Below are 288,358 nucleotides of genomic sequence, written 5' to 3' on the forward strand. Positions count from 1 at the left end.
TATCATCGGAGGCACACGAGGCATCAGATGTGCAGGTGGTGGCGACAGTGCAGGGCTCCATAAATTCACATAACTGGCAATGAAACTCAACTCTGGGTTTACTTGCTTGTCTGATTGAGAATGCCAAACAGATAAATGAACTTTGAGTGCATTAAAAGATTTAAAAACGCATAAACAATCCATATAAAGACATGGTATTGGTTGTTGCCGAGAAAATCCTCCATGTTTCAGGCGACAGTGTTTTAACAACTGTCCTCTTTTGTCTGCGGAAAAGAGGCACTGCTTACAGTTCCAATGCATCTGAAATAAATATTTTTAAAGGAGATTTTAAGTATGAAAAGTCTCTCAATTTAATCTAATTAAGGTGCAGTACTTTGACAAAAACTGTTCTACTGCTTGTGGGTATAAATCCTTAAAGGAATATTTCCCCCAAAAATGAAAATACGGTCATCATCTACTCACCCCCTTGCTGATAAGAAGTCAGGTGAAGGTTTTTTAGCCCTCTTAGCACTGCTGGAGCTCCACGGTGAAACAACTTCCTGTATTTACTTAAGTATTGTGTCACCACCCGACACAACTGCCCGTGTACCCCACTTGCCACAATAATTTAAATAATATTTAAAATTTTTCCAATGTCGACCATACATACACCTAATTGATTTTCTTTTAGATAACAGATGTTACTTCCTGCTCATATCATAACATCCCAATATCTGATAATGGTGCGGTCGCATTTCATGTAACATCACCCAACTGTCTTAGACCCTCCTCTAACTGGAGACTTAGCTGTTTTTTATTGGCTGATGAACAGTTTCTGGATACCAAAATCAATTAATCTATTTCAAAACATCCCAATTCTGATAAAAAAATCCTTTTTTAATTTACTGCAGACTAGCATATTATCATTTATTTGAATGTTAAAAAAAAACAGAATCAAAAGAGCTGCCCTTCAACAATTTCAGTTATTACTATTGGGCATGCAACATAAAAAAACCCAAGTTACACTGGATGGAAGGGGTCTGACTGATAGAGGTGAAGCTTGGGCGTGTATAAAAAAAACCCAGTAGCCCACTCAACCTGTGTTCTGTAATATGTGGCCCAAGGGCCCCTACACCGAATCAATTTCATTCCACCCATGTGGTCTATCATTCAATCAGGATTTGGTCACAATTTAGAAGGCATTTCCAACTACAGACAATTTCTGCGCAGTCTCCCATTAAGAACAATGATAATTGATCATTTCCCTCCTCTCTGATTCTACTTTTGAGATTTGGAGCTCAATCGCCAATTTATATATAGTTGGTAAATGTGGATCATTTGCACAACTTGGTCAATTATTCAATTTACCACAGTCAAATTTTTTCAGATATCTCCAATTTAGACATTTTGTCCAAAAAAAAAGTTGGACTTTTTTTGTTAGGTTTTAAGTTCCTGGTTGAGTCTTTAGTTTTGTACCGTTTAGCTCCTCCTACGTTTGTGGGATGTAAAACAGACCTCCATGTAACCGGGGCTCACACCAAAAGCGTCATGAGCTGCGTGAGCGGCCAGCTGCCATTCATTTTCAATGTAAGCTGGCGACGATGAGCTGCCAGTGTTGTGAGCGGCGCGTTGTGAGCTTCCAAAAGTTGAGAAAGGCTCAACTTTATACAAATGAGCAGTGACGCGACGGCGACGACAGCCAATTGGGGCCGATCTCGATTCCGAAGGCGGAAAAAAGGCGGAAAAAAGCGTAAAAGAGCGGAAAACGACAGAGCGCGAGAAAAATCATGGAGGAGAAGCTCATAATTGCAGTCTCCGGTTTCCCAGAGCTTTATGACTCCACGCTTTTTGTCTACAGAGACATAAAAAAAAACACGACTCTTGGAGGAAGGTTGCAGACCTTGTTGGAGTATCTGGTGAGTTGTAGGTTACCATGGCTACATGTAAATAAATGCAAACCACAGGCTAGTTTACTATTTCAGCAATAGGTGACATGCAGTGTTTATATGCAGAGGGAGAGAGTGATGTTGTGTATGTTGTTTCCACCTGATGATTGTAGGTAGAGGTGGAAGAGTTTCAGAGATACTCACAGGAGGGAGAGGAGAAAAGAGAAAGAGAGGTGCAGGAGCGGGGCTGAGGTGTCCACCAGCAGGCCATGGCGTTATAGCCAAATCATGGCATCATCACACACGTTCCCATTCGCACCCACAACCACACCCACACCATCACCTTCTGCCTCCAGGGAGAGGTCGAGGCCAAGGGCACCAAAGAGGCCACATGAGGACTCCCTCTCTCCCTTTGATAGGCAGCTCATGTGTGCTGTGGAGAAGGCTGTGACCCAGTCAACCCCCCCCCTGATCCAAACAGCCAATTTTTTGAAGGCCTTCTCCCAGACCTCAAGTCCTTGTCAGCAAAGAGGAAGGCTGACGTTAAATTTAGAATTCATAAATTGATTTTTGAGGCCACCTGCCAACAATTGGATGAAAATGTATAGTTTATTGTAATATAGTTAGTTTTTGTTCCAAGTTGTTTTAAATAAATTTTATTTTTATTGTAATTGTTTAAAGACTGTTCCTTGTTTATTATATGAAAATGTTTAATAAATATTTTCTTATCCAAAAATTTTTGTTGTTTTTACTAATCATCACAATGATGCTTGAATGTAACTTTGTGTTTGCTAATAATTCAGATAAACTATTATTTCTGAATGAGACAATGAAGAAAAAAAATCACCAACAGGAGAATAACATGCTCTTTAGTTCAATGTGGTTGGTTCTTAAAACAACCTTTTTTTTAGATGTGTTTTGTGACTATAGCCTAGGTTGCCAAGGCACTGCACCCTCAGCTGAGAAGTAGGAAGTATACATCTCCCTCACGCGGATGGGCTCCCGTGCAGCATTGTTGCTCCCCACTCTTCTCAGATCCCGCAGCACCAAGACCTCCCCCTCTGACACTGGCACTGGTTCCCTGCTGGTCTTGGTGTTTCTCCTGATGTAACTGTGCAGGATCCAGGTTGCCTTCACACATGCGTCTACATTTTCAGGGCTCACACCAATGACCTGACGGTACATGCGCCTCTGACTAGACAGGATACCGAAGGTGTTTTCCACAATCATCCTCGCTCTTGACAGCCTGTAATTGAAGACCCTGTTCCTAGGAGGGAGGTTGGCTCCTGGAAAAGGCCTCATGAGGTCCCTACAGAGGGGAAAGGCTTCATCTGCCACAAACACATGGGGCTGTGGTCCCAAGTCCTCCGCTCCTGGAAGCAGGGCATCTTCAGGGAGCTGGAGTGTGTGATCCACGAGTGCCTGACCAAAGGTGGAGTGTGCCAGGGTCCCTCCATCACTGCTCCTCCCATAACTGCAGACATCTACCACACGACAGCAGTATTTAGCATCCACAACTGCCAAGAGGACAATAGAGAATGTCCCCTTTGTGTTGTGGAAAATTGAGCCAGAGTTGTTTGGAGCCTGAATGACTACATGCTCCCCATCTATGGATCCTGTAGAGGCCTGTTTCTCAGGACATCGTGGACCCAAATGGACCGACGACAACGGGACCTGCGTTTCCATTGCAGATATGCAGATGCAACACAAAGAAGGCTGCCCAGAGTACGATCCATGGTGAAAGAGGGAACTGATGTATGGATGGATTATTATAAAGGTCTGCTATTTGCTATACATATAAGCCCCGCCCCTTTGGGCGCTTCCGGCTTCTCTGGCCGCTTCCGGCAGCAGAAGAAGTACAGCGTTGTGAGCGTTGTGAGCGACCACAGCCGCTCACAACGCTTTTGGTGTGAGCCCCCGGTAAGCCCTTCACATGCACAGCTGTACACATACATTTTTTGTCTTACTGAAGAGACTTTTAAAGGCGACAAAAAGATTAAAAGCCTCTAGTTAATCTGCAATACATTTAGCTTATTCTGCTTTAAAGGGATTTGAATGTGACGTGTGTGCATGTGTATTTCCAAGTTAGTCTGTAAGGTAGCATATGTTTCAGTCTCTGATAAATAACAAAACTGGGATGAACGCACTTCTGTTGCAATGTTGTGGATTTCCTGTTAGTCATGACACAGAGCACTAAAGTCAAAGTCAAATTGTCTTGACCCGTTTATGTATTTTGTTTTGAACCATGTTTTGTCTCGTCATTTCCTGTTTTATTTTGAAATATTAACCTTCCCTCTCGTTTCAGGTATCTTACCCTTCCACATGACACAAACTTGTGTCATGTGTCTGATTTTCTTCCCTGATCCCAGAGTGTTTCCACCTGTTCCCCATGTTCCCTCATGAGTACATATAGTCTGCGTCTCCCTATGTCCCGGGCCAGTGTGTTGTAACAATCTTTTGAGAGTTCTTCATGCTAGCCTTGCCATGTATTCCATAGCCATGTATTCCATGTCCATGAGATTAAGCATTCCCTCCTACAGAGTGGTTTTTATTTGTAAGTTTTGCATCATAGTCATAGTCCAGTCTCGTTTACGCTTCACAGCCTGTTTGGTTTCCTCTTTTAAGGAGTGATCTTTTGTTCTTGTTAAAGATTCATAGGACCTCCGTTAAAGGAGCATTTGCGTCTGGTTAATTGTAAAGTTTCATAGTGTCTCCGTTAGAAGGAGCGAGTTTTTGTTTCTTGTAAAGTTTCATAATGCCTCCCTTAAAGGAGAGCTTATAGTATCTTGAATAGTTTCATAGTGCCTCCGTTAGTGGAGTGATTTTGAGTTGTTATATTATTCGTGCTTCCGTTTACCGGGAGAGCTTTGTTTATTATCCTTTGTTTATTCCGCCTCTTTAGAAGAGTATGTCGTGTTTATTTGTAATCTTCTATTGCTCTTTCTGTTTTCCTCCTGGAGTGGAGTGAGTTTTGTTTTTGATAAAGTTTTATCGTCACACTAGCCTCAGCCTAGTTACTGAGGTTGGTGTTGTAGGATTTCACAGCCTCTTGTTTTCTCTGTCCTGCGGACCCATAAGTGGGTTATTTACGATAAACTGACTTATTCTGAAAAGACCCTGCATCTGTGTCCTGTGTCCTGTCGGTTTCTGGCACAAATTTATTTGTATAGCACATGTCATGTACAAAACAATTCAAAGTGCTTTACATAAAATAAAAGTGCTTTACATCAAATAAAAGCATTACAGCAGGGAGCAGAAAAAGCATTAAAATATGTAAAATAATATGAATAGAAAGAAATAAAATAATTAAAATAAATAAAAACAAGCAACAGTCTTGATAAGTTAAAATATACTGTGCAGATTTCATGCATAGACACATGAGAAAATAAATGTTTTTAACCTGGATTTAAAAATGTCTACATTTGGTGACAGTTTAATCTCCACTGACAGTTTGTTCCACTTGTTTGCAGCATAACAGCTAAATGCTGCTTCTCCAGGTTTAGTCTGGACTGGACCAGCTGACCTGAGTCCTTGGATCTAAGAGCTCTACTGGGTTTATATTCTCTGAACATATCACAGATTCTGGGATTTGTAAACCATCAGCGGGCTTTTAAAATCTCTTCTGTGACTGACTGGAAGCCAGTGTAAAGATTTTAAAACTGTTTTGATGTGTTCAGATCTCTTAGTCCTGGTTAAAACTCCAGTAGCAGTGTTCTGGATGAGCTGCAGATGTTTAATGCTCTTTTTGGGAAGTCCAGTTAAAAGACCATTACAGTAATGAAGTCTACTGGAGATGAATGCATGGATGAGTTTCTCCTGGTCTTTTTGGGAGAGAAAACCTTGAATTCTGTTGATGTTTCTGAGTTGGTAAAAAGCTGCCTTTGTGATAGCTTTGATGTCGCTGCTGAAAGTCAGATCTGAGTCTATCAACACTCCAAGGTTACGAACTTGGTCAGTGATTGTAAGGGCCCGAGTCTCTAGGTATTTACCAATGCTGATCCTCTTCTCTTTGCTACATTAGATTAGATTAGATAGATAGATAGATAGATAGATAGATAGATAGATAGATAGATAGATAGATAGATAGATAGATAGATAGATAGATAGATAGATAGATAGATAGATAGATAGATAGATAGATAGATAGATAGATAGATAGATAGATAGTTTCTTAATTCTGAGGGAAGAAGGTAGGTTATTATCAACAACAAACAAAAACTCAATTAGTAATAATACACATAATAATGCAGCGCATTATGGTAAAAGTGTAATAAGACATAAGTAAAAAATAAATATATAAAAATGTCTGATGTGCTCATGTGCAAACAGTTCTGATATGTGTTAAAATTGGCTTTGTTCTTAGACATTATGTATTCATATTCTGTATTTTTCTAAATAAGACATGTTCCTATTTTGTACTTTTCAACTCTGCTCATACTATGTAATGAATGGTCCAAGACTTTAATATGGCATAACCTGACTAAATAACTGGGTCAGATAAAGCTTCTCTATCGGGTCAGAGAGGTCTGGTACATTAGATACACGCCTAAAACAACACTCACACACACATCCAAAGAACATGACGAGGAGGGTGGTTGGCCTGCTCATGTCACTAATAACTGGCCAATTATGCTCGGCTGTGTGTAAGCACAACCTCTGTGAGATAAAGGTGAACATAAATATGAAATGTTTCTGGATATCGGGACTGGGGCTGACGGATTTCCTGCAAGAGCTCTGTCACCGCCATACATTACATTCGACCACTAATAAATACTTTGTTTGACTTAAGATTTCTCCAGCTTGTTCTTGGGCTTCCAGTGAAAGAATCGGGCTAACATATGCATGTAAATGTGGGTTTAATCATGATCCTTACTGGCCACCCACCTTTTCCTGGTAGTTAAACTGGAGGGGGTCCTGGGCATGTTGGACCTGGGGCCTGAGGCGTTGAAGTAGGAGCCGATCCAGGCTCTTCATGACATGCAACGTCAGGGCCATCAGTCTTGGGTGTGGCTTTTTGGGGACTGGAACCAGACAGGATGTCTTCCACATGGTGGCCACCTTCCCCTGATATCGTCATTGAGGATTCGAAGTTCTCCGTCAAAGGAACCCGTTGCTCTGCAATTCACCATGCCAGTAGGGAGGTGTGGCTGTGTGTGTGTGGTTTCAGAGGTTATAGCCAATCCTTGCTTTTTCTTCCGGTTACAGTTAACAACAGTAAACAATGGCAACCGAGGTGGAGCAGCTGTATTTGCAGTTGGAGCTTATCAATATCAAAGAACAAATGCTTAAATTGCAAATGTTGAAGTGCAGGCGACAGAGAAGACGTTCGCGGGGGTGGTCTGTAAGACCGACTGAGGCTGGGAACGGGTGAATTTACAACACTGGTTGTGAATTCACTGGTTGTGAATTTCTTGTTGACAGCACTATAGCTTCAATGTGTACAACACTGGACAATGTTGCCCCTCTGAAAAGGAAGGTAATCAGTAATCTACTCACTGCCTTAATCATACCCTTGACCTTGTGCTGACTTATGGCATTGAGAGTGAACAGTTAACAGTGTTCCCTCATAACTCTGTCTTGTCTGACCATTTTTTAATAGCTTTTGAATTTACATTACTTGACGACACGGTTTCTGAGAAGAATTCTACATATAGAAGGTGTCTGTCAGAGAATGCTGTAACCAGATTTAAAGAGTTCATCCTTTTCTTCACTGCCATGTGCTGATATGACAGAGGACGGCTACCTAAATTTTACTCCAGTAGAACTTGACTCTCTTGATGACAGCACTATAGCTTCAATGCGTACAACACTGGACAATGTTGCCCCTCTGAAAAGGAAGGTAATCAGTCAGAAGAGGTTGGCTCCTTGGTATAATTCACATCTGCGTGCGTTAAAGCAGACTGCAAGAAAGCTGGAGAGACAGTGGCGTTCCTCTAATTTAGAAGAGTCTCAATTAGTCTGGAAAGATAGTTTAATAACGTATAGGAAAGCCCTTCGTAAAGCTAGAACTGCTTATTATTCATCATTGATAGAAGAGAATAAGAATAATCCCAGGTTTCTTTTCAGCACTGTTGCCAGGCTGACAAAGAGTCCGAGCTCTGTTGAGCCATGTATTCCTTTAACTCTCAGCAGTGATGATTTCATGAGATTCTTTATCAATCAAATTGTTTCTATCAGAGAGAAGATTAATGGAATCCTTCCCACTATCATCACTGTTGTATCATCAAGTGCAGCAGCTTTAGAAGTATTGTTACACTTTGTATTTCTATACTTTGGACCTCTCTAAGCTAACAACAGCAATAGTCTCTTCTAAACCATCAACTTGTATTTTAGACCCAATCCCAACCAGACTGTTCAAGGAGGTTTTCCCCTTAATTGACACTTCCATATTGGATTTGATCAATCGGTCTTTGTCGGATATGTACCTCAGACTTTTAAGGTTGCTGTAATTAAACCTTTACTTAAAAAAACCTACTCTTGATTCAGAAGTGAAAAATAGTTGCAGCTCAACTTTGTGATCATTTACATAGTAGATTTACAAGAATGGGAGGCAGAGCCTTCAGCTCTTCTACACTAATATATTTGAATTCGGGGTGTGAATTCTCTTGTCCCTCTAGTCTGAGCGACATGTTGAGATTCCTACATAGGAAGGGAAGCGGAATATGAACCCCAGCAATGGCAACACCCAGTCTCCACCCACCACGCCCTACAGGTTATAAAACAGCAAAGCTTAGGTGAGGCACCCATATTTCATTCATTGCAGCGAAGAAAAATGTTTGGCAGTATGGTGAGTTTGAGAGCTAAGCATGTAAGTTGCTCTGTTGTTGGCTGCAGACCCTGCATAAGACCCCAGTCTCAGAAGACCTACGACGGGAGTGGATAAAGTTTATTTTTGACGGTGACCAGCCACGGTAGGGAAAGTGAGCAGCAGCCCCAGCAGCGGCACAAAAACTGACTGCCTGAGCGCAGAGTGCTACAGACAGTGTACAGTGAGGGCTGCTGTGCTTGATCCATGAGGAACTTGACCAAATAATTTTACAGACATGTTATTAAGGTGCCTGAGACCTGTGTGAACTGGTGGAAAAGGGGTATAATTTTTCTTCTTTAAAACTTTCCTTTTTGATAAAGCTTATAGTTAGGGATGGCACAGGTGACCCTGAAACATCCCATAGTTAAGCTGCTATAGGCTTAGACTGCTGGGGGACCTCATCTGTCACATCTTTCCTCACTTTGCTCTCTATTTCCCCCGTTGGATTTCTCATATGACATTATGTACATTTTGCATTATTTTGTCATTAACTTGTGTTTCTCTGTCTCAACAGGTGTCCTTTGAATATTGTTATGTTTGTTGTCCTCTTTTTTCTGTCCTATCAAACTCCAGCTGGTCCAGACGGATGGCCACCCTTCCTGGTTATGGTTCTGCCAGAGGTTTCTTCCTGTTAAAAGGGAGATTTTTTCTCTCCACAGTCGCCTCAGGCACGCTCAGGACGGAGATTGGACCGAAGAGAAGTTTCGGCGCAATCTGTTGGTTTCCTTAGCTAGGAAATTGTTTTTGAATTGGCTCTGTATATATGAATTTGAGTAATTTTGAATTAAATTTCTTGGATTTGATTGGATTACGATTAAAATTAATTAAATTCGGTCGTGTGGTGGTTAGCACCATTGCCTCACAGCAAGAGGGTTCCAGGTTCAACTCCCACCTGGGGCCTTTCTGTGTGGTGTTTGCATGTTCTCCCCGTGCATGTGTGGGTTCTCTCCGGGTTCTCCAGCTTCCTCCCACCATCCAAAAACACGCTGTTAGGTTAACTGGTGTCTCTAAAATTGTCCTTAGGAGTGAGTGTGAGCGTGTGTGGTTGTTTGTCTCGTTTGTCTCTGTGTGGCCTGTGATGGACTGGCGACATGTCCAGGGTGTATCCACCTCTTGCCCATTGACCACTGGAATAGCCCCCCCCCCCCCCCCCCCCCCCCCTCTTTTTTTTTTTCTCTGCAGAAAAGAATAGAATCGTCTTTATTGTCATTGTACGGGGTGGTACAACAAAATTTGAGGGTGCTCCCGCAGAGCTACTGTGCACAACAAAAACAAACAACAAACAAAACCAGAAACATTATTTAGTAGATACAACACAAGGGATAGAAAAACAATAAAGAACACAAGGGAGAGACTGTGAGACAGGTTAGAAAAAGTATAAAATGCTCAATGGAAATTAAATACTGTACAATAATATATACTATAACTGTGGAAGTAGTGCAATAAATAGAATAACTATGAAAACAGAAGTCATTAGACTCTTGGACTTTCTGTACATTATAAAGAAAGGCCAAACATTGAGAACACAGCCTCTGACTCTGATCTTGGTGATCCCTCAAACTAACAGTGCACCTGACCTAAAATCATCCATATCGTCCTTGTGTAGAAAGTGTTCACGACAAAATGTATCATAGCTCACTGCAGAGTTTTTCTGCGTCAGCGCAGCAAGTCAACAGTGAAGAATTCCTCCCTTGTCTTTCACCCTTTTGTGATTTCTGGCTCAAAACAAGAGTGACCCCTTTCAACTACTTTGTCTTTTCTTCATTCATATTTAACACTGCTGTCACTTAAAAAAATTCTCAATTCAACTCAGCTTTATTTATACAACATTGAAAAATAAATGAAAAAACACTCATAAAAGAAATACATATGACAGTAATATAATCTAAACAGCAATTAGAGAAGATAAGAAAGATAATAGAGGAGAAAAGATAATGACAAAGATAAAAACAGATTTAAAAAACAAACACAAAATGGTCATTTTAAAACAGTTGGGGTACAAATTAAGTTTTTTCAAAGCAGTAAGTTTTAGGATTTGTCCTAAAACCAGAGAGAGTGTCAGCATTGCATACCCAAGCTGGGAACTTGTTACACAGGAGGAGAACCTAAAATCTTAAAGGTCTCTCTTCAGTTTTAGTCTTAGAGATGCTGGGAAATAGAGGGCTGCATTGGATAGGGTCCCGCCAGGTCCCACGGGACCCAACTCAAATCTCGCGGGAGCGGGCGGCTAAAAAAAACACTGCAGGATCGGGATGTATACTAGCGACAGGATGTCAATAAATGATGTGGAAAGGAAGCTCAAAGAAGGTTTTTTACAGCACAAATACAACGTAAGGCAAGTCTGACATTTCAAGTTTCTCAATTGTCCATGAATCTCTTTATTAACAGCCTATAAAATGACGTGTTTTCTCCGGCGGCACGGGAGAAGACACAAAATCAATGCATTTCTATTATTGTGCGGGCATAAATTCTAAATGTTTTGCGGGTGCGGGCGGGAGTGGACATACACATTGCGAGTTTTGCGGAAGCGGGCGGGAGTGGACATACACATTGCGGGAGCGGGCGGGAGTGTAACACACATATTGCGGGAGCGGGCGAGAGTGTAACACACATATTGCGGGTGCGGGCGGGAGTGGACATACACATTGCGGGAGCGGGCGGGAGTGTAACACACATGTTAGGGGTGTGGGCGGTAATGGTCAGAAATTCGGCGGGAGCAGGATGAAGAAAACAGTCCCGCGCAGGGCTCTACTGTGGACTGAGAAACGAAGGAGGAAATGAATGCTGTCTGATTTGTGATGTTCATTCATTTGTCATGAAATCATAATTAATTAGTGGTCTTCGGTTTTTGTAGATATGTATAGTGTTGTTGTGTATATAATGCCTGAAGTGTGTAAATAAATAAATGATAATTTAATAATGTGAGTAAATACTTTTGAAAATCATATAAACATACTGATTTAGTGTTAAACTAAATAATAACATAATAATAATAATAACAATAATAATAATAATAATAATAATAATAATAATAAGACACAATAAATGCACCATGTAACATTTTAAGGAACTTATTGTTACTTTTTTTCTCATTCAGTTGTGTTACTAATTGTCAAAATCAATGTGAGTTTTACATTCACTTGTCCTCTACCAGCTGTCACGTGACAGGGCTGAAGATCGTTCTCATTCGTTAATTTGTCACGTGACAGCTACTGAGTCAGTGTCGGGCTTTAAACAACAATGGCAGGGAGGATACAGACACAAGTCACCTTATTGTGTATTTGCTTGCCCAGGTTTTCACATGGTTTGAATTGTTTGTGGCATTTTGTGTATTGTACTTTGTCAGCTCAGCTGAAGCAAACTATGTTGCTTTCAGTGTTAAGTGTTTAGAACCGTGGCCATTTTGTGCAACGCCCACAGTAGGGCTACAGCACCACCTGCTGGAGAAATGAACGAAATGACTCGTTCAAAGATTCATTCAATTTACTGTTCGAGAGTAAATGATCCGATTCAGTCAAAAGAGTCGAACTTCCCAACATTATGACTGACTCACTAGGTACCAACATCAACATCAGACTTGTGTGTGGTAGTTACCATAGCGACAGTGCGTGTTGTTGATGACGCGCAGCACGTATGCCCTGTTTTATTAAACAGTCACGCGACTCTTGGCTCTTCAAATATAAAATCACCACAATTTAAGCAAAAAAAAAATAATAAAATAAAAATACAGAGGACACGACCTCGGTGTCCTCTATGGTAGTTACGGCCTTGAGTTTGAGGCTTCTTTAGCTCCACTGCAAAAACAAAAGATACAGGAGACGCAAATTAGCAGCCAGCTGCTGCTGATCAATGCTCTGATTAACTGATCATCAGTCAGTGTGAGCAGCTCTATAAAAGCAGAAGTTCTGTCAGTTTTCAGGTGTGTGTTAACACGATGCCAAGGAGGAAAGACATCAGCAATGATCTCAGAGAAGCAGCTGTTGCTGCCCATCAGTCTGGGAAGGGTTATAAGGCCATTTCCAAACTATCTGGAGTCCATCATTCTACAGAGAGAAAGATTATTCTCAGTGGTTAGAGTGCGTCCACTCTCACCACTCAAAAAGATTCAACTGACAGCTGGAGGGGTGTCAGTCCACCTCCTTGCCATGGCCTCCTTGAGCAAGATACCGTACCCCTTTGCTCCCCGGGTGCTGTGAATAGCAAATTTTGTGCGTTTCCCTGCATGTACATGACAATAAAATCTGATCTCATCAATGATCCCAGACACACAGCAGCAAATCTACAACAGAATGTGTGAAAAAGAAAAGAATCAAGGTGTTGCAATGGTCCAGTCAGAGTCCAGACCACAGCCTGTCTGAAATGCTGTGGTGGGAGAGCAGAAGGGTGTGATTAAGTCCAATAGGTTTTCCTTCATATTGAAATGTATTGAGCTTCACATAGGTTCTTCACATTTTTTCATTAGTTGACGATGTTTAAATGCTGCCTATAAAGTCGTATTTACTAATACAATATATGCTAAAAATGAACAATGTTTCATGTTGGTTTAAAGTAAAATAAAGCATCATGAAATTGAAACCTTTGTACCTTTGCAATTCTTAAAAGGCGAGTGGAGCTACACAGTTACTTCCATCTCTCATGCCATCAAAGAAGACACAGACACATTCATAGACATTATTTCAATGGCTGTTCAGCCACGTTTACTACAGTATTGTTCCCATCTACAATAATCAGCACAGCTTGTTGAGTTCTTCTTTTTTAACATTGTCATAGATATTTTCACCACTGGTATGTTTTTCTGCTCTTTACTCCACTCAGAGGATGTTTAAGCAGCATTATCAAAAAAATGTAGCACACCCTTACAGTACAGACATACTTTACATACACTACATACTTACATACCAAAGCACACATACTCGAACACACACAACCTAGAGTAGCATCACTCTGATATATACAGATATATAGAATGAGTAAAAAAAAAAAAGAATCTATCTTGACTTTTTACATTTTGATAATAGTCATACCAAAGACATGGCCACTGAGTGAATGAACAATACATAAATAGATAGAAAACAAAATATAAAAATAAATCAACATAAATACTTACATTGATTAATCAAATATGATTTGAGTTTTTAAACTCTTTACTTTTCAGCATGTTGTTGTTTGAGTTTATCTATAATAGCACAATTAACTTTATTTTATCTCAACAACAAAGAATTGGTTCATTACGCCGTTAGAGGAAGCAAAATCTCCCTTAGCCCATGATTGGTTGTTTTTTTTAATGCACCATCTGTACATTAGCCATCAGGTTCAACGTGTCATAGTCCCATGAAATGGAAGGTCATTGTTATCAGCACCATTAACATTTCCAACCACCATTGGACCAACATTAACAAGTTCAGTCAGGACACCACACTGTCCACATAATGTAAACTGGATTGCCATCAGTTTCAACTTTCTCTTTATTTCTAAATTTTCTGTGCCACCACTGGGTGATATGTTAAAAAGATGCAGCAGTCCCCAAGTGAAGAAAACACACATAAGAGCGAATTGAGTTGGGATCAGAGCACCATAATAGTTGCTTTTAACAACGCAAACTAATAGGGAGGATGGATACTCCACATGTTTAAGCGCTGGCTGTTGTTATTTTCAGCAAACTGATTCGCACATCCACAAGATGCAAATGAACACATCACAAAACAGCAAAGTCTGCAGTGATGTATAGATAGCAGCCCACTTGATTCAACAGATGAACCCAACAGTGCAGACAAATGAATGGAATATGTCTACAATAAGTCTGAAGCTCTAAAGGATGCTATTATGGTGTCAGCAGCGATGATTCAGCCATGTCACTACTCAATGTTGGACACAAAGTGATCAGAAAAGTAAAAAAAAGCTTAAAATGGCATTGTTATAAAGCAAGAATTTCGGTTGCTCTTAGGCTACATTCACACTGCAGGTCTTCATGCTCAACGCTGATTTTTGTGGCGGTATGATTTTTTGCATGGTTCTTCTCATTATGATTTAAATGCAACCGCCATCAGACCCCAACAGTCTACGGCCCTGAAGGGACCCGCATGAGAAGACCTGACGTCACACGCAGCACGCTGCATTTACAGAAGTAAATATGGATGCTACATATGTCAGCGTGAGTATCAATTCTGAAATTGTTGTGCAATCAGAGCTGACAAAATTATGACCAAGTGCTTGTTTCGTCTGCCGTTTCCCACGCCCTCCAGCAGAGAATTGTGACTTGTGAAGTGTGCATAAAATTCAACATGACCGGGGTTGCCTTGAAAAACATCAGATATGTTTCCAGTTTCGGACCACATACTGTAGTGACCCAAATCAGAAATGAAAAAAATTGCACTCCATGTTACTTGTGCTGTTCACTTTCATTAAATCACTAAATAAATTGGATTTGAGCCACATGTGACATGCAGTCTGAACGTAGCCTTAGTGACTCACAATATCAACAGGCCTAAAGTACCAAAGATACCAGCAGTTAAACTTTTGTGTCCTTTTATCATCCCACAACATGCAGAAGCATTATCAGCTGAGAAGTGATGACATCACAGTAGATACTGTTACAACAGGATATTTCTGTTGGGTCCATACAGCAGCAGAGGAAAACTGCTCCAAAAGTAAAAAGCTCTCCTCTCAAATCTGTTCTAAAGCTTAATCCCAGTTTGTCTTTGGGCCTTTCGTTTAACTGAGGTAAGATGCCTCTTATCTTTTGGAGATCAATAAGTAGAGTCATTTCGCCACCAAAATGGTCTCGAACACCCCAAATGAAGAACTTGATGACCACTACTTCTTGAGAACTAAAAGAAAAGGGGCACATTATCGCTGCTTAATGGAGGATGGGAGAGGGGAGAAGTTGGAATTAGTATTGTCTTTTAATTTTCCATCAGGCCAGTTTACTGGGAGGCAAGAATCAACATGTTTCTGACACAGATGTATAACTGATGTACTTTTTAAAAATTTATTCATGTTTTACTGTGCTGAAATATCAAGATTTTTGTGCTTATATCAGTTAAATATCAATCGGTGACCACCTAAACATTTTAAGTATTCAACATTGATAACAAAACAGTTAAACAGGTGTCATGAACTATGCATCCTCGTGATACATTTGTTTCTTTAGCTTGGCACCTTTTTTTGTACTGGTATTGCATAAATCCAATTATAATGAACTGGATTGTATTTAATTCTACTTGAATGGAACGTTTTTACTTTATCCTATTAGTGTTTAGGATAAAAAGATTTGAATTTAGGTTTTTAAGATGCTTGATTTTTTTCTATCAAACAAAATTTTTTTACTGTTAATCTTAACAGGTCTTGACCTTTTTACAAATAACTTTTGAAATAACCACATTGCTTTCTGTGTTTTTTCAAGAATAGACACAAAGAACCACAACTTTTAAAGAAATCAGACCACCTTAAATGCAAAAACTAATCCTAAATGCTTGAAAAGAGAAAAGTAACCTTTTAAAAGAACTTCAAATAGAGTGCGCAGATAAGAGGACATAAGCTACCTTTGATGCAATTCTTTGTTTCTTTTTGAATTCTTCTTTTTTGGTGTTGTTGCTGGCCATGCTAGACTTTTTTAGCAGCTACTAATTGACAGTGATATTTGTTCACTTCTGTTCACACTCTATAAACTTTGACCTCTGAAGTTGCACCTTACAACTCAAGCATTACCTTTCATATCATTGAATTATTTCTTTCTAAGAGGAGCAAAGAGTCATTTCCATCTGCTGTTACTGTTTCACTGTCTTCTCACCTGTCTTGATGATGACGACTGAAGTCATCATCAGCAAACAAAGCTGACAAATTTTCTTTAAATTAGAACTTTTAACATATAAACAAGCATCCATCTCTCTTAAGCCCTTACAAACTGGTTCACACAATGTTCATTAGGCCTAACAGCAGCAGGTAAGTTTAGCTTATCTTAGTTTCAAATATTTCAAGCATTTCCTCCCCGTCGTACATGAAGTAATGCATTTAATGCAAACGATTGATTTCCCAAAGCTAAAGGGCAGCAGCAATAGTAGGCTACAACTGCTCCAGAACAGCAGAGTCCATTGCAGAAAGAGCCAGGAGTTATCTGCAAAAATAAATCTCATGCTAAAAATAATCAATGAATAATCAGTTCAGAAGGGAAATTGCAGTTTAGAAATGTCATAAAAATGTGTCAACCACAGAATGTTTAGAAGAGATGGATATAGCCACTGTGATCTCACCTACTGGTTTGTGAACTTTGATTTTGTTGCCTTGAATATGGCTGTCCTCTGTTTTTGCCTTTTTGGAGCCTGAAGTGACCTTAATTCTATAAAATTGTGGACATGGAAAGTGGTACTTGGAGCCTGATATCTGTTTAATGACTTAATCATTTTGAGAAGTACCATCAGCAAATTGATCAGAAGTGAGACGTTTGGCTTTTCATAAGAAGCTACTGTTTTTTAAAATGGAGCGAGATACGTTTGAGAGCCACCCCCTACTGACCTCTTACTCTAAGTGTTATTGCACTTTAAGGCACTTCCTCACTGGCGTCACAGCTTTGATTTGGTGGCTATATCCACCTATAATATACAGTCTGTGGCCCCTGCAGTATTATGCTAATACTCTCATGGCCAGAACAAAAGACCTGTGTCAAAGTTAATTTAGAAAACATCACAACCTTTCATAAAGTTTAAAGCCTTATCTACATCCTTTTTGATACAAGAAACACCATCAGCTGCGAATGGAAAGTTTGCAAAAATATTGCAGAGCGCTGTTATTCACAGTTTGCTTTGAGCATCTTTTGTCTTTCTATTCTCAACTTTGTGAATGTTGTCAGTGATGCCATCTTTTCTACCTCAAAACCAAATCCTGAAAATGTGTTCATAGCAAAATACAGTTATTCATGTTATCCTTCATATCCTACATAATATGAATTCTTAAAAAAGTTGACAGCTTTGGACAGTATTTAGATTCTTACGAGTAAATGAAGCTCCTTCACTCAAAAAGCATTCCTCATCTAACTACAGCTTATTGTAACAGATTATACAGTATCTGACATCTGTTTTGTTTCAACTGTAAATCACATCAGGCCTGTTTGTGGTACGTTACAGCATGCCATATGGTGGTAGTCGTTGCAGAAATTCCTCACTTAAATCCTTACGTTGAGTCCTAATTGAATTTACCTTGAAAAGTCCTTTCACAGGTGGGGGTGACAGTGCAGCTGAGCTGTAAACAGTGACACTTTTGCTATGGCTGCTATTCTGTCACCATTGAATAAATGACTGGTATTTCTTGTATCTTAGGCCTATGTTTCACAAACTATCTGGACACACATTTAATTGTGAGCCTACATGAGATGGATTCTCATGATCTACTGAGATTGGAGCTTGAAAGTACAAGACTGCATCTCTCTCTGGATACTTGACAGAATGCTTAGAACAGGTTTGTGAAGGACATGCAACCTTTTGGAAGCATGGTGGGATGAAAAAAGAAATATAATAATTTCAAATGAATTTTTACATATGTTTGTATTCTTCATCTCACTGTGTTTCTCTAAATATGATTTACCAAGTTAACGAATTGGTAAATTGAAGGTCTTGTTGTCGCGGTTAAACTTGGGCTTTCTGTGGTTGCAAAGCAGGATATGTACCATTTCAACAGATCTCCAGACATCTTTGATTGGCAAACCTCTTAAGCAATATACATGTTGGGCAATGATCCCACATTTTGCTACGAACTAAAATGATTGCATGTCCCATGCACACTCTAGCAATCAGTTTTTTAAACGTTCTGTGAGTCTCTGTTGTGTCACTGGAGTCTGAGGCTCAAGTTCATGCAGCAAACTATTTCTCAGTTATCGAGAGCTTGATTTTTTCTCTAGTCAACTTACTTGTTGTACAGATCATCCAGGATTAAACCATTCTTATTTCCATGAAAATACATTTCTCATCTCCAAATTATTAAAAAATAAAAGGAGATAATCCCAGCTCACAGTTACTCCATTAACTATCTTCTCACTATCCACTCCCTGGCTGCTTTGGTCCCAGATTGCACCTCACATTTTACAATCAAGTTTTGACAACCTCTTTCTTATAAAGAGTTGCTTGACACTGTGTGTCTTCTTTTCATGCTTCTCTTGACATAGGTAGTCCTGGGGTGAGGACTGATCCCAGTCTGGGTCTTGGTCACAGACTGCACTTTGAAGTTTAAGAGCGCCTGCTGGCTTAAACAGTCGTTTCATATTCAAACACCTCTTTGCTGCCCATCATGCTACTCCTGTACTGTATCCTGGGGCTGACGGCTGACGTGGTTTCCAGAAGCAGGATGGTCTTGCGGAGGCGTCGGTCAATAAAGTGTGCATCCCAAGCTGGGTATCGCTTTCTAGGGAGGTCGATCCTGATTACAGGGCCCTCCTGTGCACGGGATGAAGAGGAGGTCCTGTGAAGGAGAGCAGGAGAGGAGGAGGGAGAGGGGCGTACCTGGAAGACAGGTAGGCAGCTGTCTCTGTCTCTCTCCTTGTCTCGCTCTCCTGGAACTGGCTCCCCAGTGTCTTTAGTCCTGGGTAGAGTTCTTGGAGGGCTGGTGATGACCATGTCTGTTTGAGACCCTTGGGATGGAGTAAGGCAAGCGTCAATCACTCCCACCACACCCCCTGCACCTACCACTCCCTCATCCACACATCCTCCCCACTGGGAACCAAGAACAGGCCCATCTGGGTGCAGCCAGCAGTAGTACACCAACATAAAGAAGGTTCCCAGGGCAAAGCTGCAGGCCACCAAGCACACCACTACTAGGGCAGAGGAGTCGGTGGTTTGTGGGCCGCGATAGGTGTACCAGGCGGCAGTCAGTGCCACATTCTCAGCCAGTGTGACACAGTAGTAGAGGGTCATACGGAAGCGGCTGGGACCCTCCTTCACATTGAACCAGCAGAAGATGTAGATGATACCAACAACCATGTTGTAGATTATCTCCTCCCACTTAGACATGCAGAAGTCTGTCTCACCCTGGATGATCCAGAAAGTCATGATGCACCTGAAAGACAACAAAAAATACATCTAGTGACACGAGTACAACTACTGATGATTGGCACAAAGATGATGTTTTCTTCTGTTTAATCCCTTTCTAATCTGTCCAAAAAAAAGACTTATTTAAAGTAAGTGGAGTAAGTGTTTTAGAACCATATGGAGCATATGCTTGATTTTGGTCTCTTTTGAAAAGATTCTGCCTATATTTTGAAATCATCACAGTAAGAACGTTTACATGCAAACTGGACCAGTTTGGCCACACAGAGATGAATGAGACAAACAACCATGCATGCTCACACTCACTCCTAGGGTGAATTTAGAGACGCCAATTAACCTAAAATACATGTTTTTGAATGGTGGACGGAAGCTGGAGTACCCGGAGAGAACCCATGCATACACAGGGAGAAAATGCAAACTCCACACAGCCAGGATTTGAATCAAGAACCCTCTGACTATGAGACAACGGTGTTAACCATCAAACCACCATGTAGCCCCTTGCATCAATCCAATAATAAGAATTTCAGCTTTCTAAAGGTATATTGCCTGTGTGTCCACTTATACACTGATCGAAAATTCTGCAGCGAGAGTCCTGATGAGAATTAGCTAGAGAGATAAAATCTGTCCAATTCTAGCTTTTCTTCATTGGTTTCCAATAAAATCCAAGTGTTCTAAATATGCTCTAAAATTCCTCTCCTCATATATAAAGGTCTTAATGACCAAGTTTGAAATATCTCATTGTTCTGTTTTAGTTAGATATGCTGCTATAGACCAAGGTTGGTGGGGGAACTCCCATGATGCACCTTTCCTCAGTTTGCTCTTCTTACTCTTTACTCCCTATGTATGCATATTTTATTATTGTAGTCATTATCTTGTGTTTCTTGTTATTTTTTCCTCGGCAGACATCCCTGGCCTGTATTCATATCCCCAATCAATTGAAACAGATTGTTGCCTTTTCTGGTTCTGCTGGAGTTTTTGTCTCTGCTGTCTCCCAGTACCCTGTGAATGCTCAGGACATGAAATTGAATTTTGTCTCAATTTCAGAGACAGAAGGTTGTATTCTGTCCTTTCCTATTTAATAATTAATAGGGGTGGGACTTTATACATTATCTGCTAACTGTCATTTCCTTAAAGGAAGGGCCTGCTGAGTGAAAAAGAATCTGGTTGTTGTCATTTAATTATAATAATCTAATTATAATAACTGCACACTGAAAATGTGTGACTTAAAGGCTTGTTTTCTGAAGGCTTCTTAAAAATGCTTTCAAGCATTTTTGGGAAGACACTGCTTGAAAAATATGTGCTAGTTACAGGTCTGAGAAAATTACTTTCTTTGAGTAATTATTTAAAAGTTCAGCTTGCAAACACTTTGCATTCGGTCACAAATGGCCCACCAGTGGCTGACAATGAATATGCCAAAGTAGAGTTGGAAGACAGAGGCAAAGAGGGCGAAAGCCACAGTCCTCGCCCCGATAGTGAAGAAATGCCAAAGCATCTGGGCGATCACGGCTTTGTAGGACATGGGCAGCTTGTCGTCACGTGAATCCCGAAGAACCTTCTGGTAGGAGGCAATCATCCAGGCCAGTGAAACCAGGGAGGCTGAAGCCGAGAGGCCTGAAAAGGCAGAAGAGGAAAGTAAATGGTAAATAGACTTGTACTTGTATAGCGCTTTTCTAGTGTAACTGACCACTCAAAGCGCTTCACTACATGCCACATTCACACATTCATACAGCACGTCTTAACATACTTAACTACGTGCTTTTTCTAATCATTCATACCCCTGTGATACACTGGGAGGCAACGTGGGGTTCAGTGTCTTGCCTAAGGATGCTTCGACATGTAGCTTTGACATGTAGCCCGGGGAAGCCAGAGTCGAACCACCGACCTTCTGATTGGTGGGTGACTGCTCTTCCTCCTGAGCTACAGCCGCCCCAAAGTAAGAGGAGGGTTAAGAATGAGAGGAGATAAATAGAGCGATACTTTAGTGATGAAGGGCTATAATATGAGGCACACTGAAATCAACCATCTCACAAACAGGTCAACCTTTAGTTTTAATTTCATGGTACCATCAATTTAAATAAAACTTGAGCTAAATGTTTGACAGACTGAACAACTGCTAGCAGCACACAAACTACAACATGAAAAAGTGACAACTGTTTTCTATGAGTGCAAAAAAAAAGAAAAAAATAATGATGTGATGTTGTGGACATAAATGCATTTTGATCATTGGATTACCAAAAGGATGAAACAGCACCTTCAAATGAATTAGTAGTGTGAAATGTTGTGTACTATACTATCACTATCAACAGAGTCCGAGCTCTGTTGAGCTATGTATTCCTTTAACTCTCAGCAGTGATGATTTCATGAGATTCTTTATCAATAAAATTGTTTCTATCAGAGAGAAGATTAATGGAATCCTTCCCACTATTATCACTGATGTATCATCAAGTAGAGCAGCTTTAGAAGTATCTTTAGAACCTGATTTGTATTTAGATGGCTTCTGCCCAGTTGATCTTTCTAAGCTAACAACAGCAATAGTCTCTTCTAAACCATCAACTTGTATTTTAGACCCAATCCCAACCAGACTGTTCAAGGAGGTTTTCCCCTTAATTGACACTTCCATGTTGGATTTGATCAATCTGTCTTTGTTGACAGGATATGTACCTCAGACTTTTAAGGTTGCTGTAATTAAACCTTGACTTAAAAAACCTAATCTTGATTCAGAAGTGTTTATCGACCTAAATCCAATCTCCCTTTCTTGTCTAAAGTTCTTGAAAAAATAGTTGCAGCTCAACTTTGTGATCATTTACATAGAAATCATCAGTTTGAAGAGTTTCAGTCAGGATTAAGAGTGCATCATAGCACAGAAACAGCACTGGTGAAAGTTACCAATGATCTCCTCTCAGCCTCTGATAGCGGACTTATTTCTGTGCTTGTCCTGTTGGATCTCAGTGCTGCATTTGATACGATCGATCACAGCATTCTGTTACAGAGACTTGAACATGTTATTGGGATTAAAGGAACTGCATTAGGCTGGTTTAAGTCGTATTTATTTGATAGATTCAAGTTTGTTCTTGTAAATGAAGAATCTTGCTCACACATCGGAGTAAGTCATGGAGTTCCTCAGGGTTCTGTGCTTGGACCAATTCTTTTTACTTTGTACATGCTTCCATTAGGTAACATTATTAGACAGCATGGCATAAATTTACATTGTTATGCTGATGTTACTCAACTGTACTTATCTATGAAACCAGATTAAACCAATAGGTTGTTCAGACTACAAGCCTGTCTTAAAGACATAAAGACCTGGATGACTCAGAACTGTCTGCTTCTAAATTCAGACAAAACTGAAGTTGTTCTCTTTGGACCTGAGCGCTTCAGGGAGAAATTGTCTAGTTATATAGTTACTCTAGATGGTATTTCCTTGGCTTCCAGTTCTAAAGTGAGGGACCTTTTTCATTTGACGCACATATAAAACTGGTTTCTCTGACTTCCTTCTTTCACCTTCATAATATTGTTAAAATCAGGCACATCCTGTCTCAGGGTGATGTAGAGAAGCTGCTCCGCATTTGTTACCTCAAGACTGGACTACTGTAATTCCTTATTATTGGGCTGTCCCACATATTTTCTGAAAAGCCTCCAGCTGATCCAAAATGCTGCAGCCAGAGTTCTGATGAGAACTAACAGGAGAGATCATGTTTCTCCAGTTTTAGCTTCTCTTCATTGGCTCCCTGTTAAATTCAGAATAGAATTTATGATTCTTCTCCTCACATATAAAGCTCTCAATGACCGAGCTCCATCATATCTCATTGTAAGATATTTTCCTAACCAAACTGAAGGTTTAGTTGTTGTTCCCAGAGTTTCTAAAAGTAGAATGGGAGGCAGATCCTTCAGTTATCAGGCCCCTCTCTTATGGAATAAGCTGCCAGTAAATGTCCGGGAAGCAGACACCCTTTCCACTTTTAAGATTAGGCTTAAAACTTTCCTTTTTGATAAAGTTTATAGTTAGGGCTGGCTCAGGTAATCCCGAAACATCCCATAGTTAAGCTGCTATAGGCTTAGACTGCTGGGGGACCACCATCTGCCCCCCCCCTTTTAATTTCTCAAATGATATTATGTACATGTGACATTATTGTAGTTATTAACTTGTGTTAATATGGTGTTTTCCCCCCTCTTTTCCCTCTTTTCTGTCTTCTCAACCCCCAGCTGGTCGAGGCAGATGGCCACCCTTCCTGAGTCTGGTTCTGCCAGAGGTTTCTTCCTTTTAAAGGGAATCGTTCCTTTCCACAGTCGCCTCAGGCACGCTCAGGAAGGGAGATTGGACTGAAGACTAGTTTCAGTGCAATCTGTTGGTTTCCTTAGCTAGGATTTTATTTTTTGAATTGGCTCTATATGAATGAATTGGATTATTTTGAAATTAATCAACTGGATTTAATTGGATTATGATAACAATGAATTGAATTCCAATTGGCTTGAATTATATAATTCAAGTGCCTTGAGATGACAATTGTTGTAATTTGGCGCTATATAAATAAAACTGAATTGAATAAACTCAGTAAATCAACACCCACCAACACAAATGTAAGATTTAGATTAACCTTGACAACATACTTTAGATTAGGGCCTGCTCTAAACAGTCCAAATGCCTGAGGTGAGCTTAATGTACATAGTCAGTCAGTGTTTTTTGGGCTTAAATCAAACCAAGGGCTAAAATCTCAAGGCACACCTATATTTCAATTCCCAAATAGCTCATATATCACATGTTATGATTCTTATCACTTTTAAATGCCTTTTTCCTGTTTGTATTACTTATACAAGAAAAAACTACAATTCTGAAATGTGGGAATGGTGACAGTGGTGGATTAGATTGACTGAATTTTCAGCATTATTTCTGAGCGAATAGGTTACAATATACATCAAAATGTTTTAAATGACTTATTAGATTAACTATGGCTAGATGTAGAGCAAGGATTGTGTGATCACCTGGAAAACTCCAACCTGCCATTTATCAGCTCAACTATCAAACATCAATGTTTTAAAAGCATCAACATCAAGCATTGAAATTTCTTAAATTAACCAAATCTTGACCTATCTCATGTAAGCTTACACCCATCTGGAACAACCCTGACATCATTCAACAAACTCACATCAAGGGATGAGTAGCAACAATTATTTTTAATATCAACAACTCAAGTCCATAAGAAGTAAAAAATATACCCTCGACCAACTGGACTTACAACTTCCTACTACGGTAAGGTAAACTTTCATACCCCAAAATTACAATATATATATTATTGTCCAAGTTAAATGACTGAATTTCTCTACTGACCTCAAAATGGGAGACAGATCTATCTATCAGTTTTAATCAAAACTTCTGATCGCAAATATGTTTGAACACCTTCAGAATGACTAAAAATCCAAATATGCAACTTATAGAGTACAAAATTCTTCACAGAACACATTTTACAGGACAAAGGATGTTCAGGATGGGTTTTACACATTCAAACATGCACTCATATTGCTCAGATAACACAACCGATGATTCTGCACATGCTTTGTGGTTTTGTGCGCCTGTCCACAAGTTCTGCTTCAAGGTTTGTGAGAACCTATCAACATGGCTCAAGTGTAGTATTCCAGCATGCCCCACACTGTACATACTGGGGGACTTGGGTGACATCAACATGGAAATTAACTCACCACTGTCTTACAGTGCCTTGCAAAAGTATTCACCCCCCTTGGCTTTTTATCTATTTTGTTACATTCCAACCTGTAATTTAATCTTATTTTGTTGTTATGGATCTGCACAAATAGTCTGAATTGGTGAAATAAAATGAGAAAAATATGTATTAAAATGATTTTTTTTAAATTGTAATTGGCATATGTACATGCTATATTATATACTGCTATGAAGCCCCTAAAAACTTCTGGTGCAATCAATTACCTTCAAAAGTCCCATACATAGTGAAATGAAGTCCACCTGTGTGCAATCTAAATGTTACATTCAGTGTAAACACGCCTTTTCTTAAAGGTCCCAGAAGCTGCAACACCACTTAGCAAGAGGCAGCACACCATGAAGACCAAAAAGCTCTCTAAACAAGTCAGGGACAAAGTTGTTGAGAAGTGCAAGTCAGAGTTGGGATATAATATAATATCCAAATCTTTGAGGTTTCCCTGTAGCACCATCAAATCCATCATCTTCAAATGGAAAGAACATGATACCAAAACAACCAAAACTCATAAGCCTATCGACATGGATGAAAGCCCATCACCTCCAACTAAACCTCTCTAAAACTGAACTTCTTGTCTTCCCAGCCAAACCAACCATACACCATAGCACCTTCATCCAAACTGAATCCCTATCTCTTGCTCCATCAAAGGTTGCTAGAAACTTGGGTGTCACAACTGATGACCAGCTGACCTTGAAAGATCATGTCACCTCCATCGCTCAATCATGCCGCTTCGCATTGTTAAACATAAGAAAGATCAGACTGTACCTAACCAAACACGCCACCCAGCTCCTGGTGCAGGCTATGGTCATCTCCCACCTTGACTCGCAGCCTGTGCTGTGAAACCTCTGCAGATGGTCTAGAATGTGGCGGCACGTCTGGTCTTCGATCAGCCTAAAAGAGCACACGTCACCCCTCCGTTCAATGATGTCCACTGGCTACCCTTAGTCGCCCGCATCAAATTCAAGTCACTGATGTTAGCCTACAAAGTGCTTAATGGAATGGCTCCCATTTACTTGAATGCCCTTGCAAAGGCTTATGTCATGACTCTGTCACTCCAGTCATCAAAGGATTGTCATCTCGCGGTGCCTACACCACGCTTAAAACAATCCAGACCCACCAAGCACTACAAGAACAGGGGCGTCCCTGTCTGTCTTCAAGAAACTCTTGAAGACCCAGCTCTTCAGAGAGCATCTCCTACCCTAGCACTTACCCTGTACTTCCCTCTATGCCTGCACTCTATCTCTACACTGTCACCTCTGACAGAGCCTGACTGGTGGTTTCCTTCTATGTAGCTTATTTTTAGCTTTAATGTTAGCTGTAATGTCATATCCTCGTTTGTAAGTCGCTTTGGATAAAAGCGTCTGCCAAATGCATAAACAAACATTATTGTTAATGCTACTGCTAACAATAGAATCAAAAGTAGACACACATTACTTTAAAGACAACACAACATAAGCTACACAATTTCATAAGCTGGCCAGATGGAAAACTAAAATGTCACTTCAAATCTTTAGACTGTGTGTGCAAGCTGTGTGCACCCAACTTATAAGAAGGCATGAGGCCACCCATGATCTTCTCAATCAATCAAAGGGCTACATGGGAAGGAACTGTCTTGTTACCCTTGAATTCGTGTCTCTCATATTCTGCAGCCACAACAGTGTACAATCATCAGTTTCAATTAATTTTCTCCCCAGAGGATATTAGCAAATAGAGTCCAAGGCCCACTTACAAAGCATTCTTTCGCCATCACTAAACACCTGACCTCATGTTTGTTGAGTTTCCTGCTTATATACAAAACAGGCTGGACTAACAAACACACCACCCGGTTCTCCCTACAACAGTGCTGCTCCGGAGGCAGGAGCCAATCTAAAACAGGGCTGGGTGTTCACTAAGCTGTTAATCATGTAGCAGAAATCAAGTCATATTTGCTAGAAAATGTGACTGTGCTCAAATCAACCCAACTCAGCTGCGATTTTACTAGTCTCTGACACTGACAGAAGATATATAATTGTTACTGGCTAGTTATGCAATACTGCAGTTGCTCTCATTAATATTTATGGTCCTAACAGGGGCAATGAGGCCTTTTTCCAGTTAGTTTTTCTGAATTAACCAACATGACCTTGTACCTCCCCATACTTGAAGGTGACTTTAACTGTTGGATCAATCCAACATTAGATCGTTCCTCCACTAGAAGCAATTTTAAAATCAGCCAAAGCCATTATATCCTTTATGGATGAATTTTACATGTCAGATCCCCGGTGCCTTTTTTAACTCCTCAGGGAGAGCATATTGCTTTTTTTCCAATGTTCATCACACCTTCACAGGGATTGACTACTTTATGTTGGATAACCATGTCTTATCGTCAGTACATTCCCACTCTTATGATGCTATTGTAATCTCAGATCATGCTCCTGTTATTTTGGTATTTCAACTTGAGGGCTACAGTGCTGCATGTCCCCCTTAGGCGTTTTAACACAATCCAATGAAAATTTTGTGAGTTTTATCTCACAACAAATAGACTATTCTCCATCACTAAATAAAACTCCGGATGTCTCCATGTCTGTGATTTGGCAGGCTCTGAAAGCCTATTCAAGGGGGGGAAATTATTTTGTTTTCAAGCTATGAAGGTTGAGGTGAAGCAACAGATAGCTCAGCTTGACAATATTTATGGTACCTCCCCATCTCCTGATATTTTTAAAGAACTGCTCTCATTTAAAGCAGAATATGACATTCTTTCTTTTTCTCAGGTTGAAGACCTCCTGCTGAAATCCAGATCCACGTACTATGAGTATGGGGATAAAGCAAGCCAACTACTTGTTCACTCCTTACAACAGGCAGCGTCCTCTTACCTCCATCCATCCAGCCATCATCTGCTGCTTCTCCGGGGATCGGGTTGCGGGGGCAGCAGCTTGAGCAGAGAAACCCAGACATCCTGTCCCAGACCACTTGAATTAAACTGAATTACACCGAATTAGACTCATTGAGATGAGACCTTGAGATGACATTTGTTATGATCTGGTGCTTTAAATGGGAACTCCAGTATTTTTAAACCTAGACCTTATTTCTGGCATAAAATTCATTTATCTACTCACTGGGAACAGTTTGGCGAAAGTCGGCATCTATCAGAAGCTATTTAGATAACTCGCGATTTCTCGATTCGCAGATGCAGGGTCGTGTGGTTACAAGATGGTTTTATTTAAATAAAACACAAGACAGATCTCGGCACTGCAGGGCGATCTCCCGGCAGCGCAAAAGAAAAGGGCTATAAAAATCCTAAGCGCTCTCTTCCTTATCTATGGTGGAGAAGGAGCGCAGCTATGAAAGTTACAAAACATAAAATCACTCCAAACTGGGAGGAAAACCGAAAAGCTATGAACACTTAACAAAGCAAAGACTCGCTCTCGAAATGAGGCGGAATAAAACAAAGGCACACTCTTAACAAAACATAGGCTCTATGAAACTTTAGCGATAACTAAAAGCTCTCCTTTAACGGAGGTGACTATGAATAGTAACAACGAAAAATCACTCCTTGAAAATGGAGGAAAAACAAAGCTATGAAATTTACCGTTACAATAAATAACTAAGCCTATGGAACAAGAATAAATTACAAAACAAGTCAGCACTGCAGGAGAGTCGCTCGCTGCAGGCTCGTGGAATCTGTGGGTTCAAGACAAGACAAGGCAAGTAGATGGTAATGAAGCTCAAAAGGAGACAACATACTGGCACAAGACAAGGGAAACGCTGACTATTTGAACACATGAGGGACCAAAGGGAACAGGTGAAAACACTTGGGAATCAGGGAAGACAATGAGACGCTTGACACGGGAGGAAGGGCAAGAAACCTGAAACGAGAGGAGAAGGTCAGTGATTTTTCAAAATAAAACAGGAAATGACGAGACAAGATATGGAACGGAAAATAAACCGTGACAGAACCCGCCCTCAAGGATGGCTACCAGACATCCCTATAGGGTGGGAGGGAGGTGCCCTGAAGAACCCAACGCCGGGTCCTCCTGGCGGTCGGCCAGACTTCCAATGACCCGGCCACCCCTTCAGGGCAGTGAGGCGAGGCGAGGTCTGCCGTGAGCCAGCCTGGGCCCCTACCGGCGAGGAGTGGTGGTGAAACCGGCCGGGATCCCACTGGCGATGGCGAGAGCTTGTCTGAGCAGCCGGGGGCAAAGACCATGAGCCCACTCCGGCTTCCGTGGACGATGGTAAGGACCAGGCTTTGGCCACCCAGCCCACCCCTGGTGACGCCCACAGCCCCCTCCTCAAGGAATGGCTTCCAGATGTTCCTAAAATGGGGTGGGCGGGTGGGACTCACCGGAGCAGGCTTGGTCGTGGGCAAGGCAACAGGCTTTGTCGTGGGGGAGGCAACAGGCTTTGTCGTGAGCGAGGCAACAGGCTTGGTCGTGGGCGAGGCAACAGGTAGGACCGCCAGCTCCGGCGTGGAAACCGGCAGGACGGCCGGCTCGGATGTGGCGGTGAACTGTGTAGATGGCAACACTGGAGCAGACACCGGGGAGGCAAAAGGGAAGGCAAGTGTCTCGCGGAGAGCTCTCGACATTTCGGCAAAGTCGGCGCCAAATACGTCCACCAGCGCGATAATCAAAAGTAATTTATTATATGTGTCCTTCATATCATGCCTGTGTTATAATCATTGTACAATGTACTCTTTGTTTTTGTTTGCTATTTTATTTTTTATCAGAACATAGAACAAACACAAACTCAACAAAATTATTACACCAGAAGAGGGGGTAATATAAGAGCAAAGGCAAAATAAAAGAAACGGGGGAAGAAAAACAAAAGACTAATAAAAAAAATAAAAATAAATAAATAAAAAAACATTCAAAGCGTGCTAGACTTGGGGGGAACTTAAGTTTTAGGAGCAAAAGTTGAGAACAGGGGAGTGGCATCAGAGATTATATATATTGGTATACATATCCATATATAAACACACATGTACACACACATATATATATAGACAGACATACATACACACACATACACAAAGAAGAGTTACTGAAGATAATTGTCCCATTTTGACCATTGTCTTTTAAATTTGTCTATTCTTAAGTTGAGTCCTGAGGTTATTTGTTTCATTTTGCGTATGTCTGTTATGATATCTGTCCAGTCCTGTAGCATTGGAGCGGTTTGAGTCATCCATTTTTGTGTGAGAGCCTTCTTCCCAGCTGCCAGGAGTACATTCCAGAGATAGTCTTCCCTTGTGTCCATTGTGGGAGGTTTGAGGCCCAAGTACATAATTCCAAAGTTAAAAGGGATGGTGGTGTTAAAGACAATCTGCATTACATTATTAATTTCTGTCCAGTATTTTTTCATGATGTGACAGTCCCAAAACGCATGATAATGGTTTGCCTCCTGGTTTCCACAATTTCTCCAGCATTCTGTCCCTCCCTGTGAATAATGTACACTCTGACATGGTGTTACGAAAAAACGGGTCGCATTCTTCCAACAGAATTCTCGCCAAACATGGGACCCCGTGGTCCTCCATTGTGATGTACATATCTGTTTCCAGTCCTCATTCGTCAAAGCTATTTTAGCCTCTTCTTCTCATTTGGTTTTAATATACTTAGTAGATTGTCTATCCAAATCATTAACGCATTTATATACTTTTGATATTATTCTCTTTGGAAGTTCTGATTTATATGCTTTGATAAAGATTTCAATCAGAGTTGTCGTTATTTTGCTTCATTTCTTGATTATAATAGTTCCTTATTTGTAAATATATATAAAAAACTTTTCATTTGATTTTCCTTTACAATCTGCTAATAAATTCTTATGCCTTTGGTTGTCCATATCTTGAATCTCTGATCGATTCTGTTTGGTTTAAATCTTTGGTCGTATGCCAACCAGTTTAAGATTTTAACATCCTTATTTCAAGTTTTAATGAACTTTTTCCATGTTGTGAGCACCGATTTTACCCAGGGATTCTCTACTTGTTCCAAGTGACTCAGCAGTTTGTCATCTGCGAGTACGGCATCACACTACAATTCAATGGTTTTCCATTGTGCCTCGTACTCCAGGTCACACCAGTACAACATTGCTCTGATTTGAGCTGAATTAAAGTAACTCTTCAGGCAAGGAAGACCCCAACCTCCTTTTTCTTTTGGTAGTTGTAAGGTCCTGAAACGGATTCAAGGCTTTTTCCCATGACATATAAATCGAGGGATTGTTTTATTCCACTCCTCAAACAGCTGCTTGGGGATAGAAACTGGTAGTGTCTGGAACAGAATCTGGGCAAGATATTCATTTTGACAGTTTCAATCCTTTGGCTTAGATTTAGATGTGGAATGAGGTTCCACTTTTCAAGGTCTTTCTTTATAAATGAGTAAAGAGGAGTGTAGTTTTTTTCTAGAATTTCTGATGAGTCTTTATGAAGAATCACACCTAAATATTTGAGGGATTCTGCCATTTAAATAGGTAGGTCTTTCGAAATGTTAATGGGAGTTGCCAGCAAGATGAAATTTCAATTTTTTGAACATTTGTATCCAGACATTGGGCCATTTTCATCCAGGAAATGCATCACCTTAGGTAAGGATATATCCGGCTTGGTTTGAAACAGTAAGATATCATCTGCATAACAAGCAATTTTATGTTCCTTCCCGTGAATTGTGACACCATAAATTGTTTCTGATTGTCTAATATATTGAGTCAGTGGTTCCAAATACAGAGCAAACAGGAGGGGGCACAACCCTGTCTCACCCCCCTTTCCAGGATCAGTGGATCCGTCATATGGCCATTCATTTTTATTCTCGATGTTGGGCTATCGTAGAGGGCCTCAATGTTTTTTGTTATTAAATCATCTATTTGAAATTTGTGAAATACTTTAAAATAAATAAGGCCAGCTAACAGAGTCAAAGGCTTTCTCAGCATCTAGGCTCATTATTACTGCTTTGTTTAATTGATTTTGATTTTTGATATTGGTCTGTATGAGGCACAATCAAGTCGATCCTTCCCCTCTTTAGGTATCAAGGATATAATTGCTTCCTTCCAACTTGGGGGTCTGGGCTTTTTTAAGAGCCCAGTTAAAGGTTGACAAAAGCAGGGGGGTGAGTATTTTTTATTTTTTATTTTTTTAGAACTTTATACCGCTCCGAGGGAAAACTGTCACTCCCCGGAGATTTATCATTTTTTAGTCCTCTAATTGCACTTTGAATTTCTGAATCAGTTATTACAGCACCTAGTTTTTTATTTTGCTCCTCAGTCATGGTCGGTAAATCAAGAGTATCTAGAAAAGATTGCATTTCTTCTTCATTGTTTTGTGATATTATAGTGAAGAGTTTTTTGTAGTAGGATTCAAAAGATGATTGTATTTGATCTTGTTTAGTTAAAATCACATTGTTCTGGTTATTGCGCATTTGAAATCAGTAAGGCCACACCCCTTTTATGTTTGGCCTTGTATGTGGAGTAGTAAAGTTTATTATAGCCAGTTCCAGTTATTTTTTTAATGTTCTAAATCATTTAAATGAGTCTCTTGTAAATATACAATATCTATCTTTTCTTTTTCATCTTTGTTAATATCCTTGACTGCTTTATCGGGCTCAATATTCCATTGACATTAAAGCATGCCATTTTTACTTTATCCGATGCCATTTTAATAACCATATCAAAATTACCAATCTGCTCTTATTACAAGATTCTCTGATCGAGCCCAACACATAAACACAGAAATTATAGGAATATAACAAACTAATAAAGTGATCGGGGAAGAAAAGAAAAAAAAGGAGCTCTTGCCAAAAACATGCAAAGAGTCCATAAGCTGATCCAAAAAGAGACCAGGAGGGAGAGGGAAATCCATTTTCCTAAAGAAAAAGAAAACAAGGCCCTCCATCAGGAAAATAGGAGAAATGTATGTCCGTAAACAAGTCTTTTGTGGGGGGAAGAAGAGAAAAGAAGAGGAAAAATAAAAGGAGGGTTTTATTCCCAAATTCTTATTTGAGTTTCCTTCGTGTATTCCCCATATGGATCCCGGTCGGATCACGTTGTTATGGGTAACAAAGTTTCGGCGTCATCAAGGCGCGACTTTGTTATGATACTGGGGTATGGGCTGATGTTACTATAGACGACCTCATCGTCTATGGTAACACCCCTGCTGAGCATGACCAGACCCTCAACACTGTCCTCCAAAAGATGGTGCAGCAGCCAGGGAGTGGTGAGAGCAGCTTGTTGAGCCGGAGAGGAGGGTGATACAAGCTGACAGGGGGGGACATCACACACACGGTACCCAGCGACAACTGCTCACATCGTAGGGAGCTCATGAGAAATCCTGGGGCCTGTGGGATAGTGGGGAAGCCTTTATCTGAGCCAGGGAATCAAAGAGGATAAAAGCAGCAAAGAAAACTAGGCAAGGGGGTAGTTATCAGCAGGGCAGGGACAGGAACAAGGTTTACACTTTGAGTCTTTCTCACATCTACTGTACGGAATGGAGTCAACATCAGAGCCCAGTGAGGGCAGTTCAGTTTAAATGGAGGCTGCAACAGATCGTACACTGCAGCATTTATCCAGATCAATATAGAATGTGGTCCACCCTCCAGTGTCAAACTATGGTTATCCCTACAGTCATATAGTCATGACATTAATTCAAATTTTTATTTTGACTTTTTAGATCAGATATATGTTTGATGTGTGGATATGCAGCATGAATGAGGAACAGCGTTTCAGCAACCTCAGCAAATTTATCCTCGTTCAAAAAAGCAACAGGTCCTAAATCTGGTGTCTTTTAACACAAAGATTAGCTACATCATGGAGAAGACAGTCATTGTGTCTGTCTGTTGTGTGTGAGCTAAGTCAGAAGTAGCAAGCAAGCTAACTATCTCAAGCTCAAGTGCCACCGAACGACAAATGCAGAATGTGCAGTTAAATGTTCTTTCCTTTTCTAACTTTCTCTCTGATTGATCAGATGTTAAAATAACCAAAATCACTGCAGTCATTGCAGTGTCTTTAACTTAAAGTAAATGTGGCCATTGGCCATCTGACAACAGTCAGGTGAACCACCACTATCATAAAAACAAATCTCCACGTGGGCCCTGCACAGCACAGCCTTATACACACATTTGTTGTCACGTTGAAGAGGCCACAAATATGCAATCAAAAGCCCACAAAAATATCAAGGGACCACAAAGCAAAACGATGTGGTGTGAGGAACTGTGGTTGTCAGCCCACGAGCCCACCAAGACAGTCTCAGGCCCAGGAATGTGCTTAAGAACGGTCGGTGTACTTCAAAATAAAGCCTTTTATTTGGACCACAGCTGAATGCTTCGTCTTATTGGAGAAAAGCAAACAGATGTAAAAGGCTTGAGCAAAGCAGACTGTGCATGTGACATTTAATACTTGTGGAAACTGCCAGATAACATCATCCTGCAACGTTTAGCTACCTCACTTCAGAAATAGTTGAAAAAACTGATTCCATGCGCTGTTTTGCATGTACACAAGGTCGACGTTTACCTGCAGCCCTACAAAAACACTGTTAGCAACAGCTGCTATCATAGCAAACGCTATCTGTCTGCCGTTTATGGTGCTTCTCAGTCTTTTACTGTGTAAATGGACAAACGTTTGTCATTCTAGTCACCTAACTTACTTTTCAGAATTGTTTGTGTGTCTCAATCTAATCTCCCAAGTGGTTTCACAAATTTGTTGTCACATGAGGCACACACAACAAGTTATCTAGAGCATGTGTATGCCATTTCAGTGGGCAATCATAGATGCAAGACACAGATTGTGAACTCAAATATGATCTGTAATGCATTGTAATCTAATCATAACTGAACAATGTGACTGGTAATGTAAAAGGCAGCATGACTCTGTATCCTCAAAGAAGTGAGGATACAGAGGCTACAAGTGTCACTTCAGGAAGAGCTCACTATGCCTCCTAGGTCATACCATTACTGCAGATGGCATCCTTCCTGACCAAGAGCATATTAATGCCATCCTGAAAGCCCCTTCCCCATCAGATGCTGTTTCCCTGTGATCATTTCTGGGCTTAGTATCCTGGTACTCAAAGTTTCTCCCTAACTTTGCAACGGTTCTGTCTCCTATGTGTGTCTGCGCCAATGACAAAGACAAATTCACATGGACTCCTGCAGCACAAAGCAGCTTTGAGGAAGTCAAGCAACTTCTTGTGAACAGTCCTGCACTTGCTATTTTTGACCCTTTGCTGCGACCTGTGATTTCCACAGATGCTAGTGACCACGGACTTGGAGCTGTCTTTCCATAAGTACAGAGTGATGGCACAGAAAAGCCAGTGTCTTTTGCTTCACGCACACTGACTGAAACAGAGAAAATATTCGATTGTTGAAAAGGAAGCACTCGCCTGTGTGTGGGCTATGGAAAAACGGAGAAAATACCGGTGGGGACGCCGTTTTACTGTCCACACCGACCACAAGGCATTAACAACACTGCTCAGCACAAAAGGAATCGGTCGAGCTGGAATGCGAATTGCCTGCTGGTCTGCGCGACTGCTCTGTTTTGACTATGACATTATCTATCAACCAGGCTCACAGAACTACACAGCTGATTGTCTCTCACGCCTTCCCTTGCCTGTGTCTAATGACTTACTTCCAGATGCAGAAACCTGAGATGGTGGCACAGATTTCTGCTACCTTGACCTCCCTTCAAGTGGCCAACTTTGACTCTGCTTGTCCCGAACTGTCAGCCCTGCGCTCACAAATTGTAATTGGTTAACCCCCTTTCATTAAATCAGTAAGTGATGTACTGGCCTCATACTACAGGATCAGAGATGAGCTCTCAGTCAAGGATAACTACATCCTCAGAGGCTAGAGAGTAATATAGGATACCTTCGATCAAACTCATTTTGACAGGTGACCTCTGACCTCTTATCGATCAATCAAATTAATATGACAGGTGACCTTTGTTTGACATCCGTTTGCTGACATCTGGGGATATGACTTTTGACCTCTTATCAATCGATCAAGCTATTTTGACGTGTGACCTTTGTTTGACATAGATTAGCCATCTGTTGAAGAGGTCCTTGACATCTAAGGAAGGGGGTGTTTATGGCTAGGGTTAAGAATGATTACAGCTAAAGTCAGGAGGTTGTGAGAAATATATTAGTTGAATGTTTAAATAAGAGAAAGGGTTAGGGTTAATAGAAAAGGTTAAGTTGTAGTTCAACATTTTAACAGCTTCAAAGACCGGTCCCTGTAAGGTAAAGATGGGAAAATAATTAGATGTGTGGGGGGTCGCAAGAATGCAGCACTGCCAGGATTTCGGTGTGGGTGGGGGGTAACAGACATCTGTTTCTCTCTGACTGATCAACTCATACTATGAGACTCAACTGCCTGCATGCTGTGGCACAGGGCAGTAGGAACAAATGGCCAGGGGTTCAATAAGAATGCAAAGTACAGTGTGGTAAACAGTATGTGTCGTTGTCTTAGTTCGCAAGTAAACAAATGAACATATATGATGTTCACTAGAATGCCTCATGCTGTGTGGGAAAGAGACAGCATTTTAAGTCTTGTATGAGCATGGCTCAGGGTGTCGGAAAGTCCTCCTTTTGCCAGGTGTTGCTAGCAGTACAAGGATTTGGGTGGGGTGGGGGTGGTAACAGACATCTGGCTCTCTCTGGCTGCACCATACTGTGACACTGAACGGAGGATGGAGTGTTTATAGCAAATAGAGGTAGGTTTAAATTACACAAAAAGGTTCCCCTCTTAGTTTGCACACATGGTGTATATGGTATCAAGGGTTAATCTACAGAGAATTCACTAATAGACCAGGTTGCCCATAAAGTTTACATCTGGTTCTCTCTGACCGATCAACTAATTTTTTCCTCTTAATTTATTTTCTCTTTTCTAGTCAACTGCATGCATGCTGTGACACTGGGCAGTAGGAACAAATGGCCAGGGGTTCATAAAAATGCAAAGTACAGTGTGGTAAACAGTCTGTGTCGTTGTCTTAGTTCGCAAGTAAACAAATTAACATATATGATGTTCACTAGAATGCATCATGCTGTGTGGGAAACATCCTATGTCTTACTTCACAAGTAAACAGAATCAATCTGTTACTAACCGTAGGGTGGATGTAGACCAGGTGTGAAGAGCAAATGGGTTGAAATTAGCACTTCAAGAAATTTTTAAAACACTCCCTTATTTCTATGGAGGGGGATGTAAGACTATATAAAATGGTTCAGGCATTTACGTCGGGGGCTCAACCGAGGCAGGACAGGAATCATGGACTCAGGTACGCAAAAGTCTCCTTAAAACTTTAGATCTCTTAGGTCAGTACTAAAAAAAAAACAAAAAACAAAAAAAAAAAACAACAAACAACTTTTTTAGGACGGAAAACAAGAGCTGACATCCATACACAGCCAACCGGCGGTTCTTTGGCACTCTTAGGAGTATTCAACGGTGAGTAAAAAAGATCTGATGATAAACATATGAATGCGTGTATAATTATATTACCACACCATGACAGAGTGCTAATTTCCAGAGTTGGACGCGAAGTATTTGGATGACTTCATATTGACGCAAGCCGATTATGGTAATGTTTCTTTAACTTTAATAACCTTTAACAAGTGAAATGTTTCAATGAAATAACATCAGATGTAACTGTTTACAGATTTACTAAACAGTGTGGAGCAAGGGCTTCCCCGAAAGAAGAACCCAGCCGTGTTTGAGGGTGATTTGACTTTCATCGCACCGAGCGGGGGAAACAGACTTTCCCTGAATAAATCCTGGCTACGACGAAGACTGCTCCCTGTTCAGCACAATCAGTTTTCAACGGAGTGTCCGAGTGCTATTAGAGAATATGGACAGCAGGAAACATCGGTGTTACACACACCACCATACATTTCTCCCCTCGAATAATACCGCGGCCCGAGTCGCCTGTGAGCGGCCTCAATACTGATACGGTTGAGGGCGAGGGGGCACGGGCTGTCGGTTTACTAGGCTGCATATCAGCGCAGCTATTAGAGGCGCCGGGCATTGTTCGCGTGGAGGAAGGACCCCTCGCTAAACAGCCTGATCTGCGGGGTAAGTTTTAAAAAAACTCATCACTCTTTGTTTTTGTTTTCTCACGTGAGCGCGTAAGTGTCATACGTCATCAACACGGATGTGACGCATAGGGAGAGAGTGAGGGTGGGAGGGGTTAAAAGAGCGCAGCCTTTTTCAGTAGAACTCATGTGAAGTGCCTGTAAAACAAGCCAGTTGATATATTATTACTGCTCTGTCCACTTATCTGTGCTGCATTCAACGGGAGCATTACATGGTAACATCTATGCAAATTTCACATAGTGTATACTTAAGCAGGGTTTTTTATTTATCTATCTATTGTTATGCTATTAAACTGTGTTTCAATTTGACAGAATCTGATGTTATAGTTCCTGTGAGGTCCTTGGTAAAGAATCGACGGTGCAATAGAGTGCGCAACAGACTGTCGCTTGTCCAAGGGTTAATGAAAGGTACTGCCTATTCCCCTTAATTTTTTTCTCTTTTCTAATTTATTATTATTATTATCATTATTATTATCATTATTATTATCATTATTAATGTTATTAATAATTTTTTAATTATTATTATTACTAAAAAAATTTTTTATTATTATTTATTTATTTTTTAAAAATTCACAATCACTGAACCAGGTATATTCAAAATACTTTTATGGTTATTTCTCCTTCATCCACAGAGGCCGATCTGTCGATAGAACGGATAAGTCCTCCAATTCGACCCGACCCTCGTCTGTGGAGGAAAAGAAACGCTACCATCCGACGTGAAAAATGAAGAGCTCGGGCATTCATGAGAAGTAGCGAGATTCTTATACAGAAAATTAACCGTGACTTGAAGGTGATTTCGAAGTAAAGTAAATGTGTGTATATATATAAGTAGATATCTTAACCCCTCTTAGCCATTCTCAATTCTGCATAAAGATGGATAATCAAGCAGGCAGAGCTGTGCCGGCTGTAATATCCGAGGCTGTGGGAAATTTGGAAAACATACCCATACCGGTTCATGTGTGGGATTACTTTACACCACTGGAGTATGCGCTCCTTAATGTCGATTATCAGTCATCTCCTATGAATATTGAAGAAGATGAAAATGATGAAATTGATGTGTTACACGAATTAGAATCATCAGTCCTGAATTTAAACGAGCCTCCGCCACCCGCCCTGAGTTTGCAAAATGAGTCATCGAATATCGTCTCATCAAATCCAGCTCCTTGTGTCACATCACTAGAGACATCCTCAGCGATTAGTGCTTCTCAAACTTCAGCATCAGACACTGTCTTACCAAATCTTATTTCTTTACCTTCTCCAGCTGCAACAGAACAAACTCGGCAGCATGGTAGGGGGTTGAATCAGGAGAACGTAGCCGTCCCTGAACCGAATCGGAGAGCTACACCTCCACCGATTGAGCGTGAACGTTTCAATTGTCTTGAAATAAGACGCCCCGTCACAATACCGCGTCCGTGCCCTGATAGAATGCCCAACATCGCTGAGTTCACTTCAGCTGTTATGAGCATTCTTATTGAAGTGGCAGAAACAGCGCGATCACACGCCAGATGTAATGATGTCGTCCAGCTAGAATTAGTAGGTGAGAGTATTTCTCAACACATTATCGTTTCTGTGACAAATGAGTCTGATGTAATCCTGAAAGCCTTTCTGGACTTTTTAGACGAGTTAACTCAATCGAACGCAGAGATTGCCTCTGATACTAACATGGAGTTAGTCCTCCAGGTAGTAGGAAACCCTACAGGGGGCGCCAAACGGAAGGCTTCAAAAACCTTAGAATGCGAATTAATCCATAAGAAAAACGTCACTTGTACATTACAGATAACTGTGACAATCAGCTCTGTTTCGGCATCAGTCTCGCGCACGTCTCTGGTTCTAAATTTACCGATAGTCAGGCTTCGGCCCAGGCGAGAGAGTGGCAGCGTCAGGCAGGGCTGACTGATCAGACACCTGTGTCTTTCGGTGATGTTGGAAAATTCGAAAAAATCCTAAACAGAAAAATTGTGGTGTTTCACAGAACCAAGGGTGATCGAGCTCTGTGTAAATTTGAGACTGATTTCAGAGATCGATCAAGCCCTCTCTTTTCTTTCTGTTATTACTCCAAAACCATTACTATGGAATAAAAAACCTCAAAGGATTTTTAGGGTCGAGGTACATTTGCGTGCACTGCTACACCAGTTACAATCAGCCACACTCACACTACTGTCCTGGTTACTGTCCTGTGTGTTGCGACTCGTCATGTACAAATCAAGAGCTCAGTCCTGTATTTTGTGGTGATTGCAACAGAAGCTGTCGTAACTCGTCGTGCTTCAACAGACACAAAGAACCTCGTGAGAGACCCCGAGCCAGAATGCAAGTGAGTGATTGTGATCTGATTAAAAGGTGTCCGACGTGTAAGAGATTTTATCGCGTTGCGATGACTAAGGTAAAAAACCCCCAGGTGTGAAGTTTTAAAATGTACAATCTGTGGTGAAAAACTGACCCTCGGTTCCACAGCAACTCTCGGTGGACATCAGTGCTACATTCAGCCTAGCAGCGCCGACGAACGGCTTGACGAAAAACTGATCTTTTATGATTTTGAATCCTTAGTCGGTCAGAACGATGTGCATGTCCCCTTTCTGGTCTGTGCAAAAACGCTGAAAGGTGTCGATTGGTCTGCCTACGGATCGGATTGTGTCAGGAAATTTCTCCTCCATTTCAGGAGACCACGCTACCGTGGATACACGTTTATTGCTCACAACGGACGAGGTTATGATAGTTATCTAATCCTTAACGTCATGGTGCAACTAGGTATGAAGCCCTCTCTCATCACACAGGGGAGTAAAATTCTCTGTTTTACAGACTGTGATTATGATTTGAGATTCATCGATAGTCTGTCATTCCTGGCTATGAAACTGAGTATGATGCCGAAAGCATTAGGTTTCAGTGATCATACCAAAGGTTTCTTTCCCCACAGATTCTCTTCAGAACAGAATTTGAAATATGTGGGGCCTTTTCCTTAACCGAGTTACTACTCTGTAGAACTCATGAGCCCCAGTGAGCAGGGAGAGTTCTACAGATGGTACGATGGAGTTTGTAAAGGCACCTTTAACTTTCGTGAACAGAGCATGCTTTACTGCAAAAATTATGTAGACATACTGTTCAAGGGGTGTGTCAAATTCCGCGAGCAATTCTTTAACGAGACGCGCGTGGACCCCCTGAAATGCATCACGATCGCGTCGGCCTGTATGAAGGTTTTTACCGCCAACTTTCTGCAGCCTAAAACCCTGGCCATACCTTCACCCGTTGATTACAGTCAGCAGAGTAAGACCTTCTCAAACGCATCCATCCAGTGGCTGGGGTGGTTAGCGTTTAGCAGAGGGATTGAGATTAACCACGCGTTAAACACAGGGGAAAAGGGAATCGGTCCTTATCACGTAGATGGGTATGCGGAAATTGACGGTGTGAGGGTAGCTTTTGAGTTTTACGGCTGTTTCTTTCACGGCTGCCCCATCTGCTATCTGCCTCAGGACACATGTCCGCTGAGGAAGGAGCCGTTTGAAAAGTTCTATGCAGAGACCCATGAGAGAGAGAGAGAGAGAGAGAGAGAGAGAGAGCTTCAGTCAGTGTATGGTCTTCGTCTGCATATCATGTAGGAGCACGAGTGGACTGAGATGAAAAAGTCCCATCCGGAGGTGATTGAATTTCTCAAGAGCTTTAACGCCCCTGAACCTCTCTCTCCCAGACAAGCGGTGGTCGGACCTGCGCACTCAGGTTGAGGTACAGTGCGGGGGTAGATGAAACTGTACACTACGCTGACTTTACATCTCTTTACCCCTATGTAAATTGCAGCTTTCCTTACCCCCTCGGCCATCCCAGAATCATCTGCAAAGATTTTGATGACCCTGACAGCTACTTTGGTTTCATAAGAGCTGTTGTTTATCCACCGCGTGGGCTGTTTTTCCCAGTTTTACCTTACAAGTCATCTCACGGAAAACTTGTATTCACTCTCTGTCGCACCTGTGCTGAAATGAATAACCAGGCAGGTGCATGCAACCACAGTGATGAGGAGAGAGCACTAACAGGTGTGTGGGTGAGTGTGGAGTTTAGCAAGGCGTTAAAGCTTGGTTATCGTCTTGCTAAAATCACTGAGGTGTGGCACTTTGACAGGACCAGTAGCTCAATCTTTGTAGACTACATACACACATTTCTTAAGAGTAAACAAGAGGCTTCAAGATATCCCGCAGACTCACTTGATGAGGAGAGTAAGCTGAGGTACGTCAGAGATTACAAACTCCATCAAGGTATTCAGTTGGATACCAGCAAAATAGAGGTGAACCCTGCTAAAAGACAGGTGGCTAAACTGTGTCTGAACAGTTTCTGGGGGAAATTTGCGCAGAGGAACGACCTCCATCAGACCACCATCGTCACAGACCCGAATGAATTTTTTAATTTCATGTTCTCGGGTAAATACAAGATAGCCTACTTCCACTTTCTAAACCCTGACATGTGCATGTTGCAGTGGACTTACAACAAACGGTGCATCGCTCCTCCCAACAAGGTAAACAATGTATTCATTGCAGCATTTACCACCGCATATGCACGTTTAAAACTGTACAGCTGTCTGGAAGTAATGCAGGACAAAATTCTCTACATAGACACAGACAGTCTGATCTATGTTGTGAAAAAAGGTGAGACTCCTCTGAAACTGGGAAACTATCTGGGTGATTTGACCGATGAGCTGGGGGGTGACACAATTCAGGAATTTGTTGCAGCAGGACCCAAGAGTTACGCCTACCAGACCAGAAATCAGAAAAAAGTATCGATGCGTGTTAAAGGCATCACTCAGACGCATGAATGCAGCGAGAAGGTCAACTTTGACAGCGTCAAAGAGTTAGTGGAGGGATACTTGGCTGACTCCAGAGAAACGGTGATCGAGACCCCTCAGCGTACCATCAGAAGAGATAAAAAGGGGTTTCTGTTAAAAAATGTGACATTCCCAAAAAAGTTCCGGGTGGTGTATGACAAGAGGCGCCTTTTTACTGACGGTACAACTCTGCCTTTCGGTTATTAAGGTATTAAGCTGGTTAAGAGGGGAAAAAAAAAAAGCCGCAATTTTCTGATATGAAGGAGATTGATTTTGACCCCAGACTAAAGACTCCTTTTTCATGTCTGATTGTGGGACCCAGCGGATGTGGGAAATCATTTTTTGTTAAAAGTGTTTTAAAAAAGTGTAACCATGTGATGGATGATGTACCTGATAATATTGTTTGGATTTATATCTCTTTCCAACCATTGTACGCTGAACTGCAGCGGCTGAATAAAAACATCAAATTTGTGGAAGGATTGCCTCATTCTTTTGAAGATGAAAATCTGTTCCCTCCTGATTGTAAGCACTTGGTTATTCTGGACGATGTCATTTTTCAGGCTTCAGACCATCCTGAAGTGGTAAAAATTTTCACACAGTACAGACATCACAGAAATATGAGTGTCATGATGTTGACTCAAAATGTATTTCATCAAGGGAAATACAGTCGCACCATCAGCCTGAACAGTAACTACCTGGTGCTGTTTAAGAATCCCAGAGACAGATTGCAGGTGAATATACTAGCCCGTCAAATCTTCCCCTCAGAGAAAGCTATTTTCCTGGAGAGCCGCACGGATATTTAATCGTCGACCTGACCCACTCATGCCCAGAACAATACAGACTGAGAACGGGTTTACTTCCTAGTCAGTGGCCAGTTGTCTATGTTCCGAAAGCATAGTAATTTATCATGTCAGCCCGTATAAAAAGGAATGCTCCGTTATTCAGAGGTCTGTACCACGCCACACCTCAGAAACGTAAGGACAGAGCTTTGTGTGAGATTGCTCTGAATACTTTAAAGGGTAACATTAAGCTATCCCCTCCCCAGTATCGGAGTTTGAAAAAGCAAAAGAAAGTTATCAGACTGCTGGCTGATAAGAGAACCGGTTTAAAACGTAAGCAGCTGGCTCTCAAAAGACAAGGAGGTGGGTTTATTCTCCCCATCCTAACGGCTCTTGCACCCGTAATTGGGGATCTAGTGGCCGGAATCGTTAGAAGATAAGATGTCGCTCAGGACGGCACAAAAGATGTTTCTCATCTCAACTCATCAGTTCAAACACTTGAGTCAGTCAGAGACTTCTATCAGACAGACGGCGGAGGATGATTTGGATAATAAAATGAGAGCGATACTCGACGAGTCAGGAATGACCTCTTATGAAAAAATTAAGAAATACGACGCCCTGCTGCAAAGATACCTCACCCTAATGAAGCGGATGACTGTGACTCTTCAGAGAAACAGTCTTAATGATCCAATACCTGAATCAGATTCCCGTGAGACGGATCGTGTTCACGAGCCCAATCAGCTAGAATTGGATGCAACGGCGAGTGAGGTATTAAAAATCCTTCCAAAACGCGATCGCAGAAATGGTGACAGATTTGAAACGAACAGCGGGGGAGACGGAAACTTTTTTGATAAAAAGAGAGGCTCCTAATATCATTAATCGGTAAGTCGAGTCTCTGGTTCCCATGAGATAGAAAGCCTCGCTGGCTCTGGTTAGTTTAACTCTCATATCCACAGAGTTCAGCAGGAGCCTTTCGCAGAAAAAAATGTCCCCAAGGAGGGGGCCCAATAGGTGTACTTCTCTGGAATTAGCTGTACAGAGAGCCCTCTGGTTTAGCCCTCTGTTTGGCCCATTATTGGTTACTATAGAGTCTATGGCGCCGGCTGTGTCTTTACAATAAAGACCAGCGCTGAACTGACTCTTTAACGTGTCTTCAGAAAAGTTTAGCAGAGTCTCGATCATAGCTCTATATGGGTGGGTGGCACTAGACTGTGAAATTAATCTATCACCCAGAGTAACATCGCATTGACTGAATAGTGTATTGAGAGGATAATTGATGATACCCACAGGTGCGTCGTTCGCCAAGTTTGTGCCGTCTGCATTGGTGATCTTCACGCGTAGATGTAACAAGGTATCGTTGAGATCCAGATAATTTTCACCATCTCCCGGTATAAAAAACTCAATCGGACCATTCTCAGTAATAGCGGATAGAGGCATAATTTCCGTGTAGATCTTATCCTCGATAGAAAGCTGGGTCATAGGGACTGAAAATAAGTCCAGTTCTGCCAGGGTGCACTCAGGGGATTTGTGACGCAAAAGAGCCATGTTTCACTCTCTTTCTCTCTCTATTTATGATTCAGTGAAATATATCCCTGCTCCGTGCAGACTTCCTCCCTTTAGGCTTGATCCTTCCAACTGACTTCTTTCTTTTGAGCGGCCTCACTATTTGTGACCTCCTCACACGTTCACCCGGCGGCCGCTTTCTTGGTCTTCGTGACAGAACCATAATACCCGATACTTCTTATCCTCCCGTCTCTGCAGGACCAGAGATCCTTCTCATGGTTTTACCTATGACATCTGAGGCAATGTTTGTAGCTGCTGTTTTCAGATGAGGCTTAGCTATAGCAAAACCTTTTTTAACAAGGGGGGCTACGAAGCGAAATAATTTTGAAAATATATAACCTATTCCGCGACCGTACATTACAGGTGCTCCATAAAAACCAGGCAGGGTACCTCCGACCTGGTTCTGGTAATAGTTTACGAAGCGGTGAGGATCATCCCTCATGTTTATCTGAACCATGTTGCTTTGTTTTGTTGTCCTCCTCCTGACACAGACACAGACACTGAGGTGACCTCTGACTGAACGTTTGCTTGATAATGACTAATGAGTCTGTGATCAACCCGTTTTTATAAATATATATTCCCTCTTACTCTCTCTGTGATATCAGAGTGAATGACCATCATTTCATAACGCGTTGTGATATCACGGGTCGGAAGTGTAGTCTCACAACGTAAGTAAGTAGTTTGTAAAATTTACCGGAGTGTTTTGATCCGTTTTAATCTCTATGTGGATGTTTTCAATATGCCTCTTTGCTACAGGTAGATAGTTGACCGGGTTAAAAGTATGCGTAATTATATCGCCAAACTTACCCTCTACTCTAACTGTTCGCAAGAGCGGGGCATAAGCATCGCCGACTATCTGAGGAGCAACCACATCGCTGTAACAGTAAAGCTGGTAGAAACCTGCTTTTAAATCCATCGGGTAAGGGGCACTCCTTTTATCAAATACGATCCATTTGCCAGGCTCCACACCTAGCATGTAGCTCAGTGGTGGATAAAAACGCAGGTGGTACTGGGCACCTGCCTGATACACGAGTCTATTTTCCACCGTGTTCACAACTAAATAAATATCAGAACCTATTTTTCTAAGGTGACCCTCAATCTCGGCTTTGAGCTGATTCAAATCCTTGAAATGTCCTCATCCTATATTCTGGCGGTAGAAGTTTTCCAGCCCCGCTTTCCTCCATTCAAAAAAAGCCTGGTCCCTGGGGGCATTATGCCATGTGTACGGATAAGAAATCTCCGTCAAGGCAACCTGCCACGAACCTTCCAAATCGATATGCTGGGCTAAATCCACACGGAAACTGGAACTGGTATTATTCTTAAAGACGTTGAGACTAGCGTTGGAGGACAGGGTGATATAAAACCCCTCATCCTCTACCGTTCGGTTCATGGTGTAATGTAGCGGGCTAGGAGTAGCGATGGCCCCCTTTATACCTCGTGAAGGTCACTGGCTCTGACCCAGCTGTTGAATTTCTCAGGCCAGTTTTTCCAACGGACAAAAACCTGTTTTACACCCCTGATGCTGCGTCGTTTTAATATCTTCTCCACTTGATACATCTTGTCTTTATTCAGTGAAACTTTTTGAAGTTCCTCCGCGTAAAAGGAACCTTCAATAGCTTCTCCATCAAAATCTTTGAGTTTGTACACAGGGGGAGATTGTGCAAGCTGCTCAGTCACTGTAAACACTTCATCTGTAAAACTTTGTTCATATTTCTTGTCAAACACGCCTCGCAGTTTAGATATTCTTACAAGATCTCCTTTTTTAAACTTTATCCTTGAGTCCTTGCAGCGTCGATCGCGTGCAGAGCCGTACAGGTTCTGAAAAACTTTAAAGGTGTTTTCTAGAGTCACCTCTACAGGCTTCATTTTGATGCTCGTGTGGCAACTGTGGTTGTAACCTTCCACGAGATCCTGCAGGACGTCGAGTTATCGACGTGTGTTATTAGCAGTAGAATATCTCCACATCCTGGTTTTTAACTTGCGGTTAAACCTCTCAATCACAGATGCCTTTACCTCGCTCGGAGTAGCAAAATGCACAACTCTGTGGTTCTCTAATAATGCCTTAAATTTTTTGTTAAAAAATTCTTTCCCCGCATCAGTTTGAAGTTTTTTAGAGGTCTCGCTTTCTCTAAAAACGGATTCAAAAGCCTTTACCACCTCTGCGACAGTTTTTCTCTTTGTAGTGCAAACGTAAGCCTTTTTTGAAAACACGTCAATGACGGTTAATAGATAATTATACCCGTCATTGTACTCAGACAAGGCCTGCATGTCGCAGAGATCTGCTTGAAATTGTTTTAAGGGGCTGGTGACAAAAACTCTGTTTCTCGGAAAATGTATTCTTCCAGGTTTATGTAGAGTATATGCATCTTGCTCTGATAAGAAGTCTTGCACTTTTTCACATGTGACTTTCTTACCCGTTTTGTCCTGTACAGCTTTACGCAACCTCTCTACTCCCCCAAAACTACCAGGGTGGATAGGATCGTAGAAAACCTTTTTCATTAACCTCGTTTCAGCCATCTCACCTTATACAAACTCTGGCTTGTAATGACAGAAAACACAAAACTCAAGTATATTTCAACCTTTTATTTTTTCTCTAATGTGTGATAATACACACACACACACATACAAATGATCACAAAAAGCAGGAATGCTAGTAATATAGGATTTAAGAAAAGTTAAATGTTATAACAACATCACATGATTACAATATTAGTCTAAACACATACAGCTGATGGAAAGAAGGAATGTTACACCCTTCTTTTAACCCTCCCAGAACTTTGTCATGGTTTGAAGCTGCTGCAATTTCTTTACATCTTCTCCAATCAACTGCTCGTACATATCATGTATAGAAGTGTTGATTTGTTTCACCAGAGTTAGTTCGTACAAGTAAGCTTCTGCCACAGCCCTGACTCTGGCATCATCTTCACAAATGTTACGCGCAGTTAGAAGATGTTGAATGGAAGCAATGAATCATTGATTATAAAGTCTCCGCATCAGAGTGTAGTAATGGTCATGAAAAAAGTCGTCCTCGAGGACATCCTTGCACTGATGTTGGCGTAAACTAGGGTGATCGACACTACACCCGTAGCATGATTCAATCATAAATTTTTTGATGGTCTCATTCAAGAGGTGTATCACTGCAGTTTTCACAACTTTGATAAAACCTGAGGGGACCCATCCATCAAATTCGTCCTCACCCTCTCCTCCCCCATGTTGAGTGTCTGCAGGGGACCCCTGGCCTGGTGGAAGCTGAGAGTCCTCCATTTCGTTAGATTTAGCTTCCTCCGTTGTTACGGCCATGGTGGATCCTATCGGGTAGAGCGTTAAGCAGCGGTCATCAGGCGCCGAATTTGAGAACTCGATCTCGAGAGAAGAGGAGGAGTTGGAGGAGAAGAAAGACTCAGACGAAGTCGCTGGGGAAGGAGGGTGATACGGCTCCAGGTAGTATCTGTCGCTGTCTGGTGATCCAAACTGCGGTGATGTGGATGTTGCAGAAGGGGTCCCTGTTCGTATCAATAGCGACGGAGAAGCATTCTCCAGATCGCGGTCAGTGATCTCCTCGCACAATGTCTTCTGGACGCTAGTTCTCATCCTGTTCCTCGTGTTGATCGGTGTATGACCTGTGCTGGAGTGTGTCCTTATAAACCTGAAGGGGGTGTGGTTATTGAGGTTGAGGAGGAGGGTTCTCAGCGGAGGGAGGTCTACACAGCCAGGGTTTTCTTGACTGCTAGAATCTCACCCCAGTTCTGGCAACTGCGGAACAGAATGGAAACTCGATCCGCTATATCATTCATCTTCTCCACCCAGGCTGCATGAGGTATTGCTAACAGCGTCCTAAACACACCACAGTCAGAGTTATAACACTCAAGAACAAAAAGATCCCCCTCTTCATTCTTATTAGATTTCCGGTGGCTTGCACGGAAGAACCAACAGCCTGTAACGCCTGTTTTTGATTGCCACACAGCAGTGAAAAACATCCTTGTTTTGGCCAGCTCAGCATCATCTAGAGGATTCTTCAGTCTCGGACTCTCCAGTCTCGGCCGTTTGGCTGCAGACGTTGCTGGGATTTCTTCGGGTTCTTCTTTCACTGTTAACACCTCCTCAGCCGAGCCCTTGCCTCCTTCTATATGACGCGGTATCGCTAGTTTCAACACTCCCCAGTCGTTGGAAGTTAGCATACCCACAGTGGTCAGAGGTCCCGGCTTCTCACCACCCTCGTCAAGCTGATACAGACAGAGGTCACCTGTTTCATACATGAACACATAGCCCCATCTTCCCCGCAGTCCATAAGGCTCCAGTGACCATTCTTCCCGTAGAGACACGGGCGGCGGTTGCTGCGTTCCGCACAGAAACACCATCCTTTTCTTGGGAGCCTTTGGTATCAAGGGCTGATCTTCAAATATTGTTACCGGAGTCTCACAAATGAGAGACCACAGAGCACACGTCCTCTCCGGTGCCTGCGTAGATTTCTCCTCTACACTCCCTCTGCTTCTTGTCTTTGGCATCTTGAATCAACTATCTTTCACCCCAAAGTCGTTCTCTACACACTGACTGTCTCAGGGTTTTTATCCTTTACTCGAAACCCCTCCCCTGTCCACCCATGGGCCCTCAAACCTGGGGTCGAACAATACCCACCCCACACATCTAATTATTTTCCCATCTTTACCTTACAGGGACCGGTCTTTGAAGCTGTTAAAATGTTGAACTACAACTTAACCTTTTCTATTAACACTTTCTCTTATTTAAACATTCAACTAATATATTTCTCACAACCTCCTGACTTTAGCTGTAATCATTCTTAACCCTAGCCATAAACACCCCCTTCCTTAGATGTCAAAGACCTCTTCAACAGATGGCTAATCTATGTCAAACAAAGGTCACACGTCAAAATAGCTTGATCGATCGATAAGAGGTCAAATGTCATATCCCCAGATGTCAGCAAACGGATGTCAAACAAAGGTCACCTGTCATATTAATTTGATTGATCGATAAGAGGTCAGAGGTCACCTGTCAAAATGAGTTTGATCGAAGGTATCCTATATTACTCTCTGAGGCTCAAGACTCATCGCATCCTCTCCTTATGACACACACTCATCACGCTTGCACATGAGAGTCATCAAGGGATCGTCTGCACAAAGCAACGCCTACGCGACCTCTACTGGTGGCCCAAGACGGACTCACAAGTACAGTCTTGCATCGCTTCATGTGTACTCTGCCAGGCTAATGATAAAACAGCCTCTACTTGCCCTGCTCCTTTGCAACCAGTCTCACCGCCTGATGGGCCATGGAAGAAACTTGGCCTTGACGTTGTTGGACCCTTTGACATGGCAGTTTCTGCCTGCAGATATGCTATCACGGTCACAGACTATTATTCCAAGTGGCCTGAGCTGTCCTTTTTACATGCTGCCACTAATGTGGATATTATTCACTTCCTGACATCTGTTTTCTCTCGTCATGGTAACCCAGAGAAGATTGTTATGGACAATGGTCCTCAGTTCACTTCTGAGACATCTCCCATAGTAGAACATCAGTCTACTATCCAGCTGCTAACTAAGCTATTGAGAGATTCCATCGTGCCCTGAGAAGTTGCATTCAGACTGCCATTCAACAGGCACAACCATGGACTAAGACTGTTATGAACTGGCTCCAGGAGTATCATGCAACGCCACATGCTGCAACTTCCACCTCACCATATGAACTCCTTAACGGCAGGAAAATGCACACCAAGTTGGATATTCTTCCTCTGCCGTCTACCATGAGAGTTAGGGTTAGGGCTAACCCCTAACCCCTAACCCTAACCCAAACTCTTTCTTACTGAGTGATGGGAAGACTTGGAATGCCTCCCATCTGGCCCACACTCCTCCTGTGGCTGGACAAGACCGTGACACATCTGGACTGTTGCACACAGGTGTTAGTCATTCCCCCGCTCCCAGACAGCCACGTGCTAGACACAAGTCCAAGTGGCAAATGTCACGTCATAGGTTGACCAACAGAAAGCTGAGATGATTGCAATAACCAGATTATTACAGCTAAGACACTTGACAAGATTCAGAGTATTACTGTTTATGCACTAGACATTAGTGAAGTTAAGTTAGGGGTAATTCTTTATTTACAATGATGTGCACTGTTATATGTTATATGCACCTTGCGTAAAGTTACCTTATTGCAAAAGGATTTACTTATTACAGTTTGTTTTCCTTACAAGTATTCACTTTATATTGAGAGTATATTATTTTACAGAGAGGAGATGTTGTGTTCCCCGATTGTATTGTTGCTGCTTCATGACACTAGGTGGCAGTATTGTTAACACATACGGGTGAGATCACGGGAAAGAAGAACAGAGAAGAGTTTAGAAAATGGCTACTACTGAAGTGTAGGCTACATTAATCTGTTAAACTGTTGTACCACTAGTCTGTGAAGTAAACAGCATTTCAGCTCTACACCCTGGCCTTGTTATTGCATGCAAACACTACAAACTACATCCTACCAGACACAGATAGACTTAATATTCAGCAACAAGCCCTGGAATTGCTAAAACATTTAATTTCATCACTGCTCTATCTGATCATAATTTAATATTAATGTCTAGAAAACTTTTAAAGAAGCGTCTTCATCATTCTTACAAAGATATGGAACAACTTAGAATCCCGAAGACAGAGTTTGTAAATTTTGAAAGAGCAGTGCAACAGACCAATTTGGTAGATATACTAAATAGAAACAATGTGGAAGCAGACTGTATATTGTTTGCAACCAAGTTAGGCAATCGAGTGAAGGAGTTCACTCGAAAAGTTAAAAAAAGGGGGAAAAAATAAGAATAACACACTTTCCTGGCTAAATGATGAAAAGAGCTCTGAAAACGAAATCAAGTACTGATAGGCTTAGGTGTGGCTTTTCAGCACACCCACTTTGCCGACTTGTGACAGATCACTTCTTTTCCAGCACAAACCCAAGGTATTTGGATTTCTGCTTAATTCTGCGGAATTCTCCACAGCACATCCTCAAGATAGAAGAAGTGATCCTCCCAATCATCCAAGCATGCAGCTGCATGGGACTATTGGCCCTCAGCAGCTCATCCACTATTCTCTGAAATGTTGCAGGTGCCCCAAGCCAGCCAGATAGGAGTACTCTGAACTGAAAGTGTCCAAAAGGGGTTTGGAACCCTGTTACCTCCGTATTCTCCACTGTGAGCAAAATCTGTCAGTACCTCTTACAAAATTCGAAAGTGCTTTTTATGCTGCACATAGCAAAACTGTGATTTAGAATTTTTTTTCCTCTCGGACATTTAGGAGGACGTCAACTAGTTTGCACTCAAGTGAAATGATCATTAGCCTGCACATGTAGCTCTCAGACCTGCCACGAGCTGCCCAAAGCACAGTTTAACACATTAAATATTCATGTGTGTTAATCAGGCCAACTTGTCTGAAATTAAACATAAATCACACTGAGAAGACATTCAATTTCAGCTGAGGTATAGCTGCAGCTTGACTTTTCATTTTCAATTTTGATAATTTGTTGGTCCACAAAGCATTAGAGAATGTTGTTCGTGATGTGACAGTATCACAAACTATTTCTTTTTGATTCACTAAAATAGCTCATGGACAGTTTATCTAATGCTGGGCTTACACCAAACGATTTTCACAGTCTCAGACTAAAAACTGACAGTCTTTAGGTGTCTAACTGGAGTCTTGGCGCGTTCCCGTTATCTCGATCGTTAAGTTTAAGGTGGTCAACAACAAACATGTCGGCGGACGTAGAAGAATGAGCGACAAGCAGGCGAAGGACACACAGACCTTGCTGTCCCCGCACATATAGCCAAGGCCGTGACATATTCTGTGGCGTTTTCTCTTCTTTTTGTTGGGTTTTTCACTACAAACCACTGCACAGACCAGAGCAGCTGTAGCTGAAAGCCGCTTCTCCTCCATTTTTGTAAAAAAAAAAAAAAAAATCTAAAAAAATGTAGTTGTAGTCTTGTAAATAGACCCTACAAGATTCACAGTCTTTGTAAAATCTTTAGTCTGAGGCTAGTTTGGGACTAAAAACTCTAAACACTAGTCTTTAGATGTGAGCTGATAGTCTTTAAGAGTCTTTCCTAAGTCTTTACAAAGTCTTCTGGTGTGTGGGTAGCATTAGATGTGTTGTTTGTAGTAGCGTTCATACACAGATGACCATCGTACTCCAGTTTTGGATGCACATACATGGTTTATACTGCAGACTGTTAACAAAGTGCAGTTACTGATTTTCGTCACAAGAGGGAGAATACGGCTTAGTGAGCACTCAAATATGAGTTGGCAAACAGCTTACATATCTAGTGCTATGCTGTGGGCAGAGCGATGTTAACATTAAACTGTCATGTCTATTTGTTACAGATGATAAGTAAAAACAACGGTTAAAGACTTTAAAAGACAATTGACATGAGCCTTAACTGAAATGTGTGCAGTATTATCATCAGTCCCCCCCCCCCCAAAAGGTCTAGTCTAAAAGAATGATGGAAAAATCTAGTAACACTTGCCTAATGCTTCCTCTGCTGACATCAGAGCTCTATTTTGTAGATTAAAAGAAACTCTTATAGCACTGCACCCTAGCTACATGAGTTCTTCCTTTGCTAATGATCCACCACTCTACAATACTTAGTCTGGATCAGCAGTTAATATTAATCCAGCTGACAGATAGGCAGAACCAACTTCATGCCATGCAGTCTCACACCAAGATGTGAAACAGAATCGTCGGTCCACAGCAGTCAAAGCTAAAATATTGTAAAATTGCTAAACTTTCTAGGCAATAAATTTGAGATATGACATCTGCATTTCACCATAACATGCCAAAGTTTTACTTTCAAATGTAAAACTACTACATTTTAAGGCTCATTTTCCTTTTCAAATTGCTTACAAATCATTAAATGAAACTGGTAAGCATGTTACAATAACTATCCTCAGCTTTTAACTTGTCTCTCAGCCTCCACCTGTCCTCCACCTGAGAGGGTGATAATCAAGTTTGTCATCCCTTTAACTATAGTCAGTTTTTTCACCCTAAAAGCTACAAAAATTTGCTTTTTAATGGAAGTACATATTTAGCCATACTTCACTGAAAGTGCTCTTTTTTTCTTCACAATATTACATTTGTAAAAAGCCATTGAACATATGGTTGAAAAGCTGATTTTGCTGGAGTAGATGTTTGAGAAGTATAAAAACATCGTTAACTATGTATTTTCTTCTAAAGCGTGACTTTAGCCAATCATCCAAAATGTACGGCCACAACACATCCAAATCTACTAACAACACGCAAATATACCCAAACCAGTTGGAATCATGGAAAAAGTGACAGATGGAGTTTGTTGTGTTTGAAAAACTCAGCAAATGCCATATTTTGGAAAAACTGAAACAACAAATGTTTCTAATTTGTACCTAACAGATGACTTGAATGATTAATTGGCAGGACTGATTAATCTGATAGACACGAATGACCAGTGGCACTTTATTTCCACTGTGTGTGAGAGTTTGAAAAAGTGTTCTTGTGTGAAAATATAAATGCTCATTAACAGACAATAAATGACCAAAACAGACAGGAACGTTTAAGTATGGGGACTTGCTGTCCTCTGGATGTGTTGTTGTCCCTGTGGTGGGCTTCCCGGGTTCTGTGCTCCGTTGGGGCTGCTGGTGGCCTGGGTCTTTGCTGGAGAGGGCTGTGGATTGTGGCCCTATACACTCATAACTAAGCATGATTATCATGTGGGACCTGTGCCATGTGTATTGCATGTTCACACACACAAGTTGTTGTGTTATCCTGTGGTTTCATGTCATCTATATCCACAGTTGTGTTGTATGCGATTGCCGCTACTTGTGCTTTTTTATGTGCGTTTGTTTTTTCTCCGCTATCAGGTGCTCCTGGTGGCCCACAGAGGCCATGGATTGTGCAGCTGGTTGTCTGGTTTTTCCTATTTCTGTTTCTTCTTCTTTGGTCTTTCTATTTCCCTGTCCCCCGGTCAGGGAATGGTATTCAGATTACAGTTCTGCTGCCATGATGCTGGACAGGACAAAGGGGTAAAAAAATAAATTAAACAAAAAAAAAGGAATGTTTCAGTATGTATGCGTGTGCACTGGTACTTGTATTTTTGTGAAGTTATTGTGTTTCAGACTGTGAAACAAAGGCTGTTTGGCATGTGGGAACATTTAGTTTCTTCTCGTGGTACCGTGATAGTGCAACAAGTCGTGAAATTTCCTCGCCATTAAATATTCCACAGTCAACTGTCAGTGGTACTATAACAAAGTGGAAGCGATCGGAACCGACAGCAATTCAGCCACGAAGTGGTAGGCCACGTAAACAAAAACAAAAACATCCAGACTATACTCCATGGGGAGTACAATGTGGGGCCGGGGAAAAAAAACCTCAGAGCATCAAGAACAGTAACAAAGGTCACTATCCAACGTAAAAACCTAAAACATAAACATTTGCTCGTTTCACACATAAAAAACGCAAGACATACGATGGCATGGGATGGGGGTAAGCCCAGAGAGTTTCTATGTCTGGCTCTCAACCAATGTTTCAGTTCACAAGATGTCATCGTGATACCACAGCAGGTTGCCATGGAGAAGTCCTTGATTGGGTCCCAGTCGGAGTCAACAATCACCAGGTGTCCAAAGAAGGGAGGGGGAGAAGTAGTTCAGAGCGTCTCACAGCAGTGATTTCAGGAGAATTGTTACAGCAGCGGCCTTGGCCGAGGCCGTTGCCAGGAGAGCAGGAACGTAGATTAGATTATGACAGTTGGTTAGGGCGAGTTGTCGTTTTCAATGGACACGACTCACTCCGTTTGTCCATTCTGGTCACAAAAACGATCCATACGACTTTGCAAAGCCACCAGCTTCACTAAGATGTTTTCCATATTGCGGTTAATGACCACCGATTCAAACATGTCGGGCAGCTTGGGGCCTTTGACCGCTGTCTCCGACTTCCGAATTTTGCGATACACCAGGGCAATGCCTAATCCAATCAGCAGAAAGCCCGTTATCATGGTTCCGAATATGTAAAGATCCTTGATGTCTTCAACGGAAAGAATTAACAGGCACACGACTCTCCACTTCTCCCAGGAGTCCCTCGTGTACCCAGCGGCAAACGTTCCGTCGGGACAGGCGGGTTCCCCTGGACCCGAGCTTCTTGTAGCAATGATTTTGTTAATTACGTTTTAGAGACCAGTCGATCAATTCCATGATTTAGTTTGAGAGCAATGCGGAGAGAGGCACTGAAGTTGAGACAGGACCGGACAAGACAAGAGAAGCAGGAGAGATATGGGAGAGGGCAGAATCATGAGAGAGCAGAAATGCGACCGCCTTCGGTGCGAGCCGGAAGGGAATGAACTTCAGCAACTTCAACAATTAGTCCAATAACTGGAAAAAGCCGAAAGGTTTTACTATTTTGGACTGTGTGAAAGTCACCTAATCAGTTACTTTTTACATTTACAGAACAATGTAAATTTTAGTGTATATAAAAAAATTTACCAATATTAATAAAAATAAATCAGTAATATTCACAGACAGTTATGTTCAAATAATCTCAACTACAACATGTAAAAGCTGGCCTTTGTGGATGTTTGAACAACTTGGACTAGTTCAGTGTATGCCAAGAGATGAGACTGCCTAAAAGAAGAATTGGTACAAACTGTCTCCGACTAAACTGAGACAACGCAAGAGAAATGTAAGTATTGGAGAATCAGGAGAGTGCATTTGATAAAACAGGTAAATGTAAAAGAGATGTAAATTCCCTTTTCCAAAGGGAGCCATTTTACCGTCTCTCTTTTAACCAAAGCATGTCATCTCAGGAAATTGTGAAAAAAGGACACGTGTCTTCTTTAATGTTGAGACATAAAAACAAATGTTCAAATTGATGTTAGAAATAAACCAAAACCTCCGCTGTAAAAGTGCACTTCTGATGTTGCAGTTGATCGGAGTGGGACGACAGTTGTAGTGGATCTACCTCACATACAGTAGGGAAGCAGACCGAGTTAGAACCCAGGAACCAACACAATAATACTGTTGAAGGGACATGAATGTGCTTCTCGTGACTAAAAATATTTACACTTTCTTTCCCTAAGACACACAGAGCCGGGTTCTTTCATCACTGTCAGCCATGCATATCAAGAGTCATTCAGTGTGTACAGTGGTTTATCCCCCATTCCTCTATCATGCTTTGGAAATGAGAGTTCTGAAGAGTTCAAAGTTAACCTGGTCTTAAAAAATAATATATTGATTATTAAAATATACAGATGTTGGAATTTAGTTAGTGTGTGTATGTTTTTGCAGGCTTCTTGTCTTCTGCCACAAGGTGTACGAGTTTTTGGAGAGCGACTATGTGTATGTGTGTTGTTTTGTCACCAAAGACAATCTAAGAAGTGCAAAGAGTGAATAGAGCATGGAATGTGCATTCACACACTTGTTTATCTAAATATCCTCCCAGCAACATGGATTCCAAAATAGCTCTCTGAAAAGCATTTTGTCTATCCAAAATGCCGCATCTGACAGAAACTAGCGGGACACATGTTTCTTCAATATTAGCTTCTCTTCATTGACTCCCCTGCAAAATCTAAAATACAGTTTAAAATTCTTCTCACTTATAAAGCTTATACTAAACAAGCTCCTTTCAAACTACATAATTATATGTTTTCCCAACACAGCACTTTGCTCTCAGGCTGCAGGTTTCCTTGTGGTTCCCAGAGTTTCTAAAAGTAGAATGGGAGGCAGAGCCTTCAGTTATCAGGCCCCTCTCTATGGAACCAGCTGCCTGTTTGGGTTCAGGAAGCAGACACCCTCTCTACCTTTAAGACTAGGTTTAGAACATTCCTATTGAATAGCTGGCTTGGATGCCATTAGATATTTTTGATATATTTTTAAGGTAATCTCATGAAGGGATAGAGGTTTATTCGCAGTATAGAGTTTCAAACAATTGGTTACAGAAACATTTTCATCAGTGCAGTACATGAAATGAATAGTTCTGCTCCCCCCCCCCTTTTTTTAATGCCATCACACCAAATACCACCCTTTTGTCAAAGCTGGTTTCTTGGACACATGCAGAAGGCATCCTTTGCCATCAGTTCTGTGAAGCACCAGTAGGGACAATATTAGACACAAGGAACTAATCGGTTAATGTCTTTCCTGACCATTCGCTGTTCAACAAATGACAAAGTTCAAATGAGGAGATTAAAGGAGTGATGTTGTGACAAATTGTAAACTGAAACCTGCTAATTACACCAGAGGCACAAAGGCCAGTTTGGTCCCAACAAAGCAGAATATGGTACTTTGGAAGTGAGACTGGGAAACTAACACATGCTGACATAATTTAAAAGAAATGTGAAATGGGCAGTCACAGTATAGAGCCCGTTTCAAATCAAATGTATTGCGTTTTGCTCTAGTTATTCATAACCTATAGCAGAAAACTTAGCAGCTAGAATTTTACTATAACCAAGAATAGGGTAGGGTTAGGGGTCGAGTTTTAATTAACAGAATTATCACTGAGTTTCTTGTTCTGTTCAGATTACAAACAACAGTCCATAAACCAAACCTTTAAACACAGAGAGGAACAGCATCTCTCTAACCTTGCAGAGGGAGGACAGTGTTTCCATGGATCATGATACTGAGCTGCAGGACGAGCTGCGGGGCAGACTTCAGGAAGGCCTCCAGCAGGCGGAGCATGGTTATGTCAGCACTCTCAAACATCAGCCGCCAGTGGAAGTGACGGCGGGGCCCGTTGCTGTGCCAGCGACTCTGGGCACCCAGGTAGAGGGCATGGATGTATCTGATGATGAGAGACAGAACTTTTTAAATAGTGACACATTGCTTTTAACTCTTTAAAAATGTCAGGTATGTAGGAGGAAATTACATAATATGCAGAATGAAAATTGAGGAGCAAGCCTAAGCTTCTTCAGCGGCACTGCATCAAGAATCATCATTCATCAATAGCTGATAGAACCACATCATGTAATCCGTTGAATCTCTTGTCCATGTGGTCCACATAGACAATGTCCTTCTGTCACAGAAATGGGTTGCTGTGGAGCGCTTGGCATAGGTAGGACCCGGATGCAGATATTTCAAAGTAAAAGTTGATTTATTTAAAAGAAACTGTGTGGCTGAGCCAGTATACAAAAACTTGACTATATTTATAAAAAAAAAAAAAAAAAAAAAAAAAAAAAAAAAGAAACCTGACATGGAAACCATGGACAACCCCAATAACATGACTCATCGGTCACGGTGAAGTGAGTGAACGCAATGACAGGGCAAGGGAAACCAAAGGAAAACATGACAAAACCAATGACTAAACCAAGAACTAAACACATAAAACCAACAGACGTGACAAAATCTAGATCCATTACATGCTTACTGTTCAGCTCTGTTTGTTTAGTTTCCACATTGCAGTGGGTCAGCTGTTGCACACTTCTTTCCGAAAAGTCTTGAAGGAAATAGTAAGGTATAATACAATTTATGCATTTATTTATTTATAATTTGTGTTGGAAATAAATGTTTGTAAAATTGCTTCTGGTATTACCCAGTATGAGCACTGATGCATCATGGGAAAAGATAATGCCAGACAGAAGAATAACAACAGAAGTACAAAAAGGTTGGAAGGGAAAATCAAGTTAGACTCTTTTTTTCCTGCACTTCTGCATCTCCAAGCAGATTTTAAATGAAAGGGTAAAAATAACCTCAAACACACGTTCACACACACAATTTATGACAAAGTTCAGTCCTGAAATGTACATATAAGCACATATGCACATATAGACATGGTTGACACACATTAACATAAACACACATACAGTCCACTGTGTCATGTGCACATGAACACACATGTGCATATGAAAACATAAACGGCGTGACAGGCAGGCAGGAGGGCCAACAACGCAGCCTTGAGTGCAACTGCTAATAAATTGCTGGTCAAGCACTTACTTCCCACTTTCTTTCCCTCTCTACACAATTTATTTTCTTCTTCCCTCAGGTGCTCTGCCTCCAGCTTCCAATCGATTTGTGAATCCTCGTCTCTTTTTCCCTGTTGATAATTCCACTTCTCTTTCTGTGATATGTGTGAGTAAGTGCATGAAGATTGTATGTGAGCCATAGCGTTGTTAAATGGTTTATTCAAGGTAAGCACAAGAAATCTGAGCTAAAGAAAAAAATGGACCATACTCCGTGAATAATTCCCTATAATCCCTATATAGTCCAGTGAGCAGTGCTGGCCAACATGTCATTGGGGTCATCAGGTGGGAACCACCTTTCATCAGAGTTTTGTCCAGTTGGGCCCACGACACCTCCAGGAGGCTAGACAGTGATCACTGGCCCAGAGTCACTCCCCTAATGCCAGTCATCACTGCTCTTTACACCGCAACAACCATCCTTTTCTTTTTTCCCCACAACCACAAGCTACCCCAGCCTCTCACCAACTGCACACCAGTCATAGCGGGGTGAGGATACAAACCCTGGTCCGGGTAGGGGTTAGAAATAGAAGAGGCAAAGATAAGTAAGAACGGGATTCAAACCCTGGTTCAGGTAGGGTGTAATGAAAATAAAGAGGGTGCCAGAGGTCAAGGCAGGACAATACACACTAGCAGATTCAGGAGACAAACTCACCTAAACAGTCCTACAATCACTAAAAATGCCTGCAAAAACAAGACCATACAGGCCAACTTACCTAAAATGGCCATCTGGTTTCAAAAGGCTCACATGGGACACACCCTTCACTTAAATACATCCTGGATTTCTTCCTTGCTTCTTCCAAGAGTCTGTTTACCCTAAGTACTCCCCCTGCTGGGCCCCCAACTGCTATTGCTTCTTCTAATCCAAATCCATTGACTGGACTTTACTGCTTCATCTGACACTTCCTTCACTATTTTCCTTACACTCTGTCCACTTATACCCAACTCCCTCAACAATGAGACAACACTTTGCAACAAATCCTCTACATCCTACTTCCACTGGACAGATCCTAACTTTCCATCCTCGCTGCTCTGCTTCTGCCCCCAACATACCTTAGCTTTTTTCTTTCACATGCTTCTGCTACTAATTCCCCCCACAGGGTCAGCTCTATGAAATAGACTCTCATTCTACTCCTAGACCACAAGACTATGTCAGGCCTTAGATTTGCAGAGGCTATATTTTAAGTGAACAACAACCTTTCCTCCTAAATCTACCTGCATCTCCCAATCACAAGCACCCACTGAGCTGCCTTGCCTCTTTATTGTCTTATTAACTTTCTCCCCCTCTTGCACAAACTGAATTGCCCCTCTCTTCTCCTTAGACTCTCCTAAATTCACCTGCCCTCGTTTCTTCAATACCTGCAGCTAAGCCTCTTAATATTTGGTTATGTCGCCACGTATACTGGGCTTGTGACACACTTTACAACCTCACAGAACGTGCTTTAGAGTTGCAGTACCTGAACATAACGGGTCTCCATTTACTCAGGGTTTTAGGTTCTGGCAATGCATCATATGTTGCCCCTATCAAAAATCTAATACTCCTCTATACTCCACAGCTCTTTCCAACTGAGCTTTTTCGTCTCTACACCTTCCCAATTCAACAACTGTCCCAGCTTAGCCTAATCCACTGCTTTTGTACCCCTTAACATTTCCTACGAACCTGCTCAACAAATAGCTTTCTCTTCTCCTTGGCACCTGCTCTACTCCACACCAGTTTGCCTGGGCCAAGCCCCAAGCCTCCCCGGCCTATTCGAACATTACCCACAATTTCTGTATGTCTAAGAGTTGCTTCTGCCTCCTGAGCTGCCATTCTTGGATTCCATTTCCTCCCCTTGGTTGAGTTTGGAACCGCCTTACTAACTACCACATCTTTACTGACAACACATAGGAAGGAAAAGCAGAGGAAGGTTCCTCTTGAGGCATCATTCAATGTATCATAGAAACACGGATGAAAGACAGAAGATGTGAACATTTTAAGTGACTTGTTGGTCTTTACTTCCTGTTTTGTCTCTTTTTGGGGATTTTCCTTGTTCAATGCAGATAGATGATTAATCTTTTTTTAAATTTTGTTGTACATTTTCTTTTCAAACATATTACTTTGAGTTATTTGTCCTGACTCCTTTGTTGACCTGCATATTTCCATTTTACAGCCTTCCCATTTTGTTTGCACTTGTTCCAAATTTTAGACACAGCTGACTAGGAACAACCGACATACACTATATTTCAAAAAGTATTCACTCATCTGCCTTTACACACATATATTCCCATATATTTATGAGAATTTTTGATCATTCTTCCAGAAGCGCATTTGTGAGGTCAGACACTGATGTTGGAAAGAAGGCCTGGCTCACAGTCTCTGCTCTAATTCATCCCAAAGGTGTTCTATCGGGTTATATCGAGGTCAGGACTCTGTGCAGGACAGTCAGGGTCTTCCACACCAAACTGGCTCATCCACGTCTTTATGGACCTTGCTTTGTGCTCTGGTGTGCAGTCATATTGGAACAGGAAGGGGCCATCCCCAAACTTTTTCCACAAAGTTGGGACCATGAAATTATCCAAAATCTCTTGGTATGCTGAAGCATTCAGAGTTCCTTTCACTGGAACGAAGGGGCCAAGCCCAGCTCCTGAAAAACAACCCCACACCATAATCCCCCTAAACCAAACTTTACACTTAGTACAATGCAGTCAGACTAGTAATGTTCTCCTGGCAACTGCCAAACCCAGACTCGTCCATCAAATTGCCAAATAGTGAAGCGTGATTCGTCACTCCAGAGATCGTGTCTCCACTTCTCTAGAGTCCAGTGGCGGCGTGCTTTACACCACTGCATCTGACGCTTTGCATTGCACTTGGTGATGTATGGCTTGGATGCAGTTGCTCGGCCATGGAAACCCATTGTATGAAGCTCTCTACGTACTGTTCTTGAGCCTTCTCTTCCTGCTCTCAACGGAGGCGGTCGCATTTCTCTTCTCTCCCCTATCTTACCTCTCCTTTATCTTCCCTGCTTTTCTTCACATCTTGTCCCGTCTTGTCTCAAACTTTGGTGCCTCTCTCCGCATTGCTCTCAAAATTAAAATCATGGAATTGGTCAACAGGTCTCTCAACGCAATTGACAGATTTTTCTCTACAAGAAACGCGGGTTCTGGGGAACCTGTTTGACCTGACAGAAAGTTTGCCACTGGTTTCATGAGGTACTTCTGGGAGAAGTGGAGGGTCGTGTGCCTAGCGATTCTTTCCGTTGAAGACATCGAGGATCTTTACATATTCTGCACCATGATAACGGGCTATCTGCTGATTAGATTATGCATTGCCCTGGTGTATCGGAAATACGGAAGTTGGAGACAGCGGTCCGAGGCCACAAGCTGCCCGACATGATTGTAGCAGTGGGCAGAGCTGTTGGCGCTCAGCTAATCTGAAGGCCACATGAAGTTTGGAGGTGTGTAGCGATTGACTCTGGAGAAAGTTGGCAAACTCTGTGCCTCAGCATCTGCTGACTCCGCACTGTCATTTTACGTGGCCTACCACTTTGTGGCTGAGTTGCTGTCAGTCCCAGTCACTTCCACTTTCTTATAATACCACTGAAAGCTGACTGTGGAATATTTAGTAGTGAGGAAATTTCACGACTGGACTTGTTGCACAGGTGGCATCCTATCACGGTACCATTCTGGAATTCACTGAGCTCCTGAGAGCGACCCATTCTTTTACAGATGTTTGTAGAAGCAGTCTGCATGCCGAGGTGCATGCCTTGAATTTACACACCTGTGGCCATGGAAGTGACAGGAACACCTGAATTTAATTATTGGGATGAGTGAGGAAATACTTTTGGCAATATATTGTATCTTTCCACTCCAGCCAAATTAGTCCCCTGTGAGAGAATATTCTCCAAAGCAGGAGAGATTCTCAGCAAGAGACGAAACCGTCTCAACCGGAGTACTGTTGAACAGAATGTTTTTTTAGAAATACTTAAATGTATAGAAGCACTCCCTACAAATATTGATTGATGTCTATGTGTAGAGAAGCACCCTATACAAATACTGACTGGTTAAAATGAAATATTCATTCACACAGATAATTCTATAAACCAACACAAAAAGTTACAGACAAAAAAGACACATGAAAACGTTTCAGTTTATTGAGCGTAATATTTTAAAATCACATTTACTTCTTTTAAATTCATTTACCAGATGTCACTGTGGTAATGTGTTCCAAACGTTCCAAGAGATGGATTATTTTTCCAAAACAGTTGATCCAAATGCTTTGATCTGTCTAACGTTCCATTTCTGCCATCACTATGGAACTGGCAGGAGGTAGGACATGAGCAGACTTGATTTATTTAAAAACCTGACTGTGACTAGTGATGTGTCGTTCGCGAACGATTCTTTCATTATTAACTAATCGTTTATATGACTCGGGAGTAACGAGTAGTTTCAGTGAGTGATTCGTTCGTTTTCACGCAGTACCCTTCCTCCCCATATGACAGGCGGCTGCTGCATAAACTCAGTCAGCACGACAGGAAAAAGAAATGATTAATTCATTTCCATGCAGTACCCTCTGTCGCCACATGGCAGGCAGCAGCTGCATAAGCTCAGTCAGCAGGAAAGGAAACAGTTTTGATTCGTTCACGAGTCAACTCCTCGGGTTATGGCTCCTCGCACAGGAAACAGTTTTGATTCGTTCACGAGTCAACTCCTCGGGTTACTGCTCCTCGCACAGGAAACAGTTTTGATTCGTTCACGAGTCAACTCCTCGGGTTACGGCTCCTCGCACAGGAAACAGTTTTGATTCGTTCACGAGTCAACTCCTTGGGTTACTGTTCCTCGCTCAGGAAACAGTTTTGATTCGTTCACGAGTCAACTCCTCAGGTTATGGCTCCTCGCACAGGAAACAGTTTTGATTCGTTCACGAGTGTGATGGTAAAATTTCTGTCTCAGGACTGACAGACTCTCCAATCCACATTAACCATTTGTATCACCCAGACACGCTAATTGTTTTAAACTATTTACCTCTTAATTAACACTCAGACAAGATAATTGTTTTAACCTCCTGTTTCTTAATTACCATCAAGACTGCATCCTGCCCCCCCCCGGAGATGTGATTACACATCTAAAGAACAAAGCCCCCCATCTTCAGGTATAAATACTCTGTATTTCTTTTGTTTGTATCTTTTCATACCATTGCCGCTGAATGGTGTGGACTGATCTTTTTCCTTGCAACGAAGAATAAAAACTTAGCCGGCCGGCAGAAAAAGTAAGTTTCTCTATTTCATTGCTCATCAGAGGTATTAGGAAGGAAGCGATTGAAAACTTCCATAACAGTTTGGCGTTGGAGGGCAGGACCCCGTGAGCAGCCGTTCAGGACGAGGCACGGAAAGCGACAGGCCATCCTGGAGAAATAGATCATTTCCAGCCTCCGAACCTCGATTAATTTGTGAGACGGGAGGGCTAACCGGTAACACGTCCTGAGTCGCTGCCACCGGGGTTCCAAGAACAGAGTTCAGCGAAGCTCGTCTGGTGAGTTTTGAAATATTGACTTAATACATTGTCTTTCAAATTTGGGTTTTAATTAGGCACATTTGAGTTTTTTTCATGGTCTCCACAGTTGGCCAGCTTTTTGCCACTTGTAGCGTTGAGACGAAGTGGCCATGCTTTTTGTTACTTGTAGCAGTTTAAATAAGACGAAGTAATGTTACGGTGCTTGGATAAACAAGTAACGGGACTTCTTTTTATTTTCTCTTTATTTCTATTCTTTCTCTTTTAAAACGAACACGTAATAATTCCGTTTGTTGCTTGTATCCTTTGGACAAAGAAAAAGAAGAAAAGAAAACACAAAAGGAAGGGGTTTTTTGCTGTTTGTGGCCAAAATACGAAACAGTTAGCATTTGTGACTTGGCATTTGAAAAAAGCACCCAGCACAGAGACGTCTGGACTGGATTTGTCGTACGGCCTCCCCATCCCCATTCGGCATGGGGAGTAGATTTTCCGTTGAGGTGGTTACGCCTCCGGAGGGGCCCATCGTAGAAATCATGAAAAAGAAATTTGGGGATAAAAGTTTAAATTATTTAAATGTATGGACGAATGAGCTCGGATTCCCAATAGGGGGGTCCCTTTGTTTAAAAAATATAGCAAAACTAGAAGAAAAACTTAAGAAAAGAGAACAAGAAATGAGAAGAAAAAACAAAATTTCAACTAAGAAATTAGAAATCATGGAAGGGCAAAAAGAATGTCTAGACATGTGGAAAGCTGAAGCAGAAAGACGAAATAAGAAACTGATGCAAAAACAACTCCCTTTTTCACGCAAAACAATTGAAACTAATGAGAAGGAACCTTTAACCACACAAAGGGCACCAGACCCGCAGATTTCTTCTTTGTATCCACAGTTGGCGGCTTTGAAGCTGGATCCAGACCTGGATGGCAGCCCACCTCTTCATTCTTCAGCTCCACCACCATATGCCAGTGGAAGAAATGGCGAAAACTCCATCATGCCACAACTACATGCAGCTCATCCTGAAGTGTCTGTTCCACAACAAGACTCAGCAAACAGTCCCTCTTCTCCAATCGCACATAGACTACGCCATCCCAATAAAGATACAACGGTCAACATGCCCATGGTTGAAGTATCCGGACCGCAAGGAGCAACTTTAGTTTTTCGTCCCTGGACCTCGGATGACATCACAGCGGCTGCTCAGCATTTACCCAACCCCACAACATCAGGTAAAATGTTTGCTGAACAATTCCTCACATTCTGCCAAGAATTTAAACCCACCATGAATGAACTAAAGAGACTCCTGATCACCAAGATGAAACCCACAGACTGGCAAAAGATAGCTGGAAAATTCCCATCAAATGCTGACATCCGCTGCAAACACATCACCTGGGAAGATGAGTCTAATGCCCAGTATAGAGACGCTGTCCACCATCTCTGCAGTGCATTCATTCAAGCCTTCCCTGTAAAAGTTAACATGGAGAAAATCACCGCCTGCAAACAAAAGGATGGTGAAAACCCTGATGAATATCTCACCCGCCTGACAGAGGTATTCAACACCCACAGTGGCCTTCAACCACCTGGTGAGTTAAGCAATGCTCCAGATGTGTGGGAAATTCATCTCTGCAATTGTTTTTTAAGTGGACTAAAACCTAACATTGCCTCAGCTGTGAAAAAATCCTGTATTGGTTGGAATGATGCACGCATGTCTGAGCTTCGCAGACATGCCATACATGCTCATGACCAAATACTCTCAAGTAAAAGGGAAAAAGAAGAAAAAACACAGAAAGAAATGCACATGGCAGCAATAACCATGTATAACACAGTTCGAGAATACGAACAGAAAAATGATGAAGATAAAGAAAGAGGACGTGGCCGCAACAAGAACAGCCAATGGAAAACTCCAAGGGATGTCTGTTACCTCTGTGGGGGACGTGGACACTGGAAACGTGACTGTCACAAAAACACCTCATCGGCACTAGCAAACAAGTCGGACTGAAGGTGGTTGGGGGTTGCCAGAAGGGGATGGATTCCTGCTGAGAAGCCCAACCAACTTGTGGATGGAGAGGAAGGTATCACACCACACTCACAGACACATGGTGACCACACTGATCTATTGAGAGCTCTCACAGCACACATGCAATTGTCCTAACATATGTTCATTACACCTCTGATCATTTTAAGAAATTTCCAGAACACACACTGAACATCGCAGAACAAAACATTGTATTCTTAGTTGATTCAGGAGCCACACATTCAGTGATAAAAACTTCAGAATTCACAAAAAAGCCAAAGCTAAGTGGAAATAATGTGTATTCTATTGGTTCATCAGGTCAAACAATTAGAGAGAACATAACCGTCCCACTTAAATGTGTAGATGAGTCACATTCAAGTTTCCAACACGCATTCTTGCTCTCTGAAGTCTGTCCTATTAACCTGATGGGCAGGGACTTGATGTGCAAATTAGGTCTTTGTCTAATCTCAACCCCAGAAGGTGACCTGACACCAAATGCTTCGCACACCTTTGTCCACCACTCCCCAAACATGACATATGCATATCAATGGCAACTGCAACCACTAACAACCTTTCCTGAGTTTGTTTCAGCAAAAAACACAATTTCAACAGACTTCATGGCCAAAGAGGACCTGCAGTGTACCTCCCATCTGTCACCAGAATCTGACGAATCTTACGAGGAAAGCTGGTTAAGCGAGAGGTTTGACAAACTAACACTGACACACATTTTTTGGACAGAACATAAATGCGCTGTGTCAGTCTCTCTCACACCAGCTCAATGTAACATGTACAACATGGACTCGGTCCCACACATCCCTCTCGCAAAACACACATCAGATAATTGGGAAGATTTGGGCCAATTTGTGGAGTCATGTAAGCGTGCAGCCGATTGGCAAGAAACATCTGATCGATCTGTCCTTTTTTCACCTACACTGCAGTGCTACTCAAGAAGGTTGACATCTGTTGTGCACGCAGAAAGAACAATCCAGCTGATACCCAGAAGTACTTCCAAAACTTTTTCTTGCTTGTCCGAAGATCAATCCACACATATCGCAGCCCTACAAGAAGTTCCTAAGACACTTTGGGCTGTCGGTAAATATGATGTAGGCCTCATCAAAGATTGTGAACCTGTTATCATCACTCCAAAAAACTTTAGACCTTGCAAGGCTCAATATCCACTTAAACAAGAAGCCATCGATGGCATCACACCAGTCTTTGAGTCTCTTAAGACAACAGGAGTAATTGTTCCATGTAATGATTCGCCGGTACGCACACCTTTGTTTCCTGTCAAGAAGATCAGAGATAAAGGCCAACCAACAGAATGGCGTTTCGTTCAGGATCTGCAAGCAGTTAATGCAGCAGTCCAACCCAGGGCCCCACATGTTCCAAACCCTTACACCATCTTGTCTCAGGTTCCAAACAATGCAAAATTCTTTTCAGTGGTGGACCTTTCGAACGCCTTCTTCAGTGTTCCAATCCACCCAGACAGCCAATTCTGGTTTGCATTCAACTTCAATGGGCGAGGCTACACATTCACACGTCTGTGCCAAGGATACTGCGAAAGTCCCACCATCTACAATGAGGCTCTCAGACAAAGTCTAGAATCTCTTGTTCTCTCCCCAGGCACTGCCTTGCTACAGTATGTGGATGACCTCATGATCTGCAGTCCGACTAAAGAGCAGTGTGAAGCCAACACAGTCACACTCTTGAAACATCTGGCACAAACTGGTCACAAAGCCAGCTTGACAAAACTCCAATTTGTCCAGGAAAGGGTTGTCTTCTTAGGTCATGTCATCACTTCTGAAGGTAAAACTCTTTCACCAAAAAGAGTGGATGCAATTCAGAACCTTCCAAAACCCATCACAAAGAAGCAGATGATGTCATTTCTTGGTATGTGCTCTTACTGTCGACAATTCATTTCTAACTATGCCATTCTTGAAGCTCCACTTGCCTCCCTCATTCATGGCAAAGGCCTGCAAGCAAAACATGAGATCAAATGGACTCCTGAAGCAGAACAATCTTTCACAGAACTAAAACTTGCTTTACAAAGCACTCCAACTTTGGGCCTGCCTGACCCTACCAGACCATTCACTCAAACAGTAGATGAAAAAGATGGATGTATGACTTCTGTTTTGTTACAGGATCATGGAAATAAGCTGCGGCCTGTAGCTTATTTTTCTTCAAAACTGGACCCCGTGGCTGCAGGTCTCCCAAGATGTATCAGATCTGTGGCGGCAGCTGAAAAGGCAGTTATGGCCTCCAGAGACATTGTGGGCTATTCTGAAGTAACTCTCCTGGTCCCACATGCTGTGTCCATGATTCTACTTGAACAAAAAACTTCCCATCTCTCCACAGCACGCTGGCTACGATACAACACAGTACTTTTAGAAATGTCTAACATTACTGTCAAACGCTGTAATGTGTTGAACCCTGCCACTCTGCTCCCCACACCAGACGATGGAGAACAGCATAACTGTGTTGCCATCCTCCAACAGGCTTGCACACCAAGGCCTGATCTACAAGAAACACCATTAACAAATCCTGATTTGGTTCTCTTTGTAGATGGATCAGCTTCACGGGACCCACAAACTGGTCAGAACAGAGTTGGGTTTGCTGTTGTCACTAACCATGAAACTCTTCTCTCCAGCTCACTCCCCCCCTCACTATTCGGCACAGGCGGCAGAACTGATAGCTTTGACAGAGGCATGTAGACTAGCTAACAACAAAGCAGTAACCATCTACACTGATTCCAGATATGCGTTTGGTGTTGTGCATGATTTCGGCACTCTGTGGAAACACAGACAATTCCTAAAATCTAACGGCAAACCCATTCTACATCATGACAAAGTCGCAGCTCTTCTTGATGCCATCTTGCTCCCAAAGTCTATTGCTGTTTGTAAATGCCTTGCTCACACTAACCACACAGATCCTGTTTCTCAAGGAAATGCACGGGCCGATGCTGCTGCAAAAAGAGCCCCTCTCCAATCCACATTAACTGATACTCTGTTGGTATCAATTCCTGACTCTATTCCCACATCTCTTACAGCTGTACAGTCTTTTGCCACTCCACAGGAAAAAGCGCTGTGGAGCCGCTGCGGTGCCACACAGAAGGAAGATGTGTGGCGAGGACCTGAAAACATTTTTTCCCTCATTTCGCAAAATTGACACATGGATTGGACCATGTGTCAAAAGGGGGGATGATGGATGCCATAACCCAACACTGGTTCACCAAAGGATTTTCAGTTCATGCGCAGAAGTTCTGTCAATCGTGTATGGTTTGTGCAACGCATAACGCAGGTAAAACCAAAACAATCACACACGCCGCTCACCCATCACCAGACAGACCATTCGAATACTTAATGATGGATTTCATAGAACTGTCACCAGCAGAAGGAAAGAAGTACTGCCTAGTAATAGTTGACATGTGGTCAAAATGGATTGAAGTATTTCCAGCAAAACACCAGAGTAGCCAAGTGGTAGCAAAGGCTCTGCTAACAGAGATTATTCCCAGATGGGGAATACCAACTAAACTGAGCAGCGATAATGGCTCTCACTTTGTCAATTCTGCCATAACCCAAATCAGTGAATTTCTTGCTATTGACCTCAGACAACATTGTGCATATCACCCCGCCAGTGGAGGTGCTGTTGAACGAGAAAATGGCACTCTAAAATCAAAATTGGCCAAGTGTTGTGAGGAAACAGGACTGCCATGGACAAAAGCCTTGCCTATTGTTCTAATGCATATGAGAATGCGAAAACGATCTAGAGTAAACATGAGTCCCTTTGAAATTCTTTTTGGCAGACCTCCATCTCTGGGAGTAGAACCTGTAACCAGGCCACTCCCCTCCACTGGCCTATGTGAGGACAATATGTTACAATATTGCAAAAACTTATCCTCTTCTCTCTCTCAGATCTCGCAGCAGGTGAAATCAGCCCTCCCACCACCAGCTTCCACATCACTCCATGACTTCCAGCCTGGCGACTGGGTGGTGATAAAGGACCTAAGAAGGAAGCACTGGCACTCCAAACGGTGGCGAGGTCCATTCCAGGTGCTTCTGACGACACATACCGCTGTGAAGATAGCCGAGAGGGCAACGTGGGTTCACGCCAACCACTGCAGGAAGATCCCCGAGCCAACGGAGGAGCCCAGCCGCCAACCTGAACGACACGAGGACGAGCAGAGGCCGAGGAGGACGGACGAGGACGGACGACACGAGGACGAGCAGAGGCCGAGGAGGACGGACGAGGACGGACGACACAAGGACGAGCAGAGGCCGAGGAGGACGGACGGTGCAAGGACGCACAGACGCCAAAGAGGACGGTGCAAGGACGCACAGACGCCGAGGAGGACAACACGAGGAATCAACTCAACAAACACCAACTAGTCGTGTTCCACCCAACCCCACCATGCATCACCTGATTCTGATGCTGTCGTGTTTGGCACAGCTGATGGAGGCTTACACCTAACCTGCCAGGACTGTCACTTTGACTGTGGGATGTACTAGCTGATCCCTGGACTACCCCCAACGCTAATGTGGGGTGGTCTCTATTTCTAGGAGGCGGGACGGCTGCGGCCCTAAACAAAATCAATGGACTCGCTTGGTCGGTACTTTCCTTAGCAAATCAAACTGAAGCCGCTCTCACTTTGATGAACACAGAAATGTTTGCTATTAGAACAGCAGTTATCCAACACAGACTGGCTCTTGATATCATTCTAGCTGAGAAAGGAGGTGTTTGCAAAATACTTAACATCTCTTGTTGTTTTTATGTCCCAGACGAGTACGAAAATATTACCAACATCATTGAACATATGCAAGATGCCATTCAAACTCCTCCTGCAGTAAATGACTCATGGTTTTCTTGGCTGGAATCTTTGGGCCAAGGATGGCCAGCATGGTTTTTAACAATGATAATCCCTTATGTAGTGATTTTCTTTTTGCTCTGCACCCTCATTCCATGCATATGGAAATGCCTGTCTAATGTGCTCATGAAAGGAATGACTCCTTCCTCCACATATGTTCATGCCGATGCCAATTATGCTGATCAAAATTCAACCTCTCTTCATATTCCTGACCCTGATCATTACCCCAGCTCAGACTCTGACTCTGATGTTGACATTCTGTAAATTTTATTTTATTTTGGTTGTTTTGTTTGTTTTGTTTTGATCTCCTCTAAACAACTGCCATGATGATACATTTTGAAATCTGCGTGAATTAGCGTATCGGATACTAAGTTGTGACTATTTCTTTTCTTTTCTTTTATTTGTTTATTTATTTTATTTATTTATTTTTTACTCCCATTTCATTTAGCTTTCTTCATTTATTTTATTTTTCTTCAGTTTGTTTTCTGATAATGATTAATTAATAATCAAAAGGGAGAATTGTGATGGTAAAATTTCTGTCTCAGGACTGACAGACTCTCCAATCCACATTAACCATTTGTATCACCCAGACACGCTAATTGTTTTAAACTATTTACCTCTTAATTAACACTCAGACAAGATAATTGTTTTAACCTCCTGTTTCTTAATTACCATCAAGACTGCATCCTGCCCCCCCCCCCGGAGATGTGATTACACATCTAAAGAACAAAGCCCCCCATCTTCAGGTATAAATACTCTGTATTTCTTTTGTTTGTATCTTTTCATACCATTGCCGCTGAATGGTGTGGGCTGATCTTTTTCCTTGCAACGAAGAATAAAAACTTAGCCGGCCGGCAGAAAAAGTAAGTTTCTCTATTTCATTGCTCATCAGAGGTATTAGGAAGGAAGCGATTGAAAACTTCCATAACACGAGTCAACTCCTCGGGTTACGGCTCCTCGCACAGGAAACAGTTTTGATTCGTTCACAACTCAACTGCTGGCGGCTGGCGGCTAAAAACACTGAGATCGGGATGTAGCCTAGCGACAGGATGTCAATAAATGATGTGGAAAGGAAGCTCAAAGAAGGTCTTTACAGCACGAAGACAAAGTGTGATATTTGGAGAAGTTTCTCAATTGTCCATGAATCTCTTTATTAATAGCCTATAAAATGACGTGTTTTCTCCTGCGGGACGGGAGAAGACACAAAATCAATGCATTTCTTTTATTGTGCGGGCATAAATTCTCAAAGTTTTGCGGCTGCGGGCAGGAATGTAACAGACATGTTGCGGGCGGTAATGGTTAGAAATTCAGCGGGAGCGGGGTGAAGAAAACAGTCCCGCACAGGACTCTACTGTAGACAGAGAAACGAAGGAGGAAATGAATGATGTCTGATTTGTGATGTTCATTCATTTGTCATGAAATCATAATTAATTAGTGGTCTTCGGTTCTTGTAGATATGTATAGTGTTGTTGTGTATATAATGCCTGAAGTGTGTAAATAGATGAATGATAATGTAATAATGTGAATAGATACTTTTGAAAATTATATCAACATATTGATTTTGTGTTATACTCTTCCATAAAATAATATAATAATAATAATAATAATAATAATAAGACACAATAAATGCACTATTTAACATTTTAGGGAACTTATTGTTAAATTTTTTTGTGTTACTAATTGTCAAAATCAATTTGAGTTTTACATTCACTTGTTCTCTACCAGCTGTCACGTGACAGGGCTGAACGATCGTTCTCGTTCGTTAATTTGTCACGTGACAGCTACTGAGTCAGTGTCGGGCTTTAAACAACAATGGCAGGGAGGATACAGACACGAGTCACCTTATTGTGCATTTGCTTTCCCAGGTTTTCACATGGTTTGAATTGTTTGTGGCATTTTGTGTATTGTATTTTGTTAGCTCAGCTGAAGCAAACTATGTTTCCTTCAGTGTTAAGTGTTTAGAACTGTGGCCATTTTGTGCAACGCCCACAGTAGGGTTACAGCGCCACCTGCTGGAAAAATGAACGAAATGATTCGTTCAAAGATTCGTTCAATTTACTGTTCGAGAGTAAATGATCCGATTCAGCCAAAAGAGTCAAAGTTCCCAACACTAACTGTGACCAAGGATGTGAACATGAACAGGAACAGGAACAGGAACACGAACAGGAACACGAACAGGAACACGAACACGAACACGAAACGCCAAAGAGAGACCATGGACAATGACTTAGGGAAACCAGGGAGCTTAAATACTGTGGGGGAGCCTGATGAGTAAACGGATACAGCTGAGAGGATTGAACTCAGGTGAATGAATGGAACTAATGACCAGAATATGGAAACTGGGGCAGCAGTGAGTGAGAATGACTACACCAAGAAAAGACACTGACCCAAGTAAATGGCAAAAACAAACATGAATGTAACTATGACTGATAACTAAAGAATAGAAAAATACAAACAGATTAAATCACCACATGCACCTTTGTGCAGCACTAGCTGGCATCCACTGGCACTGCAACCAGAACAAAGACTTTCTCAACTTATTTTTCCCCTCTTTAAAATATTTGATCGTGATGACAGATTCTTGGTAATGTCTTATTTGTGTTATACATTTAGATCTTTTTGTATGTTTTTACCCCCAAAGTTGATGACAAAGCTAAGCAGTAGATATATTCATTTTTATTATAAGTTCATTCTCCAGTAACTTGGTAATGTTGACATTAGATATGAGCTGTAACTGTATTCACCCTTGTCTGTTTGTATTGTGTTATTCATTTTCATTTATGAATAAAACCGATCCATCTATCCATTCAGTGACAAGTCTGTAAAAAATAAATGAGTGCAACGCATTCCTGGATCCTGTGTTTAAATGTGCACACCACAATGCATCTTCTAAAAGCCAGTACTCCCCTTTTTCAGTGTTTAGAGACATAATTTCCCTGTTAAAGCTGTTCCAAGACTCAGTGTCTCAGTTGATTTGTTGTATTATTTTGCATCTGTGTGATAATGCTGGTTTGTGTGAATCTAAATTCTTCCACTTTAATCGTGAAATGTTGAGCTCATTCTCTCTGCAGTTCATTGTCTTAAAAGAGTTTTTCAACATAACTCTCAAAATAACGTTCTCTCCCTGTTATTTCCTTGCTGTAGCACTGTTGTCATAAGAAATATATATTGATTGTTGGTGAGGAAAACAGCAGCTGTCTTCTTCATGTAATTTACTGCTTGCCCCTCCACTTCACAATCACTACAGCCTCTACATGAATAGGTGTTTTTTTCTGTGATTTGCTGAAATAACAAAGACTGTCATCCTTTGCTGGGGAACCTTGAATTGACAGATATTTAGAGAAAGAACAATGCAACAAGGCCCAAGAGAGAATGGCAACAGTTTTTTGAAGGATGTTTCCTGTTTCATCATTGTTAAAGTTAACAAAGCCAAATCCTCAAGCTGTCAAAATTTGTTGTGGAGTCCTGACATGAGCTCTGGCCAACATCCCAGATGAACTGGGAAAAACGTACAGCAGTTCAACATCAGCACTGGATCTACATTTTTTAAATGAGTGCACATCCCTGGAGCCAGTGTCCAAAATCCAGATGTAAAGTGAAGGCTGTTATATTAGATTAATGCTGGTGGGTTTGGTGTGATACGGTATGTGCCTGTGGTTTCATCTGTCAAGGAGGTTCAAGTATGTATACTTGTTATTTGGATCCTCATGTCTGCGACTTTAACATTTCCATTTTTATAATTTTCATCACTAACTGTCACTTACATCACTTCATCATTACACCTTGTATACTTGAACTTGATCATTGGACAGTAATCCAGAACCCATTTGGAGGATATAAACAAACATCTGGAAACAGACATTAGAGTTAGTGATAATGGTTTGTCTAAAGGATCAAACTGAACTTCTAATATATTTGATAACAGAAATGTACTGTGATTGTTTCCAAATTATTTAGTTTATATTAACTGCTTACAACTCTGCTGACAGATCTGAATTGCTTCCTATGTCAGAACTCTACATCTTAATTGAAGTGACATCACTGATAGGCCATTTGTCCAAATCCTCCATCAGAGAGAAAAGGATAGCTGATGTATAAGAAGGAATGGAGAGTAGAAGTAAAACGGGAAGACCAGAGTTTATTAATAATTTGTTCCTGCAGTGATCAAGAACCTGACTGGACGTCTGATCCACCCCTCTTGTCAGTCTCTAGGGTGATAAATTGGTACAAGCAGCAGGTTTTTAACGGTCCATTAGCTTGAGTTTTTGACACACAGCCCATTTCTCTATATCCTGCAAATCATTCAGCTGTTAAAGGAGGATGAAGCCCTTTAACCCCCTACACTTGTCTGTCCATTATCATGCCAACAATCAGTTTATTGCTTCTGTATGTGTGTGCATGGTCATACACAGCCCATGATTGATTGTTTCTTTTAATTAGGTGAGTGAAATTGGTTGGAAGCTTTTCTACAATACCCAAGAAAAATAAAAATATATAAATAATCTTGTATGTCTGGCCATGTTCCACTCTGAAGGAAGCAAGTCAAATGAAAAGTTCACATTCTCCAGTCAGAGTGTGGCCTCAGACCTGCTGCACACTCTGACTTATAGAAATAGAATAGAATAGAATAGAATAGAATAGAATAGAATAGAATAGAATAGAATAGAATAGAATAGAATGGAAAAATACTTTATTCATCCCCCAGTGGGGGAAATTCAAAATCAGTTAAGTAGCTCAAAATTTGTTCTTATAATAATAATAATAATAATAATGATAATAATAATAATAATAATAATAATAATAATAATAATAATAAGAAGAAGAAGAAGAAGAAGAAGAAGAAGAAGAAGAAGAAGAAGAAGAAGAAGAATGCTACTACTACTACTAATAATAATAATAAAAAATGAATACATGAATAAATACATTTGTGAAAAACATCAAAGTCAGTAATCGCTGTTAAAAAGCCTTATGGCTGTGGGGACAAAGGACCTCCTGAACTTTTCAGTCCTGCAGTGCAGAGAGATGAGCCTCTCACTGCAGCTGCTCCTCTGTCCTACCAGGATGCTGTGGAGAGGATGTTTATTGTTCTCCAAAACAGAATATAATTTCCTCCTCATCTGTTGCTTCACCACAGCACTGAGAGGGTCTAGCAGGGCTGTACGTTAACTTTTTCAGCACATAGCACTAGTGCTACAGAGGCTGACAGCTTTTTAGCACAGGGCCAGAGAGTTGTAGCACACTCTAAAAATGCGTGTCACTTCTACAGCTTTGTTGCATCGAACTTTAGCCAGGCCAGGGCCAGAGTGGGACTCATTTTCAGCCCTGGAGTTTCATGCCTCAGACCAGCCCACTTTAGATCACAACCTATTATTAAAATCATGTAATAATAACCTTACATTTGATATGGAAAACACATTTTGACTTAACCAATTAAGATATTTTCAATGGCAAAATATGCAGGTTTAATTCAAATTACTTTAATCCTATTCCCTTTCAATTGTGGGCTTTGTGTATTTATTATCTTACTTTTAATGTAACGTGTCTATTCTATCGTTTGGGTATAGAAAGTGGTTATATTGTAACCAATGCTTGCTTGTTCACACACGCAGTCCCCTCATCGCTACTGGCTCTGCTTCTGATACTAAATCACATTTAAAATGGTCATAACTCTCAACACAAATCTCCCCTTTTAACAAAGCCTTCTGATCAATTCAGGTGAGTTTCATTAATATGGTGTTGAATCATCTAGCATTTCTGGGCACTTTTATATTTACAGCATTCTCACAATGATATTCACTCAATGAGTAATCCTGTCCACTCTGGATTTGTGGGCTCATTAATTAACTTGAACGGTGGTTTGCAGGCAAAGGTCAACATATTGTCTTACCCGTTTCATCGTCCCCTTATTTGACGTGACAAACCACAAGCTTGTTTTAGTGAAAAAGTTGCAAATATTTGCATATTTAGCTGTGTCTGTTTCCAGAGCTTTCCTCTTTTTAATTCCAGCTTTCTGAGCTTTCTACTTTCCATACTTCAAACACCACTGACATGTTACGTCAGGGTGCGTCTACAAAAAAACAAAACAAAGACGGCCCAGTGACACCGGCAGCAGCACGTAATCAACCCACTGCCATGACTGAACACCGGCCCAAAAGAAAAAAAGGAGAACACTTCCTTCTGGCCCCAACATCAGACCAGCCCACCGGGAATTAGTCCCGGTCATCCCCATTAGCCACTCCGGTCCTGAGCCAGGCAAATTCTTGATCCCTCTCGGTGTTGTAGCTAAACGTTTTAGCTTTCAATTTTGTCGTTGGCGTATTTTCGGTCATTGTTGGTGGGTCCCTGTTAACTTAATTTATGTTGTTGTCTGTGTCGTCCGGGGTGTCTTTCATTCTTTCGTGTTCTCAACACGAAGCCATTCCGACATTGGCCTCCAATTCTCGGAATGGCAACACTTAATTTTTTATCAAACTTCCCATCATTCCGACACTTTTTTCCTTCTATGGTCAGAATGGCGGTATGTTTTTTTTTTTTTTTAACATACCGCCATTCCGACAGTTTCTTTTAATAGCCTATTTTTTACCCAAAACATTTTGCACTAATGATATGCCGGCGCAAATACGCCCTAAAGTTTGGCGAACAAACTCTGCACATGCAGAGGCCACAGCCTCGCAAACAAACTTTAATAATCTATTATCAAAATCCCCTGAAATTTCAAATATAAAAATACAGATATTAATGTAACTCTGGCGAGACTGAAACTGATTAAGCAGAAATACAGTCAGTGACCTGGCACAGCAGCCAGCTGGAGCGGAGCTCTCCACAGAGCCCAAGCGTCTTTTGCACGCTGTCATCATATGCAAAAGTAATAATTGCAATTACAGATATCACGGCTACTGCACAGGACACAGTTGCGAGCACTCTGCCTTGCCTTGCCAATAGGAGAAGAGAGATATGACAGCATAGAATGTATAAAACACAACAAAATGCAGTAAAAACGTTTATTCATGTTATTCACGTGATTTATGAGTACTGGGCTTTGCGTATTTGGCACAAACACACAGCCGTTGCGCAAGGCTTTATACAGCCTGTTGATATCTTAAGTACCTAACTGGTCACACCTGGGAGTAAATGTCATGTAGAGATTGTTTTTACATGACATTACAGCTGAACATATAGCTTTCATCCACCCGAAGACGCATGTGCCAGACGCACATAAGCATGCGTAAAACCAATTTTGACCACTTCATGCTGTTTATTTGCTTTCTTTCAGTTAACTTTCGTTACTTTTGGAATCTCGTGCGTGTTATGGAGCCGTTTCGGTCCATGTTTGTAAGCCTTTTTTTCCTGGATTAAATTTTCGGAAGTTGAATCAAGTGGCATTGGAGTGTGTGATTGAAAACCACCGCGGTCTGCTTCTCCTCCTCCAGTTGCCCAGACTTTGTGTTTTTAATAACGCTTATCTGTAAACATGTGTTAAACATATAAATTGCATGAACAGAAAGAAGGGACTCGCCTGTTGAGTATCGCACATTTCCTTATACGGAAAGCCTTGTCGGAATAGCGGGATGTCGGAATGGTGGGATGTCGGAATGGTGGGACTTTGCATGTCGGAATGGTGGGATGTCGGAATGGTGGGATGTCGGAATGTCGGGATTTCGGAATGGGTGTTGCCACCCCCACTGTGTACATGTGCTCACCCAGCCGCATGGGACAGAGCGTGAAGCTGTGACCGTGAGGAATTGGTGTTCAATACACAAGACATAACGTTAATCACTGACCACAGTTGACTACAACTACCAGGCAGGGTAATTGTGTTACCATCGTAGACATACAGAAGGATTTTTTTTTCAACTGAGATTCGAAACAAGATTTTTTTTTTTTTGTGGCTGAATGTGCCCATAGCACCCATGCTACAAGGTAGATCAATTCTTAGCACAGGCATGTTTTGATGTAGCACGTGCGACATATGTTGCGCTGTACAGCCCTGGGTCTAGCCTTCTGCCTACCACAGAACCAGCCTTTTTCACCAGTTTGTCCAGGCGCCCTACAGTTTTTGTCTGTAGTGCAACTCCCCCAGCAGACAACAGAATAGAACAGTGAACTCTCAATGACAGTGTGATAAAACAACATGAGCCGTCTCAGGAAGAAGAGACGGCTCTGGCCCCTCCTGTACACTGTTTCTGTGTTGGCAGACAACTCCAGTTTATTATCCAGCACTACCCCCAGGGATTTGCAGATCTGCAGATCTCCTGAAGTCCACCACCAGCTCTTTGGTCTTGGTAGAGTTCAGGATCAAACAGTTTCTTTTTGGTCTAGCCATTAAGGGACTCCACAAGATCCCTGTACTCCTTCTCCTATCCACCGCGCACACATCCAGATAAGCATATGCCCGGTGCAGCATGTACAGAATCACGTCTTCCACTCCTATGTGTTTCTGGTAGGCAAACTGGAGGGGGTCAAGCTCCTCAGCAACCTGCAATCTCATGTGACAAACAAGGATCTGTCCAAGGTCTTTATGATAGTAGATGTCAAAGCCACCGGTCAGTAGTCATTCAGTTCCACTGGTTGCCCTAATTTGGGCACCAATTTGGTCAGCATACCCTCTCCTTAATGGTCACATTGCGGGGGTTAACCCATCTCTGATTAAAAAAAAACAGGATAATACCACCATCTTTCTGCTTACTGCTCGTACTACGGTCACAATCTGCTCGTACGGCTGTGAAGTATGTCCACACATGAGTCTAGTGTGTTGTCATTCAGCCAGGACTCAGACAGACAGATCAAACTGCACTCCTTATACAGCTGTTGGTTCCGCACAAGCGCCTCTTGTTCATCACACTCGTTTGGTCGCGTTTCCCATAATCACAGAGGGCAGAAAAGGCTTGTACCTCCACCTCCTGTTGTGTCTGTTTGCTTTTAGTTTCATTCCAGCTCTGCATCCACGGTACAGCTTTCTTACCTCGGTCGGAGTTGGATGTTTAATTCCGTGTCCAATCCTTGACAGTGCCAACAGTTCTTCTCTTGTGTTCACTGCTCTAGTACTGGTAGCAGTGCACATTGTCAAAAGATTTAAATAAAAACTACAGAAAAGAGAAGAAAAATGCAAAAATGACTGGCAGTTGGAATGTACTGCTGTGATTCAGAAGCTTATGTTGCAGTTAAAACTAAGTGTGGGGAAAAATCTTCCTTTACTGTGACATATGCCCACACTGCATATGTTAGAATTATATCCTGTTTGATCTTAGATTAGCTGTATACGTAGAAACAACAAGCATTACATTTTAAAAACTGACAATGTGAAAAAAAGAGGTCAGTTGTGGTACTCAGCCTGCAGAGAGTTCTGGTAAATTGTAAATGGACTTTATTTGTATTGCACTTTTCTAGTCTATTTGACCATCCAAAGCACTTTCACACTACAAGCCACATTCACACATGATCTCATACAGCATCTCTTATAGTATTGCAGGTTACACAGTGGATTTTTCTCCATCATACACATATACACACTGATGGATGCATTCGTGGCAAAGTGGGGTTTAGAGTTTGCAAAGGACATATTGACATGTGGTCTATGGAAGCTAGGGGACGAACCATGACGTGATCGGCTCCTGAGCCACAGTTGCCTGTAATTGAGAGCACAGACAGACAGTCAACTCAGCCCTGCAGAGGTTTTGGTGCTCCAACTCATAACTGTGTCTATGTTTTGGCTCACACACACACCTTTCAAACTACTGTTGTCAATGAAAACAACCCTGTATGCCACAAGCCATTCTCATTCCCAACCCATCACATACTAAAACTTGGTCGAGAGATCCATTTTCAGTGGATGGGATTTCTCTTAACTATCACTTTCTAAAGCACAGGGAACTTCTTTACAGCTTCCAGTAACATCCAACAAGCACTGTTTGAGCAGGTGGGAGGGGAGGAGGGTGACGCATACCCAACTCCCACACATAGGACTCATGTTTGAGACAAACCATGCTGTTTTTATTTTCTGTTATTATTTTTACTTTTACTTCAATATCTGTGAATAATTCTGATAAATTAGGCAAAAGGACCACATCCTACTACAAGAAGTGAGGTTATTGGCAAGTGTTTGCATCTGCACTTTGTCATTCACCCACTAACTGCTTAGTTTATACACATGAACTCTTGCACAGAGCAGTTTAGAGAAGTGAACATTTAAAAATATAGTGGTAATATGAAGCCACAAAGGGATACGTGTCATGGAGGAGCGCATGACACTGCAGCGAACTTTGGCACAAAGCATCAAATGGCAACAATTAAGTTTAGTTGTGGACATGGCCCCTTTACAAGTAACAGTAATAAGGAGTCTGCTACATCAATCCGTTGCTTTGCATCCTCCAACGGGTTGTCTGGTGGCCTACACCGAACAACTCTGCCATTTCCTTTATTTTTAAACCATTTAATAAATAGCTTTCAATGGACTGAACGGATGTTGATGGTCGGTCGTCCTCGTCCCATTTGAGGCTCCACAGCATCCAGCCGTTCCAGGACTGAACAGAGGTTTACTATGGAACCTCATTAATGTGCAAATCTGTGACGGCAGAGTATGCAGCCAAGCTTTCTGACTTGTTCTACTCGGCCACGGGCATCAGACCCAGATATATTATTAGATTCTACCTGCTCAGCTAATTCTAACTGTGTTTGCACAATTTGAGGGAGCGCCATGATCTGTGATGGGTCCTCTATAGACCCGGCAATTCAATCAATTTCCCGTCACATTTGCAATGAAATGCAATGCAGATGTGCACAGCGCCCCCTACCTAACAAGATGGGTAGCCCAGTCAGCAGGGAGCTGAAGAAGAGCTGACGTCACTCTGCTGCGCCGCTCAGAATGCTTTTTCCTTTTTGAATCATGGGCATGAAGAAAATGAAAATGGAAGGATTGATTACTTATTTTATTTATGACTCCAATAATGCAGCCACATTCTTAAAATGAAAAAGCATTTCTGCAAATGCATTTTAATTTGAGTTATGGTCAAGATTTGCTTCATACTGATATACTTCAACATCATCACTCGGCAACACTTCGAACATTGATGTCATCATACGGTAAGACACAGGCTGCATCTTAAGAGAGAATAAAGAAGAATAAAGTCTGTTTAATGTAAAACCGCATGTTCTGGTGTGAGACCAGGTTGGAGTAATTCAACCAATGGCTCAACATGGTGTGGATAATAAGCACCAGCTGTTAATTTCTGCTGTCGAGCTGAAGTTTTGACTTACGTATGGCGCCACCCTGCAATGGCAGGTTAATGGATATGCAGGTTTTGGCACGCTAATGTTTTTAAGCAGGTGCTTTTTTTTTTTAGATTAGTTGTGTGGGTTTCCATTTACTCCACAGTTCACACAGATGATATTCTGTGAGTTTGAGCTAGCTGATCTGGACTTGTACAGCTCAGTACAACACTACAAATAAATGCAGCTCCTGACAAGTACTGTCAGGTCCCAGCAAGATTTTACGTACAATCAAAGTTTGATTCATACTGATGTGAAGAGACGGATGGTTTCCAAAAGTGGACTTGAAGCCCAGTTCATCAGGTGCTCTGGTTTTGATGAGCCAATAAAGTGGCTCTGAGAGAGTAGAATGCAGAGACGATGAGCCATAAACAGTGAGCGAATGCTTGGAAACCCACACAGAGCAGAAATAACGTCTCCTGTCTGCGTGGAGCTCAGCTGTCAACACCGACCTACTTAGACTGTCACCCTGAAAAACGCAGCTCACAGAGTGGAGGATGTGAGATTATGGAGGAGGGTAAGGAGATAAGAGAAAGAAAAGGCAGAGAGGAGGATGCTGAAAAGGAAAGGATGAATTAAATGAGACAAAATGAGACAAAATTGAGAAATAAGTCACACTGGGTGGGTGTGTGAGTGTTTATTATACCTGAGAATAAGAGGAGGACACAAAAAGGAGAAGAGGCTTAAAGAAGACCAAATAAATACTGGACAAATAACAGGAGAATGAGGATGAGTAGAAAAGGGGAAAGTAAGCGAGAGTTCAAGAGGACATTGTGTTTATGAGTATTTGAACGTGTGCACATGTCTGAGATTTTGCTTGCATGAGTGTATAACGGAGGTGGAAAATCATCGATTGCTACTGTCAAGGCTGCTAAGCTGCTGATCAAATACGATCACTCTGAGCACTGAAGTCTTTAATTGAGAAGTGTGTGCATGTGTGAAACAGGTGATCTTATCATTTAACTCAAGGGCTCGAGTTTGATCTTTCATCTCTTTAAGCTGCTCTGTCTCTCGTTTCTCTCATACATTGATACCATATTCCAGAATTCTGCTGTTTAACGACCTCAAGGAGAAAACCAGAAAGAGGAGAGGAAACAGGGGCAGAGAGAAGGAGAGGAGATTACAGGATATGGAAAGAAGTAATCATAATGACTTAACGAGGAGGAAAAAAGTATGTGAAAAAGAGTTAAGTGAAACAAATACAATTTTTAAAAGCCTGTAAGAGACAAAAGGTTAAGAATGTGAAAGGTGGAAAAAAGTGATAAGATTAAACAAAAATGAGAAGATTAGGAAGAATATGTAAGGACATGGCAAAAAAGATGATTGAAAATAAAAAAGAACGGCATGTAAGAGAAGATCAGGAGAGTAGAGGGAGAAAATGAAGAGAACAGAGTAGGACAGAATAAGAATGAAAAGAGTGAAACAAAACCAAAAGTACAAAAATCTGAAAGAATAATGGAATGAAAATGGACAAAATAAAACAATTAAACTTAAATAAACAGCAATTAAATTAAAGGAAAAGAAAGGTAAGTAGATAAAAGACAAAGACAACTGTCAGGAACATGCATGATAAGGATCAATGAGCAGATTTACAGAGAGAGGGAAAGGTAATGAAGGGAGAGGAGAGAGAAAAGAGGGACAGAGGAGAAGGTTGTGAGCTACTGCTGATCAATCACTGTTTATGGAATGATGAGAATAAAAAAGAGGCAGGAGGATGTCTGTGTGGATGAGGAGGGAAAGACATCCATTATCTAGAGAGGGAAATAGATGACGATTAGTAAGGGAAAGACAGACTTTTTTCTTTTTGTTTCTCGTCCTATTTCTGTTTTGCTTCTTTGTTGCTCGTCTTCTGTTTCCAGTTTCCACTTGTTCATTTTTATTCATCTAACTTGTTCCCCTTGTTTAGTAAGATCTAGGTTATTCTATCAAGTTAAGGTGGCTTTTTTACAACGTCTCTTCTCTTTCTTTAAATACAATTCTTTGTTCCTATTTATACACACACTCGCAGAGCAGTGCACGCATCGGATCAGGACACACAACACAACACATGGAGCAGCTAGAGATGAAACTGCTAATCCTTAATTGGTGGAGGACCTCTGAGGTGGTTCATTTGATCACAATCATCCTACTTCATACGACAACTACTGTGGAACCATCGTAGAACCCAGCTATAATGTAAACCTACAAAACAGTTATATTCTCTAACAACTTAAGTAAAATAAGTAATCAAATAAATTCTAGCTCATGTCTTTATAGAGTTGAGTGAACTACATATCTGCTAATGAGAATATGTATTTAATTACAAAGCAAGCTCAAGCTCCAGTCAGTGCAGATCAGGATGGCTGCAGAAAAACCCCAAATAAAACCTTATGTTCTGAGGATTTTGGATATAATACAGGCTTTGGATGGGTGCAAACATGTGAGCCTAAATTATTTATCTTTACTCTTGTACGCCATATTGGGAATATGGTGTTATGTCGAATAAGTTCCATTGCTGCAAATCTGGGAATTACATTATTTTCATGTGGGAAATTCACCAGAAAGCAGCAGAACTCTACAATTAATTATGAGCAAAGCACCAAAATCATCATGTGAGGCTGCAGTCAGTTACTGCTGCCATGGTAACGCAGGGATCTGAGACGCCACTCAAACCAAATTTCTGAGCCTGCGCACAACCTATCACCTTTAGAAATATATACACATACTGTATGCTCACATGGACACCTTTGCAAGTGATACACATACAAAAACATGTGGACACACAGCTGCACACCAAGTCATTATGAAGTCAGCATTCTTCAACTACTGTCTCACACGCGCATGCACACATGTACTATAAATATCCATGTGCCACTCAAATTGAATCAGTTGTCTATCCCCAAGCTGCTGTCCCACATAGCCATTCAACTGAGCTGTGTGTGTCAGAAAAGTGTGTGCGTGAGTTTGAGAGAGAGAGAGAGTGAGAAAGTAAGGGAAAAGGGCTATTTTAAGCTGTGTGTTTGAATGACAGAGTGAGGAGCAGTAATCCCTGGAGAATAAGGAATGAGCAACTGCATGTGTCAGAGGAAGCGTGTGTATGTTTTGTGGTTGCAAAATGTGTGCGTTTTTGTGTTTAAGTGTGAAAACAAACATTTTGTCTCCTGGGACTGACGCATCCAGTAAAAGTAAAGAAATGCAGCGCCCCCCTCAGGCCAATCAGAGGAGCTTTAGGAAAGACACAAGGAAGTCAAAAAGGGTCTTAAGTTTGAGATAAAACACAATGCAAGTAAAATAGAAAATACCTGTTCAGTAGGTTATTATGACTCTCCCTCAAGTTGATCAGAGCAACATCTGAAAATTTAATATTCTGGAAAAATAAACCAAAACTATCAGGAAACCAATGCTGAGAATATTAAAGAAAAAGGGTATTAACCGATAATCGCTATTTAAATAGAATCATTTGTATAACTTATAGGTGGCGTCACAGGATTTTTTAATGGAACTTGTGGCTCAACATAGGCTGTCTTGTTAGTCCTAGGTAGCTTGTTAAGAGAAAAGAGGTTGAAAAATATATTCCTGGCACTGATTGGATACCTCATGTTGTAAAATGTAGATATCAATATTATTAAGAAAATAAATCAGAAGTAGGGTGATTGAACCATGGCTCTGAAAAGCCTTCAAAACAGCAGCCATCTGACAAGACAAGAGGACCAATATTCTAAATGTAGAACACGTCTTATGTTTTGTGTCGGTGTATAGTAACACTATATTTAAGGCCTTCCTCCTCCGATCCACAGCCCACATCAATGTGATGGCAAATAGAGTGCAGATCTTCTCTGATATGTTGCCAATATGAATTGAACACAAATTTATTTGATTCTAAACAGTTGCAATAACAATAAGTGGAAAAACAATTTTTTTTTAGTTTTTATTACTGTTCCCATGGTTACTTCACCGTGTGAAATATTGTTTTTCTTATGAACTAGTATAATAGAATTGATCAAAATTTAGCAACATCCATCCATCCATTTTCTATACCCACCTTCTCCTGTTTATAGTTGCCAAAGGGCAGGAGCCTATACCAAGTGTCACAGGGTGAGATGTGGGGTACAGCCTGGACAGGTACCCAGTCTGTCACTGGGCCTACACAGAGACAAACAAGACAGAGAACTATGCACACTGGTCCCGCCGGAAGAGCTGAAGGAAGTGGCCGGGGACAGGGATGTCTGGGCTTCTCTGCTCCAGCTGCTGGAGTTTTGGGTTTTGGTTTGGGTTTAAAAAGTCTGATGCAGAGCAGCAATTCACAGCGTGCAAGGTTTGCAAACAAATAGTGCCTACAAAGGACAGTAACACCACAAATTTGTTCCACCACCTCAAACACAAGCACAAACCAGAGTATGAAGATAGCCAGAAAATGCGCAAGGATGCTGAAGCAGTGTCGACTTCATCCAAAGCCTCCGGTAAGGAACCAACAACTCAGACGAAACTTGCTGATGCATTTGCTCATTCTACACCATATGATCATCAACGCAAACGGTGGAAAGAATTAACGGAGGCAGTGGCGTTTTGCCTGGTGAAAGATATGTAACCACTCCAAACTTTGGAGAAGGCAAGATTCAAACGAATGGTCCATAAAATGGATGCTAGGTACAAGATGCCCTGCCTAAGATACACCAACGAAGTACAGACTGTACCGTGGGTTACCTGCACCGTTGCACCCCTACAGGTAACCCACGGTATGGTCCGTACCTCGGTTTTTGGGCCACAGTTTTGGTTCAGTTTCCGTACATGTTTTGTGCATAAAGAGAACAATTTTTTTCCTCCCAGAATTCTCTCTTTATTTTACTTGTCAGCTAAAACTGTAAACATCACCAGTATCACCGGTGTACTGAATAATTTAACACTATTCTTTCAAGTTAACAGTTACTAAACAACTTTCAAATGGTAAAATTAAAATTCTGACGAGGAGCTCAGAAATTCCGACATTCGTGTACAACTTGAACGCACCATTAGTGGCAGCACACAAACGCCATCCACTCAATGTAAATCAGTCCAACTAATGGAATATTACTCCACTGTTAGCCCAGCCGTCCAGACCAGATACCAGACCCCACTAGACGGCCCACCGACCATCGGCAATCGCTGAGCGGGCCAGTTCGGCAGCCAGGCCACCGGGAAATGTCCTGGTGCTCCCGATGGCCTGTCTACTGCTCTCAACTCCTCCGGTGGTGCTGGCCATGCCTCTTTGTTTTCTTTTTTCTTCCGTGTGCGAGCTGAACTTTGAACCCGCCTCCAGTTACAACAGTGTGACTGACAGGGGGTGCATGGGTGGAGGCACAACAGTGATTGAACATTAAGTCTTGCGGGGAGGGCTTTTCACCTGCCTGGACAGGCACACACATGGGCCTGTAAAGCATCAGCACAACATGAATTGCAATACCGAAAACCTGCGGTCCATAAGGGTGTTCCATGTATAGCGGACCGAATGGTTCAATATTTTACAGAGTACCGTTGCATCCCTAATTTTTAATAAATAATAGATTCTATTCTCACATTTCAGACTTGTTTGTTTGGTGTCACTCACTACATTTTTGCAGTACAGGTGTCCTACTTGAACTTAATTGATGTAGTTTAGTAGCCTTTATTATTATTTTGGTGATAGATTCATTGTCAAAACGATTAGGGTGAATTCGTGTTTATTTATTGTCATTTTTATCGTTATCGGGATAAATACCAGCAATTATTGGATATTTTTTTTAGTCCATACCGCCCATTCCTTGTATGTGCATGTAAGTGCACCAATAATACAAAGCAGCTACAACAGGTACAGAGTCTGTGTCAGCCTGTGTACATGTATGACAGGCACGAGGCCAGAATATGGTAGGTGATACCTTTTGAAGAGGGTATTTTTATTATCATTATTGTTATGTATATTAAATACTGTGTGTTACAAAAAACTGATGGAGAAACTTTTCCTTTTCGAATGTGTTAATATTAGGGCTGTCAATATGAACACATTAATAACAAGATAACGAAAATTCCTGATCCGCTCCGTAGTTTGGCGAATCAGGAAGGGATTTAGCCTAATTTTGTGGATTGCTAGCTAAATTGGATAAAGAAAAGGGTCTTTTTAATGTCAAGTTCATCTTCAAAACCCTGCCAGATGGTTCTCTCGACAGGACCAAAGTTATCTGCCGCTACTGTCAATGTGAACGGAGTTATCACTGGAGTCTGTCGAGTCTTAAATATCTCCTGCTAGCTAAACACACGGCTGATAAAGAGATCCCCACTCCCTCTCACCAAAGTCAGACCTCGCTTAATGGTTTGTAACAGACACCTAGACACCTCCACCTACAGCAGGTTAGACAGTTACAATGTGTAACAATATTAAAGTGTATGTTACACATAGGAAAGAATGTTACATACATGTCATTATGGCCTTCTGTTGTTGTTGGATGAAGAATGTTCTGTACAGTATGTATCAGAACAATTAGTTTTTGGTTGTGAATGTGAACATTAAATGCATTTGCATAAAGAAAGCATATTTGTCTGCTACCATGTTCATTAGAGTATTAAAAAATATCTTTTAGAACAGGCCTGGCCAGCCCACGGCTCATGAGCCGCATGCGGCTCTTTGCCTGGTTTCATGCAGCTCTTTTACATTCATATCAACATTTGTGTTTGTGGTTTTTATTGTGCGTGTTCGCTTCGCTTGAGTTCAATATGGTATTTTCATCAAACGCGCATGTGCATAAGGTGAAATTCCGCACAGCAGGAGGGGCAAACCCATTCAGTAAACAATTTGGGTCAATTTTGCGCTCAAAATGGCAGGGAAAAAATGCACAGCTAAACAAAAATATGAAGATGAACACAGGACGTTTTTGACAGAGTGGGAAAGTTTATATTTTTTTGTTGAAAGTAATGGCAAGCCATTCTGCCTGATATGTCAGATGTCATTAGCGCATTTCAAAGCTTCAAATCTTCAGCGCCACTTCAGCCTCCTCCATGCTAACATCATAAGGAGTTTCCAAAAGGTACTGAATTTCGCAAGCACAAGTTGGACATTTTGAAAAGTCAGACAGAAAAGCAGGTAGTTTTTCCAAAAAATTATAAAGCACTCAGAGACTGTCACGCTTGCATCGTATCAACTGGCTTGGAACATTTCACAGGCTAAAAAGCCATACAATGAAGGGGAGTTCCTTAAAAAAATGCCTCAGTGATTGTTGAAATCTTGTCTCCTCAAAACGACAAACTAAAACGAATGGTAGCAGAGATCCAACTGTCCTGCCACACTGTTGAACACAGATTATCGGACATTAACACAGCTATTGAATCACAGTTGCACTCTGTCCTTCAAGCATGTGAGTATTTTGGTTACATGCTGCCATTCCGACATCTCGCCATTCCGACATTGGCCTCCAATTGTCGGAATGGCGACACTTATTTTTTTTTTAACATACTGCCATTCCGACAGTTTCTTTTAATAGCCTATGTTTTACCCAAAACATTTTGCACTAATGATATGCCGGCGCAAATACGCCCTAAAATTTGGCGCACAAACTCTGCACATACAGAGGCCACAGCCCCGCAAACAAACTTTAATAATCTATTATCAAAAACCCCTGAAATTTAAAATATAAAAATACAGATATTAATGTAACTCTGGCGAGACTGAAACTGATTAAGCAGAAATACAGTGTCAGTGAGCTGTCACAGCAGCCAGCTGCGGAGCTCTCCACAGAGCCCATGCGTCTTTTGCACGCTGTCATCATATGCAAAAGTAATAATTGCAATTACAGATATCACGGCTACTGCACAGGACACAGTTGCGAGCACTCTGCCTTGCCTTGCCAATAGAAGAGGAGAGAAATGACAGCATAGAACGTGTAAAACACAACAAAATGCAGTAAAAACGTTTATTCATATTATTCACGTGATTTATGAATACTCGCTCCAATTTTGGGAAGCGCGGATGGGCTTTGCGCATTTGGCACAAACACACAGCCGTTGTGCAAGTCTTTATACAGCCTGTTGATATCTTAAGGACTTAACTGGTCACACCTGGGAGTAAATGTCATATAGAGATTGTTTTTACATGACATTACAGCTGAACATATAGCTTTCATCCACAAACCAACGTGGGAGAGCCCGAAGACGCATGTGCCAGACGCACATAGGCATGAGTAAAACCGATTTTGACCACTTCATGTTTATTTGCTTTCTTTTAGTTAACTTTTGTTTATTTTGGATTCTTATGCGTATTATGGAGCCGTTTCGGTCCATGTTTGTAAGCCTTTTTTTCCTGGTTTAAATTTTCGGAAGTTGAAACAAGTGGCATTTGAGTGTGTGATTGAAAACAACGGTCTGCTTCTCCTCCTCCAGTTGTCGAGACTTTGTGTTTTTAATAACGCTTATCTGTAAACATGTGTTAAACATATAAATTGCATGAACAGAAAGAAGGGGCTCACCTGTTGAGTAACTCACATTTCCATATACGGAAAGCCTTGTCGGAATGGTGGGACGTTTGCATGTCGGAATAGCGGGATGTCGGAATGGTGGGATGTCGGAATGGTGGGATGTCGGAATAGCGGGATGTCGGAATGGTGGGATTTCGGAATGGGTGTTGCCACCCGAGTAGTTTAGTGTCGCATTGGATGAGAGTTGTGACATACAAGACAAGCCTCAGCTGGCAACATTTGCACGGTCTGTGTCAAAAGATTGTGTGATCAAAGAAGAACTCCTTGATGTTGTGCCATTTAAAGACAGAACCCGTGGCATAGATGTGAAAGAAATAATGATGGCTGCAAATCTGCCCATACTGAAGCTAACTGCATTAGCCACGGATGGAGCGCCAGCCACGATCGGATCTGTGAACGGACTTGTGGGGCTGTGCAAAGCTAACCAAACATTTCCCGAGTTTTGGAATTTCCACTGCATCATCCACAGGGAGCAACATTCGCATATTCAAAAAGGGAGATTTTAGGCATTTTCCCACTCTGCTATAAGCCAGCAGGCAAGTCACCAGCGCTGCCCTGAATGAGCAAAGAGCCAGATATGCAACACTGGTTGAAAACCTGCATGAAAGCTTTGTCTTCCAGTTCCGTGATCTACAACTGAAAAGGCCACAGATTACGTTCCTCGTCGACCCATTTAATGCGGAGACGGACTGTTTGAAAGCCCCGCTAGTCACAGATGAGGCTGCGGCTGAGTTGGAGATGATTGATCTTTGTGAGGAGGACCAACTGAAACCTGCTTTAAGGGAAGGGACCACTGAGTTCTGGAAAAGTGTGCCAATGGACAAATACCCCAATGTCAAACGGGCTGCGCTTAAGATGCTGTCAATGTTTGGGTCAACACACGTCTGCAAGTCTGTGTTTTCTACCCTGAAACACCTGAAATCAAAGCATCAATCTGTTCTGACTGACATCCATGTGAAAGAACTGCTTCGAGTGGCAACAACGGAATACAAGCCAGATTTGAAGAGGATTGTTCAAGGCAAGGAATGGCAGAAGTCGCACTAAGCAACATGCATAGAAAGTGAAAAACGCTATTGTAAATGATTCTGTTTTTGTCTGTGGACTTTGTTGAAGTGAGAGTTTGTGTGTGTGAGACAGTGCACACAATGTTCATTGTTGAAAATGACTGGCCTGTGGTCTTAGTACTGTAGGAGTTAATTTCTGTCATTATCATGGTGGTGTGTGACATGATAATGTCACACAGTAAATTTGGCTGAGCAGAGGTGTGTGTAAGAGGAAGGGATGGGGTGATGTTCATGTGTGCCCATGTGTATGATGTGGCTCTTTGCGGTAACACAGTAAAAAATGTGGCTCTTAGTCTCTGACTGGTTGGTCACCGCTGATTTAGAACATATTAAAACATACAGTTTGTGATTAATCACAAATTAACTATGGACAATCTATGGATTAAGGCTATTAAATATTTGAATCAATTGACAGGCCTGATAAATAAAAAAGTTTGAAAACTTTAACATTTAACATGTTGAATTGATCTGCATCTAAACCAGTTTAAAACCAGAGTATCTGCAAATATGAAAATGAGTTGTTCATGGTAAGAAGACAAAATTACTCATACATACTCTTGATTACATACTACTTTATTGATTTCAGCCTTTTTACATATATTTGAATTAATTATCTGTTTAGTATAATAGTTAATTCTTCTTGTAGGGAATGCCCAGCTGTAAATCTATATTTGGATGTTACCACATTCCTCTAAGAGGGGCATGACATACCTATTTTTACTGAAATATTGTGTACCAAATGGAAATGGAAAAAAAACAAATGAAGAGTGTTCACTTTTTATCAAGGGATGTCATCTGAGTGGCGTGATCTGGACGTTCTGTAGCCCAAAGCTGTGTTCAACTGGTGTATCTCATGATGAATACAAATTTAATGCAATATTTCTTTATCTATAAACTTTATATACCTCCACACTGTGTTAGGTGTTCTAAAGCTTTATATACTGTCTGGTAGCCTGGATTTAATCACAGTTAAAAATGCAGACAAGGTTCAGCACTGTTATGTTATAAATAAATTATATAATCCAAGATGACACCACCAGGACTCATTTGGGCTCAATTCATTAATGAATTGTTGTACATATGACATTACTGTTGTCATTAACTTGTGTTTCTCTCTCTCAGCAGGTATATCAGGACAGGCGACTGAATTGGGAAAGAAGATTAGATGCAGTCTGCTGGTTTCTTTAGCTAAGCAACTTTTTTTTGTTGAGTTTGCATGAATTGGACTAATTTAGAATTTGATTAATTGGACTTTATTGGATTATGACTGTATTGCAATGAATTGTATTGTAATTGGTTTTAATTGAACTGTAGCCTTAAGATGATACTTGTTGTTATGTGGTGCAATATAAATAAAAATGAAATTGTTCAGGAAGCCTGAGACATCATTTTCACTCATGGATTGGCCACCAAAGAGTCCAAACCCTCGGCCCACAAATGACCTTTTGTTCTAGAGCAGAAAACACACTGTTCCATCAATGCAAGATGTCAGAGAAAATATAATACATAATAATGATAATAATAATAATAACAATAATAATGCGTGTTTTTAAACATCTCAGGATTGGTCATGAAGGCATTTTTCACTGAACAGAGTTCTGTTTGTTGCACTTCACTCGCACACAGTACCAGAACAAATCAATCAACGGATCAGGTCTGAAGGGCTTTCAGCATCCATCAAAAATCATACAATTGTGTGAAAGTATAATGCCATAAACGCCTCATTGTCACTTTCCACCCATTATTTGTATAATTTGACTCATCAACATTGTTCTTAAGATGTGGTACACAGACATTCTGTGAGTGATCCAGATTGAGAACAAAGTTTTAGTTTCTGAGTTTCTGTTCTGAGTTCTCAAGTTAAGGATGAATTTTCAGATTACTACATACATTCATTTGGACTCAACAGGGACAAAATTAAAAAAATCTTTGACAAATACACATTGGATAGGTACTGTAGGTCATAATTAAAGTGTTGCTAGGCAATATCCCCTCCACTTCCCTGAGCAAACACAAATTCATGTGTGTTTCTGCCACTGTAGCTTCCCCACAACCACAAGACTGTTTGTGCTGATACTGAAAGCTGGCCCGATCCCAACTGAAGGTAAACAGTCACACTCAAAAGAATAAGATAATCAGATTTTTACAATATGAAAAAAATTAAAGGATTAAGAGCAGGGTAGAGGACAAGGAGAGACATAGGAAAGGGAGACAGGAGCAGTGGCAAGTGTCAGAGGGAAGGAGTGAAGAGCTGAATGTGATTAGAATAGGATGTGAAAGAGGAAGGTTTCTAACTTCAGAGGTAAAATGAATGGGAAAGAGTTATGCTGAGAAACCAGTGGAGAAAATAAATTGAGAAGATGACGAAGTGGTAAAAAAAAGAAAGGCAACAGATGTAGTGGAATGCAAAAGAAAGACAGATTTAAGCATTTGCATGAACACCACCTGCAGAGCTCTTTCTTTTCACCCACACCCTGGATTTCCCTTCCATAGCCACACATCCTCAAAGACTTGTGCACAGAAAGTACCCATAACATCATTTGTCACTAATCACACACAAATGCAAAACTGTGTGCACATGTGCAGAAAAAGCCCACAGAAACGGGTGAGTTAACGAGCCTAAAGGAGTCCTTATCACTGCAGCTGCCAGACCATTCATATCATCATCACTCTGAATGACTCTAATGAGGAATAAACACGATGAATAGGCCAGGATGAGACTCAGTGTGTGTATGTGTGTGTAAGTATGTATGATAAGTAGTACACAAAATAAATAGGCCAGGATGGAATCTGCAGTGAAAGTGTGGCAGTATTATGTGGCTCTATGTGTGCTGTAAACAAACACAATAGTTAATCAGAGAAAGAGGAAGATGGCTTCAATGAAGGCGGGAGAATAGAAACTGAAATGAACCTCACAGGATATTCATATTTTCTCCAAATCCAAATTATTCACTGACCAATTTAAAACCTGTAAAAATAAATATTTTAACTATTCAAGAAAAGAGAGAAAACCAGTGAGTCAAATTTAGGTTACACAATAACACTTTGCTGAAATGTTACATTCATAAAGAAAAGTCTGACATTACAGACTCAACTCCATTTCTTTTTATTTTATTATTTATATTACTATTTGTATTAAATTTGATTTAAAAAATGTTAACACTGATTTATTTTTGGCGCTTAACATTTTACTGTGTGGAACCATTTTGTGGTGCTAGTCAATGTGTAACCAGCAGCCAGCAACTTTATGTGATGCCTCTGTGTGTTATACACTTCTTCTTCTCTTTTCCATATAATTTGAGAAATTATGAGTAAAATATGAACCTTGATGATATTTAAAACTTAAGTTGGTCAGTCTAAAAAGTATGTCAGGTATGTATCTCGATTTTTTGCACACCAGCTATTAAAATGGGGGCAATGAGGCTGCACAAACTGTTGTTTTGTTTCATTCCTTTGCTTTAAGGGGCTAATGTGGCTCCACAAACTGTTGTTTTGTTTTATTCTTTTGAATTAAGTGTGCCATCTTCTGACCAATCAATTTTCTTAAAAACTTATGAGATAAAAAAGGGACTGTATTGGAGTAAAAGGCCAACAATGGTGTTTGACTTTCACTGAGATGTATCTAAATGTGAGCAGAAAATCATTTTGAAGTTCACTCTTGTTGGTAATTACAGGTTTGGATCTAAAACCTTTTTCTTTAACAGAAAGTCCCGGAACATTTAAAAAAAACAAATCCTTCTACAGTATATAAGTGTATACTGTAGTCGTGGGCCGGGAGCTCTCTCAGTGTGGTCGGCCCCCAAGGGTGGCTTTTTCCTTGCCTTAGATCTCGGTGCCCGGCCATGTCTAATAGAGGGTCTGCAGAGGGTCTGAGCTTGTGTGTATGTGTGTGTATATGTGTGTGTGTGTGTCTCTGTGTCTCTCTGGGTATTTATTGGGGTGGGAGGGTTGGTATGGTTTATCGTTGTTTTTTTGCCTCTGTGAGGCACTTTGTGTTGCTTTTAAGTATGAAAGGTTCCATATAAATAAAATTTGATTTGATATGTGCAGTGTACACAGAAAGAAAAAAACAGAGCTGTCATTCTTTTAATTTCTCATTCCAAATAGTGGAAAGATTTGCTCATTTAAACTAAAAAGTATAATTTATGCTTATGGATCAAGCTTCTTTTTTTTTTTTTTACTCTACTACAATATAAACTGACAGTGAATTTTTTCCTTTTGATCAAAGCATTTTTATTAGATGGAGTATGATTTGCTTACGCACAGTCTTTAAAATTTCTGGTGGTATACCTCTACTCAAGGGCATAAGTTTGGTCTTAGCTTTGGTAAAGACACTCCCCTAAGTATAAAAGTATAAGTATAAAATAACTTTTTATGTATAAAAGTTATAAACACCAAAAGTCATAACATAAATCTCCTGAAGGAGCTGAATGTTTTGATACCAAAATGGTTGAAATTGGTGAAAGTATACAGTAGTAGTATATAGTAGTAGTATGTAGTAGTAATAGTGAGAATGCTGAATCAGCAACAGTTCACTGTTGTTTCATTTGTGTTGTGAAAATGACCAAATTTGCACTGTTTATCCAAGTCTGTTTTAAGTAGGATAGGATGCAAATATAGTGTTTTGTTTAAAAGCACTTGTCACAAATAAATTTGACATGTTATTATTAGGCCAACATGATAAAGGATATGCAGAATAATACTGTATCTTAATTCCACAACAGAGGAAACTAGATAATCTCTGCAATTAGTATTGAAAAAAATCTAAACTCCAATATCATGCATTCCCTAGTGTTGTTAGCAGGAGGACTAACTAGTCGTCATGATAGCAGGTGGCTCCCATTGTTACTTGCACGGGTAACGTGGGTGATAGCAGGTGTGAATGTATGAATCTTTTCCTTTAGTCCCTTCTATTCCCTTCTAAATGCACAATTTATGTTGTGTTAATTGAAAGCAAATGAATGAAAATTAGATGCTATTAAATATGTCTTTATTATCATCTAAAAACAAAAATCTGAATGACTGCCAGAAATAGATTATGACAGGATTTTTATGACAGAGAACTAAACAGTCTAGAGCAACCTCTGATCTCAAGATGTGTAAACTACAAAAAAAAAAAGAAAACAAAAGTGTTTTTGATGCTGGGTGTGTGATGGCAAAGTGTGTAACTGTATTCTGCATATGGCTCATTGCTTTTAGCCCTCATATTGATAGCCTTCGATACAGGTCAGTGTTAGATGGCCATATGAATAGAATTAAGGACAACTCTGTAGCATAACGAGATGTAATTTAAAACGATATTTTGACACACATTTTTAACAAATATTGCATCTGCTTGCGAAATCTGAAGTAGGCCACATTGCCTAGATGGAAGAGGTATGTTCTTAGATGCAGGGCACCTCAGACCTATCAGTCACTGAGGAGGAGAGGGAATATATATCAATATATATATATTATATCTATCTATCTATATATATATAGATAGATAGATATATATTGATATAATTAATTAGACATTCATAAAAGCTGATCTTTTATGCAATAAAATGAGGCTGACGTACTGGAGCAGGAAACCATGGCGATCTTTGTCATTGGGAAGGAGGGTCCTTTCCATGACTACAGTTCTTTCCATGTTATTTGGACTCACATACTCAGTCCAACCAAATTATCCGATAAGTCTGCAGTACAATCTTGAATTCGGCAAAAAGTCCTGATGGTGCAGGTTGGAAAAAAAGATTTCTCCAAAAGTTCATGGCCTGCGCACCCAGCTTTACAGCCTAGAGTAGGCAGAGTTGAATTCTATTGACTTACTTGATTTTATATGAGATTGGTGTTTGGAGGTTGCACTTGCACAATTGATTACCAGTCCAGTATTAACAAAATTATCTGTCGAAGTTTAGAAACGACCAGCACAGGTACAAGGAGGCAGTGTGCTGAAACACTGGATAGCGATTGTATTGACACTGCAGTGTTTGTAGAGATTTTTGCCAGGAGCTTCCTGACACATATGCCTGCAAGTTATCCAACTGAGGAGATTCACACCAATCATCTGAACACCCTTTTTATTTTCAGGAATAATTCTTGTTGAAATAGCTCTCTGACTTTATTATTTTCAGGAACGCATTTTGTTTTGACCATTTCGAAAAAGGAACATTTACTGATTTATTTTCTTAATCAGTTCATTTATAGGGAGAATCCATGACCATGTTCAGTGTTACCATTTGTAATTTTATCAAGTCATTGCTTTCGGTCAAAGTATTTAGTTTGGGTCTTGGGTCTGGACTTCTTCTTGATTCTTAAACCAAGAAGGACAATATTGTGGTCTCTAAAAATATATTCCCAACGCCCCCTTAATTTTTAATATAGGGAGAAGATTTGACTCGTGAATACAATCAGTTTCACAACAGCTATTCACCATTTTAGACTTGTTTGTCTGACCAAACCCTCAAACAGTCCACATGCACCTCAGCTCAGTGGCTGAAAGTGTTTGCTTCAGAATGCAGTCACACGTCTGATGATCTCATTTGCATTCCCTCTAAAAAAAAAGGGCTTTTCCTTTATTTGATACAAAGAGCATTTAAACTGGCCAGTGTTGCATCTGACAGAATAAGATTGAAACTTTCTTACTTCTCAACAACCAGCAACACATTTTAGTCAAGTATACATTCATAAACGATCAGATCTGCTTGTGCTTTAATGACATGGCAGTGTTAGTGATCAACCTTTTAATCCGTGCATTCAGACAGTAAGCAGTCTTTCCTTTTTTTGTTAGCTTTCCTTCCTGCTTTGGCTGCAGTAGCTGTGTTGCTTTTTACCCTGTTAGAAATGTGTGACTCCACCTGTTTTACATGAACACACACATATTCAGAAATGGAAAACCTGGGCTGACATACCAAGTTGAAAACCAGTATCTGGTACCACTTAGCGAAATCTCCATTATTAGGGTTAGTTCATTAAGATCACTTAAAGATACCTGTCTCAGAGAAGACAGTAATGTCATTAAATCTCAGTGTATGCATTCTAGATGCTGAGAGAATGCATACCTAAAGTTAATCAGTGAAACCCTTTATTTCTTTACTAAAATTTACAGTTGATTAACTGAATAGAAACCATGAAGTCCTGCTGAATGATCATCTGTACCCCTGTCTTCAAAATAAAAAAAATTATGATTTAAAAAAAACTTTCAAATGTGATGATAATAAATAAGAAACACTCGTTAAGAGTCAGACATGCCCACCACATTTCAGATTCTACATCTCTTCCTCTTGGGTTTATAGGTCTCCATCCATAACCTAAACACTAAACCGTCATACATACGTTTTTTTTAAGCAATATGTCTCTCTTGTACAAACACACACATATACACAAACATGCATACATGCACACACAATCACAATCGATTGATTTCCATTGTTTCTTGCATCCAAACCTGAGCTGAAAAGAAATTAGCTTTTTATCACGAGTTCACACATGACTGGAAAGCTGTAACACAAATGGCTAAATCATGCCTACTTAAGGTTTTTAAGGGGAGCAAAAGTTACCATCTCAACGTCAGGTCCAGAGCCTGATGTTTTGTCATAAGACGTATTACATTACTTCATGTTTCCTTGGTTGTGTTCTGTGGGACTTTTTGCACCTCTTGAATTCTTAAATATAAAAAAATGTCTTCTTATGCTGGCACATTTCACATTATAAAATCAATCACACCTTTCTTATTCTATTCTGGCACCCATTTCTATAGATCTTTAGTGTTTCAACAGGTTTTACTCTTCTATTTGTGTGTCCAAAGTTGTCTTTCTTAGTATGGCTACCAGCTCTCTTGTTTCACTTTTTGAAGATTAAGATTACTTTATCGTCATGTAGTCAGTCAGTGGGTCTACATGATGAGATTAACTCGATTATAGCTATAGTTGGGTTATGCTCCTTATCTGAGCAAGGGTAATTCGGGTGGCAACACCCATTCCGAAATACCGCCATTCCAACATACCGCTATTCCGACATCCCACCATTCCGACATCCCACCATTCCGACATCCCGCTATTCCGACATTCAAACGTCCCACCATTCCGACAAGGCTTTCAGTTTAAGGAAATGTGCGTTACTCAACAGGCGAGTCCCTTCTTTCTGTTCATGCAATTTATATGTTTAACACATGTTTACAGATAAGCGTTATTAAAGACACAAAGTCTCGGCAACTGGAGGAGGAGAAGCAGACCGTTGTTTTCAATCACACACTCCAATGCCACTTAGATACCACGACCCAGTCACCACTTTATTGATCTTAGCAGCCCTGCGGAGTGATAACGGATCCAATCCCATCCCAGTTAGCCACCTCTGGCTAGACTGGGTGAGATTGTAGTCTAACCTCACGGGGTCTCTATCATTAGACCTCCTGCGCACCTCATTGACCGAGTCTTAGCAGAGCACGGCCCAATGCAAGTGCATGACCCCCATGCCCCATGGGGGTCAAGTGTAAACACCTGACACAACCCTCCTCTCACAGGTCCTGTGTCCCCATGGTGAGCACAGTCCTTGAGAAGGAACCCGACATATCCAAGAGATAGAACCTTATGAACGGGCAGGGTGTAGACCATGATGCCGCGGTACATATGTCCTCAACACACGCACCACTGAACAGGGCCGTAGACGCCGCCACCCCTCGTGTGGAGTGCGCTCGGACCACAGCGGGGGGCTCTCGGCCCGCTTGAGTGTAGGCTGAGAAGATAGACTCACACAGCCACCTCGCCAATCGCTTCTTGGACAGGGCTCTGCCAGCCATCCCGTCACCATAACACTGGCTGGTGGTCCTGACGGTGGCCGTGCGGTCAACATAGTATGTCAACGCACGCACAGGGCATAGGAGATTCAGTTTCGCCTCCCTCGGATCCCTATGGGGTTGTCCAATTGTCTCCAATTGTCTCCAATTGGACAACCCTAGACCGAAATGAACTCCGTATGTTCTTAGGAAAAAAGGAGGGGTTCGGTTTAAGGATGGCACCACTGTGGTCCCCGCGAATACTGGACTTCCGCCCAACCCTTCATGGCATGATGAGATAGCTGCAGCGTAAACCTTAATGGTTGCGTGGGACAGCCCTCTATCAACCAAAAGTTGCAAAAAGGAAAGAGTGTCCCCCACTGGACATGTCAGTGGGTCCACTCCCCTCTCCTCACACCAATGCTGGAAACCCAACCATTTGGCCCTGTAACAGACAATGGTGGATCCAGCCCTAGCTGCCTGGATGGTTTGCACCACCTGCTCAGATAGCCCGGCCCGCACCACCATTTGGGCCAACTCTGCGTACCATGCAGCCGCCGACCGTTGGTCGGGAGCCACCAGGATGACCCTCAACCGCTCCATTCTCACTCTCTCCAGTAACTGGGGGATGAGGCGGGGGGGGGGCGTAAAGCAGCCCTCTTGGCCATGGCGCGTGTGCAAACGCGTCCACCCCCAAGGGTGGATGGTCCTGCGGATTCAGGGAGAACCAGCACGGGCAGTGGGTGTTTGACCTGCTGGCAAACAGATCAACCGTTGCTTTCCCGAAATGACTCCAGATCTGCTGCACTACTTCTGGTTGCAGCCTCCACTCGTCCTCCAGGGGGCCGCCCCTTGACATGAGGTCGGCTCCCCTGTTCTTGAGTCCTGGAATGTGGAGGGCTCTCAGAGATTGTAGGTGCTCTGAAGCCCATAGCAACAGGTTCTCCGCCATCATCAGCAGGGCCGCGGAATGTACACCGCCCTGTCTGTTGGTCCTCACCAAAACATGTCTCCCCTTTAGCAGGTGACAGAAATTTTGGAGAACTAGAAACACTGCCTGTAATTCGAGGAGGTTGATGTGACGGTCCTCCCCCTGAGGCCACACACGACCTACTGCTCTCCCCAGGCAGGTGCCTCCCCACCCCCTCAGGGAGGCATCCGTGAACACCGACGTGTAAGAGGTTACTCGTCCCAGTGGTGTTCCAGTCAACAAATTTCGTGGGGACCCGGTCGGACAAGTTCCAGCAGCCTCCGAACTGTTAGCATGCGGAACGTTTTGCGACCAATACGCGTGTTCAGGGCACGGAGGTCCAGGATGGGTCGGTAGTCCCCCGTTTTTTTGGGAACCAAAAAGTAGAACCCTTGTTCCCTGTTGTGGGGGGGAACGATCGACACAGCCTGTTTCGACAGTAGGTTCTGAATTTCTCTCCTGAGAAAATCCACCTCCTGTTGTGAGGCTAGACTCTCCTGTATGCCTCTGAACGCTGGGGGGAGCCTGCAGAACTGGAGTGAGTATCCCAGTCTGAGGATCCTGTCCAACCAGTCTGTCAGTGCACACAGTTGGGCAGGCAATTGTGGAGCAGCTTCCAGAAAACTGTGGTACGCTATTTCGGCCCTCTCCGCCGCCAAACCCGTCATAAAAGGTAGTTTGGCCCATGGGGGGCCCTCTGTGTAAGGGCTGAGTCGTTCCTGAACGCACCAAGCCCGCCGTCCGAGCTTCCGGGGTCGTCCAGGAACGCCTCTCTGTTGTCCGAGCCGGCGTGATGTTACCTGAACGCACCGCCGTCTGCCGACATTTCACAGCTTCTGAAACAGCGGAGTTCCCCCTGCTATTAACTTCGTTCGTGTAAACAATAGCAGGGGAACAAGTGGGATTATTCCAGCCAGCATAATGGTACTCGTCAGAAGGAGTGACGCTTTCCCTTTGACACTGAGAAGCGTCATGGATAATTAAGGCAGCGTGATCCGCTCGGCGTTTGCGAGGGGCTGCCGGTACCGCTGGCGAACAGCCAGTTGTCCTCTCCTGGATAGTGGGGCAGCTTATAACCTTGACTGCACCGGTGTTTTTGCTGCTTAACTGCCCGTGAGCACGCTTGGCCGGCCCGACTGCGGGAGCAACACGTTGTCGGCCAGCAGCGCGTGAGGCTAACTGTGTGGTCGCTACAACCTGCGGGGAGCGATGATTTCTCATGCATTGCCGCCGGTTGTAACGCTCATGTGAGGGGACAACGGCAGACTTTTGTCGTTTGGAAGAGACAACAGTGCTCCACTCTGCCAAGTCTCTCACAACGAGTGAGGCAGAGGGTGTGTTGTAAGAGTGTGCTTGTGCAACCGCGACCGTGGGGCCGGGAGGCCCGCTGCGGGGGTGTGACAGTGGAGCACAGTTCACCGGCAGCCCAGCGGCTGCTGTTGCCCTGGCTACGCTAGCCGGGGGCATGGAGGAGGCTAGGTAGGACAAAGCTCTTTTTGAGGAGTAACATGTTTTAATAAAAAACATTTTAACCTCCACAGAACAATAATCCTCAGTAACACAAGCAGAACATTTACACACAACACCATATGAACAATGAGGGAGGGTGACGTTGCAGCTTGTCTGGGTCGACCCTCCTGTCAGTCATTTGGTCGGTGGTTTAGCGCCCCAGGAGCCGGACAGCCTCTGCCTGGGCGCCTGTCTGCTGGTGCTGGGTACTGCAGGGCGAGCTGCGCTGGGGTCCCGCGGGGGGCGTTGCTGTGATGCGCCTGGCGGGGCCTGTTGCGGTTCTGCCAAGGAGGTCGCCGTGGGGAAGCTTTTCCGCTGACGGCGCTCTCTCCTCCTCGTGGTTGCATTATGGTGGGGCAGTTTAGCCTCTGCCATCTGCTTAGGAGCAAGCAGCAAATGACGGCTCAGCTGCGCTTTTTCCTCCTCCAGCCTCTTTAGTCGCTGCGTCACCGTAGTGAGGGAGCCAAAGAGGCCATCTGTTGAGACTGGTGCAGCCAGAAGATCCTCTCGTTCCCTTGTGGGGAGGGCGGTGAGGCCCAGCCAGACATGGCGTGAGCCAACGGTGGATAAGGACATCACGCGCCCAGCGGTGGTGGCGACCCCCTGAATAAGGTTGTTAATCTGACCGATGGCACGGCCGAGATATTCCACCGTGTCAGGGGAAGGGGGTGTGTCCTGCTGGAGTGAAGTTGCAGCCGCAACACCTAGAACACCCAAATTGTTTGCTGCTGCAGCTAGCTGTGCACCCAGTCGGAATATTTTGTCCAAATATTCCAAGGTGTCTTTATCCTGTGACAGCGGTGGTAGTGGTTTTCTATTCCCTGACCAACCAGCTGAATGTGGAATAATGAGCGCAGCAAGAGCCTCTTCGAGCGTGGGCACACCAGAGAACACGGTCTCCGTTTCGCCCTGCACGCGCAAGAAGGAAGCCAGACCGACGACTGCCACCTTGGTCTACAGCTGATCAGTCTGTTAAATGTAGATTTTAAATTGTTATCTAAAATGCTTGCCTTACGTTTGGAAACTGTCCCTCAACCAAACGGGATTCATTAAAAATAGACACTTTTTAAGTGTCTGTTTAATGCAATCGATCATCATCCTAGTACCTCAACACCAGAGGCTGTTATAGCTTTAGATACAGAAAAGGCCTTCGACCGCGTGGTGGGGGCTCTTATTTTACACCTTAGAGGCATTTGGCTTCGGTAAAAATTTTATCACATGGCTTAAATTATTGTACTCTTACCCTGTAACCTCAGTGAAGACAAATAGCACGCAGTCGGTATGCTTTCCTCTCCATCACTCCACTCGACAGGGCTGCCCCCTGAGCCCCCTCTTGTTTGCCTTAGCCATTGAGCCCCTCTCCATCGTGCTCTGCTGCGATTCACGCATTACAGGTATTTTCAGGAACGGGGTGGAATTTCTCTTGATGCGGACAACCTGCTCCTCTATATTTCTAATTTCTCTGTCTCTATTCCTGCAGCCCTCACTATACTTGACTTGTTCGATGCTATATCAGGCTACAAACTAAATTTTAATAAGAGTGAGTTATTTCCTTTGAATAAGGCGGAACACGAGTACCCTCTTCATAGTTTTCCATTTAAGCAGACGCACACAGTTTCACTTATCTAGGGATTCAGGTAACTGACAAGTTCGAAGACCTCTATAAAGCTGATTTCCTTCCTCTTTTGACCCATACTCAGAAGGACTTTGATCACTGGTCGGTGCTGAACCTGGCTTTAGCAGCCCGGATTAATTCTGTCAAGATTAACACGCTACCAAAATTTTTTTATATCTATTGCAGTGTCTACCTATTTTCCTCACACATGAGCTCTTTTGTAAAATTTATACTATAATTTTGGAGGCTTTATCGTGCAGGCCGGTATAACTCTCCGCATTAGCTCATGCCCCAATCAAGAGTCCCTCTTCTGATTATACAAAAAACACAATTGTTAAAACTTCCTTGAGAATTTGGAATCAATTTAGAAGCTGCTTTGGTCTCCAAAAATCTTTGGTAGATTGAGCATTTACCATCTGGTCTAATCTCCGCATCAAATCATTTAAAGATCTGTATATTAATAAGATCTTTGCATTTTTTGAACAGTTATCTAAAAAATTTGGTCTACCTAAACAACGCCTCTTCAAGTTTTTTCAGAACTGCAGTTTTGTTAAAAATACATTCCCTCAATTCCCCAATGCACCCACAGAGTCTCCCCTAGACACATTCCTCAAGCCTGCACCTGCTCTGAAGGGAATGATATGATATTTCTATTCCCATATTTACTCCCTTCATCTTGCTTCTTTAAACTCAATCAAGGAGCTTAAGGAAATAGAGTTGGGAGAGGAAATCTTTGGGAGGGTCTGGGAGGTGGCCCTTAATACAGTGTATAAGTCTTCCATATGTGCAAAACACAGGTTGATCCAATGTAAAATTATCCACCATGCTCATCTTACTAAGGTCAGACACGCTAAAATCTATAAAGATGTGGACCCAACCTGTGACAGGTGTCGCCAGGCACCGGCGAGGCATGTTTATATGTGCTGGTCTTGTCCTGCTTTACATTCTTTTTGGAGAGACATTTTTGGATCATTATCTCAGGATACACATAAAGTGATAGAGCCTAACCCTATGAGTGTACTATTCGGCACACCTCCTTGTACAATTCCACCTTCCTTCTCAGGAGCAACTTTTATAGCATTTGTTACATTGTTGGCAAAGAATTTGAGTTTGCTTAGATGAAAGTCTTCAACTCTTCCTTTTCATATATTATGGATAAAAGAAATCCTCAACCTTGATAAACTTGAAAAGATCAGATGTGTATTAAGGAAATGGCTTGGTAAATTCCATAAGATTTGAGACCCTTTTTCTGTCTATGTCAGAAAACTGGACTTTCCACTTATTCCAGAATAATTTACCGATGTTTCAAATGTATAGCTGGAGTTATGATATGGTGGTGATCTCACAGCTGTAGCAATATGCTTCAACATTGTACTTTTTTTTTTCATTTTCCTTTCTATTTAATGTTTCTTACTTCCATCCATCCATTTTCTATACCGACAGTCTGTTAATCGGGTAGCGGGGGGGCTGGAGCCTATCCCAGCAGTCATCGGGCGAAAGGTGGGGTACACCCTGGACAGGTTGCCAGTCCATCACAGGGCCACATAGAGACAAACGAGACAAACAACCATGCACACTCACACTCACTTCTACGGACAATTTGGAGTCACCAATTAACCTGACATGCATATTTTTGGATGGTGGGAGGAAGCCGGAGTACCCGGAGAGAACCCACGAATACACGGGGAGAACATGCAAACTCCACACATAAAGGTCCCAGGCAGGGACCATTTTTTTAAATACATATTGTGTTATTATTGTTCATACATTTTTGCTATTCAGTGCTAAGTTGTTTTTTGTCCTTGGTTATTTGTTCTTAATCTGAAAATATTAATAAAACAGATTGTGGAAAAAAAAGAAAATGTCACTGTTTGACCCTGTTACAAACACACACACATATACAAACCATTCCCACACGATATCCCCAACGCTTCTCTACACTCTTCTTTACAGACATAGTTTGTTCTTCTTTTCTCACTTCATCTATTGTCACTCGTCTATTTCCTCATTTCCTGTGAATAACATACATTAATTTGCCTCCTTCTCTCTCACTGTATTTTTTTCATCTTCCTGTTTGATCCCTTCATTTATATTCTGTCAGTGTCTCCTTGTCAATCTTTCTTTCTCTGTTCTCTGCACCGTCTCACTCCCTATCCCCTAACTTTTTCTCTTTTTCACTTTTTTACTCTCCATCTTCATCATCTTGTGTTGTCTGTCTCTTTCCTTATCTCATCAGTGAGCAGACGGCTGAGTTTGATGAAGGGAAATGTAAATGTCAGGTTGAGTTTCTGCTAGTGAAAATGGGTTCTGGAGGGAACATGACAAACCTGGCTTCAATAAAGCTTCAGGTCAAAACCAAAGGGGTCTCTCTGGTCTAATATCAGAGCCTCTACCCAAACAGAAAAGTCACTATTCATATTATGTCAGCATAAGAAATCTACTCAACCAAATAATTCCAGGAATTTAGGAAGTGTCACAGTTTTAGATCCTTTTTGTATTTTTTGTCTCATCTATACACAGACATTGAGGGAGATTTTATTGGATAGTAAATCGATAAAATGAAAATCCCCATATCAAAGACTTTCACATGACATAGCTCAATAATTATGTCATTGAGCTATGTTACTAAAGATTCTGCAGTTTCACTGTAAAAGGTGAAAACTGTCCAATGACCACATTTTCCTCACTTGTTGTCCTTTCTGAATATGGAGATGCAGCTTATGTCTTGTCACACGACAATGTCCACTTTGTTACTGGATGGCTTGGATGGATGTTTAGTGCCTCACTACTTTATAATGTAGAAATCTGATGTTGCCTGATGGGTTCTATGTCTTGTTATATGAAGTTGTTAATTAGTCAGTTCCCATGCAAAATTCTCATGTGCTGAACCCATCTGACACATTTCCACGATCCTTTCACTTTTCTATTTGAATATGTTTTGGAGATGTGGACAAATGTTTTTATTAAACACTTCTGCAGACCCACTATCTGCACTGTAAGGTTCAAATACAAAGTGGAATGAGCGGTAGGCAAAGGAGGTGCAGAGTTGCTCCTCCGCCACATTGCAAGAAGCCAATTGAGGTGGTTTATGCAGTTGATCAGGATGCCCGATGTCTTTCAGGACAAGTGTTTCAGACATGTCATACTAGGAGGAGGCCTCAGTGCACAACTTGGACTTGCTGAAGAGATTATATATTATATCAGCTGACTTGAGAACACCTTATTGTCCGCCTGGAAGAGCAGGAGAAGGTAGCCGGGGAGATGGATGTGTGGTAATCTCGGCTTGGACTGTTGCGCCATTGAACTGGTACCAGGTAAGTGAATGAAGAGATGGATAGCTTCATTTTGTATCTTATTGCTTTGCTCAATGAGCTATTATTCATGCAACTACTGCTGCATGAATCAAACTAATTTAAGAAGTGAAAAAATAAAGGTCAAACTGAATTACAAAATCAAAACAAACAAACAAATATATTGGTGTGCTTTCCCCACATTGCAATCACTGAAGAAGAACAAAGGCCTTTGGAGTCAGGTCAGAACTGCTTATTTACCCATCGAAAGTTAATTTAGCTCACAGATTCAAGTGTGTTTTTTTTTTGCTCAACAGTGATTAGACCATGTTGAAGGTTGCTGTCTCCCATTTGACAGCTAGTAGTCAATAAATGTTACCTACAAACTACTAGGATAGATCGAATAGTGACCCTAGGTCATTATTATTATAGCATGACAACAGCTTTAGGCAGAATTACAATGAATGATCACACATGGCAAGAAGCAAAAGGAGTCCTCACAGAGGAGACCACATAGAGCCCTGATCTGGAGTTAGTCTGGTTGCAGAAGTTAGAAGACACTAGATGTGTTTATGTTACACCAGAAAAAAAAAAAAAAAATCGGTTGGTCTGACCAAAACCAAACTTTTAAAATGCATATAAACATGTTAGTCTGACAAAAATAGTAAGAATTCATGCTTCATAATACCTCAACTGAAATCGTCTTTGGTTCTCTGTACAACTTTCAAAGTTCCATCTTTTTATAAAACTAGTAAAGTGTAATGGCCCCATTCTGCAGTGATAGTTTGGTTTGGGTTGTTAGTGGAAGGGTCCCTCAGGTGTTCCAAGTTGCTATTAGCCTGGTTGCTATTAACCTCTGGTCTCTCTCTCCCTGCAGGAGGAAGCCTTGTGGTAATGCTGGTTTTGCATCTTTCCATTTGATTTTCTGTTTCTTTTGCACTCTACAACACCCAGGAACTAATCTTCATTCCCATCCACATCTTATACCACTGATTTATTTCACATGCCATAACTGTATCTCTTGGTTATGAAGATTTGTATGATTTGATAAATCATTTCAACTGACTGCAGTAAACAGTGTCTCTCCACTCTTTGTCATCGCCTTACGGGCAGGCTGTAACACTGCGGTGCTGGACATCCCAAGGTTAATAGTTTGTTTCTGCTCTCTTCCATATTTACTGGGGTAAGGACAGTTGTCAAGGTAAATTTCCACATCGAGTAGAAACCGTGATTACACTGAGCTGTAACTTTAGGGATTTCAAGTGTGCAGGTAACTGTTCTGACTGAGACAACATCCACTGCAGGCAGATAATCGTTTATTCCTTGTACATCCACTTGGAATACTCTGATGTCATTAATGGCAACCTGTGTGTGTTTGTGCCTCTGTGTGTGTGACTGCATAAGTGTTAGTTGTGAAGTTTGTGTTTGAATTAAGACTAAAAGACTGCACCTGTCTTAGTGCCCCCATGAGGCTGTTATGGTAATGACAGCATGCAGTATAAACCAACACGAACAAACTATTATTACATCTGTGCTATTTTTTAGCAGAGTCCATAAGTGTGTCCTGGGGGTGACTGTAGATAAAACAATAATTACTGCCTCACAGTTGTGTACCTCTCCTAACCATTCAAGCTCCACTTTATGTTAAAGCCTCCAGTTTGCCGATTCATGGGAGTTGTTGCTTATCTGTGTTGAAGGTTTAAGGACACAGGATGTTGTTTGCTCTGCAAACTGTGAAGTCCCCCTGGACACATTTTTGATTTGCAATTTAGGGATATATAGATTGATTAGAATTAACTTTAAATGTTGTTCTTTTTATTTTGCTTTATGTCTACTATGCTAGTGTGTGAAATGATAACAAGCATCAAATCCTGGTATGCACTGGTCCAAATACTTAGCTTGTTAAGCTTAGGTGAGAAGAGTGTTGATGAAGGACCCAAATACAGATCAGCAGATTATCAGATGATGACAGGAGGTTGAAAGTGAACTGAACTCATTTGCTGCTTAACAAACAAAAAGCATGGCACATACACAAAAAACAAAATGCTGACAAAACTAGAAAAGACTACATTTACCAGAAGTCGAAAGAATCTTGAACTAGTGACAGAACGAGAGGTTGTATCAACATGGACCTGACCCATGCTGTGGAACTATAAGGAGACTAAATACTGTGGGGAGAGTGCAGCTGTGGATAGGTGAACACAGGTGAGACATAGCAGCTAATTAGCAGGCAGGATTGAACTGAGGGAAACACAGAGGGAACGTAGAGCAAGAAACAGAAGACTAACTGACCACAGTAAACCTGATAAAGACAAAAAACCACAAGAAACTTCAAAGAAACAAACTGAGCTAAAAGTGACTCATGTACAGTATATAAATCTGTCAGCATTGACTGACAAAATCAGTCTGCAACTTGTGAGTTATTTTTAAGCATACTGTCAAATATTTGTTGCTATTTCTACTGTAATTTCTCAGACATTTCAGGACTCGCGACTCTTTTTGTCTCACATAGTGAATGAAATGTCCTGTTGGTCAAAGAAAAATAAATGATCAATTTCTTGGTCTTTGAGAAATTACAATAGCTATTTTTGAAGACTTAAACAGCAATACATTACAAGCTTAAAATATAGTGCTCTGAATGCCTACTTAACAGAAATAACTGTGGGAAAAGTTATTTTTGACAGCACTTTTTTCTCTTCTTAATCATGTACAGTGTGATTATGTGACCCATACCTTAAATGTTTCTTACTAATATTGCACAGGAGTCACTAATAAAGACAATGACTATATGTGGTCTGATCTCACATCCATGAGGCGATGCCACCTTAACTTTAACATCACTTTAATTCTCTTTCTCTGGAACAGTTAGTCCCTGTTTTTCTCAGCAAAGCTGCTGTCTTGCTCAGTTTCAGGCTGGAGGCTCTAGCGTCCTGCTGCTTTATTATCTCTGCTCAGAGTGAAAAAAAAAATGGAAACACTGAGTTGCAGTGTAGGGTCCAGAGTCTTATTGGTTTGTGATGCTCTGTGAGCACTTACAACTGCAAACAATTATGGGAAATTGGGCCATTATATTTGTCTGATCCAATCATCTCTTCATTTGTTTGTCTTCATCAGACCCTTGTCCTTTTGTTTTCTCTTCATCTGCCACATTTATTTGACTTTTCTCCTTTTTTATTTTTCACTTTTCTCTGGAGGTGGTGTCAGAGAGAAGGATGCTGTCAAAGTTACACATCATCCTGGACAACGACTCCCATCCACTCCACAACATGGTGGTCACACACAGGAGCCCCTTCAGTCATTCATTCCCCCAAAGTTCGCCACAGGAAATCATTCCTGCCTGTGGCCATCAGGCTTTTCAACTCATCCCTCTGAGACCACTGTGCAGACTGTAGAGTTTCTGTGTAATATTCGTTTTTGCTGGCATGCACACTTGCTGCTATGCTGCTGTACATGATTATACTATATATATTTTACTATACACTATTTATATTATACTGGTATTCTGTTCATGATTGTACTGCTGCTGTATATATCTATCCATCCATTTTCTATATCCGCTTAATCCGTCGGTCGGGTTGCGGGTGGGGTTGGAGCCTATTCCAGCTGTCATCGGATGAGAGGCAGGGTACACCCTGGACAGGTTGCCAGTCCATCACAGGGCCACACAGAGACAAACGAGACAAGCAACCACACACATGCTCACACTCACTCCGAAGGACAATTTAGAGTCACCAGTTAACCTAACATGCATATTTTTGGACTGTGGGAGGAAGCCGGAGAACCCAGAGAGAACCCACACATACACTGGGAGAACATGCAGACTCCACACAGAAAGGCCCCAGCTGGGAGTTGAACCTGGAACCCTCTGCTGTGAGGTGACGGAGCTAACCACCACACCACAAATTTTTTCTACACTTTTTAAAGGTATTTTTATACATATTTTTATTCTATTTTCATTGCATAATCAGAGTTTTATTACTTATTTCCTTTTAATTCTGGCAGGAGCACCTGTGACGTAAACAATTTTCCCCCGGGGATAAATAAAGTATTTCTGATCTAATTCTGATTTCATGCTCTCATCTTCTTCAATTCATTCCCACTCATCCATTTTTTTTCCCCATTTCCACTTCTTTCTGTCCTCTCTCTCACCTCTTCATCCTTAACTACCCATCTTAAATGATCTGTCCAGTGAAGGACACACTCAGTAAAACAGAGGAAAAGGGCGGTATAAAAAAAATCATGGATCATACCTGGTGCTGAATCCATTGTAGCTGATGTAACTACAATACTGTACAGAGATCAACTAAAGTCTGAGAAACTGTCTGATTAGGTTGGGTCTCTTCAGGCAAAGTGATGTGCCATGGCTGAAACAAAATGTTTGATAACTAATAAGATGATTGAGGAACTGAAAGCACATAAATGTTCATCAAACTAAATTCTAAACATTCTAATTGCAGCTTCACAAACGGGAGGAATTTTCTGTTTTATATAACTGAATCTGGTAACACAAACTGCAACTAGATAAATACGTCCAGCAAGTTATTGCAGAGAAATTCGTCAAAAGGTCCACAGCCAATATTCATTTAGTCCCCTCTGGGATGCTATATATACAACACAGAGGTACAAATTATTGGAGTGGTGAATATGAAAACCTTTGGATATTTTGGCATAAACGTTCATTTTAACCCTCCTGTTATGATGCAGGTCAAATTGACCCATTTTAAAGTTAAAAAATCTAAAAAAGTAATTTTTCTGTATGAAACTTGTTCTATTTGGCTTAATGAGTATAATCAACATATAAAATGAAAATGGTTCATTTCACATACTTGCAACCCCACTCACATTTTATATTACATAGATACTGTTCGGATCAATTTGACCCGGCAGTCAAAGTGGAGACTAAAAAGGGTCAAAAGTGTCCAATACTATTTGTTTCTTTGCAACTGTGAGACATATTTCACCTCAGTCACACTCACAAACACCCACTCCCTACTATTTTTACCTCACCAGTAAACTGCGAAAATGCAGGAGTTGTTATGACTTTTGATGATAACCTTGTCTGTTCCCGTGGGTAAACTCTACACTGAGTGGACACTCAGCAGGGGAGGGGCAAACAAAAAAAAAGTCCTACAAACATTACACTCTGCTGCGACATGTGATATAGTCACTGCCAGAACTTTACAAAATGAGCAGCAGAAACAAAAAGGTAACAGCCCTGGAGGCTCTGAAACTGATCTTCGATCACGACATAGAGAAATAGAGGAGGACGTGTCTGAAGATGAAGACAGTATTGAGGTCAATTCTTACTCTGATGATTCTGATTATGAAACAAATGATGAAAATGCTATTCACATTCTTCCAAGCAAGACATTTATATCAAGAAATGGTCTCCAAATAACCATCAAGGAAAACTGTCTGCAGAAAATATAATAAAGACAGTGCCAGGGCCTATTAGGATGGCAATAACTCGTGTCACAAACATCAGCTCAGCTTTTGAGCGGCTCATGCCCAACTCAATACAGATTAATTTTCCAAATAACTAATCTAGAAGGAAGGCGTGTTTTAGGGGGGAAGCGGAAGGAGCTGGATATTTGGGGGTCCTCATTCTGGCTTGGGCCTAAAAATCAAATGATGAATCAACAGCCAGTCTGTGGGATGCAGAGACATCCGATTTGATAATCGAGAGACAAGGGCTGTCAGACAGGAAAGAAGCAAGCTATTAGGACACTGTAGAACAAGTGGGTAAAGCAACTTCCACTGATCTATAACACAGGCCCTAATGTCACAGTGGATGAAAGGGTTTTGCTGCTCATTTAGGCACTATATGCCTTCGAAACCAGCTAAATACAGCATAAAAATCTAGGCAGCATGTGATGCAACCACCAGCTATGTATTGAACATGCAGGTTTGCAGTGGAAAGCCAGTTGGAGGAGCCCCAGAGAAGAATCAGGGTATGAATGTTGTACTTGATATGACACATGGTCTCAGGGGGCACAGCAACGTGAATTTTTCAGGAAAAACGAGGGAATTATCCTCATTGAACCTTGATCTGTGAGAGGAAAAGAACACAACTGCACTAAACATTGATTGAAATGGATAGTAACAGAGTTATGAAATTTTATATTACAATTCTTCTAATAGAATTTTACAAAAGGCATAAAAGTGATGCTGACATAAAAATGAAAAGAAAGCTCTTAACTGTTACTCACTGTGAGGATCATGTGGGGTCCACCAATTAATAGAATCATTTTAGTTTCAGAATATTTCACATTTTCATACCAGATAGTAGATATGAAATAAAATATTCAGAAACATTACTTGGGTAAAAGATTAAACGTGCGATTAAAGTGTTGGTTGAGTAAAAGTTTGGAAGTATAACGAGAACTCACAATGCTCACAGCAGACATGGCCCTTTTAACTCATTGTTCCTTTATACATTCTATGATATGTCCTGTATTTCACTGGCACAATTAAAGAAAGGAAATTAGACAAGCTTTCACATTAGAGCTGTCAAATAAAAGGAGTTAATCAAAAAGTATCCAAACATTAAATGTCACGAGTGTGATCCACTACTTGTTTTATATTTTCTGTAATGTGCTGTGTGTTGGATTTGGTTTAAGTTGCATGTTTATTTATATTTTGTGTTTTGGATTTTTTGTTACAATTGTGTTTATTATGGTTTGAGTTATTGCATGTATTATGTGTTTTTTTTTTTACGTTAACAAGTAATAGTGGATCCACCTGTTGGTTGACCACGGTGCCAGCCAATCAGGCACTGGAACTGGCGCCTAGATTCGCTTTTAAGGAGGCCAGATAGCCGGAAGTGAAAAGGGAGGAAAAGAAAGAGGAAAGAGACAAGAAACGGAAGGAGCGTTTGGTCGGCGTGGACGGCGGCAGGAGGGACTCGAGGGCTGGCCAGAGACGCCGGAACAGTGCATTGGAAGCTGTTGGGACGTAGTGGTAGAAGCTGGAGCTTCTGCTTTGAGTCCCTGGTGTACAATGCGCTGTTAGCTGTAGGCTCGGACCCACTCCGGAGGAGAGCGAGTTACCCTCCTGTCCGCATAGTTGTCTGCCGGCCATGTTCTTTGTCTTTTAGGTCCGTGTCCGTTGCTGGGACCAGTGGGAAGCACCGGGGACCAGCTGAGCGGAGCAGCCAGGAGACGATGTACCGGAGGCCGGGTGAGCTGAACAGCTAAAGAACGGTGTGGACGGCTGTGTGGTGCCTCACGCCAACTTCGGGGCTGGCATACACACTCTTCTACAGCTGTTGACTATTTAGCGACACTTAGAGGTGATGTTGGGGAAACTGTTTTAATAAATATATGTGAAAACAATTAGTGCTCAGACTGAGTGATGTGCACATTTGAGACATATGAACAATTAACACACCCATGTGTCTGCAAATTCAGACTGGATATAAAGCAGTCGTAAAATGGTGCAATGCTTAGGATTAAAAACAATGGCTACTTTGGAAGTATTAGAAGACATTGCAAATGATGCAATTCGAAGAGCGCGTGTGTTCAGCAGTGGCAGGCCCTCCATAACTGTTTTATGGCTGTAAAAAAAAAAAAAAAAAAAAATCTTTTTATGCAGAAATGTCATGTTTATGCATTCGGCAGACGCTTTTATCCAAAGCGACTTATATGTAGGCAGACAGGATAAGGGGGTCTTGCCTAAGGACTCCTACAGGAGGTATTACCTTTAATGCAGGGGATTTGAACCCAGGTCTCCCTCAAGAGAGGTGGCAATCATACCACTACCTAACAAACCCAGGATGCACAAGTCTCCTACTGCAGCTACAGCTGCCACACACATAAAAAAGCATCAACAACAACCTCATATTATTTATTAAAATAGCAACATTTTACTCACCAAAAATCCTGATTATCTATACAAAAAATCCATCCTCCTTTCTTTCCTCGTTTCTCTGTCGTACAGATTATCCATGCGTTTCGGTTCCATCAAGAAGTCCTTTTCTATCGCCATGGAAGCTAATGTTGAAAGTCGAGCCAGTCATGTAGTATTTCTGGCATAAGTTTCATAAGTTTTAAAGTTTTAAATCCATTTCTTTTCCTCCTTCAGCCATGACAAAACAGATATAAAATCAACACAACTATATTTTTGCTTGTGCAGCTCATTACAGATGCAGTTTGTAGCTCTGGCTAGTTCGCTCTCTGACTGTCCAATCAAAGGGTGGGAATATGCTGACGTCACCGTACGCCTGCTAGAAGGCCTCAGAGCCTTTTAAAAAGAAGGCCTCTGGAGGGCCTTGGTGTCGCCAACTCAAAATCTGATTGGTTGAAGCAAGTTTAATTGACACTTATTTTATGCTACAGGGTCTGCAGAACTGATTGTGAAATGGTAAATGGACTTGTATAGCGCTTTTCTAGTCTAACTGACCACTACATGCCACATTAACCCCACTCACACAGCACGTCTTAAGATTCATAACTACGTGCTTTCTAAGCATTCATACACACATTCATACCCCAGTGATACACTGGGAGGCAACGTGGGGTTCAGTGTCTTGCCCAAGGATGCTTCGACATGTAGCCAGAGTCGAACCACCGATTGGTGGGCAACTGCTCTTTCTCCTGAGCTACAGCCAGATTTCTATGACCCAGGCAACAAGTGATGGCTGAAATGTGATTGGTTAAATGCTTTGATATGAAAATACATGTCTGGAAACCTGTGATGGACTGGCGACCTGTCCAGGGTGTACCCCGCCTCTTGCCCAATGACCGCTACTGGATAGGCTCCAGCCCTCCCGCAACCCGACCGATGGATTAAGCGGGTATAGAAAATGGATGGATGGATGGATGTCTGGAAACAGTGCAACCAAGGGATTTATGGACAAAATATAATTAACATTAGTCTGTGAATCAGATCATTTTAGACCAGCAGAGAAGGCCTTGCAGGCCCTGACGGCCCACCACTGGTGTTCAGAGACAGAGAGGATTTGCTGGCACATGATGACAACTGGCTCGTCAGCCGCTTTTGAGGGTAATCCTCCTGGAACTGCGGCCGGCATTGGAGCACAACACAGCAAGGAGCCAATGCGCTGCCTGTGCCCATACAGGTGATGTGCACACTGGGGTTCCGAGCTACCGGGGCATTCCAGAGGGAGCTGGCCAACCGATTAGGACCGTGCCAGTCAGCACATCTTTTCCCGGCGCACTTCTGCACAAACTCTGGAACACTTGCCTCTTTCACTAAGGCTCACACTGCATTTGCAAGTGACCTGAATCGGATTTTTTTCGCTCATATGTGACACATATCCAATTTGCTTTTAACAGTGTGAACAGCACAAGTCGCATTGAATCTGACATTTTCGAATCAGAATCAGGCCACCTTTAAATGTGGTACTGAATCGGATAGTATCTGTTTTTTTTTAATGCGACCGCAGTCTGAACAGCCAGGTTGCATTTAATGTGACTTTGACGTCATTCTGACCCACGCTGCACTGCTCCCGTCAATCGCCCCAGCACACTGGGGGAAACCCCACCTCTGCCTTAAGCCTCGCAGCACCTCCTTGAGATCGTCTCCCTGGGGTAGTTTAATATAGTCAGGCATGAGGACCTGGTGCACAGCTTTGCAGAAGTCATGCACAATAGCGCAAACGGAAGACTTTGCAATGCCAAACAGGTTGGCCAAGGTGCGGTAACCCACCCCCGTTGCTACCCAATATAGCAATATAGCTAGCAATATAGCTGGGGGGATTGCACAGAACTTTTATCCATCCAGTCCTGGAGTACCGGTTGCTGTTGTCATGGTCGCTTCAATAAACACCATTGTGGCGTGGTCTATGGGCGTGATGTCATCAATGATCATCTGCGCATGCGGGTCACTTCAGGAGCGTGAGCTGTTCACACAGCAATCCGTAGACAGGCCACGTTTAAGAGGTATTGTGAACAGCCAAAAAAAAAAAAATCGGAATTAAGCAGTAAATCGAAATTATGCATTAAGACCTGCAGTGTGAACATAGCCTAAGATACTCTGAATCTATGTACTCTTTTTTAAGAAGCAGCTGAAAACTTTTTTATTCAATCACACTTTTAGTTAGACAGTTGTGAACTAACCTATGTCTCCGCCAATATTTTATTTATTCTTATATTGTTATGGTCTTTTTCGTCTTTTATGATTTTATAATTATTCATTTGTTTTATTGGTGATGTTTTCTAATAATTATTTGTGTGTATTTGATTGTAAATCACTTTGTGATGAACACGTTTGTTGTGAGTTACACAAAAACATCGGTATTTACCTTGGGGGTCACCCACATGTGCGCCCACCATCCCTGAGAGAGCAGTGTCACCCATAGTTGCGCCGACTCTCTGTTCAAACAGGGTGGGCCCCTCTTCTCCTGTCCACTCGCCTGTTTTGGCCACACTTCGGCGGTGGGCAGCCAGTCTCCGCTTCACATCCACCTTGATGTCGGAACACTTTTTTTTTCACCTTTGCTTGTGTGCGCTTCTCAGACCTCACAACATTGACAGCCTCACAGACGCTCTCCCACCCACTCCTCTTGTGTTTAAGTCTCCACTTCAGAAAGTAGCACCTCAATTTCGCTTTGAAGTTCTTCTTATTTCCCGTCTTACTCATTCTGTTTTCTTATCATGCAGAGAGAGGAATCGCAGATGCAGGGCTCATTTGAGCATATTTGCATATTTAAGTTGGGGCGTGGATAGGGAGGGGTTGAGTACTCCAACATGTGCGCTCAAGTCCACGTTGGTTGGGATGTACCAAAAAAATGTGCTTGGATTCGTGCTAAAGTGCCCTCTTGGGAGCCAAAACGTGTGCTAAACTGCCCTCAAATGCCCTCTTGGGAGCCAAAACGTGTGCTAAACTGCCCTCAAATGCCCTCTTGGGAGTCAAAACGTGTACTAAAGTGCCCTCTACAGTGGTGAGGACGCGCTATATGTGCCTTTTTTTTTTCATTCCGTCTCTGCCCTTCAAAAAGTCTACTGTGTCCATGTCAGGTTTTCTCATAATCAGGTTTTTGTTTGTGTCTTAAGTTTTGTTCTGTCAGTTTAGGTTTTTGTCTTCCGGGCATTTAAATAACTTTTTTTGAATATATATCTGCATTCGGGTCCTGTCTCCTCACCTCACGCCACACTACGTCTTGACACAAGCCTTGTTTCAGTGAAAGTGTTATGTTACATTCCACTACTGCCACTGACTCAGGAGGGTCAGTGGCAGCTAGACTTCCTGCTTCTAAAGAGTGCAGACGCGTCTCCGCTTCCTCCTGCTGCTTACTGCTTAATTTGCTTTTAAATCATTCTATTTCTTTCCACAAGTCTTGGATATAATTTTTTTCTTTTTCTTTTAAGTGAACCAAGACTTTCAAAATAATTTTTAATAATTTTTTATTCTTTTTACAACTTATCTGACGAGCCAGCAACTCCGTGTGCGTGGCCTACACACAGCTGAAGCCTGATTTACAGTGTCCGGGCACCTAGCACTCAGCTAAAGCTAAATAGCCTGGAAAGGTGCTAACCGTTAGGCTAACTAGCAACAAGATGCCTCCCTTCTCCACAGATGACTACTACAGCCTCCTGCAGAAGATTGCAGTACTGGAGACGAAAATTCATCGCTTAGAAGTAAATGTGGAGGTAAATGGATTATGTGGAAATGAAACAACCTTGCCATTGATTCAAAACAGCGGAGATGAGCAAGCTAACACACAGCTAAGGAGCACAGATAACACAACCAAGAAAGTAGACTCTGTGCATTATAATAAATCAGCTAATAATAATCCTCCCTGGAACTGTCTCGGTGCAAAACCAAAGAGTAAATCATGTCTCCTGAAAGTGGGAGGACGAGAAACCGACTGGCCTTCACTCCCTACGAGGCAGAGGAGCTCTTCTTCCCCTGTACATGGGAGGAAACAGGACTGGACATCTGTGAATGGGAAGGTTAACAACAAACCTCCAAAACAACCGAGTGTGAAACTGCAGAACAGATTTGCTCCACTATCGAAGGACTCTGGATCTCTATTGGATGACCATCCATCCCAAAGCAGCAAGGCAAGGACTGAAAACCAGTTGGAAAGTAAAAGGCCACAGAGAAAGCTAAAGGCTGGGCCTCAAACTCTGATTGTGGGTGACTCTGCCGTAAATGATGTTCAAAGGATGTGCGGTAAGAACACTAAAGTCCTCTGCTTTCCTCGGGATATGGTTAACGATCTAAAGGAGAGAATTCTTGGAATTGCACATGAATATCCAACTGTGACAAACACCGTTCTACATACAGGGTCAAACGATGTGTCCAAGCAACAATCCGAGGTTCTGAAACGGGACTTCATTGGATTATTAAACACAGTGAGCTCGCTAAATGCAGCTGTATTCATCAGTGGACCTGTACCACCAGTCTGAGGAGGAGAGGAAAGATTCAGCAGGTTGCTGGCACTGAATAAATGGCTTTTATTGGCATGTGCTGACCACTCAGTGCATTTTATTAATAATTTTAAAATTTTTTTGGGAACGCAGGCATCTTTTTAAGGCAAATGGATTTAATTTTAACAAGTCAGGGGTGAAACTGTTCACCTCCAACATGTTTTATTTCCTACGTCATCCACCTGTGCTCGGGGCCAAGGCTGAGATAAAAAAGGAGTTATCTCATAGAGAGGAACAAACAAATCCCAGCAGAAACCTTGAGGAGGAACTCCATCTGCCCCCACCCAAGAGGAACTTTGGAAAGGAGAGACATCAGAGGCAAGAAGAGAGGTCTTTATTTGCCCCAAACCCTCTCAACAGCACTAATGACCAGGACCAGGAACCAGGACCAGGACCTTCCCCAGCCCCCCAAACCCCTGACAGGTCATTGTGCTCCTCACCCTCCCTTTCTCCCTCCTCCTCCCCTCACCTGAAATTCACTGAGGAGATGATGGAACGGGTCAATGCTGGGCTTAGATCTACCCCTCAGCCCAATCCCTTTTTATCCCCCATAAACCCCCCACCAAAGCGGCCAAAGGTTCCCCGCCGAGCCCCGCCCCTACTAGAGCAGCCGAAGTGATGGAGCCCAGCCCCACCCCCTTCTGTCCCTTCACGCTGCCACCATGTACTGTCTCCGCAGTCTGATGTGTGATGTGTGAGGGGTCCAGGCTGTGTGGATTCTGACAGTCGTGACTTTTCCCAGGACAAGCTGGGACCCTGTTTATTAGAAGATTTTAAAATTTCTGTACTTTTAGGTGACAGAAGGAGAAATGTGACCCAGTCAAAACACAGAGAGTTGCACTCAAAAAGATCTTTAAATAAAGTAAACATACCTTGTGTGCCACAGACTGCACCCAAACACAAGGGGGCAAATAATACCTCTAAAACACTTAAGTTGGCTTTATTAAATGTTAGGTCTTTAGCTGGGAAAACATTCTTAATTAATGATTTTATCACTGAGCACACACTGGATTTTATGTTTTTAACTGAAACTTGGTTGGAACAAAATAACAGTGCTGCTGTTCTTATTGAGTCAACCCCTCCTGGTTACAGTTTTATCAGCGAGGCCAGAGTGAGCAGGAGAGGAGGAGGGGTCGCAGTCTTATTCAATGAATCATTTCAATGTAAGCAGTTATCTCCTGGAAGTTTTCAGTCCTTTGAATATATGGCTATACAGCTGAAGGCCTCACCCAGAGTCCTGTTTCTGAATATTTACAGGCCCCCGAAATACTGTGCAGATTTTTCTGAAGACCTCAGTGAACTGCTGTCTATGATCTGTGTTGATTTTGACTGTATAATTATTGTTGGTGATTTTAACATCCATATGGACAATCCTCAGGACAGAGGGACTAAAGACCTGAGTAACACTCTGGACAACTTTGGGCTGACTCAGCATATAACAGAGCCCACGCACAATAGGGGGCACACTCTAGACTTAGTTTAGGGTCTAAGCATTTCAAAGATTACTGTGTCTGATGTGGGCCTGTCTGACCATTCCTGTGTTTTCTTTGAGAGTACGATTTCAGTGCACACAAATGTCTCAACAGCAGTGATCTCAAAACGGTGTATAACTGAAAACAGTAGTAAGATCTTTAACCAGGTTTTCTCTTTAACACCTGCCCTGTCCGGGGGTTCAGTCAGTGAGCTCGTCAGTAGCTTTAATACTAAAATGTTAAATGTTATGGATACTATTGCTCCCATTAAGGTGAAGGTTATCTCTGGAAGGAAGAAGTCTCCATGGCGAAATTCCACACTGGTGAAAAATGGGAAAAGAGAGTGTCGGAAAGCTGAGCGCAGATGGAGAAAAACAAATCTCCAGGTTCATTATGACATCTATAAAGAGAAACTTCACTCTTATAATTTACAACTGAGGAATGCAAGGAAATCCTACTTCTCTGACATCATCACCAAAAACAGTCATAATGCTCGGGCCTTATTTGCTACAGTTGACAGGCTAGCAAACCCTCCTGTGTCAGTGGCAAATGAACTCCATTCCACCATGGCCTGCAATGACTTTGCCAAATTCTTCATAGACAAAGTCCAAAATATTAGACAAGCAGTTGGTACATCAGCAGCAGGTTCAGCATATGTACTGTGTCCACCGAAAACCAGTTTAAACACCATGACACTATTTCAACCCATTAACAGTAAAGACCAGGAGGACATCTTACGTCACCTGAAGTCCTCCTCTTGCTGTTTAGACATCCTACCAACAGGTTTTTTCAAAGGGGTCTCAAAGACTTTGGAGTCAGACCTGTTACTGATTGTGAACTTGTCCTTAACGTCAGGTGTGTTTCCAGAGCCACTAAAAACAGCTGTAATTAAACCTCTGCTGAAAAAGGACAATCTTGACAAGACGCAAATGAACAACTACAGGCCCATCTCAAATCTCCCATTTATAAGTAAGATCATTGAAAAAGCGGTTTTTCAACAGCTTAATTACTTTTTAACACAAAATAACTGCTATGATACCTTCCAGTCAGGCTTTAGACAGCACCACAGCACTGAGACTGCTCTGATCAAAGTGTTTAATGACATATGTCTGAATACAGACAGTGGAAAAATGTCAGTCTTAGTTTTACTGGATCTCAGTGCTGCCTTTGATACAGTTGACCACAATATATTACTCAAACAACTGGAGAACTGGGCTGGTCTTTCCGGAACTGTACTAAACTGGTTCAAAACATACTTAGAGAACAGGAAGTACTTTGTGTCAATAGGTAACTTTACATCTGAGCAGACAAGAATCACATGTGGAGTTCCCCAAGGTTCCATCCTGGGACCTCTTCTGTTTAACATCTACATGCTCCCACTGGCACAGATTATAAAAAAACAACCAAATAAACTACCATAGCTATGCAGATGACACACAGATGTATATAACAATGTCACCAGGAGACAGAGGGCCTGTACAGGCCCTTGGAAAATGCATTGAGTAGATTAATGACTGCATGTGCCACAACTTTCTCCAGCTAAACAAAAACAAAACTGAGGTAATTGTCTTTGGAGCCAAAGATAAACGATTGAAAGTCACCACAGAGCTTCAATCTATAAATCTAAAAACGACCAACCAGGCCAGAAATCTGGGTGTAGTGATGGACTCAGACCTCAATTTGGACAAACACATTAAGGCAATAACAAAGTCAGCCTACTATCACCTGAAAAATATAAAAGACAGTCAAGGCTAAAAGATCTGATGTCTCAGCAGGACCTGGAATCTTTAGTAGGCTTGATCATTGTAATAGCATCTTTACAGGTCTGCCTAAAAAGTCAGTTAGACAACTGCAGCTCATCCAGAACTCAGCTGCTCGAGTCCTCACTAAGACCAAAAAAGTGGAGCACATCAGTCCAGCTCTGAAGTCTTTACACTGGCTGCCTGTCCATCAGAGGATAGACTTTAAAGTTCTGATGCTGGTCTATAAAGCTCTGAATGGTCAAGGACCAAAATACATCAGTGACCTCCTGACCCACTATGAACCTTCCAGACCCCTCAGGTCATCTGGATCAGATTTTTTATCAGTTCCCAGAGTCAAAACCAGACATGGAGAAGCTGCATTCAGCTTCTATGCTCCACATGTCTGGAACAAACTCCCAGAAAGCCTCAGATCAGCTGAAACACTCAGTGTATTTAAGTCCAGGTTGAAGACACACCTATTTTCAGCTGCATTTGAATAAGCTTGAGTTTCAAAACGGAATAATGTATTAACTATTGATTTTATCTATTGTTCTTATTTCCTTCTTTTGTTTAAATTTTAAATAATGCCTTTTATTTCTTCTGTTTTAATGTCTCTGTGAAGCACTTTGAATCACCTTGTTGTTGAATTGTGCTATACAAATAAACTTGCCTTGCCTTGCCTTACTGGGAATTGTTTGATTCCCCCAAATTCATCAAATGTCCTCATTTCAGGGATGATTTATTTTTTTTTGTTGTTGTAAATGTTATGCTATGTTGATATCATACAATTTTCTATTGATTACTCATAGAGCATTATTATTTATTATTCATATTAATATAGAACCATCTCAACAAAAATTCATCTTAAGACGCTTCACACACAGAAACTCCACAATTCTCTTTGAACAAGCACTTCACATGAAAAAAATGTTGAATCAAAACCCTGAAATTTCATATAGTTCTCAGTTATTATTCTCATATTTGATTAGTTTGTTTTTATTTAAGATCATAGTATATTTAATTATTTAGTTGGTGTTTATTTCCAGTTGTTGCTATGGCACACCGGGGTGTATTCAAGGTGGACAATGTTTTTTTTTTCTAAATGAATGATGTTTTAAACACTTGTTGGTGTTATAATTGGATTTGGAGGATTAAAAGATTGTGTGTTTAGTGGTCTTATGAGACTCTGTGTTACAGATTAGTATAAAATCAATGTAGTGAGGATGTAATGTATGCATTCAAGTGTTTGATTTGGGGAATGTATGTACACAGTGGATGAGGCACTGCACATAACATACAAGCACAATTATTACAACCCTTCCTACTCTCATGTGTTACTCTCTGCACACAGAAATTATGCATAAAAATGAACACAAAAAAAACAAGGAGACAGGACAACAAGAGCTAAAAAAAATCATGGGAAAAGGAGCAGATATAAAATATTGATGTAAAAAGAAGGAGGAGCCTGCTTCATCTCGTCTTTTGTCCCTGAAGAGAAGGTGAGAGGGAAGGAAAGAGCTGACAAAAAAGGAGAGAAATGGAGGGAAAAGGGAAAAAAGATGGAAAAGATCCAATATAGACAAAAGAACAAGTCGTCACTCCGGTCATCTGGGTTTTATTTTGTCTTGTCGTCTTGTCTTGTCATTTCCTGTTTTATTATGAAGGATTAAGTCTCCTCTCGTTTCAGGTTACCAGTCTGATTGTCTTCCCTGATTCCTGAATGTTGCCACCTGTTCACCTGTTACCTCCATGTGTACTTATAGTCTGCGTCTCCCTTTGTCCTGTGCCAGTGTGTTCATCCTAGCCTTTCCATAGTATTTCCAAGCTTTGTGTCACAGCCTTAGCGTTCTGCTTCTTTTCCCTCCAACAGAGTGGTTTTAATTTGTAAGTTTTGCCTCATAGATTTAGTTTAGCTCTGCTAAGTTTTCATAGCCTTTTGTTTCCTCCGTTCGGAGTGATTTTGATTTTGATTACATTTCATAGTGCCTCTGTTTTTGCAGGAGGGATATTTGTTTGTCGTTGCCTCTTTAGTAAGAGAAGTTTTTTAATATTGATAAAGTTTATAGTCTTTTAGTTTTTCCTCCTAGAGTGGAGTGATTATTATTTTGATAATTTTTATAATCACACTCTTTCCTCTTTATTTATTGGAAGAAGTGTGTTAGACATTTTCATAGCCTATTTATTTCTCTGTCCTGGAGAACAATAAATAACTACTTCATTGAAAAGAAAACCCTGCATCTGTGTCCTGCCAGGTTGTGACACAAGTAGAGCAGAGAGAAGGAAATAGATGAATGAAGAAAAGAAGGGCATTGTTGTAATGTGGAAGCGCATTCAATTTGGAGATTTTATTTGCCGTGGTGACTAAATGAAGAAAATTAAACCCAGATCAGATTCAGGATTACTGTTCACATAGCCCCCCAAATGGCACAAAACACCTCAGCTGAATGGCAAGTTGTCTCAATTAGCTGCTGGCAGTGTTGCCAGGTTGGAAATGTAGTATTATCGTACCAGAGACATAAAATCATCGTATTTTGAGGGAAATTATCGTACCCCCGTCATAACCAAAATAAGTCTATTGATGCGCTATAGTCACTCTAGTGTTGAATAGCATCTTGCAATAGCTTTGCATCAGTAACCCCACAGTTGCGTTAGGCTAAATGTCCCCGTAAACAATGATCAGTGGGAACTAATGAGCCAACTCATGAGGCCTGGAGGCCACCTACTGTTAGGAACTTCTGAGGCAAATACGATAATATCGTACACCTGGCAACACTGGCTGCTGGTGTACCATACCCAGGCAGCAGTCCACACTGTGCCGGATCCTCCCACAAGTCGCCAGATTCACTTAGCAGTCACACACGCCATGCGCCTTTGCGCCAGCTTTGCACTGGACATGGGTGCAGCATGCTGATAAACAATCGTTAAAATTGCAGTTGGTAACTTGAATAAAAGTAACTTCTTGTGATATTTCCTAAAACTGTCCCTATGCCCAGGCAGTAAGACATGAGGCTTGTAATCTGTTAAAAAAAAAAGCAGCTCCATTGGTCCCACCTACTGGCCCGACTGCGATTTTCAAGAATTTACCGCCACCGAAATAAAACAACCAATCAGAGCCACAGCAACATCTGACGGAGTATTTGACATCTGTCAATCACGCCTTACACACACACTGCGACCCGGCCTTTCCTGCTCATGCCACCGGACTGTCATAACAGCTCTGTGAGCAGCGGATTGAGGCTGGTGAAAGCTATGGCGGAGCAACAGCCACCAGCAAAGGGGAAACTGCCCACACCGCCGCTGCCAACAACAGCATATATGGCTAAGACAAGAAAAAAGAAGATGACCAGGTAAGACAAAAACGCGTAAAAGAAAGAAATTGAGTAAATGTCAGAGAAGCTTTTCAGAGGTGGAGGGAGCTACGTGACCTGAAAGGGTTTAAAACCGATTCCGAGTTGGCAACGTTTCTGCTTGACAGGTAATTACCCCTGTTTGATTTATATTTGTTTTGGTTTTTGGGGGGAAATTGTTACAGAAAACCTCTGCGGCAAGTGCGGTTAGCTCCGTGACGTAGTGGCTGGGCAGAGTTAGCTTTTTTCTGACGCTAAGGCTAATGTTACTGGTTGTCACTTAGTTGGAAAACAGTAGAAAATACCTTTATAAGGTGACCAGGCAGTCACGGTTTGGTGTTTATCGTAAGTGTAAAGTCATCCATGTTGCGCACGCCACTTTGCCTCTTCAATTCACGTCAGCTGAGTGTCTTTGGCCGTTGTCATGGCAGCAGCGAATTTTCAAGTTAAGTCTGCTCTCTTCTTCAACCTACCAACAGCAGGTTTAAGGTACATGTGGAACTGATTCGGTACGGATACGCTGACCAGATCCAGATAGAAGTTGACGCTGTTCCTCCTTGGATCTCTGGACAAACTTCAGCTGCGCCTTGTTTCCTGCCCTGAAGGCCCATCTCTTCTCCTGGAGGAGAGCCTTTATGTTAGGATCAATGCACGTTTTTTTGTTGGAGAAACACCTCACAGTCCTGGTGGGTAGAGTATATTCCACACAGGAGTTAATGTAATCTATGACACAGTCTGCCAAACTGTGAAACTCATTTGCTAATTTGTGCAAATGCTTATTTAAGTTTGAGAATATAATAAACTTCTGTCTTTTTTGTTTGTTATATTTACATTGTTTAACTTAAAAATGATGCCTCATAGTCCAGTCAGGGAATTTATATTGTGGAGTACCACAAAATTACAGACATATCTATGCAAAACCATGTACAGAAACAAGATTATAACTGTCACTGCTATCAACCCTGCAATAATGAAGACAGCAAGTGTGTCGTGACCAGTGCTCAGTGGTGAGGGTCAAAACATATACCAACTCACAGGTAGTTGTGTGGTAGCTACAAATATATATTTTACCAAGGTTTAGACAGACATTATTTTCAGTGTAGAAAGATTTGGGGTGCAAGATAGAAAGAGGGTTGAAAGAGTCAGGCTGCTCTCACCCACAGTTTGTATGAAAACGTACAAAAAGTATTGCACAGATTTTCAACACGAGCGACCAATGCGCCTGCGCAAAGCCTGAAGTCAGGGCTGACGTGCCTTTTATTCACAAAGGAAAATTAACATTAACATTGATGATAGCGAAAATTCAGTCTTCCTTCAGGGAATGTATGCAAGCTTCCATCCATCCATCCATTTTCTATACCCGCTTAATCCGTCGGTCGGGTCTAGGGGGGGCTGGAGCCTATCCCAGCGGTTATCAGGCGAGAGACGGGTTATGTATGCAAGCAAAGTTTACAAAGTTTATTTTTGTTTTGAACGTTGCTATGGTGGTTACTAAGGACGCTACTATCGCTGTGGCTTCCACAAACGTCACGTTAATCACCATAGGCTACTTTTTTGTTTGTTTGTTTTAATTTGCTTTTGTTCCGGCTTCGCTGCTGGAACACGCTATAAAGGAAATACACGCAGGCAACAGAGAAATAAGTTTGTTTTGGATGAACAACAGCGCACTCTGAAAGATCACTGCCCACTGACATCTTCTGCATCGTATCAGAGCACTGAAGCGAATGGAGAGAGCCTGAATAATTATATTTACAGGATGTATTCACGGACAGCTAATATATAAACAAACAAAATAAAGACAGGTTTTATTTGTCATTCTTATGCGTCACAAAAAAAGGAAATTGTGTTTCACACATCCACCGTTAGGAGATCAGCAAAGTTAATTTCAACAATAAATAAGGAAACATGGATAAATAAATCAAAACAGATAAAAATGGTCAGGGTTAAAAGTGAATAAAAATGATCATTAAATAGTGCTCGTCATCATCGCTAATAAACAACATTTGCAAAGCTATGTATGCAAAAGTTAAAACTGTATATCCGGATACGTATTGACACTACAATATACTGCAGTCTTGGCCATCTAGGACCATCCTGTCAGCCTGGGGAAAGGGATACTATAGGTATAATTGGCCATATTAGGTAATTAGAAAATATAATATGAAACTCAATGTAAATTATGGGGAAAACCGGGTCTAAACTGGTTCAAATTTAAAAGTCTGACAGTGTATTAAACAGACGTCAATATTTTGAACACATGTGGCCACTAACTACCCCTTAAAACATGTTTGAATTATTTCATCCAGCTTGGACTTAATAAGGGTCTGAGAAAGTACACCTCAAAGGGCCTTGCGTTGGGGCAAAATGAAAATTAAACTTTGGTGTAGGACAAAAGTGAAGACATCGTTGGAAAGGTCTTGAGGCCTTGGGAGTAACATATGTCAGTATGAAAATTGTGGGCTGCTCCTCAGAGGTGACCTTTGAATCTTGAACCTGAGACACTTTTGAAGGCTTACAGAGCAGCAACAAAATGGGGAAGAGACCAGTTGTAAACAGTTTCTGAAAGCTCTTGACCTGTACTGCCATCACCTGTGCGACACATGTAGGGGGCGCCACTAAGTAGGGTCAAAACCCAGAAAAAATGTGATTTCACCCCTTTAACTATAAGCAAGATCAAATCTTACCAAACAGATGTGCTTCCCAAACCCAAAACTTTTAAGAAGTCTGAAAGTTTCCTGGCCATAATTTCACATATTAGAAGAAACACATTCGAACTACAAAACATATGGCGCTGCTCACCACTGTGTACGGCAATTTAGTAATTGTAGTTTTTATATCATGCTTCCGGGTTAGGGTCAGGGTTGCGAAATTAGGGTTTAAAAAACATATATCTGCGCATTCTTCAAATGAAAAAGTATAACCCTAACATGTACATTTATGTCGTGAGAAAAGTTATGTTATGAAAACATAAAAAATGCTAATTCAGACATGATTCCTGCAGGGAACTGTGCATACACACTGGTCGCTCGTGTCATTGGATATTCGTAGGATAATGCACAAAAATCAAGACATAACTTTTCGTACGTTTCCATAAAAACCATTTCATGAGAATACGTTGAAAGAGTACATTTAGTTAAGTCTAGACAGCAAAGAGAAATGGAGAAATTGATTAAGGAAAGAAGAAACATAAGAAAGCAGTGGAAAAGAGCTACATAGGAAGAGAGGGAGGGAATGAATGTTTTGCAGAAAGAATTGAGAAGCAGGCTGGCAATACTCAGAAGGGCTGAATATCTTAGGAAAAAGAGAAAGAAGAATATGTTAGGACTGCGTTTTACTAAAAAAAACTGATATCTGATATCCTGATATCCTAGCGTTTTTGTGGAGGCACTTAAGAATAGTTTGGGAGAAACAGTTTATTCCTAGAGCATGGCGTAGGTCAGGGAGCGTTCTTATTCCAAAGGAGAAAGAGTTCTTGGACTTGAGTCAGTTTCGGATGATCTCTCTCCTAAATCTAGAGAGGAATACTTTCTTTTATGTAGATAAACAGAGATTAGCTAGTTATTTAGATAGGAATAGCTTAATAGATACAACTGTGCTAAAGGCAGGAATACCAGTTTTCGCAGGGTGTTTAGAGCACACTAGCATGATTTGGCATCAGATTCAGACAGCCAAGAGTGAGAAAAAAGATGTTATATTTCTGGATCGACCAAATGGATTTGGTTCAGTGCCACATAGCCTTTTTTTGGAAAGCGTTTGATTGTTTTAGAGTGCCTGTAGTTGTTGTTAACTTAATAAGAGCATATTTCCAGGATATTAGACTGTGCCTAAGTACAGCAGGTTTCACAACAGGTTGGCAGAGAATAGAAATAGGCATTATGGCAGGGTGCACGATTTCTCCATTAGCATTTACAATGACGATGGAGATAATTATCAGAGCTTCCAAGTGGATTGTAGGTGGAGAGAGACGTCAGGATGAGATGCGCCTTACACCAATTAGGTCCTACATGGATGATATGATGTTGGTGACTACAACAGTGGCATGTATGAGGAGAATACTTGAGAGACTTAATAAAAATCTAAAGTGGGCTGGTATGAAAAAAAAACCTACTAAGTCTAGAAGTATCTCAATAAGCAGAGGGACATTAAGTGACAGAAAGTTTGTAATAGATGAAGAAAACATTTCAATAATTAGGGAAAAAGCAGTAAAGAGTTTAGGTAGGTGGTACCAGGCAGACTTAACTGATGGAGAGCAGGCAGTGCAGTTTCGGAAAGATGTTGCTGAGGAACAGGATAGAATAGATAAATCAGGGCTTCCAGGAAAGTTGAAGCTGTGGTGTCTGCAGTTTGGATTGTTTCCTATGTTGATGTGGCCACTGTCTGTGTATGAGATTCAATTATCTGTTGCAGAAAAAGTTAGTTCCCTTTTACATTAGGAAGTGGCTACTGTAGGTGTTCCTAGATGCTTAAGTACTGTGGCACTGTCTGGGAAAGGCATACTCCAGCTCCCAGAATCTAGTCTAGTAGAGGAGTTTAAATGTACTAAAGTTAGGACAGAGCTCCTGTTAGCTGGGAGTAAAGATGTAGTAGTTAGTAACGTGATTCCAAACCCAATTAAGGGGAGGAAATGGAATCCAAGAATGGCAGCTCAGGAGGCAGAAGCAACTCTTAGACATACAGAGATTGTGGGTAATGTTCAAATAGGCCAGGGACGCTTGGGGCTTGGCCCAGGCAAACTGGTGTGGAGTAGAGCAGGTCCCAAGAGAGAAAGCTAGTTGTTGAGCAGGTTCGTAGATAAGAGGAAATGTTAAGGCGCAGAAAAGCAGTGGCTCAGGCTAAGCAGGGACAGTTGTTGAATTAGGACGGTGTAAAGAAGAAAAAGCTTAGTTATAAAGAGCTGTGGAGTATGGAGAAAAAGGAGTGTTAGATTTTAGTGATTGTAGGACTGTTTAGGTGAGTTTGTCTGCTGAATCTGGTAGTGTGTATTGTCCTGCCTCCACATCTGGCACCCTCTTTACTTTCATTACCCCCTACACGAACCAGGGTTTGAATCCCATTCCCACTTATCCTTACATCTTCTATTTCTACCCCCTACCCGTACCAGGGTTTGTATCCCCACCCCGCTATGACTGGTGTGCAGTTGGTGAGAGGCTTGGGTAGCTGATAATGCAGCTTGTGGAACATTAGGGCAGTGATTATGGGATGCCATTGATCACTGTCTAGCCTTCTGGGGGTGTTGTGGGCCCAACTAGACCAAACACTGATGAAAGGAGGTTCCCACCCGATGACCCCAATGACATGTTGGCCAGCACTGCTCACTGGTCTATATTGGGATTATAGGGAATTTTTTTTTTTTTCTGGTCCATTTTTTTAGCACATGTTTCTTGTGTTTACTTAGGGTTAGGGTTAGGATCAGCACTTCCTGTTCAGTCAGCAGACATTTCTGTTTTGAACTTTTATTGATAAGGTCAGAAGAGAATAACACAGGGATGAATATGTATAAGATGAGTCAAAAGGAAGCTAAGCTCTCATTAAAGGGGTTTTGTCCTCTGATGCTCATTACTCCCATGTGAAGCATAGTTTTTGAGGTTGTTCACCAAAACAAAAAAGCTTTTTGTGACAGTCTTCCTTTTATGCTTTATTTAACTATTTTAATTTTTCAACTGTCATTTGCATTCATGATTATGGGCATTTTTTCTTTTTGTTCAGCCTTACCTTCAAAGTGTTAGCACAAGTCTTTATTAGTGAAAAACCCACATGTTTTTGCTTTCCTTTAAAGGGAGGGCTCTCTCTGTCTCTCTTACTCTGTCACAGTCACACACACACACAGAGACACACACACGCACACACACACACACACACACACAGTGTCTCAAGAGGATGTCAAAATGTAAATACTGTATTTTGTCATTCAATTGCTTTCTGTCTTTTTACTTTCTTTCAAACAGCTTAGTACAAAACATGAGGGCACAAAAAAGAAAGTTGAGGAGGCAGAGACAGTGAGATAGAGGTGCAAAAGACAGACAGATTGACATGCACAGAGTCAGAGAAAGACGAGGCAGAATGAAAATGTCAGATCAGATGGTGTTGTCTTTATGCCAGAATTTCCAATCAACAGCCAGTCTGATTGACAGGAGGGGAGGGCAAAACTTGTTAAAAGCCAAAACAATAGAAATCTACCAAGCAGAGCTCAGCCTTCACTGAGATTTTTTTAAAGATGTTTTAATATGACCATTGAATATTGGTAATCTGAATCTGGATCTGCAACACTTAAGTGACAGCAGATGTGAGCTCACTCATATATGAAAAATTAAAAAAAGAATATACAGAAGGTATGTTTGTGGACATCTGAAAATGTAGAGCACTGTTGTGTCACTGTCTGTGGTTGCTAATTTTGAGGTGGCAACACATCTCTAGGTCGAGTTGGGAATTGATATGGAAAACGTTGTGCATCATGGTTCTGGAACTCTTGGTCTCTTGGATGCAAGTGTACGAACTAACGCCTTATTCCATCCACTCTTTCCTCCTTATACATGTTTGTTTCAAAATTAACACGAAAGTGCACGAAAGTTTGAGCTAGGATGTGATGATGTACATAGAAAAATGTGGTGCAAGAACTTCATCGTGCAGCAAGATATGAAGAGATGTTGAATATCAGTGTGATAATGTAGAAGACATAAACTTCTCATCAGGGAACTGAATAAGGAAATCAAAAACATGCAGTATTTGAGTCGAATTGAAAAAAAAAAAAAAGAGTCAGTGGAGGGTGGGATTCTCAGTTTCCTCTTGGCTTAATTTTCAGGCACAAAGATGACACATGATGGATGCATGAATTATTTTGAAATTAATTTTGAATGTGTTCATTTTAATTTAATTGTCCTTTATATTTGAGGCACTGCTCCCTCCCACAATGCTATGCCCTGTGCTTTTGTGTCCCTCTGAGTTTTCAGTAAGGCTTCACCATCACCTGGAAGAGGATAAAAAGCCAGTCTGGCCACTCACTCTTTCCCCACTCATGCGCCAACATGGTGACCTGAGCACTGCTTCTCCAGAACCCTTCTATGTTTTTTACCTGTTTAAATAAATCCCCTTTTAAGTTGGACCAGTTGTGAATGTCTTTATGTTACACCCTTTGAGCCAGGGAGTAACACACATACTAAACATAAAATTTGGTGAAGCTTAAGTTTTAAGCTTTATGTTGTATGATTTATGTTTATTGTGTGTGATGGTAGGTTGAATCTGTTATAGATTACATTATTAATTATTATTTTATTTATTTTCTCAAATCACTGATTAGTGATTTCAGGGGGATATGTGGGAGGGAGCAGGGCCTTCCCACTTCTCACACCACATATTATTTAGGATCAAGGTGATCACGGAAGATGTGGAAATCTTAGACACAGTGGTGCCGGACAGAGATTGGGTTTTGGCCACGTACGCACGGAATGTTATCAGGATGTATAAGAGAATACCACAATATTTTGTACCTGGAATTCTGTGTCTGCCGCCATGTAATACGTTTCTATGCTGTTCCTATGAACAAATTCCCCATGAGAGGCTGCTTAAGGGGAGTCTGGCTATTCTAGTCTTTTCTGATCTGATCCTATGTACATCATCACATCTGCTCAGACACATGCATTATCTGTAATTGTTTGTTCTAAGAATGTTGAAAGAAGTAATTTCTATGAGATCTATTACTTCTTTGTATTGTTTTAAGTTGACTTAATTTTCATTTCTGTAACCTATTTGTTTATGTTTTTCACACAAGGTGATAAGGCCCAGGGAGGGGTATTTGCATTACAGGACAGGGTTATAAAAAGAAAATCTCGATTAAAGCTAAAAATGTGACTCTTCACATGCAGGTGCTTTTTTTAAACCACTACAGGTTGCATATCATGCAAACCTAAGTATTGGTTGTTTGTTACCTGCATAAACAAATGACACATGGGGTCATTTTTGGGAGAAGGACAGAATAAAGAATGAAGCCAGTAACCAACAGGTAACGTACAATATTGGTCTGGTATCTGGCTACCTTGTAAACATTCAAAAAGAGGAGAGCACCACATTATTGCGGTTCTTCTTCATCTTTTTTCTTCTTCTTCTTCTTTCGGCCTCTCTCTTTACCAGGGGTTGCCACAGTGAGTCGATCTCACATCATTGATTTAGCATATGTTTTTACACCAGATGCTCTTCCCGATGCAACCCTCACCATCTATCTGGGTTTGGGTTGGCACTAGAAATACACTGGCTTGTGCTCCCCAGTAGCTGGGGTTAAATAAAAGTCCTCAAGTATCTAATGTCACTGCATCCTAACAGCTGTCCAGTAACTGGAAAACTGAATAACACTCAATAGCTGGCCCCAGAGGAAGAGTCAGGGCATCAGCAAAGTAGACAAGCTTCATCTTCTGGTGACTGTACTATATTTGGGGAGAGTCAACCCAACTACTCAAGATACGTAGGTGCAGATTCTCAGTCATCCAGGTCCTGGTGATTCTAAGAGCTTGGATAAGGGGAACTGGACTTGTTGGATCTTAAAGATGTTTCACCTCTTATCCAAAACGTTTCAAGAAGAAATCCAGTTGCCCTTATTCAAGCTCTTAGGATTGCTTTGAAGACACTCTTGTGGCATTGGACCAGCTGAATAGCATTGCTATAGGTCAGGGAGAGCAGATAAAATCTGCTTATTTCAAGCTGTAAGACAATGCTCAAAGACACAGGGCCAAACACTTCCGTTATAATTCAGTGCTGTGAAAAGACTATTGAGTAAAGCTAGAAATGTTTCATCAGATCTGTCTCAATGTTTCATTTTGGGAGCAGAAGCTTATGTGGACTAATAGAAAGTTCAGGGTTCTACAGGTTATACTCAACAGACTTCAGAGTCTGATTTTGATTGGCTGCACTAATAAACAAAAAGGACACAGCAGGCAAGAGCCTGAAAATGCAACAGTATAATCATTCAAGTCTTACCACTCCAGTTAATTTCTTTTTGACAGAATAATCAACCAATAATCCCCTGTGCAAATATAGTAACTAGTACTCGTCTTAAAATTATGTTTAATATTTAATGCCTTTGATCATTCACAGGGACATATCTGACGAAGATTTAGTTTATCTACAGTTGCACAAAAAAGTATATTTTGCTCAATCACTATCTCTGTGAAGCTTAAACTGGTGTCCGTCCGTCCGTCCGTCCGTCCGTCCGTCCGTCCATCCATCCATCCATCCATCCATCTTCGACACCCACTTAATCCAACTCAGGGTTCCTGGGTGGGATGGGTGGGGTTATCCTAGATGTCATTGGGCGACAGGTTTAGGTTGCCAGTTCATCACAGGGCCCCACAGAGACAAACTGTTATATCTCGTCAAGTTTGTTAAATTTATTTATGTTTATGTTCAGTGTTTTTATGTTCAAGCACTTTCTATTTTATTTTGTATTCACCTTTTTCCTCTCGTTTCAGGTCACTTGACCTTCCCTCATGTGTCACCAGTCTGATTGTCATCCCCTTATTTCCGATTACTTCAACCTGTTACCCATTACCCCTGTGTTTAAATAGTCTGTGTCTCCCTTTGTCTTTGTCACTTCGTCTTGTTCTGTCCAAGTTAAGTGTATGTCAAGTGTGACCTTCCCAGTCTTCAGGAATTATCGTGTTTCAAGTCAAGTTTGAATTATTATCGCCATCTTCCTTAAGAGCATCCTTTGTTAGTTTTATTGTCATCCTCCTTAAGAGCATCTTATGTTAGTTTTTTCATATTCTCCTCGAGAGCGTTTTGGAAAATAAATACTTTTTGTTGGATTATCTCGTCTCCTGAGTTGTGCAATTGAATCCATAAGGACGGTGTCTCAGGTCTTGACACAAACACACATCCACGGTCACATTCACATTTTCCACACACTCCTAGGGACTATTTAGAGTAGGGAGGAAACCGGAGTACCTGGACAGAACCCACACATAATTGTGGTTTTATGGCAGGAAGCAGCAAAAAAAAATATATAGCACCTTTTTACCTGTTTACATTTAACAAAGCACTTTACAATGTGTTTCTTCTTCATCCATTCAGATACTCATGCAGCACTTATCTTTTAACTTTTGATTATTTTAAATATGATTACATATTGCATTTTTTACAGTATGTGTCTTACTTTGATGCACATTTAATGTGTGTACTTAAATGATGTAATGGAAGAGTCACTGACACTGTAGTGGGTCAGAAAAGTTCGGCCGCATGTGCACTTGAACTTTCATTATGTACTGACCACTTCTTCCACTCTGCTGGCATTATACTTTGGTGTAACTGATAGATTCCTGAACATGCATCTACTCCTACATTCTGATAAGCTAAGCATAATACCACCACAGAATAACAGCAGAGTGTGTCTTAAAATGAGTAGCAGATATCTTTTGAAGAGCGCCTGCCATTTTCGATCACAAGAAACTCTCATTGTCATTGCTTCAATCACATTAAAATACCAGCTAAGGATTACTTACATGTGGCGAGTGTGGTGTAGTCATCTTGCCTGTAGAAAATATGACAATGCATAGTCAAAGATACAGATTTGGTTTGAAGAACTGTTGCATGACCGCTTGAATTCTCGACAAATACAGTTATTTGTGAACGTCTGTTAACTGTCACCATTAAAGACACAAATAGTTGCTCTGTGTCTGCATCTTTTTTCTTCTTTGTAGGGTTTTGTGAGGGACTTATGAGTCAGACTAAGTAGTCAGTGAGGAAGTTTCCATGACACTTGAAAACACAAAATTATTGTGTAAGACCAAAACTGGACTTTAGAATTGCATGTAAACATGTTCATCTGACCCAAACAGTACAAAGTAGGTTGAAGCTCTCAAAGCTAGACTAACACACCCAGATAATGTGGTTGGTAACCAAATCACTCTCTCACATATGAGCTCAAGTTCCATCTTTTTGTAAAAGCAGTAAAGCCTAAGGTGTATTCATACAACCAAATTCCCAATAAAGGTGCACTGATTCAAAAATGTTTCTGTTTCCTTTGTCAGACAAAGAAACACATCAGAAACTGGGACTGCAAATCAGCCCATTAAGACTTTGTGTCACCTGGTGGTCATTGAAAGCATTTCCAGACTGTTGCTATGCTCTAATAAAATCCTGATTTTATAACCACAGCCTCATCTGATAAAATCAACATTAAAGTATCTTAAAGACAGCGTCTGTGCAGTGAATTCATCTGTACTTACATGTACCACGATCTCCCACAGAGGATATTTGAGGCAGCAGAACATCTTGAATGTTTTCTCAAACAGTCCACAGCATTGCAGCATCTGACATACTTTAGTCAATACTCAATAAGTAGCTCAAGTCAACTGTGACTAATTTCAGCTTTCTTGTTGTTGGTATTGTGGGATTGGATGGACAGAATTATGTCTGAGCTGGTCGACAGCATAAGTTGATCAGCCACTGTGCATATAATGATGTGTGTGAATAACTGTGATCCAAAGTGTAAGAGCCTCTATATTTAGGATTTGCTTTATAATTTTTAGGTATAGGTAGGTAGGTTTAGGTATAAATTAGGTATATAGGTTTTACGTATAAATTTTAGGTTTAAGTTGTTTTAGATGGTGTAAATTTGCTCTTCTGTCACTCCGTTCTGAGTAGAACTTAGCTCCCCCTCAGAATTCCTCCTCTGACTATTGTCCACTGCAGTGGACGATAGACAGAGCCAGAAAAGTACATAAATAAATCTCTTCAATTGGTTTTGGTACAGTAACATTTGATTGCAATACCAGAAACACTCCACTCTGTGAGATACTGGACACAGAGAATAAGCTCAAAGCAAAAAAAATTTACCCTCTATTGTTATTTTTATTACTCAGCAAGAGGACAACAAATAACCAAGTCAAAAGAGGAGTATCCATAGCTTTAGTCATAGCATAGTTATTACATATCTAAAGAATTGTTTACAGAATCCATCATGAAGGTACAATCACAAAAATGGGATATGATCCCTGAAAACATCAAACATCAAAACCTACCACTGACACCCTGAATTCTACACTGACTTGAACCCTAAAATAGCCTATGACTTGGTGTGAACAGACAAAAGGAGGATTTGGAGTCTCTTCCTCTCAAGCACACACCCTTTCACACATATACACACACAGATACGCACACACACTACAGAGGAAAACGCAGAGACACAGACCTCAGTGTGTGCGTTCAGAGAGCTCAGGGAGAAAACACAGTGATACAACTGCTCCTCAGGGCTTTGAACATAAAGTTCACACACTGGAGGAGTATGCGTCTGAAAGGGTTTGTATGGCAGAGAGGGAGAGAGAAATATGTGTATGTGTGTACACCTGCAGGGTACAGGCTAATAACATGCATCACTGAAGTGCACACCAACAAACCATGTGCAGGCCCGAGTCCATGCACTGTCCCAGATTACATCCATCAATATGCATATATATACATATATATATATATATATATATCTTTCTAAATACACCCCTCTGTCAATCATCTTATGACCTGTTTACTATCTAGATGTTTATGTCAAACTGTTTAATCCAGGGATGTTCACATCCGGTCCTCGAGGGCCGCTATCCTGCAGGTTTTAGATGTTTCCCTGCTTCCACACACCTGATTCAGATGAAATGGATCACTTCAAAAGATTGTTAAGTTCTGCATAAGCCTACTAATGATGCCTTGATCTGAATCAGGTGTGTTGAAGCAGGGAAACTGGGGGCGAAGTGCAGCGGCTGACAGCGTTGTGCACAGACAACAAGTCTTGCTCCTAAACACAGCTAAAACCAAGGAGATCGTTGTGGACTTCAGGAAGACGTAAACATACATCTTAGCACTTAGCATTAGTGGGGACTGTGTGGAGAGGGTGTCAGACTTCCATTTCCTTGGAGTCCACATCATGGAGGACCTGACCTGGGGTGTGAACACAACAGAGCTGGCGAAGAAGGCCAAGCAGAGAATTTATTTCTGAGAGTCCTCTGAAAAAGAACACCCCCAAAAAACTGCTGATCCTCCTTTCGCTACTCTATCAGGAGCATCCTGTGCTAATGACACAAAAATGAGTGTTTGTTTCCAACAGCAATCAGAACAAATGGCTGGGGTGACACTTTATGATGAACATATGAATTTTTTAAAAAGTGAGGTTATATCGCATACTTTCTTTTAGCATTACATACCTAAATCAAGTTTTAAAGATGGTTAAGGTAGGTTCACTGCCACGAATCTTTGATAAGATAATATAAAATATAAAAATGTGCTCTACCAAATGGTAGGTTAACGGAGCGGGTTTGGTTTTTGAAGCAGTGACATGCTTGCTGGTTGCAGAGCCAGAGTTATATGTCAGAAGTGTGTGGGCATAATTTGTGCATGAATTCATTTTCTACACAATCCCAATCTTTAATATGTCTGTACAGACACATATAGCTGCAGGGCACACACTAATAACATGCATCACAGCATGCACTCAAACTGAGCATGGGCCAACTGGTCTACATGTAGCACACAAACGGTTTACAAAATCACAGTCAGAGGATGTGAAAAGTATGACGAGAAATTTCAAAGTTTAAACTCTACCATCCACCTGGTCCCTGCACAAGGCCCACCCCCACCTCTGAGCTGATTATAGGTAACTACGAGAAAGAAAAGCAGACAGAAAGCTTGAGTAACAGAGAGAGATTGAATAACAGGGGCATCTTGCAGGAAATGCTAGATGTCCTCACAAACACATACACATGCACTGAAAATGTGATTGACAGCACCCTCAAGGGCAGTGGTGAATTATTCAGCACAATGTGACAGACCGACAGGCAGAAGAGCAGAAAGAGAGACAGAATGTCAGCCTGATAGGCAGACAGATTGCTGTGGATCATCAAAATCTCCTTCAGGCAAATTTTTATGCATAATCGATTCAATTTTATATAAACCTGTGTCCATTTACACTCTAGGGATGTTAAATTCTTTAAGAGAAATGTTTTAAAATTCAGTGAGTTTCTGAGGCTGCTGCTGACCGCTACGACGTAGTTAAATTTCAGACATCCAGACAACATACACACAAAAGAGACGCTGTAGTTTGAGACATGACAATCAATCGCAAAGGCTGTTCAATCAGCTGACAGTGATGGAAGCAGTACATGTTTTTGGAAAGATGTTTCCATATTAATCAATATTTTATTACTTTCAATTCACAACTGAACGCAGTCGTCATGAGTTTTCGACACATTGATGTTAAAACTGCGACTTCCTTTTTGGCGACTGAAAAGTGGGTGAAAAAAAAAATTCTTGGTCGTCTGGACCACGAAACAATCCATTTTCAAACAAAACTTGGCACTGAAATCCCAGATGACGTTTTCTGGGAGCTTTTACAGACAGACCAAACAAGTGAGTTTATTCAAGTCTGCTGTGCTGTCCATCTGGCTGTGAGTTTGTATTCCTGTCCAACTTTCATGAATCCCTCTTCTTTCCCTGCAATCCAGTGGATGCTGCAGGATCCTACCTTAAGGGTAGAAAAAAAAAAAAAAACCTGCAGAAAAAGAAACCCTGAGAAACCAAAGTGCACAGAATCCAAAAAACACAGCTTACCTACAAATAATATTTGCTTCAACAACCATGTCTGATGTGAACATTGTATTGCAATTGGTAACAAAGTAAAATATGATTTTTTTTGTTATGGTACCTAATGGATGAACTAACCCTCACCCAGTTTATCTTGGGCATACAGTAAACAATATTTATTGGAGGAGAGGCAACAACAAGCCCCTTTTAAACACACGCTGCCTTCATCGTGTCTAAATGAGCACTGCAATGGCTTTTTTTTTTTAAAGATATGTGAAAATAAGCTTACCAAATTGGACTGAGTAACATTTTTAAAACTCTCCTTTAAACCCACCTCTTCTCATTGGCCTTTGACCCAGCTCGGGAGTTGATTTTATTTATTTTAAATTTACATCTGGTTTTCATTGTGGTCTTATTTTGAATCGTTTGTTTTTAAATTGTGCTTATATTGTTAGTTTTATTTTATGTATTTTAATGTTTTATGGGTTCTTGGCTTACACATCACTTTCCCCCACTAACAAAAACACAGCAGCTACACGCATGGACAAAATTGTTGGTACCCCTCAGTTAAAGAAGGAAAAACCCACAATTGTCACTGAAAGCACTTAACCTACAAAAGTAAAGTAAGTGAAAATTAAATAATCAAAATCAGCCATTACTTTTGAATTGTTGATTAACAAAATTATTTAAAAAAAAAAACTAATGAAATAGGGCTGGACAAAAATGATGGTACCCATAACTTAATATTTTGTTGCACAACCTTTTGAGGCAATCACTGCAATTAAACAATTTCTGTATTTGTCAATGAGCGTTCTGCAGGTGTCAACAGGTATTTTGGCCTACTCCTCATGAGCAAACTGCTCCAGATGTCTCAGGTTTGATGGGTGTCTTCTCCAAATGGCATGTTTCAGCTCCTTCCACAGATGTTCAATGGGATTCAGATCTGTGCTCATGGAAGGCCACTTTAGAATAGTCCAACGCTTTTCTCTCAGCCATTCTTGGGTGTTTTTGGCTGTGTGTTTTGGATCGTTGTCCTGTTGGAAGACCTATGACCTGCGACTGAGACCAAGCTTTCTGACACTAGGCAGCACATTTCTCTCCAGAATGCCTTGATAGTCGTCAGATTTCATTTTACCTTGCACACATTCAAGACACCCTGTGCCAGATGCAACAAAGCAGCCCCAAAACATTGCTGAGCCTCCTCCATGTTTCACCGTAGAGACAGTGTTCTTTTCTTCGTATGCTTGGTTTTTGAGTCTATGAACATAGAGTGGATGTGCCTTACCAAAAAGCTCCAGTTTGGTCTCATCTGTCCAAAGGACATTCTCCCAGAAGCTTTGTGGCTTGTCAACATGCATTTTTGCAAATTCCAGTCTCGCTTTTTTATGATTTTGTTTTTTCAGCAGTGGTGTCCTCCTTGGTCGTCTCCCATGAAGTCCACTTTGGCTCAAACAACGACGAATGGTGTGATCTGACACGGATGTACCTTGGCCTTGGAGTTCACCTTTAATTTCTTTGTAGGTTGTCCTGGGCTCTTTGGATACAATTCAAACGATCCGTCTCTTCAATCTGTCATCAATTTTCCTCTTGCGGTCACATCCATGGAGGTTGGCTACTGTCCCGTGGGTCTTGAACTTCTGAATAATATGAGCCACTGTTGTCCCAGGAACTTCAAGCTGTTTAGAGATGGTCTTATAGCCTGCACCTTTAAGATGCTTGTCTTTAATTTTTTTTCAGATGTCCTGGGACAATTCTCTCCTCCGCTTTCTGTTGTCCATGTTCAGTGTGGTACACACCTTATCACCAAACAGCAGAGTGACTACTTGTCTCCCTTTAAATAGACTGACTGATTATGAGTTTGGAAACACCTGTGATGTCAATTAGAGGACACACCTGAGTTAATCATGTCACTCTGGTCAAATAGTTTTCAATCTTTTATAGAGGTACCATCATTTTAGTCCAGCCCTATTTCATTAGTTTTTTTTTTAAAATAATTATGTTAATCAACATTTCAAAAGTAATGGCTGAGTTTGATTATTTAATTTTCAATTAATTTTATTTATTGTTACTTTTGTAGGTTTCAAGTGCTTTCAGTGACAATTGTGGGTTTTTCCTTCTTTAACTGAGGGGTACCAACAATTTTGACCATGTGTGTATGAGCTAACAGAGCAATAGTACGCGTTATTTCATTCATTCTTCTTAAAGTATTGGTGAAATAAAGACAGATAATGCCTTATTTAGGGGCTGCATCCCTTTCCTGTTCACTCGTTATATGGATATACACAGATTTCGAGTGATCTAAATTGCGTCTGAAGGACGCTGACTTTCAACAAACTTATCTGTGAATAGATGAACGTATTTTATGCCAGCAATAAGGTCCAGGTTTAAAAAAAAAAAAAAAAAAAAACCTTCCCCTTTAAGTCTGAACAACATGCAGTCACACAAGAATGAGGGCTGTGTCAGGGCCTCAGGACTCTGCACACAAGAGCAGGGTCAGTTTAGATTCAAAGAGAGGTTTATTATTTGAACACACAAAGCACAACAAGGCAGGGTGAGGATCTCCAAGCAGAGCAAAGTAATGGGCTAGCATCTATGGCGGAGGACGAGCGCAGCTATGAAAGTTAAATGTTTCCATGCTGGGAGGAACACAGAAATGCTATGAACAATTTAACAAAACAAAGACACGCTCTCCTAATGAGGCGGATTTAACAAAGGATGCACTCTTACAAAACAGAGGCACTACGAAACTTTAACTGTAAACTTAAAGCTCTCCTTTAACAGCGGCACAAAAAGGTCTTAACGAACAAACACAAATCGCTCCACTAACAGAGGTTTCTATGAAACACTAACCAACCCAAAATCTCTCCAAACAGGAGGAACAAACAAGGCTATGAAACTTACCGTATAGAATGAATAAACTAAGACTATGAACAAGAATAAATTACAAAACAAGACAGCACTGCAGGAGGATCGCTCACTGCAGGCTTGTGTAAACTATGGGTCAAGGAAAGGCTGGTAATGATGCTCATGGGGAGAGACAACATACTGGCACGAGACAAGGGAAACGCAGACTATTTGAACACATGAGGGACCAAGGGGAACAGATGGAAACACTTGGGAATCAGGGAAGACAATGAGACGCTTGACACGGGAGGAAGGGCAAGATACCTGAAACTAGAGGGGAAAGTTAGTGCTTTTTCAAAATAAAACAGGAAATGACGAGACAAGACATGAAACAGAAAGCAAATCGTGACATGCTGCAGATTAGGTAAAAGACCTGACAGGTAAACTATTTTTCATTGTATTGATACTTTTAAGATAAATTCAAACCTAAATGAGTTGTAAGAACCTTAATCACTATGAGTCACTGAAATGATCAACTTTTCTGTCATTATTCTGTCTCCAACATCTGTCTGACTGACAAAACATTACTTTCCCGTTTGCAAGAATGCAGGATATTGTCCAACACTCAAATTACCCTGAAGAGCACATACGATGCCTCAGATCTTTTCCACACAAAACTGATATGAACAAACAGCATAACATTAGAGGATTTCCTGGGCAAACTCCACCAATCAGAAGATGCCAGAAACATTGTCATTGAAGACTTGTAGTTAGCTTCACTTCACTTGGTTTACTGTCGTTGTATGTGTGTGCATTTGTGTGTGTGTGTAAATAGTAATTATGTGGGCCTGTCCATGGGGAAAGTACAGCAGAGACAGCAGACATCAGGACACAAGCAGTGTGGCCAGAAACAACAGCAAAACAAGTCTCAGCAGTTTTATTTTCTTCATTCATCTTCATAAATATTTGACTCTCAAAACAAAACAAAGAAAATGAATACAGTAAAGTGCTTAAACCACTTGCTGCATGATGCTTCAACTCAAAAAGAAATTTGCTACAATATCCAAGATGCCTGTCAACAATCTCCAAAATAATGAAATGTGTCATTTAGGTTTGAATGATTACAATGAATTGAATTCCAATTGGCTTGAATTGGACTATATTACTTAAGTGCCTTGAGATGACAATTGTTGTAATCTGGCGCTATATAAATAACATTGAATTGAATTGAATTGAATTGAATTGAATTGACCTTGCTGCATTTCAGCTGCATTTTCCATATTGGTTGAAATAAGAGAAAAACAACAGAGTGAAGAGTCTCCTCAAGGGGAAAAGGTCAGTTTACCTCTATTGAAACCCCAAGCCTGTCTTTAAGCTGTAATGTACTATGAGTTCTGTGCAACTCCTGTGGCTGGTCTGCATCTGTTGTTCAGGTCAAGTTAAAAAAGCATTTATTCTCAGTTGAAAATACACTATATTGCCAAAAGTAGTAACTCACCCATCCAAATGATTAAATCCAGGTGTTACAGTCACTTCCATGGTCACGGGTGTATAAACTCAAGCACCTAGGCATGCAAACTGCTTCTAGAAACATTTGTGAAAGAATGGGTCGCTCTCTGGAGCTCAGTGAATTCCAGTGTGGTACCGTGATAGGATGCCACCTGTGCAACAAGTCCAGTCGTGAAATTTCCTCACTACTAAATATTCCACAGTCAGCTGTCAGCGGTATTATATATTATATATATATTCTCTGGAGTGACGAATCACGAATCACGCTTCTCCATCTGGCAATCTGATGGAGGAGTCTGGGTTTGGTGGTTGCCAGGGGAACGGTATTTGTCTGACTTCATTGTGCAGAGTGAAGAGTGTAGAAGTTTGGTGGAGAGGGGGGTTATGGTGTGGGGTTATTCTTCAGGAGCTGGGCTTGGCCCCTTAGTTCCAGTGAAAGAACTCTGAATGCTTCAGCATACCAAGAGATTTTGGACAATTTCATGCTCCCAACTCTGTGGAAACAGTTTGGGGATGGCCCCCTCCTGCTCCAACATGACTGCTCACCAGTGCACAAAGCAAGGTCCATAAAGACATGGATGAGCCAGTTTGGTGTGGAAGAACCTGACTGGCCTGCACAGAGTCCTGACCTCAACCCAATAGAACACCTTTGGGATGAATTAGAGCAGAAACTGTGTCCAACATCAGTGTCTGACCTTACAAATGCGCTTCAGGAAGAAAAAAAATTCCCATAAACACACTGCTGTTATAGCCGCAAAGGGTGGGCTGACGTCATATTAAACCCTATGGATTAAGAATGGAATGTCATGAAAGTTAATTTGTGTATAAAGGCAGATGAGCGAATACTTTTGGCAGTATAGAATGAGGCTGCTCTAACCCACAGTATGTATGAAAACGTACAAAACGTAATGCACAGATTTTCCTGCATAATCCTACGAATATCCATCAACACGAGCAACGAGTGTGCCTGCGCAAAGCCTGAAGTCAGGGCTGACGTGCCTTTTATTCACAGAGGAAAATAAACTTCCCTAACAAGTCTTCTCGTGGACTACTCACACGTCACCTATAGGGTTCCTCAGAGATCAGTGCTTTGACCCATTTTGTTCACACTACCTGCTCCCCCTTGGTAAAGTAATCAGTCACTTTGGAATCTAATTCCACTGCTATGCTGATGACACCAAACTATACAAGAAAACAGACACACACCTTTCACCCACAACACTGTCGCCATCATCATCACTCGCTGCTAGTCTGGCAGAGATAAAGGTGTAGATGAGACACAACCTCACCAGCTCAATAGTTCCAAAACCGAAGCGACCATCACTGAACCGAAACATCTGCCATAATCAGCTTTGCTTTCTCCAGCCAGGACATTCCCCTCTCATCAGTAGTCACCAACCTGGGTGTTAGATTTGACCCTCATCTAACCTTTGAGGCTCACATCAAACACCTTTGGACTGAGTACAAGGTCTCTCCTACCTTCTAATGTCTCCATGGCAATGCTTCTTAAGTAAGAAGTAGCAGCCTGCTCACTCATGCTACCACAGATGTCTATGAACTGAAAATGATGACATTCTGCTATTTCTAACTTTTATTTAAGTGACCATTTTACATGTAATTGTCACCCAAAATCACAGTAATGATAGGTGAATTAGAGCAGGTTTTTGGGGAATTTGGCTGTGCACAAATAAACAGTGTATATGAGTGTAGAGAGTAGCATAGAATAAAAAACTTAATTTGAATATGACCAGATGATGTCATCAATATGCCTTTTAGCTTACACCCTTGTGTTGTAGCATTTATTAGACTTTAGCTACATTTTGTTAGAAATAGTAGGTGACACGTAAAAAAACAGCAACAGGAGCACACCCAAAGTTTTTGCCAGAGATGACAACAACAGCTTTCATATACAAGAGGAGACTGGAGACAACAAAGAGCTGCTGAAATTTCATCCAAAAATGTGTCCATGTCTCAGTAGAAAACAGGTGCATAGATGACCAATGCACAATACATCCGTGGCTGACAGATCACAATACAAGTCTGAGCATAGGAGTGCAGTAATTTGCCCTAAGTGAGCAGGAAGGAGTTTAAAATAAATATTGACCCATACAATCATGGATTCTGTTGTGGTCTTTTGCTTGACAGGTAGGAAAAATATTGCTGGTCTTTCTTTGGTTGTAACAGTGATGACATCATGGATAATGTTGGATCCTAATCAGAGTGGCATTGACATTTTGATTTTTCTTTTTTCCAATGTGGGCTTTTTTGTTGTGTAATATAGATGAGGTAACATAGGATAAAAAGGGTGAAATTTCATTCTGTATATTGTGGCCCATTTTATTTCTGCAGCACATACTTTTCTTCTCAATGACAGAATTAACAATATTCAGATGCGTTTGCATGGTAAATAAGACAGAGGTTAAGATTAAAATTGAATTATCATTTTAAAATAGTGCCAGTTAGTCTTAAATAAAAGGCCTAAATGTTGTAAGTTCACTTACAATGTGAGCATCCATCAGCAGGCAGGTCTACCTGTGTAATTGTACATGGTTCTTTTTGGAAAAAAAGCCACAGTGTGTTTTCAATTAATCATGTTTTATATATAGTTTACATTGTTGTCTCTACGATTCAGATCAGATGAGGAGGCTAGAAATGCTAGTTTCTCATTTTAAAGGCTGTTTTTTCAAAATGTTTTTTTCATTTACTTTTTACTGTATGTGTGCAGCTCACTGGGGAACACTCTGATGTGCCAACCAAATAAAGAAAACTTTATTAAAATTAAGGGATTTATTAATTTACTTTACTGACCTTAATCCTGATGGGTGCCATGACTGCTGTGATCCCTTCAAACCAGCCTTAGCCTCAAAGTTTAAGCTTGCATCAGCTTTAACTTGAACAAACTTGAAGTTGTTTTTGGAAGGATTGTGGTCATAGACTTGACTGTGGCTGGCAGGATGCAAACAGTGGCCTCTGGTGTTTGGAGAAGGTATGAGACTTTAACATTCCAACACAACCAAATCTAATTCTGACAGATCACTGGAAGGAAATATATGACCACAAGAGGTGTCTTGTCAGGACGATTAGCCGTTATGCACATTTTTATTCTTAATAAACATGTTAGTAGAAACATTTAAAATGGACATTTTGATATGCACTCAATCCCATTTGTTGTATATAACCACAATGGGGTTGTTGGTAGCAAGGGACAGGCAGGCGGTGCAGATAGTTAAATTGTGGAAAATCATTTATAACTATTCAAAATAGCTGGTATCTCCTATATAAATCATACTATTAAATTGTTAAAGTGTTTCACATGTAAACTTATGAACTAGGAAAAGACACTTCTGAATCATACTGAAAGGGATTTTCAGTTTAGTTTCACATGTGCTAATTGGATCTTTGCTCCTGGTGTTAATTTAACAAAATGTTACAGGAGTCACTCTCAACACCGTCCAATTGTCAGCAGCAAGTTCCATATCAAAACCAAGTCATTGTCCATAATGTTGTTCAATGAAATTGTTAGTTCCTGAATCCCAATGATCACATGATCTATTTTGAAATAACGTGATTAATTTAATTCTGTTTTTGTTGTTCTCGTCAGCAGAGCAGCCAAAGACAACGAGTCCAATTAAATCTTTTTGAAATAAAGAAAAAGTTTGTTCCAACCAGGATGAAGTTCTAACGTAAATTTCTCACGGTTTGAGCTGCACACCGATTCATTTATCTGACTTTTTCTAAAGCTTCAGGTTCCCTGTTTAAGAGCAAAAAGTGAAACTCACAGACTGGTTGTCCTACAGACATTTTGAAACATTCTTTAGTGTTTCTGATAGCATGGATAATCACCAGCAACAAGCAGAGGCAAAGATTTTCCTGTCGTTCTGGCAATTGGGGGTGAAGTTCCTTGTGACTGAAACATTTAGTCATTCTTTCATAATTTATCATTTTCTGTGGAGCAAAGTATTGAATGTTTATATGCTTCTTTGGAGACCTTGTGACCAAACACTTGTCTGTATGTAAGTGTATATTTATAGAAAGTTACCAATTGTCTCAGCTTTGTCCTGATCGTATGGCTATTCTGACTGTGACATTTTTAGACCTTTGGTTCAGGAAAAGTTTGACTTTTATTATTTTTTTTATTTTGCCTTGGTTTTTCAGGGGTTACTCGGCTGTCATCGCCCTGTCACTCCATACAACCACATGTCTATCAGTCAGTTAGACAAGCTGATTATTATGAGACATAGTTCTGCTGTGAGTGAAAGAAGTCTGTAATGATTTCAGTAATTGAAGCTTAATTAGGAGAGGACATGAAGTGAAGTAGATGAAGAGCCAAATCCATGTGGCAGGTGGGGATTGGATCAGCTGGAGAGATGTTGTTTTCCTAAGTGATTGTGATTGGTTCTTTGCTGTGGACTGAGGACACCCTCGGCATTCAGAAATGTGGCATGGCAGCTAAATGGATCATTTATTGACTTGGTCAAGTTAATTAAAGTTTTTCAAACATGCTTTGCTGCTATCGGGTAGGTTAAATAAATTCAGAATGATGATTTTACATTTCTGAATAAAAGAACAAATAGATTCAGCTTGTCTGTGGGCTCATAGATAGAAACTTTTTTAAGAGGTGAAAAATTACATTCTAAAAGTGCTGGCTTTGTCCAGCTAACAGTTCAAATTTCTAAAGATAAAAAAATGAGTGAAACATATACAATTTCTATGATGAAACTAGTTTCTTATTTTTCAACCAACATTTGTGCTTAGTATAAATATAATCATATCCAAAATGCAGATGTATATCTATATGCATTTGTACGTGAAAATCTTAGTTTCTTAGATTTTGAGGCATTCACTAATCAGTCTGACTTTTGCGTTTGAGGAATGTGTAGGAACATTATCTTGTTGTAGAAGCCAATCTCTTTTAATCTTCTGCTTTCTTAGACATGATGTTTAACTCTTATTTAAGTATTTAGTTGAATCATATCTTGTGTTAACCGGCAAAATTTTTCCAGTGTTATTAAACACAAACCCACAGTACGATCGATTTCCCACTGTGTGCACCCCCACCACAGTTGAGGATGTGTTTGTTTTTTCCATTAAATTCTGTACCTTTGTTCTCCAAACATAGCTTTGCTCATTGTAGTCATTATTAACTTGGAAACATCTGATGCTGAAGCTTTTTTTGCGAGGACACAGGTGAGCTGTTCTATCTTTGACTCTTGCATGATGATTGAAGAACACAGAAGAAAATGTTTTGTTAGTCTTCTGGAACTCTGCTTGACCTTCACTGCTTCTTATATGCCATTTCCTGATTACATTATGAACTGAAAAAATGGCTACCTGAAATCACTGTGCCACTACCTTCTTAAAGCTTTGTCCTACAGTAAAGGTATTCATTATTTTGATTTTCTGTTTCAAGAAGCCTCTGGTCACTGATTGATGGGACAAGATTGAAGGTATCAGAATTCTTATATAGCTTTTTTATGAAGTTTAAAGTTGAATTATGTCTCTTTTCCTAACAATGCCTTTGAATACATTATAGCTTTGATAAGCTCATTAAGGTCTGAGTCCCTGGTAAAGGTTAAGTGCAAGCTCAAATCTAGAGGAGCCCAAACTTTTGCAGGATACTCTTTTTCATACATAAGGATCAGCAAGGTCCAGGACCTCATAACACTCCTGTCAACACATCAGGACCATGACACCCCCCTATATCAGTCAAGAGGAAAAGTAATATTTGGGAATATGGGCGTACAGACTCATGAACACGCACGCACACGTTGGCACACATGGAGATCACGTACACACATGCACTCACAGCCTACCTCTATAGTTACGGTTGGGAAGGCAATCCTTGCATGTGCACCTTGCACATAATTAACACAAACCAGCACCTGTGCACACACACGCACATGCAAACAAGCACCACACCAGCACTCCTACCTCCAGACTTGCCCCAGCTGTAGAACGTGGAGCACGGTTTGAAAAACCCACATGCAGACATTACAGCACCTCCGGGGGGAGCAGACTCTCCCTGCCGTGGCAGGCGGAGTAGAGGACGTGTACACTGTGGTAACATTCGTGGCGTTCGCCGTCGCCACACTTGCACCGCGCTTGTCGCTGTCCTTGGTGCTTAAAGTGTTGTCGCACGCTGTGGCAGTGTCGCACGCTGTGGCAGTGTCGCCCGCCGCGCCTGGCGCCGCCGCACAGCTCCCGCTACCGCTCGTTGATCCATCTCCTCCCCTAATATCTGAGTAGTCATACACGAACCACCTGAAACTCAACACCTGGACGACAGCGGAGGGCACCACGACAAAGACAAGCGTCAATCCAAACCACCAGTAGTCGCCTCGCAGGTAGTAATCAGCGGCCAGCCACAGGTCAGTCGCGCCATCGGAGAAAAAGACGAGCAGGGCGCAGAGTACCCAGCAGCAGTCCAACAGGGTGTAGGGTTTCCCCCCGGCGGCGGTGCAGCGGGGCCCGGCGGGGTTCCCCGGCTCCGACAAGCTCCTGGGCGTATTGTCATCTTCCAAAGACACCGCTGCTCCATCCGACTTAGCGGCCATGTTGGTTAGGATGGGAGAGAAAGACAGGGAAAGAGGTGGGGAAACAGGAGAGAGAGGGAGGGGCTGGCTGAGCGCAAGAGAGAGGGAGTGAGAAAGATTACATCATAACTAGCCTCATCATCAGCCAATTAATTGTGAGGCATCATCACTAACAGCGCTTTTAACACCGTGACACCAGCGTGATACCTTGCAGGGCATGTGAGGTGCAGGCAGACTGTTCTGTACACAGTTAATACCTAGGGGGTTGTGTTTTTTATTCTCATCATTTAATATTTTCTATTTTTGTCATCCTGACTCCGCAGCAGCAGCACATACTACGACAATGTTAATCACGTTATAGATGTAATATGCAGCAAGTGCCAATCAGTTGAGACTCCGTGTCAGTGAGAGCACTGATCAATTTGCTATGAATTATTTTTAATGAATCTTTCCATCCAATAAATCTTACATTGTCTGTTCACTTGGGCTATTTGTAAAGAAAAGGGGAGACATTACATTAATATGCAGTGATACTTCAAGGTCTTTACTCCCACTTTACATTTGGACAAATGTGTGAAGTCATACGATCTTGTCAATGAAGCCACAGTCTGTTGGCTCACCAGATGGCAAGGTTAAAGGGTAACACTGCTGGTAACTCTTCCCTTTTGTCATAATCTTCTCTTAAATATGAGCACAGTTTTAAATTTTATACTATTTTTTTCTCTTTCCTTTCAATAATCCATGTGCCAACTCTGTCTTAAGACTGCTTTATAGCTCCATGGGGGTATTCATCTTTGTCACTCTCAGCATTGTAGAGGGCATTTTTCAAAGCAGACAGACGTGTGCAGTCCTCCAAAAAGCTTTGATCTGAATATTGAATGGTTGAAAATTAGCTTGAGTCGGCTATAATCAGCAGGGCCTGACAACAACCAAAATCACAACAAAGAGGAGTAAATGCCAAAAACCATAAAAAGCACAGAAGCACAGGGGGAAACAATGACCTCAGCTGGACTGAACCATTGTCATTATTTAACATGTATTGTCACTTCGTCACAAAAACGATCTTTATTCACTTTGTTTTTCCACAACAGAGAAAAGCCAAAGGACCAACGACAGTGCTAAAACAGCCAAAAGCAGCCCACAGCTTAGAGAGTGTTCCCAAGTGCCAGGCACCAACAAGAGCGCTCGGAGAGCTATGTTCAGCCAAAATTGGGGTAATGTGCTCTTGCATGCTTGTACCAGTTAAAAATTGGGCGGCTGCATTTCGCACCAACTGTCGGTGTGAATGGAGGCCTGGTAATCCAGAAAAGAAGCGCATTGTAATATTCAAGTCCAGAGGTTATAAAAGCATGTATCACTGTTTCAAGGTTGCATTTAGACAGAACAGGCTTGACTTTTTACAGCCGCCTCAACTGGAAAAAGCAGGATTTCACCACCGCATTTACATGGCTATTAAGTTTATGAGTAGGATCCATTTTCACACCTAAATTTGTGACCATGGATTTCTCATATGGGGCCAGAGAGAAAAGGTTGATGCATGAGATCCTGCTGGTGCAGTTAGGTCTGAACAACAGGACCTCACTCTTGCTCTCATTAGAATTCAAAAATATTTAGTGCTATTCATCTCCTGATGTCAATAAAGCAGTTAAAGAGAGGCTGGATAGAGCATTCATCAAAGTCCTTCAGTGAGAAGTTTGTCAAGTTTATTTCTTCAGTGAGAAATAAACAAAGATGAAAGGAAATACTATGCTTCCGGAAAAATCGAACCAAGTGGTAGCAGGTAGAAAGAGAATAGAAGAGCTCCAAGAATAGAGCCTTGTGGTACACCCCAGATGACAGCAGAGGAGGTAAAATAATCAATGCCGACACAAAAACCTCTATCTGAGAGGTAGGACCTAAAACATTGGAGAGCTGAGCCAGTCGTGCCTATCCACAGCTCCACTCTGGAGATGATAATCTCATGGCCTACTGTGTCAAAGGCAGCTGTTAAGCTCATAAGCACAAATAGTACACAGTCACCAGTCAGTAAAAAAGTCAGTAAAAATCCTTCAGAGCAGACTCAGTGCTGTTTTAGAAACAGGTAAACGAGCAAAACAGAAGGGTCAAGACCCGTTCTTTTCAGCAGGGGTTGCACAACAGCATGTTTAACATATTTTGGCACTACACTAGAGGTTAAACTAGTATTAATAATAGTGAGACTAGTGGGACCCAAAATAGGAAAGATCTCCTGAAGAAGTCGAGGAGGAACAACATCGAAGGGGATCTACATGGCAATCAGTTACTCTAAAAAGTGGTCAAACACAACTGAACTGGATATTAAAATGGATGGATCATGAGAGGTTAGTAAAATGAGGGCCCTAGTGCTTACAACCTAGATGAAATTTATCCCTAGATGAAATGCAGTTAAATGATAAGCTTTACCAAGAAACCTTCATATGGACAGATTCATAAGCATTAAGAACAAGCTCACCCTGTTTATAAAGAACACAGGGTTGTGAGAATGTCAATGATATCAGCGAAAAATTTTGATCTAGCTAGTTTCACAGCTTTTTGATAACATTTCAAAAGAAACCTGCAACCCCTCCTTTTTTCACCTCTGTTCAGCTCTCTTCCACTCCCGTCTAATGGCACGTGTATTGTAATTAACTATAGCTCTCATCTGGGCTTTGGTTGCCTGCTTTTTTTTTTTTTTTTTTTTTTTTTTTTTTTTTTTTTAAAATGGAGCTACAGAGTCCAGAACAGTTTGGCAGGCAGAATTAAACTGCACTATTACGTCCTCAGTATTGGAGGTCCCTCAATAGATAAAAGTAGCAGAGAACAGCAGTAGAAGATTTAAGAGCACAGCAGTGCCAAGCAGGAGCGCATGGTTTAGTAGATTGACAGAGAGGAACAAAATCAATTAAGACGGGCATATGGTCTGAAAATACTGCATCATTGATTTCGAAATTGAGAACAGAAAAACCATGAGACAAGACAAGATCCATGTTCCCTTTTACAGGCTGAATTAGATTGAAATTAAAATTTTAGATTTCAGTTCAACTTAAATCATGACAGCTTATTACTTTATTTTCAAGGTTTGTAATGAAAAAAAGAAAAGAAAAATTTAAACAAGTTACATTGTCACAGGCTGTTCATCCCCCTCTCATATTTATCCACACAAATCTCAGTTAGACCTCCCACCCTCTGACAGGGGAGGACAAACAGGAAAAACTGAATAAAAGGGAAAGAAATGACCAGACCCCTGCAGTTTTTTTTTCAACCAGGAAGAAAAATCTCCAGCAGCAGAAAAGGAAAAATGTCATGCGATTGTATTGAGGAATGAAAGGTTATGTGGAGAAGAGATCAAAAATTAAAGAGCAGGAACAATAGAGGATTTTGTACAAAAAAATGTTTACTTCAAGTTATTGCTGCTAAAGGTAATTCTACAAGCTGTTGAATCAAGGGGTGGACTTTTTGTCTCAGTTCTTGTTATTTGAATGATAACATCCGACAATATGTCATGTGTTCTTGTTCATCTGAGGTTGGATTTAACTCATCTCAGAAGAACTATGAGATTGTTTATTCATTTGGGTATTTTTTTACTTGTGTATTTTTTTTTTTTTTTTTACAATGTCCTGAAACATTAAACCTTAAAAGTGAAATAAAGGAAAAGTTCCAGTTTCTATTTTTTTTTTTCTACATTGAGAAGGATATTGTTCACAAAACTATGGAAACAAGCTATACCTCTAGGTAACCAGAACTAAAACGTGCTAAAAAATTAGTTTCCCTTCAACTATGCGTGTGAAACAGCTTTCACTCTATAAATGGGCAGAAAAATGTAAAAGTGTGCATTCAAGAGCTGCGATGCATGATAGTACAGGTTGGCCTTTGGTACCTGAGTTTTTCTCCACTAATTTTGTTTGCACAGGCAATCGAGTTGTTGCATTCAACAGTTTTATTGAGGCTGTATTTGAATAAACTGTTAAGGAAGGTAGACTCTGTGCTGGGGACTGCTCTGGAGCCCCTGGAGCAGATCCCGCTGGATCCATTTTCAATGCATGGGGTATCATCACCAAGTGTCACTTTAACACAAGCATGATCTCAGAAACTAGAAACCCAATGGCCATGTTATGTGTTGTAATGACACCGCAGAAAATTTTGGCAAAATTTTCCATAGTAAAGTTTTTGTCATTGTAGAGTCTATTCTAACACCTGACCATAATGTTTTCCTAACCTACACCAAAAACTTTTATTGCTTAACCTTAATACTTTTAAATCGATTAAGAAAAAGTACAGTACTAAAGCGAAGAAAGTCCAAATAGAAAGCTGATGTTGATATAGAAAAGAATAAAATGAAGCAAAGAAATGCACTGTCAAGGTTTGATTTAAACATGAGTCATCAGGTTGGAGTTGTGTGTCCATCCACCTCTTCCCTTTTACCACTTTCCACAACCCGTGTTAGTCATTGATAATACAGCTGAACAGAGTAACGATTTTCTGTCCTCATTTACTGTTAAACTATGAATTTCATTCTTTGATTTCCAAGACGGCTGTCCTCCTTAAAACTATGCACATGGGTCATATATTCTTGAGGTCAGATACATCATCAACAGTAATTACATTGAAAACTTATGTCCATAAGGTAGGTATCTTAGTTCAAACTATGTCTGTTTTTTTTAAATGTAAGACGCTCCCTCATCCCAAAGTCAGTCTTGATACTGGGAAAGCAGATAATGATGCAAAGTTAAAAAAGATAATCAATGATTCCCGCAATGAAAGCAAAAGTAACAAACCTATTTTAAAAATGTAGACATGTTTGTAAAGATATGGCAAGTAATACTAAAAAGCTGTCAGACAAACGAGAACTCAAGTCATTTATAATAATAAAGTATGTACACCTCCTCACTTCCAACCTCTACAAAATTTAATTGTTGAATGGTTTTTACTATTCTAAACACTTAAATCCATTACAATCAAGAAAATCCAGTGCAATCAAAGCAGCTGAATCATAGTACTGACATGTTCTTACATAGATTTGGGAAATTTTTAATAAAAACAAATGTGAATACAATTTTTATCTTCAATCATAGCACCTACATCGGACTGGTGAGAGAAAATAAACTGGGTCTCTGTAAAATGTTCCCCTGGGGGTGACAGGTTCCTCTTTGCTTCACCTTACCTCAATTTCTGTCTGTTTATCATGCTCATGCTGCACATTTCCTGACAAATGAGGGTCATTATGAGTTTGAAAGCTCAGGGAGCTCATTAGGGGTCTCAGATCAGTGGGGCTGCTGCTATGATACACTTTGATGAATACACATAGACTCCAAACTTCAGAGGGACTTTTAAAACATCTGTGCCAGTCCACCACTGTTTTTGTATAATGATTTTAACTTTTTTAATTGCTTGTGCTTCTCAATGGTGAGAATGGAAAGAATGGTACAGCCAGACACTGAAGGCAGACCATTTAACAGTATTAGCCATATGTCATATTTTGGTTTCATGGTTCTTTTCACAGTTTTTAAACAGTGGTGTAATGAGTTAGCACGAGGACACAGAGTGAGATTCACAGTGATGCCACAATCCCTATTTAGTCTGTGATGTGGCTTTCTCCTGCCTCCCATCCTCAAAGCTGCTGTCGTCATCATCATCATCACACACACTAGTTGTAATTAGAAAGTAGAACTATTACGTCAAGGAAATAAAACAAACAAACATGGAAAGAAACTAGCTGCAAATTTCCCCAGTGTCTGCTGGAGGTCTTGGTGAAGTAAACAGGATCACATCATCTGCAAAAAAGAAAGATGCAATCCTATCCTGACCTTACCAGGTACACTCCAGCTCTTTGCCGTGCCATAAAAGTTCTGAACAGAATTGGTGACAAAGGGTAGCCCTGGTGGAGTCCAGCACGCATCATCTGACTTACTGCTGCTAATGCGAAACAAGCGCTTCTTCCAGTTGTACAGGGACTGAACAGCCAGTAAAACGAGAACAGATAACCCATACTGGGAGCACCCTCTACAGGACATCATATACAAAATTTGTCCTCAAAAAGGCTTAAACAAGTCTAAAGCAGTATCCTTGATTCCAATGATATGTTCAAGTCTTTGTACAAAGATGTTGTGGTCAGTCTAATGCAGCTATGAGATCTAACAGGACTAGCACAGCAAAACCATTGTCTGAATCAACGAGGAGGTCATTTGGATGTTTAACTAATATGATTTTCGTGCTATGTGTACTCCACATAAAGACTGAAACTCTTCATGTAGACTACTGTCCTGCAGATGGATGGGTAGTTGATTTAAAACAAGTACCCATCCATCTCTTTTTAGTCTAAAGAAAGTTGGAAATTGGTTTGCTAGTGGTGATTGTCAGAGTGATTGGGCTCATCTCGCCATTAATCACTGACAAGATAAATGCAGCAGAGAAAAAATAACTTGCTGTCTAATAGATAACGTGGAATTAAACATATTTAGCAGCCAATGACTTTTTATCAAGTTAAGACTACCTTTTTGCTTGCCATCAACACATCCCTATTGTGTTAACATCAAACATATGAATAAGAGGGGTAAATATGCTGCTTTAGTAGCTGGATCTGAGCTAGGAATCTGGCGTGTGCTGATGCATCATTCAAAAGTTGTGGTCCGGTCAAATAAGTGATGCTTAGTTTATATCTTTCTTAGCTTTTTGCTGTGTGAGATGATCTAATAATCCTTTAGACTCAGCTGGTAGACGTGGCATATTTGATCGATGAAATGGTTAAGTCCAGTCAAACAGCTCTGTCGCACTGAGGTCCTCAGGAAAGAATTGATAAGCCTTAGTTTCGAAATGAGATGAATGGAATTGTGAGGAAAAACAATCAAATGTTTCAGACCTCCCAAAAGCTTGTAGAGATGGAGTTTTTGCCAATGATCAGGATTTTCGGTAGTTCCTGGATTGTTTTCACCTTTGAGGTACTTAAACATCTACGGTATGAGGAGATGTTCCTGAAATTCAGAAGTCATGTCACCTTTGTAAATATGATAAGCTCATCATCTCTTAACATTATGGTGGACAATATATCAGATTTTAGAAGTAGGAATCAATGTAGTAAATAACAACCAAAGAGACCGGCGCAGTTATTATTCAAAGTTGTAAATCAAATAATCGATTCAGCACATTTTGTTTTATTAGAAATTAGAAAACCAGCCCCACACTCATATGGGTGGTGTGGGAGACTGTGTGGTTAATGGAGAGCTCAGCTAGGGAAACATTGTCTTCACATTTGATTCAAATCTCAATAAGAGCCAGAAGCTCAAGAGGCATTGTTAACTGCAGACTGACAGTTCCATAGCAAATACAAAGCAAACAAAATACCTCTGTCAATACAGTACAAGTTATAATTAACACAGCAGTTAGCAAGTTATGATAGACTACAACCAGCTGAGTGTGGCGTAACATCCCAAAAGGTTGGTTTTTGGGGGAAGAATTTGGTCCCTGTTTACCTCCAGTATGACAAGTGACGAGCAATAGGCCACATTCAATAGTGGTGTCAAGTGCCAGGCCGCACGATGGAATATTTGCAGATCTCTAGTTTGTCTGATGTGTTTTTTTCTGTGGCTCACAGCAAGACGGTAACTGGTTCATCTCCTTCCTGGGGCCTTTTTGTGTGGAGTTTGTGGATTTTTCTCAGATAATTTAATTTGTGGGCATCTGTATTTACTTTTTAGTTGTATGCAGCTCCTCTCTGAGCACAGTGGATATGTAAAGGGGTGCCAAAAGTGGCACAGATAGTGTCTTTAATCTGGATGATGTCAAAGCACAAGGTAGCATTAGAAATTAGTACTGCTGTGTTAGATGCATATCAGCTGAGCCTGGTGCCTGGTGCCTGGTGGAGACCTAATTCCAGTCGGTTGTTCTTAGTTTTTGATTTTTTAGTTGCTGAGTTTTACAATGTAAAGGCAGTTCATGGAACATATACAAAAGATAAATATGTAAATCACTGAACAGTGGCTCCTATCCTGGATATGTTGAACCTGCTCTTTAACGCGACACATGGTTATTTTACTGAGACATCTTTGCACTTTGAAGTCATTTGTTTAACTCTAATCAAGTTCACAGCAGCCTGCAGCACCCCCATTTACTTCATTCCACCATGGATGAAGTTAAACGGTCAACTGTACTTGTTTAGCGCTTTTCTAGTCTATCTGACCACTCAAACGCTTTTACACTCACCGACATTCACTCACACTCATACTTAGTCCATATGGAGTCTACACAGGACATTTATACATTGCATTCACACATTCATACACTGATGGATGGGTTCAGCATCTTGCCCAAGGATTCTTCGATATGTATACCTGGAGAAGCTGGGAGTTGAACCACCGACTTTCTGATAGAAACTGCTCTTCCTCCCTAAGTTCCATTGTGTGATTTTGTCTAGAAAACGGCTAATAAGGGAAGAATGAATAGATTTATTTGTTGATTTACTAAAACATTTTTGTAAAATTTAAACTTTACATCAGCTTATCATCCATATTTCCCTTTTTAAACTCATATTGAGTGATAAAAACAAATAGTCTTTGTTTTTATCAAGCACAGCAAGCAGCAGTCACCAGTATTGGAGAGGCATGGTTTCCAGCCTGTAGCAGTATGCAAGTGCTTTGTAAACTGCTGAGTGGATAGCTGTCCATTAGCCAGACTCCAACAGCTAGCTTAGCTTTTTGCAGCCCGTTCAACCTCATAAATCCACCCCCTTGACTTTTGTGCCTCCTCATCAGAGAAAGCCTAGTTTGAACAGGCTTTCGTTTATTTTTATGTTAAGAAAATGATACCATAACTTACTGTTATATCACATTTAGCCTAACATAATCATTAATATTAATTTATTTTACAACTCTTTATGTAAATAAACTAAATCACATAAATGAAGAAATATACATACAGATAAAAACGGAACCCTTCTGTCGATCTTGCCAAGTTTAAACTTGTACTAGTGAACAAATCATTTACAGTGGTTTAAAAAAAAAAAACATAAAACTACCTGACTGTCTTGGAAGCTTTAATGTTTCATTCTTAACACAGTTATAAATATGGTTTCTCACAGCACAGCGATGTGGGCGGATGAAACAACAGCAAACAACACAGTGTGAAGACAGTCTGTGAGACTGAAAAGACAGCAGTGCTGAGATAACATGAGGATAGAGAGATCATATTATGTCAGTGCCTCTATCATCTCAGACCTACCTCCCTCCTTCTGTTTTATTCGTTTTATTTTTGGTCTCTCGTCATTGCTAAGCTATTCTAACAAAAAAGCAATTCAATAAATAAAACATGACTTCTCCCTGACGTCCTTCTGACCGATGCTTGTCTTGCTGTTTGAAAGTACACATGGCTGATGCTCTTAGATGAGTGTTTCTCAATTTCGGTCCTCATGACCCACCACCCTGCATGTTTTCAATGTTTCCCTCCTCTACCACACCCGATTCAAATGATCAGCTCGTCATCAAGCTCTGCTGTGGCCCGATAAGGAGCTGTTCATTTTAATCAGGTGTGGTGGAGGAGGGAAACATTGAAAACATGCAGGGCAGTGGGTCATGAGGACCGGAGTTGAAAAACACTGTCTTAGAGTAAGATATTACTGCACAACATATTTTAAAAAAGGCACTATTTGCTTTGTTTAAACAGTATTGGTTAACTGAAGTTTTGGATAAATGTTTATCCAAATTGTAACTTGTAAATTGTAAAATATCTGAGAAAAAAAAAAAAAAAAAAAGGCAACATCACGCATTAGTTCATGTTTGGTCAGGATTTTGCTGTGGTTTGTTCTTTCTGGACTTTTAAAACATAATGTGCTTATTCTAATGTAATGAAAATATTTTTATTTCCAGGAAATCTTCTGCTACTGAAAACACAATCATGAACATCATACAGCATTTCTTCCAACACCTCGCTAAATGTCACACTCAGGAGATTTGATTTCAGCTTGGGGCCTTTTGCTGTCTTTGTTCCAAAAATGAACATATGGTTTATGTTATCAAACAAACAGAAACCTCTTGGGACATTTTCTTGACTCACCCATTCACCTCATTTCCCTTTGTGTTCGGGACCTATAACTATTGCAACCCTCAATTCCTGTTTTTCTAACCTGTACAGATTAGATGAACTTCGGTGTCATCAGAACATTCGCTTTCATTAACGCCATGGCTGTGAAGAGATTTGCACCATAAAAGGCAGGATGGCTGCAGTGGGGACAGTTCTCTCCACTTCCATTTTATTATTTCCTTTTCTGTGAGGTGATAACTGCACTGCTCATTACAGACTGCAAGAGATGAGAGAAAAGCAGAAAGCCCTGCAGGCATGCTGGGTTAGGCGAGCTGAATGTGCAGCACTGTCCTCACAAGTTGGTATGACAGAGATCTCTATGTGTGTGTGTGTGTGTGCACTCGTATCTTTCTTTCTTTCTTTTGAGGTGAGGTTTCAGTACCCTGTTAGTCACTTACTGCATTATATTTATTTCAAGTGAATGTCTCACAAACCTACAAAGAGAAAGCTGTTATAGGTTACAATGAAGCGGACATGCACACCTCAAATCTCAAAAAGTTGTTTTACAGAGCTGCATGTGAAACCAACTGATTGGTTGATTCAGTCCCTGTCACGATGCATGTTTGAAGAGGTGATTTCAACAAAAGCAAAGATATGAAAAAAAATCTGCCTAATGCCATAATGTCAGTGTGCATCGCTAAACTGCTGTGTCGTGTGTGTGAGTGCATACACACTGCTGACCTTTATGCAGCGTATGTACAATGTTATTACTTATTATTATTATTATTTGAGACCATCCATCCATCCATTTTCTATACCGTCAATCCGTTAATCGGGTAATGGGTGGGCTGGAGCCTATCCCAGCAGTCATCGGGCGAAAGGCAGGGTACACCCTGGACAGGTATAGAAAATGGATGGATGGATTTGCAATTAAAGCAAAAAAATAATTATCGAATATTTCAAATATGTACAGAGAAGGGGCAACAACTCCACTGTGCATTGTATTCTGGGTAATGATTGCTCTTTGAGTAACAAGCTTCACTTATAAGACAAATAAGTCAGGAGAAAGAGTCCAACACAAACAAACAAGTGTTATCAGAAGAAGAAATGATAAAGAGAAGAAAAGATTTACTGAGGAGTTGTCAGGGTAAGCCAGACACCGGGATTTGGAAAAGATGCTTTTCTATTTCGTGTGCGATGTTAGTTCCTTTACAGACATTAAGTTCAAGTGATACAAATCATGTACAGTTTAACAAACTGTACTAAAAGTCACCCACACCAATATATGTGGAGTCACTTCTCTTGATAAGCTCATTCTACATTGTATTTAGCATTTAGTTTTCAAAGTGTAGCTTAGACAGGTTACATAAACTAAAATGAACAGAAGTTTATTCATTGACTAATTTTGATAGAGAAATAGATAAAGATCTATGTAGCTTTGAGATTAGATTCTCTGGTAGGCTTTATGTCAAAAATCTCCACATGAAAGCTGTCGTGGATCAATTTTGATGCATCAAGATGGATTGTTTTTGTAAATGGATAAACAGCAGGAGAAGTACATTTTAAAATTTGTACAAAGATGAGATATGATTAAAAAAAAAGTGGGCTGAACAAAACATAGTCTCTGATGTGCTGCATTTCACAGAATATGCTACAGTGTGACATCATGTGACCTGTCCGTGCTGTTATGATGTCAACAATGACCAACAATGACCAACAAAGATTTTAGCTGTATTTTTCTAAGAACTACTTTCTCAATGAGTGAAAAATAGGCAATGTGATTCTGGATCATACTGGGCTTCAGCACTGTTCAAGCCAAGGCTGTGCAGATGGTGTATGCTCTGATGTGAAGAACCAAAACAAAAGTCTCCACATTCCACTCACCTTCGAGCAAAATAAATAGATCATAGTTTCCTCTGTAATTTTCAGCTTTATGTTATTACACTTGTTTATTTACTTTGTCAGGTTTGGTGGTGTGGTGTGCGTGGCGTGGTGGAGATTAGGACCCAGATGCAGATATTTCAAAATAAAAAACTTGATTTAATTTAAAAAAAAAATAAATAAAAAAAAAATAAAATAAAAAATAAAAAATAAAAATCGCAGCTGAGCCAGAATACACTGTGGCTAAAAAACAAAACAAAACCTGACTGTGACGTTACATGAGCGAGAAAACCAATGACAAACCTGAAACATGAATGACTGAGGATCTGGCACAGTGCAGGGGGGGAACCTGGAAACTAAATACTAAAGGGAGCCGATTAGAGTGCAGCTGAGGGGGAAAGCGCAGGTGAAGTGAGTGAACTTAATGACAGGACATGGGAAACCAAAGGAAAACATGACAAAACCAACCGATGTGACAATTTTTAAAATTTTAGTAATTTATTTGTCACCTATGTATATATCTATACTTTCATACCTGTATTAATTTTTTTTATTGCTTGTATCTCTGCTTCCTGCATATTATTGTGTTTATTATTAAATCATAGTACATTTTATTTAAATTTATGATGAATAATGTCTAATTTATAGATTGTGTGTATTTCTAAATCATTGTAGAAATGGTTAGTCACGGGGGGTCTAATTCTCAACACAGTGACCGACTGTGTACAGTCTCCCTGGGTACTCCGGATTCCTTCCTTTATCGAAAAATATACATTAATTGGTCATTCTAAATAGACTCTAGGAATGAGTGTGCATGGTTGTTTGTCTCGGTTTGGTCTTGTAACGAACTGGCAGCCCATCCAGGGAGTGGCTGGTATAACTCAAGCCCACCCGTGACCCTGAATTGGATTAAGTGGGTATAGAAAAGGGATGAATGGAATAAAGATGGGTTTTTGTTTGTTTTGCCATGCCAGAAGTCCAAAACCCAAAAACATTAAATGTAGTTATATAATACATGAAAAAAGAAAAATAGCAAACGCTCACATGCGCTAATTTTTTTATGTCAATTATGAATCAATGGCATTAAAAATCTTTATTTCAACACCATTTAAGTGACCCGTAGGAGTATGGGTAAAGTGTGTGTTGAGCGTATGCAAGGCTTGTCCTTGTAAGGAGGGGGAGTCTGTGGAGCATAGCAGTGGACATGCTCACTTTCTGTGGTGAAGTCACATGCTGAACAAATTATACACACACTGCCTGTTCTCATCCCGCATATATTATTCGTCACGGCCTTAACCTGGCCCTTCAAAGCTCAAAATGTCTTCTACGGACTCACATGAACGGTTTGTAAAAACTTCCTGAGAACTGGGGGTCTTGTGTTGGGGGGGTATTTTACTCTTATGCGTATAAGAAGAGTAATTACTCTTTATTTATTTACAAGGATTTTGTTTTTCCTGAAACTAGCTGGAGAGAACTATTGATCAAACACAGATCACCCTTTCAGACAACACAATGCAGCCATTGTGTTGTTGGCTTACACGCTCTAGAAATTTGAGCCAATAATGCACATTGTCCTCTTACACAATGATGCCATACTATTAGTCCTATTAAAAAAAGAAATATTTTGATCGAAACATTGAAGGATCTTCCGCACAGGCACTGCTTTGCAGTAATCTGGTGGTAACTTATCACGTTAGTGTCAGATGTTAATGAACCCCTCTGTTGCTTTTCTGAAGCATTTTGATACGGAAAAGCAACGAGGTCCGACCGATTAACATACAAGCATCACTTTCCAGGTGGCACAAGGGTGACATGCTGCCGTCATTAATGAACAGACAAACAGCAGTGGGTTTATTTGACACAGGATTAGCTGTTAAGAATAATCTGCCAGGTTGCATAATTAAATTACAGTGCTTCTCAAATGTTCCCCCACCATGGTGTTATCTGCAGCAGTTATTTTAAAATCATCCGAGAAAGAAAATCATTTTTGCTGTGGCTAACGTTTCTGCTCTGGGTCTGAACACACATTAATATTTCAGCTTTCAGACAAAACAGTTGCTTAACACGCTGTTCTTTAATTATTAGCATGACATGTAAAAGTTTTCTATTCAGTTTTATTTAGCACAAAAATCAGTCTGTCAAGACATGTCAAAGATAAAGCCCAATTGAAAGCAATTTTAATACAATCATTCAATTCCAACAGAACCAATCAATAGATTGCACCGAAACATCTTTTCCCCCAATTCAGTACAACATCTTTTGATAACTTGCTGTGATGGTAAAAGACTAACCATTTAGGGACTCTTGAATTAGCTGCTGCTCTGTTTCTCTGCAATTAACACGTCACAAGTGTTCAAGGTTAAATATGTAGACAAGTGTTATTTACAGCTGCTTCCACATATACAAGTCTATTTTACACAACCACACTGCATTTAGTGTGCCAATATAATTTTTTATGGCAACATGAGATCTTAATGACAGAAAAGAGACAAGTCAAGCTATTTGAGATTCATTATAGCCTCATAGCCACTTAACACTTTCCAATCTTGTGGATATATCTATAACAGGAATGGTCAAAATGACTCAAATGCCCATGAGGCATTCTGAAAGTTTTCTGAAAGGCTTTTTGTACAACGAAATTTATGAATGATTGCAAGAGGATCCAAGAATAAAGTCCGAGCAGTAGACACCAGCAAGAGTCAGACTGATGTTAAGGTGAGCCTGGACACAAAGAGTAAGCAGTCTGACCAGGATAATGATGGATTTTTAAGAATGAAAGGCTTGATACTCACATGTGTAGATGGGTGAATCTGCAGGTGATTAAAGGAGGACACCAGAAGCTGGTGAGGTATGTGGCAGAGTTGTTCCAGGAATACAGAAAGCAGACTGAATGGGGAATACTGGGTAACTGAGTTCCAGGAGGAGACATGGCTGGAGTGTGAAGAGACTTGTAGAGCAGGTAGATTAATGAAGATAAAGGACACGGCAGGAGGAAGATCCAAACAATCCAATCTAAAATCCTTAAGAACAACTCCAATAACACCAGCTGGTTCATACACAGGTCCAAGGAGAGCAGGGAAATAGAATAGGTAAAAAGAATCCTGAAATACGAGAGAGAGACAGAAAGCAATGTCCAAAAGCCACAATCCAAAAATTCAATCCAAAGAACAGAGACAGATCAATAAACCAGGGCACTCATGATGTCTGAGACAGTCAGAGTCAGAATCCAGGTAAGGCCCAAAAACAGGGACAGACACACAAATCCAATCCAAAACATTTGTGTTGGAAAGTTGCTATGCTGGGGTTCAGGTAAGCAGACAATCTGGCAGAGGAATTGGGCTGGCAGACCTGCTTATAAAGGGAGGAGAACAGGTGAGTGCAGTTGAGTTGATTGCAGGTTGATTAGAGAGAGCAGAGCGAGTGGAGAGAAATGGCAGGGAATGACCCAACTCAGACACAGAGCAGAGAGCAGAGAGCAGAGCCAGAGACCGTGATAGTATCACTGTCGGTGGTATGTTTGAATGAAGGGTGAGGAAAATTAAAGGGAAAGTGTCATTGTGTGAATGAGTGAATACCATCACTTTCATAAATAGATGAAGCCATTACTGTAGCCATACTGACGACAGTACATTTAAAAATCTTTTTCCTTTTATTGACTGACACAGCATGGCCTATCTTCATACCCAAAACACTTTGACTGCCATGCTCATATGGCTCTAACGGTCATTCACACCACCTCATTCTCAACTTTTTTCAAGGTATCAAATAGTGCAGTTCTGTTGTTGATAGAGTCTCTATGATGTGACATCCAATGTTTCTGCATAATGCAATGCTAATGCCCATAGGGATACGTTATCTTTGAGTGACCAATAAAAAGCAATAGTTCTGTAATAAGTTGTTTAGAAGGTTCAAGGTTTAATTATATATTCTTAAGTCAGGTAAGAATGACTTGGCTCTAAAGTTCTTTGGATGATAGCTGCAATCGGACAGAACAATTCGTTTTATGAACACAGTTCTAAGAACTGTCCACCTCGAATTTCATTATAAGCACTGCCCATCCCCAGGGGAACTGTTTCTGTCAGTGGGTCTACATGATGAGATTAACTGGATTACAGCTACAGTTGGGTTCTGCTCCTTATCTGAGGGTAATTATCCTTGCATATATGGTGGTGAATGAATGGAATCACTGGCACAAAGCATGTCATACCCCAGTACGATAGGTGGCGCTGTACCCATTTCAACTATCGCTAATAGAGCCACTTCCTGTTGACGTCTTCACCACCAACAACAACAAACTCAGGCATTCAGAAAGATGAAGCTGCGTCCCTCTACATCTGTGATGAGCTGGTTATGGCACAGACGATGCACAATGGCGCATTCTCCATCGCGTTGTTTGTTTCTTTCTGACGGCGCCGACAACAACAGTAATATCGTCTCCTTCGACTTCCGGGTGACGATCGCGAGAAAAATTCTGGAGCATGCGCAGAACGCTCGTCTCCAGGCATGTTAAGTGGACAATCGGATCAAGTTATCTCGGGGTCTTAATTTGATCGCAAGTAACCCGATCCGATTCGATTTCTTGTTAGATTAAGGTGTCTACATGAACTTAACTGTAATTTAGCCATTAATCCGATCTGATGGCACACATGTAACCGCACTGATTTTGTCAGGGACCTTGACAGGGACTGATGTGACAACTGTCTGCGACAGACGTGTTACTTTAGCGCCACATCCAACAACAAAACAAAACCCGTGAAAAGTAAGGAGAGAAGAAAACAACACCACCAACAAGCTAATATGGAGAGCGAGGAGGCCACCGTGTTCATGGTCTGCATGACGGGAATATTAATCATGGACGATCACATCAGGCGTCTAAGGTCGAGGCTGGAAGAGCAAACAGGAGACGAAAAATGGAGCAGCAGGCGATACTTCTTTGTTTCATGAAGGAAAGAAGGAGAGCAGGGCGCCGCAGACAAAGGAGACGACGTCTAAGTTTAACTTATTAAACATGCGCCGGTTGTGTCCGTGTCGTATGAGTAAACATTTCAGACAAGGGGCAGAGCTACCAGCCACCAAACACCTACGTCATATGTGTTACTATGGAATTTAGAAAAGACCCTGCCTCGGAGAAGGAGCTAAAATGGTTACAGGAACTGAGGGCCGTGGTCCCGAGTTCCTTGGCTTGATTTGGACTATGTTATTTAAGTGCCTTGAGATGACATTTGTTGTAATTTGGCGCTATATAAATAAAACTGAATTGAATTGAATTGAATCAGCCCCTCTGTGTTGGCAAGAGAGAGAAATGGGTGGACTCTAGCAATATTTCTAAGATGATAAAATCCTGGTTTTTTTACATTTCTAATATGTGGAATAAAATCCATCTCAGAGTCGAAAAGAACTCTCCGAAACAGAGTACAACAATCAATAGACACTCAATGGATAGGTTTTGCTCTCCTTTTTTTCCAGAGCCACAGTGATAAAAGTTGATGATCGACACCAAAACCTGCCTTATTTTTCACTTGTTGTATTAAAATCTCTTACTGGAGGGTGATCAAAATACAAATTTCTTTAGTTTTGCATAGAGGTAAAGCCCCACCCAACAGCTTTAGCTTTACTTATACATATTTCCTAACAGCCCAAAATTTAGTCCGTTTCAGTTTATTGTTACAGTTAGGCTTCTGTTTCAGTTAGGTTTCAGTGTGTGTTTGTCTGAGACTCTGATGCTCCAGTGGTTGAATGTATTTTATAGGTAATTTAGCTCACTATATCTACAGTGTAAAGTCAAACAGAAAAGCTGTTTTAATATCTGTGTCACATTATAGAGGATTATTTAGAGAGTACAGTTACTTCTTGTGATGAAGGAACATTAGGCAAGTAGCAGTATGCAAGAAGTAGAGTCAGGAGAAATGTAGAAAAGACTGGTTTAACTCCACAGGAAGAACGTAAAATGAGATACAGTACCTCTTAAAGGCAGGAGTGACTTAAAGGTGATACATTATGTCTTTTTTAATTTTTCTTGACAATTTGTCACATTTTTCTGAGGTCTTATTGAGATGTATGAGATAGACTCTCGTCTCAGCCCTATTTTAACACCTCTCTGTTAACGGTCTGTTCTCAGGGGTGGAGAACCCTGCCCTTTCTGTGAGGTCAATGGCCACTCCTCCAGTGATGCAAATGTGCCATCAACTACTGCATTTAAGTATTTTGTATTAACATTATTAAAGACCTGAACATGGAAACTTATATTTTCAACAGAAACATGCTGATAATGTAATGCTAACTTATAAAGAGTTGTACACGGCATTCAGTACAGCAGTGAGATTAAAGAAAGGGCCAGTGTTATACTGAAAACACACCACACAGCTACGGGTTGTCTGAATTACAGAAGGCAAGCTTCAGTTCACAAAGTGATCATGGCTCATGAGAACCCAGGCAAAAGTGAAATCTAAAGCAAAACACCAGAAAAGGTAAATGAATAAAAGTGATTTATTAAGTAAGAGAAAAGATGGTCTAGCTGGAAGTGATCTCTGTGTGTGGTCTGAATCTGTGAGAGAAAGAGGAGAGGTAAGTTAGTCCAAGTTTGGTAATATTTCTGAAGATTTCCAGATGTGTCCACTGAAATAGTAGATTAGTCTTTCCTTACCTGTCAGGTTGGAAGTTTCCTTCTTCGGGGGGCACTGGCACTGGCACTGGCTATAGTGAGGAGGAACTGAGTCGTCGGTGGTGATGGCAACGCGACACTGAAGCGTCGATACGTGCGTCAAACCATGAACTACAATTCCATAGAAGCACTGCTTCGAAGCTGGCTTTGGCGTGAAAAAAAAAACACGTGACATATGACGTCCGAAGCGTAACTGCTTCATTGCCGGAATGAATCACGTGACTGGTTCGCCATCCAATCAGGTGATTCACTGACACTGCCTCTCTCGATTCTGACAGGTGACAGGTTGAGAAGATTTTAAATTTGAGCGCCTTCAACATTTTATAACCGCTCATTTGAGGGTTGTTGTAGTAGGAGCGTTGGTGTTGCTATTGCTGTTGATTTGTCGGTATTGTGTTTTGGATAATTATGGAGCCAGCCAGGAAGAGAGGTCATTCTCACATGTGGGAACACTTCAATCTGATCGCCCCTAGTAGGTGTACTGGCTATATAATAATGTAATAAGTACCGTAGGAAAAGTAAAGTTACATATACAACAATAAGAAGATCCACTGGCATACTGGCAGAACCATCAAAATGTCTACCCTCACCTCTTTAAACTGGCAAAACAATTTTTATGCACACCTGCCTCATCAGTTCCCTGTGAGCGGGTGTTCTCAAAATGTGGAGAAATTGTGAGCAAAAAAAGAAACCGGCTCAATCCAAAAACTGTTGAAAAAATAATGTATCTGAATAAAAATCTTTGAGTGTTCCCCATCCTACATAATCACCCTCTGCCATAAGCTACATAAGCACACCTATGTCATAAGTTTACCACCTAAACCCATATTTTCCCAGTAATCTCCTCAATAACACAACACACAATCCTTTCATTGATATTATTTGTCAATAGAACATAATGATCAGTGTGTGTGCGTGCGGGTGCATATGTATGTATGTAGGCTATTTAATTAAAAGCCTGTCCACCAACTAGCCTGCCTAATTTGACTGCAGCCTGGCACTTCGCCAGAAGAGGTCACTGTAGCTGAAGCTTCGAGTAATGAACCCATATTCGAAACAATTGGCTCAAGTGATTCAATGCTTCACAAAAGCTTCATTTGGCCATCACTAGCTGTCGGAGGGTGAGCAGGCAGATTAGTTGTGGAGGTGAGTTCTTCAACAAATCTCCGCAGGGAATAGACACAAGGGAAATAGGCAGGACTGAACCTCTGATAAGAATCAGCATAGGGTTCCACGGAGGAAGCTGAGGGACAAAAGGAAACGCAGGTAAGCAAGGATTCAATTTGGATTCAGGGTTTAGTCACAAGAGAGACCTAATTACTACGTGAAGATTGCAGACACTCTGGTGAAGACTAGCTGCTCCTGCTGGTCCTTGAGAAAGACTCCTAATGAGGTAGAATGAGACACAGATGTGCATGCATGAGGTGACCAGACTCCGCTCAGGAAAACTTCTGCAGCCTGCTCAGACCCAACTTCAGACTCAAATCTCAAAACAACACCACAGCCAGGCATAGTCATGACAAAAGTAATGTGGTAACAACAATAATCCTTCAGAAAGTAACAACAATAACCTCGTAAACTGGTGTACATAACCTTCATTAGCTAAGCTGTTAGAATTGTGTACTGCCAAAACAAAACAAAAAATGAAGAAACCCTGACAAATTATTTCTCAGATACTTCCATTTCCCTGCGCTGAAGTTCAGGCTCTGAGAGTTGGAACTGAACCCTCTTTGTGGCTCAGTTCCTTCAGTCCAGCTTTGAACTGGACCAAGTTGTTAAAACAGTGGGATGAAAAGTGGCTGCTGCACATTCACAGTCTTTAGCTAACTCTGCTGGAACATTAGCCTCAGATATAGTTTATCCACTGGGCTCTTATATCCTCTGAGGCTGCTGCTGGATGGAAGATGCATGCTCCTCAGTACAGCTGACAGCAGAACATTTCCACCAGAAGCTGGCTTCATCCGTCCATCAGGGTGGATATGAGTGGGCGGGGCTTAGCAGAGGAGGTGGAGTGAACTTAAAGGGTGATGTCTTTTTTTAAATGAAAATCAGAGTGGCTTGTTAAATGCGAAAGTTTCAGACAAAAGGGCATTAAGAAAAAAAGCCAGATTTTGGAGTGTTAGCCTGATTCTTTCATTGGAAGCCCAAGAACAAGCTTATTAGTGGTCACATGTAAAGTTATGCCATCTTAAAGTCTTGGACATCCATTGTGTAGTATGAGCAGAGTGGAAAAGTACAAAATAGGAACATGGCTCATTTAAAAAAATACAGAATATGAATACATAATGTCTAAGAACAAAGCCGATTATAAAATTTCCCACTTTTGACATGATTTCATCATGTCAAATAAATGAGGTAGGACTGCTATATTCTGTATTGTGTAACACCTGTTAGCAACAGACAACTCAGCAGGTCCCCAAACTGCAAGTGTCCATCTACTCTGAGGTGCAGCACAACCAGACAGGAGATTCCTGTTATCCCCCTTTTGATATAACTTCAATATGTGAGCTTTTATGTGTGGGCTGTTCTTCTTTGTGATTATCAGCAGCAAGCACTATTTCATTGCACATGCATATGGAAATAGTAAAACAATTCTAATGCGTTAGCTAAACCTCCTACATCAGGAGTGTTTATCATGGTGCTGGGAACAGAACCTCTTTCCCAGAATAGTTCAACCTTCATTATTCAACTGATCATAACTCTGCAATGAGCACATTTCTTAAAAGCTATAAGTATCACACCTCTACATGTATGCAAAGACTATATTTATAAATGTTTTAATATTTCTTAAAATTATTCTCTGTATGTGGCCCCAAACCCAATCTCTGTGTGGAATCTTTGTTCATTCTGGCCTGAAACTATATGTGGATTGAGCAGTGTCAAGGCCCTGCTCACCCATAAGTACCATCACAACTTATAACAATAATTAACTAAGCTACCAAAAATTTCTAAAATACTGAAACTCAAAACATTGCTCAAGGCATTTAGTATACCATCAGGATTGTCCACTCTACGCAGCAGAGTGAAAAACCCGCTGGCTGAAACACGGGAAAATTCTCCTATGGCCCCATGTACAGAGTCGTGTGGTGCAGTTCAGTCTCTTCTGGTCCAATCCTGTCTGTCCAGATTTTTATTAAGCTCCCGTCTTCTTAATAAACTCCCCTCTGGAAGGGTTTGCCAGGAACGTACAGCGGGCACAACTCGGGTTTCCTTCAGGTTTTATTTAAAACCTGCTGCAGTTACGCTCCTCGTACTTCGCTAAACGGTGAGTGATGACATGTAAGCTATGGTGACAGAGAAAAACCTGCCCAGATTGTAAACCTGCAACATAATCTAAACAAATTCAAGATACATTCCCATAAAGCATTAATCTCTCATACTGTGGTTTTAACAGTTGTTACTCATCGACAAGGCGCACCAATCCTGACATGGGTGAACTCAAAAGAAACCAAACACCTGTGACAGCGGTGTTATAGTAATCGAGTACCTGAGCACCTGTGCTCCGAGGCAAACTGCGCATGCTCCCTCACACACACCACCATGTGAAAAATTTTAATATTAATTTTTGTATGACCAAAGAGACAATTACTGGAAAGTTCTACACTGTCACTGCTGGTTGCACTCTTCTTCTTCTGGCTGAACATCAGTTCAGCAGTCTAATCCGGAGTTTGCTCAGAAAGAGAGGTTATAAGCACTTCATTTCCATGAAGGGGTCTTTACCCCCTTTTCCCTAACTAATCTTCTTTCCAACATATTTCTTGACAGAGGATTGAAGCTTGAAGATCATAATAATAATAATAATAATAATAAATTTTATTTGGAGGCGCCTTTCAAGTCACCCAAGGTCACCTCATAATAAATAAATACAGCGGATGAGCGGAGGGTGCGGGAGGGAGTGTACTTGTGAAGGAGGTCACAGAGGTAAGTGAGGGCTAGATTGTGGAGAGCTTTATAGGTGAGGAGAAGGTTTTTGTAGTCGATACGGTATTGTACAGGGAAGTTGGATGAGTACAGGTGTGATGTGGTCCGATGATTTGGCACAGGCGATGATCCGGGCGGCCGAGTTCTGAATGATTTGCAGTCTGTTGATGAGTTTGGTGGGGAGTCCTGTGAGGTGGGCAGTGCAGTAGTCGATGCGGGATGTGACAAATGAGTCGACCAGGACTTCAGTGCTGGACTGGGTCAGTGATGGGGGGAGTCTGGAGATGTTGTGGAGGTGGAAGAATGCAGTCCGGGTGATGTTTTGAATATGCGGAGCAAATGAAAGGGTGCAATCCAGAATGACACCGAGGCTCTTGACTTGGGGGGAGAACGGTACAGGGAATCCGTCAACAATGATGGGTGGAGCTGGACTGTGTTTTTGGTCATGATGGATTTGGAGCTGATGAGCAGGGCCTCGGTTTTATTACCATTTAGCTTTAGGAAGTTCCTGCTCATCCAGCTCCGGATGTCATTAAGGCAGGTGATGAAGGAGGTAGGAGGGATGGCAGCAGTCAGTTTAGAGGAGATGTAGACCTGTGTGTCGACCCCATGGTGACGGAGGAGTGTGCCCAGGGGGAGGAGGTAAATGGTAAAAAGAAGGGGACCCAAGACTGACTCCTGGGGCACACCCATTGAAACACTTGAACACCCAGACTTGTTATTCCTTAGTTGCACGAATTGTTGGCGGTCAGTGAGGTATGATGTGAACTGTGAGGGTGTGTTGTGACTTTTGTGGAGTCCAAATGACCTAATGTGCTATACTCAGTAGTTAAAGATGAGAAGTCACGAAGTGTCAAAGATGAGATGAGATGATGGTTTTATTGCAGAGTTACAATTCGACCATACATGAGAAGTAGCCCGGGCTAAGTCTGAAAACTCTTCTGAAAGTCCCGTCTTTTATACAAGTTGGGCCTGTGGACGCTCCTCCCCGGGCCCCTCCTTTCATATGGCGTGTTTTCCCCAATCTTCCACCGTTAGGTTTTAATCAATTAGCTTACCCGTGGCAGGGCCCTTAGTCATGTCTTTTTTTTAAACCTTTATTCATGCAATAGTCCTTCCCCCTACTCCTGACTTCCCCTCTACATCCATTTTTTCCTGTTTTACAATGTTTGCATTGATGCCTGACTCGACACTGACCTTAGGTACTTTCCATGACCCTAACGCCTGACTCGTCCTTACACAGAGCTAAACGTTGGTACCTTTCCATATATTATCCTTCGTCAGCATGCCGTAATTGTCGACAGCATGCCTTAATTTTCGACAGCACACCTTCGTCAGCATGCCTTAACAGTCGACAGCATGACTTAATTTTCGACAGCATGCCTTTTTATTCTATAACTTTTGGGGCCCGGTAAACTTACTCCACATTTCCCCCCTGTGGTCCTGATAAGGACCACCCATCAAAGAAAACCACGTTCCAGTAGATATTGTGCACACACAGATTAATGAAGTACAGCACACTGGTTATATGATAGAGGTAAAAACACCACACCAACAGTAAGTAGTAAGCACATATGTATCCCACAGTGAGGATCACGAGAAAATGAAGTTCCAGCTGTAAGGACAGCTGTACGACTTCACCTTAAAATCCATCCTGGGACTGGCCCATCCAGATGGCTCTCGTGATCGTCCCTGACGGCTCCTAGCTGAAACTCGCAGACATGGCCAGGGAAACATCCTCTCACATGTAAAGTGTGAGAGGTAACGCCCTTGCCAGGTGGCAACGTCAGCAGTACAACATGTCAACACTAAACTAATCATACCATAAAAATCACACGTGAACATGCAGGGTAAATATACTTGTGACATAATGATAGTTGCAACAGCACACACCAAACTATGTCCATTTCTGCTCACGCAGCCAGTTACCTTTGGTTTGTTCTAAGGGCGAACCCTTGGCACAGGGTTAATCCTGAGGGTTAATCCTCTGAAACTTTTTTTTATAGAAAGATTTTTAATTATTGGTTTCACTAGCTTCATTGCCACTAGGACAATGCTTAAATTGTACCAATTTAAAAGCACCCATCAGGCCTGTGTCTGTGACGCAGGCTAAGCTTACAACCGAGGGTTCACACCCACGCTACTTCCGTATGTATATTGCTATAGAGCATCACAACATAGTGCTATGTAGCAATATACTTATTCACAGTGCGTATGCACTTGTGAATACATCATTGAACCATGCCCACACAGCAAGGTTACCGATTTACTAATATTAATCATTATTCCCTATCCATAACCAAGCACTAAGTGTATATCTGTATTTACTACCTTTGCCTTAATTACTTTCATTCCTTTAATCCATCGTAATATGTTATACATCCTCTTTCAGAAAGTCCCATTTCTATTGTCTTAATCCTCCAGCCGGTCCTTCCTGGGGTAGGGTGGGTTCCCCCACCCCCCTTCTCAGTATGGCTTCTAGTCCATTGACTGCAGTGGTTTGTCGCCGCAGTCTGTTTTGACAAAATGTGAGAAGAGAGGCATTGGCTTGTCGCAGATGCGTTAGGGTTAGCTGAGCCCGATCATAATCAGCCTGGGTCCGATCCATCTGCCTTTGCAGAGAGTATGCTGTCTGTTGGGCAAGGACCAATTGCTGAGTCAGTCGCTCTTGCTCTGCTCTCGCCCTAGTCAGGTTCTGTTTGTACTTGCCTCTATGAGCGGAGCTTCTGACTTTCTGGATCTGTTTGCGGGCCATAGGAGTGAGACCTGCTCGCAGCGCAGAGTAAACTGTTTTTGTCATGGTCCCAATCTCACCCCGAAGATCACTGAGTTGTATGTACTGATCGAAAGGCCGGGCCAGGAATGCTGAGATATGAGCCCTATCACCCGGGCCGACTTGAAGATAGGTCGGTCTGACAGATGGAGGTCTTGCCATCGGTTGGATCGCAACTGCTGGTTGGTTGATGTGGATCTCCGAAGGATGCCCTCGATCCTCTGGATCGTCTGGACTTTGCGGGTTGGACGGAGGTCTGCGGAAAGCTGGTGGCCACTGGATGTCGGATAGATCTGCTTCTGGTCTCGCTGGATTCCCCCTTGGAGGTGTCTGGGACTGGCTCCGCTCAGGCCCCCCTGACGGCGGGTCGAAGTGCCTTTAGTCCTGCTGGGAGTCACCAAGGTGCCTATTTGGAACAAATGGGTTGGCAGCTAGGGGTGGGTGTGTTCCTACGGGTGTGTGTGTGTAGTCCCCTCTGCTAGAACTGTGACCAAACCAATCATCCACGGCCACATGTGGTCGGGTAAAGAAAGCTTCCGCCATTTCCAACAGTCTGTGATGGACACATGGTAGGTTTTAGTGGTTATATGAGTATAACATGTATACGAGAGACTTGCCTTCCTTTGTATATATGACGATCGACAACATGTACGTGAATATTTACAACATATATGTGAGTATTTACAACACGTACCTCGTGGGGAGCAGGCGGCGACCATCTACCTTCCTACCTATTTTCCTATATTTCATACAGCCCTATACGTTCTTCCACGTCTGGGTGACTTTGCAGCAGCACTACAGGGAATTGTCCAGTTATGCTAACAAAAAAACGTGATACTAGGAGGCGGAGCAAAGGTATGACACAGCAGATCACCAGCAGCACCACCAACACAATTCCGGCCAGTACTATTCCAGCCATTTTTAGGTATTTTAGCCATCCTAATTTACCTAGCCAGTCCCAAAAGCTTGTAATTTGCGTATTCCAATTGAAAATTTTCACATGTTCATCTCGCAGCAGCTTCATTTCTTTCAGGACTCCTGTCAAACTACCGTTGGCGCCTGTGTGCATTGGAATCAAGGTGCAACATTCTTCCCCAATTACATCACAAACTCCCTGATCCTCTGCCATGCGTGTTTCTATCACAAATCTATTTTGTAAGGTCATTAATGACGTTGCATGTAATTGTTCCCGCACTAGCGCCACCCCTTTTACAGTGAAATTCATAAATCTCTGTTGATTAAACCAAAGGAGATTGACCCACCGACTGTTTCTAGCTATGTATTGGGCGTTTGCTATAGTTCCTGCAAACGGAACCGAGCCTAATACCCTCACAGACTCTATCCAGGCTTCTCCTATGGCAGTGTTATCATCAGGAACACCCATGGGGTGATCCCAGGTAATATAAACTTCATTGGATGCTCTCCAATCCCATGCTTTCCAAACGTCCCAGTCCTTATCTGGGTTGGAGTCAGGAGCACTTCGTTTGCTCCTAAGTTTCCTATTTTAGTTTCATTTGATTCTTGTGTAATTAAGGATAAATGTCCTGTTAACATTATTGGAGCACATATGCCCGTCCAATTGGCCGGTAGGTGTGGCAACATAGTGGCGTTACTCTCACAAGTCCAAAAGATATCTCCCAATGGTTCTGTTCCCTTTCCCAAATCCAGCAGTCTGTACTGGGCTATATATGACGAATTTTGTTCATAAATCACATGTCCCCCGTTTGGTACTATTTGCTTACATTGTATTCGGGCTTTCGGACTGGTCTCACATATTTTGATGGTTCCTGTGGCATTTCCTGTGGTTAGTTTCGGGTACCATGTTAATCTGCTGCATCTCACCAATCCCTCCGCATCCGTCATCACTGCAGATGCTCTCTGCGTAACCTCCTCCAATTCGTCTCCTCGTGCTATGCAGAAAGGAAAGATAAGGTCGTCAGGCTTGCGCACCACTGGGGGAAGTACTGCCAGTGTGTCATAATCATCAAAAGCAAGCTTTTTGGGGCAGACCTTCTTGTTTCCACTCCACCCCGACCGTCCCCCTGCCATGTGCATAGTACAGTGGGGAAAACATTTGGAAATGTCTGGACAATCCCCTATCTCACTCCCTGGTAATATTTGAACTTGGGGCAGTTTTTTAGCATTATAGCAGGCAATGCAGTCTCGTTTTTCCTGCCTTCTTGCTGCAAACATATCGCTTATTGAATACTGTATCCATTGTTGGAACAAATTTGTGTTCCAATGTGCTGTTCTTAATTTGTTCAAATCCCGTCTTTGTTTTTTATTCATCAATCTTACGTTGATTCTGGCTTCTTCTACTGACATGCTCTGTCCTGTTTGTGTGTTTTTACACATTGTTTTGGTGCATCTTACCTGAATGGTCACTGTCCCCTCCCCACTGCAGTCCGCATTTTGGGGATATCCCAGCCAATGCTTACCCATTGACTCGGCCCCTATTTCTTCTGTTAACACATAATCATATATATCTGCTTTGGCATGCATTATGTATTTAATTTCCCCATTATCACTATCTATTATCCCTCTGTTAGTGGCTAATGTGGTCATTGCTAAAGCGCATGTGTCTAATATGTGTCGCGGGGTGACTGTGTGAGGATGGGCATGCATGTGACGGGCCATCTGATGAACGTGCCACACCGCCATCAGAACCCTGTGTGTGTTGCGAATGGTGCTCTTCAGGTGCTGGTGTGCCGTCTTGAGGCACCACCTGACTTGCAGGAGCACCTGCATGTGAATGCTCTAAGTCACTGGATTGCGGTCTGTGCCGACGGGCTGACAAACGGGCTGACCTCCTCTGACCATGTGGTGATAGTGATTCAGAACTTGAGGAGGTCGGTGACGGACTGGAACCGGTGTCCTGAGGGAGGCTATGTGCCGCCCTTTCAGCATGCTCAGACCCCGACGGTTCTGGAAAGTGTCCAGGTGGGTCTGGTGGCCTATAGCGGGTGCAGTGATTCTTATGGAACCAGAAGGGCTTACCTTCAACCTTCAAAGCAGTGGGAGTAGTGAGCACAACCTTAAAGGGTCCCTCCCTACGTGGTTCGTTCCACTGTCGCCTAAACACCCGTATGAACACCAGGTCACCAATTTGGACTTCACGAACGTCAAGGGGAATGTGTGTCTCGTCTTTGCCGTGGGCTTCTTTCACCTGTTGGAACACAAGTCTGTGGATTTGAGTTAATGCACGTAAATAATCATGGCAGGCCCCTCCAGTGGTCCTCTAGTTTGTGGGAGAGGCATAGGACGCCCTGTAAGCATCTCATGAGGAGTTAGATGCGTTAGTCGGTTAGTTTGGGAGCGCATTGCCATCAATGCCAGGGGAAGTGCGTCTACCCACTTGCCATTGCAATCAGCCATGATTTTCGCTATTTTGGTTTTCAAGACACCATTGGCTCGCTCCACAGACCCCTGCGACTGTGGGTGATAAACACATCCATACTTCTGCTTGATACCCAAGATTTTAAACATTTCTTGTATCACCTGTGAAACAAAATGCGGACCATTATCAGATGAGATGGTGTCTGGCATGCCAAACCTGGGAAACACCTCTCTACACAGAAATTTTGCTGCAGCCTTGTGATCAGCCTTGGAGGTGGGGCAGGCCTCGATCCACCTACTGAACCTGCAAACAACAACCAGCATGTATCTTTTTCCTTGTACCCGATCAATCATATCCACATAATCCATGACCAGATGTCGAAAAGGACCATCTGGCATGGGAATGTGAGCCAAAGGCTGGGTAAACATTTTGCGGACATTGTACTTTGGACAGTGAGGACACATGGCAAGTTCTCTATCAAAACATCGGTGTCATGTATGGCGACCACCACACAGCTTGCAGCTTTCTGATAACTTGGGCCCTAGAACAATGATCAGGTTCATGCATCTTTTTGATAGCAATAGGCAGCAGAGATAGTGGCAAAACAAAATGCCCACGGAATCCCCGCCACAACCCCAGATGGGGGTGTGAAGTTCGAACAGCTCCCCTTTGAACCCACAGGCATTTTTCTGCTTCCGAGACCTTGTTTTGTGCTTCTATCAATGATGCTAGGTTTGTTATAGGTGCACAATCTTCCTCAAACAGAATTGGTCCCTGCACTACCTGTCCTGTCGCTTCTTTGGCTGCCTCATCTACCAAATTGTTGCCTACCGCAATGGGTGAGGTGTTGTTTTGATGTGCTGCACATTTAACTATGGCTAACGAGGTTGGAAGTTGTATGGCCTGTATTAGTTCGATCACTGCTTGTCCATGTGCCACAGGGGTGCCATCAGTACGCACAAACCCTCTTTGCTTCCAGATACTGGCGTTTATATGGCACACTCCATAGCCATATCCACTATCTGTGTAGATTGTTGCCCTTTTGTCAGCTGCTAATTTACAGGCTGCTGTCAGTGCTTTAATCTCAGCTAATTGGGCAGAACAAGGCTGGTCCAGACTCACTGATAGTAGTTTGGTGAAGGAGCCATCAGGATTAAGTTGGACGATTCCATACCCAGCCTTGTTCCCTGTCTCACCCCTGACACATGAGCCATCAACGAACAAGGTCAGGTCGGACGGAATAGGGTGATTGAATAAATCATCCCTGACTTTCATGAAGGTGTCCGTCTCCTTGAGACAATCATGGGGCTCACCTTCTGTTGGCAGTACCATTCTTGTGGCCGGGTTTATGGTAGTGCATCGCAGTACCGTCAAGTCAGGTCCTGAAAGCAGGATCTCATAACCTGTTCTTCGTGCTTGGGTTATCACAAAGCGTGGGCTTGTGAGCATTGCATGCAGCTGATGTGAAGTGTACAAGAATATTGGATGGCCCATAGAAATGACGGAGGCCTTCTTGTATGCAAAAGCGGCCGCTGCCAGTCCCTGGTAACAGGGTGGCAGCCCTTCTTCCACACCATCTAATTTTGTGCTGTAGTACGAAATTGGTTGTTTACCTGTGGGGGTTTCTTGCATCAATACTGCGCATGCATACCCTTGCTTTTCTGCCACATACAGATGGAATGGTTTGCCATAGTCTGGATTGGCTAGAGCTGGGGCAGTCTGGAGATCATTTTTCAGCAGTTGGAAAGCCCCTTCTGCCTCATCAGTCCATTGCAGCTGGGTTGACTGTTGTCCTTGTCCCACTGCACGGATCAAAGCTCTTAATGGTGCCGTTTTGAGAGCGTAATCACAAATCCTGGGCCTGCTGTAACCTGCCATACCAAGGAAAGACAACATGTGACCAACAGTTTGAGGTTTAGGCGTTTTACTGATGGCTTCAAGCTGGGACGGTGCAATTTGTCTTTTGTCCCCACTTAGCTGTCTGCCCAAATACTCAACCGTTGTTTGGCAGAACTGCAGCTTCTTCTTACTCACTTTGTGTCCTCCTTCCGCCAGAGCTGTCAATACAGCGATGGAATCTTTCTCGCACTGTTCTTTTGAGTCAGAACAAATCAAAATGTCATCCACATACATTAAGGTGGTGGACTGTATGTCCAAGTGACTGAGATCATGTGCAAGAACGCGATTGAAGATGGAGGGAGAGTGTACAAATCCTTGTGGCAAGCGAGTGTAGGTGTATTGTTGACTCTTGAATGTGAATGCAAACAAATATTGGGAATCTGGATGCACTGGTACACTGAAGAATGCAGAGCACAGGTCTATCACCGTGAATCATTTTGTGCCTGGTGGTATGTTGGACAACAATGTGTGTGGATCAGGCACGATGGGCACTTCTTCTGCAACAATAGCATTGATTAGCCTTAAATCATGCACTAGTCTGTATTAATCACCATTTGGTTTCCTTATGGGAAAGATGGGGGTATTGCATGCACTGTTCGTTTTTATCAGGACCCCTGCCTCCACTAATCCTGTTATGATGGGACTTATACCGTCTATGGCTTCCTGTCTGAGGGGATATTGTTTTTGATACGGGAATCTGATGCCTGGTTTCAAGTGGAATCGCTGTGGTTCAGCCGATTTCACTATCCCTACATCTGTCTTGTGTTGGGACCATACTTGGGATGCTATCACCTCATCTGCATATGTGAAAGTGATTTTGAAAAATTGTCCATCTGCGGAGACACTAATCTGGTGGCAGTCTATGGGAGTCCAATCTTTGATTTGTCTTGCGGCTTGAACTATGGGGCCCAAGTCATGTGATTCATACTTGTCAGCAATCAAAAGAGTGACGTGAGGTGTGGAGTTGGGGACTTGAAACCAGTCACTGACATCTTTTCCTGCAAACTTTACAGCTGCAGCTGCCCCTTGAGGTCCTACTATGATGTCTTCATACTGGACAATCAGTGCTTTGTTGTTGATGTTTTCATCCCAACTTTTCTCATAGTCCTCGTGAACTTGATCTTTGTCGTAAAACATGGTGCAATGGAGTGGGAGTGTTGGCTCTTTAGCCATGTCATAGTGATTCATTACCAGTGGTCTCCATGCTTCCCATTCATGACGAAGAAAAGAGTCCGGTGTTGTCAGCTTCATCCAGAAAACTTGGGCCTCTGGGTTGTTAGTTGGCATCTGTGGAGATCCTGTAGGAGTTGTTAGTGGCATCATAGGAACAGACATGTTATCAGATTTATCCGACTGGTCGTCTGTCACCTCAAAATAGATGCCATCAGGAGTACATTTGATTTTTGCATTAAGCTTACACAACACATCTCTTCCCAGGAGATTATTTGGTGTATCTGCTGAATATAAAAGAGAAGAATAAATTGTCTTTTCTCCTATTTTCAACGGAACCGGTTCAGTCATTGGTATTATTTGTGTTTTCCCAGAGAAACCTACTGTTCGAATCTTCGAAGCTGAGAGGGGAAGGCTGGCTCCGTCTTTTCCTATACAGGAGTATGTGGCTCCAGTGCCTATCATGAACTGGTGATGCTGGTTATATACAGTTACATCTATTGTGGGTTCAGCATGTGGGCGTTGTGTTAAAATTGGTAAAATCACCTCCCCTTCAGGTTTCTCTGGGCCTCCCTATTGCCAATGTGCTGCTGGACCCATCCATGGTCCATTGTTCTGAGGATTAGCACCTGTCCCAGTGCTTGGGGGTCCTGAACCCGGTTGTTGGGGCTCTGGCCATGGGTTGATAGGGCAGTTCCTCTGCATGTGTCCCGTCTGTCCGCACCCCCAGCACCGCAGTCTTGATTGGAATGAGGGTGCCGTTGAGGCTACCTGTGGCTGTGGTTGATATTGCCCGGGTGGGGGTCCCCCAGACGGTCCTTGGGGCCCCCTCCATCTACCTCGCATGGGAGGGCCACCACGTCCTCTTCCTGCTGCAGGCTGCTGGATGCCTCCCCCTTGGTTGAGGTGCACATGGATTGGAGGGATCTGCTGATTCTGGAATTGACCTGCAGGTGGAGCTGTGGGATAAACATTAGGCACAGCAGATGTTGGTTGAACATGAGGTGATGACATGGTGGGTGTAATGACGGGTGCCTGCATTACCCCTCCTTCTGTTGGTCCTCCTTCCACTGGAGCGGCCACACTTACTGCTGCTTGAGGTTTTGGTCTCTCCCTCTCCTTCTTCTGCTTTGCCAGTTCACCTATTTGTAGCTGAGTCAGTTTAGTAGCCAGCATCTTACTCTGATCATCCAGGGCCTGTTTCTCAGCCCTGTGTGCCTTCACATAGTGTATTATATGCTCAGAGAAAATTGGCCAGTCCATTTTCATCAGTCCCACCACTGCATTCAACTTATCTTGTACTTCTTTAGGCATGGCGTTTTTCACATACAACATAAACAGAGCTTTTGTTGACTCATTACTGTCCCACTCACTTCCCGTCTCCGCCTTCCACATTCTCTGATAGTTATGCAGGAACTGTGAAGGGCTGTCACTATCCTTCAAACATTCTTTCTCCAATTTAGCTGGATCCATGCGTGAAGGGTACTTCTCTCGTAGGGCCTGCCACACTTGCGGTCGTATCAGGTCAAAAGTTATCGCATCATATTTGTGTGTGGTAGCCAACCTGATATATCCAGCCATCCTGAATACTTCTGTGGCGGCTGCTTGTCCTGCTGTCTTTATCAGCAGTGCCTTGATGTCGCCACCCGCCAGCTTAAGTCCTCCAGTGAGTTCTTCAAGCTTCTCGATCCATTTGTCAGCTCCGTCTGTTAACGGAGTTAGTTTACTTGCAAGTGTCATCATATCCATAAATGACCATGGCACATACCTGAAGCTGTTATTGGGTCCTTTGGCCAGCAGTGGGTGCATTCCAGAGGGGGGTTGTCGCTGTGAGTTCTGCTGACGTCTTCGATTGCGCAACTCCATCCTCTCACTTTTGATTCCTGTCTCCATCAGTAAGTCAAGATCATAAGTTGTCTCTGTGGTCTTAGAGCGTGGGGGTGGTGAACATTCTTTGCCGCACGCCTGCTGACTTTTCAGGTTCTCACGTTCCTGTTCGTATTCCTCGTCTTCATCTTCATCGTCTGTTGGTATGTCTGACCCTTCGCCTTCATCCTGTGAGTCTCTGGCCTCACCTTTGCCAATCGAAAGTTCTGATCCCTCTTCCTTTTCCTGTTCTTCTGACCTTTCCGGTATTAGCCCGGTCGCACCCTGTTGACTCTCTGTCATTAGTCGGTCAATCATTGCTTGGTCTTTTTCTTCTTCCAACATTGTTTTCTTTTTCCAGTTGCCACTATCCTTCCCCGATCCTGTTTTCCTAGGTTCTGCCTCTACATCTACCTCCCTCTGTGTCTTGTGTGTTGATTTCTTATGTGTTCCCTCATCTGCATACTGATGAGATAATGATTCACTTGTCTCCCTCTGCCTGCGTGGCCTACTTTCTGAGTAGTGACGAGATGATGATGAGGCACCTGCCTTCCTGTGTCTGGGTGGCCTAACTTCTTCTTCTTCCTCTTCCTCGTTTACTATGATCTTTATTGTTCCTGTAATTACTCCCCCTGCTCCGTTCTGCTCTAGCTGCACAAATTGTCCCGCTCTACCAGGATTGTAAGGTGGTGGTCTGGGGCCTCTGTTTTTATGTATCATGGGGTTTCTGCTGGCCTCTACTCTGAAATACTGCAGGATGTCTCTTTGCTCAGCATTCTTCTGTTTTTTCTTCATGTGTGTTACATCGTACTTTTTGTCTTTATTTCTTAACTCTTCCTCCACCTCATCACAACATCTTGGATCAAAGCTGCCTTCGAGAGGCCATCGATTTTTACCAGATGTTATCCTATGCCAACTTTTCATACATCGGATAATTTTGCGCCCGTTTGTTGGATGGGTGACCATGACTAGTTTTGCAGGCGTTATCTCATTTTTCTGCTTACTTTTGTTGGTTCCCATGTTTTATGGCAGTTCACAGCAATCTCCGGGGTAGTGTGGTTACTTATTAACTTTTTTTTTTTTTCTATCACCTACTTTCTTACACCTGCTTTCTTTCCAGTGATATCTGCACTTTGGTATTTCCCAATTTTTGTTAAAATTTCGTTATTCTACTAGTAATTATTTTCACTGCTTTATGCTTAATTGGAACTTTTAGAGATATCACCTATCGTGTGTCAATTCGTTACACCACAACGTTTCTAGCGACCATATCTTATTTATTTATGCTTATGCACTATTCTTACAACATTGACACCTTTCATCTATGCATAGTTTGCACTTTTAGCAACTATTCCACTTATACTTTAACTTTATTAATTAATTACACATTAACAATAACATAGGTATATTTTATAACACTTTTTTGGAAAACATCAATCCTTTTGTTAACTGCAAGTCTCTTCCTTCAACAGTTACTTTTTTGTACTCGCTGTACTTTACTGTTTTCTACAGTTTTTTCCCTGCCTTGGACCACCCCTCGAGAAGGCACGGTGGTTGACGTCTCCACAGGCGGTACTTTTATCCTTATGCTTTACCTTAGCATCTTAGTCACCAATATAATTATTTCATCAAAAACATAGACAAAAACACGATTATCCTACAAAGTTTCCACTCGTCTTCTTGTTGCTTTCTTTACTGACTTACTGTGACCTTCTTGATCAGACAATCAGTGAGGCTGTCTGATTAAACCTTCCTTCTTCACCCTTCATATACCTCACCAGCACATAACTTACAACTCCAAGACCTGTAAGTGACATAACAGCCCATAGACAAATCAATAGGTTAAATATGCATTGTTGGAGCTTATCCATCCCACACTTGTCATATTTTCACACAATCATTCATACGTGGACCGATCACCAGCTGTTACTTCTGCTCGTATGCACATTCAATGTTACTAGGTTGTTTTAGGATAGTGTTTTAATACCTTGTGACCACTGGAGCTTAGGTGGAGGCTGGATCCCCATAAATTTGGAAAAAATAAAAAGGAATTGGTATTGTTATAATTGGCTTTGATCTTAGACATTATAAATTCATATTCTGTATTTTCCTAAATAACCTATGTTCCTAGCTGGTACTTTTCCACTCTGCTCATACTGCACAACAGATGACCTTAAATGGTCCAAGACCTTAGAAGGACATAAACAACTGGGTCAGACAAAACATCTCTATTAGGGAAGATAGGTCTGGTACATTAGATCCACGCCTAAAACAGCACTCACACACACACACATTGTTTATCACATCCAAAGAACACAACAAGGACAGCAGCTGGCCTGAGCATGTCACCCAAAACTGGCCAATTATACTCTGACAAGTGTGAAAACAACTTCTGTGAGATAAAGCTGAATATAAATATGACATGTTTCCGGATAACGGGGCTCGGCCTGACGGATTTCCTGCGGGAGCTCTGGCACTCCGAGTCCAGCTCTGCAATATACTTTACTTGTGACCACTAATAAATACTTTTTTAATAAACGATTTCTCCAGCTTGTTCTTGGGCTTCCAATGAAAACATCGGGCTAAGAATTGGTGCCGTGACCCGGATTGGCTGACTCTGAGACCGTGTCCGACCGAGGACTTCCGGAGCTGGTTGGAGGGGACCCTTCTTCAGACAATTCAAGGCGCCTAACACACAAGGTGAGCAGAAAACCTCCTGTATCCGGATATGTGAAATTTCTGCACATTGGTCATTCTAAACTAAATTGTCTGAATTAGGATGTCCTCCGATCACTAAATCAAAAGCACAAAATTTGTGTCTACAGGTTTACTGAGTGGTCACATGTAAAGTATAAACACATAGTCTCACATAGGGAGAGTCATATGTGTCCTAGTTTAGTACAATTTGGCCAAATAAAAGACATAAATTAAGATAACATAATTCATCTCTGTCTTCTAAACTGAATAGGAATTAGATGCCAAAGGGCGGGGGTCTATTAGTCCGCTATCGCGGTGTGAGTAATCTCGGTATTACTGCACGACCGGATGTGAGTAATTTCTGTGCAAGAGACACTTGGACCTTTATCTGCAATCGGTGGAGGGTCTGTATTACTGTACTATAGGCGGCGTGAGTAATTTCTGTGCAAGAGGCACTTGGACCTTTATCTGCCATCGGCGGTGGGTCTGTATTACTTCACAATAGACTGTGTGGGTAATTTCTGCGCATAAGGGCGCTTGGACCTTTATCTGCAATCGGCGGTGGGTCTGTATTACTTCACGTTTGGTGGTTGGACTGTAAATTCCGCGATCGGCGGTGTGTCTGTTTTTTTCCTTCTTTCTTTTTTTTTTCCCTCTCTCCGCAATCGGCGGTGGTTCTGCAGTTGTTGTGCATAGACGATACACTAGGGCTTTGTCTCTGCATAAGGACACAGGGCTATGTTTTATTATTTTTTATGAAAATGTGGGGTGGTTTGCTACTTGGTTGATATTTTACTGTGTTAGTGGAAGTGTATCGAGCAGTCAAGACTGATCGAGAATTCCTACACTGACACAGATCTCAAGTGGTTCTGTAAAAGGGGGGCATTGGACTAGAAAATAAAGGGGAATTTAGTTAGGGTGTTACAGAGATTGGTGAATTAAAACGAGTGAAGGGACTGGGAGAACCCCCAGCGATCAAGCGCACAGAGTAAAAGATTCTGTGTAGAAGCTTCTTGATCGGGTCCAACACTCGGGCTTTGCACCATTCACCCATTCTGATTAACACGTGTAAAACATCTAAACATGTCACGAATCATTGTTGAGAAGTGGAAAACAGGTAAACCCGGCTCATTGGGGTCGGTATTGTTTAACACCTTGACTAGATGGATAAAAAAGGTTCCAAGAGAAGATGAAAAAGGAGGGACTGAGAGATTTGTGAACTGGACGAGAGAAATGCAAGAGAGAGGAATGTTTGGGGGGTGTGAAAGTGCTCCACCGCTACTGAGGGATTTCTCCATGTTTTTAAAACAAGCAACAGGCAGTAGGAATCAAGCAACAGCAAAGCTAAAGGAGGCAGGTTTATTCCAGAAAGCAAGGGCAGATAAAGACGAAAAAAAAAAAAAAACATTTCTTGCAGACTGTCAGCATTTTTAGGAGAAGTTAAATTCTCTATTCAGACGCAGTCCTCTGCACCACTAACACAGCATGTGCCAGACACAACGTCATCTTTTCCAGGGACACATCCTACTACACTAGAAGATAAGACACCTCTTCCCAACATCACGCATGCTCAATAACAGAAGCATGCCATTTAGCAAAAGAAAAAACTGACCATTTATACAGATTCAGCATAAACAGCTTAGGCTGTACATGTGGACATGTGTAATTGGAAAAGACAAGGTTAGATATCCTTAGCTTTGTCATAAATGCTCTCACCCTAAGATTATCTCATCCCAACCCTGCTTCCCTCTTCCCTCATTCAGCCCTGAGAGTGAGGACAGATTCTGATTGATCATTGGCCTGTACTTAAAGAGTACCAGAGTTACATATAGTTATTTAGTCGAAAAATTTACAATGATAATTGGAAGTTTTTACTAGAGCATTTATCATCAATTCAACAATTAATTTATTTTAAAATAAATTTGAATGGGAGAAGGGGCTGCACGGTGGTGTGGTGATTAGCACCATAGCCTCACAGCAAGAGGGTTCCAGGTTTAATCCCCGCCTGGGGCCTTTCTGTGTGGAGTTTGCATGTTCTCCCCGTGTATGCATGGGTTCTCTCCGGGTTCTCCAGCTTCCTCCCACCGTCCAAAACCATGCATGTTAGGTTAATTGGTGACTCTAAATTGTCCTTAGGAGTGAGTGTGAGTGTGCATGGTTGTTTGTCTCGTTTGTCTCTATGTGTGGCCCTGTGATGGACTGGCGACCTGTCCAGGGTGTACCCCGCCTTTCGCTCGATGACTGCTGGGATAGGCTCCAGCCTCCCCCCCCCGCTACCCGATTAACGGACTAACGGTATAGAAAATGGATGGATGGATGAATGGGAGAAATACCAAATTGAATGGACAATCTGAAATCCGCTTTTCAATGCACGTATCACAGTGAAGAGATAACAAAATAAAAAAACCAAAATTAATCCAGGAAGAACAGACTGTTTAAAACTAAACATTACAACCAGTTTGTTGTTGAATTAAGATTTAACAGCTCTCTTAAAAAGTTAAGGTCAGACAAACAAACACAGCATTTAAATCTTTGATCCTTTAATTGAAAAACTGCCTGAACAAAAGATGTTCTACAAATTGAGACTTTATGATTTCCACCTGAAGCAGGTCTGAGACCGGACAGTCAGACCATATGACATATTAGAAAATATCAGGATTTAACAGCAAGGTCAGACAGATAGGTGTCAGACAGTTTATTACCATCTTAAAGCATTAAAGGTTAGCCTTTATTGTGTTAGAGATCACAGTAGCATGACTTAAAATTTAGCTGATCTAAATACTTCTCCTCTGCTTCTTTTAACCAATTCTGAGTTAATATTTATCATCAGTATTTATATTTGATCTCATTAAACCATTTAACTATTTAACTGCAGCAGATCTATGAATCAATGGATCTGTTATCTTAACAGAGCAGCAAAATGCTTTATATAAAGGTTTAAAGTGAGTTAGATTATTAGGAAATTAACAAAAACACGGCAATAAAAGGCACAACGAGAGTCAAATATCACCAATGAGTTTCTTAAAGAAGAAAACTCTTAAAAGAAATTTAAAGACAGCTGCGCTGCAGTAAGTCTGACTCATAACAAGTCAAGTCAAGGTTTGTTTTCATGGCACATTTAAAAACAGCCACAGCAACCAGAGAGCTGTACAGCTGAACAATATATTAATACTATTAGCAAATTCTAACCCTGCAGATAAATATTAATTAATCTAACAATAAACATTGAATAAATGAGTGAAATTAAAACACAAACAGTGTTTACAGTTAAAGACATGCCTCGATACCAGACATGTGTCACTGGAAAAGGAAAGGCTTTGTGACCTCAGCAGGCACCCCGGTTAAACACTTAAATCAATTATTATGCCATACTTGAACCAAAACAAGTTGCTATAGTCAAGTGCAGAGGACATCAAAAGGGAGATGGGAGAGTAGCGAGAGGCAACAATGCGGCAGATAAGGCAGCAAAAACAAAAGCAGGGTATACTGCATTTAACCAGATGTCTCAGAAAACATTGGAGGAAAAATCACAATGAGAATTATGTTTAGAAAACATTAAAGAACTTCACGAAGCAGCGGCACCATCTGAAAAGCAAGCATGGAATGAGAAAAAAAAAAAAAAAAGATTCCACAAGACTCTGGAGGAATCATGAAGGCAAAATAGTAGCTCCAACTGGACTACTAAATTTGCCATGTCAAGAAGCAAACAGGCTCAACAGGCTCACCCTTTGTTGTACTACAGTATGGAAACTTGTGTGAATGTGAAAATGAATGTGAAACAACAGAATAACACGGTGATGAGGATATCTCAACAGGTTACATAAATACTCACCAAGGAACAGGACCAGGAAAGTGAACAAACTTAACTGGTTCTCTCCTATATGGACAGGATGCAGAAGCTACAACACATTGTGTAAAGGTATGGTTGACTGAGAATAGACTGAGTAACTGGATCCACAAGGATCACTGTACTCAGGCTCAAGATCCTGCCGAAAGAACATTAACTGAGGTCCGGACTGACTTAGGAACCTCACCTACTGACAAAGACTAGACCACGGGGACTAAAACTCTATCAGAGACTGAACGGACCACTGACAATGAAACCAAAGGAAAACACCACTGTGGAGGCTAGACTGTAGAACCACAGTAGCAGAAACAATAATGGTTACAATAACTAATTTTCACACCTCTCCTGTGTGAAAGTCAGACATTAAAAGCTCAAGTGACAAAGAACTACAACAGTAATCTGGACACACCCTCTCTTCCCACCACGCCACACCAGGTGACTAAAAGATCTCTGGAAAATGGCAACAATCCACTTCAATTGCAATTTATTGAGAAACAATATGTACAATCCGATCTGTGCTCAGTCATGACATGTTGGTCGAAAGAAAAAGAGATGAATGGGATGAATAAAATGTTCTGTGAGAACAGTTTTAATCATGTGTTCTGGTTCGTTCGAGAAATTACACGGGAGATGACCCAAGTTGTTTAATCTGGTGCAATCAATCAATCAATCAATCAATCAAACTTTATTTTCATAACACTTTTCATACAAGAAAATGTAACACAAAGTGCTTCACAAGATAGAAGAAAATAAAACAAAACAGTGAAACCCAAGGCCACATACATACACACACACACACATACACACACGCACATCTATACGCACACACACACCCACATACATCCACACATACTGGAAGAAAGAAGTAAAGATTAAGTAAAACATAATAAACTGAGGCAGAGCTGCTCTAAGTAAGGTAAAGCACAGAGCTTTGAACTGCACAATTAAAGGTCTAATTCATGTCAAGAAACAACAAGAAGAATCCTGAACAATTTAGCTAACATTCCAAAACTGCTACGAGCAAAGAAAAATATTACAAAATAATATCAAGAATCTGGGCCCTTAGGTCAAAGCATGCATGCAAGGTAACAGTGATCAATAACCAACCAAAGATCTGATGTCTGACAACACAAGCATGATGCTGTGGCACTGCTAAGGGAAAAGTTAGCAGCACAAGGCCACATGGCTCATCTAAAAAATAAATAAATGAGGAATTAAGACAAATAGAAAAATAGAATAAACCTTTGTCTTTGATTCTAATTTGTATGGAAATATGTTATTGTATCATGTGATGTTATAAGAAACTCTGATGCCACACTGTTGGTACCACATGAAGTGTGTCTAATTCAAATGGAAAAGAAAAAAAAAAAAATTAAAAATTAATGCTGATCCTGAACGGTCTGTGGATGGCTCAGCATCACGAAACACAGCCACTGGTAAGAATTAAATAGAATTTAGTATAAAGTAACAAGTGAGAATTAAGCAGATCATGCTGAAATTTTATCAAAAACACTCTGAGTTGAATTAAGAGGACAGACACTATTTATCCCAAAAAGGTTAATCAGTTACTCATTGAGAAGAAATGGCTGCTTTCTTGATGCTGTGCTGCTCCCAAAATGAACTCTAACCACAACAAATAATCATAGTTTACTAACACTTCTCAAGTTTTTCCCAAAATTCTGTGAGTCGTTGTCTTCCTTTTGTCTTTTGTTCTATGTTGTCTTGTGTTTTGTCTTTGTCTTGCTGTTTTCTCTAAATGGTTTCAAGTTTTTCCACAGAAAAAGTTGATGGTACTGGATTTCTCATTAATGCTGTACAGCAGGTTGTTCTAAAGGTACTGTCCTAAAACATGGTTTCTATCAACTGGCCAGTTGTTTTGTTTTTCATTTCATTTATTTTTATTTTTATTTTTATTTTTTTCGGTTTATTTATTTGTTTTTGTTTGGGGTTCATATGAAAACTTAATTGGTCGTCCAATGAATACTGGGATTGAATCTGTTAAAAGGGAATTCCTGAATATAGAACATTGTGAAAATGAAATGTTGTGCTGCTCGGTTCTCTCTCCTGCTAATATTCATCCACAGCTTAAATTAACTGCATCGGCAGCAGAACCTCTACAGGACTCACAGCCAAGTGACTGACAAGACGTCAGTCTGAAATTCTGGGAGGCATGATCATCATGCCAAGATAATGGTTGAACAACCACACAACCTTCAACCACTGTCAACAAAATAATCTGAATGCTCTCCTGAATTGTCCCAAAGAAAAAGATTAGTTAGGGAAAACGGGTGGTAAAGACCCCTTTGTGGAAGTGAAGTGCTGGTAACCTCTCCTTCCTAGTTAGCTCAGACTGCTGAACTGAGGTTCAGCCAGAAGGACAACCAAACACCAAGCAGTGACAGGATTGGACCAGAAGAGACTGAGCTGCACTGCACCACTCTGCACAATGTTATCATAAAATTTTCACTCAAAAGAAATTGTCAGTTTTTACACTACATCTATCATAACTCATCTGTTCTCAACAGGGTCATATTTTCATATTCACATCATGTTTAAATGTCTGTACTGTATTGTTTTGTGTGTTGTGTTTTGTGATGTTCCTATGTACTTTAATGATTTTAAGTAGACCAATTACTAATCATAGGAATTCATACATATGTCCATTGCCATTGGTGTGAATCGGCTGTTCGGAGTGGGACCTTAGGCACTGAAAGGTAATTAAGTGGTCGGTCGCCAAGGGCCGGATATCAGCCATCGGGTTTTTCGCTCCTATTTGCTGCGAACAGTGGACGATCTTGATGGTAATGTTAATTGCCTTAAGCACTTTTTGGGTTTCAATATTTTATGAATTGTTGTAGCTTAGTTAAGTATTGTTATGTGTTGTAATGGTACTTATGGGTGAGCAGGGTCTTGCCACTGCTTAAACCACATATAGTTTTGGGCCAAAATGAACTAAGATTCTACACAGAGATTGGGTTAGGGGCCACACACACACACACTAATTTTAAGACATATTGAAACATTGATTGATTTATTCCTTGCATACACGTACAGGCGTGATACTTATAGCTTTTATGAAATGTGCTCATTGCAGAGTTATGATCAGTTGAGTAATGAAGGTTGAACTATTCTGGGAAAGAGGTTCTGTTCCCAGCATCATGATAAACACTCCTGATACAGAAAGGTTTAGCTAACGCATTACAATTGTTTTACACATGCATATGCAATGAAAACTTGCTTGCTGCTGATAATTGCAAAGAAGAACAGCTTACACATAACAGCTCACATAATGAAGTTGTATCAAAAGGGGGATAACAAGAATCTCCTGTCTGGTTGTGCTGCACCTCAAGGTAGTTGGCCACTTGCAGTTTGGGGACCTGCTAAGTTGGCTGCCGCTAACAGGTGTGACACAATACAGAATATAACGGTCCTACCTCATTTAGTTGACATGATTAAATCATGTCAAAAGGGGGAGTTGTTATAATTGGCTTTGATCTTAGACATTATAAATTCATATTCTGTATTTTCCTAAATAACCTATGTTCCTAGCTGGTACTTTTCCACTCTGCTCATACTGCACAACAGATGACCTTAAATGGTCCAAGACCTTAGAAGGACATAATCAACTGGGTCAGACAAAACATCTCTATTAGGGCAGATAGGTCTGGTACATTAGATCCACGCCTAAAACAGCACTCACACACACACACATTGTTTATCACATCCAAAGAACACAACAAGGACAGCAGCTGGCCTGAGCATGTCACCCAAAACTGGCCAATTATACTCTGACAAGTGTGAAAACAACTTCTGTGAGATAAAGCTGAATATAAATATGACATGTTTCCGGATAACGGGGCTCGGCCTGACGGATTTCCTGCGGGAGCTCTGGCACTCCGAGTCCAGCGCTGCAATATACTTTACTTGTGACCACTAATAAATACTTTTTTAATAAACGATTTCTCCAGCTTGTTCTTGGGCTTCCAATGAAAAAATCGGGCTAACAGTATCTCACCTGTTCTTGGTGGATATGTGGGCCCTTTTGGGGTTCCTGGCCTCCAACCAGCGCCCGTGGCCTTCCGGTGTCGTCACTTCCTCCCAAAAAGCTAGCTCGCCAATTGTTGTGACTTTTGTGTCCAAATTACCTTATGTGCTATACTCAGTAGTTAAAGATGAGAAGTCACGAAGTGTCAAAGATGAGACAGATTCAGCTGGTTCGCGGGCCAATGATGGTTTTATTGCAGAGTTACAATTCGACCATACATGAGAAGTAGCCCGGGCTAAGTCTGAAAACTCTTCTGAAAGTCCCGTCTTTTATACAAGTTGGGCCTGTGGACGCTCCTCCCCGGGCCCCTCCTTTCATATGGTGTGTTTTCCCCAATATTCCACCGTTAGGTTTTAATCAACCCGTGGCAGGGCCCTTAGTCATGTCTTTTTTTTAAACCTTTATTCATGCAATAGTCCTTCCCCCTACTCCTGACTTCCCCTCTACATCCATTTTTTCCTGTTTTACAATGTTTGCATTGATGCCTGACTCGACACTGACCTTAGGTACTTTCCATGACCCTAACGCCTGACTCGTCCTTACACAGAGCTAAACGTTGGTACCTTTCCATATATTATCCTTCGTCAGCATGCTGTAATTGTCGACAGCATGCCTTAATTTTCGACAGCACGCCTTCGTCAGCATGCCTTAACTGTCGACAGCATGCCTTAATTTTCGACAGCATGACTCACTTTTTCGACAGCATGCCTTTTTATTCTATAACTTTTGGGGCCCGGTAAACTTACTCCACAGGTGCAGCACCTGTGCTTGCTAGCCAGGCAATCCAGAAGCAGAGGGTGTGAGATGGTATCAAATGCTGCGCTGAGGTTGAGGAGAATGAGAATGGTAAGTAGTCCGGAGTCAGCTGCACGGAGGAGGTCGTTGGTGATTTTGACCAGGGCTGTTTCAGTGCTATGTTTTGGATGGAAACCGGATTGGAAGGGTTCATGGAGGTTATTTGTGTCAAGGTGGGACTGTAATTGTGCGGCAACCACCCTTTCAAGTGTTTTGGAGATGAAGGGGAGGTTGGAGATGGGCCGGTAATTGTTAAGGACAGGTGGGTCACCGCCAGGTTTTTTTAGGATAGGTGTGATGGCAGCCAGTTTGAGTGTGGGGGGTACAGTACCAGTGGTGAGGGAGGAGTTAATTATGTTGGTGATCATGGGGGAAATGGACATTAGTCAGGCTTTGTTCCACCATCATCTTGGCTTGATGGGCACACCTTCCAGAACTTCAGACACCTGGTCAGTCACTTGGCTGTGAGTCCTGTCGTGGTTCTGCTGCTGATGCGGTTAATTTAACCTGTGGATGAATGTTAGCAGGAAAGAGAACCGAGCAGCACAACAAAGCAACATGTCATCTTCACAATGTTCTGCTTTCATTTCCCTTTAAAAAGGTCCAATCCCAGTGTTCACTGGTTGACCAATCAAAAACCAAACAACTGGCCAGGAGATATAAACCATGTCTTAGAACAATACCAAAATACTCACCAGCCTGCTGTAAAAAATGTTGTCTGCTCTCTCTTAATTCTGCTCAGAGAGTTTAGACAAAACTTCAGCATAATCGACTTAATTCTCACTTGTTACTTAATACTAAACCTAATTCTGACCAGTGGTTGTGTTTGGTGATGCTGAGCCATCCACAGACACTTCAGGATCAGCATTATGTTTTTTTGACTGCATTCGAATCAGAAACATTTCATGTGGTACCAACAGTGTGACATCAGAGCTGCTTCCAACATCACGTGATACAATAACAGCTTTCCATACAGATTAAAATGAAAAACAAAGGTTTATTTTATTTGTCTATCATTGAGGCTAGCCTCGTGGCCTTATGCTGCTAACTTTTTCTTTAGCAGTGCCACAGCATCGTGCTTGTGTTGTGGGACACCAGATCTTTGTTTCGAGATTGGTCACTGTTATTTATCACTGTTACCTTGCATGCATGCTTTGACCGAAGGACCCAGTTCAGGTATACTATTCTCACTTTTCTTCTTAATATTGTTTTGTAATAATTTTCTTTGATCTTAGCAGTTTTGGAATGTTAGCTAAATTGTTCAGGATCCTTCTTGTTTTTCCTTTGACATAAGTTAGGCCTTTAATCGTGCAGTTCAAAGCTCTGTGCTTTACCTTACTTAGAGCAGCTCTGCCTTCAGTTTATTCTGTTTTACTTAAGTTCACCAGATTAAACAACAAGGGTCATCTCCCATGGAACTTCTCTAATGAACCAAAACCCATGATTAAAACAGTTCTCACAGAACATTTAATTTATCTTATTCATATCCTTTTTAGTTCGACCAACATGTCCTGACTGAGCGCAGATCTGATTGTACCATACCATCTTGTTTTTCAATAAATTGCAGTTGAAGTGGGTTGTTGCCATTTTCCAGAGATCTTTTAGCCACCTGGTGTGGAGTGGTGGGAAGAGTGAGTGTGTCTGGAATACTGTTGTAGTTCTTTGTCACTTTGAAAATGAGCAGAGTTATTGAAACCATTACTGTTACTGGTACTGCAGTACTACAGTCTAGTCTCCAAAGTGATGTTTTTCTTACTGGTTTCATCGTCAGTGGTCTGTTTGATAGAGTTTTAGTCCTTGTGATCTAGTCTTTGTCAGTGGGTGAGGTTCCTAAATCAGTCCAAACCTCAGTCAGTGGTCTGTCTTCTGTCAACCATACCTTCACACAATGTGATGTAGTTTCTGCTACCTTGTATGGTCCCGGGAGGTAGCAGAGCATCTTGAACTGCCTCCCTGAACCAGTTGGCAGGCGTCGCTCCATTTATTTAAACCAAATTACGATTTCTCTTCAAGAATTATATAAGTTTCAATCAGTTCAGTTCAGTTCAAAGCTGCATTGCATATTGCGCAAAGCATAGTTACAGATTTATTGTCATTGAACTGAAGTTTGAATAGTAATGAAATATGCTGCTGATTAAATAAATCTATAAAATTCATCCTTAGCTGTTTGCTGGTTACCATTTACTTGGCAAGCATTGCCATGTAGTGTCTGTTTACTTCCACTAACCTAAAACAGATACATTGCAGTTTGAAAAGTATTTTAGCCTCTTTTTTGCATAGATTTGTCCCTTAATAACATGATATGATTGATGTAGTCATACTCTGCATAATTAGATGTGTCGCTGCATTACTAGGCTTGAACTCTTTTGTCTTTGCTCCTTATTTCATGATCTAATTGTTAAAGGTGAGTTAATAAAGTAAGTTAATGAAGTTCCCCATCATTATTAAGTCTGATCCTATCAGGGAAAACTGTATGACGTTATAGTAGATTTAAGTAACACCCAAAAACGTTATTCCACATCTGTGTTGAAAATAGCTACAAGATAAATAAAGGTCGCATGCACGTCACCTGCCCTGCTATCCACCACCTCATTTTTTTTGGTGTGCGAGTAGCTGAAATATGTTCAAGCGGTTTTCTGTCCATACTTAATTTGCATGGACTGTTATAGTGCAGAATGTAAAATTTTGACCACTTCATCATATTAAACTGAATGAAACTCCTTTCAAACATTTCCAAAGTTAATGTTCATTTTATGAAATTCTCAGAGAAGTAGGTGCACATTCCAAAAACGTTAGCTAACAGATTGTCATTGAGTAATAAGTTTTGGTTTTACATGGTCAAAAATATCCTCCCCGGACCGAAAGGAAGCTTCCGTCTCCCTAATCCTTTCAATTATTTAGCTTCAGCAATGAGGATAAATTACTTTTCCAATCTCAGCCTCCAAAAATGGTAACAGTCTCATTATGATTTTAATAGGCCCACTACAAGAAGGATGAAAGAGGAAAGAAAATGGTTAAGAAATGGATGGTGGAAGGCAATTATTGCTGCCACATTTTCTTTGCTATTTTTGGTGGTGATTTTCCTTCAGCTTTTTATTTAAGTCCACAGCTTACAACTTATTCTTATTTGGGTCTGCTAGCTGAGATTCATACAATTCACCCTCCCCATCTTGAGCCTTATATCTAATTTTTTATGCTGTAAGATGAAAATCTATAATTGACGAAATGGAGCCTCAAAAAGGCAAGACAGGCAGAAAACCTAGAGACAGGACAAAGCAACACTTGACAACAAAAGAGTCAACAAAAGAATCAAGAGTGAAAGGCAAGATCTATCCAGTGTAAATGACTTACACCAGTTTTCAGAGCTAATTAATAAGAGTATGTGTGGAAATATGGACCTAATAGCAATGAAATGTTGACAGTTTAACACTTTTTGTTAGTTTGTAAGTTACATCTGTCTTACACTCCTTGCATCCATGAGCAATTCATAGTGAATTTCCCCTATGGTTTACAATCTGAAGGCTAATAACAGGAATGACAGATGCAAAATTCCCTTTACAGCTCTTTGAACTTTTTATTTTTATAACAAAAAACAAGCGTGTGGGGCTCAAAGCATATAGTTTAGGAATTTGTAGGGATTTCATCAATAATCTTAAAGAAAGACAGCACCCTTTTAGTTGTTTGTATTACCTCTTTCACCACATAACTGGCACCGTGTTTATCAATTCCCCTGAATGTGACAGTTTTAGTGGAGTTAAAAACCAGTTGTTATCTTGGAGCTATAACACTAGCGGAATCCTCAGTGTTGTTGAACTGTGCAGGACTGCAGGTACTTCTTGAAATCTGACACTGAGTTCTTCCCTACAAACAGATACTTATGATCATCCAGACTCAAAATATATTTTACTGTGAATGTTCTTGTTTCTTTTATCCACAAATTCAAAATAACTTCAGATCTTCCACAACGTGAACACCATGCTCTACATGGTTTCACTGGCTAAAAAAGCTCCACATGCACAACTGACTGTCTTGAGACCAGAGAAGACCCTGAGCACACCAATGATACATTTATTTTTTCATATATTTGTAAAGATAATAGATGAATTATAGGTTTAGGCACGAAGGCAGGATGACGGTCAGTAGATAGATTAAAGGGAGAGGGTTATGAGAGTGGAAGTGGATAGAAAGGGAGAGTAAAGGTGAGGAAGAGAAAGGACATTCAAATATATACATAAAAGTAAAATTTCATGTCCTATAAAAAAAAAAAAAAAAGGATAGTCAAGGGAGAGTGGAGAGGGAAATAAAAAAGAAGAGTCAGAAGACATGTCAGGGCCTCAGGACACAGGGTCGATTAGAATGCAAGAATGTTTATTGGTAAAAAACAAGGTGGAGGATCTCCAGACAGAGCAAAACAATGGCTGTGAAACTCCTAACGCACTCTCCTCAGTAACTATGGTTGAGGAGGGTGCAGCGATGAAAGTTATCCAAATCAAGACTCTCTCCACTCTAGGAGGAAAACAGAAAGGCTATTAAAAGATAACAAAATAAACGTTCATGTTCTCCTAATGAGGCAGACTTAAACAAAAGAAGCTCACTCTTAAACAGAGGCGCTATGAGACTTTAATCATTAACTCTAAGCTCTCTGTGGAGGGGGCGTGGTGCATCAGCTGCAGGAGAGAGCTGTGGAGAGAGCTTTGGGGAGCAGGACTAGGTGAGTGATTAGTACACCGGCAGTCACTTGTCTAATCACTCTCCTCTTTTAAAAACTCAGTAGCGTGCTGGAGCTGAAATGAGGATTGAAGTGGAGTTGGCAGCACGAAGGGAAGGCCTGCGAACGACTCCACATTCGTGAAAAAGGGTTAAATAAATTATACGTTGAACCGTCTGCTGTCTCTGAGTCTCTCCGAGAGAAGCCGCAGTGGCAACAGGCTGCCACATTGGCACCCAACTGGGATTCAGCAGAGGAGACATGACGGAACCGCAATAGCCCATAACAGCTCTGGCCCAAATGCTGGCGGAGGTCGTGGCAATGAATCAGGACCAGGCGGCTCTCGGCAGGCAGCAGCTGGCCACACTGCAGGGCGGAGCTGCTAGAAGCACTGGTGGCTCGAGCCGGGGCAGCGGCATCGGCCCCCTCGCTCGCTGAGGTCGGCCTGTATAAGATGACGCCTCCTCTTTTAAAAACTCAGTAGCGTGCTGGAGCTGAAAGGAGGATTGAAGTGGAGTTGGCAGCACGAACCGGGAGGGAAGGCCTGCGAACGACTCAGTGGCAACAGGCCGCCACACTCTCCTTTAATGGAGGCGTGACAAGATCTCTAAAACAAAACACAAAATCACTCCACTAGCGGAAGGCTGTGAAACTTAAACAATTAACGAACGCAACACTCCTCTAACGGAGGTGTCTATGAAAAGGTTACAAATCAAAATCACTCCCAAAACAGAGGAACAGAACAGGCTATGAAACTTACCGTGGTTTTAAACTAGAGCTAAAGAATTTGAGCAGGTTCTCCGAGGTATTTGCCCATGTCTTTCAGTTATCCTCAGGCCGTTGGCAAACGAATCCCCAAGCTGATACGTGTGGATTCCCTTTCTTCAGTGAAATGGTTGACGATGGATCAGTCGAAGGACCCTTGGAGTGTGTGGTCCCGTCTCTGGTTCTGGCTCAGTTAGAAGGAACTTGATGCGGCCAGTCCCATCTGCCTTTTGGTCGAAGAATGCGAGTCTGTGGCTCAGTGGCTTTGGAATGGTGTCGAGTCAAAATAACGAAAAATAGGGTTTAAATAAACTTTGTCAAAGGGGAAATATTGATTGAGACTGCCCCGTGGAGTTAAAAAGTTAAAAACACGTCTAAAGACTAATAGAAATAATAGGGCAGAGAACCAAAAAAAGAGCATAATAATATAAATGCAATTGAAAAGTAAAAGAAGATGAAAAGGTGTAGTAAAGTCTAAAAAGGTTAGAAGTAATAAAATGTTGAGTAAAACTGTCTTTGAATATCTGCACGCTCGGTTTTTACTGGCGAGGGCGGAGTTTAGTTTCTAGCTTTCAACCAGTGAGATCTGATTTCTCTTTGGGCGTAACAGAGAGGCTTCATTCTTAAATGAACTTCTATAAAAGAAAAGTTAATCTCTCCCAAAGTACATTCAAAGAATACATTAACACCATACTTATCACACAGACATGAAACATAAGCAAGGTAAACAGGAATCAGTTGAGAGCATTCAAATAAGAAAAGACAATTGATCATAGTGAGTTTAAATCGCATCAATTAAAGTGGAGATGTATTAGACACATGTTTCATTTACTGAAGGTTATTCCGTTGGTTGGACCTCTGGTTTATTGTAACACGCACATTTAAGTTGTATTAATGGTGCAGTCACATGATTATTCACAGGAGTATTAAAATGAAGAGTGATTCTAATTCCAAGATTCGGTACCACTGCAGTGGTTCCATGACACAACAGCCGAGACTTATGACAGAATAATTGCTGTCCTGGTGTTTTACGTACAGCGTCGTGGAAAGTCTTAAAATGAAGCTTGGGCTGTCCTTTTTTCATGTTTCACATTTAGTAGGTAGTTATGATGCATATTTGTCACAGATTCATTAATCCGTCTGGAGTTGGCTCTGAAGAATTTTCTTATTTACCAGAGAGGGTCTGGGTTTCGTCAGGGGGGTAAGTGTCATGTTCTAATTTACAACTCTCTAGATAATAATGGTAATGTCCGCTCTTGGTATGCACCCCACTCACCCATTTGATACCAAAAGGTGAGTCTTTGTTTATCCAACCCAGCTCTGGCTGGCCGAGCAGATGTTAATCTGACTCTAGAATCTTCCAAAGGTGGAAGGGCCTTGGTTGGAATGTTTTTTCACCCCTTTTCTTATGATTGTAAATTAGTTGGTTTTGTTGTTTTGAAACCACTCCTAACACTCCCATCACACCCTCCGGACCCCCTTTTTAAAGAGTGGGACCACCACTCCAATCTGCCAGTCCTTAGGCACTGTCCCCGATGTCCACGTGATGTTGCAGAGGCATGTGAACCAAGGCAGCCCTACAACAGCCAGAGCCTTGAGGAACTCCGGACGGACCTCATCCACCCCTGAGGCCTTGCCACCGAGGAGCTTTTTGACCACCTCGGCAACCACATCTGAGCTCCCCAACTCTGCTTCCTCATCTGAAGGTGTGTCAGTAGGATTGAGGAGGTCCTCGCAGTATTCCCCCCACCGACTCACAACATCCCTAGTTGAGGTCAGCAGAGCCCCATCCCCACCGCTCCCCCCACCCCCCGGTTGAAGCTCTGTCGGAGGTGGGAGTTAAAGCTCCTCCTGACAGGGAATTCCACCAGACGTTCCCAGCAGACCCTTACAATATGTTTGGGCCTGCCAGGTCTGATCGGCATCCTTCCCTCACCAGCAGAGCCAACTGGTGATCAGTTGACAGGGGGGGGGGGGTTATAGGAGGGTTTCTGCACACGCATCTAGTGGAATGACTTCATCGCTGCGCGCCACTGAAGCACAGTTTATTTTACTCCGTGCTCTGTGACAGCTGGCTAACTCTTATGGATTTCTGCCTGAGCTTAAGATGAGTAGGCATGTTAGATATTCAACATAATTTAAAAAATTTGAAAATGTGGCCGAAGAAATGTTGAGATAGGGTTAACTTTACCTCCAATCCACAAGGTGTCACCCAACTCCATGAACGTGTCTGTGCCTGGAACTCTGAATTCCTGCCGAAAGGGATAAAGGAAACTCAGATCTGGCAATCTTGGTCTTTTTGTCTTCCTCACCAACTGACTTCACCAAAAAATTATTTGCCATGCGTCTTATGTTTTACCAGCATTGTAAGTTTGTCTCTTGATGTTGTCTCCATTTTAAGTTTAAGTTTGTTACTGCAAAGTGCATATATTTTGTGTTTGTGATTAATTGTATATGAATTAACATTGATTGAATTAAATAGACAACTGTGAGGATCCGAGTGTGTCTTCTTTTTTTCCCCTTTTCCCTTATGGATGTATGTGTTTTGTCTGTAGGCGGAGCTGGGTGGAGTTGGAGTCACTCACACCTGCAGCCCATCTACCATCTGGCACTAAAAGACTGGCTCACTCCTCCACTTGTTGCCAGATCATCAGCGTCCTTGTACGTACTGAACCTCTTGCACATTTACCTTAAAATATTGAACTTTGTCCTGCCCTGCTCAGATTTATTCTGCCTAACTCTGTGGCTCCAGAGATCCTCTTCGCCTCATACCTTCAAGAACACCGCTCAACAGCCCTGGAACCCTGAAGACCCACTTTTTGCTCAAGCTTTTTGCCCTAGTTCCTGCTCCCCCTGCCTTCGTGTGGACACAAACTTCACCTTCTTCTTTTCACCAACCTCTCGAGTCTGTTTGTCTGCATCTTGGGTCCAATTTAGTGCCTGATTATGACAGAATGATCTGCAATGGTTCCTGGGTTTTGCAAATTTTTACCGGCAGTTCATCTGGGACTTTAGCCGTGTTGTTGCTCCACTAACTCGTCTCACTTCCTCCTCTATACAGTTCTGTTGGACCCCAGACGCAGACCAGGCCTTCTCCAAACTTAAGTACCTGTTCACCTCCTCACCTGTTCTGGTCCAGCCTAACACTTCTAAACAGTTCATTGTGGAAGTGGATGCTTCGGATGTAGGTGTTGGGGCAGAGCTTTCCCAGAGACAAGGGCAGGAAAGTAGACTCCAACCCTGTTCCTTCTTTTCCCACCGGTTGACCTCTGCTGAGAGAAATTATGATGTGGGGAATCGGGAGCTGCTAGCCATTAAGATGGCACTTGAGGAGTGGAGACACTGGCTGGAGGGATCTGGGCTACCGTTTGTGGTCTGGACAGACCATAAAAACCTTGCTTACATTCAATCAGCTAAGCACCTCAATTCTCGGCAGTCTCGTTGGGCCCTCTTTTTTTATTCAGCTGGTTCAAGTTCACTCTTACTTACTCACCTGGTTCCCGCAGCCTGAAGCCAGATGCCCTCTCTCTGCAGTTCACTGTAGAAGAGATCTCTACTGAGCCTGTAACTATCCTCCCTGCCCGCCAGGTGGTGGCCCCCATAACATGGGAGATCAAATCTCAAATCCAAGAGGCACAACAGACTCAGCCAGATCCTGGTGGAGAACCCCCTAATCGGCTGTTCGTTCCAGATTCCGTTCGTTCCCCCGTTTTCCAGTGGGTGCATGCCAATAAATTCTCTTGCCATTTGGGAGTCAATCGTACCCTATCTCTCCTCAAACACCACTTCTGGTGGCCTACTATGAATAAAGATACCAGATCTTATGTGCAAGCCTCTTCTCATTGTGCCCATGGTAAGGCCCTCCATTCACCTTGTGCCGGTCTGCTCTGTCCCCTCCCTGTTCCTGTTTGCCCATGGTCCCACATAGCTGTCGACTTTTTCACCGGCCTCCCTGAGTCTCAAGGTAATACTGCCATACTAACCATTGTTGACCACTTCTCTAAAGCAGCACACTTGATTGCCATCACCAAGCTATGCTCTGCAAAAGAGACTGCCAAATTGCTTACCACCCATGTTGCTTGTCTCCATGGTATTCCTGTCGATATTGTCTCTGACCAAGGACCCCAGTTCACGTCACAGGTATGGCAAGCTTTCTGTCGAGGCCTAGGCGCCTCAAGTAGTTTGACTTCTGGTTATCACCCTTACACTAATGGACAGACCGAAAGGGCTAACCAGGCTCTAGAAGCCTCTCTCTGCTGTGTGACTGCCTCCAATCCTTTATCTTGACGGGCTGCTACCATCTCACAATCTCAATCAGTTCAGATAATCTGGTTTAGAGTAGAGCTGCTGCTCCTCTGTATCAAAAGGAGTCAGCTGAGGTAGTTTGGACTTCTGGTTAGGATGCCTTCTGGACGCCTCCCTTTTGAGGTTTTCCAGGCACGTCCCACTGGGAGGAAGCCCCGGTGCAGATCCAGGACTCAGTGGAGGGATTATATGTCCCTTTTGGCCTGGGAACGCCTCGGGATACCCCAGGAGGAGCTGAAGAGTGTTGCTCGAGAGAGAGAGGGATGACTGGGTTTCTGTCCTGGTCCTGTTGCCTCCACAAGGCGACCTTGAATAAGAGGATGAAAATGGATGGATAGATGGAAAGCTGGCACAATGATAGTACTTTCATTAATAAACACTATTGTCTACTAAGTTTATATTATGTACAAAATAAATAAGCAATGTCTCCCTTTGACTGTGTGTGTGTGTAGATATCTGTGTGTGAACATTTGTATTTGAGAAGAGGTGAGGACCTTGAGACAAAATGGCAGCATGTGTTTAGTAGATCATGTATTAGCCAGAGAAGCTACAAAATTGAGGGAATGTAGCCCACATGTTACCTGGAGATTTCTGGTCCCCTTGTCTGTGTAAGCAGTTTTGCTAGCATGTGAAAGCGAAAATCAAAAATGATACCACGACAGAAGGACCTTGCAGGACGGGATTTTCAAATCCCTGTGTGGGTGTGCAGTTCTGGTTAAAAAAGACTTTCAATGTTAGTGTGTGATATATGTTCAGATCGCATGTGACACTAACACTGATGCTAATGTTAATGCCCATTGTTCTGTTGTTACCACAGTCCTTGAAAATGTTCAGTCCTTGAAGAAACTAGCTGGAAACCCTCCTGTATCCAGTCAAAGCTCTGTCTTTGGCGTGAATCCCTTGTGCTCTCTAGAACAAGGATTCTGTTCACTTCTTCTGGTCCTGTTGGGGTTAGGGCTCAGGCTAACTCTGGGTCATCTCTCTGTGGATTCTCAGCTGTAAACTCGCCTTGGCTTGGTCAACTGAAAAGGGTCCTTGCAGGCTTTGTGTGCCACAGGAGAGAAACAGAGAAGGATTAGGCCACTGGCAGGCTGCCTTGATCCTATAGGTTGTTAGAGCAAATTGAGCTGATGTTAGCAGGCCTTTGTTGTCCCACCTCATGGAGAGAGACAGATATCTGGCAAGAAGAGAGAGTGTGTTGACCTCTGTCCTGAGAGGGCTGGCAGGAAAGAGAAAGAGGTGCAAGCAGTCTCAGTGATTTTACTGAGTGGGGTGTGGCTACCTGGAAATGGAGTACCCTTTCAGAGTAACATCCAGTTTCCTCCACAGATGAATAACTTCAATTGGTAGTGTCCCCAACATCATATAAACCATGCAAAATATATTTTCAAGAGGGAGTTCATGGTGAACTTTGAGAAATATTTGCTATCATGGTCAGTATTGGCATTAGCAATGTACTTAGACTTACATGCAGCTCCTTTCATATATTTAAACTCTGTAAGTAATATTGGCGCTTTGTCCATTAGGGCGACAGGGCGAAGCACCACCAAAGGGGAAAGTACAAGATTTTTTTTCTATCATGTATTTCAGTGTTGAATTAGTAAAAGTATATATATATAGATATAGATATATCTATATCTATATATAGATTTTTGCACAAATCAGGCATTATAATGCAATTTCTATGAGTTCTTGATGGGCTTGCAACTTGTGTGGTTTAATCATACGTATTATCCAGTTAGCCCTCCCAGTGTGCTGGTGTCATTCAAGGTCCATATGGCTAATGCTTGGAACAATTCTATTGTCTCTTGATGAGAATTTCCCCTTAGTTATCATATTAGCGAAGATAACTTTGCAAAAAAACAATTAGGGCGTCCAAGACCAAATCTGAAGATCAAACAAGTTTCTACCAAAGGTGGTAAATCATATAAGTGAGGATTTTTTAAGGAGTTGGAATGGAAAAGCTGAATGGAAATAGCAGTTTGTGCGGTAGCCAGTGCAATGTTCTGCTACCCATGCATTCTATTCCACCCTGATGGTGGCATTGCAGACTCAACCGCCTAGATGGCTACAGGAGTCACAAACATGCAACATCTGTCTTAAAAAGTGAAGACACATGAGTCGTCCAAGATCCTGATGAACAGTTGTTTGAAATTTTCAGCATTTGGCTGGGATGAACCTTTTCAATCAGTTGGATGAGAGCGATAAGTTAGCAGTTCATCATCTCAATGCTGAGCATGACCTGTAAAATTCTAGCTTGCCTTATCGACTCTGTGAAGTTTTGAGTGTTTGAATTGACTTTGCTGAGCAAAGATGAAAGTGAGTTTTTTGTTGTGGTTTGGTCAGCTTGGTCACATGTATGAGGAGCACCTATAAATTCCAAGTTTTTTCAAGGGCACTTCAAAGACTGAGCTTCTGGACTGCATGCTAACATTCATTTCATCTGCCTTCTGCAGAGCTGAAGGAGCTGACCCATTCATTTGAATGGGATGTGCTGGAGCAGGGAAACACAAAAACGTGCATTGAGGACCAGGGTTGGGAAACACTGCACTAAATAACTGAACAACCGGGAATGTGAACTATGACAAAGGCAATGTACAGGACTGTTTGTCTTTCTGAAAAGACACATACAAATCAATTCATGGTTGATGTTGATTTGTTTATATCAACATTTTCATTCAAATGCTGTTTTTAAGGCAATATGCTAATCAAGGTATTATTGTGAGAATGCATTAAGGCATTCTCACTATTGTTTTCCTGTTTATCTTTATTGTGAGAATGCTTTAAGGCATTTTGTGAGAATGCTTTAAGGCATTTTGTGAGAATGCTTTAAGGCATTTTGTGAGAATGCTTTAAGGCATTCTCACTATTGTTTTCCTGTTTCCCTTTATTATTATTATTCCGCCGTTTTTCGGCGCTTAACTACTCCTGCAATCTTTCACCGATTTCAACAATTTTGGTATCAAAACGTTCAGCTTGTTCAGGAGATTTCTGCTTTATCTTTTGGTGTTGATATCTTTTACACTTTTTAAACTATTCAACTTCTATTCAACTTTTTTCCTCATTCAAATGAATGGAAATTTCTTTCAACTCTTCAAAAACGCCCTCCTCTTTCCAACCTAACTAGTTGAGCATACGTTCAGCTAGAGACACCATTCAAACTTTAAAATGTTCACAAGACATTCAGCTATTACCAAATGGTTCAGCTTTTTCAAATATTAAGCCAATTTTGACATATGACAGTTTAAAAAACATAGAAATTTTTGCTCCTTCTTGATCTTTATGCATTAAAATAGGACAGTTACTGTCCTATTTTAGAGGGCAGTAACTCAGCCATACGGTATCACAGAGACATCATTCAAAGTTTGTATGTGACAGGAAAGACTCAACCTTAACTGTGGTAAAGGGCTTATCAATAGCTTATACAGCTTTGACACAACGGCAGTTTACGTTTTATGGAGCCAGAGGACCTCGTCTCATGAGGCGCACACTCTAATCCTCACTCTAAAATGATTAAAAACAAACTTCCTCAAACAAATGCCTCTCACGTCCAAAATGTCTGCCTGATCTAGACAAATTATACATCAAAACGTAGGTATTTTAGTCCTCTTTTCAAAGTCACTCTCATTGAGCTTGGCCTCACAAATCAACTCTAAGCGCAGAGAGTCGCACTCCAGCTCACATACTTTTCCATTATAAACAGGCCGAGCAATGAAATCAGTGTGAAAGACTCGTTTTAAAACTGCCATAAAAAACAAACCTTACACAAGATCAGAATAAACACACCTCTGGCTTCCCACATCCCTTCTGGCGCTCACGGTGAAAGAATTATTGGAATACGACTTCTACTTTTCGAACAGCGACCGTTTGTTCCAGACTTGTCCTTCATTATTAAACCCCCAGATTTTAAGGGGACAAAGTGAGGTGCAGATTTGTCAGTGGGCACGTGCAGCTGTTGCACATAGCAACTAATGAGAAGGCCAGACTCAACGAGCCCCAAACTGTCCTATTTTAGAGGGCAGTAACTAAGCCATACGGTATCACAGAGACATCATTCAAACTTTGAACTTTGGACATTCAGCTATTATCTGATTATACAGCTTTTTCAAATATTAAGCCAATTCTGAAATATGACAGTTTAAAAAACATGAACATTTTTGCTCCTTCTTGATTTTTATGAATGAGAAGATTAGAGTGGCAGACTGATCATTTGAACTTTTTCTGATATTCAAACAAATTCCTCTAACTTTCTCACGTTTTCTCACAGGAGGTCATAGTATCCAAAAATGCCATTTCTGCAAGTTATACAGGCTGCAGCTGTTGACAAACATTGCTATCACTGATGACATCACTCTTCCACTCCCTGCTGTATATTACACTGAAGCCATTTTAACTATTATTCACTTGATTTCTGATAAATTTCCACTAGATTCAGCTATTTGAGCATGTTCAACTAATCCCATTCAGCTACTTTTCTGCCTTCTTAAAGCTCCAGCTCCTTTCAACAAGACATTTCAGGCCTTTTGAAACTGCAGCAAATTACTTTTTACTAATATTTCAACTGCACATTTTTCCTCAAAATTTTTTAACCTTTCAACTTCTTCAACTAAGACTTCTGCAGTTTTTTTCCAAAAGGTTTAAGTGATTCCACTATTTTATTTTTATCTTCACTGCTTCAACCAGGATTTCAGTAACTTGCTTTCTGCTAAACTTTCACTATTTTTAGTTTTAGAAATGTCACACTTTAGAAATGTCAAGACTTTTCACTTATTACCTGCTTTTGTTGTTTTTAACCCTTCAGCTTTTCTTTGCTGACAGTTACTCCAGCCAACATGGCGGTCCTATTGTAAAAGCTTTATGCCAGCCTTTGTTATGTGTGCTCCTAATACAATGTAACATGGCGTTATCTGTCTCTCAGCCATCACAGCACAAACTTCCATGATAAAGAAGCAGCACTTCTCTCCTTTAAACTGACAGTGAGGGCTGTGCTAAAACTGCCATAAAACCTGTATTCTACACAGGACCTTGATAGAAATGACTTACCTGTCTGCAGCATACCTATTAACAGGTTAAAATTGTCTTTTACTATGACTTATAAATCTATTGAAGCAGCTGATTGTTCTGAACAGGCACAACCTTTCCTCCTCTGTCTCTCTCTGGCTCAGGCCTTCATTCTGTGTACTTTCCCTCACTCATGCTGTCTAAAGCACACATACGATACCTCAAAACGTGCGTCTGGGTCTGCAGAAGTGTGCTTGTATTTTTCTCTCTCATTACTAAACTGTTTTTTGAGAAAATGACCTTAGAATCAGAACTGTCCCTCTCCATTAGAAATACAGGGAAATCCACAGAAACCACTCATCCTCCACACTAATCACAGCCTAAAACCTCCTTAACATCCACAATTTCTCTTAAAACTGGATAAATTCTAGCTTAACATGAAGCTATTTATGTCTTCTTTCCATATTTGTGCTTTAACTTATGCTTTTTCTCTCAAATCACCTCAGATTCAGAGCAAAATCACACATTTCCATTATAAACAGGCCCTCCTTCGCTCCTTTAAGCTGACAGTGAAGGCTGTATTCAAACTGCTATAAAACCTATATTTTACACAGGACCTTGATATAAATCACATCAGTGTCTTCAGCAGAGCTTTCTCTTACTGAAAAGTTAAATTTTTTAAAATTTTGACTTTTAAATCCATTCAAACAGCTATTTGTTCTCAGGGGGCACAACCTGTCCTCCTCTGTCTCTCCGTGAATCAGGCCTTCATTCTGTGTACTTTCCCTCACTCATGCTGTCTAAAGCACACATACGATACCTCAAAACGTGCGTCTGGGTCTGCAGAAGTGTGCTTGTATTTTTCTCTCTCATTACTAAACTGGCTTTTGAGAAAATGACCTTAGAATCAGCACTGTCCCTCTCCATTAGAAATACAGGGAAATCCACAGAAACTACTCATCCTCCACACTAATCACAGCCTAAAACCTCCTTAACATCCACAATTTCTCTTAAAACTGGATAAATTCTAGCTTAACGTGAAGCTATTTATGTCTTCTTTCCATATTTGTGCTTTAACTTATACTTTTTCGCTCAAATCACCTCAGATTCAGAGCAAAATCACACATTTCCATTATAAACAGGCCCTCCTTCGCTTCTTTAAGCTTACAGTGAAGGCTGTATTCAAAATGCTATAAAACCTATATTTTACACAGGACCTTGATATCCCATCAGTGTCTTCAGCAGACCTTTCTCTTACTGAAAAGTTCAATTTTTTTAAATTTTGACTTAACCAATTCTGAAATATGACAGTTTAAAAAACATGAACATTTTTGCTCCTTCTTGATTTTTATGAATGAGAAGATTAGAGTGGCAGACTGATCATTTTAACTTTTTCTGATATTGAAACAAATTCCTCTAACTTTCATGCTGTTTAACTCAGACAAACAAATTATACCTTAAAATGTAGGTACACTTGTCCTCTTTCAGCTGATGTAACTACTAAATAGCTCACATTTACAGAATTTCAGCTATGAGCCTTGAAGCGAGAGAAACCTTTCAATTTCTCTCACTAACTCCAATGGAAATTTGGTGGAACGCCAGAGACAGGTTCAACTGTGTTCCACTCGCTGCCGTTTAAATTTTTTTCACTCCATTGAAATAAAAACTACATTGCCGCGTTCCTCCAAGCCTTCTGCCTCTTACGGTCTTCAAATTATTTTCCTCGCTCTTCCGGTTTTCTCACAGGAGGTCATAGTATCCAAAAAAGCCATTTCTGCAGGTTATACAGGGAGAGAGCTGCAGCTGTTGACAAACATTGCTATCACTGATGACATCCCTCTTCCACTCCCTGCTGTATATTACACTGAAGCCATTTTAACTATTACTCATTTGATTTCTGCAAAATTTTCTCTAGATTCAGTTTTTTGAGCATGGTCAACTAATCACATTCAGCTCATGAGCATTCTCACTGCTGTTTCACAGGAACAGCTTTTTTCTAGTCACTATTGTTTTCCTGTTTCTCTTTTTTGGCACTTAACTATTCCGGCAATCTTTCACCGATTTCAACTATTTTGGTATCAAAACGTTCAGCTTGTTCAGCACATTCCGGCTATGACTTTTGGTGTTGATATCTTTTATACTTTTTAAACTATTTAACTTTTATTCAAATTTTTCCCGTCATTCAAATGAATTGAAATTTCTTTCAACTCCTCAAAAACTTCCTCCTCTTTTCAACTAAACTAGTTCAGCATATTTTCAGCTAGAGACACCATTCAAACTTTAGAATGTTCACAAGACATTCAGCTATTACCAAATAATTCAGCTTTTTAAAATATTAAGCCAATTCTGAAATATGACAGTTTCAAAACCATGAACATTTTTGCTCCTTCTTGATTTTAATGAATGAGAAGATTAGAGTGGCACACTGATCATTTTAACTTTTTCTGATATTCAAACAAATTCCTCTAACTTTCATACTGTTTAACTCAGACAAACAAATTATACCTTACAATGTAGGTACACCTGTCCTCTTTCAGCTGATGTAACGACTGAAGAGCTCACATTTACAAAATTTCAGCTATGAGCCTTGAAGCGAGAGAAACCTTTCAATTTCTCTCACTAACTCCAATGGAAATTTGGTGGAACGCCAGAGACAGGTTCAACTGTGTTCCACTCGCTGCCGTTTAAATTTTTTTCACTCCATTGAAATAAAAACTACATTGCCGCGTTCCTCCAAGCCTTCTGCCTCTTACGGTCTTCAAATTATTTTCCTCGCTCTTCCGGTTTTCTCACAGGAGGTCATAGTATCCAAAAAAGCCATTTCTGCAGGTTATACAGGGAGAGAGCTGCAGCTGTTGACAAACATTGCTATCACTGATGACATCCCTCTTCCACTCCCTGCTGTATATTACACTGAAGCCATTTTAACTATTACTCATTTGATTTCTGCAAAATTTTCTCTAGATTCAGTTTTTTGAGCATGGTCAACTAATCACATTCAGCTCATGAGCATTCTCACTGCTGTTTCACAGGAACAGCTTTTTTCTAGTCACTATTGTTTTCCTGTTTCTCTTTTTTGGCACTTAACTATTCCGGCAATCTTTCACCGATTTCAACTATTTTGGTATCAAAACGTTCAGCTTGTTCAGCACATTCCGGCTATGACTTTTGGTGTTGATATCTTTTATACTTTTTAAACTATTTAACTTTTATTCAAATTTTTCCCGTCATTCAAATGAATTGAAATTTCTTTCAACTCCTCAAAAACTTCCTCCTCTTTTCAACTAAACTAGTTCAGCATATTTTCAGCTAGAGACACCATTCAAACTTTAGAATGTTCACAAGACATTCAGCTATTACCAAATAATTCAGCTTTTTAAAATATTAAGCCAATTCTGAAATATGACAGTTTCAAAACCATGAACATTTTTGCTCCTTCTTGATTTTAATGAATGAGAAGATTAGAGTGGCACACTGATCATTTTAACTTTTTCTGATATTCAAACAAATTCCTCTAACTTTCATACTGTTTAACTCAGACAAACAAATTATACCTTACAATGTAGGTACACCTGTCCTCTTTCAGCTGATGTAACGACTGAAGAGCTCACATTTACAAAATCTCAGCTATGAGCCTTGAAGCAAGAGAAACCTTTCAATTTCTCTCACTAACTCCAATGGAAATTTGGTCTGATGCCAGAGACAGGTTCAACTGTGTTCAACTCGCTGCCGTTTAAATTTCTTTCACTCCATTGAAATAAAAACTACATTGCCGCGTTCCTCCGAGCCTTCTGCTTCTTATGGTCTTCAAATTATTTTCCTCGCTCTTCCAGTTTTCTCACAGGAGGTCATAGTATCCAAAAAAGCCATTTCTGCAGGTTTTACAGGGAGAGAGCTCGTTAAGCTGCAGCTGTTGACAAAAATTCCTGTCACTGATGACATCACTCTTCCACTCCCTGCTGTATATTACACTGAAGCCATTTTAACTATTACTCACTTGATTTCTGCTAAATTTTCACTAGATTCAGCTTTTTGAGCATGTTCAACTAATCCCATTCAACTTAAAAAGCATTCTCACTGCTGTTTCGCAGGAACAGCTTTTTCTAGTTTGTTTTATATTTATATTTTATAGAATGTAAAGGCAGTTAAAAAAAACACTGTTTCCCTCTTTAGATATATTATTCTTCTCTTTCTTCACTCGCCTTCAACAAAAATTCAACGCTATAGAAGAAAGCATTAAAAGCTCATTTGGTGTAAATTTGGCTGTGGTGTATGTCTTTTACATTTCAACCTTGTTAAATCTTGATTTGAACATGAGGGACTTCATCTTTCTGTTTTGATCTCTACATGTAAAGCTAAGATGCACTAACCACAATTAGACAAGCCAACTAGGATTCCCTAATTCTGCTTTTGATACAGCAAAAAGTTTTCTGATAATATAATTGAGAAATAACAAATTGTTGGATGAGGAAATTCACTTCACTTTCCCTGCCTTTTTCCATTTTTGTTATTGAATTATTTAAGCATTTATAGTTCATTGTTGAATATGTGCACTTTGATTTAATTTGCAGTTAAAGATGATTATCCTGCTGATTGGAAAATATGTGCAAAGAACAACAAACTTTATTTAATACTGTCTTCTGAGTGTTGAGGAATTTGAATATACCCTTATTATTGCATTTATGTGCTTTAATATTTTTGCACTTAATGAATGTGATCTGTGTGCAATCAATAACTACAATTACTTTGAATGCATTCTTCAAATGATTTAGAATTATATTTAGTCCCCTTCTTTATTTATGGTAAAGAATGTATCTCACCATGTCCAAAGGTATTTGAGGGTAAACTGATTGATGACATTTGATTTTTCTGATAACCACATTGATAATCAAAATAATTTTAATATTGACTCCACAGGACATATGGTATGTGGTTTTCGGAGCTAAAGGGAAATCTTAATGGGAGTTGGCTGATGGGCAGGTTGACAGTCCTCTACCTACCTACCAATTTATCTTTTGAAGATTTAACCTTTGTCATCATAACAACAATTGTTTCTTTCTTTTTGGACCCGGTGCCAAAGGTAATAATATGTTCTTGTTCATGTTTTCTACCCTTTTTATTACTGTTGATCATACAAAACTGAATCTGATCTCCTTTGCTTATTTAAGAACTACTTACTCCAATGGTTCCATTCAATTTATAGTCCAATCCAAAGATTCAAGTCCATCACATTTTATCTGATCCTTAGACCTGTGTAGAAATAATTAATCTATTTCAGGTAAAATTGTATGTATTTTACAGCCCGGTTGCATGTACCCTCCATGTATATAATGATGAAAATTACAAATACTCTTATTTTTTAAGTGTTTAGCAGAAAACAAAGAAATCATATGTAACAGTTTTTACAGAGGTAGCTACAAGGCTTTATAACGTTCAACAACCTATGAAAAGGTATTTCAAATTTTGTTGTCTGCCACTGAGATAAATAATGGGAAGTCAAAAGTGCTGGTCAGCCAGTGTTTCTCCAGCCAGCATACTCTGGTACTTTAATATCACTTACAGTTGTTTATTTATGACACCTTCCCCAGCAGTGTTCTTAGCTTAATTACTTCAGGTTTATTTGTAATCACTGATGGAGTGTTTTGGAGACTGTGGAGAGACACTGAGTAAGTAAAATTAAATGAAGGTGGGAATTAAAAGTGAGAAACGAAATCTTAGTGAGTCTGTGGGAAATGACAGGGGGACACATTAGAATTGGCTATTAGCAATTAACTTTCTTAGATAACAAACAAAAAGTGATAGGCAGATTAAAATAAAGAGGTATTAAACTTTCTAAGTGCTACATAATAGCGAGTGCCAAAGCATAGTGAGTCAATGAACATTTTGGTCAAAGAATCATAATCACTATGATGGTTTCAGAATACTAGTGCTTTTGAGAATCCAAAACTGTAGATTAACACAATACTAAATTAAATGTCACCTCCTCTTTTTCTGTTGAAATTAAATCACACTCTTTTCCCTTGCTGTCAAGCCTGGTGTCAAACATCCCGACACTATGAAGCGTGGCAATGAGGGGAAAGCTGAAGAGAGACTGAAAATGAATTGTTTAATCTCAAAGTTCATGCCATGGTTACCACACTACCTGACAGAAGGCAAGAAGAAGAATCTTGATCTGCTAGCATATTTTTATACATACATTTCATTATTTAATTTTTTTAGCCAAGAAAGTCCCATTGATATACAAGATAAAAGAATAAAAAGAAAAAGAACATACAAATTCAAACTAATTTATTTTCTTCTAGTTATAAAACTAACTAAAACAGCAATGGGTTTCCTTCACTGCAGTTATTGAAACATATTTAAAAATATGTAAAAAGGGGAGTTCTTTTGTTATAATAATAACGAGGCAAAGCACGAACTTTAATTCAACTTTAATTCCGTTTGTCAACAGTTCCACATACAGTGCACATCTCAAAAACAAGCATTCTCATTTATTTCTGCATAACACACCAGTTAACCCCTTACACAACATTTACCTCCACTCATCCATCCATTTTCTATACCCGCTTAATCCGTCGGTCGGGTCGCGGGGGGGCTGGAGCCTATCCCAGCAGTCATCGGGCGAGAGGCAGGGTACACCCTGGACAGGTCGCCAGTCCATCACAGGGCCACACAGAGGCAAATGAGACAAACAACCACATTCACTCCTAAGGACAATATTAGAGACACCAGTTAACCTGACAGCATGTTTTTGGACGGTGGGAGGAAGCTGGAGTACTTGGAGAGAACCCACGCATACACGGGGAGAACATGCAAATTCCACAAGGAAAGGTCCCAGCTGGGAGTTGAACCTGGAACCCTCTCACTGTGTGCTAACCACCACACCACCGTGCAGCCCTAACATCTACCTCTTCTTGTTTTTCTGTAGTAAAACACATGCATGCAATTCCCGTTAACCATAAACACTCAAAATCGAAAAGTAGTAAACATTATTTCATTTTTTTCCCCTTAATTTCCAGTATAATCAAAATCAAATCATGTATCCTGTTTCTTTTGAACAACATGAAAATTGGCCAGTCTCTTGATATGTCCATTCTCTTAGGTGGACATGAAAGTCTGCCTGATATCGAGACAAATGCAGCATGTTGTCACAATCTATGCTGTGATTCATGTCTTGTCTCGTCATTTCCTGTTTTATTTTGAAATATTAACTTCCCTCTCGTTTCAGGTATCTTGCCTTTCCTCCTGTGTCAAGCGTGTGATTGTCTTCCCTGATTCCCAAAGTGTTTCCACCTGTTCCCCATGGCTCCTCTTGTGCTCAAATAGTCTGTGTGGCCCTTGTCTTGTGCCAGTGTGTTGCCTCTGGTCATGAATTTCATTACAAGCGTCTTTGATCCACAGCCACAGAATCCATGAGCCTGAAGTTGAGCGACCCTCCTTAATAGCTCATTTTTGTTGTAAGTTATTCAATAGCCATAGTTTATGGTAATTTCTATAGCCTGTTTCTGTTCAAGTCATTGGTGATGTGCCCTTTAGCATTTGTTGAAGAGTTGTTCTTGCTTTGGGAATTTTAATAATTTCTCCCCATGAGGAGCTGTGCTGGAGAGTGACCATTCTCCAGTGCAGTTGTTCTGTAACTGAGTAGAACTTTCACATAATAACCACTTTCTTTTTCAACAAACCTTTGACAGTTGCCACTGTCATAACTCACATAACTGCTAGTTATGTGAGTAAATTCATACTTACTGGCAAAGTCCTTGAAGAGTCTTTTGAGCAGGGGCTATTTATGTTTTTTGCATGGGGGGCATTTTTTAACTTTCTGGTTAATGTAAGGAGAAAGCCGTGGCCACCAGACTGATTGCTGAGCCCTGGCTCAACACTTAGCTATACCTTGGTGGCCCTGGTGAGGGATGTTGACCATGTCGTCTCTGTGAGCTGGGGATGACAATCCTTTGTCCTTTCAGGAGGAGATCTCCAGCAAGTAAGAGGTTCTGTCACTCTTTCTTGTACAGTCAGTTGGAAAATCGGCTTTGTCAGGCCACTATGTTCATCAGCGGTGGATAACTGTGCTGCACATGGGGACTCTTTCTGCTTTTGTACTAGCTGCTACAGTCTTACTTCAGTCGCTGGAATAGCTTGTCTAACTGAGTCCACAAATACACTATATTTCCAAAAGTATTAGCTCGTGTGCCTTCACAAGCTTATGAATTTAAGTGACATCTTATTCTTAATCCATAGGGTTTATTATGATGTCGGCCCACCTTTTGCAGCTATAACAGCTTCAACACTTCTGGGCAAGCTTTCCACAAAGTTTAGGAGTGTGTTTATGTAAATTGTTGACGCTTGTTCCAGAAGCGCATTTGTGAGACACTGATGTTGGACAGAAGGCCTGGCTCTCAGTCGCCGTTCTAATGGGGGGGATCCTCAGCACATCAAGAACAGTAACATAGGTCACCATCCAACATAAAAACTCAAAACATAAACATTTGCTCGTTTCACACATAAAAAACGCAAGACATACGAAGGCGTGGGATGGGGGTAGGCCCAATGAGTTGCTGTGTCTGGCTCTCAACCAATGTTTCAGTTCACAAGATGTATTCACAATAGCTCTGCCCACCGATTCAAACATGCCTGGCAGCTTGGGGCCTATGACCGCTGTCTCCGACTTCCGAATTTTGCAATACACCAGGGCAATGCCTAATCCAATCAGCAGAAAGCCCATTATCATGGTTCTGAATATGTAAAGACCCTCGGAAAGAACGGAAAGAATCGACAGGCACACGACTCTCCACTTCTCCCAGGAGTCCCTCATGTACCCAGCGGCAAACGTTCCGTCGGGACAGGCGGGTTCCCCTGGACCCGAGCTTCTTGTAGCAAAGATTTTGTCAATTGCGTTTAGAGACCCGCCGATCAATTCCTTGATTTAGTTTGAGAGCAATGCAGAGAATTAGTAGTTAGATATTTTGTATATAATGAACCATAAACTTACTGTACAATAATTAAAAGTCGGTGTTGGATCCATGGGTGGTCGTCTTCACGTCCGTCTTCATAGTCCACAAAGACTTTTTGATCATATTATTGTCCATTTTTCTTTTCTTTTCTTTTTTTAATATTTTGACCCCTCCTGTGTTTGGATCCGGCCTTTATTTGTTCAAATATTTATTTGGTCATTATATGAGACGGAAAATAGGGCAACTAACCATCACCAGGGCCGGCTCTGGACATAGGCGAACCAGGCGCCATCTGCTGGAGGGGCGCAAAAATTGAATTCTCAAAGTGGAAAAAAATAAATAAAATAAAAAATAAAAATAAAATTATACTTGAAGATACGAATAATACAATTCAACCCATCCTTCAATTTTCTTGACACTTTTTCTTTTAAATAAATGATAAAATGAACAGAAAAGCTCAAAATGAAAAATCTAATTGCTGACTGGCTGATATGCGCCCTGAACCTGATGCTAGAAGGTGAGGTGGGGGAGAGGCAGCACATCCCAGCTTCTTCAGTTAATAAACAAGTACGCTGTCGCGCTATTTTTAGCAACGTTTTTTTTTTTCATCTTTAATGATGAAAAGGGCACCCAAGCCGTCAGGTGCTGCATTTAGAAAGAGGAGGAAGGAGGAGGAGGAGGAACAACTGGCCCAAAGCAGAGGGATGTAATATAACATTAATGAACTTTTAAAGCATTAGGTGTTGATTTCTTCATTTTGGCTAACAGCTAGTGCAAAGCTAAGCTAGGTGTGTTAAATACCAGTACTATACTGTCGTCACCACTTCTAAAGTTACTACTCACAGATAGGTTCCCTAGGTCTTATACTCAACTATACATTCACAATATACTATAGTAAATGTCTTGCAAACGGCTGCCAAGCTGACATTGGCTGAACTTGTGCAGTAAATAGAGGCTAAAAGCTTAAACACCAGGAATGTATGAGAGTATGTATGAGAGGAACCTTAAGATAAACTCTGTTTATTGTAAGCTTGGCTGTTGGCTGCAATGTAACTAATGCCTAATGTAATTACTATTTGGATTTTTCCAGGTGCAGTGAAAAAATATTTGAAACCACAACAGGCAGCTGAGGAGCCTGCGTCACAAGAGGCCTCACAGTCTTCAGCTGAGGCTTTCTATGAAGAAGAATGTAAATTTATTCAATTTTGGAATATGACTGAAGTACAAGTACTTTTCAAAATCTGTTTTTATTGGTAAATATAATATGAATATCATCTTTGTAAATCATAAGTGCTTGGAAGGGACAATCAATCAATGCAGATATGTTATTGTATGACACGTTGTTTTGTGTTCTACACAGCAGCAGAACATCTGCTTCTCGTGAGACACAGCTTCAGCGTCTCTCTACAGGTGACCATTGGTTATCTAAAACAGTAGTTGCCATCTTTTTGGAAAAATTGTGGGATAAATATATGTATAACGTCAATAAATCTAAATCCATAGCAGACTAATTTGTCTACATTAGAATGTATGCATGGGGGTACAGGGGCTCCCGGAATATGGTCGCTGCAGGCCCCGAGCCTGGTGGACATCAGCCCCTCCTGCCCTGGGTTGGCTCCCAGGTAGCGGGGATGCCTATTGCAGCCAGTCCCTGGCTGCCCTCTCCGGGGGAGAGTAGCTCCCCCGGTGTATATCCCCATACCCCTCTCCCTTCTGGCTCCTGTACACAGCACACACTCACACATGAAGGGTTTTGGGGGCGTGTGTGTTCTGTGGGGTGTAGTGGATGGGGCCACGTAGGTGGTCCCCTTTGGTTGCACTCTGCAGTTCCCCGCCCCTGTTTTAATTATACTTTAGACATTACTACTTATCAAACACACTCACACACACACATTAGGTCTTGGGGGGTGGTTACACTGAGTGGCATGTGGTGGGCGGGGCTCTTTGGGTATGTAGGCTGCCCAGAGGGCTGCGCTCCCAGTTCTACAAGTTTGGCTGCCCCTCAATTTTAATCGCTCACTATTAGAAAATATTGAAGAGCCAGAAGGGTGAGGGGAGGGGTCTTCCTCCCACACCCCTGCTTCCTGGTTGCTGCTCGGGGCGGGAGGGGCCAAGAGGATTAATTAATTGTTCTGCTGGTTCGGGGTCTGTGGTGGCTGGGGGGCTGCTGGCCCCCTGGTGTGCCCGCTGCACTACACCCCAGCGGAGTCGAGGGAGGGAGGACGTGTGGATGTATGGGACGTGAAAGTGTGTGTGGTAATGATTGGGCCTGGATCTGGGACTTGCTGTCGCCTGGCCTGCCTGTGCTTTTCCCGATGGGGGGGCGGCGTTGCCTCTCCCCGCTGCTCGCGACTTCACCCACCTGTGGGCACGTCTTGACTCCCAGGGCACTTGGCCAGGGGACTGGGGCAGGCGCTGACCCACTGTGTGGCTGTCTGGGGCGCTTGGCCCTCCTGGGTATTGGGTGGGGCCTCTGCCGGGGGGTTTGGGGGCGCTCGGGCTCCCGGGGCCCGGGTCCAGTGCACGGCCCATGTCTGGGCGGCTGGGGCCTGGCGGGGTCGGTGGGCTGTTGCCCCTGGCTCCCGGAGGGCCTCTGCCCTATGCTTATGGGGGCTCTGTCCGGGGGCTTCCTCTGCAGTCTTCTGGGTGGATGCGTGGTTGCCCCTGAGGTGGGCTTCCTGGGTTCTGTGCTCCGTGGGGGCTGCTGGTGGCCTGGGTCTTGTGGCCCTTTCTACCTCCTTCTGATTGCTGGGGGGGGCTGTGGATTGTGGCCCTGTACACTTATACACTCATAACTAAGCACGGTTACCATGTAGGTCCTGTGCCGTGGGTGTTGCATGTTCTCACACACACACACACACACACACACACACACACACATTTATTAGCCAGGTAGCATGCTCGCTAAGCAGTTGATGTGTTAACATGTCGTCTCAGGTCATCTATATTCACAGCTGTGTTGTATGCGATTGCCGCTTCTTGTGCTTGTTTTTGTTTGTTTGTGTGTTTTTTCTCTGCTTGTCTGCTTTCAGGTGCTCCTGGTGGCACTAAGGCTGGATTCCCCTCAGAGGCCATGGATTGTTGTCTGTTTTGTTTTTTACAGGTGTAGCAGCTGGTTGTCTGTTTTTTGTTTCTATTTTTGTTCTGTTTCCCCTTCTTTCCTCTTCTTCTTTCCTTGTCCCCCGGTCCGGTTCAGTTCTATTACATCTTATATATTGTAAACAGAAATAAATAAATGGGCATCAAGGGGAGCTTTACATTTATAAAACTTCCCTTGGTAAAGCAAATCTGTTTGGCATCAAAGGTATTCAGACTGCAATTCTGTTGCCATAATGCTGAACAGGACAAGGGGGGGAAAAAAAGAAGAAAAAAATAAAAAATAAAAAAATAAATAATAAAAAATAAATAAATAAAAAGAATGTATGCATAAAGGTATTTTAGTACTAATAACATTTACATTCAACATTAATTTATATGGTTATATGTTATGCTTTGCATCCTACTCAGGTTACTCAATAAATTTACTGGGTCATAGTAAACACTCAAAGCACAGTCAAAATTGAATTGGAAACGGTCTTGTAATTGAACTAAAATCATCCTCATTGTTCCACCTTCAGATGTCTTTTCTAAAGTGCTGTGTGTATGTTTCATTCTCTTACAGAAGAAGGAACCAGCAACAGCAGAGCAGTCCAACAGCCAGAAGACACCATCAGCTTCAACAGATGTCAGTGAATCTTTTCAAGCTGCCCCTGTTGATCCTAGTGACTGGCCACACCACCTGTCGGATACAATGAGGACCCAGTTAGTTTGCCAAGGACCTTATGAGGTGAAATCAGACTTCACATTCCCTAAAAGAGAGGATGGAAGGAGTTTCCATCACCACTACTTCCACAGACATTTAACAAATGGGGAGAAAATCAAGAGAACGTGGCTGATGTATTCCCCCAAAAATGACAGTTTATATTGTTTCTGTTGCAAGCTCTTCTCTCAGAAAACCTTTAAATTAAACAGGGATGGTTTTAATGACTGGAAAAATTGTAGTGACAAAATGCATAAAAATAGTCCGGAACACACTAAAAACATTTTATCATGGAAGGAACTAGAGAGTCGTGCAAAAACAGGGCAAACAATAGGCAAAGTGGCACTTATAAATGCAGAAAGGAGAAGGTGGCGTGAAGTGCTTACCAGGTTGGTAGCAATCATTCAGTCACTGGCAGAACGAAACATTGCTTTCAGAGGGACCACTGACAAACTGAACGAACCCAGTAATGGTAATTTTCGCAAAGAAGTGGAGGTCATGGCTAAGTTTGACCCTGTCCTAAAGAAGCATGTTGCTAAAGTGGAAAGAGGAGCCAAACACACATCCTACCTGGGAAAAAATATTCAAAATGAACTCACTGATTGCATGAGGGAAAGGATTGTGGAGTCCATTGTGCTTGAAATCAGACAGTCTAAATACTTTTCACTGATTGTAGACTGCACTCCAGATTTGAGCCATATTGAGCAGTTATCCATAATAATTAGAATTGTTTCAGTTGAAGGCACTCCACAAATAAAATAGCATTTCTTGGGGTTCCTTGAGGCAGAAACCACAGGAGAAAACCTCTCAGACCTAATTTTTAGGAGACTCCAAGAGCTAAATATTGCATTTAAACACTGTAGAGGGCAGTCATATGATAATAGGACAAATATGAAGGGGAAGAAGAAGGGAGTCAAATCCAGACTACTGCAAAAAAAACCAAGAGCATTATTTGTGCCAAGCGGAGCGCACACTGTTAATCTGGTTGTTTCAGATGCAGCAAAGAGCTCTATGGAAGCAAAAGCTTTTTACATTGTTTTCTGCCTCCACCCAAAGGTGGTCCATTTTAAAAAAGCATGATGACGCAACATTGAAATCCTGGGCAGACACTCGATGGGAGAGCCGAATTAACAGTGTGGCAGCTGTAAGGTTTCAGGCTGCAAAAGTTAGAGATGCTCCCTTAGAGGTGAGAGACAGCATCGCAGATCCCACCATAAAAGCTGAAGCTCAGTCTTTAGCTGAAGAGGCTGGTTCATACCGCTTCTGCATTTGCACTGTTGTCTGTTATGACATTCTTACAAAAGTCCAGAATGTTAACAAACTGCTGCAGTCAGTAAGCATGCACATGGATGTATCTGTGGACCTCCTGAAAAAAGCTGAGGACACCAGCTACAGAAGCACTGGCTTTACTGATGCCCAATCCTCAGCAAAAGAAATGTGCGAGGAGATGAATGTTGTTCCTGCCCTGAAGCAGAAGAGACTCAGGTCTACCAAAAGGCAGTTTTCCTATGAAGTTTAGTGTTCTCACAAACTTCCTTGAAGTTGGCCAACATCTTCACCTGTGGAGATCTTTAAGGCGCTAAGACGACTCTCGTCTGGGGCGCCATATTACCCAGAGCCGGCCCTGACCATCACAATTAGTGATGTAATGTTAACTGAAACCAATGTGGCAGAAATAGTTCTGAATTTTTTTATTTATTTATTTATTTTTTACTAGTAAGCCATGCTCTAAGTGAGATAATGTATAGTAAACTGGTTGGAAAACCAGTTTACCCCATGTGTGTTTACAGAGCATGTGCTGTCTAATATGAAATTGTGTATTTTTTATGTGTATGAAATGTTTTATGTGAAGAAAGATGATAATTTTCCAATACAATCTTTAAAGTTTTGTTTTGCATGTCAACAGGGCATCTTAAGACATGAGATGATTTCCAGGCTCATCACAAAGTTGGACTCAGCTCTCTCAAGCGCACCTCTTGACTTGGACTTCATACAGTTCACATGTCCCTGGTTGTTGGGGTGGTGCCTGCATGCTGCCCCTGCTCTGTCCCTGAGCTTCATAAACAATACATTCAACATAAAAAGCTAAATTACTTGGTGGTTGTATAGCGACTTCAATAATGAATGCAACAAACTATTGTATTATATGTATTATATTTACATATATTATTATTTTATTTATGTATTTGTGTATACAGGGAGCAGCACAATGTAATGAAACTACACCCACACTGTGCAGTGCTGGGTGTAGATGGAACAAACAAAAATATATAAAATGCAAGTCTTCAAAATATGCACATTATTTGGCTGATGAGAGGACATGAAAACGATATCTTTATTTGTGCATTCAGTTACTGTTGTTATCATTATTAACACCTATTGGCTCATCGCTGTTAGACATTTTCAAAAAAGTGGGCCCCCTAAAACGTTTGGTAAAAACTGACGCTAACTTTACATACTGTTGGATGCTGTCGTATGCACAGTTGTCCTCAACATGTTTTACAGATTCTGTGCAACATTGCGCAAGTTGTCCTGAAGGAACAATAACAATACACTACTTGAGACAGTTTGCGGCAAAAAGGAACAAGTTTTAGCCACACATTTTAACGTTCCGCATAGTTCACCTCTTTAGGGTCTGTCATTCTACAAGTAACCTGTGGGAGGATGGCGAATAAAGTTAGTCTGATGACTTGTATCTAAAATAATCTTTGATTGACATTTACTCAGAGTAAAAGTAGAAAAGCAAACTAGTTCTTTGGGGGCACGAGAGTTGGGGTGGCAACACCCATTCCGAAATCCCGCCATTCCGACATCCCGCTATTCCGACATCCCACCATTCCGACATCCCACCATTCCGACATCCCGCTATTCCGACATGAAAACGTCCCACCATTCCGACAAGGCTTTCCGTATAGGGAAATGTGAGTTACTCAACAGGTGAGCCCCTTCTTTCTGTTCATGCAATTTAAATGTTTAACACATGTTTACAGGTAAGCGTTATTAAAAACACAAAGTCTCGGCAACTGGAGGAGGAGAAGCAGACAGTGGTGGTTTTTAATCACACACTCCAATGCCACTTGTTTCAACTTCCGAAAATTTAATCCAGGAAAAAAGGCTTACAAATATGGACCGAAACGGCTCCATAATACGCACAAGAATCCAAAAGAAACGAAAGTTAACTAAAAGAAAGCAAATAAACAGCATGAAGTGGTCAAAATTGGTTTTACGCATGCCTATGTGTGTCTGGCACATGCGTCTTCGGACTCTCCCATGTTGGAATGTGGATAAAAGCTCTACATGACATTTACTCACAGGTGTGACCTGTTAGGACCTTAAGATATCAACAGGCTGTATAAAGCCTTGCGCAACGGCTGTGTGTTTGTGCCAAATGCGCAAAGCCCATCCGCGCTTCCCATAACTGGAGCGAGTACTCATAAATCACGTGAATAACATGAATAAACGTTTTTACTGCATTTTGTTGTGTTTTATACGTTCTGTGCTGTCATTTCTCTCCTCTACTATTGGCAAGGCAAGGCAGAGTGCTCGCAACTGTGTCCTGTGCAGTAGCCGTGATATCTGTAATTGCAATTATTACTTTTGCATATGATGACAGCGGGCAAAAGACGCATGGGCTCTGTGGAGAGCTCCGCTCCAGCTGGCTGCTGAGACAGGTCACTGACACTGTATTTCTGCTTAATCAGTTTCAGTCTCGCCAGAGTTACATTAATATCTGTATTTTTATATTTGACATTTCAGGAGATTTTGATAATAGATTGCAAAATGCAAAATGTTTTGGGTAAAACATAGGCTATTAAAAGGAACTGTCGGAATGGCGGTATGTTAAAAAAAAAAAAAACATACCGCCATTCCGACCATAGGAGGAAAAAAGTGTCGGAATGGCGGGACGTTTGATAAAAAATTAAGTGTCGCCATTCCGACAATTGGAGACCAATGTCGGAATGGCGAGATGTCGGAATGGCAGCATGTAACCGAGGGGATCAACTTCCGTTTTGCACAGCGCTCAGTGGAAGTAACGCAAGAGAAGGCGAAGGCCTCTGCTCACAGACTTTTAAACACTCAGCTTTGCAAGACTCACAATGCTCAGACGAGGCTGTCTAAGTTCTGAGTTCCTTCAAAGATCATCACCTTAATTTCAACAATAACAACTACTAGAATCACCAACTCAATTTTCTGCAGTAAAATTGGTTCGTCCACCAGTGCCGTTTATTATTTTAATCAGGGCTTGCAAGTCTTTCACGGCAACACTCCCACAGTTTCTGTCAACTGGGTTTAACCGTACTTTCAGTCAATGTTCACTGCTTTCCCAGTTAAACACGAACACGGCGCTTCAGCTGTTTATTAATACAACAAATGACATCCATGCCATCACGTTTTGTGACCGTGTGTATTTAATCTCGCATCAGGAGCTGCAGCTCTGATTCATTCAGTTAAGCTCAGCAGTCTTAACTTTCAGTAAGTAATCTGTCTTACTTTACTTTAAGCGTCACAGCGCTCGTTTAAACGTCAGCTAAGTTTAAACATCAGCTACGTTTAATCACTTTCTTCCTCTAAACTCTCGTGTTTGAGGGTATTCTGAGCCGAATAAATTCCCCGGAACTCGCGGGTGAATTTATGTGATACTCAGGATAAAAATCAACCGTGTTGGAAACTCGCAACTACAGTCTACCTAGGCCTTTAAATTCAGCGTTCTTACGCTATGAATGCAATAAAACTGAGAAGAAAGTCAGCTGAGAGCTGAGGTCTTTCTTCTTCTATGGTGTGCGATGGTTTAAGATCGCGCCCACACAGGTTCGGAGGAGTAACACGCATCCATGATTACTCCTAAAGTGCTTTAGATCATTTTAACATAGACAGACACTATAGACATTTCTATTGATGGACATAGCCACTGCTTGCAATGCTCACACACGGATAACAAACCAGCCCAAGTGATGCTTCTTTACGTAAGTCAGTCCACCGTAACGCCTCGCACGGAAGGTACCAAAAATATATGTAGCCAAATTATATATCGCTGGCACACGAGGCACCAACAATATATATTTATAGTGGACACACATAGTGTGATGTAATAAGATATAAGGATTTATCCGAAGGTTCTCACTATCTGAATAAGCCTTATTTTACCTCGTTTTAGGGCACCACCTCCAATCGAAGGAAAAAGACGTTAAATTAATGTTAAATTAATAATCAATTATTAATTAATAACTAATAAATTCCAGTCTCATATAATTGCTACTTGTGAATTCTCGTTTTGTTGGACTCACACATACATAAAGAACACATACACAAAAGCTGGTTGATTTTATATATGTATAATATATGAACCATTCATTAAAATGACATGACCAAAGACATGAACCTTAAGACAACAGGAGAAATGCTTTGATGATTATGGATGATTACATAAGAAACACTTAGTGAATTGAAAAGAAGGAGGGGAGGGGATGGATGGATACCGGAATCATTCAAATAGTCTAGGTTTGTTACTATTTGAAGTTAAAGGCTAACAGCTTGGGTTAATTAATCATTTTAAGAGCGAATTCTCTCGACACCCACCGCATACCGTCTGAAATGTAAGAACAGGGCAGATCTTACGGTTAGGTCAGCGCTTCTGGTTGCTTGAAGATGAACGGGTGGTGTGTCGGAATTCACCGCAAATAATGATAAAACTGTCCAAGGGTCGAGTTGGTTTTGGTTGCTGACCAACTCTGATGAGGTGAACTTAAATTCACTAAAGATTGACAAAAACGTTGATAAGCTTAACGCTGGCTCCTTTTGGTGATCAAAAATAGGTGAGGAGGCGTACAGTAGCCGAGTTTAAAACATGCTATAGCGAGGAGACAGGATGACGGACGAACAAAAACGCAAAATGTATCTTTCTACTACATTCTATTCTTTCTGTTTTGTTCGGACCTTCTTCTTCCATCTCATCTTCCTCTCCTGCCATTTTCGAAGACACTCCGCCAGACTCTCATTCCATCAATCTTAAAACTCTCTGCTCTTCAGCTTCTCTACTGATCTGGACCTTCAATATTCTCTTTCAATATTCCGTCAATATCCTATTCAATAACCGACTTTTCCTCGCGGTTTCCGGAGTTTGATTCACGGAGGCGGGGCATGACGTAGGCCTACGCTACACTTTCAGCCAATGGTATGCCTGAAACTGTTGTGACGTCTGCCTGGTATTTTGTAAGGCGACCTGCAACGAGGGTGCCTCAATGCAACTCAACTCCTGCATTCCACCGTCTCATAAACATTTGTTCAGAGGATTCTAAAAACACCATAACTTGTTAAGATAAAAAGGGTAAATATATAGCATAAACTTAGGATATAAAGACAGCAAAACAACATAACATAACATAACATAGCATAACATAACATGATGGTTATGAGATATCTGTAATTTATGAGGTATGAATAACGAACCAAACAATGTTACTTTCCAGTGTTATACACAGAATACAATAAGAAACAGCTGAAGCATTGGTTAATAGTTGCATTATTTTATATAAATGTCACATGTCATATGCAAGTTGTTGACTTCATTTTGGGTTTAACTATTCAGTACTATGAACCACTCGGGGGCAATGTGGCTCCATAAGCTGATTAGTCATTTTCCAAAATAATATATTCCGTATCGTTCCACGTACGATCATGAAAAAGGTATTAAAATGCAGCTTGTGATATCGCTGAGAACATGAAAGAACTTGTACAACGATATAAAGCACATTTAATACGGTTTCAAGATTCAGCTAAAAAGTGATTCTGGGTGAGATCCTTTTGAGAGGTCCATGCTGCGACTGTCTCTGGCTTGAGTCAGAGTCAGGGCAAACTGTCACCATTGTTTACTTTGACCCATATAGGGTCAGAAGGGTCCTGTTCTGGTTTTCCCCAATACTCTCCTGTTGTACGTCTGTTGTTTGTCCAGCTTAGTTAGCACTAAGCTATTAATGCATTTACCTAAATTTATGGCACAGGTCTGTGGAAAGAGGGGCTGAGATAACTCCCCCAAAATGCTTTCGTGGGCCGAAGGTTGGTGTAAATTTCTTTTCTTTGATGTAGAAATCCCCCATCTGGTATTTCCACACTGACCATCCCCACAAAAGAATGTTGGAGTCATTTAAAGTCTTAAGTTTGTATTAAATTCCACACTTGAGTTCGCTACACTTCCAAAACCTTGAGTACAGACTCACATAAAGCTTCCCCATTTTGACTTTCAATGGGTAGAAACTTCAGAAAGCGTTCCTGAGAGTGTACTTCAGGTGACACATATCTCAACACAAATGAAAGCTGATCAACATGTGCCACATCTGGCGTGGAGTCGACAGTGATTGAGAAGTATTTTGCCATTTTTATTTCACTGACTATTTCTGATAAAACACGATCCCCCATCAGCTGAATAAACTCCTCGCATGTTTTGGAAGAAAGATATGAGGGTGTCCCTGCACCTGCATTTCCATATTTCTCTATGTGAGACTTCAGAAAGGGATCAAACTCACTGATTAACTCCCGAATACCCAGATAATTCCCATTATCAGTTCGGCCAAAGATGTCACTGCATCCTCTAAGAGCCAGACCTCTCTCTGCCAAAAACTTGACAAAGGACACAACTCTTCTCAACACTTCGGTCCAATATGCACACTCCGACTCAAATTGTTTCTGCAGTTCTGTGTCTATCCTTCCGCTGGCTGTTGCAAGTGTAATTTATGTCAGCATTGCTTTTCTGTGATGCTCGCTGTTTTCGTGCTTTTTCATGCGTTCGGATGCGTGCTTCCAGTGACTGAAACCCGTTTCAAAGCATGACTGACTTTTAGCATCGCTGAAAATGCGACACGCAAAGCAAAACACAGTTCCGGTGGATGGAGAGTAAAGCAGCCACTGTCTTTGGATGTACTTACCATTTCCGAGCTTGCGTTTAAAGTGCGATCCGGAAAAGAGCCGCTTCTGATATTTGTACACCCATTCCGATGCGTGAAAGCTAGCATTCATATTTTGACAGCTCCCCGGTCCTCGCTCAGCCCAGTAAGCCAGCGCGGACTTCACTTTCCCCCAATGCGCAGGATCAGTACTGTACGCATTATCCGTGGTCATGGTTACGTCTGCCGCCGCTCCTTCTGCTGAGATTCCTTCTGGAGCCTCTGATTCCGCGGGCACCAGATCCACCATCGATTCAGCCACAGTGCCGGTGTTAGCAAAACTAACATTTTGAGGAGCGGAGAGGACCGACGGTTCTGTTCCATCTCCGCTAAGATGTTTAAAAAAGCCTGTCAGCTTGAGCATTTTCTTCATCACTTCTTTGTCACAATAATCTTTTTCTTTCTTTTGCTTTCTTTTCTGCGCTCCACTGATATATTTTCTGTTGTCCGCCATCAACGTCCAAATCCTCGTAGCCAGTGATTAACATTAACACTATTCATTGGGCAGCTGTAGCTCAGGAGTGGCCCATCATGGCCCATCAATTGGAAGGTCGGTGGTTCGACTCCGGCTTCTCCGGGCTACATGTCGAAGCGTCCTTGGGCAAGACACTGAACCCCACGTTACCTACCGATGTATCCATCGGTGTATGAATGGTTTGAAAGCACATAGTTATGTGTAGACTTAAGACATGCTGTACGAATGTATGTGAATCGGTGAATGTGGCATGTGGTGTTAGAAGCACTTTGAGTGGTCAGCTAGACTAGAAAAGCGCTATACAAGTACAGTCCATTTACCATTTACCACTCACAAAAATACCAAACAGCAGCCGGGGCCCTGGGCTAGAGCCCCTGCTAAAGTCCGGCGGTGAGTAGGTTACACTATAACTTGCTGTTGCTAAAGAGCCAAGAGAATAGAATATGAAAATATGCTTAAATAGAAAACAAAATACGAAAGAAAATTACAGGACAGTAATCAAAACCGTCTAATTGAACAAAAATGCAGTAGTAAATGGACAAGATTGTGTGAGACAACATTAATGTGGTACGTTTTAATTGTGCGACAGCGATGACGTAATCACCGGCGCCGAGAGTAGTCCGAAAGTGTCCGAAAATTTTTCTGTTGAGCTCACTATATAGTTCACTACATTTATTTCCCTATATAGGGAGTTGAGAGTAGGGAATGAGTGAGTAATTTCGGACACAGCCTTGGTCTGCGCCTCCAAACTGTCAAAAGTTATTGCTTCGAGCTGAACTCCACTACGAGCAAGCACAGGGGAAAGAGAGTGCAAAAGCGGGACCGGAAGATCAAACAAGTGCACGCGGAAGCTCAAATCTGCGCGCATGAGACGAAATAATTTACTGTAGCAGATTTCTTTGTACGTGTGCAGATGTGTTTTCACTCGCGTGTATGTGTGTTATGACTCAAATATAACACCATATGGATGTCTCTTCTTTTTCTGTGTAATTTTCTATTTACAAAGCAGAAACATGGGCAAAAAATGTTGAGAACAAACAAAATATTAATGTGAGGATTTACTCTCATGATATTGTGGCGTCAAACCTGTCTGTAACAGCAAATCTGATATTTTATCAATCCAGCTCGTGGGAGCAGTGTCCTTCAACCATTCAAATAGCAGCATATCTAATCTTGTTGCCATGCAGGTTACACTGAACTTTGCAAAGGCACGTCGGAAAAATAGTTCTCTACAAATGCTTAATACTACAAATGAGTTTGTGAAAAATATTAAAATTTTATGCATAATGTAAAAAAAAAAGTTATTAGAATATTATAAAAAGTATTGGTAGGAACTACTCTGTCTTTCCCAAACTTTGGTTGTGACTTGTCCCTATGGTCCCTATGTAAACTTACGCCCTTGCCTTAAAGTTGCAGTTGGTAACTTGAATAAAAGTAACTTCTTGTGATATTTCCTAAAACTGTCCCTATGGCAGTAAAACATAAGACTTGTAATCTGTTAAAAAAAAAAGCATTGGTCCCACCTACTGCCCTTACTGTGATTTTCAGGAATTTACCACCACCGATACAAGACAACCAATCAGAGCCAGAGCAGCGTCTGACGGAGTATCTGACATCTGTCAATCACTCCTTACACACACGGTGCAACCCGGCCCTTCCACCGCTCATGCTGATGGCTGCCGCACTGTCAGAACAGGTCTGTGAGCAGCGGCAGGCTGGTGTAAGTTATGGTGGAGCAACAGCCACCAGCAAAAGAGAAACTGCCCACACCGCCGCTGCCAACAACAGCTTTTCAGAGCTAGAGGGAGCTACGTGTCCCGAAAGGGTTTAAAACCGATTCCGATTTGGCAACGTTTCTACTTGACAGGTAATTACCCCTGCTTGATTTATATTTGTTTTGATTTTTTGGGGGAAATTGTTACAGTAAACCTCCGTGGCGAGTATGGTTAGCTCCATGACGTAGCGGCTAGGCAGAGTTAGCTTTTTACTGATGCTAAGGCTAATGTTACTGGTTGTCATTTAGTTAGAATGCAGTAGAAAATACCTTTATAAAGTTACCAGGCAGTCACGGTTTGGTGTTTATCCTCGTATGTGTAGCGTCATCCGTCATCCATGTTGTGTATGCCACTTTGCCTCTTCAAGTTATGTCAGCTGAGTATCTTTGGCCGTTGTCATGGCAGCAGCGAATATTCAAGCTAAGTCTGCTCTCTTCTCCAACTGACCAACTGCAGCTTTAAAGTCTTTGTTAACCAGAACTGCACACCCTGATAAGGATTTGAACATCCTGCCCTACATGGTCTATTCTGTTGTTTATCACTTTGCTGTTGGCTTTGAAATGCTGGTAAACATGTACACATACAAACCCAGACATCTCCAGGTATTACATGGGCTACACATCCCCATTGTTGTAGTTTCTCTGGCTAACACATGACTAACTGGGCACATGGTCACAGCCGCCATCTTGTCATCATCACATGAACACGACTGTCGTTTTGTCTCACGGGTCTCCCCTCTTCTCCAATACACACGTACACACTCACATGCACACACAGACTAATGGTCTTTCTCCCATTGTTTGTATATTTTGTACATAGTATTAGCTTAGTAGACAATAGTGTGTATTTATGAAAGTATCATTGATTTAATCATTGTGTCAACTACTAGTACAAACCTATTGTACTACTTTAAAGGAGACGTTGTCTGTGGACATTGCACATGTTTCACTGTGAGAACAGCTGGCTGCAAATGTCAGTGCTCATACATAGATAATTGGCTATCTTTCTGGGGAAAGCCTGATGTCATTTCTTCACCGTTCAATGTCAGAAGCAAGTCTTGATTTGACAAAGCCTGTTTGGTCACTATTAATTAAGGTGGCTATGTGGGGTTTTATGCGGGAGGCCAGTATATGGGCAAAGATCTTTATTTCTGCATTGAGGACAGACAATGGTCTCAAGTTCCCACACTTTGTGGTGTTGTTATTGGGTTTGGGCAGTACAGCTATCAAGGTGGCATTCATGTTCACAGGACAGCTATAGTTTGGCTGGGTAACAGAATGAAACAGAGTTTCCTCACTGTCTCCATCACTTGAAAAATTTAACTGCGCCATAAAACGGTGCACATGACCTGCAGACAAGATGGCCGTAGCGCGGTTGCTCTTGCCCTCATCCTCCTAACTTTTAAATATTATCTCGTATCGTTAACTGAACAACTTCTTGCCCAGAGTCTCCGTAACTCCTGTGTATGCGATGGCTTAAGGTTTAAGAAGCAAAGCCAGGTTTGACCCTCTGAAAGACAATTTCAGACGATGAAAAACATTGAGACATTGAGACAGTTAAGCTAGCTGTATTGTCCATGCTAACTTCCGCAATGAAATAGCAGCAAACATTTATTGAGAAACAGTTTATGAAATCTGAAGAACAGCTGGACAACATAAAAACAGAGGTAACGAAGAACTCAAATGAAATTAAGAAGCTGAAAGCAGACCGCAATGGGCTCTCCATACAGCTGGCTAAATCCGAGCAGTCTCTCCAAAGTACATGTTGCAAACTTGAAGCAAATCTGGCGGAGCTAGAGGAGAGGTCCCACAGGGATAATGTTCGCATTATCAACCTGCCAGAAAAAGTTGAAAACAGTGACGCAGATGTTTTGTTCTCGCTCACTAAATGGTTCCCTGCAGCAGAGAGTCATCCCCAACTCAGAGAGAACATTCCACCTTTTTCTGGTTGAGAATCATGGCCTGAGATTTGGAAGAGCTGACTTTCATCCCGGCCACTTCACGCTCAGCTGCAAACTGTTCCAGTGAACGCTGAAGGTCTTGGATTGAAGACGTCAACAGAACCACATCATCCCAAACCAGACGCCCTCCTCTCCACTGTCATGACTGTCTCCTTTAAATCCTGTCAATGAAAATTACAAACAGGATCGTGACAAGGGGCAGTGCTGGGACAGTCCAACACGCACTGTAAATGAGTTTGACTTAGTGTCAAGAATGCAGACAGCTATGAGTTTGACTTAGTGTCAAGAATGCAGACAGCTAGATAGCTAGTAAAATTGGTTCCGGTATCCCATACTCCCTCAGCACACCCCACAGAATCCCTCAGAGAACACGTCGTAAGTCTTTTCCAAGTTGACAAAACACATGTAGACTGGATAGTCAAACTCCCATGATGCCCTCAGTAACTCAGCAAGGGTAAAGATCTGGTCCACTGTTCCATGACCTGGGCGTACACCACACTGCTCCTCCTGAATCCGAAGTTCGACAATCGTCCAGGACCTCCTCTCTAACAACCTGAAGTAAACTTTCCCGAGGAGGGTTTTAGCTTTATGGAGGAATTCTGGTCTTTGAGACCCTACCAGGGGCAAACACCCAGACAACACAGCTCTCAGGATCATGGGGATACTCAAACCTCTCCACCATGTTAAGTGGGCAAATCTACAAAAGACACCTGCAATTACTTGAAGGCTATGCAACCCTATTTGGCTGTGAGAGCAGCTGAAATGGAAGTTAACTACTTTTGTTCTTGATTAATGAAAAAAATTTTGGTAGATGCTTTTGCTTTCATCCGTCTTTGTCAAATGCATGACCCATAGGAAGAACTCTGGTGAGCAGTCTTTATTAACAACAAACAGAAAATCACAGACTGAGCTGGATAAAACTGAGCGACAAAGTATCAAAATAAACCACTGCATGCAAGAAATAAACTTACTAAAGGCAAGACAAGGCAGTTTATTTAGGTGCTTGTATGTAATAGCCCGGCCACGTTCATGAAGATGATGATGTCCATCTTGATGAGACCATTCTCTGCTATCTGGACAACCTCATGGCGTTTGCTCCATCTGAGTCTGTGGCACCTTGAAATGGTCGTGACACGTCTGTCCACTTACAAGCTGTAGCTGGCCCCTAAAAAATGCTTTTTCTTGAAACGATTAGTTAAGTTCCTGGGTCATATCATCTGTGAGGAAGGTGTTTAGACTGATTCGGACAAAGTTGAAGCCATTAGCAAACTCCAGCGAGTTGATCTGATGGGCAAACGCCATGTCCAAAGAAGATCAGATCATACTTTGGTATGATACTGTATTATCAGCACTTCATTGAGGCCTGCTCTGGAAAGGCCAAGACACTTTTTTAGTTGACAGCAGGGTCCAGCAAGTGGACTCCTGTGAGAAAAAGGAGAAAGCTGAAGAACAGAATCAGCTATGCTAAGCTTTCCCCCACTGACAGGACACCAGCATGTCAGAGTGTCACTGAACGGTGAAGTCTTGTGACACCTTGAAATCAGATATTCTGCAGACTGTGATTGTGGCTCATCCTGACTTTGACCAGCCCTTGCATCCTTTGATGGCGTTGGAGCGGTTCTTGGAGATAGCGAGGCCAGTAGCCTTTGCCAGCAGGACACTTTCTCGGTCACAGATGACTTTTTTTGCATTAAAGTGGGTGGTCTGTGAAAAATTCAGCCATTGGCTTAAAGGACGCCACTTCACAGCCTGGACCAACAACAAACCCCTAACATACGTATTGACAAAATCCAGACCAGATCCCTGTGAGCAGCGATGCATGGCTAAACTCGCATCATACAGCTTTGATCTGAAGTATGTTACAGGCTCTAGAAATGGTGTTGCTGACACCTTTTAGCAGAGAGCCACTTGTTAAGTATTGCATTAGCCATCGCCTTGTCACAGAGGCATACATATCAGTCTCAAGGAACGTCAGTGGTCTTGATGATGACACTGTTTAACATGCCTTTAAATGTTCCAACAACCATCAGATGGTCCTGAGATTGTGCAAAGATCCACCCAACACTGCCAGTATCGGAACTGGGTCAGTCTAGGCTGCAGAGATTTCAGCTGTTCTGGATGCACACTCCACTAGTGGCCTGAGTTAAGTTATAGGGGTGAGCCCAGCGAAGAGTTAACAACGTGAACAGACGTCTTTTTCTCTTTGTGGTTCCTCACACTCTCAAGACACAAGTTTTAATGGAATCCATGATGCTGCTGGCCACCAGGGGATAAGCTGAACATTGGTCCTCATGCAAACAGTTCAGATTTATTCTTTAGGTGTGCGCACGAGTGATTTAAAATCACTTGTGCGTACACCAATTTTTTCATATTTTGAGTTTTCTCTCAGGTATGAACAGAATTTATGAGTGATCCAGACCTGTCGTAGGAGTCACGTAAAATAGTCTGCTGTTATTCGAATCAAGTTTGCTTGACTATTAATGGATTGTATATTTAATTACTTTGAAGATATCGTAAATAAATATATACATTATATCCATAATAATGCTGACATTATTGTGTTTGACTTAAATTATGCACTAATTGAAGGTTAATTTGACTTTGTATATAACAAGATCAATGGGAAGTGTAACCAGTGGCTGACTTTCTTAGTGCGTCAGGCTCTTGGAAGAGATTATGTGTTCTGAGACTGTGTAGATATCCTTGTGGAGACAGGTGAATGGTTGACATCGCAATTTAGATTGCCAAGGACTGTGCTGCTAAAAATATGCAGCTTTCAAGAGCCACAACTCCAGAGAGAAACACGCCGATCAAACCCAATTCCACCACATGTCTAGGTTCTCACTGCCATTGGATTTTTGGGAGATTGGAGACAGATCGGGTGTGTCCCAGTCCTCTTTGAGTCGTGCGCTCGCCTTGGTCTTCAAAGCTCACATCAGTTTATCACCCATGGTGCATCAAATTTCCATAGACCGCTGTCGAACAAGTACAAATTAAGAGGGCCCTTCATGCCTTGGCTGGACTGCCAGACATAATCTGAGCGATTTCGGTGCCTTGTGTGCCGGCGATATATAATTTGGCTACATGAGGAAACAACTGATTGCACAGCTTAGTTGCAGTCATTGAGTGCCTTTTTTGAGACACCATTTTCCAGTCATTTTCATATCAGTGACATTTATATTAGATTATATTAATTATAGACATTATCTAATTAATATTATTATCTAATTAATATCATTATCTAATTAATATAATTATATTATATTAAGATCAGATTTATTGTCATGCATACACACAAAATTTGTCCTCCGCTTTTAACCAATCCAGGTTGGCACCTGTTGACACACACATGCACAGGGTCACACACTCATACAGACAGGTGCCATACACTGGAGTGGTGGGCAGCCATTCACAGCGCCCAGCGAGCACGGTGGTACGGTGCTTTTCTCAAGGGCACCTCGGCCGTGACAAGGACACAAGATGGACTGACACCGAGGGCTGGTTCGAGGCATCATGTGTACACATCAGGCTCCAGCACTTTTTTTCATAGTTTTCTTCATTGAATTAGGTTGTTGGCTATGTGTCCAACCTGAAGAAGTCACACCTGTCCAACTTGGGTGTCCCACCTGAAGACTAAAGTCACTGAGGCACGCAAACTCCCTGACCACAATAAGGTGGCAATCCCTCAGGAGGAGGGGGGAAACTGAAAAATAAAAAATAAAATATCCTTCATCCAGATTTTAACAACCAACAACAGAACCTTTATCTTGACTGGATGGCCTAATTCTTAAACAAATAAAGGGACCTAGAATAAGACTTCACACACTATAGTCAATATTTACAGAACTGAAAGGTCTTATAAATAATTTTGAAAAAATCACTTCTCAAACTGAACAGAAGCAGTTCTTGCTGATAGTAAAGGTGTAGTTCAGCTTGCTGCTGTCTCTGATGTACTAGCAGCAGCATCGTTGCTACTACTATTAGTACAGACAGGAGCAGCACTACGCTTCTTAAAAATCACTGAAAACGGATGCATCACAAACTTTCTCTTTGTGAGCTGCTGGAAGCTGGAGTGGAAAATAATTAAGCTGGCTTTGTAAAAACCGCTGTGATTATATGAAACAAAAAAGTGCAGAACTTCAACCAGGGGCGGGGCTTTATGTACAGCAGGGGTCTGTCACAGGTAATTTGTCCTCGGTCTGTTACCTGCAGTGTACATGGACACTCATCTCTGTGCTTGTGTGGCTGAGAAAACACTCCCTGAATTTGGCAGAGCTTCTTCAAAGTCTTACCGCTCCGTGCTGAAACCTGACACTACACAGTCATGCTACGTCTTGGATCATTTGCATACTACCAGTGTTTGGATGCTTACTGAGGGTTGGGGGGGTGGGGGTTGTGTGTGTTCGGGGGGGTGCAGGGCCGGAGTGGCACTCCTTTTCAGCCCTGGAGTTTCATGCCTCAGACCGGCCCACTTTAGATCATGACCTCTTATTAAAATCCTGTAATTATAACCTTACATTTGATATGGAAAACACATTTTAAGATATTTTCAATTTCAAAATATGCAGGTTTATTTCATATTACTTTCATTCCATTCCCTTTCAGTTGTGGGCTTTGTGTATTTACTATCTTAATTTTAATGATAAAAAAAAAAATGTCACTACTATTGTTTGGGTATAGAAAGTGGTTATATGATTGCTTGTTCACACACTCTGTTACAACAGCTCACCTGGTCCTTCCATACTGACAGAAGCCGTCCCATCATCACTACTGGCTCTGCTTCTGACACTAAATCACATTTTTAAAATGCTCATAATTCTCAGCACAAATGTTCCCTTTTTACAAAGCCTTCTGATCAGTTCCATTAATGTAGTGCTGAATCATCTAGCATCTCAGGGCACTTTTCATATAGAGCAGGTCTACACCATACTTTCATGATATTAATTCTAATAATATTCACTCAGTGAGTTATCCTACCTGCCCACTCTGGATTTGTGGGCTCATGGCTGGGGCTCTGACACAAAGTTTCCCAGTTATATACATAGAGGTTGTGTAATGTTTCTACACGTACTATATATATTTTTTTGAGTTGCTATTTTCATTTGATTTCACAGCGCAACCATTAATGTCATATTTCATCTGTCTAGGCAGACGTCATGTATATGCCCATCGTATTTAGGCTTTACTTGCTGACCCATTGTGCAGGCAAATAAAGCCACTTCATCCACCAGTCAAGCCTATGTCATGCGGTCTCAAACACAACGCAGTCACATTTACATGTTTTTGATTGGTGGGAAAGGGGCTTTAGATACTGGTCTGGAATTAATGACAGGTGTGAAGATGTTATTATTCTTGAAAAGAAAGGTCATACTGATTGGACTGCGTTTGGTTTCATAAAGGAAAACGTATGTGAATGATGTAACACAGTGAAACACATTTGGGTGTATCTCTATATGCATTAATTATTAATCCAGTAAGGTCAATAAAGATTCACTTCTAGTATGCGTTTTGTAGATTTCGTGCCAAATTATTAAGCAAGTAGCCTGATATGCACACTCTTCTGTTTTCCAGGTCATTCAGCTCAATCACATCCAGTGCTTCCCAATGTATACAAATGACAAGCACCAGTAATGAAAAAGCCAAAGGGCTTGAGATTGTTCTTTTCATGCTACCTCCAAAATCACAAAGGAAAGTACATGTATATTAAATGTTTTCCATCAGCATGTCAGTGGATCCTCATCAATATGTTTCAAACAAGGATTACAGGGAGATAACTACTGGGTCCGAATGCTACAGATCAGTTAAGTGAAGCCAAAAGCTTCATAACCCGAGTGGAAGCAAAATTATTCTGCAGGTTCAGTTCTAACTTCCCGTTTACCAGTATAAATTTCTGTGCATCATATTAGTACACCATCAGGGTGCTGAATAGATATGATGCAGATATGACTTAGGTAAACAAATGCAATGAAAGAAACAGGTAATAAACCTCTGTGTCATCACTGAGAGTCCTGTGACTTCTTCCAACACCAACACTCCAAAATGTCTACGTAGGCAGACTTTTGTGCTTTTTTTTCCTGCCTGCGGAGAGAAAGTAACCCCACAGCACTGTAACCAGAGCAGAGAGAAAGTCAGAAAGGAAACAATAGACCAAGGTGTAGAGTTGAATAAAGAGCCAGAAACTTGGTAAGAAATTAATGACAAAGAGAGAATCACAATTAGAGAAAAAATGTGCTCGGGAGAGACAGAGAAGGGATGACATCACAGCAGATCAGTCAGTTTATGGCTGTGACACAGGAACCTTTCTTTAACAGCTTCAAGACTTCTTCCACATTCAAGAATTTGGGTGAATGAAGACAGATGCTGACATATGTCTATTAAAACAGTTGTTTCCCTGTTACACATGGTCTCTTCTGTCATGTTAGCTGAATTAAACAGATGCTCTCCTGCTTCCATCTGCTGGTTATAAACTGCAATTACAGCCCAACAAAAACTAATAAGAGAGATGAGCTGATGAAAAATTAAATCGCTTGTAACTGTAGAACTAATTTCAATTCAATTTTGTTATTCCTCATCAAGTTATAATACTCTTTACCCCATGTGACTAATGGTGTGTTCACTTGCACTGGTTAACTTTAATGCTTAGTTTAAACCCTAGTTAAGGGCCACAAAGGAGTCAACACTTGCTGTTATAAGTGTCACTGAGAATCATTTGTAAATATTAGGTCCAGTATTTACTGTGGTTGTAATGCTGATTTGATCCAATATTGTAATTTTAGTTTGTGTTGTTGTTATCTCATCAGTGATAAAGATCAAAAGCTTAGTGTTTAAAACATGATTAAAAGACAGTTGCAGACAAGGTTGTGTATCTTACTATCTTAGATACTTTCTATATGTAGTATAATTGATGGAAATATTTCAACATACAACATAACAAGAACACAAGAATGTTGAAGAGTGTGCATGTATCCCCCTGCCTTCTTATACAAACTGATATTTCCAAAGGCAACCTCAAACCTGCATATTACAATACACGTTTTGGCCATAAGAACATTGAGTAAATCTTTAATCGAACTACATTTGGATACATTCTGAGCTTATTACTCTAATTTTGTGTGTATAAAATCTTCACACTCAGCTGGGCTTCCAGCCCCTGTTGTCACACCACATACAGTCAGACAGAATGTCCAGATTATCTGTGGGATTCATCTTCTTGGGACCATGAATATTTTTACAAATATTCCTGGGCATTGCACATTTTACCATTTAGTGAAGGAAGCTTCTGTGCAAAAATTACAACTTGTTGATGTTTATTTATAGGAAGAGGCTATAAACAGATTACCCATAAGATTTCAGGGCTACGTAGATCGAAACATAGCCAGTTTGTTAAGAGGTGGGGCGCTTCTACTCAGCTTTTACAGAAACCTTCATGAAATAGCTGGGTTTGACTGTCTGTTTCCAACTTAATGCTCTCCTCATCCCAATATCTCTACAGGTAAGGAGACACACTAACACAAAATAAAAAGACAAGACAACAATAATAATAGTAATAGACGTTTCATCTTCATCAGCACTTGTACATAATTTTCTATGGAAATATTTCACTAAGTATCTTTTGATAACATTGGAGGCGAGTCAGTCATCAAAGGAAAACAAAAACAGTGCAAATAAACAATTTTTTATGTGTTAAAATTCATGATTGAAATGAGTCCACGAGTCCACTCCCATACTGCACAGCCAAGTCTTCAGGTCACTCTTGGCTTAAGCAAAGTTGTAATAAAAACTTGGACCTTTCACAAAGCCCTTATGGCTTCTAATGCTAGGTTTCAGATGGGACCAAACCAAGACCAAAACACTAGTTGAATTAACTTTAAGTACTTCTATTATATATTCTTATTTCTTATTGCCTGCTGTCTAAACCAAGTAGAGTTTAAATCTATGTGGTCTGGAGGAGGGATATGTGTTGAAAGTGGAACAGGAAGACAGCCAAATTAGTTTCTTCAGTGATATGTCTTTCCCATTATGTGACATTTTTCTGCAGATATCAACGTTATAAAGTGTTACATTTATATTGCCTCTTTACAATCACTATAGGTTTCATTCTTCTTTATGCATCCACAGGCACAAGCACACATGATGACTCGTATATAAAAACCACAGTTTATTTTTGGAACTTGCCTTATAAGTCTCAGGACCTGATAGCTGTAATAGTAACTATGGTCCTGCATTTAGGATTGTGTATAAAGGGACACCGCACAGGTGGGAACTTGAGTCATTTGACCAACATCAGACTTGAGTCTGATGAGTTTAGGTTAAACTTTTAAACAGGGAGGACTAAATATCCTCAACATAAAGGAAAGATTTAAACTCCAGTCTATTAATGAAAAAAACGTGGTTGTAAATTATTAGATGGTAACATAAACTGGCAGACAGGCAGCATTCACATGACAGGATGGGAATCACAAGCTATGAATAGTAAAATGTGAAAGCCATAAACTTGTAGATTTTTCTAAGAGTTTCAACATGTATTTCTGCAATATGGAGACCAACCATGTAAATTTTTTCCAACCCCTGACATGTTCTCTTAAATCCTAACCCTTAACATTCATGGGAGATAACACTGTGGAACAGAAGGGAGTTATGGTAGGGAATGGTAGGGAAAGAGAGGAGTGCAATGACTAATGAAAACTGGACATAATCAAGTAGGAACGCCTGTGGAGAGGTAGGGCGTTGTTATGCTGATGAATCGAACTTAAGCTGCATCTGTGTAGGTGTTAGAATGTGGAAAGTGTGGTAAAACCAAGTGTACAATTTCTGCATCTTCATTGTAAATTGCAACAAACTTATCACACATTCTGTCAATGGCTTGTGTTGCCCCAACACATTTATATGGATTAGGATATAGGAATATAAATACACTGCCAAATGTTTTATATAGGCTTTTTTTCTTCTCAATGAAGGCTTAAAATATTCGTTAAGTAGAAAGCATTCTTTCGCTTCAGCTCTTGAAGGCATTTCTCTTCTCATCCAACAGCATTCCTCTGGACACAGGGATGTGTACAGCTGAGGGCTAGAGAATACTGAGGTGGATGCCTCACAGCTGGAACTTTCCAAATAGATATTTTGACGGGGGCCTTTGTGTAGGCATTACATGTTCTCTACATGTCTGGGTGGGCTCTCCTCAGGTACTCTCCTCAGGTACAGTCAAAAACATGTTAGGGTAACTGGTTATTCTGAACTGACCATGGGGCGAGTGTCATTGTTTCCTTCGTCTCTGTGTTGGCCCTGTGATGAACTGATAACCTGACCAGGGTGTAGGCTATTAAACAGAAGTTTAAAAGATTTTTTGCAGTAATTTGCCTTGTGATGCAGAAGCGGATTCTCTGAAAATTCCCTGTGAGAATGACATGGAATGTTTCAAGCATTTACACACTGCATTCAAATGAATTCAATTTGTGTGAACTTCATTTTTGGAAAAAGTAAGTGGATAATTGGTAACAGAGTGTTCAGTTCTGACTTTTATCATAACTCAGCTGATCTACTTCTGCATTGTGAGATATGAGCACATACAGCACTCACAGCATTAATTCCAAAACCAAACAAATAAACCAACAGATAAAGGGAGAACTGTTGCTATTCAGTGTCCAAGCGGGCAGAGGATTCTGTGAAACAGCTGATGAATAACTGTGTGCAGCTGCTGTTTGTTTCTGGTTTGGTCTCTGCTTCTCACTGTGTTAGCCATAACAGCTTGTAGAAAGTTCCAAGTTTTTATTGCTGCTCATCTGAAGCCAAAAGAGACAGCAGACCACACATTCAGAACCACGACTTGTCCCAGGAGATACAACAAAACAGTTCTGAAAAGCTTGCAGAGGCTTCCAGGCTTCTGGGTTTCAAGAATCTTTTCTGTAACTCGTGTCAGACCTAAAACTAACTGATATTAACAAAAACATGAAACACATAATGAATGGCAATATTTAGCTTTGCTCTAATTTTGAAGAGTATTTGCACCAAATCCATAATCTTTTCCCAAACTGAACTCAGAGAGTCACCTGAACCTCTGGGAAACCTAATTTTTTCCCACTGTGCGACCAACCTTCTGTCTTGACTGTACATATTACCACACATCAGTACTATCTGAACATCCTGAATGTTGGATGTGAAATGTGTTTCCATAAAACATAATAACAGCAGCCAGGTCATAATCAGATCTTTTAAATACACTGCTCAAAAAAATAAAGGGAACACTAAAATAACACTTCCTAGATCTCAATGAATGAAATATTCCAGTTGAACATTGTTATTCATTACATAGTGGAATGCGTTGAGAACAAAATAGCATAAAAATGATCAATATAAATCAAAATTATTATCCCATGGAGGTCTGGATTTGGAATCGTACTCAAAATAAAAGTGAAAAAAAGTGGTGCAACGTGGCATTTGTGGATGGAACGAGACATGATGTGCATGTGCTCGATTGGATTCAAATCTTGGTAACGGGCAGGCCAGTCCATAGCATCAATGCCTTCATCATGCAGGAACTGCTGACACACCTCAGCCACATGAGGCCTAGCATTGTTGCGCATCAGAAGGAACCAAGGGCCCACTGCACCAGCATATGGTCTCACAACGGGTCTGAGGATCTCATCACGGTACCTAATGGCCGTCAGTTTACCTCTGGCTAGCACGTGGCGGGCTGTGCAGCCCTTGAAAGAAATCCCCACACCATTACTGACCCACCACCAAACTGGTCACGCTGGAGGATGTTACAGGCAGCAGAATGTTCTCCACAGCGTCTCCAGACTCTGTTACGTCTGTCACATGTGCTCAGTGTGAACCTGCTCTCATCTGTGAAGAGCACAGGACGCCAATGGCGAATCTGCCAATCTCGTTGTTCTCTGGCAAATGGCAATCGCCCTTCACGGTGTTGGGCTCTAAGCATAAGCCCCACTTGTGGATGTCAGGCCCTCATACCACCCTCATGGAGTCTGTTTCTGACAGTTTGAGCAGAAACATATTAAGCATATTAGTGGCCTGCTGGAGGTCATTTTGCAAGGCTCTGGCAGTGCTCCTCCTGTTCCTCCTCACACAAAAGAGGAGGTAGCGGTCCTGCTGCTGGGTTGTTGCCCCCCTACGGCCCCCTCCTCGTCTCCTGGTATCTTCTCCATGCTCTGGACACTGTGCTGAGAGACACAGCAAACCTTCTTACCACAGCTCGCATTGATGTGCCATCCTGGATGAGCTGCACTACCTGAGCAACTTCTGTGACTTCATGCTACCTCTAGGGGTAAGAGCACTGACAAAATGCAAAAATGACCAAAACATCAGCCAGAAAGGATGAGAACAGAGAAATATCTGTGGCCACCCCCTGCACAACCACTCCTTTACTGGGGTTGTCTTGCTAATTGCCTCTCATTTCCACCTTTTGTCTGTTCCATTTGCACAACAGCAGGTGAAATTGATTCACAATCAGTGTTGTTTTCTGACTGGACAGGTTGATTTCACAGAAGTGTGATTGACTTGGAGTTACATTGCGTTGTTTAGGTGTTCCCTTTATATTTTTGAGCAGTGCATTTCTACTCTCAGGGAGGCCGTGTTAACACGAGTGAAAATAGATAAATCAGAATCAGACAACAAAACTTTATTTGTAACTCAGAGTCCAGCAGCAATAAGACAGAATAATAATAAAATAGAATAAAAATACTAAAATAGAATGTGGGTGGGTGGTTATTGCACAATAACTGTAGACAGAAGAAAACTGTAGCCAGTGTATGCAAATTGTAAACATTCAATTCAATTTTATTTATATAGCGCCAAATCACAACAAATGTCATCTCAACGCACTTCAATAATACAGTCCAATTCAAGCCAATTGGAGTCCATATCATTGTAATTCATCCATCCATCCATCCATCCATCCATCCATCCATCCATCCATCCATCATCTTCCGCTTCTCCGGGGATCAGGTCGCGGGGGCAGCAGCTTGAGCAGAGAAGCCCAGGTGTCCTTGTCCCCAGCCACTTCCTCCAGCTCTTCTGGGGAGACCCCGAGGCGTTCCCAGGTCTCCCAAGAGATGTAGTCTCGCTAATGTGTCCTGGGTCTTCCCTATAGGGTCTCCTCCAAGTGGGACCTTCCCGGAACAACTCACCAAGGAGGCAGGTCCAGGAGGCATCCTAACCAGATGCCAGAGACACCTCATCTAGCTTCTCTCGATATGGAGGAGCAGTGGCTCTACTCTGAGCCCCTCCGGGATGACCAAGCTTCTCACCCTATCTCTAAGGGAGAGCCCAGACACCCTTCAGAGGAAGCCCATTTTGGCCGCTTGTATCTGCGATCTTGTTCTTTCGGTCACGACCCACAGCTCGTGACCATAGCTGAGGGTAGAAACATAGATTGACCAGTAAATTGAGACCTTCACCTTCTGGCTTCTTCACCAGGACAGGCTGATGCAGAGTCCGCATTATTGCTGACACCGCACCGATCTGCCTGTCAATCTCCCTCTCTATTCGTCACCCACTTGTGAACAAGACTCCGAGAAACTTGAACTCCTCCACTTGGGGAAGGATCTCATTCCCAAACCGGAGAGGGCATTCCAACTTTTTCCAGCTGAGGATCATAGTCTCGGATTTGGAGGTGCTGATTCTCATCCCAGCCGCTTCACACTCAGCTGCGAACCGCTCCAATGAGAGTTGAAGATCACAGACCGACGATGCTAACAGAACCACATCATCTGCAAAAAGCAGAAACTCGATTCTGAGGTCGCCAAACCGGACACCCTCAACTCGCTGGCTACACCTAAAATTCTGTCCATAAAAATTATGAACAGAATCAGTGACAAAGGGCAGCCCTGATGGAACCCAACCCTCACCAGAAACACATCTGGCTTACACATCCGGCAATGCGGACCAGACTCTGACACCGGTCATACAGAGACCGAACAGCCCCTATCGAGGGGTCCGGCACTCCATGCTTCCGAAGAACCCCCCTACAGGACTCCACAAGGGACACGGTCGAACACCTTTTCCAAGTTCACAAAATACATGTAGACTGGTTGGACGACCTACCATGCACCCTCTAGGACCCTGCTGAGAGTGTAGAGCTAGTCCACTGTTCCACAGCCAGGATGACAACCACACTGCTCCTCCTGAATCCAAGATTTGATTACCCGACGGATCCTCTTCTCCAGTACCCCCGAATAGAACTTACCAGGGAGGCTGAGGAGTGTGATCCCCCTGTAGTTGGAACACACCCTCTGCTTCCCCTTTTTAAAGAGGGGACTGGAGGGGGACCGCCATCCCTATCTGTCAGTCCAGAGGCACTGTCCCCGATGTCCACGCAATGTTGCAAGGGCGTGTCAACCAAGAGAGCCCTACAACATCTTGAGCCTTGAGGAACTCGGAGACGGACCTCATCCATCCCTAGGGGCTTGCCACAGAGGAGCTTTTTGACTACCTTTGCAACCTCAGCCCCAGAAATGGGAGGCCCCACATCTGAGCTCCCCAACTCTGCTTCCCCATCGGAAGATGTGTCGGTGGGATTGAGGAGGTCCTCAAAATATTCCCCCCATGGACTCGTAATGTCCCTAGTTGAGGTCACCAGAACCCCATCACCACCATACATGGTGTTGACGGGAGGCTACCCTCTCGTTCACCGGGGTAAACTCCAATGTACAGACACACAGCCGGGGGCAATGAGTATGCCCACACCTGCTCTGCACCTCTCACCACGGGTAACTGAAGACTGAAAGAGAATGAAACCCCTCTCAAGGAGACTGGTTCCATTGTAATTATAAGCCAATAAAATCCAGTTAATTAAATTTAAAATTAAGCCAATTCATACATACAGAGCCAATTCAAAAAACATTTTCCAAGCTAAGGAAACCAACATATTGGACGAGATTGGGATGACACAGAGAAACACAAATTAATAACAATGATAATGTCAAATGTACATAAGGTCATATGAGGAAAAGAAAGGGGGGAAAAAGAGAGCAAAGTAAGGAAAGGTGTGACGTAAGAGGCCCCCCAGCAGTCCAGGCCTACAGCAACATAACTATGGGATATATCACCTGAGCCATCCCTAACTGTAAGCTATAACAAAAAAGGAAAATTTTAAGCCTTATCTTAAAGGTAGAGAGGGTGTCTGCTTCCTGAAGCCAAACTGGCAGCTGGTTCCACAGAGAGGGGCCTGATAACTGAAGGCTCTGCCTCACATTCTACTTTTAGAAACTCTGGGAAACACAAGTAAACCTGCAGTCTGAGAGCAAAGTGCTCTGTTGGAGAAATATCTTACAATGAGATCTTTAACATATGATGGAGCTCGGTTATTAAGAATTTTATATGTGAGGAGAAGAATCTTAAATTATATTCTGAATTTAACAGGGAGCCAATGAAGAGAAGTTAAAACCAGAGAAATATGATTTCTCCTGTTAGATTTCATTAGAACTCTGGCTGTAGTATTTTGGATCAGCTGGAGGCTTTTCAGAGAATTTGTGGGACAGCCCAATAATAAAGAATTACAGTAGTCCAATCTTGAAGTAACAAATGCATGAACTAGTTTCTCTGCATCACTCTGAGACAGGATGTTCCTGATTTTAGCAATATTATGAAGGTGAAAGGCAGTCCTAGAAACCAGTCCTAGAAACCAGTTTCTAGGACAAACAGGACAAGCACAGACACAAGTCTGCTATCAGAGGCTAAAAGGAGATCATTGGTAACTTGAATCCTGACCGAAACTTTTCAAACAGATTATTTTTGTGTAAATGATCAAAGTTTAGACAAAAAAGGGAGATTGGATATAGGTCAATAATTAGCCAACACTTCTGAATCAAGAGTAGGTTTTTTAAGTAAAGGTTTATTTACAGCAACCTTAAAAGTCTGAGGTACATATCCTGTTAACAAAGACAGATTGATCAAATCCAATATGGAAGTGTCGATTAAGGGGAAAACCTCTTTGAACAGTCTGGTTGGGATTGGATCTAAAATACAAGTTGATGGTTTAGAAGAGACTATTGCTGTTGTTAGCTCAGAGAGATCAACTGGGCAGAAGCCTAAAGTCTAAAGATACTTCTAAAGCTGCTGCACTTGATGATACATCAGTGATAATAGTGGGAAGGATTTCATTAATCTTCTCTCTGATAGAAACAATTTTATTGACGAAGAATCTCATGAAATCATCACTGCTGAGAGTTAAAGGAATACATAGCTCAACAGAGCTCAGACTCTTTGTCAGCCTGGCAACAGTGCTAAAAAGAAACCTGGGATTGTTCTTATTCTCTTCTATCAATGATTAATAATAAACAGTTCTAGCTTTACGAAGGGCTTTCTTGTATGTTGTTAGACTACCTGTTCAGACTAATTGAGACTCTTTTAAATTAGAGGAACGCCACTGTCTCTCCAGCTTTCTTGCAGTCTGCTTCAAAGCTGCAGTTGGTAAGTTGGAGAAGGGAGCAGACTTAGTTTGAAAATTCGCTGCTGCCATGACAACGGCCAAAGATACTCAGCTGACGCGATTTGAAGAGGCAAAGTGGGGTACGTGACATGGAGTACTAACCAGTAAGAGCAAAACATAAACTCCACACAGCTAGATAAGATGTTGCCTGGCTATACCCAAGATACTCAGTTGTTTATTTGGCAATAAGAAGTCAAACATTGCCTCGCCGCTACGTCACTGAGCTAACCGTACTCGCCGCGGAGGTTTACTGTAACAATTTCCTCCAGAAATTTTTTTTTTAAAAATGATATTATATACATATATATATATAAATCAAGCAGGGTTAGTTACCTGTCAAGCAGAAACGTTGCCAACTCGGAATCAGTTTTAAACCCTTTCAGGTCACATCGCTCCCTCCACCTCTGAAAGGCTACTCTGACATTTACTCTTGTTTTATCTCTGGTTCGGTCAAGTTCTTTCTTTTTCGCTTTTTTCTCTTCCCCAGTCATCTTCTTTTTTTGCTGTTGTTGGCAGTTCTGACAGTTCTGCGGCAGCCAGCAGCTTGAGCGGAAGAAGTAGTGATTGACAGATTACAGACACTCTGTCAGATGCTGCTCTGGTTGTGATTGGTTGTTTTATCTTGGTCACAGTAAATTATTGAAAATCGCTGTAGGGTTGTAGACCAATAGAGCTGCTTTTTTTTCTTTTTTTTAAAAAACAGATTACAAGTCTCATGTCTTGCTGCCTGGGCATAGGGACAGTTTTAGGAAATATCACAAGAAGTTAATTTTATTCAAGTTACTAACTGCAATTTTAAAGCACGCAGCTGTGAATTATACCAAGGAGTCAACCTCTTCTGACTGATTACCTTCCTTTTCAGAGGGGCAACATTGTCCAGTGTTGTAGGCATTAGGCATTAGTTTTGCTGGAGTAAAATTTAGGTAGCTGTCCTCTGTAATATTTCCACATGGCAGTGAAGAACAGGATGACACAATTAATTCTTTAAATCTAACCAAAACATTCTTTGATATACACCTTCTGTATGCAAAATTCTTCTCAGAAGCTGTATAGTCAAGTAATGTAAATTTGAAAGTTATCAAATGGTCTGATAAGACAGAGTTATGAGGGAGCACTGTTAACTGTTCACTCTCAATGCCATAAATCAGCATTCAGAAATGATCATCCGAGGTGATTTTAATCTTGACTGGTTAACAAATGCTTCTGAACACCTGAAGGAATTATGCAGCAATTTAAATATCTTGCAACTGATTACTGATCCTACCAGGCCCAATTCAAAAACATCATAACAGGTAAACATTAATAGATCTTATTCTAATCAATAGAATGAATGAAAATTATTGTCAGTGGGGTTTTTGCCCTTAGTATAAGTGATCACTGCCGGTTGCTTGCATCAGAGACACACATTTAAAAAAACGCAACAAAAAATTACTGTTAAAAGAAACCTAAAAATTTTTTACTGAGAAAACATATATATTTGATCTTTACCATAGTGATATTCATTTTACCTGAAATAGCATTAGACTTTTTTCCAAAGAGCTTCCTTGCAATTGTGGATAAACATGCAGCTTTCAAAAAGCTTAGAATAAAAGACAGGTCGAATCCTTGGTTTTCCCCTTAACTTTCAACTCTGTTTAAAAAAAAAAAAACTCAGCCTGGTCTCTTGCTAGGGGCTCAGGGGAACCATCCCATTGGCTTGCATTAAGGCAACTGAGAAATTAAAGGATGGCCTCTGGTCATCAGGTGGGAACTTCCTTTCATCAGTGTTTCGTCTAGTTGGGCCCATGACAGGAGGCTCGACATTGATCACTAAATGCCAGCCAACACTGCTCATCACACCACAACAACCATCTTTTTTGTTCCACAACCACAAGCTACCCCAGCCTTTCACCAACTGCACACCAGTCATAGCGGGGTGAGGATACAAACCTTGGTTCGGGTAGGGGGTAGAAATAGAAGACGCAAAGATAAGTAGGATTGGGATTCAAACCCTGTTTCGGTTAGGGAGTAATGACAGTAAAGAGGGTGCCAGAAGTGGATGCAGGACAAGACCCACTAGCAGATTCAGCAGACAAACTTACCTAAACAGTCGTACAACCACTAAATATGCCTGCAAAAACAAGGCCATACAGGCCAACTTACTTAAAATAGCTGCCTGGTTTCAAAAGGCTCACCCTCCACTTAAATATATCCTGGATTTCTTCCTTGCTTCTTCCAAGAGTCTGTTTACCCTAAGTGCTCCCCCTGCTGGGCCCCCAGCTACTATTGCTTATTCTAATCCAAATCCACTGACTAGACTTTACTGCTTCATCTGACACTTCCTTCACTATTTTCCTCACACTCTGTCCACTTACACCCAACTCCCTCAACAATGAGACAACAGACTTTGCAACAAATCCTATACAACCTATTTCCGCTGGACAGATCCTAACTTTCCATCCTCGCTGCTCTGCTTCTGCCCCCAACTCTATGTACCTAAGCTTTTTCCTTTCATATGCTTCTGCTGCTAATGCCTCCCAAGGAACAGTCAGCTCTATGAAATAGACTCTCATTCTACTCCTACACCACAAGACTATGTCAGGCCTTACATTTGTAGAGGTTATTTCCTGGGGAACAACAAGTTTTCCTCTTAAATCTACCTGTATCTCCCAATCACATGCATCCTCTAAGCTGTCTTGCCTCCTTATTGTCTTCTTGACTTTCTTGATCAAACTGAATTGCCCCTCTCTTCATCGTAGACCTTCCTAAATTCACCTGCCTTAATTTCTTCAATACCTGCAGCTAAGCTTCTTAATACTTGGTTATGTCGCCATGTATACCAGCCTTGTGAGAGACTAACCTTACAACCTGACAAAATGTGTCTTAGAGTTGCAGTACCGAAACATAACGAACATAACGGGTCTCCATTTACCCAGAGTTTTAGGTTCTGGGGAGTTAGCAATACATCATATATTGCCCCTATCAAAAATCTAATACTCCTTTACTCCATACTCCACAGCTCTTTCCAACTGAGCTTTTTCGTCTCTACACCTTCCCAATTCAACCACTGTCCCTGCTTAGCCTGAGACACTGCCTTTGTACCCCTTAACATTTCCTCCTGTCTACAAACCTGCTCAACAACTAGCTTTCTCTTTTCCCTGGGACCTGCTCTACTCCACACCGGTTTGCCTGGGCCAAGCCCCAAGCCTCCCTGGCCTATATGAACATTACACACACTTTCTGTATGTTGTAAGAGTTGCTTCTGCAATGGCAGCTCCATTATTGGATTCCATTTCCTCCCCTTGGTTGAGTAAACAGAGTCCGGTTCTGGAAGCTTGGTCCCCACAATCCTCTTTGCTGTCTTAACCATCTGGGCCAAGTCACTGCGGTTCTCTGCAGTGCAGCATCTGTACCACACTGTGGCACAGTGACAGAGAGTGCTTGTGCTCCTGTAAAAGTTCGCTATGAGCTGGGTATGAAGTCTGGCTTTTTCAGTTTCCTTAGAAAGAAAAGCCTCTGCTGAGCTTTCTTCACAAGGCGAGTGGTGCTGAGGGTCCACGAAAGGTTGGTTGTGATGTGGACGCTCAGAAATTTGGTGTTGTTGACCTTCTCAACCTCTTCTTGATTTATGTGGAGTGGGAGGTGAGGGATTTTCTTTGTTCTTCTGAAGTCTATGATGATCTCTTTTGTCTTGGCAGTATTGAGGACCAGGTTGCTGTCTGAAGACCATCTGGCCAGGTGTTGAACTCGCTCTCTGTAGAGAGTCTCATCGTTCCCTGATATGAGACCCACTACAGTGGCGTCATCGGCAAACTTCCCCACAGTGTTAGAGAGGTGGATGGCTGTGTAGTCCTGTGTGTCAGGAAGTCCAGAATCCAAGAGCAAAGTGTGGTTGCTAAGCCCAAGTTGAGCTTAAAAAGCCCTGAGCTTTTTTATCAGATCATGGGGGACCACTGTGTTAAAAACAGAACAAAAATCCACAAACAACATCCAAACACATATATCAGGATTTTAGTGAGGAAAAACATGTTTTGTTTTTCATCTGTCTAAAAGGTAACATGGAAAAATAACTTTTTCCTGTTCGTGGGAGCATATATTAGGGTGTCTGAAGTCACCAGTAGGTGTAAAACTCCCCCAAAATACAACCCTGGTATTTCAGTTCCATCCATCCATCCATTTCCTATACCGTCAATCCATCAGTTGGGTTATTTCAGTTCCCCTTTGTTAAAAAGTTCCTTTTTACTTTCATTCATTTTCATTTCAAAAGTATATCAGTCACTCAAGTTCACTTCACCTCCTCTGCTAAGCCCCGCCCACTCACATCCACCCTGCTGGACGGATGATGCCAGCTTCTGGTGGAAATGTTCTGCTGTCAGCTGTACTGAGGAGCATGGATCTTCCATCTACCGGTAGCCTCAGAGGATATAAGAGCCCAGTTGATAAATTATATCTGAGGGTAATTTCCAGCAGAGTTAGCTAAAGACTGTGTATGTGCAGAAACCACTTTTCATCCCACTGTTTTAACAACTTGGTCCAGTTCAACGCTGGACTGAAGAAACTGAGCCACAAAGAGGGTTCAGTTCCAACTCTCAGAGCCTGAACTTTAGAGCAGGGAAATGGAAGTATCTGAGAAATAATTCCTCATAGTTTATTTATTGACTTATTTTTTTCGTTCAGCAGTAGCTAACACTACCGTAACGTAAGATGACGTACACCAACTTCTAAGTTATTGCTGTTAGAAAGATGAACATTATTGTTCCCACATTACTTTGTTAACTGAAGCTTTCTAGTTGAACAGTTACATTCTGTAACTCGGACAACCTGCAGCTGTGTTTCAACACAACACCAGTCCTCTCTTCACTTTCGTCGCTACATTGAATGCTGTGTACCGCTCTGGTGTTATGTGTTTGGCAGATGCTTTTGCCTAAAGCGACCCCCAGAAAGACCCCTACTGGAGGTAATACCTTTTATGCAGGGGATTTGAGCCCAGGTCTCCCACACGAAAGGTGGCAATCATACCACTACACCACTACACCAAAAGATGTAGGTTTCCAAGTACAATTGTTTAATGAGATTAATATATTAAAATGTTTAAACACAGTAATTAATGGTACACATGCATTACTACGAATTACGCTGTGTACATCTCCTGCGAGTAGATGCTGTCGTCACCAAAGGGGTGGGCTTCAGCACTTGCCAAGGGCTCAAAATAGGGCAAAGACAGGACACACAATGCACTCATACAACTTAATAAGACCAAAGAAAATTCTGTCAACCTGTTACCTTACCCTTTTAACAGGATTCCTATGTGTGTCCCAAATGCTCTGATTACAACTGTTGATCACTGTCGCCTTCACCTTCCTCGTGTTTTTAAGTTCCTTTCTCAGTCCTTGGTATTTTTATAGCTTCTCGTGTTCCTTCTTCTTGATGTTGCTGTCACATGGAAATGCTATGTTTATTCCTACTGCTTTTCTTTTTTTGCAATTTTATTTTTATTTTCAGCGGTATTGCATACAGTCAAGACATTGCCATTGTTTAAAAGTAATTCAAGAGGATAAAAACAGTGTTTTGGCAATACTGATACACTTTTTAACCACCTTAACCTTAATACCCTACTTTTTTTAACGTTCTCATATGTATATAAAGAAAAACATGTAGTCTGCAGATGAAATTAGGCTATTTTATGTATCTTTACATACCCATACTATGCACTTACTTAAATTTACACTTGCTTTCTAAAACATACACCATTTCTCAGCCAAGGACTCTGTGTCTGTTTGAAAAAGGCTCAGGCAGATCACCAATTGCAAGCCTGAAGCCCCCCACTCCATAAACGACCAAAGTCTAGCCAACAAAGCCAAAGTCAAATTTATTTGTATAGCACATTTCATGTACAAAACAATTCACAGTGCTTTACATAAATAAAAGCATTGCAGTAGGAAATAAAATAAAGAAAGAAATAAAATAATTAAAATGAATGACAACAAGCAACAGTCTTGATAAGTTAAAAGATAGCGTGCAGATTTCATGCATAGACACATGAGAAAAGAAATGTTTTTAATCTGGATTTTAAAATGTCTACATTTGGTGACAGTTTAGACATGTAAAACAAAGTAAGACAGTAAAACTTTCTGTAACAGCCGGAACCAGAAGTAGTGCAAGATGGAATTAATAAAATGCTTTGGTAAGAAAGAAAAGGAAAAGTAAAGTAAAAAGGAGATAATAAACACTCGAGAGTATCTGTAACTCTAACCATTGGCACCCATCATCACATTTCAAAGGCCTGACAAAAAGTTTTGAGCCTTGATTTAAAAGTAGCAACATTTGGGGCACATCTAAGTGTTTCAAGGAGTTTGTTCCAGAAATAAGCAGCACAATGTCTGAATGATGCTTCACCATTTTTTGTCTTTGGACTATAAACCGTTAGCAGTCCCTTTCCAGATTACCCAAGGGTTCTTGATGGTTGATAGGGAATAAGAAGATTTACCAGGTATTTTAGGCCCAAACCATTTAGGGATTTGTAGACCAGCAAATTAATTTTATTTATTTATTTATTTTTTATTTATTTATTTATTTTTTATTTTAAATCCAATTCTATCACAAAGAGGGAGCCAGTGCAAAGATCTGAGAACTGGTGTGATGTGGTCGTATTTTTTGTTTTTTTGTGAGTACCCGTGCAGCTGCATTTTGAACACGCTGCAATTTTTATGTTTATTTTTTGGAAGGACGGTATAAAGCCCATTGCAGTAGTCTAGTCTACTCGAGATAAAAGCATGGACAAGTTTTTCCAGGTCTGGTTTAGATAGAAGGCTTCTAATATGCTAAAATGCTATATTTTTTAGGTGTTAAAATGCCGACTTGGTGAGTGAATTAATCTGGTTTTCAAAGTGTAAGTCAGCATCTAATATAACACCCACGTTTCTGGCATGGCTTGTAGTCTGTAGTGTTCGGGTTTTCAGATAAGCACTGACCTCAATTCTCTCATTTTTGTTAGGACCGAAAGCAATAAATTCTGTTTTGTTCTTGTTTAGCTGCAGGAAATTGTGGGACATCCAAGTCATTTATCAGTGAGATACAATGATAAAGGGAATCAATCGGGCTGTAGTCATCAGGAGAGAGGGGAATGTAAATTTGAGTATCAACTGCATAGATATGGTAGTTGATATTGTTGTCTCGCAAAAGTTTTCTTAAGGGAAGCATGTAAAGGTTAAATAAGAGAGGACCAAGGACTGAACCTTGAGGAACTCCACACCTCATGTCAACCTTCTGGGAGACAAAGTTGCCAATGGAAACTAAATAGTCTCTGTCTTGTAGGTATGATCTAAACCAGCAAAGGACTGTATCAGACAGTCCAATCCATTTTTCGAATCTTTTTAATAGTATAGAATGGTCGACGGTATCAAATGCAGCACTTAGATCCAGTAAAACCAAAACTGACATATTACCAGTGTCAGAGTTTAGGCGAATGTAATTTACCACCTTAATTAGCGCCGTCTCAGTACTGTGGTGTGGGCGAAATCCAGATTAAAAGATATCAAACATTACTATTCAGGAAGCTACTAAGTTGCTGATAGACAACCTTCTCAATGACCTTACCTATAAATGGTAGGTTTGATATTGGTCTGTAATTATTTAGTACAGACGGTTCTAAAGTGCTCTTTTTTAGTAGGGGTTTAATAACAGCAGTTTTTAGGCCCTGTGGGAAAATACCAGATGAGATCGAGCAGTTAACAATCTGTAGCAAGTATTTACACAGATGATTAAAGCACTGTTTTGGAAACTTTGTAGGCAAAGGATCTAAACAGCAGGTGGATATGTTTAATTGTGAGACAATAAAATAGGTCAATGGTCTTAAATTCAGACATTTTTACTGCGGTAACTTCAGTGGGATAGGATGGTAATATGTTTTGTGCAGGCTGATTAATAGAACTTCTGATTGTTTCGATTTTCTCTCTGAAAAAGTCAGCAAACTCATTGCATTTACTCGCCGATAAATGTTCAGGGGGAGTTGATACTGGGAGACAAATCATCCTAACTACAACTGTAAATAAAACACGGGCATTGTTAGAATTATTTTTTATCATATCAGAGAAGTAAGATTGTCTTGCGTTTTATAATACTAGGTTGTAATTGCGCAAGGATTCTTTATAGATGTCATGGTGGACCTGATTTTTGCCATTTTGCCATGTCACCAGCTCTGCTGGGTTTATATTCTCTGAACATATCACAGATATAGTTTGGGCCTAAACCGTTCTGGGATTTGTAAACCATCAGTAGGCTTTTAAAATCTATTCTGTGACTGACTGGAAGCCAGTGTAAAGATTTTAAAAGTGGTGTGATGTGTTCAGATCTCTTAGTCCTGGTTAAAACACTAGCAGCAGCGTTCTGGATGAGCTGCAGATGTTTAATGCTCTTTTTGGGAAGTCCAGTTAAAAGACCATTACAGTAATCCAGTCTACTGGAGATGAATGTATGGATGAGTTTCTCCTGGTCTTTTTGGGAGAGAAAATCTTTAATACTCTTTATGTTTCTGAGTTGGTAAAAAGATAAGTCTATCAACGCTCCAAGGTCATGAACTTGGTCAGTGATTGTAAGGGCCAGAGTCTCAAGGTATTTACCAATGCTGACCCTCTTCTCTTTGCTACCAAACAGAATGATCTCAGTTTTGTCTTCATTTAATTGTAGAAAATTGTCTCTCATCCAGGAGTTTATTTCCTCCAGACACTGACACAGTACATCTGCTGGGCTGCAGTCATCTGGTGACAGAGAAACATAAAGTTGTGTATCATCTGCATAAGTATGATAATTGATGTTAAAGTTCTGCAATATCTGACCCAAAGGTAGCATATACAAGTTAAGCAGAAGAGGTCCAAGAAGTGACCCCTGGGGGACTCCACAAGTCATGGCCACTTGCTCAGATTCATAGCTGCCAATTGTAACAAAATAACTCCGGCCTTCTAAATAGGACCTGAACCAGTTAAGGACCGCTCCAGAAAGTCCAACCCAGTTTTCCAGCCTGTGCAACAGGACTCTGTGATCTACAGTATTAAACGCAGCGCTGAGATCCAACAGAACCAGGGCTGAAGCAGAATCAATATTCAACCTAATGTCGTTTAACACTTTGACCAGAGCTGTTTCAGTGCTGTGATGACGTCGGAAGCCTGATTGAAATTTATAGAGACTTCCACTTTCATTCAGAAAGTCATTGAGCTGGTTAAATACAACTTTCTCAATAATCTTGGATATAAAAGAGAGGTTAGAGACAGGTCTGTAGTTGTTCATCACAGAGGCGTCTAGAGTTCTCTTCTTTAGGAGTGGCTTAATGGCAGCTGTCTTTAGTGACTTGGGAAAAATGCCTGATGCCAGTGAGCTGTTAACTATTTGTAGGAGATCACTTTCTACTGAGGTAAAAACAGTTTTTAAAAAGTCACATGGTATTATGTCAAGAGTGCAAGTTGTTGATTTCAGATGCCGAACTGTTTCCTCCAGGATTTTTAAATCGACAATATTAAATTGTAACGTAACGTCAGTTAGTTCTAGGTTTTAGACACAGATTAGTTTTCTTGTTGGTCTGTGTGGCGTGAATTTTTTGTCTAATTGTCTTGACTTTTTTGGCTAAAAAAGTTGACAAATTCGTTGCATTTCTCAGTAGAGAGGAGGTCTGGGTTTAACTGTTTAGGAGGATTTGTGAGTTTTTCAACCATAGAAAACAGAGTTGGAGAATTGTTGGCATTCTTATTAATCATTTCAGATAAATGCAGCTCTCTGGCCTTGCACAGCTCATTGTTAGAACTACGCAGACTTTGTTTGCACAGCTTATAGTGAATCTGAAGCTTTGTTTTCCTCCACTTACGTTCAGCTTTCCTGCATTCTGTTTTCAGGTTTTTGACCATTGTGGTGTTTCTCTATGGTGTTTTCTGTTTGCTCAAGGTGCTCTTGATTCTTATTGGTGCAACAGCTTACATTACATTCAAAGTTTTCAAGTTGAAATGATCCGGCAGTCTGTCAACCACCTGTGCGCTCACTGTTGGTGGCATAGCTATGGCCTCCCTAAACTGAGCACTTGTTCATTCACCGCCACGTAACAAAGGATAATTACCCTTGCTCAGATAAGGAGCATAACCCAACTATAGCTATCATCAAGTTAATCTCATCATGTAAACCCACTGAGTGTTGTCAACATAGTATTGGCCTCCCTAAACTGAGCACTTGTTTTCTCATTAATGTACCTCTTCTTTACTGAGAAGCTGGTTGTTTGAAAATTCTGAGTAATCAGTAAATAAAATAAAATAAAATACAGAAATGGTCAGACAATGCCAAATCAATAACCACAACACAAGAAACATCAACACCTTTAGAAATGACCAGGTCCAGAGTGTGACCTTGAAGGTGGGTCGGTTCTGTTACATGTTGCCACAAACCAAACATGTCCAGCACAGAAGAAAATTCTTTGGCATTACCATCCGTCATATTATCTATGTGAATGTTAAAATAATAAAATGGTTAAAATCAGTCGAGATAACAGACAATAATTCAAATAATTCATCAATAAAACCACGGTATCCTGGAGATCTGTAAATGATTAAGAACAGAATTTTAGGAATACCCTTTAAAATAAAACTAAGATATTCAAAAGAAGTGAAATCACAGAATGAGATATCTTTACACTGGAATGTATCTTTAAATAAGGCAGCTTCTCCCCCACCTTTCCTCTCATTTCAGAATTCATCCTTGAAACTAAAATTTGGGGTTCATTAAGAACAGTAACACTTGTGTTTTCTGTTAACCATGTTTCTGTCAGGAAAAGAACATCTAAATTGTGTGAAATTATGAAGTCATTAACTGACAGTGACTTATTGGACATAGATCTAATATTAAGTAAACCTAGCTTTGTGGAGTTCACACTGGTCTCTGTTGTATTCTGAGTTATACGTGGTACCGTTAACAGATTAGACAGCAAGTTGACTGTTTTCGATTCCTTCTTTTGCTAACTAATACAGAAATCTTATTGGGTCCCAGCTTGTTCTCAGAACAAGTTGTTTGCCTCGCTGCTGTGTCCTTCACTCTTATCTGTACAGTCATGTTTGGGTTTGCCGTCCCAACAGCATGCCGTAAGTGTGCACCAAGTAATCTGCATCCAGTTCGATTTGGATGCACGCCATCTGGTCAGAAACGCTCCTTACAGTTCCAAAAGATATTAAAGTTATCAATGAACTTAATCCCAGGGACAATGCATGCATTTGATAACCATGTGTTCAGACCAAGAAGTCCTAAAGAATTCTTTTACCCACAGCAGGAATGGGGCCTGAAATGAAGACGTGGTGTGCCTCATAGTGACACAGTCTCTCCAACAGTAGAGAAAAGTCTTTCTTCAGGATCTTAGAGCCAGTGTTCCTTCTCAGAATATCAAAAGACCCGTGTGGACAATGATCCTCATGCCATCTGGACGTGTAGACAGAATGGTCGCCAAGATATCTATCAGTTCCCTGACTGATGGATCAGAAAAAGTTATATTTTCTGTCTTTGCCATTCTGACATGCTGTGTTATGGAGTCCCCAATTAGAATGGTATCTATTCCATTTTGTGTGGAGGTGTCGATTGCTTCTGTAGCCCTCACCTTGGTTGTGGCATTTGGGCTTCTCCTGATATTCTGGTTACCCCTTGGCTGAGTTTTGGGGCCATTTCTCTTGTTTTTATTACTTTTTGTATTACATTCATCATCTCACATCGTATTTGGAATCAATGGGTCGTATCTACTATGCAGTGGTACTTAAGGTGGTGAAGTGAGTGCTGGAGGTTTAGGTTTAGTGCTGGGTTTACCTCTGTGACGGACAACATGAGACGAGGTCCTGGCTAGGGTTGATGATTTTGGTTTGGTACCAACACTGTTCCAGTAAGGGATATCAGTCGGACCGGCCAGTTTGGGAGCTTCACCAGATATTCCAGTGTCATTGGGACACATCGAGGGAAGTGTGTCAGCCAGGTCTGCAGCGTGAGGCTCCACATCAGCTGTGATCCTGTGTAGAAAAATCTTAGTTAGTCCTTTGGCACATGAAGGCTCCACAGCCTGTACAGGAGCTATAATAGAGTCAATAAATTCCTCACTCGCACGAATTTCTTGCAGCATTTCAATCCTCTTCTTGAGCTGCGTTATCCTCACAGAGAGTCGCTCACACTCTGTGCAGCTCACTGATACTGCAAGGTTAGGAGACATTGTTCTGTCCGATTCTCATTGCAAACAGGATGGCTAATACCGTTTACAAATATAAACTTAAATGAAAAAGAATACCAGTAAAAGAATAAAATTATATAAGTGGAAAGAACTAGTGGAAAGAAGTAGAATGATTTAAAAGCAAATAAAGCAGTAAGCAGCAGGAGGAAGCAGAGTCGCGTCTGCACTCTTCAGAAGCAGCCACAAATAGCCAACGACCTGAACGAGTTCTACTGTTGCTTTGATAGACAAAGGGACAGTCCTGAAACCATCCCCCACAACACCTCTCAACAGCTCAAGCTCCAGATTCAGTCAGTTGGGTTAAATGGCACTGTAAAAATCGGATTAACGGCTAAATTACAAAAAGACTGAGTTATTAAGTTCATGTAGACACCTTGGTCTGCCAAAAAATTGGACCGGATTGGGTTACTCGCGGTCGGATTTAGACCCCGAGATAACTCGGTTGATAGTCACACTAAAAGAGCATGTAGACGGTGAAGCACATGGTAAATTGGATTGAGCGTTCTGCGCATGCTCAAGATTTTTTCCTGGGATTGTCACCCTGTTAGAAAAATTATATAGTTATACTATGAGAAAAACTGCAAGAATAAGAGTTTCTGTGATGTGGGGAGGCCTCCTCCTGTCTTTTGGTTCTCATAATACTATGTAGCAAGCAAAAGTGTTTTGACTGTCTGAACTCATCTTACCATAACATTAAATGGCTAGTAATGCCTTTTCCCATAACATTGAATGTCCCTTTCCCATAACATTGTGTGGCCAGCAAGCATAAACAATATAAATAGCAAGAGCACCATTTTGTTGGCAGACAACTCTGAGCCAGCTTCCTGACAGGTTGTGCGGACTTGTCTCTTTCTTGCAAGAAATAAATGTTTAGTGTTAATCGTATCCAGCGACTCTGAGCCTAATTTTAAGAGAATTTTTCTAACACACCCAGAAGTTGAAGTAGACAATATCACTGTTGTTGTCGCCATTGAAAAGAAATAAACAATGCGATTGGGAATGCACTGTTGTGCATCACGTTTGTGCCATAACCAGCTCATCACAAACGAAATGTAGAGGGACGTAGCTTCATCTTGCTCTTCGTTCGCCATTTTTCTTGTATACCTGAGTTTGTTGGTGGTGGTGAAGAGGTCAACCGGAAGTGGCTCTATTAGCGATAGTTGAAATGGGTACAGCGCCACCTATCGTACCGGGGTATGACATGTGCCAATGATTTAATTCATTCACCGCCATATATCCAAGGATAATTACCCTTGCTCAAATAAAGAGCATAACCCAACTATAGCTATAGTCAAGTTAATCTCATCGTGTAGACCCACTGAGTGTATCACCTCCACTCCCCCATCTCAGCAGGGGCCTGGACACCTCCACCATTGCCCACCTCCATCACATGCAGCATGTCATTTGTTCTGCAGAGAAGGTGATTGGCTGCAATCTTCCATCTCTTCAGGACATGTACGCCTCCACGACTCTTAAGCATGCAGGGAAGATTGTGGCTGAACCCTCCCACCCCAGTCACAAACTCTGTGACACTCCCCTCTGGTAGGATGCTGCAGTCCATCAGGACCAAAACCTCATGCCACACCAGTCCTATTCTCAATTTACATAAATGATATAGCTAAATCAGCTGGCAATTAATCTATTCACCTTTATGCCGACAACACAGTGCTCTATGCCACCGGCCAGACTGAGCTTTCTCTACCGCAACCACTTCCTGTTCACTGCCACTTCTAAACGCTCTCTGGTTCAGCTTACTGTACTGCCACTTTTTGATTACGGTGATGTCATCTACAGGTCCGCCTGTAAAGGAGCACTCAAGAGGCTCAACATCCTATATCAGTTCACCATTTGCTTTGCAATCAACGCCCCCTATAGGACCCATCATTGACCTCTACACCCTGATAAATTGGCCACCCTTGGAAATCAGACGCAACATCCACTGGCTGATGTTGGTATTCAAAACTCTTTTAGGTCTTACTCCTCCCTACCTGACCCAGCTCTTGCATCTGCGCCCGTCCCCCATACACAACACCCGATCTGCTCCACTCATTCTGTTAAATGCGCCAAGGTTGCAGCTGCAGACAGCTGGAATGAACTTCAAAAATCCCTACGGCTACATACTCTTATTCCTGTCAACTCCTTTAAACATGTCATATCAAAATCCCTAAAGTATACCTGCAGCTGTCTCAGCCAAAGCTGATCCTGTCACCTTTCAGCCCCTTTCTCACTGCTTGTTATTTCTGCTTGGTTCCACTTTATACGGTTGTTTAGTTTCACTGCTTTCACATTACTATTTGTCAATCAATTGTCACTATGTTGTATGTCACTGTAAGTCAAATTATCTATCTCTATGTGTATGTCATCTATATATATATAGTTTCTATTTTATTTATTTATTTATTTTATATATTTATTATTATTTTTATACACCCCCTCTCCCTTTGCCCCTTAGGAGGTCTTTACCTCCTACCAGGCCATTGCCATAATAAGAATGCTTTCTTAGCAATTTTTGCCTGGTGAAATAAAGGTTACCACTACTACTACCAACTATACCAAGTCAAATTCCTTGTAAGTGCAAACCTACTTGGCAATAAACCTAATTCTGACCTAGGGAGGATATTCATTTAAATGGTTTCTATTCTTTGTGTTAAACTCATAAATGGCTTGAAATTCCATCTCAAAATATCTGCTATATTTGCTAACATACATGTAAAAAAAAGAATAAAGAAAAAACAAAACTGGAATTTAGCATGTGCATATGTATCCCCCCCATTTGCTATGAAGCCCCTAAAAAGTTCTGGTGCAACCAATTACCTTCAAAAGTCCCATAATTAGTGAAATGACGTCTTCCTGTGTACAATCTAAGTGTCACATGATCTGTCAGTATAAACAGACCGTTTCTGAAAGGCCCCAGAGGCTGCAAAACCACTAAGCAAGAGGCATCACAACATGAAGACCAAGAAGCTCTACAAACAAGTCAGGTACAAAGTTGTTGAGAAATGCAAATCAGGGTTGGTTTATAAAGAATTATCCAAATCTTTGATGATCCCCCGGAGCACCACCACATCCATCATCTTCAAATGGAAAGAAGATACCATAACAAACCTGCCACGAGAGGGCTGCCCACCAAAACTCTAGGAGGGCATTTATCAGGGAGGCAGCACAGATACCAAAGGTAAGTATGGTGTTCTCGTCAGATGAGACTATAATTGAACTTTTTGGCCACCAAGTAAAACGCTATGTCTGGCACAAACCCAACACATCCCATCACCCCAAGAACATAGTGAAACATGGTGGTGGCAGCATCATGCTGTGGGTGTGTTTTTCAGGGACTGGGAAACTGGTCTGAGTCAAGGGAAAGATGTATGTTACTAAATACAGGGATATTCTTGAGCAAAACCTGTGTAAGTCTGCCTGTGATTTGAGACTGGGACGGAGGTTCACCTTCCAGCAGGACAATGACCCGAAGCATACTGCTAAAGCAACACTCAAGTGGTTTAAGGGGAAACATTTAAATGTGTTGGAATGGCCTATTCAAAGTCCAGACCTCAAACCAATTAAGAATCTGAGGTTACACTTGAAGATTACTGTTCACAAGCGAAAACCATCCAACATGAAGGAGCTGGAGCAGTTTTGCCTTGAGGAATGGGCAAGAATCCCAGTGGCAAGATGTGGCAAGCTCATAGAGACTTATCCAAAGCGACTTGCAGCTGTAATTGCCACAAAAGGTGGTTCCACAAAGTACTGACCCTTGAGGTGGGGGTGAACACGCTGAAGTTTTCTGTTATTTTGTCCTATTTTTTGTTTGCTTCACAATGAAAAGAAATACATCTTCAAAGTTAGCATGTTCTGTAAATGAAACTCTCAAACATTTTAATCCCAGGCTGTGAGGCAACAAAACATGACAAATGCCCAGTGGGGTGAATACTTTTGCAGGCCACTGTATGGTGTCCATGGAAGGATTGCTGTCAAGAAGCCATTCTTAGGGAAGGGAAACAGGGAGAAAAGGCTGAGCTATGCCAAATGACACAAGAAGTGGACTGAAAATCAGTCCAGAAAAAAAAAATGATGGCAGGTACCAGAATATGCATTAAAAACTGGATCAGTCTTCCCTTTCTTGGCCCTTCCAGTCTGACCTGGAGATCTGGTTACTACTGTCTACACATTTTGGCTGCTGCATCAGAAATTAAGACTGTGGAAAAACCCACACTGTACAGAACCCTGGAGTTTGAGGTCCCCTGGGAATAAATTTGGTTCCAGCAGATTGGACTGGTGGCTCACATGGTCTCAGAGCTGATGAACGAGAGGTTAATTTGGGTATTGTGGGTTTGGAAGCTCAGGATGGGATTCTTGTGTCTGAAATTTTGCTGGTTTGAATCCTTATACCAGCAGGGAACATTTGGGCAAAAAAGGTATGTGAGTGACTGTCAACAGCTGTCTCTGAACCACATTGATAGTGTTAGTTCAGCAGCCAATGAGCTTTTTTTTTTTTTTTAACACCAGCTTTTTTCAAGTATTCAAAATAACGAGATAGAGTATGCAGCCGCATGCATTTACTTAGGGAAAAAGTATTCTCTCTGCATTTTTGTGCAACCAAAGCAAGTGCTTCCACTTCGAAATCTCTCAACTTTTCAGAATCACCTTCACACCTTATCAGATAATGAATCCCATGGGCAGAGCATTTCATCCTGGGAACTAAGAAAAAAGATATTAATCTATTCTTATTGTGTCTGTCTCTCCTGAGCTGCATGACATCATACATATAAATGATCACTTATGATAAAGTGTTTAAACCTTTCTAGGTTCTAAATTCTCAAAAGGTGACATTAAGACCCAGTTGATACTACGTTAATTACTTACTGAATTAAAAGATACTCAAGGACTCAGTAATCATCTGACATCTGAGTTTTTTCATGAGACCAGGCTGTTAAAGCTATGTCTTTTAATAGTGTTTACTGTTTAAAGGCAAGATATTGCATTGAGTATCATCCTAAATCATCTCAAGATTAGAATTGCATGGTTTTAATGCTAGTCCTATGGTAATTATGCATGGAGGACAATAAAAAAATAAATAAATCAGATTCCAGATCCATAAGTAAGACATGGCTATAGTTTAAAGCAAACTATTTCTGCAGTTAAATGCAAACACAAGGTCATGACTTTACATCGTCTTTCAAGTCCATTTGTAATCTGTGCACATCTCATTAAATATTTCCTTTCAAAGTCACGAGACATGCTCTATGGGAAGTCCTGCCAAACAACAAAAATACAAACAAATGTCAATAGCGAGTCAGTGTGGATGAGTTGTAAGGTAGTTTGTAAATAATACAATGTAATTTGCAAGGGGAAATTTTTCTCTCACAAAGTTCAGTCATGGGAGTTTTCACAGAATTCAGATGACCTCGCAAATCTCCAACATTACGCTGAACGAGACGGAGCAGAAAATGACAGAGGGAGAGAATGAGGTGCCCCTGTGTCCCTGGCCACACCAGTGGGTAACCACACACTTCATCCCATGGCTCCAGACAGACACACACACACACACAAAATGAGGCCAATGATATGTTGGGAAATGTAGTGAAGGGGAAACCTGAGAAGGGGAAAACTGAAAAAGGAGAAAAACAATAACAAGAACGACTGTAAAAAGATCAGCATTGTGTCACTTTTTCTTTCTGCCTCTGGATCTGTGTTTGTCTGTATCACTGTGCCTCCTTTACACTATGTGATGTATGTGATGAAAATCTATTCTATTCTATTTTCTCGGTAACTAGACTAATATCCAATCAAATCTTATATCATAAAAATGGGAAATACAAGTTAAAAGACAATAATCATTTAATTCAACACAATTCAATTCAACAAGTCCATATTAATGAGTGTTAAGATGTCATAGTCATTTTACAACCTAGAGATCAGGTTTCAAATGTTAGAGGAAATGAAAAGGAATTCCAAAAAAGGACACTTAACACCTCTTAGTCCCCTTAGTCCTAAATACTATACTGTGCTTTCTCCTATACGTTCACACATACAGACACTGATAGACACATTGGTAAGCCACATGGGGTTCATTTTCTTGCACTACTGTTGTTGCACTTTTTTGTTGATCTAAACTTACCCGGCATGCTGTAGCAAAAAAAAATAAAAAATTTGTCTTAAACTTTAATCTTAAACTTTATTTATTTATATAGCACCTTTCATGCAGAACATGCAGCCCAAAGTGCTTTACAGAGCAGGAGAGAACAGAAGTACACAACAATAGAAAGAGCCAGCAAATTAAAACCAAGTCAACAAACATAAAAAACACTACAAAAATAAAAATAAGATGTATAAAAACCACATTAGAACCTATAAGGTGAATAAACACAGAGGATGAAAAATGAAAAGAAAATAGAGGGCAAGGCAGTGAATGGTGGGGAACCTTACGTAAAAGCTAGGCTAAAAAGATATGTCTTAAGCTTTCTTTTTAAAAAAATATCTACAGAGGTACAGTCCCTCAGATCCACGGGCAGACTGTTCCAGAGAAGGGGACCACAATGGCTAAAGGCGGATTCCCCATATTTTTTTTGTGGAGGTTCTGTCAGGTCTCGTAAATACTCTTAGTTTGTTTTAGTACATTGTCACTTCCTGTTTTATTTTGAAGCATTAACCATTCCTCTTGTTTCAGACAACTTGCCCTTCCTCCCGTGTCATGTGTCTGAGTGTCTACCTTGATCACCCTTAATGTTTCCACCTGCTTCCCTGGGATCCTCATATGTATTTAGTCTGTGTCTTCCCTCGTCTCGTTGCTGTTATTATCACGGACCTTGAAAGCACAGGAGGCAGATGCAGAAACACATCAATAAACAAGCTCTATGGGTTACTCAAGACTGTGGTCGCTGTGGAGGCTAGCGTGAGAACGCTTAGAAAGACAAATTCAACAAGAACAAGAGGATGAAAGAATCAATTATTGATCTTCAGGCTCGTAGTATGAGGGACAATCTGGTGTTTTCTGGAATCCCGGAGCAGGCAGACGAGGATCCTGAACTCGCAGTAAAAAACTTCATTCAAAATCAGCTGAAACTTCCAGGAGATGTAGTGAAAAACATTACTTTTCACCGAGTCCACCGCCTGGGAGGGAAGAGACCTGATGCCCGCCGACCGAGACCGATTGTGGCCAAGTTCGAGCATTTCCAACAGAAGGTCCAGGTGAGAGGCCGCGGCAGGGAGCTGAGAGGAACGGACTTCAGCGTCAACGACCAGTTTCCCAAAGAAATCCTGGAAAGACGCAGGGTTCTGTTCCCCATCCGGAGAAAGTTCATGGAAGGAGGCTCCCGAGCTGTCATCGCGGTGGATAAGTTATTCATCAACGGGCAGCTGTACCGCGACCAGGAAACCACTCCTTGGCTCTTCTAAACTCCAGGTGATCTGTATTCGTTAACTTGTATAAATCATATCACCATAGATGGTACATAAGTAACTCTGAAATAATCTATCCAATTCACAGTTATCTATCAAGGCAAAATATATAGCTCACTGCCAGTCTCAGCAGCATAGGATGTATGCAGTTCATATTTGTTTATTTGGGTATGTTTTTTTGTTTTTGTTTTTCCTTTTTCTATCTCACACTTCCACTCTTTTGCACTGTTTTTCTATTCTGTCTTTCTTCCCCAACCCGCTGCGTTTCCACCTTAATAAGTAATGTTAACAAGCACGGCGCACATAGAGTTTTGAGCAGAGCACATAATCAAGTTCCACACAGCATCGACAGCGCAAGTACATATTGTAGCAAGCTCATACTGACAACTGAAACACCAACAATGGCATGTTCACGGAAGCATATATGCACACACACGCACGGGATGCTTTTAGCAAGCATCCAGCACTCACTGCGTTAGTCTGAGCATGTCCACACTGAGGTTTATCTCATGGAATGTGCATGGAGCTGGGTCCAGGGAGAAGAGATTAAAAATCTCCAATAAATTGAAGGATTTACAGGCGGACATTGTTTTATTACAGGAGATTCATTTATCAAAGACTGTAGCTGATGTTCTCACCACAGCACAGTTTCCTCATGTGTACTCAGCCTGTTACAACTCCAGACAAAGAGGTGTAGCCATTCTGATAAATAGAAGAGTAAATTTCACCGTAAACAACACAGTTATAGATCCAGAAGGTAGATTTCTAATAGTTAATTTATCTGTTCAAAATATGAATTTATGCATTGCAAATATATATGGTCCAAATGTGGATGACCCCTCATTTTTTCACTCCTTTTTCACTTCACTCTCTGATCACTCAGATAACACACTCATCATAGGAGGGGACTTTAACATGGTATTAGACTCAGGAGTAGACAGACTCAGTACTTCAGGAAGTCAGCGGAACTGGCAGTCCACGAATATTGTTAAACAGTATATGAAAGATTTTGGTCTTTGTGATGCTTGGCGCTCCCACCACCCCACTCTTAGAGAATACACCTTCTTCTCACCGGTACACCACTCATACTCAAGAATAGATTATTTCTTAGTTAGCAGTTCCTTGATGAGGGATATTTCAGACACCAAAATCCACCCCATCACTATCAGTGATCACGCTCCAGTTTCTATCACACTGAAGAATAACAGAGTTACACCACCAGCTAGGAATTGGAGATTTAATACATCATTACTAAAAGACCCTGATTTTATTAATTATTTCAAAAGGGAATGGTCTGTATATTTAGAAAATAATGACCTGCCAGGAATGTCAGCTTGTACTCTTTGGGAAGCCGGAAAAGCAGTTATGAGAGGCAAAATAATCTCTTTTTCATCAAATAAGAAAAAGAGGGAAAGTTCAAGGAAATCAGATTTAGAACTCAGGATTAAATCATTAGAAATTGTCTACAGTACCTCCAAAGAGGAACACACACTGAATGAATTAAGAAAAGCTAAACTTGAATTAAACAAAGTTATTGATAAACAAACACAGTTTCTGATACAAAGACTTCGCTTGGAGAACTTTGAGCACGGCAATAAATCTGGAAGGTTCCTAGCTAACCAACTAAAGAGAAACAAAGAGAAAACAACAATCACTTCTGTTAAAGACTCAAAAGGAAATGTCACCCATGACCCCGATGTAATCAACAATGCTTTTAGGGACTTCTATAAAACCTTATATTCATCACAAAATGATCCATCAGACAGTAACATAGATCAGTTTCTTAGTAATATCAACCTTCCAAAATTACAAACCGAACAGGCAATGGCTCTGGATTCACCTCTTTCAATAGGAGAACTCCATGAAGCCCTTCAACATATGCCTAGTAACAAAGCCCCGGGACCAGATGGTTTTCCAGCAGAGTTCTACAAAGAATTTTGGACTGTTTTGGCACCTGCATTTCACAAAATGGTATTACAAGTTAAGCAGAATGGCAGATTATCCCCACACATGAACTCTGCTAACATTATCCTGCTACAGAAACCAGGAAAAGACCCCATACTTCCATCCAGCTACCGCCCAATATCTCTAATAAATGCAGACCTCAAAATAATTTGTAAAGCCCTCGCCAAAAGAATAGAAAAAATAACTCCACTTATAATACATCCTGACCAGACAGGTTTTATAAAGGGTAGACACTCATCCACTAACACTCGCAGGCTAATTAATCTCATAGACTATTCTAACATCAACAACCTGGAAACCACAATAGTCTCTCTAGATGCAGAAAAAGCATTTGATCGAGTGAACTGGAAATTTTTATTCGCAGCATTAAACAAATTTGGGTTTGGGTCACACTTCATCAACTGGATAAGGATATTATATAGCTCCCCAAATGCGTGTGTTAGGACAAATGATCAAACCTCTCCAAACTTCAGTCTGCAGAGAGGTACAAGACAGGGTTGCCCACTTTCTCCCTCACTTTTTGCTATTTTCATCGAACCTTTAGCAGCTGCTATCAGACAAGATAGAAATATTAAAGGCATCCAACCCCAAAATATTGAGCATAAAATAAGTCTTTATGCTGATGATGTTTTACTTTTCCTTCAGAACTCTCAAACGTCTCTCACTCACACGATCACACTCATAAATAAATTCTCAGCACTTTCTGACTACTCTATCAATTGGTCTAAGACCACAGTTCTGCCCATTAACTGCAGAGTCCAGAATATACCTGCAATCACTTTACAGTCAGGAAATATCAGATATTTAGGCATAAACATTTCCTCCAGGCTCTCAGAGCTAACAAAGCTAAATTATGTGCAATTATTAAAGACAGTAGAGGACGATCTCTCTCGTTGGAAGTCCTTACCTATATCACTTATGGGGAGAGTTACAACCATTAAAATGATGATACTACCAAAAGTTAACTATTTGTTCTCAATGATCCCCATAAAACCATCTGCTACTTGGTTTAAGTCACTAGATTCTTGCATCTCCAAATTTCTGTGGAAAAACAAACCACCACGTATTAGTTTAAAAACCCTACAGAAGACCAAGGACAGTGGTGGATTAGATTTACCTAATTTTCAGCACTATTCCTTAGCCAATAGGTTACAGTATATATCAAAATGGTTTAAACCTAGCCCAATAGATGAACCATGGATAAATGTAGAACAAGCATTGTGTGATAATCTGGAAATCTCTGACCTGCCACTTATTAGTCAAAACGTAAAACATCACAAATGTTTCAAAAGCATTAACATCAGCACCTCTCTGACAGCCTGGTGGGAATTTCTTAAAATAACAAAGTCTTCAATTGTCCCATGTAAGCTTACACCCATCTGGAACAATCCTGACATACTGCAAAACAAAAAAATGCTAAACTTTACTCTGTGGAAGATCAAAGGAATCAAACATCTGGAACATATAATCCAAAATGGACATTTTATTTCATTTGATGAGCTCATATCACAACACGAGATAGGCAGCAATAAATTCCTAGAATATCAACAACTTAAGTCTATAATAACAAAGAAATATATCCTCCACCAACCAGACTTACAACTCCCGATTAGGGTAGCAGAATTTCTAAGCATCTGCACCCCAAAACTACTATCAAAAATATATAAATTATTGTCTAAAATAGATGACACAATGTCTCTTCCATCCTCAAAATGGGAGGCAGATTTATCCATCAGTTCTAGTCATAGCTTCTGGCCACAAATATGTTTGAACACCTTCAGAATGACTCAGAATTCTAATTTACAGCTCATACAATACAAAATCCTTCATAGAACACACTATACAGGACAAAGGATGTTCAGGATGGGTCTGACACACTCAGACATCTGCTCACATTGCACAGAGAACACGCCTGATGATTATGCACACGCTTTGTGGTTCTGTGCGCCTGTCCAGAAGTTCTGGCTTGAAGTCTGTGCGGACCTATCAACATGGCTAAAGTGTAGCATCCCTGCATGCCCCACACTGTGCATACTGGGTGACTTAGACAACATCAACATGGAAATTAACTCAGCACACATGGTTCTCACAGTGTTATGTATCGCAAAGAAAACTATTCTCATGAACTGGAAAGCGAAGAACAATCTGTGTATTAACCAGTTTAGAAATTTTCTTTTAGATTATATTAGCATGGAAACAATGTCTGCCTCCTCAAAACATCAATTGGCTGAATTTAACTCTCTCTGGTTCCCGCTGATTAGCTTTATCACATAGTGGTGGTGGTGGGTTGCTGTCCCGTCGCTCTGGGCGGTTGGGTGTGTGCTGGGGGGGGCTGTGTGGCTTCGGGCGTCTGGTGGTCTCGCGGGTCGTGGGGACCGGGTTGGTCATTGCTGGGGGGGACTGTGTGTCGGGCTTGGAGGGCAGTTTTGGGGGCTTGCGGGTGGGACTGTCTTGCGGTGTGGGGCGGGGTCACTTAGAGGTCTTGGGGTGGTGGCTGCTGGCTCTATGCCGGGTGGCTGGGCCGCTCCGGCATGGGTGGTGGTGCTGGGCCTGGGCCCTGGTGGCTGGGCGCTGCCTTGCGCCCGGGGGGGGGGGCCTGCCTGTGCCTGGAGGGGCTGGGTTGTCCTGGACGCGCCACAGTATGGGTGGGTTGGTGCAGGTCCTGGTGCCGGGCTTGTTGCTCTGGGACCTCCAAGGTGTCCGCAGATGGTTGTTTTTTTTTCAGGGTGTTGGGGCGTGCGGTGGGGGGGGGGGCGGTGCTTTTCCCCTGTTGGGGGGGGGGGGGGGGGTGGCCTGTGTGATGGTGGGTCTCAGGCCCGGGCTGCTGCGACTGGTGTGACCGGGAGGTTTGTTTGTTTGTTTTTTGTTGTTGTTTGTTTGTTGTTTGTAGAGGTCCTCCGGGGTGGGGTGGGGCGGGATGGGTACCTTCTGGGGGTACAGTAGCTCCCGCAATATGGTCGCTGCAGGCCCCGAGCCTGGTGGACATCAGCCCCTCCTGCCCTGGGTTGGCTCCCAGGTAGCGGGGATGCCTATTGCAGCCAGTCCCTGGCTGCCTTCTCCGGGGGAGAGTAGTTCCCCCCGGTGTATATCCCCATACCCCTCTCCCTTCTGGCTCCTGTACACAGCACACACTCACACATGAAGGGTTTTGGGGGCGTGTGTGTTCTGTGGGGTGTAGTGGATGGGGCCACGTAGGTGGTCCCCTTTGGTTGCACTCTGCAGTTCCCCGCCCCTGTTTTAATTACACCTTAGACATTACTACTTATCAAACACACACTCACACACACACATTAGGTCTTGGGGGGTGGTTACACTGAGTGGCATCTGGTGGGCGGGGCTCTTTGGGTATGTAGGCTGCCCAGAGGGCCGCGCTCCCAGTCCTACAAGTTGGGCTGCCCCTCAATTTTAATCGCTCACTATTAGAAAATATTGAAGAGCCAGAAGGGTGAGGGGAGGGGTCTTCCTCCCACACCCCTGCTTCCTGGTTGCTGCTCGGGGCGGGAGGGGCCAAGAGGATTAATTAATTGTTCTGCTGGTTCGGGGTCTGTGGTGGCTGGGGGGCTGCTGGCCCCCTGGTGTGCCCGCTGCACTACACCCCAGCGGAGTCGAGGGAGGGAGGATGTGTGGATGTATGGGACGTGAAAGTGTGTGTGGTAATGATTGGGCCTGGATCTGGGACTTGCTGTCGCCTGGCCTGCCTGTGCTTCTCCCGATGGGGGGGCGGCGTTGCCTCTCCCCGCTGCTCACGACTTCACCCACCTGTGGGCACGTCTTGACTCCCAGGGCACTTGGCCAGGGGCGCTGGGGCAGGCGCTGACCCACTGCGTGGCTGTCTGGGGCACTTGGCCCTCCTGGGTATTGGGTGGGGCCTCTGCCGGGGGGTTTGGGGGCGCTCGGGCTCCCGGGGCCCGGGTCCAGTGCACGGCCCATGTCTGGGCGGCTGGGACCTGGCGGGGTCGGTGGGCTGTTGCCCCTGGCTCTCTGAGGGCCTCTGCCCTATGCTTATGGGGGCTCTGTCCGGGGGCTTCCTCTGCAGTCTTCTGGGTGGATGCGTGGTTGTCCCTGCGGTGGGCTTCCTGGGTTCTGTGCTCCGTGGGGGCTGCTGGTGGCCTGGGTCTTGTGGCCCTCTCTGCCTGCTTCTGATTGCTGGGGGGGGGGCTGTGGATTGTGGCCCTGTACACTTATACACTCATAACTAACCACGGTTACCATGTAGATCCTGTGCCATGGGTGTTGCATGTTCTCACACACACACACACACACACATTTATTAGCCCAGTAGCATGCTCGCTAAGCAGTTTATGTGTTATCATGTCGTCTCAGGTCAACTATATCCACAGCTGTGTTGTATGCGATTGCCGCTTCTTGTGCTTGTTTTTGTTTGTTTGTGTGTTTGTTTTTTCTCTGCTTGTCTGCTTTCAGGTGCTCCTGGTGGCGCTAAGGCTGGATTCCCCTCAGAGGCCATGGATTGTTGTCTGTTTTGTTTTTTACAGGTGTAGCAGCTGGTTGTCTGGTTTTTGTTTCTATTTTTGTTCTTTTTCCTCTTCTTTCCTCTTCTTCTTTCCTTGTCCCCCGGTCCGGTTCAGTTCTATTACATGTCATATATTGTAGACAAAAATAAATAAATGGGCATCAAGGGGAGCTTTACATTTATAAAACTTCCCTTGGCAAAGCAAATCTGTTTGGCATCAAAGGTATTCAGACTACAATTCTGCTGCCATAATGCTGAACAGGACAAGGGGAGAAAAAAAAAAAAAAAAAAAAAAAAAGAAAGACAAATTCAACACACTGGCACAACTAGGAGTCCAGCTGTTGAGGATCTGAGGGGCCTGCTTGGTTCATACCTCAGTAGTGTATCTGAGAGATAGGTCAGTGCTTTGGCAATGCTTCTTAGATGATAAAAGGAAGTTTTTGTAATATTTTTTATATGAACCTCAAAATTGAGCTCGGAATCCAGGGTTATTACTAAGTTTTTTACTTGGTCTTTTGTGTGGAGAGCCAAGGAATTGCAGTGCTGAGCCAAGTAATCTCTCTGGGTTTTTGGTCCAAACGTTATTATTTCGTCTCGTCAGAATTGAGTTGTTAAAAATTGTTTGCCATCTAGTTATATATTTCTGCTAGGCAAATAACTAAATTGTAAATGGGACTGAGGTCGTATGGGGATACAGTGATGTATAATTGCATGTCGTCTGCATAGCTATGGAAATTAATATTACAGTTCCTAATGATTTTGCCAAATGGTAGCATGTACAAATTGAATAGAATAGGACCTAAAATGGAACCTTGTGGGACTCCACAGGTTATGCGAATTTTATCTGAGGTTAAGTCACCTAGGGTCACAGAAAATTCCCACCCAGTCAGATATGACCTGAACCATTGTAAGACCATCCTCGAGAGGCTGACCCAGTTTTAAAAGAATACTATGGTCGACTGTGTCAAAGGCTGTGGTTCCTAAGGTCAAGGAGAACCAGAATAGACAAGGTTGTTGGAATCACTGTTGATTCTAATGTCTTTTAAAACTTTGACAAGTGCAGTCTCAGTGCTATGGTGTTCTCTAAAACCAGACTGAAAAGTCTCTAAGATATTGCTGTATTTAATAAAATTGCTTATCTGTTTAAAAACCTTTTTAAAATCTTGTTTAAAATCTTACCTAAAAGTGGGAGATTTGAAATTGATCTGTAGTTGTTAGAATCTGCAGTGTCTAGGTTACTTTTTTAAGCAGTGGTTTAACCATTGCAATTTTTAAGACCTGAAGGAAAGTACCTGTGAATAGCGAATGGTTAACAATGTTTAAAACGTCATCTAAAAGGCAGCTCAAAACAGTTTTAAAAAAAGATCGGGTCGAGAATACAAGTAGTGGGGTTTAATTCTGCAATCACCTTGCTAAGCCCCTCAGCATCAACCTGAGTAAAAGAGGGCAAAGTGTAATTAAAGTGCTTAGTGTTGTCTACAATGTTGAATGAATTGCTAAAACCTTGTTTCTGAAGTGGGCAGAAAATTCATTGCACTTAGTGATGGAGAGAAACTCATTGGGGCATGTCGGTGAGGAATTTATAAGGCGGTCTATTGTATTGAAAAGGATTCTGGGATTGTTTTGGTTGTTTATAATTGCAGATAAACGATTCTGTCTGACCATTCTCAGTGCCTTGTTGTAATCTGATTTTTTTTTTTAAAAAGAGGAAAATATCATAATGGACAGAGAAAATATCATAATGGAGCTGCTTTTTTAAATTGGAGTGGAGAAACAAGGTCAATGGTCGTACGGCCTAGAATAAAATTTGTTTGCTAGAAAATCTGCAGCAGAAGGGAGAGTTTGTGGGGGCAGTGTATTCATGTGAGCTCTAAAACTTTCAGCCACTTCAGAAGTAAGATGTGTTTTCCAGACAGTGCGTTCATTTTTCACCTGGGTTGTGGATACAAAAACATTAAAATCGATATAGTAGTGGTCTGACAGGGCGACATCTGTAATAGTTGAAATTTCTGTGTCTAATCCTTTACTGAGAACTAGGTCCAGTGTATGGCCTCGATTATGGGTTGGTCACATTGTTTAAAACTTAGTTCATCTAAAAGATTTAAAAAATCAGTTGCCTTTTTATTGTTTATGTTGTCAGTATGCAAGTTAAAATCACCAACAATAAGAATTTTATCGTAGTTCGTGTTAAGAATGGATAAAAGCTCTGAGAATTCTGTTAGAAAGTTGGGGCAATGATTTGGTGCTCTGTATACAGTGATGGTAAGTATGGGTGAGTGACATTTAAAAACATCAAAGGAGATTTGTCTGCACTCAACAGTTGGCCAGACCACCTCCCCTCATCCCCCGCCTACAAGAAAAATTAAAAGCGAGCAGTTTCAATAAGAACAGCCGGCACAGCTGAATTCAGCCAGGTTTCAGTTAAAAATATGCAATCAAGGTGGCGTTCTGCAGGTTGCAGGTACCAGGAAAGTTTTATTGGTTAGGAATCGAATATTCAAGAGAGCCATTTTAATTTTCCGTGGCTAATGCTGGATTGAACAGAGTTTAGATGAGATGTTAGTTATGTTATTGTGGAATACTGGTCTTAGCGCTCTAATTGTTTTTTGACAGGACCTGTTGATTCTGACTGGAATATGCCTTGATGCAGGAGCAGGAGATGTAGGACCGTTACCGGGGGCTCACACCAAAAGCGTTGTGAGCGGCTGACGTTCACAACCCGCTTCTTCTGCCGCCGGAAGCGGCCAGAGAAGCCGGAAGCGTTTTTGGAAGTGTTTCTTTATGTTTGAGCTCTGCCCTTTTCCGCTTTTTTGCGCTTTTTTTTCGCCTTCGGAATCCAGATCGGCCCCAATTGGCTATCGTCACGTCGCATAACTGCTCATTTGCATAAAGTTGAGCCTTTCTCAACTTTTGAAGCTCACGACGCTCACGAAGCTCACAACGCTGGCCGCTCATCGACGCCAGCTTACATTGAAAATGAGTGGCAGCTGGCCGCTCACGACGCTTTTGGTGTGAGCCCCCAATTAGAAGAAACTGAGAGCTGGCTGTGAGTAGATGCATGTGGCAGGAGGGACCTGAAGCTCTCATTGAAAACAGGAAGCTGTGAATGTGCCATCAGGGAAAAGGGGGAATCAGGTATGGGGGTGACAGATGTAAACAGTCAATCACATGCAAAGGTGTGCACCGCATGCTGCAGGTTGGCAGATAGCATCTGGCTACCCTTCTCATTTGGATGGATCCCATCTCGTTTAAAAAGAGAATCACAATCACAGAACAAGTTGAAATTGTCGATAAAACCAAAGTTGTTCATCCTGATTGGCGGATTGGAGCCAAGTGTGAAGGCAGCTCCACTCGTCATTATGAATCTTCTTCTTCCCCATGAGTCAAGCAAATGTATACATGCATCACAAGAGAGTGTTTAATGTCTGAAGATGGTCATAAAATGTACCTACGATTCACTAGGGTTTCCATTTGTTTGATTTCATTTTATCTTATTTATTCATCTTCTTCTTTCCTCAAATCCAAGTTGATGGGAGCGAGAAATTTAAGAAAAAAATTCTGAATTTCACACAAAAAAAGTTAGTTTTGTTTTATGCATGCTTACGGTGAATCTGCGTTTCAGGGCAGATGGAACTAATGCAAAGAAGAGCTGGTGTAGGGAACGTTTTGCATGAGTGGCTAAACAACTGATCAGCTATTTCTGCTTCCAGATGCCAAACATGGCCAAAATGAAATTTAACTGAATAAAATTCTCCCCTTGTACATGACTCAGGTCACCATTTTGTTTGCATCTTCTTCCTCATGGTTTTGTTTGTCATTAGCAGCTCCACCACCATTTATTGACCTGCTTCTCCCATTTATTGAAGCCTGACGACAGTACACATCATATTATTTTGCTCCAAACCATGTGGTGGAAACAAGCCTGATTAGAGTTTTTTAAGATTTCACTTTTTTCACAGCTGGTGTCTCACAGACAGTCTGCTGCTGCTTGTTTTACAGTTTTGATGATGGGACTCAGTCGGTTTTTTTTCACTTTACTTTTCTCCTGTCATTCTGTTTTTCTCTTAATAAGGCTTACTAAGTTTTTACAGTTTCCTCATTTTCTCCATATTTAAAACTTTTTTCTCTATTCCTTCGTATCCTTCCTGCTACTCCTTTCTATGTGTTTTCTACAGCACCTTCCCCTTGTTGTCCTTTTTATCTTTTTGTTTTTTCCCACACTACTTCTTTTCTGTCTGCTGGCAGCCTTATGCAATGCTTACTACAATCTTATGCTGGGTCACCACGGCGCACACACACATGCACTCTTCCACACGGCGTCAGTGCCTGTTATAGTGACAATGCCATGGAAAGAAAACAACAGCGAACAAATAAATAAAAATGGGCTGAAATTCCATTTAATTTTAGGAGATTTCCACATGAGTGCTGCTCCTATAAACCCATGTTTAGACATGGATGTAAGTAACAAAACCAGGAGAGCCAGAAAGATAAATAGACTCAATTATAAAGTTTTGAGGACTGTCATCCCCAAATAGCATTGGTGCTTTTTGTCATGGGTTAAAAAGAGCCACAAAAGACCACAGACCATCTGTAGTCCCTAAAAATGTCTCCATCTGTTTTTTGCTATCCGTCATTAAAAACTTTTTTTCCTTTTGTGTGCTCTGCTTTTATACTCTTATTATCATCTTTAATATTCAAAACCTTTTTAAAATACAGGACATAAAGGAGGACTGGATAATACGATGAAAAAAAATTTAGTTTATGTTTACAAATATATCAATATATACATTATATTGTCATTGTTTGTTAATGTGAGATTGTGATTTAATGAAATTGGGACTAAACTTTGCTTATCTTATTATCTCTCTAAACTATTTTTTTAGGCTTATTTTTTATGCTATTATACCACCTTCCATGCGTGTTTGGTATATTGGTCCTTACCATTGTTGACGTATTGATAACCATGTACCAGGCACACAACACTTGTTCGCTACCCTTCCTCTGCAATGCAGAGCCGACTCATTGAGAACACATGACACGCACAGCAATACTGCAATATTAAACCAGTTAAGACTTTACTCTGAATAAGACACGTCTGTGTAAAACGCACTTTTTCTGATCACCTTAACTCGAATAAGGTTATATTTGGTGTAAATGTATGTAAAATTATGCCTATCTTTCCTGCACTTTAGAGAAAGGTTTATGCCTTGATTTCAATATCATTGGACATTGGACACACTTTGCTGTTCACAACGCATGTCTTTGACTCCGCATTTGGCAGATCAGCTTTTTGGAAGCAACTTTCTTTTAAGGACATAGTCACTTGTTTTGGCTGGTTTTCCTAAATCAGGTTATTTGTTTCTTTTACAAACTGTGGTAACACCAGCTCCAGCAGCAGGGAAGATGCAGAAAAAAACAGACAATCTGATGGTAAGGGAGAAATGGTAAAGCAGTGCTCTGTCTTATTAAAGATATGAATAAGAAGGAAGGTTTTGGTGCACAAATATTGCAATGGCAAAGTTTGATGGTTTGATTCTTTTATATAAACCTTTTTTCAAATTCCCTACATTCTGTAACTACGGTAATTGCAACATGAAGTTTAGATTAGTTTTTCATAATAAGTTTTCATTAGTAAAGCTTAGAATTAGTCCAAGAAGTAGCAGTTACAAAAGAAGAATGATGAACATAAACAGTTTTAAAGAAATTACCAGGACAGAATAACACAGAAACTTTTCTTTGGATTCCTGCTGACTCAGAATCTGGCAAGATGATTGGCTGGTTTGTCTGTTTCCACGCTGATAGATGAGTTCCACCAGTTAAAGTTAGTGGTTAGATCTGCCCGGGATCTGAACCCACAACCCACAAGCCCTTCAAAGCCAAGGTCACCAAACCAGCAGACCTCAGAGGTTTAACACCCACACCTTGGCTCTCCCTGAAGAGGGAGAGGCAAAGCAAGAATAATTAAGGCGTGATGAAAGAAGGATAGATAGTATAACAGAAAAAAGAAAGGAATGACAGAAAAGTATAGGAGAAAGTTGCAAGGATGGAAAGAGTTTTCTGAGGAAATTTTGATAATAAATAGGAGTGAGGAGACCAGAGAAAATTATTTTGGAATTTAGGTTCACCTTTTTAACAAATTTCCAAAACTGGTATTTCAGCATTCATACCAGCTTTACACATCATTAGACCAGACATGGCCGCAATTGAGCTACTTTTTTTCCTTCACCTACAAAACTACTTTTCCTTGGAACAACCAAATTTAACACTGTGAACAATTAATCCCACAGCAGACCCACTGTGAAAAACATAGATATATAAAGATGAGTCCAGCATCACTGCCATCTCACACTGTTTTATGAAATATATCACAGAAATGGGTGGTGACATATTGCAGTGGCGTAATTGGCAGTCAAGATTTTTGGGTGTGAGGACTCTACATAAGAGCCTATGGATAGCAACAGACAAAGGAAAAACATATGTGAAAGTTAACACTGTATACATGACATGCTATTTAGAAGGTAGATTTTTCATTTTTCTATTTATTTGTATGGATATCATACTGCCATTTAATATCCACTGTATATATTAGAGGGAGCTTGACTTCCCTGAATAAGAGCAGCTTACATAGGTTACATGCAAGTCAGTCACCACAATATTGCCACTTAATGAACTTTACTCACAAAGTCCCTTCCCCTCCCTGAACTTAGATTTGACTGACAAGCACAGATAAAACCTTATCTGTGGCCTGTACACACTGCTGCTCCAAGGTCTTCAACAGCTGGGGAAACTCGGGGTTCTCTACAATCAAATACGTCCATTCATCCTTATCTCTAAAATATGCCACAATTGTATGATTATTTTCCCTCTCTCAGAGTTGGAAGATAAGTTAGTGCAACTTTAATAATGCAATTTCCACAAAATCACATTTCAAAAATCATATGAGATTTCATGGGCAAGTGAAACCAAGCTGTTTGCCTTTACCTTTTAAATTCAAATTAAAAGATTTCAACAGTTACACAGAAATATTTTACATGATATGCTGAGTACATTGCTGGGATAGGCTCCAGCCCACCCGCTACCCGACAGACGGATTGACGGTATAGAAAATGGATGGATGGATGCTGAGTACATTGTTTTTTTGTTTTCATTATTTGTTTTTGTATCAAAACCTGGAAAATACTTAAAAAGTAAAGGGTATGACACATTCTCACTGACAATTAAGTTCAACTTAGTTCATCAATATCAGACCAATTCATAACAAAAATGATCTAATGGCACTTTGCAAAATCAAATACAAGTACCATTAGATACAGTCCAATTCTATCCAATTCATTGCAGTTTAGTCCAATTTTGAGAGGATCCACAAGGCATCTGCATCTTTACCCTACTTTCAAATAAGAATAGAATAGAGAATAAAAACAAAAGCAGAAGGAAAGAAATCAAGAAGACAAAGAGGAGAAAATTGACAAATAGAGTAGAAATGGAAGAGAACAGATTGAAAGCAAGAATACACACAAAAGAATGGCAAATGACTGGGGTGATTAATATAGAAAAAAACTAATTCGAGCAGATGTAAAATGGGGACGAGAGATGAAAGAAACAAGACAAAGGTGGAAGAGGAAAAAAACACTTTTGAATTCTGTGGTCAGATCTATTAGTCAATCCTCAGGGTCTATTTGTAAGGGTTCTGGCTTTTAATGCAGTGAGGACCCAAACACAGGCTTCCTGAGGGAGGAAGCAAGGACAGGCAGTGAAATGACGGAGGTTTTATTAACAATAAACCAGAAGCACAGGAACATAGCCAGGGGACATCAATAAACTGGCCCTGAGCAAAAGAAAGCATGGAGAATGTATACTGAGGGAGATGATTACAAAATGAATGACAGGTGAGGTCATCAGCAACAAAAAACCATGTGTGACAAGGAAGCTGTCAAACTAACAGAAGTATACAAAAGAACATAATCTACCAAAATAAAACAGAATGTAACTAGACATGAACAAAAAGGAAAACCAGAACATAGGAAAACTCAAAACACAAAAACCCATGGACCATGACAGTTAAAACAAAACAAAATCTGGCCT

General features: G+C 41.4%; 1 protein-coding gene across 1 annotated transcript; it reads right to left on the reverse strand.

Moving 5' to 3' along the window:
* Positions 1-13,292: 13,292 nt before the first annotated feature.
* Positions 13,293-154,238, reverse strand: xkr7b (XK, Kell blood group complex subunit-related family, member 7b). The gene is made up of 4 exons (XM_072367479.1): positions 153,615-154,238; positions 59,179-59,378; positions 21,095-21,314; positions 13,293-19,713 (listed from the first exon to the last, which is right to left on the reverse strand). The coding sequence occupies exons 1-4, from the start codon at positions 154,235-154,237 to the stop codon at positions 18,906-18,908; spliced, it is 1,851 nt and encodes a 616-aa protein (XP_072223580.1). The 5' UTR covers position 154,238; the 3' UTR covers positions 13,293-18,905.
* Between the last annotated feature and the right edge of the window lie 134,120 nt (positions 154,239-288,358).

Source organism: Leuresthes tenuis, unplaced genomic scaffold (genome assembly GCF_036924035.1).
Source record: "Leuresthes tenuis unplaced genomic scaffold, fLeuTen1.0.hap1 SCAF_16, whole genome shotgun sequence".
NCBI classification, from domain to species: Eukaryota; Metazoa; Chordata; class Actinopteri; order Atheriniformes; family Atherinopsidae; genus Leuresthes; species Leuresthes tenuis.

Bases quoted from the DNA above. Each gene is read 5' to 3' on its own strand.
- xkr7b (XM_072367479.1), bottom strand. From the start codon at position 154,237: ATGGCCGCTAAGTCGGATGGAGCAGCGGTGTCTTTGGAAGATGACAAT. The intron at 59,379-153,614 runs GTAGGAGTGCTG...TCTCATCATCAG, and splicing joins CAGCTGGGGCAAGTCTGGAG to ATACATCCATGCCCTCTACC. The intron at 21,315-59,178 runs GTTAGAGAGATG...CTGCCTTTTCAG, and splicing joins CACTGTCCTCCCTCTGCAAG to GCCTCTCGGCTTCAGCCTCC.